At 40.9% G+C, this 288358-nt stretch overlaps 18 protein-coding genes and 1 non-coding gene across 26 annotated transcripts in view; 10 read left to right on the plus strand and 9 right to left on the minus strand.

Annotated features, from left to right (window-relative positions):
• Positions 1–756: 756 nt before the first annotated feature.
• Positions 757–7162, minus strand: fbxo36b (F-box protein 36b). The gene is made up of 5 exons (XM_049599001.1): positions 7053–7162; positions 2944–3052; positions 2557–2729; positions 1350–2293; positions 757–1251 (listed from the first exon to the last, which is right to left on the minus strand). Exons 1-4 carry the CDS (start codon positions 7146–7148, stop codon positions 1778–1780), a joined length of 894 nt encoding a protein of 297 aa, XP_049454958.1. The 5' UTR covers positions 7149–7162; the 3' UTR covers positions 757–1251; positions 1350–1777.
• A 486-nt stretch (positions 7163–7648) lies between these two features.
• On the minus strand, positions 7649–21595 carry agfg1b (ArfGAP with FG repeats 1b). 2 transcript variants are annotated; one of them, XM_049598770.1, is made up of 12 exons: positions 21270–21595; positions 15971–16064; positions 15562–15677; positions 13910–14048; positions 13659–13815; positions 13391–13498; positions 12874–13018; positions 11626–11705; positions 11413–11505; positions 11054–11212; positions 10394–10488; positions 7649–9407 (listed from the first exon to the last, which is right to left on the minus strand). In XM_049598770.1, exons 1-12 carry the CDS (start codon positions 21434–21436, stop codon positions 9351–9353), a joined length of 1410 nt encoding a protein of 469 aa, XP_049454727.1. In that variant the 5' UTR covers positions 21437–21595; the 3' UTR covers positions 7649–9350. The 2 variants fall into 2 exon arrangements, with proteins under 2 accessions (XP_049454727.1, XP_049454728.1); XM_049598771.1 differs by lacking the exon at positions 13391–13498.
• Positions 21596–21847: 252 nt separating this feature from the next.
• On the minus strand, positions 21848–29336 carry zgc:110269 (probable flap endonuclease 1 homolog). The gene is made up of 11 exons (XM_049598298.1): positions 29036–29336; positions 27112–27178; positions 26580–26682; positions 26238–26292; positions 26069–26130; positions 25819–25955; positions 24620–24680; positions 24368–24499; positions 24122–24267; positions 23884–24028; positions 21848–22704 (listed from the first exon to the last, which is right to left on the minus strand). The coding sequence occupies exons 1-11, from the start codon at positions 29115–29117 to the stop codon at positions 22648–22650; spliced, it is 1047 nt and encodes a 348-aa protein (XP_049454255.1). The 5' UTR covers positions 29118–29336; the 3' UTR covers positions 21848–22647.
• Positions 29337–30667: 1331 nt separating this feature from the next.
• On the minus strand, positions 30668–36494 carry LOC125902147 (mitochondrial fission factor homolog A-like). Of its 2 annotated transcripts, none has more exons than XM_049598301.1 (7): positions 36361–36494; positions 34431–34652; positions 34144–34319; positions 33701–33792; positions 33372–33542; positions 32879–32954; positions 30668–32293 (listed from the first exon to the last, which is right to left on the minus strand). In XM_049598301.1, the coding sequence occupies exons 2-7, from the start codon at positions 34645–34647 to the stop codon at positions 32162–32164; spliced, it is 864 nt and encodes a 287-aa protein (XP_049454258.1). In that variant the 5' UTR covers positions 34648–34652; positions 36361–36494; the 3' UTR covers positions 30668–32161. The 2 variants fall into 2 exon arrangements, with proteins under 2 accessions (XP_049454258.1, XP_049454257.1); XM_049598300.1 differs by having other exon boundaries at positions 34141–34319.
• A 1761-nt stretch (positions 36495–38255) lies between these two features.
• On the plus strand, positions 38256–47742 carry stk25b (serine/threonine kinase 25b). 2 transcript variants are annotated; one of them, XM_049598781.1, is made up of 11 exons: positions 38256–38676; positions 39432–39662; positions 41277–41333; positions 41486–41594; positions 42403–42560; positions 42890–43075; positions 44578–44723; positions 44866–44971; positions 45056–45127; positions 47178–47314; positions 47403–47742. In XM_049598781.1, the coding sequence occupies exons 1-11, from the start codon at positions 38647–38649 to the stop codon at positions 47440–47442; spliced, it is 1272 nt and encodes a 423-aa protein (XP_049454738.1). In that variant the 5' UTR covers positions 38256–38646; the 3' UTR covers positions 47443–47742. The 2 variants fall into 2 exon arrangements, with proteins under 2 accessions (XP_049454738.1, XP_049454737.1); XM_049598780.1 differs by lacking the exon at positions 38256–38676 and having other exon boundaries at positions 39393–39662.
• A 1033-nt stretch (positions 47743–48775) lies between these two features.
• Positions 48776–60154, minus strand: septin2 (septin 2). Its single transcript, XM_049598201.1, has 13 exons — positions 60003–60154; positions 58956–58997; positions 57896–58010; positions 54933–55019; positions 54683–54806; positions 54332–54466; positions 54047–54164; positions 53679–53780; positions 53376–53521; positions 53077–53160; positions 51888–51948; positions 50100–50196; positions 48776–49937 (listed from the first exon to the last, which is right to left on the minus strand). Exons 2-12 carry the CDS (start codon positions 58977–58979, stop codon positions 50110–50112), a joined length of 1083 nt encoding a protein of 360 aa, XP_049454158.1. The 5' UTR covers positions 58980–58997; positions 60003–60154; the 3' UTR covers positions 48776–49937; positions 50100–50109.
• A 2427-nt stretch (positions 60155–62581) lies between these two features.
• On the plus strand, positions 62582–62653 carry trnap-ugg (transfer RNA proline (anticodon UGG)). Its single transcript has one exon. It is a non-coding gene; the product is annotated as a tRNA-Pro (tRNA).
• Positions 62654–73917: 11264 nt separating this feature from the next.
• Positions 73918–79477, plus strand: LOC125902479 (transcription factor Sox-14). The gene has a single exon (XM_049598826.1). It carries the CDS (start codon positions 74997–74999, stop codon positions 75729–75731), a length of 735 nt encoding a protein of 244 aa, XP_049454783.1. The 5' UTR covers positions 73918–74996; the 3' UTR covers positions 75732–79477.
• cldn18 (claudin 18) lies at positions 79477–83783 on the plus strand. Its single transcript, XM_049598825.1, has 5 exons — positions 79477–80582; positions 81670–81834; positions 82544–82706; positions 82800–82913; positions 83059–83783. Exons 1-5 carry the CDS (start codon positions 80363–80365, stop codon positions 83150–83152), a joined length of 756 nt encoding a protein of 251 aa, XP_049454782.1. The 5' UTR covers positions 79477–80362; the 3' UTR covers positions 83153–83783.
• Positions 83784–87585: 3802 nt separating this feature from the next.
• selenof (selenoprotein F) lies at positions 87586–97543 on the minus strand. Its single transcript, XM_049598376.1, has 5 exons — positions 97454–97543; positions 95820–95987; positions 91685–91748; positions 89657–89706; positions 87586–89457 (listed from the first exon to the last, which is right to left on the minus strand). The coding sequence occupies exons 1-5, from the start codon at positions 97499–97501 to the stop codon at positions 89326–89328; spliced, it is 462 nt and encodes a 153-aa protein (XP_049454333.1). The 5' UTR covers positions 97502–97543; the 3' UTR covers positions 87586–89325.
• A 271-nt stretch (positions 97544–97814) lies between these two features.
• Positions 97815–130621, plus strand: hs2st1a (heparan sulfate 2-O-sulfotransferase 1a). Its single transcript, XM_049598627.1, has 8 exons — positions 97815–98142; positions 98313–98486; positions 124237–124490; positions 124575–124660; positions 124933–125071; positions 125303–125400; positions 127430–127587; positions 129772–130621. The coding sequence occupies exons 2-8, from the start codon at positions 98363–98365 to the stop codon at positions 129993–129995; spliced, it is 1083 nt and encodes a 360-aa protein (XP_049454584.1). The 5' UTR covers positions 97815–98142; positions 98313–98362; the 3' UTR covers positions 129996–130621.
• An 8832-nt stretch (positions 130622–139453) lies between these two features.
• pkn2a (protein kinase N2a) lies at positions 139454–176140 on the plus strand. The gene is made up of 23 exons (XM_049599027.1): positions 139454–139813; positions 149062–149226; positions 150004–150139; positions 158545–158699; positions 164477–164606; positions 164748–164893; positions 165168–165381; positions 165720–165905; positions 166127–166236; positions 166435–166578; positions 167902–167977; positions 168273–168429; positions 168534–168660; positions 168927–169063; positions 169538–169613; positions 170837–170928; positions 171083–171259; positions 171395–171457; positions 171552–171628; positions 173599–173741; positions 173916–174023; positions 175496–175576; positions 175660–176140. The coding sequence occupies exons 1-23, from the start codon at positions 139793–139795 to the stop codon at positions 175861–175863; spliced, it is 2925 nt and encodes a 974-aa protein (XP_049454984.1). The 5' UTR covers positions 139454–139792; the 3' UTR covers positions 175864–176140.
• Positions 176141–177856: 1716 nt separating this feature from the next.
• On the minus strand, positions 177857–186618 carry gtf2b (general transcription factor IIB). Its single transcript, XM_049599078.1, has 7 exons — positions 186536–186618; positions 184403–184515; positions 182013–182146; positions 181455–181601; positions 180628–180757; positions 179531–179812; positions 177857–179344 (listed from the first exon to the last, which is right to left on the minus strand). The coding sequence occupies exons 1-7, from the start codon at positions 186550–186552 to the stop codon at positions 179211–179213; spliced, it is 957 nt and encodes a 318-aa protein (XP_049455035.1). The 5' UTR covers positions 186553–186618; the 3' UTR covers positions 177857–179210.
• A 14445-nt stretch (positions 186619–201063) lies between these two features.
• On the plus strand, positions 201064–218605 carry lrrc8da (leucine rich repeat containing 8 VRAC subunit Da). Its single transcript, XM_049599031.1, has 2 exons — positions 201064–201404; positions 213743–218605. Coding segments are annotated over exons 1-2 (2562 nt in total). The 5' UTR covers positions 201064–201403; the 3' UTR covers positions 216304–218605.
• Positions 218606–224744: 6139 nt separating this feature from the next.
• On the plus strand, positions 224745–238572 carry LOC125902588 (uncharacterized). 2 transcript variants are annotated; one of them, XM_049599065.1, is made up of 11 exons: positions 224745–224928; positions 225328–225446; positions 228550–228640; positions 229620–230058; positions 230242–230311; positions 230843–230909; positions 232743–232890; positions 233041–233101; positions 234661–234791; positions 234925–235014; positions 238225–238571. In XM_049599065.1, the coding sequence occupies exons 1-11, from the start codon at positions 224828–224830 to the stop codon at positions 238243–238245; spliced, it is 1338 nt and encodes a 445-aa protein (XP_049455022.1). In that variant the 5' UTR covers positions 224745–224827; the 3' UTR covers positions 238246–238571. The 2 variants fall into 2 exon arrangements, with proteins under 2 accessions (XP_049455022.1, XP_049455023.1); XM_049599066.1 differs by lacking the exon at positions 225328–225446 and having other exon boundaries at positions 224831–224928; positions 238225–238572.
• Positions 238573–238799: 227 nt separating this feature from the next.
• znf644a (zinc finger protein 644a) lies at positions 238800–253734 on the minus strand. 2 transcript variants are annotated; one of them, XM_049599018.1, is made up of 6 exons: positions 253501–253734; positions 246506–248933; positions 244468–245055; positions 243362–243487; positions 241719–241824; positions 238800–239700 (listed from the first exon to the last, which is right to left on the minus strand). In XM_049599018.1, the coding sequence occupies exons 2-6, from the start codon at positions 248928–248930 to the stop codon at positions 239505–239507; spliced, it is 3441 nt and encodes a 1146-aa protein (XP_049454975.1). In that variant the 5' UTR covers positions 248931–248933; positions 253501–253734; the 3' UTR covers positions 238800–239504. The 2 variants fall into 2 exon arrangements, with proteins under 2 accessions (XP_049454975.1, XP_049454974.1); XM_049599017.1 differs by having other exon boundaries at positions 253440–253734.
• Positions 253735–255990: 2256 nt separating this feature from the next.
• On the plus strand, positions 255991–275747 carry hfm1 (helicase for meiosis 1). Of its 3 annotated transcripts, none has more exons than XM_049599009.1 (39): positions 255991–256145; positions 256235–256350; positions 256698–257013; positions 257572–257906; positions 258371–258412; positions 258542–258612; positions 258732–258864; positions 259851–260002; positions 260096–260173; positions 261579–261734; positions 262335–262535; positions 262683–262771; positions 262889–262932; positions 263039–263140; positions 264513–264658; positions 264957–265051; positions 265180–265313; positions 265417–265464; positions 266420–266500; positions 266664–266755; positions 267507–267613; positions 267733–267780; positions 267930–268027; positions 268119–268253; positions 268435–268520; positions 268852–268935; positions 269121–269278; positions 269467–269570; positions 270453–270638; positions 270752–270817; positions 270903–271027; positions 272991–273073; positions 273236–273348; positions 273447–273530; positions 273740–274057; positions 274259–274340; positions 274506–274605; positions 275099–275250; positions 275403–275747. In XM_049599009.1, exons 1-39 carry the CDS (start codon positions 256075–256077, stop codon positions 275455–275457), a joined length of 4686 nt encoding a protein of 1561 aa, XP_049454966.1. In that variant the 5' UTR covers positions 255991–256074; the 3' UTR covers positions 275458–275747. The 3 variants fall into 3 exon arrangements, with proteins under 3 accessions (XP_049454966.1, XP_049454967.1, XP_049454968.1); XM_049599010.1 differs by having other exon boundaries at positions 273740–274045; XM_049599011.1 differs by lacking the exon at positions 263039–263140.
• A 1181-nt stretch (positions 275748–276928) lies between these two features.
• cdc7 (cell division cycle 7 homolog (S. cerevisiae)) lies at positions 276929–286679 on the plus strand. The gene is made up of 12 exons (XM_049599041.1): positions 276929–277107; positions 277386–277479; positions 278073–278159; positions 278296–278431; positions 279559–279652; positions 279838–279980; positions 280107–280446; positions 280679–280786; positions 281243–281418; positions 283341–283423; positions 283582–283731; positions 284460–286679. The coding sequence occupies exons 2-12, from the start codon at positions 277386–277388 to the stop codon at positions 284906–284908; spliced, it is 1860 nt and encodes a 619-aa protein (XP_049454998.1). The 5' UTR covers positions 276929–277107; the 3' UTR covers positions 284909–286679.
• Positions 286680–288177: 1498 nt separating this feature from the next.
• glmna (glomulin, FKBP associated protein a) overlaps positions 288178–288358 on the minus strand; it is a 10109-nt gene continuing 9928 nt past the window's right edge. Inside the window, exon 19 of the mRNA XM_049599046.1 lies at positions 288178–288358. This exon is cut by the window's right edge and continues 164 nt beyond it. The gene's annotated coding sequence lies outside the window, so the exon portion shown is untranslated.

Below are 288358 nucleotides of genomic sequence, written 5' to 3' on the forward strand. Positions count from 1 at the left end.
AGGACATTGTCCATGATTTCAACCATCATGTCACAAAACTTTAGCAAAGATTTGTGGACTTTGACTCTGTGTAACGTCCCTCCACACTCAATAGGGAGGTGCAGACATGCCAGAAAAGTCAGTGACTAAAGTAGTTGCAGATATGAAAGCTTGGGTATGGAAAGAGGAAGTTGACTTCTAGGTGGCCTTATCAAAGATTCATCCTCCTGGCAGAGCCTAGCTATTTTAAAAAAGAGTGGTGAACTGCTCTCCATAGCTGGGGATATTATTCAGAGGTTGCAGAAGTACTTTGAGGACATGAGACTTTGAGACATGCTCTCTGGACACAAGGCAGAGCTGAGAGAATCATGGGAGTTGCCAACACAGACTACATACAATCACAATTAGTTTAAAGAGATACAGTAGAGGCCAGGAGCACAGGTGGCCGCCACTCACATCTGCCTAATCCCTGCTCACACTGTTTCAAGCTCACAGTTTTCTGCCTATCAACATTGAAGCTTTAGACACAAGTACAGTAAAAAGTCCCAGTTAATTATTGGATATTTCTGGGAAAACTGTCTGAATCCAGTTTTGGTTATGTCTTTAATCAATGCTTTTCAACCATTTCAAAATTTGCCCTCTAATGTAACACTCTGTTTTCAATGTAACAGAAAATTCAAATCAAGAACAGAAAATTGTCACTTCAATGCAGCATATTTGCTAACACAAGCAAAGCAAGACACAGGCAGGCAGAGGAGAGGACACTGATGATGTCAATATGAGCCGAGCACAGGATGGACCATGAACACTAGCAGCTTGTGCCCCCTAGAGGACAGTTTTTTTCTGTTTGCACAGACATTATGTATCTTTTGTCTGAATCCAGATCATGAGGTAATTGTAACAGACCTGACAGCATGCAAGGTGATAGATATCACATTTCTGCATTTTAATTTTTTTGGCATATCTTCTTTTTTTTCTGCCTTGGAGACACCTTTTTGTGCCAGTTCAGAACACTGTGTTTATCTGAACTTCATATTGTTTCAGTTTAAACAATTAAAAACCGAAGAGTAGCTTTTTCTGTGTTAAAGTGCTACTCCTCTACTAAAAGATGAATGAGCTTGGGTACCTGGTAAGGATGACGGAAACCTCCCTTCTGCAGTGTTGTGGGCACTGGTTGACAGGAGGGAGCAACATCCCCTGACTCGGCTCATAACATTTCGCAATCTCTCAGGAGCTGGAGCAGGTCCTCCTTGTTAAGAATACAAAATTGACCTGGTTCAAAAATGGAAATATGTATAAGTAAAAGGGTCAAAGTTAATAATAACAAAACAAAGCATGCATTATCTCATAAATACTTCACCATTACTTACCATGTTTGTGTCCCTTAAGTACAGCTGAGTCTCATTGTTAAGTGGCCAGTAGTTACTGACCCAGAATTAGTTCATGAATGGTGCCACGGTCAGCATGACCACATATTGTTTATTAAATGTATATTAAATCTGCAACTTACAATATTTTAAAACATGTCTGAATGGTTAATCTGATCTACAATGTCCTGTTTGTATTTTTGTTGTTGTTATTAAGGTGTGCTTAGTCAGAAAAGTCATGGCACAATCAACATACAAATGAAAACATCCCCAAATATCCTAAGATATTTTAGGATTATCAACAAAGGTAAAAAAAAAAAAAAAAAAAAAAAAAAAAATAGAATTGACATTCTTCAAACTCCTTGCAGGCTGAGGAGTGTGTATAAATGGCATATCGATACAACATTAAGCCTGAAACACAGGCACAAGGGTTAATTCAGTGTCTTGTCTGGCTCTGCAAAGAAGTCTCCTCTACCACTGCCCACTGCATCGTTCTGCACCGGTGATGCCACAGCACACTTCTTCCTGCCCTTGATCACTTGGCAAGGTACAAGCACGCTGGAATCAGTGCCAGCCTGTGGTTCAGGGTTAGGGTCAGGGTCAACATCACAGGAAGAGCTAGTGTCAAAGCCAGCAACAGGATCAGTGCCAAGGCTTAGATGGGGGATAATGCCATGGTGAGATTCCTCCTCAGAACCGGATGTCTGGTCTGTCTCTGAGCTTTCATCAGGAGATACTTCAATCTTTGCACATGGCTCAGAGACCTGTCTTTCTTGTTGCTCCTTGGTCTTCAGCCTCCTGCGGCTGATCAGCTTCTGCAGCTGCAGCCTGCTGGTGAAAAACATGCTGCGCCAGCCCACCTCAAGCGCCAGAGATGCTTCCTCTGCTGATACTGTGCAGCAGCGCTGCCGCACTGCCTGCTCCCAAAACTCCTGTGAGCCACACAGCTGAGGAGCAGAAGTGGTAAGTATAATGAATTTAACAATAAGGGCTGATTTTGTTGCACTGATATAATGTCCAATCAATTAAAACAATGTATGACTAGAATATTACTTTAGATTTAATCACTGATTATTTATAATGATGTGTTCGCATCAGAGCAGATAAAATGTACAATGGTGAAATCTTTCAATAATAGAGTTAATGTTTCTTATCGCTGGATACAGTTTATCTTTCGCAGCATTTCTCTTTGTGTGTCTCTGGAACTCACCTGCCTGAACCTGCGTGACGTTCGTCCAAGCTGACCCACATCCTCTAGTTCCAGATAATTTATTATCCGCAGAAGTATTGAGTCAGACAGGCGCTCTAGATAGTCATAATGGCCTTGGCACAAAGCCTTGGTGTACTGCAAGATTCCACGACCAAAAACCATACTGATCTCACCTGGGAAGAAGCCCATTATTGTACCTGTCATCCATATTGAAACAATCAATTTGCTCTCACATACAATATTCACAAGACTCTATATGAAAATAAAGGGATAAACACCCACAGTACTGTATAATGCATTGCTCACTGGCATATGAGCAAGCATGTAGAAGCATGATGACCAGCAGCATGCAATATGTGCTCACAGTCCTAAATATGAAGTCCTTACTCTGCAGCCAAGCATCATCCAACAAGTCCTGGTGAGACTCCTTCACCTCCCCAGGCCTGGAGTTCCTGTCTACAGCTCTCGGAGATATCTTCCACCATCTCCATATCACCTGGTAATGGCCATTCAAAGGATCACTGGTGTTAGATATTTTACCAGCAAGCTAAGGAAACTCATAGCTTTCTTTTTTGGTGCATTTTTGTTAAACTAACTAACCAACTTAAGCATGAAACTGTCTAGTGCAAACATCCTCCACAGTGACAAATGAGTTATGACTCTTGTGTACACTGAACAAAAATGTAAACGCAGCACTTTTGTTTTTGCTCTCATTTTTTGCAAGTTTAAGTTACAGATCTAATACTTTTTATGCACTCAATAGATATATGTCTCTCAAATTTTGATCGCAAGTGTATTAAAATCCATGTTACTGAGCACTTCTTTTCCAAGATACTGCATTTACCCTACAGATGTGGCATATCAAGAAGCTGATTAAACAGCATGATTACTACATGGCTGTGCCTTGTGATGGTAACAATGAAAGGCCACTCTAAAACTTGCAATCTGTGGCTGTCCAGCTCAGTTGCATTGGTGTGTGGGTATCTCCTCTGCCATCCTTTCTTGTCTATTGTACCGACATACCCAAGACAAACCTTTTTGTTGCCCCAAGTAGACGCAGTTTCACAGTAGCCCTAAGAGATTCATTTGGCAGTTTATCCAAACTGCATCACAACTGCAGATCATGTTGAACCACACCAGCTCAGGACCTCCACATCAAACATCTTCACCTGCAAGATCACCCGAGACCAACCATCTAAACAGCTGATGCAACAATTTGTTTACACAGCCAAAGAATATCTGCACAAACTGTCAGAAACCTTCTCAGGGAAGCTCATCTGCATGCTCATCTTCCTCACCTAGCTGCAGTTCATTTTTGCAACCAACTTGTGTGGTTGTGAAGACAATTGGATGCACTTCCAAATTCAGGGAAACAACATTGGAGATGTCTTGTGGTAGTAAAATGAACCTTCAATTTACAGACAACAACTCTGGTGGACATTCCTGCAAGCTGCATGCCAATAGCACGCTCCCAGTGATCTGGCACAGGAGTATACAATTGAGCTTCTCAAACCATAGTGTCCAATAAGGCCCCTGAGGTCTGCTAGTCTGGGTCTTCTAAATGTTCCACAGCAGCCTCCCACTGAACATCAGATCTCTTCAAGTCTCATCTGAAAACTTCCTTTTACAGATTGGCCTCTCCTGAAAGTTGATATGACTTACTGTGTGTATGGGAGTGTATGTATGTATGCAGCCATATGTACATGAATGCATGCTTACAAGTATGTAAGTGTTGAAGTTAGTGTAGGCATATGTATATGCTTATGTTTTATTGTCACTTTTGTATTTTCTTCACCTTTAAGTACTCTACAAATTAGGTTATAATTGTGCTGTGTGATCAAACTGCACATTTTAGAGTGGCCTTTCATTGTGACCATCTCAAGGAGCACCTGTGTGGTAATGATGCTGTTTAATCAGCATCTTGATATGCCACACCTGTCAGGTGGGTGGATTATCTTGCGAAAGTGCTCACTAACACAGATTTTAACAAATTTGTGATCAAAATTTGAGAGATATACATCTATTGAGTGTATTCACAAACAGTTAACACCACACTGATTTAGCTAGGCTGACGCTATATTAGTTGAGCGCTTGTGGAAATCAAACAAGCTTCATGTACATCGTCTTTATTTTAAAGAACTGTTAGCTGAATTCATTTCTGTTGTTAGGGTGGCCAGAGCCTCTTATTTTAAAAATGTCATCATCTCCAACAAGAGAAATCCCAGTTTCATTTTTGACACTATAAGTAGCATTACTGGTGCACAACCGCCTGCTCTACCTGTGTCTTCTGATGAGGACTGTAGCAATTTTTTAATGTTTTTTGTGAATAAGGTTGCCAGTGTCAAGGCCAGTATAACACCTTCCTCCTCCTCCCTTCCTGATCCTCCCAAACAACAGTCAATTACTGACAATTTCTCACCTGTCTCCTTACAAGACTTAGCAGATCTTGTGTGCACTATTAAGATCTCTTCTAGTCCACTGGATATCCTGCCCACAACTTTGCTGAAAAATGTTTTCAGCACTATTGGTCCATCTCTGCTCTCCATAATCAATAGCTCACTGGTTTCTGGTTGTGTCCCGTCCCATTTCAAGCAAGTGGTTGTTCAGCTGCTTCTCAAAAAGCCCAATCTGGACCCCGCTGTTCTTAGTAACTACCGGCCCATTTCCAAGCTGCCCTTTGTATCTAAGATTCTAGAAAAAGCAGTTGCAAACCAGTTAGTGACAGCGTTGAACAGTTACAATAACTTAGATAAATTTCAGTCCGGTTATCGTCAGTTACATTCCACAGAAACTGCTCTTCTCAGGGTCTCCAATGACATCATGATGGCCTCCGATGTCGGTAAATCCACTATCCTGGTTCTGCTTGATCTCAGTGCAGCCTTTGCCACTGTTGATCACCACATCCTTTTAGACAGGCTGAGGGACAGGGTAGGCATCTCAGGGACCGCCCTTCATTGGTTTAAATCCTATCTGTCTGATCGATCCTTTTCTGTGGCTGTTGGCCCTCATAAATCAGAGTGTGCCCCCCTTTCTTGTGGGGTGCCCCAAGGTTCAGTGCTTGGGCCTATCCTCTTTACGCTATACATGCTCCCTCTCAGAGATGTCATCAGCAATTTTGAAGGTATCTCATACCATATGTATGCAGATGACCTCCAGTTATATTTTTCTTTTAACCCTGATAGGACCGATGGAATTGACTCACTGTACGATTGTATGAATATAATTAAGAGCTGGATGGCTACTAACTCCTTTCAGTTGAATGCAGCTAAAACTGTGATTTTAATTATTGCACCTGACGCCTCTGCATCTAAAGTGGCCAGCTGCTTAGGGTCCCTCAGTGCAAATGTGCGCCCCAAGTTGAGAAACCTTGGGGTCACATTTGATCAGGCCATGCTCTTCGATGACCACATCAAGACTGTCACTCGCTCCTGCTTTTTCCACCTCAAAAACATTTCCAACCTCAGATCCATGTTAACTTATTCCGAGCTAGAAATGATCATCCATGCTTTTATTTCCTCACATCTAGATTACTGTAATTCTCTTTTCAAATGTTTCAATAAAACTTCATTAGACCACCTCCAACTAGTCCAGAACGCAGCCGCCAGGCTTCTGTCCAGATCTCATAAGTTCACTCACATCCCTCCAGTCCTGGTATCCTTGCACTGGCTCCCTGTTAATCTCAGGATCCAGCACAAGATTCTAACCATCACTTACAGAGCCCTCCATGGTCAAGCACCTGCATACTTGACGGATCTGGTGTCCTTTCACTGTCCTGTCAGGTCACTGCGGTCCGCTGAAGGCCACCTACTTACTGTCCCTCACACAAGATTAAAGACGAAAGGTGATAGAGCCTTTAAGACTGTTGCACCAAAATGGTGGAATGCACTACCTCACGAGCTGAGAGCGGCCTCTTCCGTGGACATTTTCAAAAAGCAGTTAAAAACACATCTGTTTAGGCATGCGGTCCATTAATTGCCCGTTGTATCATCTCTGTATTTCGCTGCACTTTACTTTTTATTTGTTTTTGTGTATTTTGGATTGTTTCTGTTATTGTATTTTATCTTGTGAAGCATTTTGTGAGTCCTCTCTGTGAGAAGTGCTATATAAATTAAATTTACTTAACTTACTTTAGCGTTATTTGTTCAGTTACTTTTAATAACGTTAGTTTATTTGGTGTACTTGTACTTATTCTGTTCACACTGCTGTTGAACTTATCCTCTAAAGTTCATAGCAATAACAAAACACATCTAAGTTAACTAGCTAGCAGCAAACACAAGTTGTATTAAAATGTCCGTTAGCTAACTTTAACTACAGCGGTTTAGCTAGTTAACGTTACCGTTAATTAACGTTAACGTTAGGTAATTTAAGCTAGCACCGCCCGTAGACATTATGACAACTCACCCTCAACCTGCTTGTTAGACAGCAAAAGCTTGTAACGTTAGTTTTTTTTTTAACCCAAAGTAATCACAGATCGAAAATATTACAAAAATACTTACAGCTGACTTGGTGATAACAAAATGATAATAATTCCTGTTGGGTGGAGGAGCGTTTCCAGATATCTCAAACAACGGGTCTTTCAAAAGGGACGCCATGTCAAAGTTTCTGTGTTGTCATGGCAACGGAGGTTTTTCAAGCGGAGAAGACGGTTTGAGGTTCACGTAGCTACAGGGGAAGAAAATTTAATATTTAACTCATTTTAACCACATAGAAATTACATAAATAAAACTGTATGCAATATAATGGTGAACAGGGCATGAAATTATAAGAGCTATATATACTAGCAGGGTCGTAATCATCTATTTAATATTGGGAGGACCATTTTTAATGTGGGCCTCCTGGGGGGAATTCTTCCTAGGATTTTTCTCCCCAGAAACTTAACCACTAAACTGACTTTTTGAAAGCATTTTGAAACAAAAATCCGAGATGATAAAACAATAAACGATTTACAACCCCTGATCCAAAAAAGTTGGGATGCCGAATAAAAAATATAATTAGCTTGCAAATCCTTTTTGACCTATATTCAATTGAATAGATACAAAGACAAGATATTTCATGATAAAACTCATTCATTCATTTATTTTCTGTAATCGCTTATCCTTGGGGAGGGAGGGGGGGTAAGGGTTAGGGTTACATCTGGACATCTGGATACCATCTAGATGGGAGCATGGTTTCTCCAGAACCTGTACGTACATCTTTACTGTCTTTAGCCCAGACATAACATCCATTATTTCGAAAAACAAAATGAAATGTGGACTCATCAGCCCACAGCACTAGTGTCACCTCTCTGTCGGGATAATCAAAAGATAAATATACACACATCCTAACTGTAGTTAAAAATCTTTTAATTTATTTATACATATATTTATATATGTACACAGTTACTTACCTATTCTTGTAAAGACAAGAAACACATTGTCAAATTCATTGTTAGTCATTGGTGGCACAACTGAGACACTAGTTCTCCAGAGTCCCAGGCTGAACCGGTAATGTAATAATCCCTAAATTAATCTGTTCTGTACCTCACCTTACTCTAAAGCAAACTGAAGGGAGACCAATTATTTCTCCTCACCCTGCTCTTCACTCCACTCCAAGCTTTTAAATCAGAAGGCAAAGAGGAAGACAGATCTTAAGGGAGTGTAGTGAATATAACATAACAAACATTTCATAAATATTTTGCTTTAAAATGTACTTTTTTTTTGTCTAGGCAGGGTGTGGTAAACCTGTCGTTCCTGTCAAGAGGACAAGTCACCCGCAACCATGTGAATAACTTCACTTGTTTTGAGGCAACCCAATTTGGGTCACACCCACAACCCTGAAGCGTTCTTAACAGTCTTTCCTTTGTCTTTACCATATTCATAAAATACACTGAATATCTGAAAGCAGGAGAGGTTACTTAGAGTATATTAAACCATTTTACCAATATGTATAGATTAGGTAGGGCGACAGGACAAAGAAATACACATCTTAAAGCCTGCACTTCTGGTCTCTTTCCTACATTTGTGCTCTAGTAGACATGTCTGTCCCTTCACCTGGTGAGCTGAAACATCTGCTGGCCTCATATTCAAGGAGCTGCCCTTCGTTTCAACCCAAATTTAGCTCCTACCCTTTCTTTACACCATTTCCCAGATATTGGCAATATTAATAAAAGGTGGTCCAGGACCAATGCTGTATCCAATCCACCTGCTTGGGATGTCACTCTGATTTAAAAAGACGTGGGTTTGGTTGCTTGGGGTTATAGGCATCTTGTAAGTTAATAAATGACATTTTGCACCTTGGTGCCAGTATGGTTGCAATTATGCTAACGTAACAAAAAGAAATCCCTTTTGAGAATGAAATACCTGCATCATCATGGTTGCTTCAAACCACAGGAATGGATTTGGATGGAACCCTGTTTATATTCTTAAAGTCTATACCCTTACCTATGTAGATAGTTTGTAGTGGGGGGTTTTCCCACAAGGTATGTGGATACTCACCTTTGTTAACTCAGTCCTTGTTATACATAACATGTACTTAATTGTGATTACAAATGATGATATGCACAGAGCTTACAGTCATAAACAAAAAATAAAAAGCATATAATGTATATAGTCCAAACAGTACATTTTCCCCTATAACAGTCCCTTAGTCTTCAATGTAGTCCTTTGTACTCCTCCATAGTGTTGTAAACTTCTTTTATGAAAAACAAAACAAAAAGTCTTTTTAAAAAAAATGTACTGCCACTAATTGCATGACGGAACGGGTGCGTTGAATATGTGCTGCATGCTGCCCTCTGCTGGCAAGGAGTGGGAGTTGTGCTACAGGAAAGGGTTGGTCGAACCGCCTGAAGGGAATGACCCGGCCGGAGCTCCCGCCTGAAATAAGAGAGAGTCAGAATTAGGGCACCAACAGATAACAGTCTGAGATAATAATCCCTTTAAATCAAATGTTATTAAATACAATGTTTTCAATGAAATCAATTGGTACAATTGTTTTCTTGAATGGAAAGTTTACCCCTAATTAAAAAATACATATTTTTACTCTTACCTGTAGAGCTTTTTGTCACACTAGATTGTTTGGTGTGAGTTGCAGAGTGATGGAGATATCAGCTGTAGAGATGTCGACCTTCTCTCTTATATAATGAAACTAGATGGCACTCAGCTTGTGGTTCTAAAAGTGCCAAAAGATCACATTTGGAAAACCAAAAAGCAATGTCTCTTTCCAGAAATCATGACCTGGTTACTCAAGATAATCCACAGACCTTGTTGTCAGCGGTTTCATGTAGGAACTATCTTCTTTCTACCGAACTACACCCGCCAACCATATCGCCGCAGAGAAGGAAGTGTGCATCTACTCAGGGACAAAAGGGTCCTGCTTATTGACAGCCCGAGATGTAAACATTTATGGTGTCCTCCTCAGTTAAGCTGTAACGTTAGCTAGCTCAGTGGTGCTAGGTGAGCTAGCAGAAGATACATGCTTCCTTCTGCGTAGTGATACACTTGGCAGGCGTAGTTCAGTAGAACGAAAATAGCTCCTAAATGAAGCTGCTCACAACAAGGTCTGTGGTTTATCTTGATTAACCAGGTCATGATTTCTGCAAAAAGACACTGCTGTTGAGTTTTTCAAATTTATTTTTTGCACTTTGAGCATCAAGCTGAGTGCCATCTAGTTCCATTATATTTAATAGACGGCAGACATCTCTATGGCCGATATCTAGATTGATAAATAACACTACAGGTAAGAGGAAAACCACGTATTTTTGATTTTGGGTGAACTGTCCCTTTAAACCGAGAAAGCCCCCATACTTCATCCTTTATTTCCTCCACAAAGTTGGGAAAAACAAAAGACAATGCATGCTCACCATGAATGGGTTATTGGACATGCCAGGGCCAGCCATGGGCTGCCCAAAGGGCGTCATGGAGGGCTTGTTCTGACCGTAGACTGGGAAAGCAGGGCCTAGGGGTGATACAGGGAAAGGGATTTACAACAGGTCAAGTCTGCTCTCTCCAGCAGTTAGGCAATGTGTAATAATAATATTTCATTGCAACTGTTATATCAACAAGCCATAAAGAGCAGGCTATAAAGAGTCAAAGATAAACAGTTGTTTTCCACTGAACTACATTATGAGTTAATTTTTAAAAGCTCTAGGGATCTAAGACTGTAAAGAGAGGGAAAAAAATCAACAAGAGAGCCAAGCCCAGCGTGTCAGATTGCATTCAGGCGTGAACAGAGCCTTATGAGTGATGTCTGATTTGTTAATTGTGTTTCTGGTCCAGAGCTTCGCACGGAGCAGAACCCTAAAGCTTTGTAACCTAAATGCAACCTTAAATCAATGTACAGTAGCTGCCATGGACAAGTCACACTTAATTTGCTGCAGCAAAACTTATACACAATTCCAAATGCAGATGGCCATCATGTAGATAAAGATAACAAAATCATGCTGAGCGTGACCTAAATCACTGACAGGTACTGCACAGGTGGACCAGGGTGAGAGGACAGAGGGATGTGGGAGGCCACTAACCATTAGACTGAGGGTGGTAGGCCCCAGGTTGAGAGTAAGGGATGGGAGCCTGGCCAGGGAATTGCTGCTGGAAGTTTCCGCTGAAACTGGTCGGGAGGCAGTAGGAAGACGCATTCCCAAAGCCGGCGGGCATGCTCATAGAGCCAGTGCCAAAAGACGCTATGAGACACACACAGCATGTGTGTACACGAATGTACACGCACACCCACAACACACACAAGGAGGAGTAAATTCTACATACTTCGGCAAATCACAGAGCTACTTGGCAATGTAACTGGGTTACATCAAAGTAACACAAATTTCTAAGACGAAAATGTCTCTCATTAAATACACTAAACTTTAAATACACACACACACACCTGCAGCTGGAGCTCTACCATTGGTCTGGAAAGGGTTGGTGGCCATCTCCGGGGCAACGGCTGCAGCAACGAAGGGATTTGTAGATGGGACGGCTGGAAGACATTCAGGAGGCAGTTGCAAAATCAGTCTTCAAGCTATGTTTGAAAATGTACAGCTCTGAAAATGGATTTTCATTCTGTATGCGTCACTGTAGTAGTAATCACTGTTAGCACCTCCAAAGCCAGGCTGCATGCTCGGTAACACAGGCTGATTCTGGGCTGGCGATGAACCAAGCACAGGTCCAAATAAGTTCCTGTAAAGGAAATGTTCAGATTAAATATTTTTACATGTGTTTAACACATGCAGTACACATGACAGGCTTTAATTAACCTTTCGAGCTGATTCACTGACACTGTGAACATTTTGTTGGCTATTTCTTAAAGCAGTTTAGCTGTGAGATGAATTCTTAACATTCCCTCTGGGATTTGGCAGGCTTGTTCTGGGATTGCTGCAGTCTAAAATACCTGATTTCACAGCACAGCGTGTTTTTTTTTTTTTTTTAATATTGCAATGCTTGTCGCAATGTTTTTAGGCATTTGCAATGAAACCTCTCTCAGCATGTGCAACAGATGTGGATGCAATAGCCTCTGTCATTCTTATTTATCTTGTCTGTTGACCACACATTTCAGCCATTGTCCGGCTGTGTGTTGCAGCAGAAGAGTGTTTGTCAATTGATGTTGTTTGAGTTCCACCACAATGTGCCACATGGTGTAAAACAGTTTATCCTCCCTTTCGTGCAGAAGACCAGTAAACTGCCTTACACGGTCTTTAGCAGTAATTTCTGTTGGTAACTGAGATGTTCATGTTGCACATGCCTATATCTTCACAACCAGAAACAAGGAAGAAAGTTTGGTTTGTGCAGGAGACTATGAAAAGTTGCAGAGAAAACTGCGAGGTCACACAGAAGTCACAGGGACTGGTTGTATTTGCATCAGTTGTTGCCATCACCACATCTTATCAACCTGGAGGGGCTGTCTTATAGACTTTTCTGAGTGGAAAATGTTGACTAGAATTTAGTTGGGATTTAAATTCAACATTCAAGATTCAAGAGACTTCATCGTCAGTTCTACAGTTATGTAACAGACATACAGAGAATCAAAACAGCATTTTACTCTGAATTGACTCACGGCTCAGACAGTGCAAAAGGATAAGTCTAAATAAGGAAGTCAAAGAGAATAGAAGACATGATACAAAAATAAAAATAAATAAAAGCAATCAAGTAGTGCAAAGATGTAAAGATGTAAATGCAATCAATCTATGCATTCTCCTAGTGTTTAAGTCATCATCAATTACTCAACCACACTAACTTAATCAAATTCATGTAGTATCTGTCCAGGCTATCCAGGTGTGCAGAGGCACTCTTCATAGACAGTTAACTGTTTGTGGTGAATATTTATTAGCAGTGTGTGTGTGTCTCTCACCCTGGCACATTACTGGCCGTGGTGGCAGAGGAGCTAAGCTCGTTGTCCAACTCAGCCAGAGCAGCATAACGATCCTCTCTGCTGCTCCCTGGCTGGGACTGGGCGGGGACGGCACTAGACATTGACGGAATTGGCACACCTCCCCCTTTTGACAAATTTTGGGGAAGAAAAAGATACTCAAAGACCAAGTGCCACATTCATACACACAGATACTCAAAAATAATAGACAAAGAATTAACTAAATGATTGAGGGAAAGCGTGCTGTATTGTAACAGGTTTAGGGCTAAATGTCCACTGGGTGTCTCCCTTCAAAGCACTTCTGTAATAATGTATTGGTGTGTTTCAAACATGGCTTAAAACTTAGCATGTCTTAAATTGGAAAATCTTTAAATCTTATCCAAGCGAAAAAGGGCTTGCCCAGTGGACACATTGGGTAAGAAATGAACGAGTAAAATACTGAGATGAGGGTGAGTGTGTGGACAGGGTGGAAGAATGAAAATGGTGCGGAGTGGGGTACCTGATGAAAAGGACTGTGAGGGGGGTGACGTGCTCAGATGGGATGGAATTGCAGTGTTTCCAAATGCCTCAAAGTTGGCAAAGTTGGTATCTGAATTACCCTGAGGTGCTGCAGCCATACACAAGGAAAAAATGAATACAAACTTGAATGAATGTGGAAATAAAAACAATGGCAGGGCAATGCATGGGCTGATGACAAACCAAATCTGTGCTGAGTGTCTGAGTGAAACGTTTGACCTTCTGGTTCCTTTGAGAGAAAGCTTTCTTACCCGACTGGCTGGGAAAATGTGCAAAGTTGGCAAAGTTGGTGGAGCTGGAAGTTTGAGTGGGTGGAGCAGCAAAAATGTCTCCTCCCAGGTCAGAGAGCAAGTCAAACTTCTTCTCCTGAGCAGCGCTGTGAGCCTGGGAACGACCAAGCGCTGGAGACTAGACAGTAACCAAAAAAGGACAAGTTAAAACTTTTTTTCCTGCTGAATTCCAAATGATGAGCACTCACAGGCTCAGTGTCTATTTCTGTTACCTGGCGGAGTGGGGTCTTGTTGAGCTGCAGTGTCTTGAGGGGTTGGACTTCTGGGGTACTACCGGTGCTGCTGGCCGAGGAGCCAGAAACAGAGGCCTGGACACTTGCTACTGCCCTTGCCTGGTCTGGAGGAACATACCTAAATATCCAGGAAAGATTACCGACACAAATGTAGAGATATTTTTAAAAAAAGGAACGAACAGAAGCAGCTTTTTGTAACTGTGACCCATCTAAGCACCGTATGAATACAACAAATTTATTTAATATGATCAAATGTAAACTTGCTTCATAAAGCACAGTTGCACCCTTTCCAATGACAATGAACCAAAAGAGTAAAGTGACACATAGACAAAGAAAGTCCAAGACAATGACTGGCATGCTATCAACCTAAAACACATGGTTAACCAAATCCATCACTGCCAAATGTTTTGTTTTGTTTTTTGGCAGAGGCAGCACTTAACTCTTAGCACTCTAGACTTCTTAGCACTCAGTTTAGCATTTCACTGCCTTCCCAAATAGAAAGCTGTATGCACACAAAAGGTTAAGGTAAACTATGCAGGAATTGTCAGCTACTGTATGTAAACAGTATCAGCAGCAAAAGTGAGAGCCAATCCCAGATTCACTTTCATTTTAGAAACGAGCTTTGTTTGCTTGGAGTTTTGCCTCGCTATATTTGCATTTTTTCAGCACGGTGTTCACAATTTTTGTAGCTTCCTCTTGGATGCGTGCCGCTTACAGTGTGGCACCTGGTCACTATGCTATATAGCAAAAGGAGAGGAAAATAAGAAAATACAGACAGAGCAAAGGGTATCTGCAGATAAATACACCGCCACATGATTCTGGCGAGTAATAAGAAACATTGGCGCTACAAACAGAGGCCTTAAAAACGCTGTTGACCCTGTTTTAGTTTGAAAACTACAGGGTTGTGATTTAGTCTGGATGAGTGAGAATTTGGAAATTACTGCACAGACACAAGTGTTTGCTTCCTGATGGGTCTTATCAGTCACAGCCTGTAAAGTCAAAACATTATAGCTAGCTCTATGTACTTCTTTTTCCATTGCAGTGGCTTTCTCCGGCAATGGATAAAGCTCCTGGTGCCACTCCGATATGTCGCCGTATTTGCTTTAAAATGGACTCCCAATCTATTTCCCACTGCCTTGACTGCCTTATACTCATCATGTTACTTTCAGTAACAGTTCCACCTCATCGTTGGTCCAAGCAAAGAAATCTCTTGTCTTACTTTATACTGTTTCTGTAGTATCTTCTGTAATTAAGCAACTAACCACAAAGTAGACAATCTTCCCTTGAACCACCAGCACACACATGCTTAGTGTATGTACAGGGTCATGTGACAGACGAAGATCACTTCTGAAACTCTGCTACAACACTTGTGAGTACAGAGATCGTTTTTGTTTCAAAACGCCATTTTAAATCAAGTGTTTGTGTGGATGTGTCCTTAGAGGGATTACTTTTGCAGGAGTATATACATTGTTTTGTTTTGTGCATAGTATACCTCAACGCATTATACAATGTGCATCCAAAGGGTGAACAACTGAAATGAGAATGGCTATGGAAGTTGGTTTGTGATCTTTTAACAACAGGTTTTATTCTTCCCATAACAAAGAAAAAAAGAAATCAGACGTTAATATTACCATCTTTTCTTTTCGTATTTTTCCTGAAGGAACTCTTTTACTTTCTGTGGTTCTCGGAAATCTGGAACAACTAATGTCCTGTCGTCATAGAGGCCCAACCAGATGTGTTTACAGACCTACAGGGGGGCAGAGGAATGAGAAGAGTGGGAGGTAAGGAGGGGAACGGGGTGGGGGTGGGGTGGTGGCAAAGAACGGAGAGAGGTGAGAGAGAGAGAGTAAAGGGAAGGGGGGAGGGGATGACGAGAAATGGGAGAAAAAGTGGGGGGAAAGGAATGCCAATAAAGCTGACTGTGCAAGGTTCAGAAAAATGCCAAGATGCTTCTGACTCACAGACAAAACGACTGTAAAAACAGTGTTTAACAATGTGAAATATGGCGCTGACTCCTTTGTTGTAAAGTGTGCACGATACCTCGTTGCTGTGTTTCTGTAGGAACTCAATTTCCTGATGTGTGAATGTGGTCATAGAGATGGACTTCACTCTGTGTGGGGGGTTCAGTCCTCGCCTGTGGGTGGAGGAGGTATATGTTGGCATAAGAACAAGAGAAGCAGGATGCAACCCAGTGTTGTTCACGTGACATGAGATGAGCAAACAACAACCACACATGCACTGATATATTTTCTGTGCACATGTATGAACATTTGACAGACATTTAACAGCAAACATGAGCATTTACTGCTGATTAAACATTTTTAAGACCATAGACTGACCGGTTTTTGGGTTAAATCCCAAGGAATGTCTCAGTAAATATGAATTCCCAAACATCAAAATAAAAGGCACAAGTTAAAAGAGATAGTTCAGATCTTTTGTCAGTGTACTACACACAGCAGATGTCTGTTGGCATGTCCCCAGTTTAGAGAAGCGGGCTGGAGTCCAACACGGAAGCTAAGCAATGTACTGCTGTAGTTTTCACTGCTTTACGTTAACATCAGACAGCAATTTCTGATGGAGAAATGAAGCCTTTATATTACTCTCTTCAAAGCCAGGCTCCATTGAGAAATACAGTGATTTAACATCGCTAAACACAGGAGAAGCTGGTCTACTGCTGCCTTGATCAGTTAGTTTGTTTGTGTTATTGTGTAAGTTAGGTGTTTTAAAGGGTTAGCTCGGATTCACCAAAGTCATATAATACCACAAACTAACTGACCAAGGCAGAAGTAAACCAGCAGCTCCCGTGTTCAGCAAACCAAAATTGCTGTTTTTGTCAATGTAGTCTGGTGGCTTTGACAAGAGCATAGATGAGGATGTTAACTCTAAGATATTTTTAGATGGGACCATTTTTAGATGGCTAAAATACATTTCACTGCTGCCCCATCTACAGCAGAACATTGCTTAACTTCCGTATCAGCACTTGAGTCACTTCCAGAAAGTGGAGGCATGCCGACAGACATTTACTGTAGGTAATACACTGATGCTGGATAAGTACACCATACAACCCCACATCAAAAAATCCAAAGTATCCCTTTATTTCAGAGATATTTGTGACTGTTCATTTGATTAGAAATGACCAGGACCTAATTAGAAATGGCTGAGATTGTGCTCGATGTTATAGACTTACAACAGATGCCATAACTATGTTTACCGCGGCAGTAAAGCTGTAAACCCAAATACATTTCTTCGTGTTTCATTGCTTCAAAACATAAAATCACAGTGAATTTTGAAATGAATCCACAGAAAACATACTTGAGTATTAAAGTTAAGTGGATCTCCACAAACTGGCCAAGCACAATTACACAAACTACTTAAGCATATAAGTATTTGCAGTTTGTGACATATTAAATTCACATTGTAACAGCAGCCAGCTGTTTTTAAACACCACATAATGAGCCACATTGAAATCACCTGTGTGTAATCAAGGTGTGACAAGTGACATAAGGGTAAATACACTTTAAATAGGTGGAAGGTGCAACAGTTAGTTGGGCGGTTTTCTGGCAAAAGCTTAATTGTGAAGACACAGGACCTTAACAGACAAATCTGTGACAAGATTACTGGAGAACTGCTTGTTCATATTGCACAGAAGCACATGTTTTTGCCTTTAACCTTACAGTCTCAACACTGAAAAGGAAAGTAATTACACAAACACTTCTGAGTATAGTTAGGTCAATCATAAAATCTTTTTTTAAATGGCTGGAAATTTGCCTGGAGCAAGCAGCAGTTCTCAAAATACGAGGGTATGTGCAGGAGGGATAACAGCGAGAAGGGGCACCACGGGGCCTTAGACAACCCCAGATGAGCTGTGCGAAAACAACTGTTGCTTCACCAGCTGCAGCTTTGTGGCAGGTTGGCAAATACAAAACTGCTGTTAAAAATAAAAAAAAAAATCACTTGACATCCTGGGCTAGTGTTTGCCACAGGGGATGTGGGCTCTATGGTTTAATGAGACCAAAACACATCCTACCATCACCACCACAAATCTTGTGATGGCAGCATCATGCTCTGGGGATGCTGCCGCAGGCTGTGGAGGGCTTGTGGGGGTTGAGGATAAAATGATGTCAGACACTCAAGACACATCCTGGAGGAAAACAATGCAGTCTGTAACAGAAGTGGCTGAAAACCAAGAACCAAACCAGAATTCTATGGCAGGATTTGAAAATTGCTGTTCACTGCAACTTGATGGAGGCTTACCAGTTGTGCAAAGGAGAATAAAGACAAAAGGCAGTGTTCAAATGTGCAAAGCTGATACAGACCCATCCACATCGACTCAAGGTTTTAACTGCTGCCACAGACGCCTTTACTAACTCTGATTTCAAGAGAGTGAATACGTTATGTTTAAATTTGTACTTAAATGTCAAACTTCTACCATTTCAACTAAATTAAGTGTCACTTATTATGAAAAATAAGGGTGTTTACATGTAGTAGAAACTCAAATGTTATGCTTATTGAGATTTTTCAAAATTATTTTAACCAAAATTGGACAAATCATCTGTTTTCATTCAAGCACTGCAGGTAAGTAGCATAGATGTGAGGAGTGAGATTAATCTACATTTTGTCAACAGGTAAGTGTAAGTCTAAAGTAAAAATACAGCATTAGTTTCAGTGGTAGGTTTAAAGATTCCTAACATTATAAATATGAACTTTCTCATGTAGACAAGCTTGACTCATTTTGACAAGAAGAAATTAAAATATGGATAAATTAGATAAATTGTTTTGGGCAATTAAGACCTCACAAATTCAAAGGTCCAGTGTGTAGGATTTAGGGGCATCTATCAGCAGAAATTAAATATCATTTTCATAACTTTGTCTTCATTAGTGTATTATCACTTAAAATTAAGAACTGTTGTGCTTTTGTACCCTACATCAAGGCTTTATATCTACATATGGAGCAAGTCCTCTTTCAAACCAAGCCAAACACTGGCACTAGTTAGTGATATGTGCATTTTTGCTTTGGCCACTGTAGTTCTCCTACACGCTTGGCACACGGGAGAAGTTTAGTTCTACAAACTCATCGCTACATGCCACTAAATCTTAGACGCTGGACCTTTAAAACTATTTAATTACTTTTAAAGGTCCAGTGTATAGGATTTAGAGGGATATATTGGCAGAAACAAAATACAGTAAGTATGTTTTCTTTAGTGTATAATCACCTGAGAATATGAATAATTGTGGGTTGTTGTTTTTTTTTTACCATGGCATGAGCTGTTCATGTACACATGGAATGGGTCCCTGTTTATGGAGATCATCATGTTTACCGCCATATTTCAGTAGCCCAGAACGCACAAACCAAACACTGGCTCTTGATTGGACCATTCGCGTAGTTAGAAGCCTATCTGCGACAAGCAGCATTAGAGCAAGACTGATTTGTAACATGAAGCTGCTTTATTCTGTGTTTCTACAGGTTTAAATCACTGGGTCCGTTTGTTTTGGAGAGGAAGAGACCTCTGAATAATTCAGCTCCCGGTAAAACTCCCCTGAACGTCTAGATCTCAAGCTATCAGAGAATAAAGGTGAGCACACATGAACATGAGGTGGGCAAACCACTAGTCTTCGACATGCCAAACAGCGTGGGAGAAATACTGATTTGTAACATGAAAATTCTTTATTCACTGTTTTTACTGGTCTAAATCAACAGTCCCATTGTTTCAAAGAGCAGGAGACCTCTGTGGATAATTCGGCTCCCAGTAAAAACCTACTGAACGTCTGAATCAGTAAAAAAGATGAGCACTTTAAGTTATCAGAAATGGTGATTGAGTCGTCAGTCTCCAACATGCCAAACAGCGTAGGAGAAACACTGATTTGTAATGTAAACCTTATTTATCAAGTGTTTTTTTCTGGTTTCAATCACTTGGTCTGTTTATTTTGGAGAGGAGGAGACCACTGTGGGTAATTCAGCTACAGTAAAACCCTCTGGGACAATAAACAATGTTGAAATTCTACCAGGGAGAAGTTTCAGTTGGTTGCAATGAGCAGTCCTCATCGACATGTGCCACTAAATCCCCCTAAATCTTACACACTGGACCTTTAAGGCCTAAATATTATTATATATTTAAAGACAGTTTAAGACTTCTGAAGGACCTGCAGACACCCTAACACTGTCCATGCATTAGTCCAAGCAGTTAGTTATAGTAATTTCCCCAATTTCACTTTTCCTACCTGATGTGCTACTCTGTGCAGTATGGTTATTAGGGATGCACGATACAGTGTTTTTTGCTGATATATGACAAATTATTTGGCCGATAACTGACACCGATATATCCCCCACCTAATTTTAGGGATCATCAAGTCTCTTCTGTAGTGTAATTAACATGATATTATGCATGCATACTCTTATTGTGATAGCCAATCAGCAGATGGAGATATGAGATACAATGCTTTTCAGTGTATGTGATATTCATTCATTCTGCAATACCAGTGCATCCCAAGTTATTATGGATCTGTGCACTGAGTCATACAACTGGTAAGAATAACACACTACATGATCATATCAGTGTCATTACAGGTTAAATGTTGATTAGTTATATGCATACTATTACATTACACAATACACTCACAACTAGCTCACAATAAAGGGGTAAATATTGTACTATAAGGCACTGCAACACCTTAGGTGACAAGGAAAACACTTAATAAACTATCAGCAAGATAAGCAGATATGTTTGCCTCCCTAAAAGGGAGTGGACAGTAATAGATATTGCATGAATCAGATTCATTGCCTAAATACCGGTTTGGATTTCATAACACTAAAAAGATGTTTCATCAGTCAGCAGCTAAAGACGACCCACTGCCCCACTTCTGCTTTCAGCTACTTCCCAGGGTGAGAGACTCACCCTGCTCCTTCTTATCTGGAGGTGTGTGTGTATGTGTTTGTTTGCGACATGTCGGAGGTCCAGCTAAAGTTCAACCAGAGGAGGGTCCCCTGTGACGTGTTTTCAAACAAGGTGGTCAAATATTTAACTGAGGTATATATGAAGCTTTAGGCGTGCTAACCTTGACCACACAGGCAGTAATAAACCACTGAGATCCGCACACACTCAGCCGACATGTGAAGTAAAGCTGGAAGCGAACCAAACCGCCGTCACTAACCGGCCCAGCCCAACGGCCGCGGGCGGAACCGACGTTACCTGTCCTGACTTCAACGCTAGCTAACAAGCTAACGGTTCCGCCGAGTCAGTTACGGACCGGGCATGTCCGTGACCGACAGCGGTGCCTTGTCTTCACCTGGTGGAGGCTGTAAACAATACAAATGGCTCTTTAGGGTCAAAAGGAAACTCACAAGATGCCGGAGCAGGTGGTGCAGACGAAGGAGCCCACTGTCATGTTGACATAGGTCGGGCCGCGCTGGTCGCAGTCGAAGCATTTCCTATTCGCGGGCAGGCTAGTCATTTCCCGGAGCATCTTCAGATGAGTCTCCTCCTGCTTTCGCTTCGCACTCGTCGCCATGGCCGAAAACAGCGGGTCGGTATCACCGTGGAGGAAGTTTGGTCAGGGGACCCGGGACAGGGCGGGTGTCTTCGGGGTAGACTCGTCTCGTGTGACGGTGGCGGCCGGGTAGACACCTTTCTCCGGTCTAGCGGGGAGACTGGGCGACTGACAAACTACTTCTTCTGCAGGGAGCAAGTGTGAGACAGAGCGGCCTCACACGCACAGGCGCCATCTGTTGGTTTGGAATGGTGCCTCGTGTTTTCATTGAACGTAACACTCTTCATTTGGGAATATTTCACACAGAAATATTGAAAAAAGGTGCTGTGAAAACACCACACTTGCAGTTTGCAGTGTTTGACCCAACCACACTTTCATAAGAACATCACACAAACAAACTTCAACATTATTTTAATTAAAAACACCAACAGCATTTGCATATAACATACAACTGTAAAACATAAAGTGCCTGTATTTACAGTATTTTTCAAAATAAACCCTTCTTAATAAACATCTCAGTGTCTCTTTCAGACATGACACCACTTTACTGCATGTTTTAAAATGCAAGTCTTTAGTCCCTGCCTTGGCACCCGTCACACAACAGGTGCTCATTGAATATCTAGTGATGAGACATCCCCTGTCTCCAGTTTTGGCCTGGTGTAAGGCCTCCCTGACAGTGATAACACTGTTCTCTTTCATAGCCATCCACCGCCTGCTCTGCTTTTCTTGGTGGCTTTACAGGAAACTGCTGGACACGCTGAAGAACTGCTCAGTGAACTGCATTGTTGCAGACACTGCTGTTAAGACAGGATCAGATTATTGTATTGTCAGTGGGGGGTAGTGCTCCCATGCAGAGACAAACGACTTGAAGTCAGTGTCTTGCGAGGCGCTTGTTTTGGCTTCTTCTGAATTTGGCGGTGGAATAAAAGTAGAAGGCACTTGGAAAAGCACAGTCTCCTCCAAATGTGAAACCATGATCCAACAAAAACTGGTGAAGTCTGTTGATTATTAGCGCTACAGAAGGTAAAATCAGAATACTTGGAACATCATTTAGTCACTGAAATGGAGTCTCTCATCAGAACAGGAATGAAGCATTAGAGCTTGAAACTCAAGATCCAAATCACAGATTTGTCTGTTAATGTCGTTTCATAATTGTTTGAGATATCTGGACTGCGTTGAAAACAGCTTCCAACTTCAATGGTGAAGGCAGCAAGCAGGAGATGGTGGCGGCCTTATTGTGACTTTGGTCTCTTCCTGTTGCTGCTTAAAGGGTCTGCAACTTCCACGGGCTGGAGGAAGAAAGAGAGAACTGTTCAGACAAATCAACACACCACATTTGGAGCTACTGAAAATTAAAAGTGATTGTTTTCGTCAGGTCATAACTGACTGCTTGACTGGAGTAGAAATCATGATTGATCCAGACATTTCAAAGGTAGTTATAATTCATTTTTAAAGGAATAGTTCGCCCTTAAAATGTTATGTTGAACTTGTAAAGAAAACTGTTTTTTGCGCATGCCTCCTTGGTGAAAGAAGAATCCAAAAACAAAATATCTGTTTAAAAACTCTCACACAACTCATGCAGTATAATCCAAGTCTGATTTATCCAGTCGTATGCTCAGTATCTCCCAAACAGACAGCCTTTTCTGACGGGGAACTGAATGGGAAGTGTAACTTATCTATGCTCTCTTCAAAGCCAGACTCCATCGACAAAAACAGTAATTTAACCTCTTTATTCAGATCCCCATTAGCTTCCACAAGGTAGTTGCTTGTCTTCCTGGGGTCCACTCACAAAACAACATTAAATATAAATTAATTTGAAATCACACAGTATCAATGAGACGATAACATTCAACATCAGTCCAAAATTAAGACAAAAAAAGGAGTAAAAGAGCAATATTGTCACAAACTCACTGTACCAAATAAAAAAATAAAATAACATTAACAAAAATGTTTCAGAACTGCCATAACCGAATTTTCACGTGATTCATCAATTTTAGTGTTATTTTGAGTGCCAAACACTTGATTTCCTGCATTGTGGTCAATGTTTTTGCACCAAGTTATGCATTTTCTGCACCTGATCGAGGCAGCGGTACACCAGCAGCTCCTGTGAGGTAAAATCACTGTTTTGGATAACAGATTTTTGAACTGGATAAATGAGACTTGGATTGTACTTCATGAGTTGTGTAAGACTTCTTGAACAGATATTTTGATACAGTTTTGCTGTTGTTAAACACAGACCCCTATAATTTCAATTTTCAAGAATTTCCTCAGTTTTTTGATTCTTGGTTCACCTTAGGCGAGAAAACTGACATTTTCTTTATGAATTCAACGAAACACAGGGTGAGTTATTGCTATACAAATGATCATTATTGCTTTCCTCTAATTAATCGAGCTCTGAATCATTGTAATAAGCTTTAAATATGCCATAAACTGAAATATATTTTTGTGGATGATTGTGTTATGCTCACCTGCTCCCTCTTCCTAGTAACTCTAAAGAAGTCCTCCATGCGAGTCTGCTTGCTGCGTCCTGCTGCTCTCTCCTTTTCCCTCTCCTCCCGTTTACCTTCCCGCATCTGACGGAACTTCTCCATCCGACGACGGATTCTGTCCTCCCTAAAACCATATCAGCATGTACACCGTTAAAACTGTCTCTGAAAGAGACAGAGGAGCATGTGAAATGTGAAAGCTAAAGCAAAAACTACACACTTAACGTATGTGGCGTGACAGAAGAACCCGACCAGGGCTTCCTCATCTGGCTCAGTCCAGGTGAGTTCAGGAGCTACTGTCTGCGGTGCATCCAAGAATATCATCCGTGCTTCTTTGTACTTCCAGGAATGTGGCACAGGGTGGGTCTGAGGGGCAGCAGATACGAGGGTGTTATCAGATCTTACACTTTTTTGTAAAGCAACGTACAGAGTGAAGACCAAAGACCACTGGTTGTCCATCTAGTACCTCTCTGTTGACATGCAGAACCACGTTCTCAATAGTGCGATGCTTCTGGATCAGTGTCAGAGCTCTCTTAGGACCCAAACCTGCTATCTTGTCACAGTAGTCACAGCCCAGCAAAATACACAGGTCGACAAACTGGTGGAAGGAAATGGCAAAAGAAGGAAAGTTCGAGATATTATTTGCACGAAGTGATATCACAAATACCAACTGAAATATTCAGTACTTTCAAAGACAATGTTAGAGTTTCAGTCTCACCTCCTTGTGACTAATTTGGAGTCTCTCTAGCAGCTTGGGTAAAGAATATTCAATGACTTCACTGTGATGAAAAAGAGATTATATCAGTTCACAAACCTTCCAGTCCCTCCTTCATTTAAAGTGATCATTTGGATTGTTGTAAATAAAGCAACATGAGGAAAGCACTGGTAGTGGTATCAGTGCAACATGACTTGAGGCTACAAATCCTGTAACTGGAGATCTGTCAGCCAGCCAGTTGCTTGTCAGACAGGAATTAGCAGCCACAGAAACATTTTAAGCAACAGCACAACATGAAAAAAAAGATGCAACTATCAACAACAGAAGAAAACATGTTTGGTGTATTTCCAGGTTTTGACCTCACTCCAGGTGAAGCTCATTTGCAAAGTGATTTCCCTGGTTACATATAATGTCCTGCATGCAGCTAATTTCTGTCCAACAGGTCACTGCTGTTGTGACCTGCTAGATATAATAAGAAGCTTATAGCTAGTCTTCTTTTGAGAGTTTACTGTGGCTTAAATTATCTCTGTCAGCTCGGCCCAGTTTGCTGCTGCTCATTTTTATCTGGAGAGTCACCAGCTGACAGGATGATGTTTGACCGCAGATTTCACAGCCTCGGGTGATGCCAATGCATCAGTATTATCACAGATGAGAAATTTAAAAGGACAGTTCACCCCTATTTCTCTCTACCAACTAAACCCACCAGCTGTATCGCTGCTCAGAGGAGAGGCTAGTGACAGTGTGAGATGTAAACATTAATGGTGTCCTTCTCTGCCAAGCTGTAACGTTAGCTAGCTCAGTGGTGCTAGGTGAGCTAGCAGCAGATGCATGCTTCCTTCTGCGCAGTGAGACAGTTGGCAGGTGTAGTTCAGAAGAAAGAAAAATAGTTCCCACATGAAACTGCTCACAACAAGGTCTGTGGATTATCTTGAGTAACCAGGTCTTGATTCTTGGAAAGAGACATTGCTGTTGAGTTTATCAAATGTATTTTTGGCGCTTTGAGCACCACAAGCTGAGTGCCATGTAGTTCCATCATATTGGAGAGAAGGCAGACATCTCTACGGCTGATATCTACAACCTCTTCTTAAGAGTATTTAAATGCATCAGCCCCAGAAAACTATAGAAGAAGAGAGTAAAACATAACATAAGAAAACTCCAGCACAATCCTTACAGCAGCAACACATAAATTGTAATATTCTTACCTGTCCTTCTTGGCGTTCAGCTGGCGAATGAGAATACTGGCTCCAAACGGCAGTGTGTCCATGTCCTCCGATGCCACAGCGTCCACAGTTCCGTCTCTCACCAGGTGGGCGCACATGGCCTCAGCATCCCCTGGAGCCTGGAGCATAAGACAGAGAGAAAGAAAGGGGGATCAAAATGAAAATGCAGGAAGTGAATGTTCGATATGAACAAAAAAACAAACTTATATATTCTATGTTGAGCAGGTCGTACCTGGATGACAGGTACACCCAGAAGCTTCAGGAGCTGGAGACAATCTTTGGTCTGGGATGATGCTGCAAGGAGCACAAAAGAGTTCACTTCAGAAGACCTGACGTTCAAATATTTCTCCTGAATGTATAAGTTCAAAACCTGTGCCTGTTATCAATCTGTGTAGATGTACCTATGCCTGTGCGGTTGTGAGACTTCCAACCAGCTGCCTCAGCTCGCTTCTCAAGCTGCAGGTAAAACAGGAGCTTCAGTTAGCATGTGTGGGAGTCATCTGCATCACAATACAAGTGTTAGATGTCTTTATCGTATTCCACTGGCTCATTGAATTCCCTTTCACATCCTTGTTTAAGATATTTCCTTCAGTCAACACATGTAAGGAGAGCAGTTCTACTATCATTAAGAACACATGAGGGAAGCAGTCAGATAAGTCTCCCTGACCTGTGACTGTCGTACACACACCAGGAGGGTATGTTTGGTGTCAAGTTGAGTCAAAAGATACAGAGGTGTCACTTACAACAGCTGTCTTTTCCCCAGGAGGCTTCCCGTCAAACACAAAGACAGGCTTAATGTCATGTTCCAGGAAGGTGAGCGTGCGGAAGAAGAGACCTGTCAGGGGGCTGCGGAGAAGAAATAGGAGGACATTACACACAAATACTCTGGCCAAAGGATTGAAACCCCTGTAAACATATCATTTGTAACTGAACTTTATGGCTGTAGTGGGTGTAGTGATTGTAATATTTTTGCTCATATGCAAATAAGATGATAAAGATATTAGAAACACTGTCAAATATAACTCAGTCCAATGCACCACCAACACAAAGTCCAGCCTCATTAGTCAACAGAAGTTATTGCAGGTTATGACATTGGACTGCCGCATTTTACTGGTGTTCCTTATTTTCTGGACATTGACTGAACTGGGTTGGAAATGGGGAATCAATATATGTAATACGCTGGGTGGGAAAAAAAGAGGAGCACATGAGAAAAAAAATATACTGTTGCTCCACTTCAGTGAGACAGATCGGGTCATCAGTCATTGAGGAGCTCACCTTAGTGAAGGCGTCGCTGCACGAAACTGGTTCACAACAATAGAGGTATCCAGTGCGATCACTTTTCCTGTGGGGTGTAACAGAGCACCGGCATCATCAGCACCATATAATACAATTTCCATGTAGATGATTTTTTTTGTTGTAAAAGTAATACAAAAAAGTCAATAGCATCTATAACAAAATTGTGCATTTATTCTAGAACTTTAAGTCAATTATTGTATAACTATAACTGTTAAATTAAATAAATGATTTAGTATATGGACATTGGGTTAAGGATGTTATGCATTATTTAACACTGGAGAAAATCTGTTGTTTTATTAAAGGATCAACTGCATACTTCTTTCTCACATGGCAACCATTTTAAAGCTGAAAAATTGTAACGAAATACGCTACACTCCTCTACTTGTGTCACACAAGTTAATTTATTTGTCGTCATTTTTCCTTCCCTTTTTTTCCCATTTTGCTTATTTCTTGTTCTTGTGTATTGGATTTACTTTCACTGGTCTGGCTTTCTCTGTTTGTTCCTGGGTTTGTGGGTGGGTGGGTCTTTTATTTTGTACTTGCTGGTTCTATGTTCATTTGTTGATGTTATGTGCATCTTAATGAATTATTAATGAAAATACCTTGTTGATGATTGGTGGGTAATGTGTATGTTGATATCATACAATGTCTAGTCTCTGATCATATGACGAGATGATATGTGCACAATAGCGTGCACTAGGGTGAAGTAATTCTTTGAAAGCCTTAGTGACTGTTTCATTAGAGCTTCGATGGTCATGCCTGGTGCTTTGAGTCCTTTCATTTGACTCATTTAACCCTTTGACACCTGAGCAAACAGCAAATTGGCTTAATTTCTCTTAACAACATGGAAAGAATGCAATGAGCAATGAAAGATAAAAATGACCCCAACAAAAAGCAAGAAACTAGAGAAGAGAGAAAACAAAAACAAGAATATTACTTAAAAAGAAAGAAAGTAAGAAATAATGGATGAAATAAAGTTAGAATGACCTGGAGAGAGTGCTGAAAATGCTAATAAAAAAGATTATCAAAGTAATAGAAAATATTATAATAATAATAATAACATTATTATACAGATAAATATATAGAGATAATATATAGAGGATATTTATAATCTTATAAAATTATAATAAATCTGTAAATAAATCTGGAATAATAATAATTATTATTATTAAAAGTTTCTTCCCTAGCTTTTTCTTATTTTCCATAATTTTTAAATCTCTATTTTTCTTTTTTTGCAATTTTTCCCCCATGTTTTTTTTTTTTTTTTTTTTGTTAAAGAAACCAATTTGGTCAAAGCTCAAGGGTTTAAATACTTGCAAAAGGTGTCTGAAAGCAGCACAAGAAAACTGTTGCTCCAGGTTTTAAATGTTCAAAGGTACAAAAGCAGCAGTAAACACAGATGGTTAGACCAGTTAATACACACTGTCATTGAACACTTGTTACAGGTTACTAACACAGATATCCGTCAGTGAAAACTTGTGGTTAGTTTTAATGCTTTAGCAGTGGTGCTACTCATGTTAATTTACTTGAGTACAAGTAGTAATACAGCAGGGTGATTACTAGTTGAAGACCTATTGTTATAGTCAAATACTAATGTACACAATAAGCATGGTCAGGAAAATTAGTAGCAAAGTACTCATTATGCAGAATGGCTTTTATCAATATCTTAATATTACGCAATATTTTAAAAATCTGACTGAAATAATTCAGCAAACGTTAGTGTTACTTTTAAAGATGATGGCATGTAGTGTTAGAAACAGTTGACGTCAACGTTAGCTAAGCTAACTAGCAGTCAGGTGACTGTATGCTAACGTTAGCTGTTAGCATTCGCTGTTTATTATGACACAGACTGACCGTGCTCGTGAAACAAATAGATTGATGGAAAGATCAGGGATGTTATTACCTGTGTAGTCACTGATGTCCTTATGAAATATAGCACCAGGAGCATGGAGTCGGATCAGATCTGCCAGTTTGGTGATCCCCATTGTGTCACCATCAGGTTTCCAGCACCACTGCTCCTCTGTTTACTTCCGGTATTAGACGAGCCACAAACTACTCCATTCTGGTTTGATCCAAATCAGCGTTAACTGTCATGTGTTGAGGATCTTTGTTCGTACAACTGGACTTGTGCTCTATGATGATGCCCAGTTAAAATTCCTGAAACATCTTCCTGCTGCTGCACACCTGCTAACACACCAGCAGGGTTCAGCATTGCACAGAAACAGGCTGGCTCTGGAGGAAATTCACATCCGTCATTTATTACAGCAAAAAAATATTAACAAACAATGAATGTATTCATATATTACAAAGAAATTAAGATATATTAACTTAAACTCCAGCTTTAAGGATTAAATTCAGTGCTTAACAGAAAAAAGTGGTAACTGCAACATGTTGATGCCGCTGTGATATGTGATGAATACACCTCCATTAATTACATTATTTAAAATAATGACATCAATATTTTACATACATATCCATCTATAATGATCATACAGATAGTAGCTCTAGGATGTATACCACACTGCATGATGAATAAAAGCACACAGTCCATGCTTTTAGTCTTGTAGGTAGCTTAGTGGAAAAACATGAGTGGTCAGATTCTCTGGAAAAATGAGCAAACTATAGAAACAGCATGGGAAACATTATCACTGCACAGATTATACCCTTAGTAGGCTAACCTTAGTTTTGTTGACACTTCATCCAGCTTTTAACATAATCAATAGGCATGTGACTGCCAAAGAGGTAAAAAACATGAAGGACAAACTACAACTTTTACAACAATAGTCTATTCAAGTACCGTATACAAATGTTTTGGGGTAATGCTCAAGCGAAAACAGGGCATTCAGGGTAAATGTTATGGCATCTCTAGATTTACTCATTTTACTTTGACACTTTAAGAATGGTGGTTTTTGACAAAACTGACGAATCTCAATGTCAAACAGACAAGTCAGTTCTGAGGCTTGGTCCTGTAACAATAGTCCCAGCTCGGGGTTTGGTTCCCAAAACATTTGTTGCGTAAGTAAATCCTTGTCTCCCCTCAAATCAGTCTTCTCCTTAAGCTAAAAAGTCACATTTACAAATCTTGTTTACTCTCAAAAAGATGAATAAGCATCAGTGTAACATCTGCTGTTGCTGTGCAAAGGATTTATCAAGCTTTAAAGGTGCAATCAGTAATATTTTCCAATATAACCAGAGTATATCAGAAAGGGTTTGCAGTTCTTGCCAATTTCACATTATCTGTGTTACGTTCGGTTTCTCCTGAACACAGGTGAACATCAGTGCAGCATTAGAGACGTGGAGAAAGCCTCAGACTCAAACTTAAAGGTTAAGTGTGTAATATTTAAGGGGATTTAGTGGCGTCTCACAGTGAGGATTGCAGATTGCAACCAGCTTAAACTTCTCCCAGCTAAAATTCCTTCAGTGTTCATTGTTCAGAAGGCTTTTTACTACAAGCCAAATAATCTGGAGAGGTCTCCTCCTCTCCAAAACAAATGGACCCAGTGATTTAAACCAGTAAAAACACACAATAAAGCAGTTTCACATTACAAATCAAGATATAGCTGACACTGTTTTTTTCTGATCCAGACATTCAGGAGATTTTTATCAGGAGCCAAATTATCCGCAGAGGCCTGCTCTTCTCCAAAATACACGGACCAGGGATCTCATTTATAAAACGGTGCATAGGATCCACACTAAAAATGTATGCACAAACAAAAGCCAAACAGTATTCAACAGTTTCGACTGTAAGGCTTCCACCTCATCATTTGCATCGCCAATTTCCCATCTCCAAAATGTTTGTAAGCATGGGTCAAAGTTTCTCTCATCAATCTGTTTCTATAGATCAGAACTTTTGCGTGGGAAGTGGCATACACTTGTTTCAGGCCTCTCTGTGCGCATGCATGTTTATAAATGAGACCCCAGGTGATTTAAACCGGTAAAAACACCGAATAAGGGCTGTGTCCACACCCAGTGTCTTTTTTCAGAGCGCTATGCCTTTTTTTTTTTTTGCAGCCATTCCAAGCACCTCTAGTTGAAAATCTCTCACCTCTTCAAAAAGGTGCGGGTGACATGACATCACTGCTGTTTCTTTAGCTAGACTGCTGTTGCCTACTGTCACAAGTAAGACAGAAAAGCTTGTTTTTTGGGAGCAGATCAGCTGGCGGACTCTGGATGTTGCTGGTGGTGAGCGTTGTGCTTTTATCACCATTTGCTTTGTATGCTCGTTGTTGACTGTGTAGTCAATCCTGTTAATGTAGCATTATGTTAGCTACCTACCTAATGTTAGTATCAAGATATTGCTGTCATAAAAACATACCCTCTGCTGAAGACAAACACTAGGTGGACAGATGCCCTAAAGCAGTTTCATGTTATCCAAAAGGGTCATTCTATGACAATGAAAACCCAAACTGACTATACACTTCAGAAAACATACTTATTATATAATATTTCTGCCAAAATATCCCCCTAAATCCTACACACTGGACCTTTAAACGCTGATTTAGAGTTGACATTTTATTTGTTGGACAGCAGCCTATATTGTAGCTAGTTTTACCTAAATAAGGTAACCTCTGTTTGCTGTTGCTGCAACATGACAGACCTTGGCTCGCCACATCAAAGCAGTTGCAAACATTTTGCAAACATCCACCTGTAGAGTCATTGTGCTTTGTCTTGCTAGTTGTTGAATGGAACACACAGATGAATCTTTGAATGTGAGATACTCTAAATTTCTAGTGGTGTTGTACCCTACAAAAGCAAGCTGATGGTCAGATTTTAAGGTGTGAATACCAGCCAGTGTGAAATTTAGCAACATTTAGTTGCTTCAACTTTTATCTCTACAGTGCTTAGTTTGAAATTGTATGTCTAATCCCACTGTAGGATTTGCTATAGAGTCTCAGAACACTGTGGTGGACATTTGCCAGTGCTGTTGTTGTCTTCTGTGGCTGCAAAGACTTGTATTGTATTTTAATGGTTGCACCTTTAACAAGGACTTGCTTTGGCTTCCAGTGTTTTGGGAGACGCTTGTCAAATCTTAGCGACGGAACCAGATCCAGGTGTTAATAAGCCAGAATGCCACCGTAGCAGAGTACAGGATCACCTCTCGCTTGGAACGTTCTTTGTTTTCCTCCTCCAGCAGCTGCAGGCGCCGGTTCAGCTTCACAATCTGAATGAGCACAAAAACATTTTCTCTCAACTTTCAAAAGGTGAGGTATGTACAGTAGGATTACCACTATCTGGTTTTCAATTTAAGTTTTAAGTATGCAAGACAATGTCAAAAGCAGCTGTGCATTGCTTATCTTCCATAGTGGTACTCCTGCCTGCTTCTCCAAACTGGGGGCATGCCAACAGTGTACACCAAGTGTCTGTAACTTACTGTGGATGAGTATCTTATACAGTCCCTCTTCAAAAGAACCTAACTATCCCTTCAAGAGACCATATACAACCATGTACAATTAACAACAGACACAAATTTGTTTTTGTTTGTTTACATGTATCTCAAAATGCCAGTTGCATCTAAGCACTGGCTGCGTGCTGCTCTGCCAGCATCCTTTGTAAACAGCCTGATATGTGATACATAAGCTTGTTGTGTCAGCATGCCTTCACTGCATCCTGTCAGCTGAAAACTGTAAACCTACAAACAGGAGAAAACACTCTCAACAGGCACAATATACGCACCACAGCAGCGGAGAAGAATTAGAATCACTTTTCAGCGACATAGGCAGTCACTTAGGCGTGTGAGGCATATTACCTGTCGTCGTAGTGATGAAGCGTCCACCAAGCCAGACTCATCAGGGTTTATTTCCAGGGCCAGGTCCAGGTGTGTCCTGTGGACATCAACACATCTCAATTTAGAGAAATGACAACATTACTGAAAACCAGTCCAGCTCAAAGACTGTCTGCATGGCTACAGAAAGCAGTCCTGACAGGGAGCACATGTCCACCCAAACTAGGATTTGGACAAGAGCATAATGCTGATGACAAAGACATATGTCCCCTTCATAAACCAGACAACTTTAGGTACTGCCACTGAAACAGTGTTTCCTGCTCATATAAAGCACAGGGGGAATGATGTAAGAAAAGGCTGTGAAACAACATTACTTATTATTGACAGGAGAAAAATGAAAACAAAAGTCCTACTTTCATAAGTTTTCTCAGAAATTCACCGCCATTTCTTTGTTCTGAGAAACTCTGTGAATTGAGTAACTTCCGAGAAATACAGGGACAACGAAAAGAGAAATCACCTGCGGTGGCTTTCGTCCAGCACATCGAGGACCTGCTGGTATGCCCGCCGTGTTGTCGACTGAATATAAGAGAGGAACCCCGCAGCTGTAAACAGGTTGATGTTCGCATCCTCAGGGGAACAGAGGGGTGGGCACAACCGGACTGGGGGGGCAGAAGGGGAAGGGGTTACACTGGCAGAGAGGCAAGTGGAGAGAAACAGTGAAGAAATGAGATATTTTTTTAAACAAACCAAGAGTCAAATAAGAAAAGTAGATAACATTCAGAATGAAAATACAACAGTGGTGAAACAGTGTTGTAACAAATAGGTCAACTGTGGATGTGTGCTTACCTTACATCACCTCTGACAATCTGACTGCTGTGGCGGCCAGATATGTTCTCACTCGCACTGCGTTCTCTTCGAGACCGACCGTGAAAGTGGCCCTATGAATGATACAAGAATTTGAAATAATAATCTTCAAATCATCGGCTTCCCACTCCAATTTCACAGCCTTACACCTTTCTCCACCTAATCTAATAAATGCCCAAAATGTTATTGCATCAACAAACTTACAGCTGTAACTATGACTGATAGACATAAGTAAGTGCCATGTTATTTTGATACTGCGTGTTTAACTCAAGGCTGCTATCTTTATATTACTTTACAATGCACTGGATAGCATAATAGCGCACCACTATTGGGATCAGTGTCATGTTCTGTAAAAAAAAATCAATTCATTTTAATGAGAAATAAAAAGGGACACAGAATAGAAATTTTGATATGACTCTTACCACCTGGCTGAGATTGCTCTGTGATGTGGTAGTCTGTTCAGTTTCAAGGGAATCCAGTGGCTGTTCTGAGAGTGTGAGGACCCGCGGTGGGGCCTTCATGTTCAGGAGATCCATGGGAGGGACAGACTGAATCAGGTCCAAGTCTCGGGGACGAGAAAATTGAGCGTCTCCATCATCACCTGTGCAGGAAGTAAGGAGATGGACAGTTAAATAAACTGTGCACCTGCCTCAACTTAGCACTGTTTTGTGTGTGTACACCTTGTTACTGATGCCCTGTCTGTTGCCCTCACCTGCTACAATAATCCTCTCCGGCACATGCATCAGAGTTGCATGAATGGGCAGGGGTTGCTGAAGTGGCAGAGATCCCATTTGGTTTCCTGAAGCCACCTTAAGGGTCTCTGGGATCCGCATGCGCTGGCTGATGCCCTCTGTGTACTCCAAGTCATAATGGATGCGGTTCATCTCAGCCACCTCTGCAGAGGGGGAGGTGAAAGTTGGCCCACTCATCCAGCCTGTAGACACACCAAATGGAAGGAAATGGAAAAACACTTAGAATACACAACAGATATTTAAGCCACACTTCAGATATCACAGACATGGATGTGACACACATGGATGGATAAGTGAATAGGCCTACTGGGCACAGGACCAGGGGCCCAAAGTGTCAGTGGGTCCCCTGGCCTTCCCTTGCAAAATGTCAAATTGAACACATGATGAACCAGGGGCATAAATATAGACAGTACAGGCAGTGCGGTTGCACTGGACTCCGTGGGGTGGAGGGGCCCAATTGCCACCTGGAAATACGCCCATGTTCAAAGAAGAACTAACCCTTAAAAAGGCAAACCGAGCTCCATCATGGTTTTCTGTTTTTTATGCTTTTTCTAATTTAATTTAATTAAATTATGCTTATTCTACATAAACTATACAAAAAAATCTATGTAGTCAAACTAAAAATGTCCTATTTTCTTTGGTAGTTTTTGTCATATACAGATAAATAATTATGACTGCTGGGTAATATGTATGTTGATGTTGTCCAATATCAAGTCTCTGTTTAATCATGTAACAAGACCATATGATTTACAGCAGGTAGTTTAGGTGCAAAATCACTCAAGACTGAAAAGCTGGGCACATCTGCAAGCAGCTATAACATAAAAGCGGCACGAAAACCCACTGTTGGTTAAAAATATTTATGTGTCTAAAACTCTGTGTGCGTGTGTGTGCTTCATAACTAGTAACTAGGGCGTACTAGGACCCATCATATAGCATGCACTGGGGCCCATCATAACTACCTTACGCCACTGTGATGAACACATTGACACATACCGACCAGGAAGAGACTGTAATGTAAATGACCACAAAGAGACACAAAACAACCACAAGGAGACACAGAATGACCACAAAGAGATGCAAAATGACCACAAAGAGACACAAAACAACCACTAAGAGACACAAAATAATAACAAGAAGACAAAATGACCACAAGGACACACAAAGTGACCACACAGAGATGCAAAACCACCGCAAATTTGTGTGTGTTGCTTCTGTTTAGGAGAGGTGGTGGGGCCCTTTGCATATCTGTGCCCAGGAGCCCGCTGTGTTATAATCCACCCATGGGGATACAGCTTCAACAATCACAACCACACTCATATCTGTTGCCCTGGATGTTTGCCATCTCTTTAATTTGAGTGCCAGTGGTCTGCCTGCAATGTCATCCTAGTTTTCTGATAATAGCTTAAAGTGGTATGAATAAACCTCATTTAAAATTATAAAAATTGAGAAATTAGTCCTTCCTAATTGTCTAAATTGTGAGGACTACTGCCTAAAACATGTCCTGTAGCCCGTGTTAAATGTCATGTCCCATAGAGGAACCCACCGCCATGGTGGAGGAAAGGGGGTGTATCAGCCAAAGCTACTAAATAATAAATTAAAGATAACATTTCACGTTGTGTTGCGTGAAATTACATAACGCTGACATGAGGTGTAGCTGTTGCCGACACATGGCTTCAATGTCACTGAATGAAAATCCACGTAAGACGCCATGTCTAGCATGTAGCTAATAACTAGCTAATGTCACTTGCATGTTTAGCATTAGCTAATGTTATCTTTATCACAACACGTTAGCTAAGCAGCGCGTCACAGCCGTTGACAGTCCGCAGTAACAGGCTGGCTAACCACAAATATTCATTACTTCAATTAGCTTTAGCTTCTCTTACGACTTACCGTTATGGTTTTAGCACCAGAGTTAAAATGTCATGTGTCAAAATGCTGTTCGCTGTGTAATATTAACAGCATCCACCGGGACCGACGACGAGAGAAACCGACAGACACTAGCCAGTGTGTGGAGCCGCCAATAATACACCGAGTGTGTCCGCCGGGGCGGGGCCTATGGAGTTTACAGCGTCACTCTAAGCGAGCCGCAGCAGCAGGCGGCACCCGGATTAGAAAACGAGCGCACACAATTATCACACTCAAATTAGTTGGTTCACATACAATGTTTATGTAATTGGCATAATTAATACAAAACCATACAATTCAATTATTTAGATTTGTCTGCCACTAACACAGACGTTAATTAGTGTATTCCAGCTTTTAATTCAATACACCCATCATTACTATTTTCCTGATATTTAGACACACACAATTTCATAACACACAATGAAATCAAGAATGATCGGAAAATACTCATTTTTTGTCATATAAAGTTTTTTTTTTTTTTTTTTTTTTTACACAATTGGGACTTAGTTCTGTGTCTACAAACAAACAAAAATGGCTTTAGTAATCTAAAGGTTCACTTAAGGAAATGGTAACAAACTTGGGCTTGCTTCAGCCCCATTTAAAGTTCTGTGAATACAATTTACAATCATCAGTGTTTGAATGGCTAATGTCATATGGTGTGACAAATAAAAAGCTAAGAAAAAAAAAGAAAGAAACATAGCTGCAACATAAGATGTAGCCTACAGTAAAAGGATTTGCTCAGAGAACTCACTACTTTCCCTATCACTTGTAGTGATTTGTGTGGATATAGCCTATTTGTTCACTCTTTCACAGTTTAAACAATGTGCATACACATGAATCACCACCTGTACATTTATTGATAGCCAGAGTAAGATGACATCTGCTGAACCTGTGCTGAAATTTAACCTTTTGCATTTTTGGATGATGACAGTGACTTTAGATTTGTATGAGTGACAGTAACTGCAGCCTCTAAAAGGTCTTTGTGCTTTGTTTTCTGACCACTGTTTTTGGGATCTGCTGAAACAGCAAGATGTACAGACCTCTGGTACATGTGCAGCCTACAAGCAGATGTGTATATGGGTCATCAGCACTTTGCAATATCCAATGTGCATTGTGCATGTGCTTAAATCAATGATATTATAGCAGTGGCTCTTAACCTTTTTCACGTCAAAGTCCCTTAAACTAATGTCAAAGACCCACATTTTCTAAGATTTTGAAACAGAGACCTCCATCTGAAAAGATTTGGGTTGTTAGATATGATTAAGACCAGAATTCTGTCGTTGTCAACTACAGTTGAGGAGATAACTTTGGAGGAAGTGAAACGTATGATCAGAATAGTGAAAGTAAACTATTAAAAAATTTGGCCAAAAATAAACCGATTGCACTACCTAACCAGCATGCATTTTGAACTCCAGGATTTCAGCTTTAAAACATAAAAAGGTAAGTCTTAAAAACCTAATAACTAATTTATGGTGGTAGGAGGGACATACATTTCCTGCCAGTCACTCAGGGAAAGGAAAGATAGGAAGGAAGGAAAAATATTTGTAGCTTCAGGACGGACAATTGAAAATAGAAAAATAAATAAAGAGAAGTGCCATCCCAGCTATACCCCTCCTCTGACAAGTAAAGAACAGTCCCTTATACAAGTTGGCCTGTAAATGGACAGGCACAGCTTTTACGGTTTGATTTAATTAAACATAAATTTGTTCAGACATATTCAGTGTTGAAAGGAATTAAAGGGCCTTAAAACTCGACTTTGACACATTATATTTGACACACGACACTATACAATGAGCTTAAATGTAGGTAGATGTATTTTTATAACGTTTCTGAGCTTAGAAATACAACTCCCACAATTCCACAGCCTTCAAACCCACTGCGCATGCGTCCTCCGGCTGGGCCATTAGTTTGTCCTCCTCAAGCTTCAAATGAACAACAGGCTAAGCGTTCCTTGAAATGAATTAAATATTAATAGACGGACGGAGCATTTTATCTTCGTGTTCATCACCGCCGACACAAATGGAGTCCCTCGGTCAGTAGCTCGCTGTGTCGCCGGTCTCGTCAGTCCTCCGTTGGACTTGGAGGCCGAAAACAGAGCGCGGAGTGACAGCCCCGTTAAAGCCAGCAGATTGGGTGTTTATCTAGTTGGCTAGCCACCTAGCTAGCTTCCTAGACAGCTAAGAGGGGAGGAAAAAAACCCGAAAGGACCATTTGATAACCTCGGAAAGAGAGAGCTGTGGCTGTCCCTGTCCTTTCCAAGCGGCAGAGGGGATGGCACACCTTCGAGACATGCAAAACCAGGTACAGAAATCATCTTTTCACCACCAACTGTCACCTCCCCTCCTCTTGTCCAAGACAAGGCGAACCCCCATGACTGTCAGGCTTTCTATGAATAGGTGGGTGGGGGTCTGAGCCATCAGTGCAACGCCATAAAACCTAACTTACATGCACACATTTGTATACAGTTATTTTTAATTTCGTTGTCATTGTCACCAGCAAAAGCTGATAAAACATGTAATCAGAAACTCGAGATTTCATGACAGTATACAACAATATTTTAAAAGTCTCCATTAATCTTAAACATGTAGTTGCCACATCACATTTTTTTAAATTTATGACTTCTCAACGTGCTTCCTACTCAATTCATCACTTATTTCCTGCTGTTATGGAGAGAGACAGCCTCTGAACTTTCAGGCGTCATGCCTCTTGAATTACACGCTGGCACAAAGTTCAATCTAGAGTCCAGGTAATTATATGAGCTGTGACTGAATAGATAGGTATTGACACTGATAAGAAAGGTTAATCATCCATCATCTTTTTTATATATCAGAGCAGTGCATGAGTACAGTATATGTGCCAACAGATAGACTCCTCCAACTCCTCCAACTCCTCCTGTCACGTCTAATTAACCTTTGCAACAGAGCATTCGTATGTGAAACAAGTTGTTAGCTTTGTGCTTCAAGGGCTTGGCAAGAGTGGCACACACACACTCCTATGCACATAAATAAGCCTCTACCATGGATAATTCAATGCTGTCTTTGCTGTCACTGGAACAGAATACCCGGTTGGACCCCGAGGAGTACTTCACCAAGCAGGAGCGGATTGGGAAGGGTTCCTTCGGAGAGGTCTACAAAGGCATCAACAACCGCACAAAGGAGGTGGTGGCGATTAAGATTATAGATTTGGAGGAAGCAGAGGACGAGATCGAAGACATTCAGCAGGAGATCACAGTGCTGAGCCAGTGTGACAGCCCTTTTGTTACCAAGTATTATGGATCATACCTGAAGGTGAGATGATGACACAGATAATGAGGCAAAACATAGGCAGATTAATTCCAGTCATCAACATGAAGATGCTTAGAGACACAGACACACAGTGCCATATAGGCAAAGTCAGTCGCTAGAAGAAGAGTTGGCATTGTACTTTCCTGCAAACCATGGATACGTATGGATACATATCATATCAACGTTTCTAAAGTGACACACAGTTATGATAATATGTATGTTAGCTAAATCTGGGAGGATGGGTAGTGGCATGACAGCTAGGTGACATGGCTGCCAAACTGCAGAACAATGCAAACCACTGTTCGAGACCAACAAACGACAAAACTGTGTGTTTATTTAGCGAGATATAGGTGGCATTTCCAGCCGTGATTGTGCCACCAAAACCAGTTGGTTTTTTTTAGCAAGACATCTGCAGCATTTCTAGTGGCAATTGAGCAACCAAAGCTGAGTGTTTTTTAGCGAGACATAGGTGGCATTTCCAGCTATGATTGTGCCACCAAAATGGTGTGTTTTTACTGAGACATTTACGGTATGTTCTGCCGTGATTGTGCCACCAACACTGAGTGTCTATTAGTGAGACATCAGCAGCATATCCAGTTGCAAGTGAGCCACCAAAGCAGTTTTTAACAAGACATTGGCAGTATTTCAAGTGGTGATTGTGCCACCAAAACTATTGTCTTTCTTCTTTTTTTTTTTTTTTTTTTTTTGCAAGACATTGGTGGCATTTTCAGTGGCCTTTCAGAGCCACCAAAACTGGGTGTTTTTTAGCAAGACACTGGTGGCATTCCAGTAGCAATTGGGCCACCAAATTGATGTGTTTTTTTTATCAAGACATATGCAATATTTCCAGGCATAGCCAATAAAACTGGGTGTTTAGTAGTGAGGCATCAGCAGCATTTCCAGCGGCAGTTGAGCCACCCAAACTGTGTTTTTGGCAAGATATTGGTGGCATTTCTTGTGATGATTGAGCCAGCAGAACTGGGTGTTGTTTAGCGAGACAGTGGTGGTATTTCAAGCTTTGGTTGTGCCACCAAAACTATTGTCTCTTTTTTATCTAGCGTGACATGGGTGGCATTTCCAGCAGTGATTAATGGACCACCTAAATGGAGTTTTTTAGTGAGACATTTGCAGCATATCCAGCAGCAATTGGGCCACCAAAACTGTTTTAGTAAGACATTGGCAGTATTCCCAGTAGTGATTGAGCCACCAGAACCGGGTGTTCTTCAGTGAGACATTGGCGATATGTCAAGCTGTGATTGTGCCACCAAAACTATTGTCTTTTCTTTATTTAGCTGGACATTAGTGGCATTTCCGGTGTCAGTTGAGCCACCAAAGCTGGGTGTTTTCTTGACGGCATTTCCAGCTGTGATTGTGGCGCAAAGACCATGTATTTTAAGCCAGAACATGATAACCAATTGATTCCTGTGCCTAAACATAACCACAGCATTGTTAAAATGTAAAGAAACATGAAGCTTCGACATATCCACTAAATAATAAGGTACAAGTGGTACATCTGTGGTTTGCAGAAACATACAATGCCAGTATTTATTCTGGTAAAAGGGTTGTTTTTAAAGCTTAAACTTGAAACATCTTTCATCAAGTGTTTTTTCCTCTCAGGGGACCAAGCTGTGGATTATCATGGAGTATTTAGGTGGAGGATCTGCTCTGGATCTGGTAAGAAGATTTATATTTTTGTACGGCTTACAAAGTTTTACACAGATCTTAAGAAGTGGCACTTTTTATACACGAGAAGCAAAACTTGACCCGTTCTTGGCCCTCTCTCCCAATTCACACCTTTTTCTGATTTATTTTGTTCCTCCTCTCAGCTCCGTCCAGGGCCTCTTGAAGAGACTTACATTGCTACTATACTGAGGGAAATATTGAAGGGGCTGGAGTATCTGCACTCTGAAAGGAAGATCCACAGAGATATCAAAGGTAATAAGCTCTCTCTCTTCATACACTGGAGAAACAAAGTCCCTGTTTTTCATTCAGCCTCTTATAGATACGACTTCATATCATTCCACCGTGTTGTCCTGGTACAAAGCCAGATATCATACTCATAATTCAGAGCTACTTTACAGCACAGTGGTGTATTGTTTAAAGAGACTCTAAAATACTTTGATAAGGGAGCTGCCAGGTAACAACATGTATATCCAGTCTCAACCAGATGCTGGACAGAATATGTCCACACACTGAAATATGTCACCAAGCTGCATAAATGCATTAACACCATCTGTGAAATTTCACAACATACTGTAGGTGCTAAATTTATATCTGTGCATGGAGCACATTTTTTCCTCCTGCAGCTGATGTTGTGCTTTTACATTTTGGGGAAGTACTAGAGAGTCAAAACAACAGTGACACCAAGATGAGTAATTAAAGCATCACTTCAATATTTTTTAACCCTGTTTTTGCATCTAAGTTACTAATGGGAACATCAGTTTTTTAAAGTGGGCCAGTGTTAAGTGAGAGGGCTGCAGCCAGCAGCCGCATATAATTTTGGTAATCAAGCACCGTCAATGTACGTCCACTAAAAGTGCTTGTTTTTGCCACCGACAGGCTCAGATTGTTATTATCAGTTTCTGACAACATTATGGAAAGGACTGGCCCCAAATAAGATGCTTCAACACTGCGGTTCTCATGTCTCAAATGGGACCCAATCGTTCAGGTTGATGACAAGTTTACTGAGCATTACTTGTTTTTGTATGTTCACCGTCTTTCTTCTTCTTTCTCTTTCCTCTAGCTGCCAACGTGCTCTTGTCGGAGCAAGGGGACGTGAAGCTTGCAGATTTCGGGGTGGCGGGACAGCTGACAGACACCCAGATTAAGAGGAACACATTTGTCGGCACACCTTTCTGGATGGCTCCAGAGGTTATCAAACAGTCCGCCTACGACTTCAAGGTGAGGCCAGAGTTTGTGGACCGGACAAGAGACACGCTGTGTTACTGCTTTGAGTGAACGCTGTCTTTAGGTTTGTTTGCTTGTTTTATTTTTCTCACTTTTGGGTGACAAGGTGTTTCACTTTTGGTAGAACATCAAGCTCATAGAGAGATAATGTTCTGTTATTGGTGGAGGCACTGATAAGTAGACACTACATGACATTTTTAGCATGGGAAGAATAATTTGATCCATATCATTTTAGTTAAGGGACTATTTCTCCCTTAAACATTTTCCAGTGTCTGTATATGTAGTTAACACACCTTACTAACACATGTCACTCTCCCTGTTAGGCTGATATTTGGTCCCTGGGAATCACTGCCATTGAGTTGGCTAAAGGGGAACCTCCCAACTCTGACCTCCACCCCATGAGGGTCCTTTTCCTCATCCCGAAAAACACTCCACCCACACTTGAGGGACCCTACAGCAAGCCCTTCAAAGAGTTTGTGGAGGCTTGTCTAAATAAAGACCCTCGTTTTGTAAGTAATACACCTGCAGCATCCATCAGCGTTGGAGTAGACCTCAAATGGGATCAGACGTGTTTGTTTGTGGCTGAATAAGATCAGAAATTTGGAAAAGAATTCCAGATTGGCGCTGCTGCTCTGAGCATCAGACTTTGATTACTTATCCTAACAAATATGTTTTGATTGGATTAGCACGTTGTGTTCTTAATAGGAATTATAATTTGTGCTGTGCTTTCTGAAATATTCAAACCCAATCCAAATCATACTTTTGTTATGCACCAAAAAAAACCCAAAGTAATTAAATGATGGAGTCGATACTGACTCTTTTAGCTTTTTAACTTTTAGCATATTATAGCTAGACAACTGATCTCACCTGATACACAGTCAATAAATGTTGAAGGGTCTGTATGGAATATTCATGACATTAATATAACAGTAAACATCTATTTGCTGTGTAAAGATATAATGGAGTAAACGCGTTCTGAGCAGCAAATGAAGGCACACTACCTCTGTATGTGTTGTAATCGGACTTCTCTGTTCTTTGTCTTGGTCAACAGTCCAGCCTCACTTGGCTGTTAGTGCACACGAGCCCCTATGTGTCTATCCCACTGGCTAGCTTACTGCTGCCACTCTGCACTGTGCTCATACAGTGGTTACTGCTGATACGGGGACAGCATTGTCACGGAAGTGTCAATGCTCTGGTTTTACCCCAGGTTAACTATGTAAGCTCTGTCTGCACTTTTGCCATTGTTAATACTGCTTTATGAGTTAGCATCATTAGCTTCTAGCTGCCGGTTCAGCCACATCCATGTTGAGAACCATGTGCAGACTATCCCACCCCAGATTAAATCATGAGGTGCATCTCCAGCTATCTATTTTTATGCACATTTTCAGTTACCCCACAGTGGAAACTGCAACAATTTGATATACATTGCGAATATATTGCAAATAAAGTTTTACGCTTTCAGGTGGATGGAAGAGTTGGTGTATCGATAAAAGGTAAATGTTATTAAGTGTAATGAAAATGGATACCGTAGATAAATGATGAAGTAATCTTACTGCCATTTTATAGGCCACTACAAGCTCTCTTTGCCTTCTCTGGATGGCCTTTAACACACTTACGTACACAGAGCTGTTACCAGAGCTGTTCCAAAAGTACATAGCTGTAATACCAGTTGTTCAAACTCTCGATTTCCATTGACTTGTGTGTTCTCTCTATTATTATACATCCACTGCTTCATTTGAGGTTTGACTGGTGTTGTTTTAATTAAGTCATCTTGTTGCACCGTCTTCTTCTTCTCCTCCTACTGTTTATCTCGATGAACCAACTCTCAAAATTAGCGTAACAGAAGTGGATGGAAAAGCACAAAAATTTGCGTTTTCTTTTGCTGATTTTCTGAAAATGTGGGTAAAAATTTGTGCTACATCTGGATGGAAACACGACTATAAAAATGCTCTGAATGTCACATGCAGCTCCTTTAATAGATTTTCTGCTTCTGTCTTTTTTGTTTGCACAGAGGCCAACAGCCAAAGAGCTCTTAAAGCACAAGTTCATCACACGCTACACCAAGAAGACGGCCTATCTGACAGAGCTGATTGACCGTTACCGCCGCTGGAAGTCAGAGGGCCATGGGGAGGAATCCAGCTCTGACGACTCAGATATGTGAGTCTCAAGAATACACATTCATACATCAAAGGATTTACATTTTCCAAAGGATTTATTCACATTATTCACATTTTTAAACATCTCTTTCTCTCCTCTTATTTTTTGTTCCTTAACTCTTCTCTCTCTGTCCGCCCTTCAGGGATGCTGATGGTGATGTGGACACGTTACCCACGTGGACCTTCCCCACAGTCAGACCCACCTCCATGACCAAGTTACAGAAGGGCTACACACACACAGATTCAGAGGTGAGACACAGGCAGCACGCAGACACAGAGTCAGATCTTCTGGGTTTTTGTTTTTTTCTCTGACACCATTTTGTCTCTTCGCAGTCAGGAGATTCGATGAAAAGGCAACCCAAGTCACAATGCTTGTCTGCTTTAGTAACACCCATCTTCAGAGAGGTAGGCAGAACTGTTGGGAAGGGGGATTTTGTAACTTTGAGCACAGCACAACATGAGCATGTCTTAATCCAGAGTAGTTAATACTGTCTAAAAGAGTGGCTTTTTAACACATCTTCAGATGATACTTTTTGACTGTTAAGCCCAAGACAAAATTAAACAAGGTTCTCTGGGAACACCTGTGCAGACTCTCTCAGTGACAGTATGGGCTGATGGGCTAGCAAAGCCGGAATCTAGTCCTTGCCTTAACCCTAAAATTAAACCCACAGGGTACTTTACGCCAAACTGCAACTTCAGAGCTAATTCTTTAATTTTTTTGATCACTTACAAAGACACATTTTTGTTTCTTGTACTGCTGACACAGCTGCAACTACAAAAAAACACACTTCCCTGCAAATTTTCAAATGACTTTAGGCTGATTGCTGATAAATTCTCAAATTTGCCATCATAATGTTGCACTGGAAAGGTGCTGAAGCATATTGACACGAACTCTGGTGTGGTTCATATGTGGTGAGAACGTGTTCTGACCTGGATCTGAACCAACTGCAGTGCCATGACACATTGTTTGGGTTAAACATGAGCATGTTACATTCCTGGAGGATTATTAATGTGCACCTCCTCCTGTACTGCCTTAATATGCACATTCAGCACATCCAATGCATCAACACATTGTTTTCTAGTTGGAGCCGCACCTTGTTTTCAAACTGTATGGTTTGACTAAAATGAACACTGACAGCAATATAGTCCACGATGAGCAGCGCTAAAATCAACCTGCGTAGTTGTCCCTCCATTGTGACATTAGAAAGTGTCGCATTTATCTTGCAAGTGTACTCTTCTTCAACGTTTTGTTTACTTCCTGGATTTTTCCTGCATGGAAATTCTGAGAGAGCAGCTTTCACTTTTCAGGCATTTGATCTGGTCAGCTTATAAATGCTGCCGTGAGAACACGAACCAACTCTAGGCAATTATGCAACTTTATAATAAAACTAGTCCCTGATTCAGACCAAAGCGAGACAACTCTAGGTCTCAAAGCACCCTTATTCTTGGGATTACAAGGCAAACTATAAATTAAGTAAGTATACTCATTTTAGGAAAACATGGGTAGTATATACTGTATGCTGCCACACTTGTGTGTTATTCAACTCAAATCAACTCAACTCAGCTCAACTCAAATGTATTTATAAAGCACACACAAGTGCCTTACAAAAGGAATAGGATGCTAAAAACGCATACACGAGAGGCAACATAACTGCCAGGTGCACAGCTCAAACATACAGACACAGACACACATCACAGGAAGCCACAGCCTAGTTTGCCTAATTTTCAAGCTTTAGAAATGAAAACACCCTGTACTTTGCCACTCAGTTCAGCTTCTTACTTTCATCAAACCAAAAATATTCGTGATATTTGTTCTACATTCTTACAGAGTTGCATCAAGGTCATCATATAAGGTATGAACAGGCAGTCATGGGCTGAAATTGTCACAGTGCTCGTTGAAGCATTTACTGCTGCATCCTGCAAAACCGCGCCCATCTGGGTGAAATACCAAGTGTTTGGGGAGTCCCATATGCACAGAGCACTGTCATGAGGTTGTTATAGTGCACCACTGAACCAACAAAAGCACTGTAGTGACTACTATCAATGAAAAAAGCCACCAAGAGGCTGAGTAGGCTTTTTACTGTGACTTGTTCGATAGAGTCCATGCTGAAGTCCAAAGTTGTCTTTTTATGATGATTGATGATGATCGATGAAAGCAAAATGAGATGAAACAAAATATCACTGGTGTGATTGCATAATTGGGTTATGTGATAGTGGTCAATAGAAAATATCCGAGCCATGCTTGTTGTTGCCGTGATTAACAGTATGATGTCAATATGTAAACAAAAAATATCGAAATATCGAGTGTCACATTGTGAATTTTTCATATGATATTAAAAAATCTGAGTAATCTGCTTATTATAATGTTGTAAACTGTTAACAGTAGAGTTGAAATTAGGCTTCAAGCAGCCTTCTTCTTTGGTTGAAGCCTCACATTGGATATTTGTATTTTCAGTTGAAGGAGAAACGGCGGGCGAGCGGTGGGGGCGTAGGAGCCATTGAGGAGCTGGAAAATGCCTTCAACCTGGCCGAGGAGTCCTGTCCGGGCATCTCCGACCGCCTTGTCACACACATGATGGAGCGAGTGTGCAGGTGATACACCAGCCCAGTATCACGACTTCATTATGCAGCAGAAATCATTCACTGATCTGATTTAATCTATTTCATGTCCTCCTTCCAGGTTTTCTTTAAATGGTAACACAACCCCGTCTTCGCGGTGAAACCCCAGCTGGATGTAACTTCACCCTGCTCCCTTTTCTGTCTCCCAGACCCCACCCAACGCCTCAGATAAGGACCACAGAGACCCCCCCCCTGCCCCCCACCACCACCCCTCGTATCTTTGCACCCTTCCTAGTCCTGTCCCCCAAGAGATCTTTTAATTAGTTATAATTAAATATTTTTACAGTTTTTCTTTAAGAGCGGAGAGTATTTAAAACAAAAAAGCCATGACATTTAGAGCGTTGCGTATACCTGTTAGATTGAGAAGAAAAAAAACTATAATAAAGTCTATGGAAAATGTCTCTTTGTCTTCAGTGTCTTGTTTGACGTTCACCTGCTCAACGCTCAGACTTTTTATCTGTTCAGACATGTTAGAGCTCAGTCTAGGCAGGGACATTTTACTGTGAAGTGCACTGGTCAGTAGTGGAGCATTCATCCATATACCAATAGAAATAATACATGTTTATATTAATGTCAGCTGAATGACCAGTTAAAGAGAAAGTTCACCCCAAAATCAAAAATACATATTTTTCCTCTTACCTGTAGAGCTGTTTAGCAGTCTAGATTGTTTTGGTGTGAGCTGGTGAGTGTTGGAGATATCAGCCGTAGAGATGTCTGCCTTATATATAATGTCGCAAATATAATGGCACTCAGTTTGTGGTGCTCAAAGTGCCAAAAATATACATTTGAAAAACTCAACAGCAATGTCTCTTTCCAGAAATCATGACCTGGTTACTCAAGACAGACACAGACCTTGTTGTGAGCAGTTTCATGTAGGAACTATTTTCTTTTTACCAAGGTCTGTGGATTATCTTGAATAACCAGGTAATGATTTCTGGAAAGAGACACTGCTGTTGAGTTTTTTTTAAATGTTTTTTGGCACTTTGAGCACCACAAGCTGAGTTCCATCTAGTTCCATTATATTGGAGAGAAGGCAGACATCTCTATGGCTGATATCTCCAACACTTGGCATCTCACACCAAAATAATTTAAACTGATTAATAGCACCACAGGTAAGAGGGAAAAATAAGTCTTTTTTACTTTGGGGTGAACTGTCCCTTTATTTCCTTTGATGAATTATTACTCGTTCTTGTTTCTAAAAAAAAAAAAAAAAAAAAGATAGTAAGCACATGGGTTTTGGTAATTAACCTCCATACACTGCACTGTAATTACTGAGGCCCTGTTAGCGAGGGCAGGTTCACAGTGGTTTTGTCAGAAGCAATTAATCTCACTGAGGTGAAACACAAAGAGAGCAGAGAGCATCGGCAAGGAGAAGCTTCAGGCTGTAACTCAGCAAAGTAGATAACAATAAATGAATAAGAGGCTGAAACCACATTAGAGATTAATAAAGTTTAATAAAACTTTTATTACAATATACGCATCAAGAACAATATTTGGTGCTTTAATATTGGATAAAAACAGCACAAAGAGGAATGTCAAGAACTCACATCTTGGCTGGTGAGGGAAACGTTGGCTACGCTGACCTCATCGGGTCACTTTTAATCTCCGTGGTCATGGAAACCACAAAGTACTCAGCAGTTGGGATAGGTAACAGTTTATACCTCTTAAATCTCACTGCGTCAATGAAAACACAGAACACTTAACGCTCCCTGGCACATGACTTCACTTCACAGAGTAATTACTTCTAGTTGACCGAAAGCACCAAACAGAGGCGTGGCACCTCATCTGCATGTCCTTCATTTGTCAGGTCTGTAGGAAGACTGTAAGAAGTCGAGGGTCACAGTTTGTTTACTTGATATCAAACTCAAAAGGAGCTTAACAACACTTGAATGCCGTTGTACTGAAAGACACTGATCTGAGAACAGCACCAATTTGGACAGGAGAGGAAAGACGCTGACCCCAGCACAGCACTAAAGGGAAAATTCACCTGAAAATTTGACCAGACGGGGTCGAGAGTTGCATGCACGTAGTATGATTAACACTGAGCAGGGTGGACCTTATTTAATGAAACGCTTGTGTGGTCATTTCTTAACCAGAGGGAATCATGATTTCTCTTGACAAAAAGAATATTAATGGCATATCAATGGTGAAAACAAAGCTACTTCTGCTACTAGTTTCCACCACAGTTGACTCTCTTTCATTGAGCGAAGGTTAGCGCGTGCTTTGAGAGATGTTTAAGAACTAAAAGCACTTAATACAAGCAGCAGTACTTTGGTTTTCTAAAGAGCAAATTAAAAAAGTAAGGGAACAAAAAATGGAAAAACTAACAGTCTGTATCAAAGATATATGCCACCATTTTAAAGATGGGTCGCATGACTTCATTTGAGTAACTGACAAAATAAAAAATGAAGAAATAGAACCGTGTGAAAATATATAAACATAACACTGTCTGAATATACTTGACTGGATGTATAAAAAAAATGACTCCAGATCCCGTGTAGGATAGGGATAAAAATAGTGGCAAGCAGATAGCCTTTACACGTTCTCTGCTATCATCCGTCTCTCTCAAGTCAAGCTCGAGCAGTGGCTCAAATACCTGCGAGGAAAAGAAAAGATAAAGTTAGAAAAGACCAGCAGCTGCAGATAACAAAGCATCATGTAGGTATTAAGTTACAAATGATGAGGAAATACAGAGCGGCGTCTGCAGTGTGTCTGCATTAGAGTGAGTGTTGTGTGTATCTTTGGGTTTTCCTCCTACCAAAGACTTTTCACGCATGGGGGCCCCCTTCCTCTCCGTCTCCCTGCTTCTGCATCTGGGCCTGCATCTTGGCGATCATCTCCTGCATTCGCCTCAACTGTGACACAGAGAATCAGCATGTAAGACAGGGAAACAGCCGCACGTAAAACAAAGCTCATTCACTTATGCCTCACTCCCACTGAGTAGTTTGATTCGACTCAGTTTTGGTACCAGGTCCTTTTCAGCACTTTGAGTGGTCAGAAGATTAGAAAGGTGCTGTACAAGTGCAGTCCTTTTCCATTTATCCCCTCAGTTGAGTTGTGATTCTCATAGTAACTGCTGTGACATGATCTTCAGCACAACACTCACTTAATCCTTTCATTGGCAACCAAACACGAACGTCTGCACTTCGTCTATTGTACTTTGTGTATGGAGGAGTTTTGCAGGCTACAATTTTTACTATTGACAGTAGCGTCGTTATTTAAAAATGGCAGGTTGGTGCCATATAGAGAACTAGATACAGCGATGGAGGAAAGTTGTTAAGTGGCACATGGAGCAAAAAAAAATTGGACTTCCGTGTGTAAAATGACTTGAATCTTCTGCTCTGCATTTGCATTGTTGGGCCCATAGAGCAGGCACGCTAGAGACTTTTACCAGCAGCTAACTTCTGGTATATCCCACCGCTAACTGGAGTGAGGATAAAATAATTTAAAAGGTGTAGCTCTTCTAAACTTCCAAATATGTGTCAGACCCAATGGATCAAATCCTGATAGTGAAAAGAGTCATTTCAGAGGTTGTGATGCTTGAAAAATGTATCCACTGATTTACAGACGTCTCTTTCACAATGTAAGTCTCTGTGGCAAAGTCTTGTGGGCCGGATGGCATCATATGATGGATCTGTAAGTTTTAATCCCATGATTTGGCCCCTTGATTTCAAGGCCCAGTGCTGTTCCCGAGGGCTTGGTTTGTGCACAATGTCCAATGTCGTGCAGTGTTTTAACTCCACCCTCTAGTATCGGCTCAGCATGCTTGAAACATCACTCGAGGTGATACCAATAAAAGCACCTGGTACCATGCACAACTTTTACTAATGGAAAACCCCAAAAGAGGAAGTCACGTTTAATAAAGACGCGTCATACCATGCAATGGAAATGCAACAATAGACTGTAGGGATTCTGAGGTGTCTTGCTTAATGTATTATCATCAATATCTTTATGCCTGTTATAAATAATTAACTAGTAACAACTGCTCCCACATGGAAAACTTCAAGAAACCAACTGTGAACATGAATCATTTAACAGTTTAATAGTTGTGTTAAAGATTATAATACTAGAGAGACAGTAGCTATAACAGTCTGATAGTTCCCAGCTTTTAATTTGTAAACTGTAGAACAATGAATCATCTTTAAAGGAATAGTTCAGCAATTGACATACACCCTGACTGGCTGTCTTGCCAAGAGGAAGATAAGAAGACCAATACCACTCTTCTGTCTGTTTCCTAAATATATATAAAGCTACATCCAGCAGACAATTAGCTTAGTTTAGCACAAAGACTGGGAACAGCTAGCCTGGCTCTGTCCACAGTCTAAAGCTCCCAGAAATAGCTCCCCCTGCTTCCAGTGTTGATGCTAGGCTAACTGCCTGCTGGCTCTCGCCTCATATTTAGTGTATAGATATGAGTGGTGTCAATGTTCTAAAGAAAGCATCTTTCCCAAAATGTCAAACTATTCCTGAAAGACATCTGGATAATGGAGGAGGATGAACCATGATTTAACAAGCCCAAAGTAGCGTAGTGTCTGAAATATCTTACCTCAGCCTCCTTCTCCTGCAGGATCATATCCTTGTCCATTTCCTCCGGCTCCGGTCCCTTTCTGCATCAACACAGCTACAGTTACTTTTGATGTCACACACTACAGAGTCAAGTTATAATATTGCTGCAGAATGTATGCCAATTAACAAAGTAATAGTAAGTTAAATGCACAGTCAGAGAGGTTATGAATGTAAAATCACTTAGAGTGATGAATCATATAAAGCATTATATTAAGTCAGCAGAAAGGTTTGTGTCTGTGTGCATGCCTGAAAGTGCACATTGAACCATTTTAAGTAGCATGAGTCAAAACTGACAAAAGCAACACTGAGAAGGTGAAGAAGGGGTCAGTGGGTTAGTTTGTCTTTGCAGAAGAGAAAAGTGGGCACCTACAACAAGTAACTACAAAGAGATGAAAGCAGGAAGATTCAAGGGAGAAGCAGAGAGTGCGAGAGTCAGGGGAACAGCATTACCTCCCCCAAATGATAAAAAAAACAAAAACAAAACGGGTACCTCCAACAGTTCACTCATGGGATTGGACAAATCAAGACCAGACAGCCATCATTGGACAGATGGCGAGGCAATGTGAAGACAGTAAAACCACTGCCTTATCCTGGGCTGGCTTTAGAGGAGAGTCTAAAAGAATCTTTGTGGTCTACGTTGAGGGTTAAATGAGTATATGTCCACACTATGTTAAATGACACACACAGTAATCCTGTTTATAATCTCTACAGATACTCAGACTACACATGCCATTTAGCTACCAACTAGCCATGTAAACCACAACCCGCTACAGCCTACAGCATTAAATTCACTTCTGCCTTGTGACCACGGCCTAACTGATGTAATGGACGTGCAAAATGATGAGTTAGAGCTACTGTACTACAGAATGATACCAGTTTAACAACATTATACAGTATGAATCAGCAACAGAAGAATAACTGGAGGTACATGACCCATTATACAGAAATTAATCTAGTAACTCTGCTTCTATATACATGGCTCTGGATGTTTCTATTACTAAACATCTGTGGTGTCTGTTGTGTGCCCGACTATGGCATTTCTGTTGTATCATTTATATATGTATAATCAATGGTTTTGCTGTTTGAGGTGGGGGAGGTGCAGAAAAGCAAGCTGACAGACAAGTACGTACGCAGGAGACAGAGGCAGAACGTAACCATGGGAGGACAACCTGCCACCCCGTTTGAGGCGGTCCGAGCGGAAGTTCTCGTAGTGAAGGTCCTGGGTCACTTCCTGAAGATCCTGCATGTGGGTTCTGTGTGGATGTGGAAAAGTCACCAAACAATAAATATTCTTGCACAGACATTTTCTGAAAACTGCAGATGCTGACTTCACTGGTTGCACAAACTCCTGTCTGCTCATATTTATCCACATAAATCCAATTAGTAGTAGTATTAGTCTACAGACATTATCACTAATATTTTAAAGAAAAAGGAAAAGAAGAGGGTTTTAGCCTCCTTCGCCACTCACATCAGCATAATCCGCAGCTTGAGGAAATCATTGTGTTCTGGATTCTCCACCTCCACCACTCCCCAGGGGTACAGGCGCCCCCTCACCTTCTTCCCTTTGGCCTCAATCTGCTGATTGGATCCCACAACTGCGAATGGGATGCTGGCCTGGAAGAGAGAAGTAGTTCATGTATCTGCAGTCATGGTTCATAAGCGACTACAACACTTGAAACAAATCTCTGAGTAAGATGACTTGAACTCATGCTCACTCATTGCTTCATATTCATTCAAGGATGAGAAGCTTTGCAGAGAGCAGAGAGTTTACCTTGAGGATTCTTGTCTGCTCTTTGAAGTCCTCGTCCTCATCTGACTCAGCATCAGGAAGGTGGTAAATCTTGATGCCATGTTCATCGATCTCATCCAGAATCTTATCAAGAAGACAAAACACGGGTGAGTATCATCTTTTATAACTGCTACGTACTTTACGTGATGTAGATGGCAGCCGCTATTCCCTCTTTAGTTAGGACGGAAAGGAAGACAACATTTTTGCCACTCAAAATCCATGTACACTGTACATCCAGTGTAACTTCATACACTGGATGGCTGCAGCAGTGACAATGAGCACATGATAGCTTGTGTTTATTTCAGGAACTGGAAAAGATCCCAAACAATGGGTGACTGTGTTGTCCTCACCCTGCGCTTGAGCCTCTCCCTCTCTCTGAGGGTGAGCGTGTCTGCCTTGGCGATGACAGGAACCACGTTGACCTTATTGTGAATGGCCTTCATAAACTGAACATCCAGGGGTTTCAGGCTGGCAAGACAGGAAACAGACGGGCACGGGGTCAAAGCGAGACAAAAGAATTCAAGCAGGTATTTATGAAAAGTATAGAGTGAAGAGGGCATAAAAATATGGCTAGCAAAATAGAAAATAACTTTTACTGACTGAAAAGTCCTGTGAGTGTGCAAGTATGTACTCACCCGTGGCCAAGCGGGGAGATGAAATAGAAGCAGCAGTGAACTCTATTGTCAACGATGTGTCTACGATTTAGACCGCTCTCGTCATGGAGGTAGCGCTCAAACTGGTCATCAATGTAGCTGATGATGGTGCTGAAACTGGATAAAAAAACCATTTTGTATCACTGTTATATAAGGACTCATCTGTACTGGTAGCACACACACTAAACCCTAATATTATAAGCCCACATGAACATTCCCAACTGTCTAACATTACTGGCTCATCACTGTTCAAGATCAAAGGACTCATAATGGCAGTTTAGACCTAAAAAACCTCATCTCCTCATCAGAATATGCCCCAACAAGATGTCTTACCAGTCTTGGCTGTTGATGGCATCTCCATATCCTGGTGTATCTACCACAGTGAGACGGAGCTTCACTCCTCGTTCCTCAATTTCTACTGTTGACGCTTCAATCTGAACCGTCCTTTCTATCTTTTCTGTTAGAGGGGAGAAAAAAGTGCAACTCATTACAACTTGTAAAGACAAAGTAATGTGTTTTTTAATACACACAGGTTTCACAAAGTGCTTTAAAACAAGGATCATTAGGTGCACATGAGTTTAACCTGCTGCTCCAGGGATGACTCTCTCAGGGTAAAGGTCAGTGAGGAACAGGCTGTTGATCAAGGTGGATTTTCCAAGTCCGGATTCACCTTTTGACAACAGAGAAAAATGAAACAATCAGTCAACATCAGTGTGAGAAGCAAAAATCAAAATGAATTAAGGTTACAAAATTACTAAAGCAGTCAGGTTCAGTTTTGTTGAACAAAACAAAGGAGATCCTCACTGTGCTGCAGGAAACAAGACATCTGTCTGTGATGCTCAAGAGGCCGCGCACCACACGGAAATGCATGATACTAAATCTGACTTCAGCATTAATCTTTCCCAGAACGCTGTCAGGTGGCTGATTAAACAACCCTAGTGCTCTGGAAAGAGTGGAAGTGTTTATAATCAGTCAGCAGCACTCAGGTGATCATGAGTCAGGAAGAAGACCACTGGATAGTTTCACTCTCACAAATATTAGCAGCAAGAACTGAGAACCTGGACATCCTCTTTTAGCTCTACTCTGAATCTCCAGAATCTAAACTGTACACTGATGACTATTTTTTATTTTTATGTCTCTGCTGACATCACCTGATTATGAATAAACTAAACCACAAATCAGACAAAATCTCAATTGGCTATTCCTGAAACTGGCTCCGTATACCAACAATGGGTCTTTGGCTGCTGTAAGCATAAGACAGTTGGACAGACAATTAAACATCCACAGTTTGAGTGATGAAGTTTAAAAATAAAAGCTAATGGCCTGATTCCAAGACAAGGACTAATCCTTGTGCCAGACTAAAAATATCTTGCCACTGATTTTTTGCAGACTCACTGAGCACTGTTTTAGTTGAGCAGACAGTGTGCCTAATTTCTGTCTGAGATAGCCATAAAACTACAGTATACTATACTCCATCATAACACAATACTGAAGCAGCAGTTTGGCTTAAGGCTGAAGTTCATAACTTTTCTAAAAATAACTTTTTATCATATTTGCTGACACTGTCACTACATCCTAAGAGAAGCAGATAAGATAGATAATCTGTGAAAAAAAAAATCATGTTCCTTTGCCTCTTCATAGTGCTTCTAATGTCGTTTGCTTGAGTCCAGTGTGACTGTTGGAAAACAACCAGTCAGAGCAGAGGAGTCTCTAACGCAGCTGTCAGTCATGTTAATCACTGCTTGTGAGCCATGATCAAACTAGGCAGCAGTGATCAAATATGAATCAAGTTTTTGTTACTGCATTGCTTATATCTCACCTCAGATGTTTTCAGAAACATATTCTAGTGTACCGTTTAGCTGTAACTTGAAAAAGTTTGTGACATAGCCAAGATCATGTTGGAAACAGTCTACTCAAAACCAAGAACTGCCCACGGATTGGAGCAAACTTTTCTTATACTTTATACTTTTATTAACATATTTTTGTGTACTGTTTAGCTGTAAAATAAGAAAGTGTACTCCAGCCAGTGGGCGGTGCTTGGTTTTGAGTAGACTGTTTCCAATATTTTTCAAGTTACAGCTAAACAGTACACTAAAATATGTTTCTGAAAACATCTGAGGCGAGAAATAGGCAATGCAGTAACAGAATCTTAATTCATACTTGATCAGCGCTGCCTAGTTTGACCGCAATTCAAGACCAGTAATTGACATGATTGACAGCTGCATTTGAGACTCCTCGGCTCTGATTGGTTGTTCATGTTCAGCCATGGTGGATTCTTGCAAATGCCATTAAAAGCACTACAAGGAGGAAGAGGAGGAACATTATTTATGTGCACACACTATTCATGTCATATTCAACTGAAACTAGTGACAGTTTCAGCAAATATGAAAAAGGTTCTTCTTATTCAAGTTACTAACTACAGCTTTAGGCAACAGCAGTGAACCAAATGTAAGAAACTATACATTAGAAAGTCTGTTCCTTACATTTCATGGTCACAGATGCTGCCTGAGACATAAACAACCTAAAGCTTGTGTGCTTTACCCAGGAATGCTGCTACTGTGATTCCCACAAGAGCCATGATGAAAAAAATTACAGAAGTCTTCACTACATCCTGACAATTTTCCATAAAGTCTTCTATGGAAAACCCAAATCGACATATGCATTACATACACTATAGTTTAAGGGGCATGCAGAAGAGGAGCTTTAGAGGGAAAAAGTGCCCGTGTTTTACTGTAAGCAATAAAATGTGATGTGAACACTAAGCAGAAATGATGAATTTCCATGGTAAGCATATTTTTTCTATCTGTGGGGGAGAACTGCAGTCATCTACAAGTACAGGAAAACACTGATTTATTCAAGAGCCAAAGTCACACAGAAGGTTAAATAAGCACTCAATGAGTATTCTTGCACTAGAGGGACCAACAGGCCCTGTCCACTGTGTGAATCAATCCCTCGAGGCCCGCTGGCTGCATTCCTCTCTGGTTTATTTTAAAGCAAAAGGATGAGCAGCGTTCAGGGGAGCATCTACCCTCCCCCCTTACCAACAAGCAGGGAGGTTCACACAGTCACAGTGTTCACATCAAGAGTTTACACTGCCAATGACGCCAGCTGAGCAACTACACTGATGTGACATCTGCCATTTTGTTCAGACCAAAAGCATTCATGCACACTGACAGACACCTAAGCATTACTGACGACAAAACAACTTGCTTACTCTCAGCATACGAACTAAAGGAACTGCAGGGGTGAAAGAGTAAAACGCTTATGTGGGGAGGCCATTATGAGAAGATAGCATATGACAGAAACAACTTCATATCGCGCAGGCCAACCGCCAAGATCCCATCATAAATTTATCACAAAAACAACCTCATATAAGCCAAAACACATTCCTCAAATGTCCATGTTTACTCTAGCTGTCTTGTGTGAAGCCTGTTATCACTGAGATACACTATCATTTTCCAAACTAAATAAAACCAGCATTGCATGATGAGAAGAAGGACAGGACAAAAAGAGAAAAGGCCTGAAAAGCAGAGACGACACACTCACCTACAACCATCAATGTAAATTCAAATCCTTTTTTTACAGACTTGCGATGAACCTGATTAGGCAGGTTGGCAAATCCAACGTACCCCGGGGTCTCAGGGTTGTTGAACTGGCCCTGCTGTGGAACAAAAGCAAAGACAGGAGAGTCATCATCTTAAGAAAAACTTATGATGAAAGAATGTAGCTTTGCACATAAAAAATCTCACTTGAGTTGAAACAAATGCTTGTCACAAATCAGGTTTAACTTTGACATGCTTTGGCTATCATTATAGTGATAATATGACAGCTGATTATAAGTGCTTGAGCAGAAACCACTGAGGAGACATCTGTTCCCAAACAGCCAAGACATTTAGGAGCCCTCTGCAGTCTATTTGCAAAATACCTTCCACTCATCATTCCAGAGTTTATAGCCCTTTACTACACAGAGCTAGTCAGACCAACAAGAAGTAGGTCAAAAGCAACAATTCTACACAATGACAATGTCAACTTGAACACAAAAAGGTACACGTTCCCTTTTTTAGCTTGCTCATTTTGGCCACACGGTCTTGCAATATTTATGAGCCCTCCCCTCTCCATGCTTTCAGCAAAGGTCACGACAGATAAGCCTGATAAGTAGTATGTTCTGGCTCTGCCTTTGGGCCTTTCAGCACGCATAAAGCTACATCAGTGAGTCACAAGGATGGCAGGCAGCACACTGAGCATATGTCTGAGTGACCCACCCAGCATCCAAAGGGTGATATTTGTGCTTTGAACGACTACAAAGTGCAGAAAATAATGTGAGAGAAAGTGGCGAGGCACAAAATGTTCCACTGAAATGACACATGTGACTGCTCAGCTAAAAAAAAAGGTCTGGATTGAGTTATGTATTTAATGTTTGTATTCATAACACAACCAAACCACCTAGGGTAAGGTTTTAAGGGCACATTACTCATAGCTTACTTTCGTATCATGATTACTGCACAGACATTAATCTAAGAGGACAGTTACTGAAGCAGAAGCAGGAATCTGGTGTCCTGCATACTGTGGCGGCACACATGTGTTATCTTGGTTTTCTGAGACTCACCTTCATTTTGTCAGCCTGAGACATTTTTGCTCCTTGTTAAACCTGAAAGAAAGGACATACCGTATCACATAAGGAGAAACTTACAAAAACAACTGAAACACTCTCAAACTTTGCGGCAATTCTTCTGGCTTCTGTGGAGCTTATTCAAATGCATACTCACAGGCCTGACTGTGAGAGTGTGTGAGAGACAGGAAGTCTGATTCGTGCTCAGAAAGGTTTGTGAGAGCACTGTGTCTCACCACAAAAAAACTGCAGTTCCTGCTATGATAGCAGCATTACAGCTGCGTCCCACTACAGCACTATGATCTGAGGATTAAGCCATACTTATGCTATTAATCCTAACTGGTATCATATGTTTACTACTTGGATGCTAGTTATTGTGTTGTAGTTAAGATAGTATGCTATATTAAAAACTCTAAAAGAGATGAAACCGTCCAAAATGGGCACTCAATGGATGGAAACGACTGTCTCTGTCACCGAGTCAATACAAACTCAATACAAACTCACATTTAACCGGCAGATGAGACAAAAGTCTGTGTCCAAGCTAGTTTACAAGCTAGTTTGAGCTAATTTAAGAAGCTCTGACTAATTAGATTTACCATATAAATATCTAAAGCTAGCTAAAACTACATTATCAATTGATTTCCCATACATGTAACGTTAGCTAGCATAGTTAGCTACCGTCATTAGAATGCGTTGGTTAATTAGCAACGGCTATCATAACGGTAACAACCAAGTGGGTGTGACTGATGCCGAAATCTGCCGTTAAACACACATATAACGGTAATTCTTGACTTGTAAACGTGTCAAAAATCAAAGCTAGTTACCAAGCTAACCGCCCCTGGTAGCCGTTCATTAAAGTGGTGTAAGACGGGCTTAGCGTAACGTTAAAACTACTAACTAACGTTAGCCGAGTAGCTTCTCCTCCCGCAGGATGTTAACTTTAGCTAATGTTAGCGCCGTCGGTTTGACCGCGACACCGTTAACACAGCACCGACACAACTTAGTGATGAATAAGAGATGAATTAGAGGAGTAAGCGGTGTTACCTTACAGTCTGTCCGCTGAGTTTTACAGTGCAGATAGAGAGACGAGCCGACGATGAACAGTAGACTTGGCGGACACCTCAAATTCTTCAGATTCCGGTGCAGCAGCTTCCTTTAGCACACAGACCACAATGCACTGGGCGAGAGGAGAGGAGAGGAGACAGCAGGCCAACACTACACATCAACACTCTCCACACACCGAGCCTGCTTACACACTGTACTTATAATATAAGCTCTTATCAGCTAATTAAAATTAAAACTAATTACTATCTGTAGGAGCAAAATTTGTCATGACCATATATAGACATGTAATACTCCCCTTCCTGTCAGTGTGTAGGGCTTCATTGTACCTGAAATGAACTGAGTCCTTGGAGAGTTTCATTTGTGTGTGACAAACTTGCTTTGTAGCTGTTCCCATGACAGTTATCAGTAAACTGGAGGCCTTGTATTTGCTGTCCCTATTCCATGTTTTAATTACATCATGTAACTGAGTCTGAATTCCATAGAGGCCACTCCAGGTGTCGGAGCTCTGACCTTTCAGCTGAAATAAGATTGACTCTGTTATAAGTGTTATTATTCTGTTTCATCACTTTATAAAATAACACAGAAGACAACTTGATTGTTTCACTCTTTATTTGTTCACTTCTACCACCACACTATCAAGCATCATGGCTGTGTCTGCGTGACAACAAAATAGGAATAGATGTAATGACCTCCTGAGACCTGAATGTCTGTTTGGTATGCATTTTTAATTTCTTCTCTTTATGTGGGACTAGTAGAACCTAAACATTGTCAATGATACTGAAGTCCAAATGTCCTCAAATAAGAAGATAATAAAGTCCCACTGTCCTTCAACAAGCTGATGATAAACCCCCCATGTCCTCAAATGAGTACTTTCAAATTAACAGCACCTTAGCTTGTTACTGTTGCTAAAAATGGTCAAATTCGTTGCCATATCAAACTACAAACATCATTAATCATAAATAAATAAGTTTCAACCATAAAATGTGACCAGGTGTTGAATCTTGTCCACTTTTGTTTCAGGATTAGCTGCAGAGTGACTTGGCAGAGATGGCTGCCATCTTGTTTTTACATGGATTATTGTATTGTGCTCTCACCAGAGGTTGGTAGTGTAGCCAAAAATTGTACTCAAGTAAGAGTGCTGATACTTTAGAACAATATATTTAAGAAAGTAAGTAAAAACGTAGTCATCCAAATAATTACTTGAGTAAGAGTAAAAGAGTATTTGGTTAAAAAACTACTCAAATACTGAGTAACTGTTGAGTAATGTCTGATTTATTTGTAAAACAAAACAAATTAAATTAAATCTTTACAAACATAACATATATATATATATATATATATATAAATATATATATATATATATATATACACACACACATATATAAAGTAAAAAGTATTTTGCATTAAGAATACTCTTAAAAGTACAATTTATCCAAAAAAGTTACTCAAGTAAATGTAATTGAGTAAATGTAACTAGTTACTACCCACCTCTGGCTCTCACTACCAATAGATGGCACAAAAAAGTGTCCACGAACGAGGACAACAGATCTAAGTTAAGCAGAATTAAGTATACAGTCAAGTAAACCCAAAATGTGACGTCCCCCTAAGAGGACACAGGGTCTCAGGAGGATATAATCTTGTCTATGATACAGCCCACCTGGAGCATTTAGAGGCCCTCTCCATCAGTCAACCCCTGGTACATGCAGATCTGATGTAGTTATGGTGCTGTCCTACAACATGTGATAAATATTGTAGTCCCATAAAATGTTTTTTAAATAACTTTTCTTCTCTATAAAAATCTTTACATGCAATGACGCAGGAAATGTTTAGGAAGTGCTTTTCCATTTGAAGTTATTAGCAGGTTATCAGATTTGAATTAGCATTAGCAACAGGTGGCCGACGGAGGGCGCCAATGCTCCCTTAATAGGGCTGAAGTACTACAGTAACAACAAGCAAGCCTTTTCACCTTTAATTTTAAAGCCTTTTTTTAAACTAATATTATGTAGCTAAATATAGCATGTTATAATGCATTAAGCTCAACGACTAGCCTATAGAGTGTGAGCGTGAAGTTCAAGTGAGTGCAGCTTCTTGTGTTTTTACCGTTAACCATCAGTGAGGTAACGTTAATTTATGTGACGTGAAGAAGAAACTCAGATACTCAGTGTTAGCTACTAATTCGAACATACTATGTTTTAATAACCGATCTGACAGCTACTCTACATGGACAAAAAAGACAGGTAAGCCGGTTGACTTCGGCTGACAAGTCTAGTTATTGTTTCTCAAAGGGATATTTTCCAATTTAAGCTCATTTGAAAGCGGTCAGGAACTTTTTTTTCGGGTGCAGAGTCAACGTTAGCTAGAAGCTAAGTGATAACTTGTTACAAGCTAGGTTAGCTTGCTAACTGGCTATAACTGTTAGCTAGCGACAGCCCGGTTTCTCCTGGCTAGTGTGTCGGGGGTTTGTACAGTTTCATTAACACATTTCAACATGTATGAAACATACAGAACGCCTGAAGGTGAGTGAGAATATAAATTGTGCATTTTTCATGTGTAAGTGTGGCTCGTTGGTCTAGGGGTATGATTCTCGCTTTGGGTGCGAGAGGTCCCGGGTTCAAATCCCGGACGAGCCCATCTTTTGCTAAGTGTATCCACTATAGTACAAAATGATTTTCCTGCAGTCTTGTCGTACGGTTACATTTGATTTGTTGAAACATAGTTTTATTAAAAGTGATTGCTGAAATCGGTATGAAGTATAGAGCGTTGTTTTACTGGTCTCTAGTGGACTTTGGCAGTACTACAGTAAGGAGTTTGTGTTGTTCCTTTGTTTATGTGTAGATCTACATCAGCTGTGTGTGTTATTTTCTGTACGTGGTGCCTTTTCATCTACATGAAACAGGCAATACAGTCTCATAAGATCAAATTGTAGCTCCAGTATGGACGCCCATATTGCCATACAACAGATATATAGCTCACTGGCCACTTTATTAGGCACATGTTCAAGAAACCAGTTTGAGATGATTTGAGTTTTGTGACATGGTGCGTTATCCTGCTGGAAGTAGCCATCAGAAGATGGGTACACTGTGGTCATAAAGGGATGGACACGGTCAGCAACAATACTCAGGTAGGCTGTGGTGTTTAAACCATGCTCAGTTGGTGCTAAAGGGCCCAAAGTGTACCGAGAAAATATCCCCCACACCATTACACCACCAGCAGCAGTGTGAACCATTGATACAAAGCAGGATGGATCCATGCTTTCATGTTGTTTACACCAAATTCTGACCCTACCATCTAAATCCAGACTCATCAGACCAGGCAACGTTCATCTATTGTCCACTTTTGGTGAGCCTGTGTGAATTGTAGCCTCAGTTTCCTGTTGTTAGCTGACAGGAGTGGCACCTGGTGTGGTCTTCTGCTGCTGTAGCCCATGTGCTTCAAGGTTGGACGTGTTGTTGGTTCAGAGATGATGACCTCTGGCATCAACAAGGCATTTTCACTCAGAGAACTGCTGCTCACTGGATATTTTCTCTCTTTCGGACATCCTCTGTAAACCTTAGAGATGGTTGTGTGCGAAAATCCCAGTAGATCAGCAGTTTCTGAAATACTCAGACCAGCCCGTCTGGCACCAACAACCATGCCACATTCAAAGTCACTTAAGTCACCTTTCTTCTCCATTCTGATGCTTAGTTTGAACTTCAGCAAGTCGTCTTGACCATGTCTACATGCTTAAATGTACTGAGTTGCTGTGAATGGCTGATTATGTATTTGTGCTAACAAGCTGTTGAACAGGTGTACCTAATAAATTGGCTGGTGATGAGATGAGACTAGATGTTAGCAGTTTAGATACAGGATGGATGAAAAAAGAGTGCATGCACAGATGCTCTTTGGCTTCTTTCAGTTCCTCTTTCTCTAGACTCTACATCATGATGTTTAGGGGAGACTTATAATCAGATTTCCAAGAGCTAAAAAGCACGTGCTTACAAATGAACACAGTCAAATGATCTGGGTCTATATCACCTGCCTTTACTCAGTCTGTGAACAGTCCCACTCCAGCGTTGCAGGAGGAGCATCAGACAACTCACAGATATGCTCACTTAATGCCTTTCTGTCTTCACCCAGTTGGGGCTTATCTGAGCTTGCTGTTGCGACAGCATCTCTGCTTGCCTCCCTCCAGCCTGGCTCAGGACAGCCACTGCTCTGCTTAACACGAGTCCAGGAGATATCTCGGTAAATACCAGTCTCTTTCCCTTTCTGTTACAGCAAGCACATCATCGCCACGGGGGCTACACTATTTCCATTATTTCCATAAGCCTCTTAGTGGCGCCATGCTCTGTCATTTGCAGAGTGGCTTCGTACTATGAAGTGCGTGAGTTTTTATAGAAGTGCCTCTTTCCTGTACCCGCCCTGTTATATGGCAAAGAGTTTCTGTTCTGCTGTGAATGAGAATGGAAGTTGCTGATAATTCACAGTTTTTTAAATGGATACTGTAATCCCATTCCTTAGGGAAAAGAAGCAATAGATAAAAGTAAAGGACCATACCAGTGTCTCTGCACGTCTTTTCAGGAGCTGTGTTGTTCCCACTTTCTCGGCAGCCACGTTTCCTTTCGTTTTTTAAAGCTGCATTATAAAATCAAGTGTGAGAAACTTGCTGACACCAACAACATACTCTGCTTTTATTTTCTTCTTCTTCTTCTTCTTCTTCCTCTTATATATTTGATGTAAATGTAGAGTTAGTAATGGTTTAATAAAAAGAAAAATGGCAGAAGATAAGTTGTGAGTGCTCCTCCTTTGATGTGAATTAAATGGACTAGCTTTCGGACTGGCTTAAAGCACCGTAAAGGACTTTAAGAGATCCAATAAAAGGCACAGGTAAAGCCCGTCCCGTTACTTCCTGTTTTACAACAATATGGTCACACAAAAAGAAGAGATGTGATTGGATTAGGATACATGTCCAGAAAATTTCTAGTGCTATGCAGATAAATGGAAACAACGTATTCTCACTGAAGTATAAGGAAAACATTCTGATAAGTAAATATTATAGTATGCTTTGAAAAATACATGAATTTTAGTAAAAATCCCACACGTACAAAACACTGTTATGGTCCTTCAAGAATGAGAAGAGAATAGAATGATTGTTATATTATTGTTTTTTAAACATTTACGACCTCACCACCTTACACAAGGCCATACTCAAAGGTTTGTGGTGTCACTAAATGCTTCACTAATGTTTTACAAAACATGTATTGTAGACCAGTGGTTCCCAGCTGGTGGGTCATAGTCCAAAAGTGAGTCGTGGGTCCATTCTCAGTGGACCTTAAGTATGACACTGAATATATTTAACTACATGGACCTTGAACTAATGACTGAGGGGAAATCTGGAGCAGTTGGGAACCACTGTTGTAGACCACGGTAGAATTAAACTACTCAGGTACTGTACTTTAGTACAAATGTGAGACCACTTACGTACTTTACTTGTCTTTTCGTTTCATGCCACTTTATACTTATACTCCACTACATCTCAGAGGGAATTATTGTACCTTTTACTTCACTATATTTATTTGACAGCTCTTACTAGTTACTTCACAAAATGAGATGTTGGAACACAAAACACACGAAGAGCTTCTAAAATGTGATGCTTTGTTGTAAATTAAACCAACCAACTTTTCTTTTTTTTTTTAAAATTAATTTTCAATTATTTATTATTCATTTTGAGGTTTGTGATATTGGTTGGACAAAATAAGCATTGTGGAGGTGTCACTTTGAGCTGTGGGTAATTATGACGGCATAGCTCATCATTTTATGAATTTTTACAAACTAAAAAATCAATCAAATAATGGAGAAACTTATCAGCAGATGAATCTATAATTAAAATAATCATTAGTTAATAGTTTAAAATGAGCACACTAAAGCCAAATATAACAGTAAAATCTTGCTTTTATACTAATGCGTGAGTAATAATAATCTTATGATATAATATTTAGTAGTATAACATTTTTCTGCATTGAGTAATTCTTACTTTTAAGTACATTTTCCTAATCGTACTTATGTACTCTACTTAAGTAACATTTTCAGTGCAAGACTTAAGCTTGCAACAGAGTATTTGTAGTACTTTTACTTAAGCAAAGGATCTAAATACTTCCTCCAGCACTGATTGTAGATCCATGATAATAATAATACTTGAGTATTGACTTGAGTTAGCCAGGCATCATTGGCTACCACTCAAGTAACTTTTTCTGAAATAGTTAAGTAATTTAAAAGGCAAAGCAGGCAGACAATTTACACCAAACAAATTGATTCCTCACTTTAATTACTCTAATCTTCAAGTCATCCTCTAAATACCTGAAGGTATCATTGGATTTTTTTTTCTCAGTGTCTCACTGAATCACAGCAAATAACCTCTCCCCAGTGATCAAGCAAAGACTGAGCTTCTCTTTTCCCTAATTATTGGCCTCAGGTTGCCTCTTTTAACGAGATAATTAATCCAAATACCTACTTTAAATGGTATTCTTCTCTGAGCTTCACTGGTGTCAAATCACTTTAATTTGATGTTCTGCTGTAGTTCAGTGCAGAGCGCTGTTAGTTGTATTGTGTAGAAACAACACAGAAATATGATTATGTATATAGATCACATTCAATCCAAATGTTAGTCATGACTTCAGAGATATTTCAGTCTCCTCATGCAACATATTTACATTTATAAAAATGCTTTATAGCTGTAAAAAGAAATTCTAGCCCCTGGTTCAGTTTCTTCCTCCCTCCATCACCACACCATCATCACCCCCTTAACCAGTCTGTCATTTAAAGTAAGCAGCCGCCTGCTTAGCCGGCACCTTTCACTTTTCAAGCAGGACTTAATTTACTGCAGGACATTTTAAATCTCCTCCCTCTGTGACTCTGAGTCGCTGACAAATGCCTGGTTGCAAATGTATCTCATTGACTGCTGACTCGGTTGTATTACAAGCCGGCTGATAGGGGCTGCCACAGTAATGTGGCCCTCAGGTTTATCCTCAGATGTTGGAGGAAGTGTATTAATTTAGTTTAGATGGGGCCTTATGAAAAGTGTACTGGCAGGCAGAGACGAGCAGATCTCTCCTCCCCCGACTCTCTCTCCCAACCTCTCGGGATTGAAACTATCTACCACAGAGCCAAAGCATATTCCACCATCAATGTGTCAGGGGGAAAGCTATTAAAACCGCTTTACTTTTCCTAAGTATCATGAGAATAAGCACAAGATTTAGTGAAATCCCCCCCAGAGCAGTGGAAATCTTGGGGATTTTCCCCCTGAAATGTTTCCTAATGGGCTGCTCAGAAGTGTCAGAAACTCTTGTTAGACTTCAATGTAGTTTTGGGATTTCAGTGTATTTATTTGGAGCTGAAGTGACAAAATTGGAAGTATGAGTGCATCTGAACTTTCCCTATAATCAGACAGAAACCCATTCACCAGTTCACTATTATATAATAGGAACAGTATATAGTAATAATTCCAGTGTACACTTTACCTTTTTTCTTCATCTTCTTATTTCAGAATAATGTACAATAATGAGCAAGCACCAATGAGTCAACATACAAACATAAGAGTACACTGAGTATTACCATACAGACAAACAAACGGAAAAAAAAAATACAAAAGTGACAACAAAGCTGTAAATAATAATGCCATAATATGTTCTTAATTTACGGTGTACCTATATTCATAAAGGCTAATGACCAGTCCATGACTGATCACCTCTTGAAGTTTTCCAAGCAAGAAAATAATGAAAACCACAGGTATTAAAAAATGTAACTGGTCCAGGAACAGCCTAAACATTAGAAGAGATTCATTTTTCCAAAGTGGAAGTAAGTGTTTCTTAGGAAAATATGTAAAAGTAATTAATAGTCTGCATACTTTTTTTAATCAAATTGAAAATCAGGCATATCATTTAATGAATAGAAACAACTTATTCAGTAAAGAATTAGTTATAATTAATTGATTTCCAGAAACTTTTCACTCCATTCAAATGACTGATTTTTATGAAATGAAACTGTGTATTTATAATGAGAGCATTTTAAAATAAGCCATGCTGAGGTCTACTATGATGAGCAGCAAAGCACAGTAAACTCATCTGGTGAACCAAACAGGAATTAGACATGAGCTGTGAAAGTAATTATAATGTTTACAATGATATAGGACTGCAGCTAACAATCATTTTAATGCCAGTTAAACTTTTGATTATTTTTGGGCTATAAAATGTCCAAAAATGGAGAAAAATGCTTTGGTGAAAAAAGTATGAAAACATGAAACATAAGTGTTGTGTCATGGTGATTTGGCCCTGTCCTTGTATTCACTGTCACTCACCACTAATGTGTGGCGTCTGTTTCCTGGTACAAGGAGTGTAAATAAATAAATTCGTTGTAGGACAGCAGAGACTAACAAGAGTGTTTTTCATTCACCAAAATATAGACTGACCTGGAAGTACAATTTTTGTTCATCAAATGCCCGTTACAGTTTTTCGAAGCCCACGGTGACGTCTTTATGTTGTTAATTTTGTTTAACTGCCACTTCAAATCCTAAACATACAGTTTACTATCACAAAAGATAAAGGAAAGTGGAAAATCATAACAGTTGAGAAGCTGGACCCAGGTATTATCCAGCTTTAAAAGATGTCATTAAATATGATCATATTCCTCTGAAGAACGAACCAACTAGGAATCGTCAAAAATTACATGTCCTGCCAACCCACTCACCAGAAAAAACGTTGGCATTTTTGTACATTGCTGCAACCCATGGATATGTAACATTTGTACATTATTATGTAGCGGATATGTTGAACTTCACATTTATTAATGTTTCAGTGACGCTGTGGTTAACACATGGTTATGTTTAGGCACAGAAACCACTTGGTCATGGTTTAGTGGTTTAGTGATCAAATTTTTAGTTAGTTTCTTTGCAAAGTCCTAATAATAAATCACATATACATAGCCACGTGCCATCCATATGTGTCCATATGTTTTACAAATCTTGCAGTTGTTAAGACTCCAGGAGAAGAGAAAAGGAAGAGAAGGAAAAAAAATACATATAGGGATAAGTAAGACAAGAAAATGAGTAGCTATAATAGTAGGACTATCACAAATAACTGAACCGCTTGTACACAAATACTGTATGTGTAATCACGTGCCTCCACATATTCATATGAAGCACAAACGTGTATGCACATATCACCACGTTCAGCATAGCGAGCCACAGAATAATGACCAACCTGATTCATATAGGTAAATTTGTCTGACCCTCTCCATTGCCTTGGCCAGAGCTTTTATGTTATTTACTATGGCCCTATTTGACCAGGCAATAGAGGGTTACAAACATTAGGAAATGATCATGTTTTGGCTTAAAATACCTGGTTCTGGTGACACAGTCATGGCTGGAAATGCTGCCGATTTCTCACTAAAGAACACCCAGTTTTGTTGCTGGTCTCAAACAACGGTCTGCAGCTTGGCAGCCATCTCACCATCCCCTCCACCTCCAGTGTCAAAGTCAGCTCATATACGTGCAATCTGAACTACGTCACTTTAGAAACAGTTATATGATAGGTATGAAATGTACATAATGTATCCGTGGTTTGCAGAAATGTACAATGCCACTGTTTTATTCTGGCGACTAGGCTCGTCCTGCAGCAGCTTCTCCTTCCAAGCTTACAGCAGCTTATGTGAAGTAGGGCCTTTTGTTCAGGCCTTTTCAACAATGGAAGATGATATGCATATGAAATCTATCCAGAATGACATCAACTTTAATAGCATTATTGGACTCTGCTGAGGAGCTGCCATTAAACCCAATATAACCCAAGTCAGATAATGCAGCAGCATCACTGAACAATACAGTTGTCAAGCACTTAAGCCATTCAGAGAAAGAAAGAAAATTAATTTCACAAGATACAAAATACGCAATCATCTCTTCCAGTAATTATTCAGTTGATCAATACAGTAAATTAGTAGGAAACATCAGTGGGGGGTTTTTTCTCCGGCATGGACTTGACTTGATAGATTCTTTTCTTGTCAGGCGCTGGCACACTCCCCCGGCTGGAGCGCCCGGCCTGTCTCTCTGTGTCCTCTTTCATTTCCTTTTCACCCCCAGGTCTTTCTGTACCTGTCAATTTCTTTCTACAGTGTGACTCTTTAATCCACCTGAGTGCATGGAGGACAGTTTTGACATAAGAAGAAAAGATAGACTCCTAAGGAGAGGACCAGTATCTTTAGAGCCCGGGGGATAACCGGATTACGACAGCCATTTTGTGCTGCTGGCAGTTTTACTTATTACCCTTTTTTTTCTCCCCCTCATCTCTCCAGAGTTGAAATGCTGCCCTTTCTTAGAAGTCACACCAAACACTGACTAGTACACAAAAACACATACTCTTTGTGTTTTTTCACAACTGAAGCAGCTGAAAGCTTTGAGGAGAGTAAAACTAAATCTCAACAGATGATAGTAACAGTTTGAAAGAGACAGATTTCTCCATACTGCCCTTCAGGTACTCTCATGTTGACAGGTTTTCTTCTCACCATCGAAAACTCTCTAAACATGGTTCCACTGTGGAAGTAATCATTGTCTCTGTGTGGCGGTGGGTGCCTCCTGTGTGTGAAGGCCTGAACCTACAGCACAGTAGATAACAGCACAGCCATGAGGAGACAGATCAACTGTCTGACCCCTGCTGCCAATCACTTTATCCCTCCAGCCCGGCTGCTCTGAGGAAACCCGGAGGAAAAAAACACTCTCTGAAAACGTCTTATCAACTCTACCACCGATGCGGTGTGCACCACTGGATCTTTTATGTCCATTTATTTTGCCTTTGAAGAGGCCTGCGGTGCCTTTGATTGTGGGAGGTAAATGAAATAAAGGCCTCCTCCTCGCTGGTACCCTGATATCTAAGTTTATCACCACTACCAAAACCTAAACCCAGAGCTTCAACCCACCACCACAGGTCTGTCTATGGGGAAACACATCATGCTTCTGTCATGGTAATAATCCCTTTTTTGCAGAAGCCATTTTGGGTGCCTTTGAGACGGCATGGAAGCTTCCACCCAGAAAGATGGCATTGAATTCCTCCTTTTAAAATGAGCTTCCTGAGCATATATCTTATACAGTAATCCCCCCCGTTGTTACCTATAAGCTCCTACATCTTCTTCTGAGAAGCAGTGTACATGGACACTGAATATAATTTATAGGTAAAGGGACAGTTCACCCCAAAATGAAAGTACATATTTCCCTCTCACCTGTAGTGCTATTTATTAATCTAGATTGTTTTGATTTGAGTTGCAGAGTGTTGGAGATATCAGCCCTAGAGATGTCTGCCTTCTCTCCAATATAATGGAACAAGATGGTGGTGTTCAAAGTGCCAAAAAATAAATTTGAAAAAATCAACAGCAATGTCTCCTTACAGAAGCTACTGCTCAGCCGAGAGCGCTATTAATGTTTGAATCTCGCACTGTCACAAGCACCAGCCCCTCGTCTGTGAGTAGACACACGCTTCCTTCTGTGTGTTGCTATGGATGGTGGGTGTAGTTGTTCCTACATGAAACTTCTTCAATGCTAGAAATTTAGTAGTCGAAATTCCACAATCTTTGATACCTAATTTGATACCACGGCAAAAAACCTAAAACAAATCAATAACTGCCATGTACTGCCAAGTTTATTTTTTTTACATTTTACTGTTAAATACAAGTCTGTGTAGGTTCATGAGATTTTGGGGGCAAGGAAAGATATGTTAACATATAGCCTATAAAGTACATTAACATATTTCTTCTCCATTGTTATTGTTGTTATTGTTATGTTTTGTGGTGGTTGGCCCCTGTGGTAGGCTATTTAACCTGCCCCTTTTTCACTGTGATTGGATGGCCGAGTAAAAAGTGACAGTGATGAGCACAGGGTTTTAGTTATAGTTGAATGTTTTTCAACTCTTGGCAACCAGAACAAAATGGTATGTGTGCAGCGCTCAGCACAGAATAGACGCTTAGCACCTTTTCAAGCGGCTGGCATCTGTAGCACTATGTAAAACACGGCGATCCAATTGCAAAGAATTAACTAAATACACCTCAAGAAAAAAAAACAGTTTTCTTTTCAGCAAGTTGGGGCGGAGCTGCTGCAGCTGCACCTGTTGCCATTTTCCTTGTGTTCTTCTTCCGTTCTTCTTCTTTCTGTGGAAGTTAATGGCAGAGAACACTTGTTGGCATATATATTATGTCATCAGGTCCAGAAGAATTCTATCTCCAGTACCATCATGTTTTCAGAAATTTGGCATCAACTTATTAACAAAGTATTGGCCCTCTTGACATCCCCATTTAAGAGAAGGCAGACATCTCTACAGCTGATATCTCCAACACTCGGCAACTCACATTAAGAACATTTAGGCTGTTTAATAGCACCACAGATAAGAGGACAAATATCTATTTCTGATTTTGGGCTGAACTGTCCCTTTAAGTTATTGCCCAGACTTTTCTCCATCAATGTCATTTCAATAACAGAGGAGATGGCTAAAGCGTCTATCTGATAAGATAAGGTATAGTAATTATGAAAACTGTAACAACCAACGGAGTCACTCAGGGCCAGTGAATTATGGCAGTGATTAATATTGATTTTGTAGAGTATGGAGGAGGGAGAGATGAGCCGCTTGTACACATATTGATATATAAGAAACCTGCATGGCATCATGGGAAAGAATTTGAATGAGGGATTGTGTTAGTTTTGAGGACAGGATTTTTAAAAAGTAGGAGCACAAATTGGGAGTGGTTTTGCAACAAAGATGGAGGCAAGTTTGGAGTAGAGTCTTTATGCACTCACTTATGGCCAATTTCTTTTAATTTGGATTAATGCATGGCCGTATGTAGGGTCATTGCAGGTGTATTCTGGGGGTAATTTGGCAACTTTGGTGTAGTTACATTCTGCAATAAAAACATTGACAGTTTGTAGTCTGATTGTGCAACTTTACTACTGATTTTCCACCAGGATTCAGTATTTATGCCCAAGTGCATGGCGCAAGGCTGTTTAGGGTGTGTAGACCACTTTTGCTGGTCAAATGGTGCATAAACTTGGTGCAAAGTAGGTGCAAGGGACAGAGGGCATTTAGTCCCTTAATTAATCACAGATGTATTCTGGATGTGACATGAATTTCCCTTTAAAAGCCGATACACCTGCACCTCGCTGATTTACATGGCGGTATGCAGTAAGAGCAGTAATGTCACTGCAGCAAATACTGTGAGACAGTCAACCAGCAAAACTAAAAACCGTTGTTGTAAATGTGACAGAGGAAACAGCACTAAACTTTTAGCTTCTGAAATAATCAATGAAGTTACTCAGCTCGTCGTGTGTAAATGCACACAGCGTCTCTCTTAATGGGGAGTCAGACAGCAGCTCTGCTCTCTGCCATGTTCACATTTTAGAGAATGTAATTAATATTTTCCTCTGTAATGAGGTATTATTTCAACCCCCTGCAACCCATCTGCACTTCCCTGTGTGTGAGACATGCAGAGTGTACACACATTGTGAGTACGCCTATGTAGACGCATCTTACTATCTGAATAATGCACCCTTTAAATAGCAGAAAAATACTGTGTCATTCTGACTTTAGAGCAGGGTTTTGATGGTGAATGGAACATTCCCTTTTTGCTGTATCAAAATAGCAGTGCACCAACAATGTGTCTGACCACACCTCATGTTAAGACCTGCACACCCATGGGTGCACAGATGGTTAAAATTACATGTGTCTGTCTGAAAGTAGCAATGACAGTTGTGTTGCGCTGTGTGCCGCTTTGTGCCGGGTGTAGGATAGAGCCCTTAGACTACTAACCTCTTTATTTTGCTGGTTTGTTATTGCCTAATCATTTGTTGAAAGTTTCTTGGAAAGGATCCTGCAACCCAATTAGTGGTCATCATTATATATGGTAGGAACCTTTGTTTGTCTGGTCAGGTGTTCCACCTCAAAGAAAAACAGTTTCTGACCGCTGAAGCAGCTTGTTGCTGCTTGAGTTACACGTGGATGTTTTTGAATATTATTGGAAACATGTTCGAGTTTAATGGACACAGACAAGTTTGTGATGGAAAAATAACAGACAGTGTACAACTTTCAAGTTTGACTCAGACTTTGATTCATCAGACACAATAACAATCAGTGCATCAGTGAAGTCATTCTTGTGCAGCAGCTCAGGATGGATTTTTGTTGAAGGAATGGCTGCGTTCCAATAAATCTTGCAGTAAATTCACCATGAGAAATCCAAGCAATAACCAAATATATGGACTTTTCGTTCAGGGGGTGTGAAGGGTGTTTGGGGGCCACTGACCCATGGCCTTGGTATTTCTAAAGTTCTGGCTACACCCCTGGTTTTATAAGATGGCTTCTCATGACTTTGAGGAGTGTACAGCAACTTTCTTTGAGATCTTCTGAAACAGAAATTCATCACTGAGCAAATGAGCAACATGCAACGAGGAACTTAAATATTTTACTTCCATAGCTCGTACAAAACCCTCTAATTTCTAGCTTTCTGCGTGTGTCATGCAGCAGATTACTCTCCTCACTGGCCCCCTGCCTGCCTGCGCTTGGGTCTGTAGACATTTGGAGAGACTAAGGAGGAAGGAGGGAGTCCCTCAGAAATGTTGTACAGTCACTTTTTGTGAAGGGATTACAGTGCTCTCTCTCATTCTCATTGGTTTGGTCCGCCGTGACAGTAGCGTGGTGATGAGCGGTTGACATGCCCAGCATCATCCATAACAAGCTTCCAACTTGGTCCTGTGTGACTCCCATTCATGCGCCCAGGCTTTGCGCTTTATGTACTTTTCTGTTTCACTTTGTGCAAATGCTTCAGTCAATTTGGAGTTACGGTTTCTAGTCTTTTCCAAAGAGAGAGGGATAATATTTCTTAGCAGACCACTTTTCCTTTTACGCACGAGGGGAGCATGAGCTTCTTGGAGAGGTAACTCAATTTACAGTAGGAATAATTAATGTGTCAGCGTCTGAGATGGCAAAACCTTTAGATCACATCAAAAGACCCATGAATGCTTTCATGGTGTGGTCCAGAGGCCAGAGGAGAAAAATGGCCCAGGAAAATCCAAAGATGCACAACTCTGAAATCAGCAAGAGACTCGGCGCCGAGTGGAAGCTGCTCTCCGACTCTGAGAAACGTCCGTACATCGACGAGGCCAAGAGGCTGCGGGCTCAGCACATGAAGGAACACCCGGACTACAAGTACAGACCCCGGCGCAAGCCCAAGAGTCTCCTGAAGAGGGACCGTTTCGTTTTTCCGCTGCCGTCTTTACTCGGGGACGCAACGGAGCATTTGAAGGGATTTTCCATGGACTCCTTTCTCGTTCCCGGGGATAAAGCCAGAGCTCTCCTCGCTCCTGTCTCCTCCTCCTCTTCCTCCTTCTCGCTGCTGGAACCGGTGGCGCAGTTCAGCACCGGAGCTGTCCAGCGCATGGCGGAGATCCCGCACGCACTGGCCGCCGGCGCTCTGCCCTACAGCGCGCACACGTTTGGATACCAGACTGGAGGGATGGGGGGTCTGGCTTGCCACGGACAGCACACCCACACCCACACTCACCCGTCACCCTCCGGGCCTGGGTATGTGGTGCCGTGTAACTGTAGCGCCTGGTCCGCTGCCACTTTACAGCCTCAGGTAGCTTATATTCTGTTCCCGGGAGGGATGACGAAGAACGGCGTGGACTCGTACACTTCAGCCAGCTCCAGTGTGTGACGGACCGGATACACCCAAGACGCGCGGTCATTACGGGAAAACTTTGCGCACAGGACCTCCCCATGTAATATGACACAAGGCTAAAAAATGGACAGCACTACATGTCCTCATCCTACAAATATCACAGCAAACCTGATTATTAAAGGCTGTGTTTCTGCAGATTTTAAAAACATTTTACTCACCAAAAACGCACTACAAGTCCCTTTATTACTCGTTATCACATGTAAATGCAGAGTAAAGATTTGGGGCATAATGTGAAGATGTTATTTTGTTACTCTTTTCTCAAAAACATAAAAATAAATGCAGGAGGTCCACGCCTAACTTTTCTAAATAACTGATATAACTCAACAGGCGAACTGACCTTTGAGTCCACATTACTGCCAGTCAGATAATCATAAAGCTCCTGTGGTTTTGAGAGGGCAGAGAAAGTCTGCAAGAGGCAGTGTTTGTTTTTGACATGATTATTTACACAGGCCCAAAAACACTTAAAATCAAATTTCTAACTTTGGATTCATCATTTTTAGGGTGAAGTCATGTAATTTGTCACATCAGGTAAAATTGGACAAGCAAGGTTTTTACATCTTGGGCTCTTTAGATATTAGCTGCCAGTCACCAAAGATGTTTTTGTTGCTACAAATGTGCTTTACATGAAATAATGATTTTGATTGGTCTGAGATAACTACAGTGGGCAGGGCAAAAAATTAGGCAAGCCATGCAGCATGTTAATTTTTTTTTCTTGGTTAAAAGAATACTGCAGCTAAATCCGTGAGGGCATAACACAAAATAGTCACAGGATGTCACATTTTATGAACTGTTTGACATAAAAACATTTTCAAAATACACTTAACCTTTTATGGGAAATGATTTTGAGTGAGTATTTATGTTTTCAGGTAAAATAGGACAAAAAATAAGCTAAAATGGGACATTTTTCTGAAGTGAAATCAGCATGTTTGTAAGCTACCAGGTGCCATAAAACATGAGTTACTATGCTACACTGTTACATCATAACTTTGTCACTTAAAAATGATTTTTTAAATGAAATGTTTGGTTTAATTGCAGATTTGATAAAGTAATGACTGAAATGACAAATTGATTTAACCATTGATTTATCGTAGGCGAGTGGACTTGCTTGAGTTTCTTGAGGATGTTTCACCTCTCATCTAAGAGGCTTCTGCGGTTCAGAACTGAGAGGTGAAACGTCTTCAAGAAACTCAAGCAAGTTCACTTGCCTACGATATAGCACTTAGGAGTACCTTAAAAGACGTTTCATTTTACCTGAACATGTCATCTGAGTGAGGTAGGGGTTGTTGATGTGTTTAAAGATCCAAAGTTTCTTAAGTATTTTACCTGGCAACTTTTTTTCTTAATAGAAATATAGCAGAGATCCATAAAAAGCTCAGTTATATAGTCTTCTGATTTTTTCCTTGGTTTTCTTGGTAATCTACCAAATAGTGTCCCACATTACCTGACTTCACCTGCAGTTTGACAGTTTGTCCCCCAGTATATCTGTCTCAATATGCAGGCCTGGTTTTTGATTTGAAGTGGAAATAATAAATGTTTCCCAAAAGTATTGTCTAATAATTTGATTTTTTTTCTTTGGGGTCCGTTGCTTTCAGAAAAATGTGTAAAAAATGTCTAACTATTTTATATAAGCAGCTACATCCATTTTGGATATAAGTCAGTTGCTGTTCAGTGAACAATGTTGATGTGAAGTTGAATCATTTTATTGATAATATAGTCTGGGATGATCCACACCACCACCATTTGTCTTGAATATTTTTTTAATGTCTGCTGATTATCAGTGTCATTCCTAAAATTTTTTTTGTTAGATGTTATTTTATGTCTGATGTCAGCTGTAATAATAATAACTGGGGAAAGTACAGTAAGTGTTCATGTTCCTGACCACCTGAGCGCTCTTATCTCAACAAGCTGACCGATAAGGTGTCCAACAAAGGCTCACACAAAAGACAAACAAATATGAATATAATGCAAAATAAAAAACAGAAATCCATTCAGCTGAGGAACAAAACAAAATTAAAGTCCCATCGTGTTTGGTGACTCCTGTATGAGTTTCGTTGTGTGTTTGTGCGAGGGAGCGAGAGCAAGGCTCGTGATAAGAGAAGAATAGAAACTTCTCTCCTCCCCAGGTGTTGACAGAGTGATAAGGTGATAAGTTGAATCATGGAAATCGTATGAGGCACTGTTTGTTTCAGAGTTAGTAAGAAGGAATGAGTCCTCACACTGAAACCACTGAGTCTCCACGTATGACGACTCATAACGCTCATCCTGTATCTGTGATGTAAGTTTATTAAACAGGAAGGAGCTGCATCAGGATTTCTGAGTCATGGCCTTTTGCCTTTATTAGATAGTAGAAACAAAACAAATGTATTTAGCTGGACATGAATCAGGGACGTTGTTATTACATGGTCAGCAAACCCTTCACCAACAGGGCACATTATGTGTGTGGAGGGTTTTCATTTGATACCCTGGGCGGCACAGGAGAAGAAAAAAGTTCTTGGATGAAGCGCCAGATTTAAAGATTTTGCTGTGGCGTCCTCGAGCCAAACACCAAATCTTTATTAATTCAGAGGTTCAGTGATGCAGCTCTGTAGCCGAGCTTGACCTGTGGATGTGGAAAATGCTTTACTTAACTGGTTTCTTTTGTCATTTTAAAGAAATACATCACATTATTTGCCCCGGGTTATGCTGAATTTGTGAGGAAATCTTTGTTTTTCTTGCATGCCTCTATGGTGTACAGAGATTTTTTTTAAAAAGTGAACATTCTTCATGAATAGAAGTAATCATGGTCTGCATTTAAAGGTCCAGTGTGTAAGATTTAGAGGTATATATTATGGTGTATTATCACCTGAAAACAAGAATCGTATATCTGCTACCTTAGAATGAGCCATTTAAAGCTACATTAGGGGTGCGTTCCAAATCACATACTCTTTCTTTTTACTTTTAGTACACACTGCAGCCGCCCTTAAAAAGTACTTAGCCTACTGTTGCATGCAGTATGCACACAATCAGGACATACTACTTTCTTCTAACATCACACCCTGAACCATGGCCCTCTTGTTTGTCTCATCTCTTTGTGGTTCAGTCGATGTGAAGAGCATTATGGGTCAGAACAGCCCGAAAATCTAACTGGATGTAATAGAACATCCTGGTATTTTGGGCATACTGCATTTCACATATTATGTATTTGGACATACTAAAACTTGTTCTGGCATACTATATAGTATAGTAGTATGGGGATTGGAACGCAAAGATAGAGTGGGTCCTCTTCAATGTTCATGTTGTTCCGCCATGTTTCTACAGTAGCCCAAAACAGACAAACCAAACACTGGCTCTAGAAAGGGCTCATTCGCATTTTCGCATCAGCCACTGTAGTCCTCCTACACACGTGGCACATGGAAGAGGTTTCTAGCTGGTTAGATGCCGCTAAATCCTTCACACTATACCTTTAACAACAGCAAAACTATATCAAAACAGCCTGTTTATAAACTCTCATAGAAATCATGCAGAATAATCCATGTCTCATTTATCCAGTCGTATGCTCAGTACTTCCCAAACACATGCATTTTGCTAAAATGTTACAGTATAAGTGTCTTCCATCGAGGAGTAGTGCACCCTGAGCGTGCCCAGGTGCACTACTCGTCAGTGTGTGAGACTGTTTGTACTGAATCTTGATGTTTTAGTGAAAATGTATGTGTTTGGGAGATACTGAGCATACGACTCCACAAATGAGACTAGATTATACTGCATGAGTTGTGTGAGAGTTGGATGTTTTGATTACAGTTTTGCTGTTGTTATAAGTGGTCCCTGTTTACCCCAATTCATGAAGAATCTCTGCCTTTTTTCGAATCTCTGTTTGCCGTGGGGGACAACAAAGGTTTCGTCATGAAATCAACATAACACAGTGAGGTATTGACATATAGAAATGGTAATTTTGTGTGTAAGTTACTCCTTTAAAGACACACCTGTGGCCTGATTTGAACTCACATTCTGACCTTGTCATAATTGAGATTCTCTGCTTGTCATGTGTGTTATTTCCTTCTGTTTGTCTTGCTTCCTCCCGAGTGTTCCTTTGTGCTCTATCTGATTGAGTTATTCTCTCAGTTCTGCCTCATCTCTGTGTGTCTGAATGTTTGTCTTTCTGCAGTGCTGCATAATGTTTCAGTGTGTCAGGGTGTTGGCATTGCAAATGACTGCATAATTCAGTCTCTGACCAACTGTCGGCGGTTTACCTGAAGCCCTGTGGAGTCGGTGATTCAGTTTCCCGTATTTACATTTAAACAGTTAGTTCTCATTTAGGTGCCAGGTGTGCCTATCACCACTGTGTCCACACCTCTCAGCACAAGGCAGCCCAACCCATGCCACTGTATCACCCACTGGACGAAACCCAACCGCCTCCGCCCATTGCCACCATCACTACAAAGTGCCACTCTGCCCATTTTCATACTCTGCCAGTGCTCTACACACCTGCTCACCTTTGGCACCTTTACTTAAACCAGCGACATATGCAGCTAAACTTCAAGTATTAGCCTCTTTGTCTCATTATACTGGGAACAAACCATCCTGCACACATCTCCCAGTATATTTCCTAACTTCTGACGGAGGAAACAACAATGGCGCCTTCAGTTCTACAGAACGGTGGATTCATTTTGGGGCTGATCGGTGCAGCAGCCCTCATTGCAGCTACTGCCATGAATAATTGGAGTGTCAAGGACAGGCAGGGGGATGTGGTAACGTCTGTTTACACCTACAAGGGCCTGTGGCAGGACTGTGAGACCGCCTCATCGGGGTTCACAGAGTGTCGCCCGCTCTACGGCCTCCTGGGTTTCTCAGGTAGGAAAAGACTATCCTATATTTGAATGTGCAGAGCTTCCCCAGTGACTGCTTACATCCAAACTAGTTTCAATCCATCACTTTTCTCATTATCAAACACAAACTGTGTCCACAATTATTCAGTTTCACTGTCAGGGCCACTGATAGATGATTTAGATACCGAGCTTTCTCTGATTACAAGAACAAAGATGCAGTGAGTGAGAAAGTTTAAGGAAGTTGTTCAGTACTCCAGTTAGCAGGAAGTTGTCTCACTACGTGTAAAGATCCGTGAGGGCCTAACTATTTCTTCTCAAATGACAGGGCAGGAGGTTTTTAAAGAACAGAGATGAGTCTTATTCAGTTTCACAAGGTCCAGGATGACGTGTAAGTACTCTAAAAAAAATGTACAAGATTCCTTATAAGTAAAAAAAAACCCAAAACAAAACTGGAATGGTCCGTGGTCCTTAAAAGTGTATAAATATGGCATTGTCATTGTCATGTGATTTTAAAGGCTTAATAAAATAGATTAAAACACTTTGATTTTGTGGGGAAAAAAGAAATGTGTGATGACTTTCTCGCTACTGAAAGGATAAATCAGATAATTTAACAATGGAAAACCAAAAGCAAAAAGCTTCTCCTCATAACTAGTAGTGTAAATATTATTTTTTAAACAGGCGATGTTTTAAAGTCACTTTTACCCCCTTTGTTTCTGCCGTCCTCATACTAACTCTTGTTCCGGCATCGAGCCCACTCCTATCAGTATTTGCATTAGCAGCAGTGCATTCTGGTCACTATAATGGACAGGCAGGCCGAGACTTAGTCAACACAGTTATCAGAAACAGAACAAACAACAAGCAAAGGGCAGGTTCCTACAACACACCTAGAATACAGGTCCCATTATCAGATTAAATACATCTGCTAACATCATCCTCTAAACATTACAAAGATTTAAGTCCAAAGGCAAAATATAATTGTTATTGTCAGATTGATGACATCACTCGTGATGCAGATTATAATTCGATGTAGAGTTTCTTGGTAGAGTGAGACACATTATAAAATGTCAGATTCAGTATAATTTATCTGTGAGCATGTGTTTTCTGTCCACCAGGCACCTTCCAGGCTGTGCGAGCCCTGATGATAGTGAGCGTGGTGCTGGGTGTCATCGGGACGCTGATATCAGTTTTCTCCCTCACCTGCCTCACAATGAACAGCATGGCAGACACCACCAAGGCCAAGATGAGCCTCGCTGCCGGCATCATGTTCGTCATCGCTGGTAGGGTCACAAATAACAAAAATATGAGGGTGGTTTTTTTTTTACTTTGACATCTCTGGTTCTTAAAGGGACAGTTCACTCCAAAATCCAAGATACATATTTTTTCCTCTTATCTGCAGTGATAGTTTTGGTGTGAGTTTCTGAGTGTTTCCGAACAACCATATCGCTGCACAGGAGGAAGCGTGCATCTACTGCTAGCTCACCTAGCACAACTGAGCTAACTAAAGTTACACCTCAGCTGACAAGGATGCTATTAATGTTAACATCTCACACCATCATGAGAAGGAGCCTCTTGTCTGTGACTAGATGCAGGCTTCTGTCTCCACGGTGATTTGGTTGGTGGGTGTAGTTCGGTAGGAAGAAAATAGCTCGCAACAAGGTCTGTTGATTAGCATGAGTAACCAGGTCATGATTTCTGTAAAGAGACATTGCTGTTGAGTTTTTCAAATGAATTCTTTGGCACTTTGAGCATCACAAGCCGAGTGCCATTTACTCTCATTATAACGGAAAGTAGGCAGATATTTTTTGGCTGATATCTTCAACGCACAACAACTCCCACCAAAACAATCTAGACTGATAAACAGCTCTACAGGTAGAAGAAAAAATATGTGTTTTAAATTTTGGGGTGTACTGTCCCTTTAAGGAGTTGCACATATTCTCTCTATAAAGTAAATAAATCACTACGTTCCTGTCCGTAATCTTCCCTCAGGTTTGTGTGGCATCGCAGGAGCTTCTATCTACGCCAATCAGATTGTGACCACTTTCAGGATGTCCACCTACAACAACTATGGAGGAGGATACAACATCATGGGTGGAGGGATGGGAGGAGGAATGGGTGGAGGGATGGGAGGAATGGGAGGAGGAATTCCCAGGTAGGTTAGCAAGGTGATTGTTCTGCTTGTGTTCTTATATTCTCCGTGTTGTTCCCACGCTGGATCTACATCATGTGTTGTTTGTCTTACCAGATACACATTCGGCCCTGCGCTGTTTGTAGCCTGGATTGGAGGCGGCGTCCTGCTTATTGGTGGCATCCTGAAGTCATTGGCTTTCAGGGAAATGGCGAAAGATGAAAAACCACAGTGAGTTCACTCGCAGATTTATAGTGATAAAACTGACATTTTAACTGGCATTCTGCTCATACACTGATACTTGTGGACTTGTTTTGGAAGATACACCATCCCAGTAGAGATGCCTTCACACCATGTCTTTCCTCTTGCTTTTCAGTTACCCCGGGGTCGCCTACAAACCTCAGCCCCGCACCAAATCTGAGCTCAGCGATCACCACTCAGAGGGCAAGAAAACCCATGATTATGTGTAACTTCAACATGCAACCTAAGCACTACGAGTTTTTATTTGTGTATGCTTGTAGCTGTTCACATGCAGCAGGCTTTGTGGGATGTTTTTTGTTTTTCAGTTGCCTCATATACGCACTAAATACTATGTCTTTACTTTATGTAAACAGCAGACAAACAACAGAAACAGCAGTCCAACAGGTGTAATAAGAAATGAGTTGTGGCTAAATATGTAGTTTTCACACACACATCTCTGTGGTTACTGGATATTTATAAGTGCTGTATGTAATTGAAGTCTTTTTTACTTGAGTTTTGTGAAATCATTTAGTTTTTATTTTAATAAAACACTGATTTGTGAAATATGTGTTTGAATACTCTGAAAATATAAATGCTAAATTAGATCATAACATGCACAACTGATTATTCACATATATATACAGTGTTGGGAAGGTTATTTTTAAAATGTAGTAGGTTATATATTAGAAAGTAATATAACTATTTTAATTACTTCATCAAAGTAATGTAACTTTTCTGACAAATGTTTTAAACTGAGCAGTAAAGCTGAAAAATGTCTCTGCCAAAAGAAGATATTCCTGCACAGCTGAAAGATGCCAAACAACAGGATGAATGCTTTAGTCTACATATAAACTTTTTACCAAAGAGAATATTTTTGGATGTAATCCCTTCATTACCAACGTTTTGATAAGTAACTGTAATTTAATTATATTTTTTTTCCCCAGTAACTGTAACTGACTACATGTATTGTGTAATTTAATTACATATACAGTACAGGCCAAAAGTTTGGACACACCTTCTCATTCAATGCGTTTTCTTTATTTTCATGACTATTTACATTGTAGATTCTCACTGAAGGCATCAAAACTATGAATGAACACATGTGGAGTTATGTACTTAACAAAAAAGGTGTAATAACTGAAAACATGTTTTATATTCTAGTTTCTTCAAAATAGCCACCCTTTGCTCTGATTACTGCTTTGCACACTCTTGGCATTCTCTCCATGAGCTTCAAGAGGTAGTCACCTGAAATGGTTTTCCAACAGTCTTGAAGGAGTTCCCAGAGGTGTTTAGCACTTGTTGGCCCCTTTGCCTTCACTCTGCGGTCCAGCTCACCCCAAACCATCTCGATTGGGTTCAGGTCCGGTGACTGTGGAGGCCAGGTCATCTGCCGCAGCACTCCATCACTCTCCTTCTTGGTCAAATAGCCCTTACACAGCCTGGAGGTGTGTTTGGGGTCATTGTCCTGTTGAAAAATAAAATGATCGTTCAACTAAACACAAACCGGATGGGATGGCATGTCGCTGCAGGATGCTGTGGTAGCCATGCTGGTTCAGTGTGCCTTCAATTTTGAATAAATCCCCAACAGTGTCACCAGCAAAACACCCCACACCATCACACCTCCTCCTCCATGCTTCACAGTGGGAACCAGGCATGTGGAATCCATCCGTTCACCTTTTCTGCGTCTCACAAAGACACGGCGGTTGGAACCAAAGATCTCAAATTTGGACTCATCAGACCAAAGCACAGATTTCCACTGGTCTAATGTCCATTCCTTGTGTTTCTTGGCCCAAACAAATCTCTTCTGCTTGTTGCCTCTCCTTAGCAGTGGTTTCCTAGCAGCTATTTGACCATGAAGGCCTGATTCACGCAGTCTCCTCTTAACAGTTGTTCTAGAGATGGGTCTGCTGCTAGAACTCTGTGTGGCATTCATCTGGTCTCTGATCTGAGCTGCTGTTAACTTGCCATTTCTGAGGCTGGTGACTCGGATGAACTTATCCTCAGAAGCAGAGGTGACTCTTGGTCTTCCTTTCCTGGGTCGGTCCTCATGTGTGCCAGTTTGGTTGTAGCGCTTGATGGTTTTTGCGACTCCACTTGGGGACACATTTAAAGTTTTTGCAATTTTCGGACTGACTGACCTTCATTTCTTAAAGTAATGATGGCCACTCGTTTTTCTTTAGTTAGCTGATTGGTTCTTGCCATAATATGAATTTTAACAGTTGTCCAATAGGGCTGTCGGCTGTGTATTAACCTGACTTCTGCACAACACAACTGATGGTCCCAACCCCATTGATAAAGCAAGAAATTCCACTAATTAACCCTGATAAGGCACACCTGTGAAGTGGAAACCATTTCAGGTGACTACCTCTTGAAGCTCATGGAGAGAATGCCAAGAGTGTGCAAAGCAGTAATCAGAGCAAAGGGTGGCTATTTTGAAGAAACTAGAATATAAAACATGTTTTCAGTTATTTCACCTTTTTTTGTTAAGTACATAACTCCACATGTGTTCATTCATAGTTTTGATGCCTTCAGTGAGAATCTACAATGTAAATAGTCATGAAAATAAAGAAAACGCATTGAATGAGAAGGTGTGTCCAAACTTTTGGCCTGTACTGTAAATAGTGTCTCTGCAGCACCTTTATTCAGTGAGGTAAGTCCAATTAAGACTTTTCAAAGATATATTTGGGGGCTTTCTCTCTTTATATGAGAGGACATATACACTGTGAAGGGGGGAGAAAGTGGGGGATGGCATGTAGCAAAGTACTTATACCTGCGTAATGACCTGCTGTATTATAACAACTTCCACCTGCATGTTTTCCTGTTGACATGCAAAGTACCATCGGACATTGCACTGCTGCCCTTTGTTTATAAAACTGATAGCTGTGTGATAAAACAACAGGAGAAACTAGAGACCAGTGTGCCAGGCCAGTGTGTCTCTTCAAGTGATACATTATACACAGTATTCCTGTAACCTATCCCGCAATCTCATATTTTATCTTCCTGCACTGGAAATGGACAATGAGACAGATTCTGGTTCCTCTCCCTTTCAGCAGTACACGTACTTAAATACAAATTCATGTACTTTACTTTCCATTTTATGCAACTTTACTCTTCTACTCCATTGCATCTCAGAGGTGAAAATTGAACTTTTCTCTCAGGATCCAAATACTTCTACCACTGCCTTTCAGCAAATACCTGATAAGGAAACATAAGGACAGCAAAGTCTGGACTGTAATTACGTGAGGAAATTGTAAAAGTGGTGAGCATAAATAAATATAGTTTTTACCACTGAAAAGGGAAAAGTGTTTTACCCACAAATATAGATATTGGCATCCTATATAAGCTCTAAAGATATAGTTTAAGGTAAGTTTTGACACTTTAGAGCTATATTACAAGTTCGATTGACCAAACTTACTAGTCCTGTTTTCTTACTCCTTTTGTACACCAACAGACAAGAGCCTTTTCTCATTTCACTCCTTTCCTCGCCTCCTCTCCTCACGTCTTAGTCCCTCCCACCTGAGACGCAAGCAGGGGAGGCCAGGGAGAGACACAAGAAAAGAGGAGGCAACTGGTATTTAATAAAACTAAACATCTGTGCTTTGGAGTCGCCGTTTTCAAGTGATGATTTATATTAAATATGGCGTGTGACACACAGCTGCACCTTCAGCTGTCTGTCACACTTCTGTTACATGCCATGGTTGTTGAAAAGACTCCCGTAGAGGATACACCTGTGCATCCTCACTCACAGCTCCTCCAGCAGGCCTCCTCTTTGTGTGGGATGCATTTTAGGAATTGAGACATCCTTATAGATGGTGCCCTGAGATAAATTTTGAGGGTGTATATCATCATGCTAACATGTCTCCTCGCTTCCCTCACTGGCTTCCTTTCCTCACATCTTAGTCCCACCCATGAGAGAAGCAAGCGAAAGAGGTGAGATGCAAGGATGGAGGAGCCAAAGCTGCCAAATGAGAAATCCTCAGTTCCATAATATCAGTTACTTATGACATGCTGCTCTAGTGTATAACTTGTCAGACTGAAAACCTTATTCTGTAAATTACACCTGACCATGTAACTTTGTCTCTTATATGTGACACTACAAGTTAAAGGCTGTGAGACTAAACTGTGCAAATATGAAATCATGTCGTGGTGTAGACTTTATACATGCCCAAATGCAAAAGAAAATATCTCGCCAGGACCCTTGGGTGGCTCAGTAGTCATGTCACTTATAAAAAGACTTAGAGGTAGGATGCACCTGTGTTTCCTCTCTCTAAGCTCCTCCAGAAGCCTCCTCTCTCCTCATGTCCTCAAGGTGCCTTTAGAGGAAGGAAGCTCCTCCATCATGGCATAGGGGGAACAATTTGTGGGTCACAGGAGGGAAGAGGAGGTGAGGAAGCACAAGTTAGCATGATGAAAAGCACCCTAAGTCACAGGCAGGAGGAAAGAGGAGAGAGGAGATGAGGAGCACAGGGTGCCCACCTGTCACAGCTCTGAGCTGCAATGCCGTTTCAAACCAGTAGATGTCAACATATTGATGTATGTGGTTTCAAATTGGTATGAGCTCAGCCTGAGATCATCTGCAGCACAGCAACAAAGATGATTTCACACACATTGATTTTCCATTAGACCCCCCCCCCCCCCCCAAAAAAAACTATTGACAGAAAAAAACCATCAGAGTTTGTTTATTGTTGCATATTTAAACTGTCACCTCACTCGCTTGAAAACAATCATCCAAAAGAAATCCAGTTTCTCCTCAAAGCAGACGATACTGAAACACACAGATTTACATCAGACGTCACATCCCAGCATTGGTTTACTGTGACGTCTTCACTGACGTGTGCTCCGGCAAAGACGTCGCATCTGGAGAGAAACTAGGATTCACTCTTACTACAAACCCCATCAGTTACAATGTTGAGCATTATAAAAAAATAATAATCATACAAGAATATCCGACAGACGAGAGGGGGAACGTAAACTCCCACAGGTAGACAACATAACAGTTCTTGATGTGCATTATTGTTTTTCAAACCTAATGGATCCACTCTGAGCCACAATTATCTGTAATGTTCATCGTTATATCGGCTGTGCTGCCCGTCTGAGCTCTGTGATTATGTCTTCTCACACTCTCACATAAGTTATTTGGTAAAATCCAGACAGGAAATTGATTTTTCAGATACAAAAACAGTCAAATAGTGATTTAACAACCATGTATCAAGGCCAAGTCATGTACAAATTGGTAAAGAACTAAAAGAGTCGGTCCATCCAAATTATAAAAAAATCATTTTCTCAGCAGACCCCTGTGGTTCGAAGCCGTGCAGATAGTTTTTGTTTAATTGGCTCAAGTTTTTAAAAGATCTTCAAGAGGTCTCTTTGGATTTCTGTCGCAGCCTAAATACAACGGAGGTGTTTTTGCTTGTGGTGCTCAAACGTGATTTACAGCTACCTCTTGTTGCAGTCATTGCAAATGCAAACCTTTGACAGTGACAACATTTACATGCACACTTATATTCCACTATTATTCTAAATATGACTTGAATTTGATGCAGGTCATGTGAACACCATATTCTGTTTGGATTTTCTGAATTTAGCATTTTCCGATTAAGACGTGGGATATCTTTGGACATGTATACAGTGCGTTCAGAATCTGGGTCTCATTTGTGCTTTTTACCGCAGTTAACGTCACATGGCCTCTTGCCTGTTTACGCTCAGCTCTGTGCGTTGTCAGGGATACGCTGTACACAAACCAACTTGCCAACAGTTTGCAAGGCTGTGGAGTAGAGATGCACGCCTAAAAGAAAAGCCCACCTTGCTGGTCAGACGGAGAAACGCACCTACTTTTAAACGGTCTGAAAGACATGGATATCAACAGGTTGTCATATACACGCAAAAATCACAATGTCAACCAAAGAACGTAGTTGAAGGAATGAAAGAAGCAGGATGTGTTTGCACGGTTGATCAAGTCCTCCATCAGTGAAAAGCCGTCCCACTTTTCCATTTTTTGACATGATAATCAACATGTTAGGGCATGTTAATCGGAGTATGCACAGCTACATGTTAACAGGAATACTAGTAGAATATTCATTTTCATTAGCCATGTAAACCGCTTAGTAGGAATATATTGGGGGGTTTTTTTGGAATAAGTGGAAATCCGAAAAGTTTTGTGCATGTAACGTAGTCAGTGTGTTAATCTACAGAGACTAGGACACAGTTGCTGTTGACTTCTTTAAATGTCATGTATCAGTGCTGCGAGTGCCATAAACAAAACTCCACTAACCCGCAGGTGGACGCAGAAATCTCAGGCACATAAAACACAAAGTGTCTGCATGGCAACACACCGCCAGAGGTATCGTAATTTGGGTGAGCAGACTCTTCAACTAAAGACTAAAAACAAAAACATACACACTGTCTATATCCGGTCTAATTTCTCACTCAGGAACTCCTCCACGCTGTCTGTGTTCCACTTGAGGATGCTGAGTTCTTCAGCGATGTTCCCGTTATCGTCCAAAAGCTTTAGTACAGGATCTGAGCCTCTCACGTACTGCAGTGTGGGAGGGGGTGAGTGGGAACGAGAGAAAAAGAGGAGGGGTGTTAGGAAGACAGGTTTGCCCTCGGTAAAGATATTCAGAGAAATGTTTGTGAGTCATCTGATTGACATAAGCTGATATTTTTGAAGCTTAATGTGTCTAATTATAAGATCAAATCAGCCGTCACGCTGGCACACAGTTCATCGTGCCCACCTTGATCTGAAGACCCTTGAACATCTTCGGCTTTTCGCTCCTGACAAAAGCTGAGGAGATAAAACAGCAGTGAGACAAATGTCTGGTAATGAATCAGTCAATTAGCCTTTCTATTTTCGTACGGAGGTCTGTAATTACTGACAACTGCAAAGCCTCCTGGGAATGCAGTGTTAACAGCAGCCGAGACAGTTGCGAACACAGGACAGCTACAGCTGAAGTAAACAAACGGCAGCCATATGGCGCAGACAGGGCTCCAGACGTCTACCCCCACACTGAGGCGAGCTGCAGTAACTCCATCAACGTAACCTGACTCTGAATTAACCAAATGTTACGCTGAGCAGAGATGGGAGGTCCACTCCCAAGACACAAAGGAATAAAAAAAACTTCAAACGCTTGTTTGAAAATCAGCCCTCAGGCATTTTAGACCACCTACTGCAGAAAGTGATTTCAGGCGGATTTATTTCACACATTAACACTGACAATTACACAAAGCACAAGCTCAGCTGCTGGACAGAGCAAAAACAGGGCAATAAATAAGAGTAGGGCTGGACGATATGGCCTATAAATAATATCGTGATATTTTTAGGTCATATCGCAATACACAGTATATCTCTCAATATTTTGAAATCTCATCTAAACTACTGTTGACCACTAAAATTCTAAACTACTAAATAAACTACTGTTATAATTAAGTTATGTAAAAGTACTGTTATAGTAAAGTTAAATAAAGTACTGTTACAATTACCGGTAAGTTAAATAAAGTACTGTTTTAGTAAAGTTTTGCAATAAAGGTAAATAAAACACTGTCAAAGTAAAGTGAAATACAGTTCAGTTATAATGAAATTAAATAAAGTAAGAGTAGTTATAATAAATTTAAACAAAGTACGTTTATGATAAAGTAAATAAAATACTGATAAATTTAAACAAAGTACTGTTATAAAAAGTTAAAGTTCTGTTATAATAATGTGAAAGTGAGCATTGTTTTAACAAATTTAAACAAAGTACAGTTATAAAAAATTGAAATGAGTTTTTGTTATATAGTAGAGTTACGTTAAATTTGAACAAAGTATTGTTTAACAAAGTAAAGTAAAAAAAGTTAAGTAAATTAGGCACTGTTTAAATAAAAAATTGCTGTTTTAGTAAAGTTAAATGATGTACTGTTAGTTAAATAAAGTACTAGTAGTTATAATAAATTTAAATAAAGAAAGATTATAATAAATTAAAATGAGTTATTATTATAAAGTACAGTTACAATAAATTTAAACAAAATCTTGTATATCAAAATATAATAAAATTAAATTAAGTACTGTTATAATTAAGTTAAACAAAGTACTGTAATAATAATGTTAAGTATTGTTATAATAAAGTTAAATGAAGTACAGTTATAATAAAGTACTGTCATAATAATCTTAAATAAAACAGTTATAATAAAGTCAATTATTATCATAATGTAATAATTAATCAAAGTGAAACCACTGGGGCTTTAACATTGAAGCATTCGGCTCGGCCCAAAGTCTTGATGTTTTTGCTGTGAACTTGAAGCTTCCAGGCAACAGCTAGCTCTTAGCAGAAAGTTAAACCGTTACAGCGGCACTGTTTAACATGAGAATTTATTCACTGGGAGATTGAAACAAATTAACAGCTCTCCAGTTCATATATTGATAATATTTGTAAGTCACACTGGTGCTCCATGGTAGCAAAATCAGCTAAATGGTCGCGGTATGGAGCCCTGCAGATACAAATAAACACACCTCTGCTAAGTACAAGGAGAGAGTAGTCTAGATGGAAATGGAGTGTGTGTTACGTATTATATTTGACCATTTCATTTTTCATTTTTCTGAGTCTGACGTCAGTGGCTTTAAAAAAAAATAAATAAATAAATAAAAAAAAAGACATGACAATTTAAACTTGATGTTTGCAATATAGTCGTTTCATATATCCCACATGGAGCAAGCTGTGATACATTGAGTAAAACTGATTTATTGCCCTGCCCCATATCAGAGTAAAATGTCGTAGCAGAGAACTCACCTTGGACTTGAGGGAACCTCCCCAGTTTTCATCCACACACCTCGAGGATGGCTCCAGCATAGAGCTGTGTGCAGAGAGAGACACAATGTAAGGCAGTTCATCCATGAGGAGTTTTCCCCCCCCCACACACATCAATGCCCACACACAGAGACAGAACAAGCTGTGGCCCTGCTGGTGGTAGGACGCGTGGCCTGGAGGAGTAATTTGATTCAGGCAGACTGATTCATAAACGTGTCCAGGCAACTCCTTGGGGGTCATTAAACTGTGAGGCTGTGCATATGGAGCAGGGCTGATGGATGATGGTTTGTGCAGGGCTCACTTGTAATCAAACCTCCAGCACCAATATACAATAAGTTAGAGGAAATTGGAGTGTCATGGCAGTATTTCAAGACCACGCTCTGCTCACCGTTTCAGAGAGGAGAGTGGTAAATGGCCTGGTTGGCTGGTTCACATGGCAAATTAAATTATGCATGCAAAGCTAAGATCCTCTCTTCTTCCTCCCTTCGCCCTGTCTTTCTGTAAACAATCCAGCGCGGCTGAAATTAAATTTCTGCGCTTTTCATTTTACCACACATGGCAGATCAGAGATGAGTCACGACTCTGTTGATAGCAGGAAACTAAGAAACAAATGATAGGCCGCTCTAACTGGACTCACTGGAGCATCTTAGCATTTCAAAATGCCGTCAGCCTCTATCAGGGGCTTCAAAAGCGAAAGCAAGCGTGAAAAATAATACTTTCTCAATTACTCTCCATGTTTTCTCTTTATCTTACTTCTAAGTGCTCGAACAACCCATCAGGCAGAGACACAATATGCTCACTGTAGCCTAAAGATTAAAATGATGATATTTATACATGATGTCGTATTGTCGAAAAAAGAATTGGCCAACAGACACAACTAAAGGTTAACGAGAAGAAAAAGAAACAAGTCCTGGTCAAATATAATCAACATGTTTTGTCATTTTAAAGGGAAATCAATATCAATCAAAAATAGATATTTCCTTCATAACTCCAGTGCTTTTTATCAACTGAATCACCATGCAGAAGGAAGCGTGCATTTACTCATGGACGAGAGGCACATGCTTGAGACAGTATGAGATTTAAACATTAATGGCGTCCTTGTCGACTGAGCTGTTACGTTAGCTAGCTCAGTGGTGCTAGATGAGCTAGGATCCATACCAAAAATGGACATACGGACAAAAGCCAAAAATGACGTGCACCAAAAATTATTTAACAATAGCTACAATCAGGCTTCTACCTCACCATCTGCATCGCCAATTTCCCGTCTCCAAAATGTTCGTAAGCATGGGTCAAAGTCTCTCCCATCAAGTCTGTTTTTATAGATCATAACTTATCCGTGGGAAGTGGGGCACGCCTCTTTCGGCCCTGGCTTTGTAGGTATGTTTATAAATGAGACCCAAAAATATGTATCTTTGATCTAGGTGTGAACTGTGCCTTTAAGTCTGACTAGGATATGCGACATATAAAACCAAAGAGAAGATGACAACATTAAAAGATGTCGGTTTGCTCTCCCTTAATTGGGGATTATTCTGGATGATTCAACAGCAAGTTCTTCAAAAAGACCACGTAATTACTCTGTAAGCCTCCCAACTCGTAAAACAACAATTTTGGTGCCAGTCACGATGAAAGGATAAGGCTGGCGATATTATATTTTCTCTTATTGTTGACATGAAAACATCTAAACTAACAATGAGTTGGTCTATCTCTCAGTACTTTCTGAAATCCCCAGCCTGTGGGCAGGCGGCCCTCAGCACCAAACCAACTGGTTCCTACTAAAGATGCAAATCTGGGGAAAAAAAAAAAAACAGGCCACAAATAAAGAGTTTCATCTTTTAAACAAGGCTAAATAAGCAGGGCACTGTAGCTTTCAGCAAACGTTGCTACCCTGCCAGGAGCTGAGTGTCTGCAGGTATCACACACTTGAATACCTTTTAAGGACCCATTTAAAGTAATTTGTGGCCAAATTTAAGACTTATTTTTGAGATAAATCATCTTTTTCTTATTCAGGCACTGCCTTTATGTGGTCACCTGCAGAGATAGGTTTCAGAAAGGAATATGGTTATTAGAGTGAGTCAGATTAATCTACATTTTGCTGACAGGTAAGTGCAAATCTAAAGTAAAAAGACAGTATTAGGTTCATTGGTAGGTTCAAAGATTTGTAACACCAGAAATGTGGACTTGTGGACCCCGAAAGGCTTGACTCATTTTGACAAAAAGACATCAAAAGAAATTCAGAATTAAGAATATTTAATGACCTTTAAAGCCTAATATTTTCAAAAGTTTAATTGAAGATAAAGACACCCTGCAGGAGGAACTAGTGCATTTGTTGGGGACTCTTTTCAGGCACGGAGCTCTTGTGCCAGGCCACACAGGCAATACTTGCAAGTAGGACAAGTTTATTGTCGGTTTCGGACTTTTCACATGATTTATTAACAATAAGAAAAATATAGTGTCGCCAAATCCATCCGGTTAAGCTTGAAAGGCCTGAAATCAAGGCCTCTTGTGTTTTTTCTATCCGTACTAGCCTGAGAGACTCTCAGGAAGGTTTTCTTGCTCTACAGAGACATACTGTGTAGTGGCACCCAGGGGAGCTGAGGCGCTGCTATGCACAGGGTGCTCTGCAGAGGAGAACACATTTGAAAATGAGTAACTGAAATGCCCTCCATGCGCAGTGAATCTTACTAATCGACAAGGCTGCGCAATAAGCCATTTCTCAGAGGGTTTAATGACACGGCACTGATGTCAATTGCGAGACTGAAAGAATTCTTAAGGCAGATAATTGTTACTGTCTGAGGAGAAAATGTGCTTAGTGACACTGTCGTTTCTGCCGGTACCCTCAGTGCGGCTGGAGACAGCCGATTGCTCTTCTAAGTGACATTTTCACTCAAATCGTGAGGAGGAAGAGGACTAATCTTTCCTCTAAGTGTCTGTCTGAAACAGAGTTATCATCAAGAGGTGTAATGAGGTGTGCACTACACTTTCCCAAGGTGCTGTTGCTAGGATACCACACACGCTCTAGGGGCTTTGCTTAATCAAAGAAGAATTACATTGTTTTTCCACCATCACTTGACTCAGTGTTTATCCGTCAGAGCCCAGCAGGGACTCCTTTTGAATTTGCTGTAATCACCGGAGCAATGAGCGCACAGTAACACCTCCTCGCTGGTTACTGAGAGGCTCTTACTGCAAAACTTGATATTTCCACCCCATGGGGAGTGTCAGGCTGGGGTTAAGGAGCCTCAACTCTGAAAATCAGAGGGAAACACTGAGACAGACAGCTACTGACAGGGTTTGTGTGTGGCAGCTCAGATCTGATGCACAGCTGCAAACAGTGTCAACAGACCCAGTGACAGGGAGGCTAAAACTAGGCCGTTTTTAGTAGCAGGTCAAAAGCTGGAGGTTGTGATCCTGTCAATAAATGTGACACACTCTGACAAGCAGGTCCTCTGAGTGCTACTACTGAGGAGCCCGTCATCTGTGAAGCCCAGTAAATGACTGGTGACAGCATACAGATCAGCTCAAGACCCCACAATAAATACACTATCTGTCATGCATCATCAACTTGACTCAGTCGTACAGCTCAAATGAACAATGAATACCTTCCATTTGACCATTTTACTGCATGCACACTTGTTAACCTTGTTTCTAGTTACACAGCGGCAGTAGCTCAGTCTATAGGGACTTGGGTTGGGAACCGGAGGGTCCCCTGTTCAAGTCCCTGTCCGGACCATAAATGTGGAGCGTGGACTGGTAGCTGGAGAGGTGCCAGTTCACCTCCTGGGCACTGCCGAGGTGGCCCTGAGCAAGGCATCGAACCCCCCAACTACTTGGAGCGCCTGTGATGGGCAGCCCACTCTGACATCTCTCCATTTAGTGCATGTATAGGTCCAGTTTGTGCATGTGTGTGTTCAGACCTGTGTGTAATTGACAACAGAGTGTAAAATTGAATTTCCTCTCGGGGATTAATACAGTATATAAAATTTAAAAAAAAATTAAAATTAAATTTAAAAAAAATTCATTTTCATTGCGGTCTTTGTAACACCCTCCTCGCTGTGACTGACTCCAGACAGGCAATTACTTTCTGTTCGCCTGTTCCCTGGAGCTCTGTTGTTCCCTTTACCTTGCGCGCTTCCATCTGGGCCTCCTGCTGGCAGCACTGCCGGCAATCGGGCTGGAGCTTGGTGAGGCTGAACTCCCCGAGCAGGTCACAGGAGCTGCACAGCAGGTTGCTGGAGAAGCCCAGCTCCCTGCATGCCTCAGACGACAGATCGGCACCGTATGCCGACAGCTGGAAAAAGGAAGAAGGGAGATGACAGTCACAATGAGAGGAAAAAAATAAAAGGCAAAGTAAATTGCATGTGCAGATGTGTGAGGATAAAAAAGCATTATGTTACTGATAAAAAAAGTCTGAGATTGTCAAATAAAATCCTGAAACAAAGACAGATGAGAACCATGTGACTTGTATGTAATGCTGGGAATAATTTTAAATTTAAGTTAAGATCAGGACAGCACTCCAATTTGAATTTTTTATAGACACACGGACGTGTAAGGCAAGACACCCTTCTTTCTAGTGTATTCTGGCAATGTCATTGCTTTACTACATAAAGGATTCAGCACCCAGTCTTAAAGGTATAGTCGTGAGTGAGCATGTTGTGTCTTATTTTTAATAATTGTAAATAACAAAGACAACTTCAGTGTACTGTAGAACCAATTATTCTTTTTCTGCCTACAGGACATCAGTGCTAAACTGCAATATCATCATCTGTGAGCTACAAAATGTGTACTGAATTAATCATAAGTACAATCCCTTAGTAACAGCTTAAGATTACTTAAGTAATGAGACCGACAGACAAAAAGGACAAAGCATTAATTTGATTTGTGATGAGGACAGGAACTGTAATCAAGAAATGTTTTGCATTTTCATTTTATGATATATGATTTAGAAAAATGATTTATTAAATAAGAAGAAGAGACTCAGTTAACCTGCTGACTGACTTGTCATCCATCATTATAACTAATTTCAGCACAGTTCATTGGTACAAGAGATTTGATTGTCTGGTAGGAATGTGGATAAACAGGCAGGCTAATTAACAAGATGTCCATCCTCTTTGCTGCTTGAAAATAAGAGCAGAACTGTAGTAAAAATGCTCCAGTGTCATTATGAATAAGAGATGACTTTGCTTGTTTTGTCAGATTTTCCTTGACAAACAAAAGACTACCTGACAGACTTCAGAAATCTGCTTTCGCTTTCAGCATTCAGAAAACCAGCGTCCTCTCAGGTTTGATTTCACCATAAAAAGGTCCCCTATTTGGCTTTATCTGTGTGGAAACATCCACTCTCTCCTTGTCAATATGTTTACCTTATAATTTAAGCTTGAAATAAAGTGGCTACAGGCGTTTAGGGCTCATTTTACTGAGCAGTGAACAGATTCTGACAGGAAAAGGCACATACAGAAAACCGGAAGTCAATTTATAATTGCCTTTTTCTTCCAAAACACACGGTTCGACACACCAGTTGGTTAATAAATTGTAAAATACAATGAATTAACTAAAAGACAGTGAGGATGCTTCACTTCCCCATCAGGGCTCATAGGTTTTGAGGATAAGCCACGTCATTTTGGAGCTCCGGGCTCAGCAGGATGCGGCTCGTAAAACTGAACATGACACCTGACAGCTTCGCCAACCGTTTATATTTACTATATATCACTACTACAAGCGGCGACAAATGCTAATTCTCATTGTTAATAAACTCACCGTTTGTATAAGCGAGAGAAGCCACAGGAGATAAACCTCTCCCGACATTTTAGAGCCTGCTTTGTTAGCAGAAACTACTGTGAGGACCCCTTTATTTAGTGGAGGGCTGCCCCCGTCGCGCCTGACCGTTAAAATTCATTTCTGAAATTTTTGTTTTTTTAATTCGTCGGCGCTTACTCACACAACATCGGTAATAGAAGTTAAATTAATATGTCTAAAATTGTTTGAGTAGTTTATGAGAATTTATTCGTATCTTATGTTTCTTACGTTTAGGCATATTCCGAGGTCGACTCAAAATGTCTTCTTCGCCTCTGATTTTATCGCGGTCCGAAAACAAGTGCGCCATCTTTCGTCCAAGTTCAGGCATTTTGTGAAAATTGTCCAATCCGGTTTGAAGAGACAGAGATTTTCGACGAATAGAAAGCGTTAGCCGTGTGGTGGACTGTTGATACATCCAATGGTCTGAGTGGTAGTAATATACTGTCCGTCGTGCGGTGGTGGACACACACTGGATGGGACAGGACAGCGCTACATGGGGGACGCAGGCGACAGCGGCTGGTACCTCCGCTCCTACAGCCCGGAGAGAGCAATTCACACTCTGGAGAAATCTCTAGAGCTTTACGACGCACCGCTATTGGGACCTGAGTTGATGAAATAACCCAGCCGAGCATGAACACATCGCATTTGAGGTAACCAGAGGATTTGAACACTGGGAGATATCCACACACACACACACACACACACACACACACACACACACACACACACACACACACACACACATATAGAGGGAGAGAGGGCCATGCTCAGACACTCAGCCGCTTTGTAACCACCGTCGTCGCTCTGTGTGTGTTTTCAGTGTCTCCTCCTCTGAGCATGGACTGACCAAATCCCTCTCTGGATGATTTGATGGGGCTGCTCAGAGTCATGATGCCGCCCAAGTTGCAGCTTCTGGCGCTGCTGGCGTTCGCAGTGGCCATGTTCTTCCTGGAGAACCAGATCCAGAAGCTGGAGGAGTCCCGCGGGAAGCTCGGTAAGTTCAAGGGGCTGCAGCCCGATCTCGATCCCATCACAACATCCCGGGAAACACTGCAGGCTGGGTGTGAGGTCTCTCATGGGTCACTGTAGAGCTGTGCAATTGGGTCAGTGTGCAGAGAGAGCAGCACTTCATCATGTACATGGTTCAGACAATGGCACACAGTCATGCAGTCCTTAATTATCTGGGAGCTGATCTACTGAACTTTGCATGCTCAGTGTGAATATTTGCATGATTTTAATCCCTACAAATAGTGTCTGCCTTTCATCCTAATGTGTGCAATGCATTGTGAGACTGAGGAGGTGCTGCTAACTTCAGCCTGTTGCCCCTGTGACAGTGAGTGTGTGTTTGTATACTTCATACTTCAGAACAGTTGTTTTTCTTATTGTTAAGTCTGACAGTTATTTTCTGGATGCAATGCAATGTCAGAAAATATTTAAAATTACCTATCAAGAGTTTTTTAAATCCCAAGATGATGTGTTTGTCTTTGCAACCAGCAGCAAATCCTTAAAAACATCTGAGAAGCTGGAATTGAAACATGTTTGCTTGAAAACTGTGCAAAATAGTTGCATAGTTGGAATAATTTGGAAATATAGGACATGCAATATTGGAGCTGGTGATTCTGGAGTCAGACTGAAAGGTGGGATGGTCAGTGATGAACACACAGTGTACTGCAAGGCTCTTAGGACTAACAGGAATCCTCTTTTAGCCTCTTTTAGCTCAAAGCAAGTATACGTGATATTCTGCATGCATGGGGACGCCACCACCCTGCTGCAAATCCTCTGCTGCCCCTTTCCCAAACTCTCTCCACTGATTGAAACGTGGCCGGCGCTGCGTTCAAAATCTCATTGCAAGCTCCCATCAGGGGCTCACTCCCAATAAAGATCTGGGACATTGCAGGATTATCTCTCTGGTGCCTCCACTGTGGGGATTTTTTTTTTTAAGGAACAGCAGAGCGGTGCAGACAATCCGAGGGTGCAGCCAGAGTACCTCAGGGGTTCAAACACCACCTCTCGTATGGTTTGATGAGAGTGGGAGCCTGGCACTGAAGAGAGGCAGCTAACATTTTCGCGGCAGACATTTTGACACAGCAAAGCACAGGTGTGATCAATAATGTTAAAAATGACTGCAGTGAATTCCATTTAGGTGAGGCACTTCCAGTGTCCTCGTGTTGTGCATGCTGGTTCATTCAAATGGCTTACAGGGACACTTAATGGGGCAAAGACATGGTTACTTTTATTAGTAACACCTGTGCTATGACAAGTGGGAACGTCTGCTGTGGAAAGGCCTATTACATTTTAACTAGCGCTTGTTTTAAAAAAAAGCCCTGCACACCCACACAAGTGTCATTCTGGCAAATGACACCTCTGCTCAGGGTGATGTTGGGTGTATCCATGCTGGGAAATATGAGATCAATAAGGTCTATATATTTATAAGGCTGATAAAGGTGCAGGAGAGCCGGGGAGCTGCCAGTCGAGCACAATCTGTACAGACCCACATGGTTATGAGAAGAGGTCTAATTAGCCAAATAAGTGAAAACACCTGTGTGCGTGTGAATCATGTCTGTAACTAGTGATTATTGTCATTATTGATCCATATGTTGAGTCTTTGTTAGTCAGAGCTGTTCCAGAGCTGTGGGTGAAGTCTTCAGGTAGCTTTATTTTTCCCCAACCAGCTATCTAAAACCCAGATTAAATAGATTAAATTAGAGATGCAGTTATTAGTCAATTAATCGATAAGTCCATCAACAGAAAATTAACAGGCAACTACTCTGATCAGTGATTTAATTAAGTTTATTTTCAACCTAAATGCCCAGTATTTGATCACCCCAATGTTTCAAATGGGAAAATTTGCTATTTCTTCTTTTATTTATAGTGGTAACCATTGAATAGTAGACTGTTGGTCAAAGTAAAGATGACATTTGATGACATCACTTTGGCTTTTAGGAAAATTACGATGGTTTGCAGAGGTAACAATTAATTAAGGAAATAATCAGCAGAATGATCTGTAAGGAAAATAATCATTAGTTGGAGCCTTGATTAGCCCTTGGTGCCATAAAACATATATAAAAATACAATGTTGATGGTCAATATTGTTCCATATTACAGGCAAACAACCTGGGGATAGCTAACGATAGCGTCCAGGGAAAACTAAAGTGCTACCCTCTTCCTGTCTTGACTGCTCAGTAGTTAACACTTCCTTTTTGGTGGAAATCATGCTATCATTTTCATGCGTTATGAAAGCGAGGCTTATAGGGAACCAGTCTAAATGCTGATGGTGTCATTTTTCTATAGCTGTAACATTGTGCAATCAACATTTACTTTATAATGATGAGTTAAGGCAAATAAACTTGTCTATGTCCACTTTAATTTTCTGTCAGTCTATTTTTTAATTAATTGACTAATCTTTTCAGCCTTTTACATTTTTGCTTGATTTCTCTTTTTATGCTGACTGACTAATCCATTCACAAACAACCTTTCAGCACTAGCTAGGGTCTTTGATAGTTGATGTCATGCTGCTTTTACTGGGATTACATCTGACAGGAATAGTCAATTCATCGATGGGTCATTTGGAGAAAATTGATCTAAAACAATTTAAATAATCAAGTCATGGTTTTATTTATCTTATCAAGCAAAAATCACAAGCTTTGTCCAAGCTTCTCAAATGTGGACATTTGCTGCTCTTCTTTGTCTTCCAAGTTTGTTTTCCTGGGGAATGTAGGTAGGCAAGTAGACAGACTTTGTCAGATGAGTCAAAAATGAGGCTGTGTTGGGAAGTTTCCAGATCAGGCTGCGAATAAAACAGTCAAAGGAATGCTTCACCCCGCAAATGACCATTTGTGTACACCCTGTGCAGCCCAGGAGAAGAGAAAGTTCTAGGATGGAGTGCTAGATTTCGCGGGGGATCTCGCCCATTGGCAGCTGGGATAGGTTCCACCCCCCGTGACCCCCAACAGGATAAGCGGTTACGGAAAATGAATTAATGAATGAATTTCCAGTACTTCACCCACAACATGACAATTTTTATATGAATTACTCACCCCTTGTTATGTTGTTGTTGTTTTGTTTGTTTTGTTTTGTCATTTTGATGATTTGAAGTAAAGGGTTAGCATTGTTGCCTTACAGCAAGAACTATAACAAACGTCCATTTACAGGCAGAGCTTATTTATCCAGTCGTTCTCAGTACTGTCAGCGTGAATTTTTGCTAAGACATTACTGGTGACTCTAAATTGACTTCTGCATGTGAGTGTCAATCCCAGATGAGTCCAGGGTGCACCTGTGCTATTTTGGGAAAAGTGTTTTAAATAGTAACAGGATAAGCGTTACGGAAAATGAATGTGTTTAATGAATGTACTTAGCACTTCGACATAAATGACAATTTTTATGAATTATACAGCAGGAGTTGTTTGAGAGTTTGTAAACGGATGTGTTGATATAGTTTTGCTGTTGTTAAATGCGATCCCCCATGACTTAGTCAAGAATTTTCTCCATTTTGGATTCTTCGCTCACAGCAGAGGCATGCGAGAAAAACAAACTCTTTCTTTCAATGTAACACAGGGTGAGTAATTGATATACAAATAAGCCATTTGGCAGGTGAAGTACTCTACTCTATCTACTTTAACAATCACTTAAGTAGATAAAGTATCCCAGCTGAGTTTTCACATGTTGGAACAATCAGGAGTGTTGGTGGTATGGATGGCTATATCGGCCTGTGACATGGTTTACTGCTGCTGTTAAGGGCTATACTTTACACCCAGTGAAAATCCAAACTCTCCCGGGCTGCACGCACACACAGAAATACACACACTCTCCCGATGCTGAAACAGAACCTGAGAGGCCTTTCCCCCGACTGCCCACTGCCACGAGAATCTGTTGACTCGGCAAAAAGCGCTCTGATGGATGACTGGACTGAGCAGACGTCTGTATACTGGAGCTCTGAATTATGTGCTGCATAGCCAAATAGTTGTGACTGAGGCTTTCAGAGGCACGATGCTGACAGACAGCCACAGGGCCGGTCACATTACCAGGTACGCCTGCTGCAGGTCCGTCTGTGCGACAATTAAAACCAGCCTAACGACCACAACAAGGACAGGTGGTGTCCACACCCAATCACACCTCCTCAAATGACTCTTGCGTGATAAAAACACAAGAACCTCTACATGTCACCTTCCTGCATCATGTTTTCACATGTTCACAATTAACTTCATACAGGTAGAAATGACCAGCGCCCTCTCCCCGCAGCATGGGATCCTATTGCCTGACACGCAGGTTGAATCATTTCCCCCATTAGACATCTCCCGCAGGGTAGACAAGCTGTGATTTGCTTCCAAGCTAATCGTCGTCCCAAGGTTTCCCTGAGAAGTCTCCTGCATTACAATCATGCTGCGATGCAGCTGTGTGTCCTGCTGTGGGCCTAATCCATTATCCTGACGGTGTTTCTCTCCGGCTGCTCACCAGCAATGCTACCGGCTGGGTCAACAGTAACACAGACTTACTGAGCAGGCATGGATGGATGGAAATAATAAAGTTTCTTTAATAAAGAGCCACGCACAGGGATTCAGGGCTGCTTCCCCTGTCAGGGATGCCATTAAGTCCCTCTCAGTTCAGGCAATTTCATATGCTCACCTTGGAGAATTTCACAGTATTATTCTGAAGTCTGAGACGGACATTTCAGCGTTATGTTTCATTGATGTCAAACAGGAGACGAGTGCCTGAATTTGATTCAGCTGTGATTAAATCTTCTCCAGCGGTGGAAAATTTGATCAGTCAGTGTGCACTTTATAAACAGCACCTTGAAGGCCCTAACCACAAGATAACCGGGTTCTTAAAAACACCTGAAAAGAATTGTCGCATCAAAGTAAAAGCATGAAAATGTCCTTGTTAATAATTTGCATTTGCCAAAAAATGTCTTAATGCAGGGGATCATGTGGCAGCCCAGTCGCCAGAATAAAAGGTTGGTTTTGTATGTTTCTGCAAACCATATATAGCTATGCTACATTTGTATGTTTCATATGCATCATATCAACATTTTTAAAGTAAAATAGTTCAACTTATATGTGTATAAGCTCAGTTTCTCATCAGGAGGAGGAAATGGTGAATTGCATGAGACCTTGGGGTATTTTTAACAACACATTGGGACATTTACAGCTGTGTTTTTTGGGACCAAACCAGGTGGGTTTTTTTTTTTTGTTTTTTGTTTTTTTTTGTTAGGGAACAGCTTGCTATTTTTTCATAGAACAGCTAGAGAGATATAGGAAAGGAGGGTTAAAAAATGGGGATGACACGCAGCAAAGGATTCGAATCTAGGCCGCTGATAAGGACTCAGTATATATGGGGTGCACACTCCACCTGGTGAGCTAGAGGTTAGGGACATTTCTAGCTGTGTTTGCTAATATAAAACAAGGTATTTTTAACAAGACGACAGGACATTTCCAGCCATATCTTTAGTGACAGAATTAGGTATTTTTAATGAGATGCCGGGACATTTCCATCCATATCTTTAGTGACAGAATTAGGTATTTGTAACAAGATGCCAGGACATTTCCAGCCATATCTTTGGTGACAGAATTAGGTTTTTTTTTTTTTAGGAGATGTTGGGACATTTGCAACCATGTCAAAAACCGGGTGTTTGTTACAAGACGTTAGGACACTTCCAGCTGTGTTTTTGGTGACAAAATTGGGTATTTTTAATGAGATATTGGGACGTTTCGAGATGTGTTTGTGCAGACAAATTGGGTAGTTTTCGTGAGATATTTGGACATTTCCAGCCATGTTTTGTAGCGACAAAATTGGTCATTTTTAATGAGATATTGGGACATTACCAGCCGTGTTTCTGGTGACAAAATTGGGTATTTTTATTGAGATATTGGGACATTGCCAACTCTGTTTGTGGTGACAAAATCGGGTGTTTATAATGAGATGTCAGGATATTTCCAGCCCTGTTTGTGGCAACAAAATTGGGTAATTGGGTAAATTGGGATGCTGGGACATTTGCAGCTGTGTTTTTGGTGACAATACTGTGTGTTTTTTTACAAGTTGTCAGGACATTTTCTGCTATCTTTTTTTGTGACCGAACCGGGTATTTCAAGCCAAAACATGAAAAAACTTGAAAATTGAAGTGTAAAGAAGTTTCAACATGTTTGCTAGTTACTGAAACATGCAAATTTAACCTATCAGGGGTTTGCAGAGTATACAGTGCCAACATTTATTCTGGTGATTGGGTTGCATGAGGACAGCTGCATGACTTTTCTTGTGAAATTCATATGTTAATATAGTACTTTGTGTGTACAAATTAATTCGCCACTGATCGATTTTTAACTGCAAAGCTGACACTTGTGATGAAGTCAAACTCAGGGCTGTAAAATGAAAGATAATATCTCTTCACAACAAGTTCAGTAAAGCCAATAATACAAAACCAGTGTGGCATCTTGTGGGTAATATTTTGATAACAGCGCCATGAATTTCAGTAGGGGTTTTGAAACAACATTTTTTTAATGATTCCCGTGTTTTCTGGCTGAAAGCATGTTCATTACGCAGTTGAGTGCATCATTATTTGTGTAACATCTGTCTCTGCTACCTGCTTTTATAGCTTCAAGCCATGCTGAACTTATTTCCTCAGGGAGAATATTCATAAACACGAAGGAAACATCAGTTTTCATTCTAGGAATCCCAGCTTTTTGGCAGCATGTCTGCCCCTTTTTGATGCTTAAAAATCAGTTGAAAATAAAATTTGTAGCCGTAGGTGGCAGGTTAATTCAAGAGGGCATCTATGGTATGTTGAGAACAGCCTAAATAGAAGCGTTGTGTATAAAACTGTCACCTCACGGCCCTTGTAACTGATGCAAACCACCTCTTCACCTCTGTGCCCTGCAGGCCATGTGAGGGCTCTGTGTCACCCAAGAGAGATATTTAGAGACTTTTTGTCCCCCCTCAGCATCATCGCCTTTTTATCTGCTGGCCGTTATTCAGCCTGATTAAAGGAATTCAATTTCCATCTGTTGCGTGGTGATATTTAGTTCCAGACACAAGCGGCTCTGTGATGAGCTCTGAGAGAGAAGAGAGATGCTGTTGAATGCAGAAGAAGGAAGGAGATGCATGCCTTCATTGTCAAAGTGTTTGCAAAGCTGACGCAAGACTTTTAAGCATTCATTTGTCGCCGCAGCCCATCGCTCCCAGCCTGGGGTTTGAGTTTGACTTTTGATTGTCATGCCAGGCACTCGCAGCCTCCAGCCCACCCTCACACTCAGCCACCGCAGGACCTGGGGATCTGTTCAGGAATTTGCTCTTGAAAGGACGCTGGTCAGGCATCACTGGTCTGTCCTCATGCACACGCTGCATAGACTTTGATTGGATGACTTTATACCTCCGAGCTGCCCTGCTGCTGCCCAGACCCCGCTGCTGCACATCATTCATCCTGTCACCGATAAGACCTCGAGCTGCTGTTTGAAATTTTACTTTATTGATGATCCAAGCATCTACCTGACTCCTTTCACTCCTACACATTTGTCAAGTGTGTGTCAACTGTGACTCACTCAAAGGGCCGCAACACCAAACGGTGGCTTCCTTTTTGAAGCTAATTGGTGACACGTCGGTAGCACTTAACGAGAGCCCCGTGTCTTCTCTCCAGCTGCAGGTGCAAACCTCAAGCTCCTAAATTTGTAACCTTCTACATGTCTTCCTCCCGTTGTTCTCTTATCCTTCCTGTGGACACGGCACTCAGATTCCCTTTGAACTCTTCCTGACACCCCACATCTCTGTTTTTAGCTTCCCTGAGGGTTATAAAGGGTGCATGAGTCATTTGCTTTCACTCTGCACGTTGGCATCTGCTACCATAAGCAGCCGGTAGCGTCTATCGCCTGGACCTGCCTGCTCAGTCACTCTCTGAAACATGCCATTTGAGCGGCTAATGGAGGGGAGCCCACAGCGGAGATGGGCGTAGGTGTCAGGGATGGATCTGCTGTGGGAGGAAGGGATGCTGAGTGCTAATGGTCATACTGGGCTCTTGCTGTATTGTTAGAAGCAGGCTTTGATTGGGGCTGAGGATTTATGGCCCCTGGCGCGCACTTTGTCTGACAGGGAATGTGTTCCCTGCAAAGTGGCGCGCGCAGCAGCAACCGGAGCCAGCACGGCGCTCACTGCTGTAGCAGGATGACAGACAGGCTAAACGGGGCGTTATGGACGGTTTCACACCCTGGATGTAATTGGAGGCCGTTCTAGAAGAACACCCCGCTCCAACACCCACCCATCACTCCCCTCAGCTGGCCTCTCACCAATTCCCTCCCCACCCACCACTCAACCTCTTCACACAGACACACTTTCTCCTCCTCACAGTCCCGTCCGTCTTCATTTCTCCCCGTGTCACTGTTGGGCAGAGGTGTCAGTTCACTCAACTCGAAGAAATGGCCTTCAAATATCATGTGGCACCACAGCCCTCAGGCCAGAGTAGATTGACTGAACTCGAGGGGGCAAGTGGAGCTCTGACTGATGGCTGATGAGTTATTATTTAGTTGTAATAAATCAGACGCGGGTCAGCAAACAGTCCTGCAGAGATGCTCAGAGTGAACATCGATCCTGAGTGCTGTGCTGGTGTGACTTTTACTTGAGAAATAATCTGTTTTTCATTCACCGCACTCTATTTTAATGATGATAAAAGCTACAAGATAAAATTTAGGCTCCCTTAGGCTCACACCTTGCCATACCTAGTGAAAGCCTGTGGGATATTTGGACAGATAACGGGGTCTGTGGTTGTAAACACATGACAGCAAGTGTCAGTTTCCTCTCTGCTGCAGATTGTTTCAGCTCCTCTTCTGACAGGAGAAACGGCAAACGCCTAATAAACCTCTCGTGTGATAATAACTTATAATGACAGTACTCTCATACAGCTCCTCCTGGATCAGTAGTTGTAAACAACTTCTTTATTTGCGTGCTGAGTCGCCTTTGTGATATTCAAATCCCCCTTGTGTTTTACTAACCCCATTGGATGAACGCCTGAAAGGAGAATATCCGCCGCTGGCTTCGGAAACAAGGTGCTATCAAAGGAGGAAGAAGTATGGAGGGTGGAAGGGGGGGGGGGGGGTGGAATGAAAGAGATGATTTAATTTTCATTGCGACACAGAAATATTTAAAGCCCCGGCTTGTGAAAATCATAAGCCCCGACACAAAAAAGGGAGGAACGAAGAAAGCACGCCTGCAGCATTTTTACAACCAATTTCATCAGAGCATGGAGGGATAAAGGAGGAAGGAAGGTGGTCGAGCAGCGCTGCCCTTCTTCTTCCTCAGCCCCTGGTTCAACTTTGCTCCTATTAGTTTTAGAGTTGGTTTAAAGCTGCCTTTATCTTGTTTTCCTGTTACACCAGGTGTCCTCAGGGACCAATATGGTGCTACTACACCGCTTCCCCTCCCCGCCAGACTTCTTCAGCTCTTTTCTACCTGTCTGCTCCTCCCCTTCTCTCTTTCCTTCCATTGTCTCCATCTTTTTCTTGTCTCTTTGCATGTGTCTCTCCTCGCTGTGCTGAATGGTGTGGGGAGCATTGCCAAACAGCCTGAAATTCAACTTGAAGTTCATTAGACAGAATACAAATAAGAGCACGGCAAACAGCCGTGTTGTGTGTGTGAGCAAGACCTTATTAATGGAATATCTGGGTCACTGAATATTCAGCTCGTTCACTTCGACCGTCCCCTGCTGAGTGAGGATCAGTAGATTTATGTGTGTCTACATCTCTGTCTCTTTCTCTGTGGTGTTCATATTTTTTCTTTCAGTAATGCTGCACACAAGGTTGATTGATTAACCACTTTTTTATTAGACTAGTGCCTGTATCCATCCTGCCCTGCCTCTCACTAATATTAACGGCGTGCCAGTCCCATACACTGGATTAGTATTGCTGCAGATTCTGACCTTATTAAACAGATTGGGCTTCAGTCAGACATGATTTATTGAACAATAAATACTGTCTCTTTGTTGGTCTTGTTAAAAAATGTAAATAGAGTTTTATAAACCCTCTAGAACAACATAATTAAAATTTGCACAAGCATCAAGATAATGTTTCTGTATTAATGTCTTTTCTCATTAGGTTTGCAACAAACAATTATTTTCATCATTGATTAGTCCACCAATTACTTTGGGGATGAATCCATTAATCTTTTACCCCATTAAATGTTAGAAAATAGTGAAAATACCTTCCATAGTTTGCAAAAGCCCATGGTAATGTCTTTTCAATTTAAAGTGATTGAGTGCTATATTTTTTCATACATTTATATCAACCTAATGAAACTGGTCTGTGATATAATTTTATATAACAAAGATTATTATTGTAGAAACTGACAACTTTTCCTCCTAACATTTTCAAGTGATATTAATGTTGGTGCCACTGTCACAAACACAACCAGGTTGCTTTCCATTTTCCTCAGAGCCTAGCATCTACCAACAACACACAACACACTGCATTTTTTCCCCATGGTTACTTCAGTTGTTCCATAGTCTGCCATTTCCGTTACTGGGGATATGAACTACACAACACTTGCACTGATACTTTCTGGTAACTGGGGATGGCTACCAATAGCTACCAAGGAAAACAAGAGTACTATCTTCTTCTTGTTTGGTTGTGCAATGGTTGACGCACTTCCTTGGTGCCACAAATCAAGTCCTAATTTCCATGTCAGTGGCACACAGAATTGCATGGTGAAAGTGAGGCTTACAGGGAACCATTGTAAATGCCAATGGTGTCATTATTTTTTAGTCATTACATTGTGCAGTCAACATATACTTCAAAACTTGTCCATCTCCATTTCAGTATTGTAATATAATCACCAAATATGTGGTAATCTCAGCAACACTTCACTTTATATTGTAGCATTTTGTTCAATTGATAAAAGTGCACATTTTTGCCAAGCGGCATCCTCCAGAGCTGAAAAATGAAGTCAACATGGAAGTGGCAAAACACTGCAGTTCACTGAATGCCCACTTGAGGCTGGCTCCAGAAGCCAATCAGTCCCAATAAACCTCCATGTTAAAGTGCCCCAACTTTACAGCAGAAATAAGCATGTTTACAGCCTGGTACAAAATACAGTTTTGGTCTCTAAAGCTAATTTCCCCCTTCATGACCACTGTACAGGGAGTGAATTTTTATATAACTCACCCATTTACATTATAAGGCTTAAAGTTATGCATAATTAAGGCTGTCTGGCAATAGTGTCCTTGGTTTCTCAGTCAGATCCACCCCTCGCTCCCCAAATATGGTCATTTCTGGCTCCAAAAAACCAAGATGGTGATGGCTGAAATGCCGAACTGGCTTCAAAATCGGAGTCCGCAAACCACTGGGTGACGTCATGGTAGCTACGTCCATTATTATTACAGTCTGACTTCACCCATAATTTGGAATATAAATTAATGATTATTTTTCAAAAAAAGAAAATAAATCTCTACCAATCACAGGTTGGGCCATCTTCATGTGGCAGTCTTCATACCAAAACCTTCCAAATATGTTACCCACAGCGCAACTAGTAGACTGGCAACAGTTAGTTCAGAGATCCAGGTGTGTTACGCTAGTAGTGGCCAATGTAGCCTTGAGCTGCTAGCCTCAAGCAGAGATGAGGAGTGGGCTCAGACGAACATCTGATGGGCTCACTTCTTTCTAACTCCACCAACTGATTTTTTTTGTAGTTACTTGTAGTTGTCAAACCCAACTGACTCTGACTCGTGACATTTCTTCTTCTTCTCAAAACTTTTTACATAGACAGTAGCAGGGCTCAACACTTATGGCTGAGCATGGCTGCCATTTTTAGTCACCTTAGATTAGAAGATACTATGCAGTGAAATTTGTGACATACAAGAATGTTTTAAAAGCTTTATGACATTAATTACCCAAAATATGTAGTCATTTAATACTGTTACAGAATTTTAAGTGTTAACAGTTTACGTATTCACCTGCAATTCCTGCTATAGAAAATATTTTGTGTAGCCCCATTGATCTGTAGGATGTGCTACTTGTGAATGTGATGTGTCACTTATCTAGATGTATGTTTGCAGTTTTATTTTCCATCCAGCTCAAAGATGCTGGGATATCTCGCCTCCCAAGACTTAATAAATTTCCTTTTTGTTTTTTGTTCTGGCTCATCGGGTTCTTTGTTATTTGAATCAATTTGCACATCAGTTTGTGATGTTGACGGGTGAGTCGAACTTTTTACCCCACAGTTAACTTAATTAGCTTTGCCATTATCTCTAAAACAGATGCCTGTCCACGCGCAAGTAAATACACCGCACACATCAGCATCGTCTGGTTTGTGCAGACGTAAACAGCAATATTTAGGTATCACCAATGTAACAAATATTAAAAGTTAATTTATTTTAAGGTGGAAGTCCTCTTTTAATATTGCTGTGAAAACATCATATAAAACTTTTTTTTAATCATTTGGAGCTTTCCCCATCTGAGTCCAGTGGTCAGACAGTAAAAGAGTTGTTAGTGAGTGAATAAATCAAACTGAAACAAAAAGATTTTGAAAAGTGAAGGTGATCATTTTAGCACCACTTGAAGATGTAATGTGTATTTAGAGCCACGTGTGACTGCACACACAGATGAATGATCCAAATCACTTCCACATAGTGTCATCGGATTCATTTCAGCATCAGTATCTAGAGAGTAAAAGTGGGGCCTGCTCATCCTGCCACAGCGATCCACTGATGGCGAACACTGTGCAACATCCTCACTGGATAGATGGCCTGCAGACGCTAAATATAATGAGATGAAATAAGAGAAGCAGTGAACTAAGAGATGAAAGATGCACAGATAAGCCTGCAGAGATGCGGTGATAACAAGTTGAACTGGTGTCGTTGCAGAGATGTTCTGTATAGCGCTGTAGCACGTTTCTGTGTGGGACGGATCCTCTGCGGTGTTCACCTGTCCCTCCCACTCGTCATTAAAACTATGAATAGCTGTCGTCTGCTCTGTCTTAATAGAGTATGGAGTTCTCCCCGGACTCCCATACATGCATTATTAATTATCTGTTGCAGGGCCGAGAGACGAAGAGGGAAAGAGAACATCAGATATCTGGGTTGTTGCTTGCAACCAGATCTGCGCTGTTATGCAAACATTGTTTGTTGTTATATTAGGATATGAGGGCTCTGAGCAAAACAGAGTTGTGTTTCATTGTGAATCTATATGCATTCAGCTGCTTTAATTTGGGCAAGTTTCTCTCACTTGACGCTCTCACAGATTTGACCGCGGCATTTGTGAGGCTGTGAACATTTAGCGGTGACGGGGACATTCCTGCTGCGGTTTCTTTTCCCCGAACAAATGCATTTGATGGCACTTCTCTTGACAAGAGTTGCCCAGATATTTTCTCCTTCCTTTGAAGTGCAAGTGCCTCTGAAAATGTTGGCTAATTCCCACTGCTTAGTCATTGACAATCTGTGCCAAGATGAGATCTGTTCCAATCAATCGCGTCCCCCCTACCCCCCCTCCCCCACCACAACCTGTCAGACCCGCCTTTACTTAACAAGGCAGGGGAATGATGGGATCTGCCATCTGTGTAAATTGCTCCATAATCTCATCTGACTGGCTGTTTCTGATGAAGCAGACAGAACGTGGCCCCCTTTACTCTCTCTGTTTTCCCAGACATTATTGGCTCACCTGTCAGACAGCACTACCGGCTTCAATCGCACACAAAAGACATATTAGGATAGAAAAGTGGCAGGTTGAACCATGACGATTATCATCTCCATCTATTCTGAATCGTTATCATTAGTGTAGGGACATGGCCTGCATTTAGACTAGAAATTAAAAATGGGCCACATGTGGCTGGATCTTATTTAGTGTACCCTTGAGTTTAGTCGAAACAGCTTGTTTTTCATCTGTAGTTCATGAACTTCACAGAGCAAAAAATACCCCATCCTCTGCTGCTGCACTTTTAGCTTGGGCTGCACCATGTGCACAAAAAGAAGGTTCTCTTACACCTATAACATTTTTAAGCTTGTGATTGTGATGTGGATAATATTTAGATTAATGGTGCAGACCTACTTTTAGCAGTGTTGTAGTCAGGACCAAACCGAGACCAAATCATGACCAAGGCCAGTGTGCGTCCCACACCACATGACACACTTACAATAAAGTTGAAACATGCAAACCTTAGGCACTCCTCAAATTGATATTAAAGATCCACATTTCTATAAAAACAACCACAGAAAACAACTGACCACAGGTGGTTATCCGCTGAGAATATTTTCGAGGAGTAACGTGTTTAGGTCTGCAGGTTTATTTTGCTATTCTGAAGTTTACTGCGCTGTGCACCAACTGGATCTGATGGGAGCTGGGTAGCTTTGTCATTAATTTGTTAATTACTGCTTGTAAGGCTGTTAACACTGTTATCTCTGCTAGCACCGTTGGCATTGTCAGCACTGTTCGTGGTGCTAACATAGTTAACAATGCTAAAGGGGATTTGCTGCTCAAAGTAATGCTGCTTATTCACCAGAGCTAACTGGGGAGAGACTGGAGGGTGGCTGCCGAGTTTCTGCACCAGTGGTAATCGGCCAAATAAGCGGCACCGCCAGTTAGCTCCTAGCTGACCCAGGTGGTGCGCAGTGCAGAGCAACCAAGGCTAGCAAATCAGTGAAGACCAAAGGGTGGTCAGTGGGCGCTGTTTCCACATGTTAACGTGACTAACTGCCTGTCAGCAAAGTCAGCAGAAAATAAAAGGCAAAACATTTACATCACGAACATTAAAATGTCACCACCTCTAAATGGATAGCGCTTTGAAATGTGGCGCTAAAGTTCACTGAGTCAATGGGCCTCTTGTATTTCTCGTCATTTTGCATTTTTTCCTTAAAATAATTAATAGGCATCTACCATCGAAAGGAAAATTAATCGAAACTGACACCCCTAATTGCCGAATATACAGTGTTAGTGTGTGTATATTATTGTTCCATCAGAAATACTTTGATAAAATAATCATAAAGGCATTACAGAGGTGAATTGTATGTATGAATTTTCCTTTGTTTTCTATGAGCAAAGAAACGCTAACTCTAAGAAGCTGAAATCAACTTAACCATCTTTATTTGACAATTTAGTGACATCCCCACAGCTGTGGTCTTGACCAGTCTTGCAATAAAATCCTGAGTCTTCTTTATATGCGACCGCGACAAGGCTGAGTAGAATGAAACTTTTAGAGTCAGTGGGGTCCAAAGAAGGTCATTTCTGAAGTTTCTAGTGTTAACATCCTCCTCCTCTGTGACACTCAATGGAGTAATTATGGTCTCAAGACCCATACCCCAAACCACTTAACCACTTTAAACTGTCTCCACAGCGCTGTCTGTCAGAGTCGACAAGGCCGAGTTCTGTCTCCTCTCTATGTGTGAGGAATGCTTTGTCGGCGTTCTCTGACAAAAACACTCTTGTTTTTAACATGCTACTTCGTCAGGGAGAGAAAAAGCCATTTCCAGGCTTTTCAGGATAAACGACCGCTATGTGGATTGTTTGTGCTGAGTTGAACTCCCGGGCCCTGCAGCAGCAGCATCTCTCCGGAGGCTGGAGTGCTTCCATCACGCACCTGCCATTGTAGGTGGAAATCCGGCTCATGACCTTAGCAGCACACTGCCCGCCCCCACCTCCCACCGTATTTTCCTCACCTTTCCTGCTCTCCGCTGTGCCCTCTAGTAAAAGCAGAACTACCGTGAAAGTCATAACAATGAAAAACTCTTCAGCCTGTATTTATGGAGCCTCACAAAGCAGCGGTGCCAAGTCCGGGACAGGAAATATCACATCACTGTGAAACTTGTTATTTACGAGAAACTGCAATGTAGCCAGACATTTTATTCCACTACTTCACCTCGCCGGGTGCATCTGTTGATTTGAATTTCAATAGTGGAGCCTTTCAGTTGCTTATATTGCTGTCTGACTTTAATACATTGTTCAGCAGCGTTTCCAGCATTCCCAATCAGGCTTTCCTCTTTTTTATGATAAACCTAGAGGACAACAAGTCCCCAGATCTTCCTACAGACAAGACAGCTCTGTATGTTTCTGTGCTTTGCTGTTTGTCAGTGAGTGCCAGTCATTCAGGGGCCCTAAATATCCCAGCTTCCCGGGAATTGGTGATTTGATTCTAGCACATTTGTTAGGTAAATTTGCTAAAGCTGACTTTTTTCATTACTGAATAATAAATCAATCTTTTTATTTTGAGACTAAGACATAATTGTCAAAAAGTAATTAAAATAGCCATAACATTTCTCACATTTGAGAAGTGTTAACCAGCAAATATAACCCTTTGTTTGATTAAACAGCTTGAGCAGTTATTGATATGAATATTTTTAAACTTTAATTTTGAGACCGTTATCTTGTCTTGAATTGTAAGGGAATATTTTCACCTGGTCTTTTTGGGTTCCTGTGTCAAAACCAGGTTTCAAGATTTTTATTGTGTCTAAATTGGGGAAATATTGTGGCTTTGGGATCCGATAGACCAGATTGGTACAGACACTGACCTTATTTAATGGACTAGGTATCAACTGAACGTGACCAGTTCACATTGAATACAGGTTTTTTAACAGTTACATCCATTTAGGCCGATGACTCAGTTTTTAGTGCCACAGTAAATTGGTACAACAGTTTTAAATGTGGGAAAAGAGATGCGCACCACATGTCATGTGACGAGGAACAACCAATCACAGCCGACAGATATCTTTCCCTTCTTCCATAAATAATAAATATGGAGAAGTTGACCATTTTGTTGCAGGGTTACCCAGAGCTTTACATTTGTCCCATGTACAATATTTTTGGCCTAATGCACACTTACAAAATAACGCTTCAAATCAGCTCTGCACTCTGGATTTCTGCTAAGCAGGCTATGATTTGCTGCTGGTTATGGTTGCAACGCAACCTCGGATGCAACCTGCCTCTGCACCCTTGAAAGTCGGCAGTAGGTTTTTCCATCATCAGGGTACTACTTGGTCATATCTGAGTCTCTACAATAGACTGTGTAATAGAGATGGACGACATGACAGCTCCACAAAAAGTGAAGCCAAAACATCTTGATCACCCTCTGGTGGCTGGTTGCAGTATATGACATAAACCCCGCTCCTTCCATGTTAGTGGATGGGACATGGGCCAAACTAAACGATCAAAGTACACTTCAAATACATTTTTTCCAACATAGGTATTGTCATTTTAGATAGTTTTTATAATGCTGATGTTCGTTCAAGTGTTCGTTTCCTGATAAGTTTGTTTTAATTGGTTATTTGATACTGTAAAAAAGAGGTGTTGGTGTGCCCGTGATCAATGGCACTGCTTGGGATTCCTTCAGACGGAGGCGACTAGATACAGCGGAGATCGCTACTGCACACCAGTGCTTGATGGCAGAGGCCATATCTGGGATATTTTGGTTTCCTTTTTGTACAGTGGGAAGAAGTGAAGATGCGTTGTCCATCTTTATATACAGTCTATGGTCTCTGTGTATAAATAATGAAGCTGCCACGAACAGTCAGCCATCTTTACTGTACTTAAAGCAAACTTGGAGGCGACAGGATGCATACACAATGCACAGAGGGGTCAACGGGGCCCCAACAGCAAACTTTTACCCTGGGCCCCCTAATGAGTTAATGCCGCCCTGCCCCAACTGTTACAAACAGAGATCAAATTGTCTGGCCTCATTTTCGTCAGTGTCCATGTTACTCAGACCTGGTCCTTGTCTCCCTTGTTTCTTCTTCTTTCTTCTCCCCCCTAACCCCCCACCTCTCTGCTCTTCCCCAGCTGTACTGTGGAGGACAGAGCAGAGTGAATGAGACCTTTCATGGAGTGTCAGTGTCATACTTGTGTGTCAAAGCCAGTGGGAAAAAATGCCTCAGTTTTGGCAATTTACCCATTTTTTCAAAAAGTCCACCTAAACAATTGCACTCAAATGTCTCTCCGTCTTATCATCCTCTAAAGAAATAGCCTATATGAAATACTGCATGTAGCATAAAAGTATTGGCGTCTAGTTTAAAGGAAGTTTTATGTTTCCCTGTGCGTGGTTGTGTCTCTGTTTCTGCTTTCATACTGAGCTTGTTTGAAAGCTCCGAAGGCGTTTTGAATGTACCGAACACCTTCACAATCACTTAATGAAAGCGCTCGTTTATCCGTCTCCTTTTTCCCAGCTCTCTGCAGCTGCCAGCAGCGTTGAGAAGCTGCACAACAGATTCCTCTTGCAGCATGTTTCATATTCCTTGTCATCACTTAAATAGCAATGATAATGCAGGTTCTGCTCTGTTCAATCAGGCCTGAATCTCCCCATCAGTCTGACTTCATTCCTGTTTCCTCCGATAATCCACTCTCTGCTGAACGGATCCAGAGACTGAATTAGAATAATTAGAAATTCATAAGTGTGGGGTTCAGACAAATGTTCTTGAGTGCTGCAGTGGTGACATAACCGTCCCCCCTAAACCTGGCACCGCAAAACAGCAGCGTGCATCCAAGTCTATATAGAGGGAAGAGAGAGAAACGGCACCAGCAGAAGCAGACTAACTCGATTTTTATACAGCAGCAACCTAGATCTCCTCCCTGTCATCCTTCATTGATTTTGCAATCCAGCGGCATCCGAGCAGAACCATACAAGCCGTACACCTCAGTCTGCCGCTGATAGCCAATCTCTATTACCCACCTAGCCCAAGGCTTCGGTTCGAAGGGCTAACCCTCTCAGGGGAAGCAGACAGAGGGAGAGAGCTCCGACTGGCGGATCGGAGCGATGATAGATTTATGTGCTGCTAGGAGAAAGGATCATCTTCTCTCCCCCACTTTTATTATCCCATCAGATCTGACGTGATAGCAATAATACATGACGGCCTGTCACATTTTGCAGATCTGGCGGCGAGTATGAATGATGATTTCAAATGCTTGCGTCTAATCAGCCGCGAAATTGCTTCAGTAAATATGTTCGACTACCAGCGCTCTGTCTTCCTCCTGTCTCTCACTTTGAATGAAACTCAGAGTAATAGGCTTGTAGTTGTCACAATGTTTAAGACCCGTGTTGGCTTCACGGTTCATAATTAGCTTTTAATGCACAGAGACGGCTTGAGGGGAGGAAACTGACGGAAATGTGGAATGAAAAGAGGCCTGCTGTGTGGCCATAGTAATTCAGGCTTTTGTTCTCTAATTAAATGACCTCAGAAGGGAGCGCTAAGCTTAAGTTTGTGTGTGTGTGGCGCCCTCTGATATGGAGGTCTGTGCCAAGTGTATTCAGCCTCGCAATGAATAGGGCGTCGACTACAAAGCCTAAGAAGCCCTGTCCGTGCCCGCTTCGCCTCCTTGTTGGTTGTTGGCAATTTGCCACAAAACACCATGTCTTTAACAAGTGGTTTCTGGGCCCCTTTGCATACTTCAGGGCGTTGTAGTTGGGGACACAGTAGCCCCTGGTCTTTTCTCACTCTCCCCCACCTCGTCTGAGAAAATCTGAGATGCTGCCAGCTTCCTTGCAAGCTAGAGCTAAATTTGTGTGTTTATGCCACAGCAAAGCAAAAAAAAAGCTTATATGGTGATGCATGTTCTCCTGTTTGGCCCTGAAGATGTCAGCAGTTCAAAATGGCTTAAAGTCCCCCTCTGCTAAAAAATGTGTTTATCTTCTCTTTATGTCCCCTAAAATCACAGACCTTGACTGTTCTGACTCTGCGCAAAGTTTGTCACAAAAGATTCAAACATACCACGGGCAAGCAAGATTAGGTGCATTACTAATAGGGAAGCCAATTACTGACACACCCAACCAGTGGTCGGCCGTCAGTCAATGTTGGGCTTTTGGTGAGCTTCTGTTGCCCTAGTTTTTCAGCTTGTCCTGCACCATTGGCACTAGTCGTCCCTTAACTGCTATCTTCTCGCTGATTCAGTGTGTTGAATCGGCACTGCAGCCAGCACAGCCCATTGGTGAATGAAATCCTTCTGACTGGCAGTTCAGCTCATTGCAGAAGAAGAGAAACAGAACTGAGGAAAGTAAACAAACGACTAAAGTCACAATGGCGTGAGATCAAAACAAACCTGTTATGGTGAGATTGTTTCTTTTTAGCCATGGAGCTCTTTTGTAGAAACGGTTCTGTCAACTGGCTAACTAGCATTTCAATCCCTCCTGTCAGTTTTCCGGTTTCCCTTTTGATTGACAAATACAGACTGCCGCCACTTGCTTATATGGAGAGTTATGTCCTCCCAGGCAGGTGCGGAACATACATGCTAGTTGGCCATTGGTTGTAGTCTTTGCGGCGTGTTCAAGTGCAACGTTTTGGCTGAGATACAAGTGACATGAGGCAACGCAACAGTTGGCCTTCATCGCAACTAGTTCTTTGTCCATCTAGTGTGTCAGCACCTTTGACGGGAAACAAATCAACGGTGAAACAGACATCAACACAACACCAGCAAAGCAACTGAACACTTGCAGCGCAGAGTGGACTCGTCAGTACAGAAAACAGAGCAGAGTTAGCATTAGCATAGTGGAAGTTTTGACAGCAAACATGGTAGAGTGCAGTTTTTGGATGTAAACCAGACCTATGTGGCGACATTGTAGCATCAGTTGTAGCAGAAATTATTGTGTTTTCCCAACTACCAACAGCCACTGCCAGTTACAAACTAACAAACAACATAAATAAACAAATAAAAGATGCCAACTGATATACTAAATAAGACCATGTTAAACTAAATGTTAATTAATTAATTAATTAGTGTTTATACACACTTTAAAATGTGTCTACAGGGGTGGTTTATATCTGTAGCAACAGAATTTATAGTTTAAAGTGTCAAGTCACTCAATTAAAACATATTTTCTCACTTCTCTAATGGTATGTAGCTAGCTTTTGTCTTATTTGTCCAGTTTTTTATGTGACATCTTGCTCTGAATCTGCTGCCAGCACAGTAGAGATGTATGGAATTTAATCTGTGGTGCTCAGAGCACTAAATAAATACATTTAAAAAGCTCAACAGCAAGATCTCTTTCAGAAACAATGTCCCTGTTAGTCCGGATAATCCACAGACCTCGCTGTCAACAGTTTTCACTGAGTATTTCTTTAATGGAAAGTAGTTCCAGTGAAAACTGTTGACAGCGAGGTCTGTGGATTATCCAGAGTAACAGGGACTCTCTCTCTGGAAAAAAAACACACTGCTGTTGATTTATTTTTATGTTTTATGTGTTGCTCATGGCAGTGGAAAATGTCAACTGAAACTCCATTTGCCTCAGATGTCAAAAAACCTGGGCAAACCATTAGAGCCAAGTGAGAAAATACTGCATCGATTTTGTTTTTTAACCAGTTAAAGCCCATGAAACTCAGTCTGAATCTGAAATATTCTTAGAAAACAACCCATGACTAAAACGGCAACATTCAAAAGTTAAACCTGCATTAACAGATTTTCTTTGGGGCACTAAAACATGCTGCACATTGACAGAAGTCGATATGGTTAAAGGGTTAGCAAATAGTTGTCTGTTTATACATCCAGTCGATATGGACTAACATTAACATTCATTATGAAGTCAGTCCAGTTGGTTCATTTCCAGCTCACTACAGTATCCATTCAAGTTTGTTTGTTTGTTTTTTTTTTACCTTGACTCAAGCATACAGCAGTTGATGATTATATTGAAGCTGATGAAACATATAAACATATAACAGCCACTTTTTGACGACACTCATTGCCAAATCTTCAATAACTTCCTTCTCATTTTGTAGATATTAAAACATGCTCCCACTCTGCCAATTTAAGCCTCGTTTTTTTGGCAGGTACAAGGCTGGAGTATAATCCAGACATCCCGCCTTTAAGGTCAACAAAAACATGAAATTTGTGGGGCGAGTTGTAGTTTTTTGGGGTGTGTTGTCACTATGATCACCCCATTTTACATTACACCTGGTCATTTGCCCCATTAGTGAGTGACAAAATATTGATTAAGAGAAGCTTTGGTAAGTAAGGAAAAAAAATGGATGGAAGTATTACATATTCATTAAGTTCATCAGGACTATGCAGAAGTGGTTTGATCAAATTTGATTGACAGTGGTTTGTCATCAGTAGGGGTGCATGATAATGGACTTTTTTCAGATATCCGATATGCCGATTTTTATCTACTTATTTGGCCTATTACCGATACCGATATCTATATATCCCTTTTTTTCACTATCTAGTTTTTGTGATTATCAGATCGCTTCAGTTGTGGAATTAGCATCATATTATGCATGTATACTCTTATTGTGATGGCCCACCAGCAGATGGAGACATGAAATACAATGCTTTTCAATGTATGTGATGTTTATTCAATGTGCAAAATAAGAAAAAGCATGTTGGCTGACTCTAATAGTTCATTTTAGAGCCGATACTGATGATGTACACATGTTGGGCGATTGCGATAGTTCTTTTAAGGCCAACATCAGGCAATACCGATGATGCGCCGATATTATTGTGCATCCCTAGTCATCACATTTAGATTCAAATGTTGCTAAATTCTGATTGGTGCACAGAGATACATCACATCACCTTTTTTTTTAAAAAAAAAAAACAATGTGAATAGCACAGTTCACAAAGTTCACAAATCATGTGACCTTCGCTAGATTACTTTCATGGTCAATAAATCTGTTATTTTCTTAATTACTCAATTAGCTGTATATTTTTGGTCTATTAAATGTCAGAAAATGGTGGAAAGTGATGATCAGTGTTTCCCAGAGCCCAAGATGATGCCCTCAAAGGTCTTGTTTTATCTCATAGAGATTCATAGAGATTTACTCTCATAGAGGAGTGAAGAAACCAGAAAATATTCTCATTTAATAAGCTGGAACCAGATAATTTTGACTTTTTCTTTTAAAAGAAAAGTTGATAACTACTTGATAAATTGATTCATCAGCACAGCTTTTCAAACTTTGGTAGAAAGTGTTCTGTTCCTGTAAGACCCTATCAGTCATAGGAAGATGTGGATTGAGAAAATATGTGTTCAGGGCCTTAAGATCTACGCATCAGACTAAAAGCACCTAATATTTATGACTTGCATTGTCACGGGTTGCACTCCCACTCTATTTTTTGTCACTGTCTTGCTCTGTCTCCGTTCACTGTACACCGTCATAAAAATAATCCTAAAAGGAAATTTGAGCCCAGGCGATAAAGTTCCAACATAGCAACTGTTATTGCTGTTGTTGTTGGCTAATGCGTGCTTTGGAGGGATGCGTGAATGAATGTCTCTATTACAGTTGTCCTGCATGCTGACAGCCTTCGGCCATTACGGCCACCTGGCGCTTCTCCACACCATCGGCCACAGAGCAGCAGTTGCGAGCGTGCGGAAGCGGCACGGCTCCGTCGGTAACCAGATCCAGCTTTGATGAGTGGAACATTAACAGCTGCTCAGGAGGAGGGTGTAAGAGAGGGTGCAGTGAGAGTATTTCTGTGTGTGTGTGTTGTTGTGTGCATGCCCACGTGTGTTCACACAGATGAAGGAGAGGGCGGCGGAATCACAGTTGACATCTTAATTGGCCGTCGGTGCCAGATGCCAGCCTTTAAAGCTGGCCAGGCCAGTCCAGGCTGTAACAGTGTCTCAGCAGCCAGGCAGGGCTTTAGGCAGGGCTTTAGGAGCCCGCTGGCTCCACTCAGTGCTCCCACGGGTATTAGGTGCTCCAGTGTTGTGCGGCCTCCCCTCTCCTCACTCACACACACTCACATAAACACCCTTCTTCTTCTCGCTCCATCCTTCCTGCGGAGCACTCTGAGGCATTGTCAACACCAGTCAATCTGAGGCGAATTCAGACGAAGAAAAGCCTGAGGGCAACAAAGGCCCTGGGCTTCTTTGTGTTGAACCCATTCACACCGAGGCACTGAGGTCTGGCTTTTCTGCCGCTTCATGCAGTGTTTGAATAAAGATCCCTCCGCCCTCCTTATTTATAGTGTATTGATGTCCTGTAAATGTCCAGTTAGCTATCAAATAACTGTAGCCTTACCGTCTAACAACCAACCTCTAACCTCTAAGCCCGTCACCCCTCGCTCTTCACCTTTTCACCCTCGTTACATGATGCCTCCCTCAGTAGAAGAGGAAACCATGTTGGAGAAATCAATTCACACCATCTAGAGTCTGTCTGAAACACCCGGAGATGTACTTGGCCGTAAGATGGTACATTTATTTGATCTAAAACGGGAGCACACAGACACTTCACTCTGTGGTTAAATAAGGTGAGTGAAAGTAAAGGTAGGGGACTGATATTAAAGTGGAATCTGATTAGCGAACAAGAGAGGTGGAAGCGCAGCGTGAAATAGGCTGCTCACAAAATGATTAACTAATATTCCTGTTTGACATTATTCTTGATCCTCGGTGTGAAACAGGAAAAGAGTTTTTAGCTATCTGCTCTCAGAAAGATGTTCGAATGAAATCCATTTTTAATGAAGTTACAGTTCAGTCTCTTCTGAAAAGCACAGTACAGGATATTTAGGTTGTAGCTCATCTTAAGTGGATCAGGTTTACATTTAATTCTAGATTTGTAGCAGAGATGTCAAATATGCATCAGCTGGGTGCTGTTTGAACATAGTCATGAGATGTGTTAAACATTGACCCATATGTAAACAAAGATCTCGGGATGTGTGGGAGTTGGAGATGGTGGTGGTTTTGCTTAGACACCCACATATTTAACTCCTTGTATTTTTCCTTCTTGCTCCCTGTTTGCACTGTGCATGTGTTTACAAGTGTTTTTTATTCACTTATTCTGCTCCAAAGAGAGGTCAGACTCAGAGAAGCGCTGGAGAAAAATTCCTTGACGTGGTTGGAGTTTATGCAAATCAGTTGTTGGACAAAATATTTGCACTGTACATTTCTGCAAACCATAGATATGTATATGTATTTGTATGTTGTTACGTAGCAGATACATTGAAACCTTATGTTTCTTTTCATTTCAGCAAAGCTGTGGTCATGTTTCTGCACAAAATCCAATTGGTTAAGAAAAGATCACCAATTTTGGTGGCAGAATCACAGCTGGAAATGCAGCAATAATTTGCTTAAAAAAAACACCCACTTTTGGTGGCACAGTCACAGCTGAAAAGGCAGCAATGACTCGCTGAAAAATAGCCACAGTCAGTGGCACAAATGCAGCTGGAAACGCAGTAATGACTTGCTTAAAACACCCAAGTTCAGCGGCACAATCGCAGCTGGAATTGCAACAACTCGCTTAATACACCCGCTTTAAGTGACCAATCACAGCTGGAAAGGCAGCAGTAAATTGCTAAAAACACCCACTTTTGGTGGCACAATCACAGCTGGAAATGCAGCATTGACTCACGAAAAACACCCACATTCAGCAGCACAATCACAGCTGGAAAGGCAGCTACAACTTATCAAAAACACCCATGTGTGGCGGCACAATCACAGCTGGAAACATAAAAATTACTCGCTTAAAACACCCCTGTTCAGCGGCACAATCGCAGCTGGAATTGCAGCAACGACTTACCTCAAACACCCACTTTCAGTGACCTATTGCAGCTAAAAAGGCAGCAATGTCTCACTAAAAAACAGCCAGTGCTGGTCTCTAACAGTGGTCTGCAGCTTGGTAGGTGGTTTAGGTGTCACGCCATCCACCATCCCATCCACCTCAAGATTACTAAATCAGTTCATTTACATGTAATCTGAACTTTGTCGCCTCAGAAACGTACATAATAGAAAACACACAAATGTTACATATCTGTGGTTTGCGGAAACATAAATGCCAACATTTTTCTCTAGAACTCACCAATGGACTTTTTTTTTTTGCTTCACTGCTACTATTGTGCAGTATTAAACTCACCTGTATCCAACTTTCTGTCGTCCCTTTCCAGAACGAGCCATCGCTAGACACGAGGTACGAGAGATTGAGCAGCGACACACGCAAGACGGCTTGAGGGAACGGGATTCATTGGCCTCGTCGCCATCAGAGGGCGAAGACGACCTTGTCATCATCTACAACCGCGTGCCCAAGACGGCCAGCACCTCCTTCACCAACATCGCCTACGACCTGTGCGGGAAGAACCACTACCATGTCCTGCACATCAACACCACCAAGAACAACCCGGTCATGTCCATACAGGACCAGGTCAGAGCTGCTCACTTTATGTTCCTACATTGTTGTCACTATGAGCATTTCATTCATTGTAATAATACTGATTATTTGGTTCAGGTGCGGTTTGTTAAGAATGTGACTGAGTGGAGGGAAATGAAGCCGGCTTTCTACCACGGACATGTCTCCTTCCTGGACTTCACCAAGTAAATGCATTTTCTTGTAATATAATGTCAATACTGTAAAAACAGTTTGTTCACCCTGCTGTGGCTTTGTGCAGGTGACTCCACCTTGTGGTCATTTACAGCTTTTCACTTACACAGTGTAGTGTAATGATCTGAATGTAGCACAAAGATTACTGATCCTCTGAGCTCAGCATGTTCCAACCAAAAACAGCACTGTGTCTGTCTCAAGATTTAATCTCAATAGTTGGACTGCCTGTTGAGTGCCTCAACTCATCTACTGTCATTTCTCTCAGGTTTGGAGTGAAGAGGAAGCCCATCTACATAAATGTGATCCGTGACCCCATTGAAAGGCTGGTGTCATACTATTACTTTCTGCGTTTCGGGGATGACTACCGGCCGGGCTTAAGACGCAGGAAACAAGGAGACAAGAAGGTTAAAACACGTCAATAATCTCTCTCTTACATTTAAAGGACAGGTTCACAGTGACCTCAGTCTGTCTTTAAGATATAGTCAGGTGCCCATATGAACACTGAACCAATAATTAAGCGATGTATTATAAGTTAATAGGAGGCTTCAGCAGTCTGAGTTAGTGAAATCAAGTGGTATCTTCCGAGTATTGTATGTAAGACATATTTAAATCCTTGCACTGACTCTGTGTTTCAGACGTTCGATGAATGTGTATCAGCCGGCGGCTCAGACTGTGCCCCTGAGAAGCTCTGGCTCCAGATTCCTTTTTTCTGTGGACACTACTCTGAATGCTGGTAAGTGTTCAAACACCTAATGCTGTACCCTGTTGAGATGAGACTGAGTCAGAATTATAATCTCAACGTTCTCTTGTATTTTTGTACTGATATTTTGAGAAACCGATGCACTTAGTGACATTCTCCTTCATTAGAATGGGCGCAGAAGTTTATTGTAGTCAGTCCTGCATCCACCATTCTGGTGCATCAGTCACTCACTAGAGCACTCACTCTTACCTGTAGCTATGTATAAACCTAGATTGTTTTGGTGTGAGTTGCTGAGTGTTGGAGATATCAGCCGTAGAGATGTCTGCCTTCTCTTCAGTGTAATGGAACTAGATGGCACTCAGCTTGTGGTGTTTAAAGTGCCCAAAAACAAATATTTAAAATTCTTAACAGCAATGTCTCTTTCCAGAAATCATGACCTGGTTACTCAAGGTTACGCACAGACCTTGTTGTGAGCAGCTTCATGTAGGAACTGTTTTCTTTCTACTGAACTACACCTGCCAACCGTATCACTGGCAGAAGGAAGAGTGTATCTACTGCTAGCTCACCCAGCACCACTTAGCTGGGTAACGTTACAGCTCAGCCGAGGCGGACGCTATTGTTTGCATCTTGTGCACGAGCCTCTTGTCCATAGTAGATGCATGCTTCCGCCTGCAGGGTGATACCAGGACTACAGGAATTGTGTTGGGTTTTGAAGCTAATTTTTGTAGCAGCCAAACAGTAAAATTGCATCTGTCATGTGATGCCACGTGGCCCAGAAAGATTTTTGCATGCTTCCTCCTGCCAATGATCTGTTTGGCGGGTGTAGTTAAGTAAAAACAAAAATAATTCCTACATGAAACTGCTCACAACAAGGTCTGTGGATTATCGTAGGTAACTGGGTCATGATTTCTGGAAAGAGACATTGCTGTTGAGTTTTTCAAATGTACTTTTTTGGCACTTTGAGCACCACAAGCCGAGTAGCATCTAGTTCCATTATACTGAAAAGAAGACAGACATCTCTATGGCTGATATCTCCAACATTCTGCAACTCACACCAAAGCAATCTAGATCCACAGTTTTGCCCTGGAGATCAATAAAGTATTTCTGATTCTGATTCTGATAAATAGCACTACAGTTAAGAGGAAAAATATGTCCTTTTGATTGTGGAGCAAACTGTCCCTTTAAGTATAAATGATGAGGCTAAAGGGGTTTATTACCACTGATAGGGCAGAGTGAGACAAACTCATTGTAGGTTTTGGTCTTTTCAGTGGGATTTGTTGAAAATAACAAAGCATAGAATATTGCCATCCTTATCCTTTTCTTATCCCCAGCAGCTCTGATAGTTCAGGAAGGCTGCTGTATCAGTTTTGCTTCATAATGCACCACACTAAACCTCATAGTCCTTTTCTATCACTTCTGCTCCACTCATCATCTCAAGGTCTCTGATAGCTCTTTCAGCCTTGATCCGTTCTCTCTACACGATGATCTGTATCAATCTCTCTGGCTCTGCCCTCACTTATCCCTCTTACCCTCCTTAATCTCTCCTTCACTCTGCCCTCCATCTTTTAACCATCTACCCTCCTGAAGCAGGGTACCGGCTGAGGGTCTGTAAGACCGAGCTTACTGTGGTGCACTAGCAGCATGTTAAAGTAGTGGAAGGCACCTTGGAAACATTAAATAAATACTGAAGACAAAAAGGTGAATCGCTGCCAGTCCTCTAATGCTGTGTTTAAAGAGGCTTTGCCAAAAAGTTACTTTATAGGTTTAAACAATCCACTTCCTCCCTTATTATTTAATTTCCTGTACATGACAACCCCTGCCACCAACTTCATTTTTATTTCCAATCCTTCCTGCCTTTCTCATCCTCCCTGGACTCTGTTCACATCTCACTCAATCTATTTCTCCTGTCACTGTCTTTGTTCCTCTCCGCTCACTCTCCTCCTCCCCCGCGTTTCTATCCTTTGCAGATGTTGTGATCGTTTTACATCCAGCAGAATCGCCGCTATTCCATCAGAATACAAATAAAACCCAACTGCATACAATGAACATGATCTCTGTGCAGGAACGTGGGCAGCCAGTGGGCTCTGGAGCAGGCCAAATACAACCTGGTGAATGAATACATGCTGGTCGGAGTAACAGAGGAGCTGGAGGACTTTGTCATGATGCTGGAGGCGGCGCTGCCACGCTTCTTCAAAGGAGCCACTGAGCTGTACAAAACAGGTGCCGTGTCTGCTAAATAGTCAGAACCCATTTGCTGCTCCCTTGCATATTTTTCTTTCCCTCACCAATATTGTAATATACCGAAAAACTGCTTAATGGCTCTCTCACGTTGCAATGCTAAAGTGTGCTGCGGTTGCATATTAGCAGCCTGAATTGCTCCTCTGAGAATTGAATTGTGATCAATATGCACTCATGCCTCTCGCTGATGTAGTTACAGATTAGTTACAACGAGTGCAGCCAGAATGAATAATGGAGAGCACAGAACAATTAAATCTGACAGTGATATAGATGTACTATGACTCAAATGTATGGTTCATCATTTTGAGCAGCAGAAACACCCAAGTACTCAAGCTAATCAGGTATTTATTTAATGAATTTGAAGTCTGTCAGAAGACATGTGGTGACATGTGTCAGAAGACATGTGGTGTCTTTCCTAACCCCAAACAAAAACTATATTTAAAAAAAAAAAAAAAAAAAAGATCTTTGTATTCGGACTCGTTTTTTGCTGACTCATGTACATTTGGAAATACACTTACCTGCTTTCTTGCTGAGAGTTAAATGAGAAGATTGATACCACTCTCAGGTCTGTTAGCTTAGCTTAGCATAATTGGAAATGGAGGGGGGGGGTAGCCTGCGAGCACTTATAAAGCTCACTAATTGTATTAGTTGCTGCTCCAGGCCAAAAATAGTCCAACAAATAATGCAATACTGTTGCTGATACTGCAGTTAATGTGAGGAAAACATAGTGTGTTACTGTTCAGGACTCCAGCTTAAGTCAGGGTGTCTGAAGGTCCTTTAAAAGTAAAATGTTTTAAATTCTATGTTACAACAATAAGGCCTTGAAAGTCATTAAATAGTCTTAAACTTGAATTTGTGAGGAAAAACAACATCTTTTCATTTCTTTTTTTGAAAATTAGCGAAGCCTTTCAATGTAAAAGTCCGCATTTTTAATGTTACAAATCTTTTAACAACTATAATACTGTCATTTTACTAAATACCTGTACTTAACTGTTGGCAAAATGTAGATTAACTCAACTCACTCTAATAACCATATTCCTACATAACACTTACCTCTGCACAAGACCACATGTATACTACCTGCCTGCAATGCTTAGCTGCAGTGCGTAAAAAAGTAAAACATGATTTGTCCAAAAAAAAAAAAAAAAAGTCTTAAATTTGATTTAAAGGTGTCTTGAGTGGGTCTTGAAAAACATTAAATTAATTAATTATTAATTATACCTGTAGACACCCTGTAAGTCCAACATTATTTTAAGTTACTTGTAATAACATGCGCAATGTAACTGAAGGTGCAGTGTTTGAGGGTTACAGGAGGCGGTGCTAAGAATAAAGGTATGGTGTCCACTCAGGTTCTCTTTGGGTGCGCTCGACCTGACAGAGGTCCGCTGCGAGGGTCAGGACAGAGGAATGTCGTATGCTGTAAAGCCCTCTGAGGCAAATTGTGATTTGTGAAAGTGGGCTTTATAAATAAAATTGATTGATTGACAGACCTTTTGATGGGTTCGATTCTGATCCACAGCCCTTTGCTGCATGTCATCCTCCATCTCTCTCCCACCTTTCCTGTTTGTCTTTAAATGTACTATCAATAAAACAGCAAAAACACCCCAAAAAATAAAAAATAAAAAAGGAGATCTTTTCAGTAATTGCAGAATCGTAATTCTCTTCACATTCATATCTTTATGTTTCATGTGAATTCCAACACAAGGCCAACTGTGGACGCCCTAATGAAACAAATCAGTAATCCCCACGTTCTATGGTAGTGCGCTGGCTATTGAGCCTTTTGGCAAGTGCAGACAAGACTTAACAGCACAAGTGTTTTACATGACTTGTCCTCTTTTTAACCTCCTTAACCGAGATGCAGAAGACTTGGAGACCCTGACCAATCAAAGCAGACTTGTCTTTTTTGGGAGGGGGTATTAAAGATACAGGCACTAAAACCTAGTGTTTCAGACAGAGGGTGAATACAGGCACTCCAGCACAGACAGTATGAGGAGAATAAAGTGGGGATTTTTTATGTTAAAGCATGTAAATGTTCTGGTAAAAACCCAAAATACAAATATGAACCTGAAAATGAGCATAATAGGTCGTCTTTAAACATAATAGATCTTGTGAATCACTGAGTTTATGCGCCTGGATTTTTTTAATCCTCCTCTCTTTTCATCACAGGGAAGAAATCCCACCTGAGGAAGACCAGTGAGAAGAAGCCGCCCACCAAGGAGTCGATCGCCAAGCTGCAGCAGTCGGCCATCTGGAAGATGGAGAACGAGTTCTACGAGTTTGCACTGGAGCAGTTCCAGTTTGTCAGGGCGCATGCTGTCAGAGAAAAGGACGGGGAGCTCTACCTGTTGGCACAAAACTTCTTCTATGAGAAAATCTACCCCAAAAACTAAAGAGGCACGTCTGTGAAAGGGATTGGAGAGAATGCTTTGTGCAGGCTCGTGTGTGCCCAGTCTGAGATGAGGAAGAGAGGAGGACTTAAAGACGACAGGTGACTGTGTGGCTGCTTGGTACGTGTGATTAAGAACATGACGTGGAGCTGCAGAACAATCTGGTGGCAGCTCTGTTATACACGTCTGTGCCAGCCAACTGGACAGGGAGCTCATGTTTCGTCAGCAGGTTGTGTTCCCAGCAGCGCCCGGGCCTCCACTCCCCTTCACTTCCATGTCAAATGTCGTCTGCGCAGAGGACTTCTGCTGGCACATGTTACACATGGCGGAGATGGCCTGTCCAACAGCCGGTCAGACCTCAACTCCCGATCCAGACAAAAGATTTCATCGGCTCTGTACTGTTTGGTTGTGTTTGATTGTATTTTAACTCTTTACTATGGTTGTCTTTTGTATGTAAAGACGGTGGCATTTTCCATGGTGACACGACATCCCCATGCCTCACCACTACTACTAACTTAAAGAGATTTTAAGTGTACGAAACTGACTACTGTGCTGTATTATTGGACTCCAATGAGAACTTTTTTTGGTTGGTTTTGGTTTTTATGAAATAAAAATCCTGTGACCATGGACTATTTCCTGGGACAAGTGCATACGTTTTATACTGTACTTGATGTATTTCGTTGGATGTAAATGTGCAGCTTTGCCCAGAGGCTTTTCCTCCGTTATGAAGAAACACATGAAATTATTGAAGTGTGTACGAACACTAAGGTGGAGATGCTGCTGCTGCTGCTGCTGCTGCTGTAAATATTTACTACTTTTTCAGCCCGATTCATTCACAGATTTGCTACAGTATATTAACCCATTTATACTGTTAACCTTTTAAAGTTACAGTGTGCATTTTATCAGTTTGTACATTTCTTTCATCTCTTTTATTACTTTTTAGGCTGCATTTAATTTCTTTTGATCAATTTCTTTTCATTATAAAACCAGGTAAACATGTATGTCCACTAATATGTCTGTAATGTGCCGACATTTCTGGGGAGTGTGTTTATTTGCTTTCTTGCCAGGAGTCAAATCAGGAGATAACCACTGTAATATCGGTCCCTTAGATCACTGGTTCCCAACCTGGGATACCCGACCCCCACAAGGGGTCACAAGGCCTTCTTGATTTTAAGCAGAGTATCAACATACAGTTGTTCTTGTGGTGCAGGAATGACGTTATGTACTTTGCATAAAGTTATGTTATTAATGTAAAGTTGCTGGGGTTAAGTTTAGTCAAGTTTTTGTGGTTCGAATTAGTGCCCTACAAATGACATAATGTGCCCCAGCAATGATGTTTATGTACTTGCGAATTAGTGCCCCGCGAATTACGTTCATACCTATCGTTAAGTTGTGTCATGAGCATAAAGTTACAGGAGTGAGGTTTACTTAAGTTATTGTGGTTCAGTTTAAGAAAACAAACATGAAAACGCACCTTAAGATGACTCGCAGATAATTTTTTTCGCATAGAATTTCGCAGAAATTATTCAAGGTTCTTAACACCTGTCTCCTGAGGAAAGTCCTGTGCCAAGCTGCCTCCTTATGGAAACTGCTCTGGACCGCTTTACTCCCACCAGCGCATTGGTCACGTGATCACAGCTTTCCAAAATATGTGGTTTACTCACGAATTACTGGCTCATGATTACACGGAATATGTATGAATTATTTTTGCATACTTACTACAAAAGAACGTGTAAACTGTGCATGAGCACATCTTGTTCCAAGGGGTATAAGAAAATTCTTTCTATATATATTTCATTTATTTCTGTAAAGAAAACTAAATAAAACTACTATCTTTAAGTTTAGATTAATATTCAAGCTTTAAACCTTACAGGGTAAGGGCACAGTGAAGGCCTGGGGTCATTTATAAACATTTCGTATGCACGAAACGAGGCCTGAAAGAGGTGTACGCCACTTCCTGCGGAAACATTGTGATCTATAAAAACAGAGTTGATGGGAGAAACTTTGACCCATGCTTACAAACATTTTGGTGATGGGAAAATGGCGGTGCAGATGGTGAGCTGGAAGGCTGATAGTAGAAATTGTCGATTATTTTTTACCGCACTCCATTTTAGGTTTTTGTCCGTACATACATTTTTAGCATGGATCCAACGCGCTGTTTTTCAATGAGAGCCCAGAACAGAGCATTTACTGTTTGCTTAACAGCCTCATCCTGCATTAGAAAACTACACCGTTAAAACAATGAAAGAGCTCATAGAAAGTGGGCAAGCATCGAGGAGAAGAAAAGACTGAATTTGTTAAAAAAAAAAAGCCTACTAATTACATTTGATTGTTAAAAATGTAAATTTAAAAAAAAAAATGAATAAAACAGACAGAAAATTATGTAAAAAGTTCCTAACATATCAGTAACAATCATCTCTGATGTAACATTGACAGGAAATAATGCAGTTGTTGTGTCCATTCATCCAGTTAATTGTAGAGTTTATCAGTTGTTCTGTACTGTTTTGATATTCATTGAATATCATTTAAAATATCCATCAAATTTGTCGTTTAGTCAGGGTTCATCAGTTTACTCGATGATAGAAAAGGAGTCCCTGAAAGAAAAGGTTGGGAACCACTGTCCTAGATATAAAGCTACAGCAATTAGCAGTTAGCTTAGCTTAGCATAAACAGGGGTAAACAGCTAGCCTGTCACTTTCCCATGCCCCCTCTTCACCACTGCAAACTTGTTTTTTCACATCAGTTTTTGTACATATTAAACTAACAACATGTACCTAGTTAATTAGCAAGCCCTATAGTCTTTATGCTAAGCTAATGTGGCTGCAGCATTACGTTAAATGAGCTGATGACAGAGTGGCAAGAAGGCAAATTCCCCAAAATGTCCAACTGTTCCTTTAAACCTCTGCTGTTTTCTTTGCAGTTCTCCACATAAAAGACCGTAATAACTTTGCTAAATTGCTTGTGTAGATGTCATCTCTCGTTTTCTTGGAGGTTGAGTTTATTGTGGTTTTAATTGCCTTTTACTGGCCGATTAAAGTCTCTGTCTCCCCTTCATAAATTGCTAACTAACAGTTGGAAGAGTTTAACGTGACATAATGTTGCCCTACCCCCCTACCCTCAGCTAATCCACCTGGAGGAGCTGCATAGACTTTTTTGACTGGTGGTACTGCCACATCACAGCTCCTGAGGTATTCAGATACACAGATGAATAGGTACTCATTGTTATCTGAGGACATACTGTAGTTTGCCACTCAGTATTTGTGTGCCTTCTCTGCACCCGGCTCTCCTTGTGTTGCAGCTTTTGTCAGATGGAACATAAAGACAACATGGCTGTCATGGCTGTTTTCATCTTTTGATTGCCAAAAGAAATACACGGAACATTTTTTAAAAACTACCAGCGGTGCGTGTGTGTTCTTTGACTTGATGTAAATGTTTGTGCATCATCCTCATCGTCAGGTACAACAGAGCAGGGGAGTGGTAAAGACAGATAAAGCTGCTGCTGTGAAAATTAAAGCTGGATTATTTCAGGGCTGGAATCCTGCAGAGGGAGATAAAGAGCTGCCAGGTCTGCTGCTGCCTCTCACTGTGTGTTTATCCATTTTAACATCCTTTCCATCTCCTCCTAGAGTTTTTTTTTTCTCAGTACTTGATATGGTGATTGCAGAGAGTTAAATATGCTGGCACTATTACAATTTATTCTTAAAGCACAGAGGGTTGTCATGCCAACCTGGATCTATATATTCAATATTCTCTCTGTGGAAGCCGCTATCTTGCTGCTGAAGAAAATAACACAAGAGCACTGGCAGAGGAATATGTTTGTGTGAGGTCACTAGAGGCCAGAGAAAGTTTGAATGACCCAGTGCTGCCGCTCAGTGTTACTCATCCCTGCTCTCAGATAATCCCTGGACAGTCATCAACTATTGGACTCATCCCCATTAATCTCAGATCATTTTCCAGTTACAGCTTCCTGGTTTTGGCCCTCTGACCCAGATAAACATGGAGGGTGTCTCCCCCCTCCGTTGGAGCCTCAGTTAAAGCTGACCAAGAGCATTCTACATTAAGTTAAGGACTCAGCATTAAAGGGAGAGTTCACCCCAAAATCAAGAACACATGTTTTTTTTAAATAATAATAATTAATTTAATAATCTAGATTGACAGAGTTCTCAATCTCAACTTGAGCCTGGACCAGGTTTGTGGGGTCTGGCTTGGTCAAGCTCGGACTCAGTGAGTACTTGATGATCCCAGATGGGCCAGGTTTGGGCTTCATGTCACACAGGTCGGTTCAGTTCTGGCTGTAAAAAAAAAAAAAAAAAAAGGCGAGATAAAATACATACATACATACTACACACACAACCATACACATACATAGTCACTCAGTCATACAAAAAGTGCCAACATATATATAATATAACTAGATGGCAGCTGACAAAGGACAAAAGTGACAGCAGTACAGGACCACTGATCTAACCTATTTAAACGTTTGTTTCGATCTCATGCCCTCTTGAACCCGGTTTGTTTACTTTCCTCACTTCTGTTTCTCTTCTCATGCGCTGAGCTGAACTGCCAGTCAAAGGGATTTCTCTCACCGATTGGCTTCGCTGTCTTCATTGCCTATTCAACATGCCAAATCGGCCAAAAGACAGCTGTCAAGGGCCGACTAGTGCAAGCACTGCAGGACACACCGCAAAAACTAGGGTGCCCAATGTTGACCAATGGCTGACTGTTGACAAGGTCTGTGGATTATCTTGAGTAACCGGGTCATGATTTCTGGAAAGAGACATTGCTGTTGAGTTTTTCAAATGTACTTTTTGGCACTGTGAGCACCACAAGCTGAGTGCCATCTACTTCCATTATATTGGAGAGAAGGCAGACATCTCTATGGCTGATATCCCCAACACTCAGCAACTCACACTTAAACAATCTTGACTGATAAATAGCACAACAGGTAAGAGAACAGTATGTATTTTTGATTTGGGGGTGAACTGTCCCTTTAACCTCTTTTGAGTCCTTTCATGAGGTTGTAACAGGAAAAATCAGAGGTGACTGCTGTAAAAAAGTGTATATAAACACACCTTGGTGCAGCAGTTATTTGTTAAATGTTTAGTCTTTTCAAGATGATTTGTCCAATATGTGGCCACCACTGTGTCATTTGTGATCAGGTTTAAAATGTTATGTCTGTGATAGGCAGTGCTCCTGATTGTGTTGAAGTGTTGGATTTCATAAACCTCCAAAGTATTTTCCACAGCCCACTGAGATCAACCTTCTCCATATATAAAATCTGAGAAGAGTCTGATTCTTTCAGAGTGTATAAAACCAGTAAAAGACTGTGGATCTTTTCCATTTGTGTGGGAATGTCAGGATTTTAAATAGGCCGAGTCAAATAGTCAACTAGTGGCCCACCACTCAACTTGTTTTGCTTCTGTTCCCTCACATGCATGTCTGAGCTTCACTTTGCAGAACGATGCATGTGCAGAGTTTGACACACAAAGCGGTTTTCACATCCATGTGCCGGAGGGGCGGAAGTTCAACATGTGCACTGAAGAGCATGATTTTGTGACATCATAATTAGCTCGGAGCCGGTCGTGGTCTAAAATGCAACTTACACAAATGTGATGTGGAAACACTGAGAAAGGCCTTTTCAGTGAAGTATATACGCAGCTCAAACCCATGTCACTCATCAACCCACTGAGGGCTGGATTCAAAATCACACCGACAATCAAAATTAAAGATTATAATCACAAGCTGATCCAACTTGCATGAATTTTATCACTGCAAGTCATAATGTGACTTAGTGGTGTGTATTGCCCCCGCGTGCCTGTATGCACTCCCCACAACTTCTGGGCATGCCCCTGATGAGTCAGTGGATGGTGTCCTGGGGGATCTCCTCCCATCAGGGCATCAGTGAGCTCCTGGACTGTCTGTGGTGGTACTTTGCAGCATTGGATGCACAGATACATAATGTCCCATAGGTGCTCAATTGGTTTAGGTCAGGGGAACGAGAGGGCCAGTCAATGGCATCAGTGCCTTTGTCATCCAGGAACTGCCTACACACTCTGGCCACTTCAGGCCGGGCATTGTCCTGCACCAGGAGGAACCTAGGGCCCGCTGCACCAGGAGGAACCCAGGGCCCGCTGCACGAGCATAAGGTCTGACAATTGCTTTGAGGATTTCATCCCGGTACCTAACAGCAGTCAGGGTACGGTCTGTGTGACCCTCCAAGGATATGCCTCCCCAGTCCATCTGGAGCCACCGCCAACCCGGTCACGCTGGATGATGTCACAGGCAGCATAACGTTCCCCATGGTGTCTCCAGACTCTTTCACACCTGTCACATGTGCTCAGTGTGACCTGCTTTCATCTGTGGAGAGAACAGGGCACCAGTGACGGACCTGCCAATTCAGATGTTCCCTGGTGAATCCCAGTTGAGCTGCATGGTGCTGGGCTGTGAGTCCCGCTTTAGTCTGTTTCTGACAGTGTGGTCAGAAACATGCACACCAGTAGCCTGCTGGAGGTCATTTTGTAGGGCTGTGGCAGTGCTCCTCCTGTTTCTCCTCACACAAAGGAGCAGAGACCGGTCCTGCTGCTGGGTTGATGCCCTTCTATGGCCCTGTCTCTCATGTAACAGCCTATCTCCTGGTGTCTCCTCCATGCTCTTCAGACTGTGCTGGGAGACACATCAAACCTTCTTGTGATTGCACATATGAATGTGCCATCCTGGAGGAGCTGGACTACCTGTGCAACCTGATTGGGCTGCAGGAAGGATAAGGAGAGAGCAACTGTCTGTGGCCACCACATGTAAAACCATTTCCTTTTTGAAGGTTGTCTTGCTTTTGCTTCTCTATTGCACCTGTTGTCACTTTCAAAGTTTAACTGACTTGGTATTACGCTGCAAAACAATGTTTTTGAGCAGTGTATATTGTGATACAGTATGATCCAAATGTGCAGTGGCAACATGTGACTGAAATTTCTCATCAGGTCACAGATATTTGTTTAACACTGGATTTAAAACAGGCATTAGGATTGCTTTTTACAACCTCATGGCAGAAGCACCTAATACCTGCCTGCCCAGTAAAACTTAGTCATCATCCCATTAATCAGAGCACTAATCATCATGTTTATTATGGGTAATAATAACACGCCCACAGATCGGTATAGTGTCCATTCAACTGTGAACACAGAGCTGGAGTAACAGCTGGAGAAAGATGGAACAACACTATGTTTCTGATAAAGGCAGATATTAATTAACCCGAGCACAAAAACAGCATTATCCCCAGTCCTTCCTCCCACATTGCACTCATTAACTGTCAGCTGTGGGTATTGCTGATATTGATCTGTTACATGACAAGACAAAACCATCATGTCCTGTCCTCAGTCAACCTCTGGAGAGTGTCACCGGGGACGGATTTTAACCGAAGCCCATATTTCATAAGTCAACCCAACAAGGCCTCTGCTGTTTTTATGATGTGGACAATACTCAGTTTATGAGAGAGGATCCAGCGTTGTTGTCCACACCAATAAATATCTGAGGCACGGCACCGTAAGCACAGAGAGTGCCCAGTCTCTGAGACATATGGCTTGTGATGACTGTGTCCCTGAGGGTTATGTAATGCAGCAGTAAGTCTTCTCACTGAGGTGTGACATGTCATGTACCGGCCCCAGTGGAGAGGACGTCAGTGTTTGTCCTCCTGTGGTTTCTTCATAGCAGCTCCTCCTCATCCATCAGGCCTGGCAAGTCAAAAGTAAACTGTGACTCTCACAGTATTTTAATGTAGAGGCTTTTGTTTGCACTGCAGCTCCGCTCGTCAGACAGTTTGTTCAGCTTCTGCATGATCCTTTTGATTCTAATTATAGTTTGATGATCAATATAAACAGGTGACTGTCTCCTGAGGTGCAGTCCTCTGTAAAGTATACTCTTACACTTAGGTACATGTATTTTGAGTACTGTACTTCTCTTTTATGCTACTTTATGTTTCTACTCCACTACATTTCATATTGTAGGGAAATGTAGTAGTTTTTACCTCACTATAGCTCTGACAATTATCATTGGTTGTTAATTTTGCAAATTAAGAATTTGCATAATTAGAAAATATGATGCATTATTAAAGAATAACTCCTTCGCTAGCAACATATGCTGCCATTGTGTTGATACATTATAAAGACTAATAAAATTATAAAATATTTATAAATACATAGCATTTTGGAAGGGGCCATTCTGAGTACTTTTGAGTATATTTATTTTATATTTATGAGTAAATCTGAGTGCTACTCCCTCCATCACTGCTGGAGCCACTCAGCATAATAAGTACTTTTACTTTTGATACTGCACTGCTAAGGTATCTTAGATATTTTATTGGGCCATATAAGATTATACATACAGTATGTTGTTGTGTCAATGCTCATTTCCATTTAAACAAAAGAATTATTTTTAATTATATTCATGTATACTGACAGATATAAAACAAATGATATATATAGGATTGTATTTTGAGATTGGAACAGTATAGAAAAGCTAATTTTAAAGATTTTTTCCCCAAAAAATAAAATAAATAAGTAAATATATTAAATTGAATTGGCAAATGTGGGTGATTCTGTGGGTCCATTTTTTTTCTGTAAACTTTTACAAGCTCTAACATAGAAAAAATGTATTGGTTCAATATTTTTAATAATATAACTGTGGTACAGTGGCATTGACTTTTTGATTACCATATGCATTTTGCAACAAAATGATAAAAAAAATCACTGTTGTGGACATGACATTTTGTCACATTTAATGGGGGAAAAAAGATAGCCTATATTAGCTTGTTAATGTTAATTTTTATTATATTACATTATATTATATTTATTATTTTTTAATTAATTATTTACTATTCATTATTACTTACTATTTTTCTGCTTTGATTTTTAATTATTCAATTTATCTACCCTTCTTTCTCTTTGAAAGTTTACTTACAGCCAGACTATGTACACAGAGGGGGAATAACACTTGTAACTCTCTATTATTATTATCGATCCTAAATATATGCTTAAATTATATAATTATAATTTAAAATTAATAAATAAACATAACCTTACAGAAAGTGGCATGTAAAGAAAATACTCAAGTAAAGTACCTCAATTTCTTTACATAGATAAACATACTTAGTTACTGGCTACATACCCCTGTATGATGTTAGGACTTAGGACTTTTATAGAGGTACTGGTACCTTTATTAGAGGATCTCAGTACTTATTCCACTACTGTAAGAAGTTAGTGTCTCTAACAAAGGGTTTCCTTTGTCTGCAGATGAATTTTAACCACAGTGTGAATCACTCTGACCTGAGAGACATGTTTTTCCATCTTAGTGTTTGGTGTTTACCCCAGGATGATTTCAGGTTATAACCATGAGGTGAGGCCAGCCTATATGAACTTTGGGATCACGTGTGTGGTGCTAACTGTCCGGGCAGAGAGCAGCAGCGGCAGCCTCTGTAACAGCAGCAGGCAGCAGTGCAGCTCCTCTGGGCGGACGCTTTCACTCTAACCACCGCCTCTTTCTCCAACTGCACTGGGACAGATTTATGCTCCAGCTTTTCTCATTTATGAGCTCCAGTCCACCCTCCGGGACCCCACTAGGACGGTGTGACCGCGTCAATGAAGCGTGAAGACGGCATGGGAAGCCCCGTGTACCCGAGATGACCGACGGTTTGGTCCGAATAATCGCTTCTTTTTGTCGCCAGAGAGGGAAACTTAAAACAAGGCTTGTTTTTGGAGTTCCACCTCCCCTCCTCACTCCCCGTAGGATTTGATTCAAAGGCGAAAACCAAGATGGCCGCCGATTCCGTGCAGGTAGGAAAAGTTGACAACTGTTGCGAAAAGTGCGCAAACTTTGCTCTACGTGTTCAACTTTAAGCTAGCTAACAGTTTTATTTCATTAAAGTTGAGTCGCTGTGAGTCGGTGCTATTAAATTTAAGTTAAGGGCCTCTGTTAGACCCCAAAGGATTGTCTGGGAATTATCCATGGATTGAGGCCTGGGAAACAATTATCCAAAGTTACTTTTCCTGAAATATCAAAGTTTATAACCGGTGGTTTGGTGCGGAAGCTGCTGTGTTAATTAACGTAACGGTTATTTTTTGATAAAAACCTTTGTTAATGTCGCTGTAATTTAAGACAAATAAAGTTTGTTGAACGTGAACTAAGAGCTTTGTAGCCTCACGTTAACCTGCGTTACTTTTGGGAAATAAACAGTGTCCTGCATGCATTCATACACCGGTAACCACATGTTTTTCATGTTTAATATCCTTATTCGTGATATAAATACAGTGAAAATGGCTCCAACTTTTGTATAAAGTAACGTAAAGTGATGGTGACTGCTTTACGTTAAGTTTTTTGAACACAGACCGGATAAACTTAAAACTCTAGCTGTGTAAAATAAACCAGAAAATGTTTATTATAACACACAAGTGCACATTTTTCTATTAAAACAAAGCATTAAAGTGTTACAGTCATGTCGCATTATTCCCAATGAACAGTCATGACTCACTGATTAATGTGGTTTCACTTGAGTGACGTAAGACTTGAAATAAGTCTTTCTCACAAAAACATTGTCCAACAGCTACAACTCATCCACAACTTTATCTTATCACGCTTAAAGTGCAGTCAAGCATCAGCTTTTTGTAGCACTGCCCTCCCAAAACTGTGCTCCTGTCCTGTTACAGCCATGACCTGTCTGATTACTCATACACTATTACTCATCTTTACTGGGAGTACTGGAGGGAAAATGGGAACCACAGATAAGTATGTGCAAGAAGTTTTAGTTCAAATGTTTCTTATTATTAATTTGATGTACCAGGGCTGGTGTAGACTGAGGCAACAGGTGGTGGTGACCTGCTGTCATGTCAGTGATGCTGTTGCTGGACTGGTTTAATCATAATGTTAACCTAAGGCGTGAGAATATATATCTACATTGCAATATGAGACTAGGAATCGTCTTAGATTTTGGGTATCTTCCTGTCATAACCAGGATTGGGAATTATTTTTTCATCCACCTGCCACTGTGGTTGGTGGATTCCAAAATCTACCAGTCACTCAGTAGATTACCATTGTTTTTCGGTTTGTGAGTGATGCAAATCTAGCAGCCAGTTGCACTTTTATCGGCGTTTGGCAGGTGGCCGGTGCTTATTTCCATCCCTGACTGTAGGGATGCACGATAATATCAGTCAGTCATTGGAATTGGCCAACATGCTGATAGTATCAGCTTTAAAGTGAACTATTAGAAGCACAATGAACTGTTAGAATCACATTTTATTTCACGTCTTCATCTGCTGGCGGGCCATCACTAAGAGCATGCATAATGTGATATTGATTCATCATATTATACATAGATATCTTACGGGTATAATTCACTAAAATTGGGTGGGGAAAGAGTGGCTATATTGGTATCTGTTATCGGCCAAATGAGTTGTTATATATTGGCATATCGGGTATCAGCAAAAAATCTAATATTGTGCATCCCTACCTGGTTGTAGGCCTAATTGTTGCCTTTTCCTGGTTTTAAAGGTTGCATTACAGTAAAGTGATGCATTCTGAATTAACCATTTCTAGTTATATTATTTACCTTTACCCACTTAGTCATTATATCCACATTACTCGGGTTTATTTATTAAAATTTCACTGTGAAAACATTAAGTAAAAGCACCAGTGGTCATCGCTACAGTATTGTCGCAATATTGAGGTCAAAATTATGATGTTTGATTTTCTCTGTATGGCCCAGCCCTATGTTAACGTTTATTTTAGTCACTCAGCACAGGTGTTTGGTTTTTTTTTTTTCAGTTGCTTTATCGGTAACATGCACAGATGGCTCAACCTGATAAACAATATTTTCCACCATGGGTTTATAAAATTTCAATTGGCACAGTAAGCCTATTTGAAATAGTCTGAAAACAGTAAGAGCCATTTCATAGTTTCTGCATCCACACCTGTGCGAGGGAGCAGGTGGGGGTGAGGGTCGTCATCCAGCTATGTCCACAAGTGTTCGCATGGACCCTATGTGGATGTCCGCATGTAACCCATTTTTTGTCATCACACAGACTGCGCACATAGCAAGCGCACAGAAAGAGCATGCTCCAATCTCTTGTCCATTCCAAAACACTGCAGGCAAGCCAGCTGCAGCTGCTGCATGGTGAAGTTTGTTTTAAGTTGGATATTTGATAGACATTAATTCCCGACCCAGCAGTGCTTACCTAGTTTCAATGTCACCTGACGTTGGCAATAGGAGAACGGTAAACTCATCTATTGGTCCTATCGTTTACTGCTGGGAGGGGCGTCCGAACCATAAGATGGTGGCCAAACAGTTGCACTATGGCCAAGTATGATATCCAATTCACAGGAGCTGAAATATTTTAATAAAATGTAAAATGTGTCGCAACATACCAATATAAATGAAGCGTCGTGATGCTATAGAGATGCCCTGGCCAGCATATCATATTCCAAATGTAAAAAAGCATGCTTGTTTGGTACTGACCCCAGCTAAAAAGACATCATCATTTTTGTTTTATTTACTTTCTTTTTTTTTTTTTTTGTCAAAATAAAATGCAAACATTTCCATATTCACTAAAATCGCAACATGTATTGCAACTTCAATATCTCTCAAAATAATCGCAATATGATTTTTTTTTTTTCCATATCATGCAGCCCAAATTAAGTCGTCTTGTATTTCAGATTCAATTACATTATTTGTAAGGATTATGCTGTAATTAAGCAAATCATTATGCCAGGCTAGGTGCTGTAAAATGAAAATATGTTATCCTTGGGGCTGGCTGATAAAAGTTGGCATCACATTAGACTAGTATTACTCTTAGCATTTATAGTATGAACTAACGTGCAGTGCTTATCCCCAGGTGGGCTTTTGTTTAAAGTGAAAAATAAAAATAAAATGTTTGTACAATTAACATCCATCCATTTGGACTGGATAGAAGTGGAAAGTTAATCTGACCTGGCATACTCAATACTTACTAGATAACTGTAGAAAAATCTGACTCTGTGTTTGGCCTGTAAGGATTATGTTTGTTGCCAGTATGATGAATAACATAACACAAGCCCAGCCCTGTGCATCAGCATCTTGCATATTAGGACTTAAAAAGCGTCATCTGGAAGTCATACACTCCCTATTAAAAGATGCATCTATGTTTAGCTGTGTTCAACTAAGCCAGCTAAACTTTAACATATATCGCCCTGGTGTTTTATATGGAATGGAACCAGATCAACTCAGCCGAGCAACAGGTGCATCAGTGCACTTTACCATTTGTTGTCCTTTATGACATTACAGCGTCAGTGTTCTGGACACAATAAATCTACTGTCTGTCCTGCTTAGAAATGACCATTAACACTGACCTGAAGTGCGTGACATTACCTACAGTTCGACTTGACATGGGATATGTCTAAGGCTTGTGTGAAGGCTGCATTTGTAGGATCTGCGTTTATTAGCCTGTGTTGCTATTTCTGGTCGCAGCAGAGCACCAGGCTGTGGCCAGGGCTCTGCAGCCAGCTGTGGGGGTAAGACGGCTGGGTGTCAGGTTGTAGGTTGAGATAGGCCTCTCGCAGAAATGGCAAGGGCTTGGCTTTTTAAGCATGAGCCTGGATAGTGGCCTCAACTTTTCCATTGTCCTATTGTGTGAATGGAGCTCTTGTTTTTGGACTTGGAGCTTTCAGGCTTAAAGGGCAAGTTAACCTGCTTACACTTGAGGCTCAGACCTAATGTTTGCTTTTACCTCACAGTTTCCTTTCATGTCTTAGGTACTAAAAGAGCTCTTTAACAAGTTCAACATGTGAAGGTAACTGCTGCCTTACTTTTGTGAGAATATTATCAACAGTTTTTTTAATACAGTTCCTATCTATGGCTATTGATTTATTGTTTATTTTGTGGGGATGAACAGCTTCTGTTTTATTCATCTAATAAATTAAGCAGCTATCCATTTTTGTAATGTTGAACAAAACATGTGGCTAAAAGGCTTTAGATAAAGTCTTTTCATCTGTGTTGAGCCTTGAACATTTCACAGAGCAGCCAGCAGAGCCACACTGACAAGAACAAGTTCCCTTCATCCATCACAAACTGTGTGCATTGTGCTATGAGTGGAAACATTTGCTTACAATTCCTGCTTCACTCGTCTTTGAACCTAATAAGTCTCGAGCTCTCGGTGTGGTGTCATACCCCTGACAAGGCAATACATTTCAGCAGCAAGGAATGATAAGGGCTTCACAGGTAAAAGAGCAACTCAAGGAAGTATTGCAGTTGACAAGAAACAAGAGGTGAAACTAATTCTGCAAATGAGCTCCTGCTCTCTTTCTTTGGATATAGTTGCTCTGTTTGATCTCAAATTAAAACACAGACCTTGTAGGTCTACTAGCTGATTTATTTCCACCTTATCTGATCGGCCTTTCATGGATTTCCTTGCATTGTTGCGCAGTAAAATAGGCCCTTTAGGGTGTCCTCATGCTGTCCTCATACTGCGTTGGGCAAACACAGCTACAGTACAAACAAGTTTTGCAGCGCAGTGAGCTGAAGAAGAGAGCTGCTTTTCCCCCCGCACACTGTTCTTCCACTTCCAGGAGTTGTGACCTCCATTTTACCTATGAGTCATCAAGAAGCCTCTGGACCAGGATATGTGCAAACTATAGCTTCCTTTAAAGTGAGCACCTATAGAGGAGAGGGGGGTTTTACAAGAGCTGGGCGAGAGTATGATTGAGCACATGGAAATCTCTTATTGTACCAAACAGGATTTTTCCCCCTACTTTAATCTATCAGTCAGGAGTAGAGTAGCATTTAGCCCAGGTAACTGTTTAGCTAAAGCACCCAAATCCTGGAGTTAGAAGATGAAGGCCTAAATGAAAGCTACTAAATATGATGGCCTTTGCGGTGTAAAATATCGCCTTTCCTCTTGAAGAGAAGGTGGATGTGGACTTTGTTTGAGACAAGATGGCCAACCGCCAAAATAAAACATTGTGGAAAACCCTAGCCGAGCACTGCCAGACCAATGCCCAAATGGGAGTTATGGGCCTTGCACACTACCGTACGGTAACTTGCCGCCTCCAGTTATTTTAATGAGAAGAAGGCAGCAGAGGGGAAGCGGTTTCAAACATGGCAGTAGGGGTATGAAGCAGTTGCCGCCGCTGGATTTTGCTCTGCAAGGCAAAGTTCATTGTGTTGGAGCCTGGCTTAAATCGCCTTGGTTTGGCCGATCAAATAGAAGGTGGGGGCATCGCAAAAGCAGAATAAAGACAAGATGGAGGAGCTAATAATGTTGGTGTCTGAATACTGTGAGCTGTACAACACAGCGCTAGCAACTTATAAGACAGTGTTTCAAAATACATTCTATATTTGGTGGTACCTGATGGTAGAGGGGCGCTTTGAAAAACACTTTGCTTTTTGGGGAAAAGCCATCACAGGTAGGTGGTACCACGCGGCAGTGCGAAAGCAGCTTTAGTCTGAAACCTCTCAGTTCACTTTCTATTTCCAAGAGGCCTTAGCAACAGCCGTAGATCAAAATGCCTCTGGTAGCAATTGGATATACCTACGTGTGACATAGCGCTGAGCGACAGATGGAGGTAACAAGACTAGTGAGCAGAGGTGGGCTGTGATGGTGAAGCATCAATATGTCTGTGAACAAGAGTTGCCAGAATCAGAAATTGACAATAGTACTTAAACAGAGAGTTCCACAGCAGCTGCCGCCATCTTGTTAATGCCTCAATGTTGCTCCTCTTTATGAAGCTAGGTTTGCGCTCACTTTAGGGTCCCTGGAGCGAAGCTGCACAAGCTAAGAATGAAGTCATCGCGTATTTTGCACAAATGCTCTGCAAGTTGTCAGTAATCAGATCACACAGGCCCTATATCAGATAAATGGTTGTGATTAGCCCACTCTAGACGATGTAGGGGGACCAGCAAATAAAACACGCGCTTGCAGATTCGTCTGGTTCCTAGGCTTGGGAAACACTGCGTTTTGTATGAAACTGCAGCATGGATAAACTGGTGAGTGCGCAGAATTCCGCCAAGGTAAATGCCTCAGTGACTCAGTGAAAGGAGAAAATAGTTTGCGTATCTGCCCCATGATTTAGATCCACTCCAAATTTGAATTTGTCCTACCTTGGTCCATACTACACCCCTCCACCAAGTTTCATGAAAATAGGCCCGTAGTTTTTGTGTAATCCTGTTGACGAACAAACTGAACTGAAAACATAGCGTCAAGATAATACAGCCTACGTGGTACTTAAGTGTCTTGTGTCTTCCAGTAGCAACCTTGCAGAGTTAATTCCTAATCAGTTGCCGTGTTTTAAACCCTCTGTCAGTTGTTGGGGTGTCGCTTCACAACTTTCTCCTCCAAGTTGCTTTGCAGGGGGGAAGGCCACAATGGACAGCCAGTGTTATGTTTTTAACTTGGGTTAATTTTAGCCACAGTTCTCCATGGAGTGAGATTAGGTCCCATTCTGGGCTGCTCTGACCTCACAGAGTTAGAAGCTAAGAGGGATTTGGCTGTCGCTGCTCAGACGGTTTATCTTCCCTGTTGATGTCAATGGTCTGTGTGAGAAGGAGAGAGCTGGAGAAAATCGGATACCAGCGGAGTGAATGAGTGTGGCTTTGGACAGAGCCTCTGCCAGCTATCGCGTAGCCTAACCTTTGTGGTGGAGGATATCATTTCTCCTAACAGAACTTCAGTACTTCATGTAATGATTGTTAGTGCTGCTCAGCAGAACATGCGAGGACGGGTTGGTTCAATTGATATAGAGATGGAGCTGGCTGAAACTGACGAAGTTCAGGTAAAAGATTCATAAAGCCTTGATGTTTTGTTTTGTTGACTTGATCCATCCTTTACATCGTCTTCTCAGGCAGTTGTGATTTTAACAGCGGCACACTAAATTGAAGCTAATGGCATTTACGCCTAAATGTTACTCAGTGTTTGGTTTGACTGCTTCCTTTTATAGTAAAGTTATGATGAGTGCAACAAGACTTGGATCTCATGGTTGTCACAGAGTGGCAATGTGCTGTTTTTCACATCTCATTATGCCCTTATTTTATGGTGCAAGTTAATTTGTTCACATTTAAACTCTGGCATGGTTTCACTTTCTCTGAGAGCAGCAAGTTGTGGTTCACCTTTACAATTTACGTGTTGTTTCTGTTATCTGGAGTCGCACTCAGTTTGACTTGTGTGTGTGCACTTTACACTGATGATTTTTTCCAAACACCAAAGGTCACAGATGTGCGTATGCATAGCCAATTGCGCAATGATTTGCACCAAAGTGATGACAGGCTTTCGGTTTTTATTTGTCCTTTCTGAGCCATGATGACTCATAGATTGAAGAGCTGTGGTTTCATAGTTGTGAGCATGTAACACAATTAAAACGTTACATGGTCCAACAACACATTCAAAACTGGAAGATATTTTCAGGCCAAAGAATTATTAAGCTGTGTAATAAAAAGGAATAAACTGATGAGGGCTCAACTTTATTTTCTCGATTAATTGATTAGATCTGTCTATGAAAAGCAAGAAAATGGTGGAAAATGTGTTTCCACAAAGCCCAAGATGACATCCTCAAATGTCTTGTTTTGTCCACTACCCCAAGATATTCAGTTTACTGTCACAGAGGAGGAAAGGAACTGGAAAATAGCCCCATTTAAGAAGCTGGAATCAAAAAATAGGACTTTTTTTTTTCTTAAAAAATATTTAAACCGATTCCTTATCCAATTAGTTGGCGATTAATTTTAATAATTGATGACTAATAAGCTATTAATCGATTAATTGTTGTAGCTCTAAAACTGACAGTATTCACAGTCCCTTCATAATCACAGACGTATTCTTTGATCAACTACTGTAACGTAACTGGTGCACCACTGTGTTCATGATGAACTTAAGAGCTGAAGCCATTCAGGAAGTGACCGCTAATCCCTCCTTAGTTAAGGTGACGGCTTTAAGGATACAGATAAATGGTGACTGACAGAGGCAGTGAAAACACCACGTACAGACAGAGAGAGGCTAGCTCAAGTTCAAAACACACCACGACACTGGGTTGACCTCGCCGTACTGAGGTTGGCCTTCCTGTGTTGAATCTCATGTTTGGTCAGAAGATATAGTCAGTGCATTTAAGTCACAATAACATCCTTCATCTGACATACACTCATTGTAGAACTGTAAATAGGTAAATTATTATATATCGTCACCTGATGCTCAAGATCAGATCACACGTATTTCACTTGGATTGGTGGTTCAATGAGAAACTCAGTGACTGCTTGGATGAAACTACGTCTGGAGCTCCTCTGTTTTTATTGCATCCTTACTGCTTTCTGGGGATGTGTGCAATTATTCGACAAGTTGATTAAACATGGCTGCGCTTGCTAGCTGGCACTAGAAATACTAGCCGGTTCAACTTATTATTAAAAATGAATATTTTATGTGATTGCGTTCACCCAATGAAAATGCTGTTGCAATGATTTTTTCCTGCAGTTTCCTAAAGATTTATTTCCCGAAGGATGTTGTTTTTCATAAACGTTATTTGTTAGCTTTTATTTAGTGAGTTGTTTTGTTTTGTAGGATAATGTGTAATATTCATAATGCATGGTGCAAAGTGCCACACATTTCAGCAGCATTTAAAATGATTTCGAATGGCTCTTATATGCAGTGCTCAGTTTTGACTGCATTCTAAATGTTTTCTTATTTTAGACTAGTCGACTGGAGTTTAATCTTCCATTTAAACATCCAAAAAACAAGTCGTTAGAAACATCCCTACTGCTTTGATGTGCTGCCACTCACGACAAAATGGAAATGCATTTGTTTTATGGGGCAATAACTTCAGCTGTTTTAAAACAAACAACAAGTCGGTGCTGCTTTCTGTTTATATTGATAAGTCCTGTTGGTTAAACGCTGCTCAAATACTGCCAATCTACTTGTAGACCGAGTCACTGACCTCTGTTTGTCCTCTCCTCCTTTTTCTCTATTATCCTATTTTCCTCTTCCCTCTTCTCCTCCCTCGCTGACCTCCTCTAAATTACATTCCACAACTCCCTCTCCTCTCCTTGTTGTCCTCCTCCTCCTCTGCTGTCCTCCTTCAGGGGGATGCCAGGGGCCAGCAGGTGGCGGAGCGACTGGGTTTGGGACACAACCTGGACCTGTCTGACACCATGGTTCAGCAGAAGCTGGATGAGATCAAGGAGCAGATCCGCCGTGAGATCCGCAAGGAGCTGAAGATCAAAGCAGGCGCCGAGAACCTGCGAAAGGTAAAATTACTGAATATGTTTTTGTCTTTCTCTCAAAGGCCTACTTTGCCAATTTAAAGGGACAGTTGCACGCTTCCTTCTGAGCCCAGTTGGTAGATGTCGTTTGATAGAAAGAAAATAGTTCCTACATGAAGCTGCTCACAGCAAGGACAATTTTGTGTTCATTATTATAACTTTTGGGAAGAGACATGAGGCAGTTGTGGCTCAGAAGGCAGAGCGGGTCGTCCATCAATAGGAAGATCAGCAGTTCGATCCCCATCTCCTCTATTCTGCATGTTGAAATAGCCTTGGGCGATAAACTGAACTACAAATTGCTTGGTGTCTGACTGAGTAGATGGCACCTTGTATGGTAGCCTCGGTCACCAATGTATGAATGTGTGTGTGTGTGTGTGTGTGTGTGTGTGTGTGTGAATGGGTGGATGTGACAAGTAATGTCAAAGCGCTTTGAGTGGTTGAAAGACTAAAAGGCACCATTCAAGTGCAAGTCCATTTACTATTTACATTGATGTTAATTTCTTAAACAAGTCGAGTTCCATTATATTTGAGAGAAGGCATCTCTACGGCCGTTATCTTCAACTCTCTACAAGTATGAAGAAAAATAATTATTTTTAATTGTAGGGTGAACTGTCCCTTTTTAATATTCACTTTTATAAAGTTGAAAGAGACATATCAAAGGTCAAAAAGGCCAAAATCGAAGACATTTTGTTACCTCGTAAATCTTTGCTGTTAGATACATTATAAAACCTTCTCATGTCTCCCCTGCTCTCCTCTCCTCAGGTCACCACAGACAAGAAGAGCCTGGCCTTTGTTGACAACATGCTGAAAAAATCGAACAAGAAGGTTGAGGAGCTTCACCAGGAGCTGCAGGAGCTCAACGCCCATATCGTGGTCAAAGACCCTGAAGAACTGCTAGGTAACAACAGACACACCACAGCAAAGTCACCCTAGAGGATTTAGTAAACATTAACCAAGTAGTAAAGACAGTTGACACAAGGTAATGCTCATTGTTGTCGTTGTGTGCTTTTACATCAGCTCCATATTCCTTTAATCTAAGCATTTGATCGTTGGGGTTAGTTATATGTTGCTCAAATTAAAGCTTAAATTATTTTTGCATTTTTATTTTATATTTTCAGTCAAAACAAGTGGGTTGATAGTTTATTTAATTGACAGTTGTAATCCAGTTGTCATGGTTGGAGAGTTTACCTGCAGCTATTTCTGTGGGTCGTGCCTAGATGGTAACCCTAGATATGCAAAACTCTTGCAAGCCGCTTTAAAATATTCTTGTCTCTCTGTTTTATGGTGTGACCGCACGGGTTGTCTGTGGTTTTCCTGATACTGGTGCCAAAATGACACTTTATAAACAGTACCTATGCCTAGACGATACCTGAAGCGATACTTAAAGTAAAATAAAGTACAGTCAACAACTTAAATTGAAATGAAAAGGCAAATTTGAACTTGAATTTGAACAGTATATTAATTCTGAACAGTTTAAAGGTCTATAGTGTAGGATTTAGTGGCATTTAGTGACTGAGTTAGCAGATTGCAACCAACTGAAATTTTTCCTGTATGCAAAGTGTGTAGGAGTACTATGGTGGCAGATGTGAAAATGTTAATGTCCCTAGGACCCGCAATTATACAATTATATCATCAATTTCTGCCAATACATCCCCCTAAATCCTACTCACTGGGTTAGCCACAATTACAATTATGTAACACTAAATAACAGTTACAGAACTAAAATAGAATAAAATAAAAATGATTTAACATCAGTAATTGTATCCCTAACTCAGGAGAGACTTAACAGCCAGATATTGCTCTGTTAATTGTATAGGAGGAGCTGAAATTGTCACTACAATGAGAATAGCTGGTCCACCTTAACATTCTACCTTAAGTGAGCCTGGTCAGGTTCCAATGGGAGGCTAGCTTCATTTGCTAACGTTGGTACTTCACTTTAATCAGGAGCTGGCAAGCAAGACATGGGGAATTGTCTTGGGTCTTGAGGAGTTGTAGCATTTATTTACTGACAAATAGTCAAAAATGTTCACACACAGCACTGCTACGTTTAACTCTCTGCAGCCTCACTGTCATGTGTCAGCGTCACAAACACACACGCTCTTTTGTCTCTCTTTTGACTGCACACTGGCTATGCACGCAATCTGGCAATCGGTTGGTATTGGTTGTAAAGGAACCAGTGGCAAATTGGCACCAGGTTACAACCCTACTGACAATGCTGTGGCACATAACACACTTGATAGAGGTCAGGAAGAGATAATGTTTGGGTTAAAATGATCACTTAAAACTAGAGTTCTTCTGATACTGCCTAAAACGCTGGGATCAGGTATCAGTCAGTGCACAAGTCTATATACCAATCTGATACCACACAATTTATTGATGAACTTGAAATGGCAGTTTTCCAGGAAATCAATTCTTCTTCACCGCTCTAAAACAATAGCCTTCACAAGTTGCGCTGTGGAGCCACTGGCATCTACTGTTATAAAGCAAAGAATTAATTTCCGGTAAATAGTGTAACGTTAGCCGTTAGCAAAATGGTCATTTTTTTTGCATTTATTCTCTGTATGTATTTGTACATTTTTACAAAGGATCTAAACTGAGCCTTGCAGTACAACAATAATAGCAATCAGTAGTATCGCATCAGTACTTGGTATCAGTTGATATGCAAGTTCAGGTATTTGTTTTGGTATCGGGAAGGAAAATATGGTGTCGTAGCATGTCTCCTTAAAACGTGGAACATGAAATCTCAAAGGAACTTTCTCAGCCTGGGGTTACCACCTAAGCCAGACCATCTCTGTGTGATGGGCTTCTTGCTTTTGTAGGGAAAGTTTCATTGTGAGTCATAGGTTGATCTGGGATTTTTCCCGGGTGTATTGTACCAAAAAAGTAACTTCTCCTCCTAATATTGTCATTATCTCTTTGGTATTATTTTTCTTTATTACTCTCTCAAATATGCTGGTTTACTGCAAAGGCAAAGTAACGCTGAGTAAATAATTTTGTCAGTGTCGTGTCAGAACAACAGCTATATGAACACACAGAGCACATTGAGTGTTTGGAGGTGACTCACTCTCCAGAGGCTGACATTGTTACATTCCACATTCCACCGACAGTTACAATGAGCCGTCGATTGTTCCCCTCCGAGGCTGTTGAAAGCCTGCTCCTGTGCATTTGTCGACAACAATGGAATTCGGAGAGAGTTACCCACAGCAGCAGTGTTCAGTATAGTTTTGTTACAGTAGTTGCCTAATGCGGCATTTGTTGGTGGTGAGGGTCTGGGTGAATTCAGGAAGAGAAGGAATGGTATCTGTCTGCCTGTTACCATCACATCCCCCCGCGTTCAGTTGACATTAGGAAGTAGATGAGGAGGGGGAGGGAAGGGAGGTCATCTTGGTAAATGGTTATCTTAAGTGGGAACAAATTTAGCCTGACTCGGTGGCTCTCAATCTGATGAACGAGGGCTTTCTTTTTAAGTGACGTGACAGCAGGGGAATGTCGCTGGATATCGCAAAATGATGGAGAGGGACCGAGGTCAGCTCAGCTCCACGGTCATGAGACGACTTGTTGAAATACGTTTAGCTCTCGAAAATCCGCAAGAGACAGCACTTGTTTCCTGAATTAGTAGGAAGGAGTTGCTCTGCCTCTGCGAGCAGCCAGAATGTGTTTTTGTTCCAGGGGAAAGTTGAGGGGGCTCTGGTTATTCTCCGCCACTCAGCTGAGGCCAGAAATGGACCGACTCGCTGTCAGGCGCTGTCTCTGAGCAGCAGCAGTGACACTGGGTCACCAGTCAGGTCCCTTTGTCACATATGATCTCATTCATAAGGAGACTTGCCCCCGAGATCAGCAGTTTACTCCTCAAACACAAGTCCAGTATGTTTCCCTTCCAGTCATTGTATCACGTCTCAAGTGACGAACCACCCACGCCAGTTTTAGGTCCAGTCCTCCAAGTTATGATGTAATCGTTTATAGAGTATTGTTAGTGTGTTTCTCGTTCTCAATAGACACAGATGGGGTTAATCTGAGGGAGGGTTCCCCTTGTCAGCTGTCCAGCAGTGACATCAGCCCTGCAGCTATTCAGTAGCTCAGTATCTTGTCCTCCAGCCCAGCATGGGCTGAACCACTGAGGAGGAGGGGGGGGTCGTTGAATTCTTGGCTCGATGCGACCTTGACCAAACCGCACCCCCCACGCAGAGAGGAAAGCCCCAAACGTAGACTGGATGACACACGGACGCAGCACTTTTGCACGTGTGCTACTCAGCGTGGCTTTTTCACTTTCATAAACAGCCTCTTCATAACACTGACTAAACATGATCTTAATGTATCACTGTGACGCTACAGGCTCTTTTTATGCAATATGGATTTTTAAGAAGGCTGAAGTCAGTTTTGCCCCAAGCCCCTGTTAAATTCTCACCTTGCTTCACAGGCTTTTCCACACACACGCGGTTTGGATGAGAATCTGCACATGCCCACTCTGTTTCCCGCCTAGCCCTGCCTCTCTCAGTGTCTACGTTTACATGTAGGCCTTTCACGATAACTGCTTTCAGTGGACGATATAGTATCTCAGAAATATCTGCGATAAACATTTTGTTTGTCATTATAAGACCATTTTGTGCCTCTGATATGATAATATAATAGCATAATAATGCAAGTATACCTTTTCAAAGAGCAATGAACTTTTATTTCTTGAGAATATTAAGACATTTGAATTGGAAAGTGAAAAAATATTATCTCTAATATATCTTTTATATATATATGTGTGTGTGTGTGTGTGTGTGTGTGTGTGTGTGTGTGTGTGTGTGTGTGTGTGTGTGTGGAGGAGCTGAGTTCCGCCCATGGTGAGACTTGGACAGAGAGCAGATCAGGACAGAAGCAGTGCAACCAGAAATGAAAGAAAAACGACTCAGCACTCTTATTTCCGTTCATTAGGGTTAGGTGTTGCACCCACATCTTACAATGGTCGGGAATATCCTGCAGTTTATCATGGAGTCATGTTGGCAAAAATGTTGGTGACATTGTTATGTAAACAGACAGGCGTGTGAACTCAAGGGTAGTATCATACGATATATGGACATGGCCTTTGTGATTTTTGCTGACCTAAGTAACATAATGATCTTGACAGGCCTAATTTTTACATGCATATGAAAAAGACAATATTCCCACTAAGCCGTTTACATGGCTCATAGAAATGAATATTCCCGTTTACATGCAGCCGTGCATACTCAGATTAACATGTCCTAACATGTCCTTTATCAAGTCAAATATAGAAAAGTGAAACAGCTGAAGCTGCTTGTGCCATTTTGCTTCTTTGCGTCAATGAAATTCCGCTCACTCTCCTTGGCCGTTTCCTGAATTACAGGCTCTTCTTTGCATTTTCGTATTGCCTGCCACTTATGCCCGCCACCTATGCCACCACCACCACAGACACAAAAAGCAGATCAAGAGACGGACCTGGATATTGGATATATATCAAGATTATGTTACTGCATTGCCTATTTCTCGCCAAAAATGTTTTCAGAAGCATATTTTAGTGCCCTGTTTAGCTGTAATAGCGAGAGTTTGTGAACAAGAAGTGGGTGCTGCACTGTTTCCTGCAAAGTGCGCTGCTTATTTCTCACCTCCATTTTTTCAGAAAAAATATTTTAGCTTATCATTAAACTGAAACACAAGATCATTTGTTACCAGTCGGCCGCTATTGTGTCAAACAGTCAAGTTTGCGTTACATCAGCTACCTGCAAGAGTGTTTATTGGTGCGGTGCGGTGCATTCTGGTGGTTGTAGGTTTTCTACCTCTTGGGGAAAAGCGAATGCCACATCCCTTTTATTCTGTTTTCTCTGGTTCTGTAGCACCATATTCAAAAGTATTTGTCATCTTTCTACACAGACAGCCCAGTTTCATGAAAGGACTACTTTTCCAGCAGTGAAATACTTCATTAATCAGACAATGCTGCATTCACAATAAAGCCTAGTCCTGAATATCCAGTTTACATGACCCGCATCTAATTCAGAATGTTGTCATATTTGAATTTATATTGGAATATTAAACATAGTGAGTGTTTGTGTGTGTCTGTGTAAAAGAGGATTGCCCCGGAAAGGCTAACACCCTCCCCTCCTGCACAGAAACCTCCACAGCGATGCTCTCTCAGCTCATTAAAGGTCATTAGATGAATCATTTAGACTTTCAGTTCGGAGTCACATGCTTCCTTTTTTGCCTGTATCCCGCAGGTGTTCAAAGGAGTCTTTAGACACTGTTTTCATGAGATATTCAGAGTGAATGAATCACAGACCCGCCTGCTGGTTATTGTTGTCTGTGTTTGGCAACGTCTTCCAGAATAACTGATTTTCCTCCCTGCTTTTATTTCAGGTAATGCCAGTCAGGCACACTCAGATGAACTCAAGACACCTTAAGGGAAATCACGTTTTGTTTTTTTTTTCACATACAGCACTTTATATCATTGGACTTTAAAAATCTAAAAGGAAAGATTTGAGCTAAAGTACTTTGGGATGTAAACGTAATGGGTCACTGTTATGTGAGACCGCGACGTTGTTTGTATTTCAGATGTGTCACCTCTTTTCTAAGTGTACCCTTTGGGTCCTCTCTGAGACGAATTGCTTTATGAAACCATAGACGCTGAAACTGAACTTGCAAGTCAAGTCAGGAGAAGTCGGGCAGGTTTTTTTGCCCACCTCACCTGTGTGTGAGAATGTCTGGCTCTGTGCTGCAGCGATCAGCCTGGGGAGGGGTTTTCTCTGCACCTTTTCGAGTCCAGGCATGACCAAAAAAACACTACAAAACAATGAGCTCATCGGCCAGAACTGTGGTCCTGCTCGGGGAATAGAAGACACTTGTTTTCGTTTTCACTTAGTGTGTCTGTGTGGTGTATGTGTAAAGTTAATATTTGCTGATATAACATGGTCATGAGTGTTTACACCATATTTGCATGCGCAGTAATGACAATGTAGTATTGGTGGTTGTCTGCAAGTTCACACTTGTTTTTGTGTGTGTGTGTGTGTGTGTGTGTGTTTGTGTGTGTGTGTGCGCGCGCAGTTGCTCAGAATAGAGATGGCCGCAGGGTTTTCCACGGCTGTTAAAGTTTAAACAGGCTTCAGGAAACAGCCAATGAGATGACAGAAGATCCATTTGAAATAGTAGTGGTTGTCTTTTGTATTGTAGTCTTTGAATACCAAAGCATTTTGATAGGGCTGTCAAAACTGGCAAAAAATGATGAACAATTATTCTGTCTAACAAAAAAACAAGCCCACATGGGTTTGAACCATTTGAATATCTATTTTTGCACATTATATCCAGAGAGCAAACCAATAAGATTTATATTGGTATATTTAATTCATCTTTCATTTAATCATGCTTTTTAAAAGATCTACACACTGACACATTACAAAGTAAATAAAATAATGTCTACAGTAAAATTCTACTTGGTGCTAGAGAACTGAAAGTGTTCTGTCTCTGAGTGAGATCAGACAAAATGATTTGTAATTGATATGTTAATCAATAGCCTACATTTTTAAGGCCTATGCAAGAACTCGTCAGGCAGACGGCTGTGGTTAGAGCCGCAACAATTAATTGATTAGCTGTCAACTGTTGGAGGTATTAATCGGCAACTAAGATGAAAATGTATTAATTAGTATTAGTATTTTTTAATGTCAGAATTCTCTGAATCCAGCTTCTTAAATGTGATATTTTCTGGTTTCTTTACTCCTCTGTTACAGTAAAAAGAATATGTCTGGGTTTTGGACAAAGCAAGAAATTTGAGGACGCGTTCTTGGGCTTTGGAAAACATCAGTCAACATTTTTCACCTTTTTTTTTTTGATATTTTATAGACCAAACAACTGATCTATTAGTTAAGAAAATAGTAGAGTCATTGACTCTCAAAATAATAGTTAGTTGCTCCTAGTGACGTTACGCTGCTTTTTTTTCCACAGTTGAGCATTAGTTTTCAAAATCAAATGTTTTTTTTCCCTTAAAAGTTCTATCATGTAGTCAAATATAGTGCCCCAGGAATGAATCCTAAAACCCGGAAATGAGTCAACATTTTACTACTCCCAGCTCCCTCGTCTCAAAGTCAGTGGGGTTTTTTTGAATGAGTTTTTTGGTACGATGCCTGAAATAAGGTCTGTTGTTAACACAAGCTTAAGATATTTTCATGTTTTATTCTATGACTTAAAATACGTCATTAAATATCCCACTTGTGAATTTTGAAGCTTTTATGTGTCTTAAAAACGGCTGTTGCTAACAAGTGGCTTAATGAGACTACAGAATGCATCATTGTTATGTTGTGACCATTGTGTAGTTCATTTGTAGCCTAACGTTAGCTTTTTACTTCCTGCAATTACCTTTGTGCTTCAGAAATCATAAAAGCGATGTATATTTGTAAGTATCATCAACCTTTGTTCGCAGTAGAGCTTATTTTCTGTAATAATCCAAAACCCAATGGAAAAATCCCATAGGCTTTTTTAAGGAGGGAACCAGGATGACGCTAACATCTGCGTCGGCCTACAGAAGAACATTATCCCTGCAGCACTCTATTATTATATTATATTTAGAAAATCCATTGAGGGCCCTACATCATTACAAATCATGCTGAAAATTAGTGTGCTTTGGATTCACCTTTGATGTGCTGTAATCATGTTTCTATTGTTTTTTTCTACATAATGGAGCAAAAAAAGTTTTGCAAAACACATCCAATTGAAAGTCTCACTCTGACACCATTTATTAATCTGAAATTCTTCTTAATGTCAGACTCCTGAGGTGAATTCACATTTTCAGTCCCAGTACAGATACCTAAGCTTTGGGTATCACCCAATACTGAGTACAGATCCCATACCAGTGTTTATTTAATACGCTTTATACCTCAATGTGCGGAAATGACTTGGATAATGTGTAAGGTCACATCAGGCCGCACTTAAACACTGCTCTCCTTACTTTCTAAATTAAAATGTGCATCCCTAATCTTAATGTTGTTGTCTTGTGCAGTTTTTTTGAGTCAACTTGACTCTAAAACCTCATCAGATTATAAAGAGCGGACCTTTCTGGAAACACTCAGTGACTACTGTAGTTGCCACCGGCTGTGTCATTGTGAGCAAAGTTATAGGTCATTTTACTGTGCTGCAGCACTGTTTAGCTAACTTCAAAATGGCTGGCAGCCAAAAATAGCACATGCATGCTGAGTTACTATTTACAGTCAGTGTATATTTGTGACCAACTCCAGTTGCACATGCAGAGTCACATATCTGTGGTTGTATCCAAATGGCTATAAGGTGGTAACTTGTGCTCTTTTTTTTGTCTCTCCCCAGAATACCCTTTGACCCCAGATACTCCCAACAGTGAGGCGAGAACGTGCACCAGCAGCAGCCGCCTGGCCGCCCTTAAAAGACAGAATGACATCGAGCTCAAGGTCAAACAGGGCGCCGAGAACATGATTCTGATGTACTCCAACGGGCCCTCCAAGGTAAGATTCAGCAGGAGAAGGGGAGGGTGCACCTGACATTCAGGTTGGAGCTGGTTCCTGTCACGCTGCCACGTGTGTAAAAGTGTAAAATTTCAGTTTCATATGAGCTGGGTCTTACTTCTTTAGGTTTGGGCATCATTCATTTTGGCAATGATATAACATTATACTCATCGAGTGACATCTGGCGACATTGTGACCTCACCAAAAAAAACCCAAACATGAGCACTTAGACAGTCATTAAGGTTTTAAACAAAGTCTTTCGTTAGTCAAACTTTTTGGGGGGAGAAAATGAGGGTGAACGGTAAACTTAACTTTTCAACTTTCTGGTTTGACTTAAATTATTATACTTGCCATAGTGTGCACACAGGGACCAGTCTTACACCCAGTGCAAAGCAGTGCCCAGTACAACTGTCTTTGCTAGTTTCACTCCATACAGTTGTCATTTTTACCGCCAGCACTCATGTTGTGTAAGATGCAAATGTACATGTAGGTCTTAAAATGAGGTGTGGTCAGGTGCATTGTTGGTGTATTGCTATTTTGAGGCAGCAGAAAGTGCGCCATTGACAAACAAAAACCTGGTCTCAACTCAGAGTGGTGCAGTATTTTCCTGTTATTTGAAGGGCACATTATTCAATCAATCAATCAATCAATCAATCAATCAATTTTATTTATACAGCCCAATATCACAAATCACAATTTGCCTCACAGGGCTTTACAGCATACGACATCCCTCTGTCCTTATGACCCTCGCAGCGGATAAGGAAAAACTCCCCCAAAAAAAACCCTTTAACGGGGAAAAAAAAAAACGGTAGAAACCTCAGGAAGAGCAACTGAGGAGGGATCCCTCTTCCAGGACGGACAGACGTGCAATAGATGTCGTACAGAACAGATCAGCATAACAAATTAACAGTAATCCACATGACACAATGAGACAGAGAGAGAGAGAGAGAGAGAGAGAGAGAGAGAGATGCAGGTAATGACAGTAGCTTACAACAACATTATTGAAAGTAATAATATTATAGTTATAGTTCTGGCTACTGCGGTACAATATGTTGAAAGTATGTATTAAAGTGTGTATTCAGATGGTCAGATATGCCTACACAGGCGGGTTCGCAACATGAGTACGCTCTGATTGTTATACACACAGGGACAAGCAGATTTGTTGCAGGTGGGGTAAATAATACATCATCAGTGAGAAAAATATTCATTATTAGGGATGAGCCAGTACCCCATTATCTGTATCTGTAGCTACGCAACCAACTAATTTATGTGTGCTAAGGGGGCGGGACTTGGGATTGAAGTGGATGGGGTTTAACCTAGAAGTTGGTATTTTAAACTTGAAATTATTTTGCCCTCAGACTTTGCACCATTAACCTAGCAAAAGTGGAGTTGTGGATTTTTTGTTTCCCATCTTGTCTGGCAGCATATTTAGCAGACCATCTTAATCTGCACTTTGTTGTTTTTGAGATATCCAACCACTTCCACGATTTTTTTTAGCTTTGGAGGATAGATCAAGTTTCAGTACTTTATCATAACGAGCTCGTTGGCTGTTTGAAACCAACCAGGTGTGGATTAAGAGGAGGTAGACAGTTACTGCAGGCAGAATGACTGAAGATGTCATATTTCTGCAAGTTTGTGTTCTGCTTGTTCAACAGTTGTTTGATAAACTCATCAAACTGTCTCCCTTTTGTTGCACTTAGGGCTAATGAGCATTGTTGCCATTGATTCCAGTAAAATATATCCTAAAGTCCCTTCACTGTGGGCTCTGCTCTGATGTTACGCTCTGCTGTCTGTGTGTGTGTAGTATAGCCCCACCCTCCTGCAAACAGGCAGCAAGTTAGAGAAGAAAGGCAGCAGACTGAATGGCTGTTGTTGTGTTTCTGCTGGGTGATATAGGATGTTAGATCTATCCATATTGAGTAAAAATGTCCAAAGTTTATCATCATTATCAACATAAATTTTCTGGCAGTCCTCTATTGAGATTGTTAAATCACCCAGCCTGATACCTTAATGACATTTTAAATGATCTTTTGGCAGTAAGGAGTAACAGAAGCGACCATTACACTGATTGATTTTAGTCGCCATCATCAGGTTGTAAAGTGTTTGCTTATTTATTTTGTACTTAAGGTAACATGATAGCTTTTATAGAAAGGCACCGTAGTCACAATCTCATGAAAACTGGAGGGAACAGGCTCATTCCCAGTTTGAGAACCAGTCTGCGGGTGGTAGAATGATACATGTTGGGTCTGCTTTTACGGCCTCACTGTAGGGGAGGAGGAAACATGAGAAGGCGCTGACACATACTGTGTGTCATATGCACTGCTGTTTGTTCACAAAGCTCTTTGTGGCTCCTCTAATGCTCAGAGTGAGACAAACTATAATTTAGTTGGGAGGTAGAACTGATAACAGCTGGAGCACTGAGAGCCGCTCGTGCTCATCTCGGCTCTCGCGTCCCTCACTAGTAATTGAAGCCACTTTGTAGTAGACGGTTTAGTGTAGTGTAGGGTTTCAGCTGTGAGTCTCTGCTTTGCCAGTGTTCTATTTCTGCTCTTCACAGGATGTGTGTGCAGATATGTCAGGTGTTTTTTGATATAGCATGGATTGATCAAATTTCTCATGCCTGAGAATCCTTTTAAAGAATTAGTTTGACATTTGGGGAGATAATGCTTGTTGGATTTCTCAGTGAGAGATGAGAGGATTGATACCACTCTTATGTCTGTGTGGAAACAGAGGGAAACAGCCAGTCTTGCTCTGTGCAAATGCAAAAACAAAATCTGCAACATGCTCTAAAAAATGTGTCATGAAAATTTGTGTTTGTGTGACCAGTTTTGAATCTTAACAAGAACGATTTTACAAAGAAGTCTGGGTGAGGTCAGTTTTAAGTGACACTTTGGTGTCCTGGAAAGAGTCGCTATTTTTTCTGTTGGAGTTTCCTCAACTCCCCAGCATCTCTGACTCCCCAATTGTTTCACGTCATTGCTGCTAGTGTTAGCTGCTTTGTCCTGGCCTTTATTTCATTGTGTTCTCCTGATTTGACGTCCTTCTTGTTTATTTTCTGACTCAAGCTTATTGTATTCGAGAGTTTGTCATGCAATCTAGAATTCATCTGGTGGAGCAGGATATTTAAACGTCTGTCTTGGCCATGACGTAGCTGTAAATCCCGGCAAGGTCAATTTTAGATTGACAATTTGATATGTCTTAACTTGGATTAATGTGGAAACAGGTCGAAGGAGAATAATTATAAGCACATCATGTAGGTTTTAGGCTATCAGTAAACAGTACACATACAGCAATTTTGTTATGTTTGTGTAATGATAATAAAGTTCTTAAGTCTTGAATCTTGATTAAGTCTAGCCTGCACACTTCCTCCATGCCACAAATGTTTGATAAAGACAACATCTCGATCCTAAAGATAAAAAACGACTGGCCAGCTCACTCAGTGTAAAAGTCCATAGTACAGGCAGGCTGTCCAAAAATGCATCCGAGGCACTCTGACTGTAGTTAAGAAATCTTTTTATTGATTCATGGATAAACCAACGCGTTTCAACTAGAGTGTCTTCATCACAGTGAAAAATGCATTGGAAACAGGTGTGCAATTTATGAGCTCATGTGACGGTCATGTGACACAGTCACGTGATATATTGGTGTAGCCCTACTGGACAAAAAACCACATCGACAGAAACTGCAAAAGAAAATGACATAAATGTATGCTGTAAATAATGAAAATATTTAGCAACAAGAAAAAAAGTTCAATGCCAAGAAAGGAAACAACAGTGAAATGAAATAAGAATTGTTATATATTGTGACAAATCTGCACATAAAGTGGCAGAAAATGACAGAATTAAGATATGTATGGACAAAAGGACAAAAACAATATGTGTGAGCGGACAACAAAGTCATAACGTGTATATATAAAGTTGAAATATTTATAAAATGTATAAAAGACAGGAAAAACTTTCATAGGACTTACAAAGGTTCCTAAAGTATTATGTATATACACATGTCATCAGTTAATATTTTACACTTAGAAGAGAGTCTATAAAAAACACTCAACATTTCGAACGTACTTGGATGTTTGTCAGGTCAAAATGTTTGAGAAGTGGAAACCACACCTGCATTTATACATAATGCACTCCAATAGGCTGACGAGATCTATAATGGCAGGTGTGCTGAAACACCCTGGGGTGATAAAACTAGTAACCAAAAAAAATAAAACAATTCAGTACAAGTACATAAAAAATACAAAAAGAGAAATAGTAGTACAAAAGCCATACTTCAAAAATTAGTTATATGAAATTATAAAACATTACATCAAATTCATCATTCCGTTTATCAGTCAACAAGTACAGAAATTGGGTCTAAACACCCTTTAAAAAAAATCAAATTCAAAACATCTTTGTTACATTTTTGTGGTGTGGAGTAAGTGTGTAGGCATTACTTTTTCTGAAAGTGGAAATAGACAACTTCTTATGCTTTTTTTGCATTTGTGGCTGGAGCGTACTGAGTGCTGGCCCCTCCCGGTCTTTAAGCAAATAATGAGTTAATAGTCGTTCAGATTATCAGAAATTAATTTCACACATATTGCTAGTGGGAGGCTTGTTACTTAATTCTAGCGAAATTATACCGACCATGCTGGTTAGCAAAACAGAGAAAGCACGTAATGCTGTTCTATAACAAGCAAACTTGTTACGTCCCTAATAAAGAAGTAAAGTTGTCTTACATTGGTTAACTGTCATTTCAATCATACAAATTATCTAAAGCACACATAACCTTCACTTTGGATGTGGGGTGCTCTGTGCAAAAGCCTTATGGTTGTGCCTATGTGACCCGTGGAGGGTACAGCCATTGGCCACTATCGGAGCCCTGTTCCGCCATTAACGATAGTTATATAAAGTCCTATCTGCGCTGATTAATCGCCGCAACCGATGAGTCAGTGGACCTCTAATAGCTACTGATAGCTGCGGGGAAAACAAAGCGCTATCCTCCTCCTGTTTTAGTTACACTATGGTTGACTCACTTCCTCTGTGCCGTAAATCGAGCCTTCATTTTCAAGGAAATCAATTTAACTTTATAATATAAAAGGTCTTTGAATCTCGTGTTTGGTTTAGAAACGAGAGGTACCTGCAGAGCTTCAGTGTGTAGCTGTAGTACAGTAAACCTGAATGAAAACGGCCTCATGTTCCCCACTGACTGGAAGGTTCCTCTGTGTGTCCAGGGGAGGTCGCTTACAAAACACTGTGACCTCCCCGGTCAGTCAGACAGACAGACAGACGGAGGCACCTTCCAGCTGGAAATAGTCCTGTCCTGATGTCAGAGAGGAAATGCCTGCTGGACAGAGGTCTTTCCTGCGCGCGGCGCCATCAACAACCAGGATTTAAACTTCAGAGGAATTCTGGGTGGAGTTTGCTTACTTCACTCTGTGTGCGTGTGTGTGTTGGCAAGTATGAGAAGGTCAGCAATTACAACACACAATGAGATTCCGCTAACTTTCTTTTTTGATGAATAAGATTTTCCATGTGGTCACTCGGTCTTTGGCTCCAATTAAGGGCATGAACTGAAGTGTTTGTGTTTCATGCTCACAACAACCAAACACAATAAGTGACGGGGGACGGTGCGCAATTAGGGTCATCTGTGAAGTCCAGTTACTTTACTTGAAAGACAAAACATTATTAAAATATTTTGATTCAAACATTAATGTTTATTAAAGTGTGTTGATGTATGCCGATATTTCCCCACCAACAGACAGTGATCGTATTGTTTCTAATTTTTTCCCACAGGATCGTAAGTTACTAGCGACTGCCCAGCAGATGCTTCAGGACAGCAAGACGAAGATCGAGTTCATCAGGATGCAGATCCTCAAGGCCAGCCAGGCCAGCGAACTGAGCTTCGAGAGTAATGACGTGATGGGTGAGCCTTCACTTGAACTCAGTGATCGATTTAGAATTAGCCAGCGTGACTCCTAAAGAGATAATGCCTCTGCGGGTGCACACAAGGTCTTATGAACAATTATGTCTAAATTAAAGTATCGTGTCCTTCCCCGTCCTCCAGACAAGCCCATCATTAGCCCGTTGGACCTTCGGGTGGAGGAGCTGTGTCACCACGCCAAGATTGAGTCTGCTGTGGCAGAGGGAGCCAAGAATGTCATGAAGCTGCTGGGCTCGGGAAAAGTCACAGAAAAGAGAGCACATTCAGAGGTGTGTTGAGGATGTTTGTGATGCATAGTTGTGAGTTTATATCCGTATTAAATTCACATCCTCTACCCCCGTGCCCAGATTTAAAACAAGCAGGAACAAGATACTCACCATCTTACACATGATGCAGTTTTGTGAGCTTTAAAGCAAAATGGACCGTGTAATCAATGTGTCTGTCTCTTTCCATCCCTCTCTAACTCATTTCCACCTCTACTATTTCCTTCCCTCCCACCCTCCTTTGCCTCATGTGTACTTCCTTCCATCCTTCTCTCTCCAGGCTCAGGCTCGTTTTAATGAATCCAGTCAAAAGCTCGACCTCCTGCGATATTCCTTGGAACAACGCCTCAGCGAGTTGCCTAAAAACCACCCTCGCAGCAGCAGCATCGTGGAAGAGCTGTCTCTGCTGTCCTCACCGGTCCTCAGTCCCCGATCCAGCATCATCTCCACACAGAACCAGTATAGCACCGTGACTAAGCCCGCTGCACTTACAGGTAAAGACATAGCGACTATGTTGACATGCACACTAATATTCCAAATATGGCAGTATTCTGAATTTGATAGTGGTCGTGTGAACAGCATACTCTGTTTGGATATTCTGGATTATGCCTTACTTAGAGTGTAGCATTTTCTGGTTAAAACGTGGGACATGCTGCCATTTTTTGGAGCATTCTTTGGACATGTAAACAGTACATTCACAATATGCGTTCACAGCCAACACTTTGCAATGCTGAGGTAGAAAACCCCACCTGCTTTTAAACATTACAAAAGACTTGGATATCAAGACAGATTGTGTGATATGTGTATGTGTATCGTCCCACCTCACTTCCAGGCACGTTAGACGTCAGGCTCATGGGCTGTCAGGACCTTCTGGAAAATGTCCCGGGTCGTTCCAAAGCTGCATCTGTCCCGCTGCCCGGCTGGAGCCCCAGCGAGACACGCTCGTCCTTCATCAGCCGAGCAAACAGAAACCGCGGTGTGAGCTCAAGGAACCTGACAAAGAGCGAAGAGCTCTCCAGTGAGTAGATCTGACCCATACACTGTCTGCAATTCAGTAAATACTGAAAACCAGTCGTGCTGTAGAAGTTAACTTCGTAAAGAATAAATCACAACTGGACTATAATTGACCCATGAGACTGCCCAGAGAAAAGACCTTGTCTGTTACAGACTGGATTACAGTCACAGTCAGAGCATTGTTAATACATCAGTGCCTAATAAATAACGTGCACGTTTCCTCAGATGAGATCAGTGCCGTGTTGAAGCTGGACAACACAGTAGTCGGCCAAACAAGCTGGAAGCCGGTCAGCAACCAGGCCTGGGACCAGAAGTTTACATTGGAGCTAGACCGGGTAACAACACACACACAAACACACACACACACACACACACACACACTTCTGCCCTTGACCTACATCTGTGCTGTTGACTCAGTGTTGTGTTTGGGCAACACAGTCGGTGTGTTTCACATCTGTTTGTTGTGTATGTGCGTGTCTGTTTGGTTTGTGTGTGTGTGTGTGTGTGTGTGTGTGTTGGGCTCTGTCCTGTAGTCTCGTGAGCTGGAGATCTCGGTGTACTGGCGTGACTGGCGCTCGCTCTGCGCTGTCAAGTTCCTGCGGCTGGAGGACTTCCTGGACAACCAGCGTCATGGGATGTGTCTGTACCTAGAGCCACAGGGGATGCTGTTTGCCGAGGTACACACTCTCACACTCACATTATTGTTCTTGACCTTCATCGGTGACAGTTGGCAGGTCACATTGAAAAGCTCCTGGGTACCATAATGGACAGAAATTAAACATGTAAACAACTTGTTTACTTCCATTGTGTTTCACCATCCAGTTGATTTAGTGGTAACAAACGTACAGCCTTGTATTTTTTTTATTTTTACAGGCGATCATAATGTTGAGAATTGGGTTTTGAATTTCCAAGACAGAATCATGATACATCTTATGGCCCAGACACAAAAAAAACAACATCAAAGACTTGGCTGAAGAATATAATTTTTTTTTTTTTTTTTAATTACACCATATACAAAACACAAACAATCAGGCGAGCAACAGCACTGCTGGAGACTGGTGGCAGGCAAACGCCAATCACTCACATATATTTTGGTCACATATGAAACTACAAACATTATGGGATAATATTATTCTTATTCTTGAGAGAGTTTTAGGTTACAAGATCCCAAGCGACCTACGGATTGTATACTTCGGATTAATACTTAAGGACATTATTCATAAGAGAGAAACTTATCTGTTCAAAACCCTTATACTGGCATGCAAAAAGGTCATTACCAGGAACTGGCTGAAACAGGACCCTCCAACTCCAAGACAGTGGATTGACAGCCATTGTAAAGGAACTATGTGCTACTGAAAAACTGACCTTTCACTCAAGGACTAAAGCAAGGACAGTATGGACAGAGTATAAGAGAAATGAGGTGTTATTTAGTCAGCTGTTTTTAAGACATGCATCAAAAAGTTGTTAACTGGAGGTAGTAGTCCTCCCCCCTGATGTTTTGTTAATTGAATAATTGAAAAAATTTAATAAATATTAAGGTTAAAAAAAATCCCATCAACATCAAAGAACTAGTGGCGATGAAGGCTGACTGTTTTGTCGCCTCACATGGCTGTGTTGCCGCCAAAAATTTGCACTTGAACACACCGCAAAGACTACAGCCAAAGACCACCAGCAGGCAGCGGCAGTCTGTGTTCGTCATTAAAAAAGGGATACCAGAAAGCCAGCAGGACGGATTGAAGATGCTAGTTAGTCAGCACATTAACAACACGAAAAAAGAAAGAAAAAAAAAAAGAACATTTACCGTGCACCAGCAAGCAACAACTGTTTCTGCAAAATACTTTATATAACAAGTTTGTTTTGTTTTGACTGAAGTCGTTTTCCCTTTCCTCTCCTGATTTTCTTCTTGTGTGCTGAGCTGAACTGCCAATCAGTTGTCTGTGATGCTAATTCAGCATGTTCATTTACCTGCAGTTGTCTAAATTTTAATTTCTCTTGTTCAGGTAACATTTTTCAATCCTGTCATTGAGAGACGACCAAAGCTGCAAAGACAAAAGAAGATATTCTCAAAGCAGCAAGGTGAGTCAACATTCAACTCACACTTATTCAAAGTGTACTATTGTGATTGTCAGAGAGACATCATAGAAACGTACATCTGTTAAAACAGACATGTAACTAATAATGTTGATATTCTGGCTCTTGAGTCAGTAAATGCATTATTCGTCTTCCCTGACATTTACCAAGTCACTTGCTATGTGGCCAAAGAAAGGGGTAGATGATATTGTTCATTGTTTTTCTCCTCTAAATGTTCCTCACTGTCCTTTAAAAAATGTCTTCTCTTTGTTCTTCGTCTCATTTGCCTCTTTCTTATCAGGTAAAACCTTCCTGCGAGCCCCTCAGATGAATATCAACATCGCCACCTGGGGCCGCCTTGTTAGAAGAGCCATACCAACTGTCAGCACTAACTCCTTCAGCCCGCAGGCGGCTGAGACTGGGCCCAGCAGCCTGCCTGGTTCACCCACACCCTGCAGGTACTCACATACTCATACACACAACAACTAAGCAAATGATCAGCAGCTCACTCTGCAACTATGAAGAGGACAAGGTGTTAATTACAGATTCTGTCCATGCACAGTGACCCCCTGGTGACCAAGCTCGACTTTGACAAAGAGCCCACCCCAGGACCCAAACACTACCCAGCACCTGATGACAGCCAAGAGCCCCTGGTGCAGGACAAGATGCCCGACAAGGAGGAAGTACAGGTGCAGTTGATTTGAATAAAAATATTCTCTCCATTATAATTCTGTCCCTGGAGATGAATATAGTCATGCAGATCTTATTATGTGGTGATTATCAAAGCATATCTGTGAATATTATGAAGACAAAACGGTTGAAACTAGAATTTTCACAATAATAAATAATGGTTAAAAGCTCATAACTCATTTCTAGCTGACCAAAACCTAACGATTTCCCCATTTTACATTTATTCACTTTGTCTTTCCTCCTGCTCTGTGTCGCCTCTCTGCAGGACGCTCTTGCCTCATTTGACTTTTTGAACAAGAGGAACAGCATTGCAGTGAGGCCAGACCTGGACCGAGCGGTGGAGCAGGAGATGCAGCATCCAGACCTGGAGCTCATTTCCATCCAGAAAGAAACAGAGATAAGGTAGGAGGGCCGGGTGCTTGGCTTGTTCTGTGTTACTTTCAAAAGCTTCAGGAACATTTAAAGTAAAGGTTAAATAAAGAGAGGAATCTGTGAGTTGAAGGGTCTGGCTGCTGTTATGCTGCTCCAAGTAGAGTCTTTTATTTGAGAAGGGGAAAATACAGTTTTTTCTGTTGTTATGTTAATGAATTCCAAACTGTGAAGACGAGGGACCAACAACAACAACAACAACAACAACAACAACAATAGCAAAAGCACAGACTCGAGGTCTGCTCAGTCTTATCTGACATCCCAGTGTTCAGTGGAGCTGAAATATACCAGGTGTAAACACTGCCCCCTGGCTTTGAATCTTTATATGTGCAGCATGAACATGGAGTCTGCTGCTCACTGGTTCTGTATACAAACCATCAGCTTTATGCAGGTTTCTCTCTGTTTATGTTAAAATGGATACTAATGTAAACACTCATCGTTCTCCAGGGAAGAAGAGCAGTTCCACTTCAGTCTCCAGGACTTCAAATGTGTGGCGGTCCTGGGACGTGGTCACTTCGGAAAGGTACATTTCACTTGATCATCCAACATACGATTACTTCCATTATCAAGGAATTTGTTTGCTACTTTCCTTTATTAACTGCTTTGTCTAAAAATGCCAGAAAGTAGTATAAAAGGCTCATCATAATTTCCAAAGGCTGAAGGTGACATCTTAAAATTGCTCATTTTATGTGACAAACAGTCAAAAATCCAAATATTTTAAGTATACTCTCTTATATGACAACGATAAGTATCAAATCCTCATGTTTCAGAAGCTGGACCTGGGAACTGTTTGGCTTTTTTGCTTGAAATATTACTTACCCGTCAGAAAGTGCTCTCTTCAGATAGATGTAAATTTGTATAAAGGGGTTTTTTTTCGTACTTGGAGAGCAAAACACTGTGTAATGGTTCAACCAGACTGAAGAATAAAAGAGCAGAAAGAGACGAACCTACCTCTACATACCGTTCAGACATACCTCAGGGCAACAGTTCAACAACAACAGAGGAAATCAGCAGTCATTGGTTAAAGAAACTGGAAGCTTAGTTAGATAGGTTAAATAGAAGCAGGTTCCTGTGTCAGTGTCAAGAGCACAATAATAACAAGAGCAAGCTGGAATTAGCAGGCAACGTGTTGCTTTAGCAAAGCTAGTCTTCAGACTTTACAGTAGAAATAGAAAGTTAGTCTGTGGTAAGCACTGTTGGAATATCAGCTGAGCGTACTGTGGACTGACAGATCACAGCTTAAACCTCTTCAATCTAACCCCTGAGTAGACTGCAGAGGGCCAAAGAAAAAACAGGCACTCAATATTTAGAGCAGGGGTGTCAAACTCATTTTAGTTCAGGGGCCACATACAGCTCAATTTGATCCCAAGTGGGCCGGACCAGTCTTTAAATATGACCACAGAAAGTATTCATTGATATTTCAGAGAGCTTTATTCTAGTCAGGTTGAAAAGCCACTGAGGTGGTATTTCACATGAAGTATCTGCTCACTTTTAAATTGGTCCTGAAACTTCTCAGCCTTCATGCGTGCATAGGTGTGCTAAGTCATCTAGAGGCCCGTATTGGACACTTTGGCAGGCCCAAACTATTTCAAATGTAAATAATACATGTGGTGTCTGACTTAATCTGTTTTTATTCCTGTTAAAGTAGACATTATTCAAGAAAAGCATCACTATAGCAGATGATTCCAAACTTTTAAATGGTGGTAATTTCTCTGAAGTGTGTCTCTCCTCTTCTCCCCTCCTCAGGTGTTGTTAGCAGAATATAAAAGCACAGGAGAGATGTTTGCTATCAAAGCGCTGAAGAAAGGAGACATTGTGGCTCGGGATGAGGTGGACAGGTAAACATTTAAAGTTTCCTTCAGACTCTGCCAGAAACACTGCAGGGCTGCTTTTGGAAATGGAAAGGAAATTATGTTTGTTAGTGGAGTAGTCATGAGTTGACGTGGGCGTCTATAAATCACTGTAACTGACTCAGTCTCTTTTTTTTTCCAGTCTCATGTGTGAGAAGAGGATTTTTGAAACGGTCAACAGTGTCCGCCACCCGTTCCTGGTCAACCTGTTTGCGTGTTTCCAGACGCAGGAGCATGTTTGTTTTGTCATGGAGTACGCAGCGGGAGGCGACCTGATGATGCACATCCACGCTGACGTTTTCTCCGAGCCCAGGGCCGTGTGAGTGTCCAAATGTCACTGGCTTTTACATGACTTTTCCTCAGTGTGTGATACTTTTATTCCTCTTGTACCCTCACTGTGTTCTTCAGTAAAACTCATATAACCTAATACGCCATGTGTTTTATTCACTTGCAGATTTTATGCAGCCTGCGTCGTATTGGGATTGCAGTTCTTACATGACCATAAGATTGTGTACAGGTATGTACTCATTTCAAGTCATTTGATTCAGTCCCACATCTGTCCAGAGCATGACATCTGCAAAAAATTTTTTTTTTTTTTTTTTAATTTGCAGAGATTTGAAGCTGGATAACCTGCTCTTGGACACAGAGGGCTATGTGAAAATTGCTGACTTTGGGCTTTGCAAAGAAGGTAAATTAGGAAAGAATTACACTGAAGGCTTTATAGCTCAAGATTAAACAAGAATATTGCAATCGACCAATATCCTGTAGCTTCAAGATAAAAACTGGTGCCCTGGGAATATTTATATATAACAGTTTTATATCGATATAGAGTCAAGTTACGTTACATAACACATACCAGTAGGGATGCACCGAAATGAAAATTTGTGGCCGAAGCCAAATAATATTAAGCGCTTGGCCAAATACCGAGTACCGAATACCGAATATCGTTGTTTAGTTGTTCATTAGTTTTTGCAGATGAACCCCCTCCAGATTAGTGTTGTCACGGTACCAAAATTGGGACCCACTGTACGATACCAGTGAAAATATCATGGTTCTGAGTAGAATCACGATATCACAGCGAAAATGATGCAGATGTGCCTTTTGTCATTTATAAAAAGATAAATCACTTTTCTATAATACATCAATGATATTTCAATGGAATAAATTACTTACTGACTTATTCATACTTTAAAAACGGCATCAATCAGTGATTAACATAGGGGGGATCAAAATAAAACAAATAAATGAAATAAAAATCAACCAGCCACCCTCCTCCCCTGACAGTCCCTTCATAAGTAAAGAACAGTCCCTAAAGTGCAGTGAGGTTTGTGGGCCGTGAACGGCTCGTTTCTCCTCTGACACGTCACATACCTGTGTGCGGCTGGCTCGGCTGTTCAGGTACTTCTGGGCAGTCATGACACCAAGAAGAGGATATTGTTGGAGCCGACTTCTCCATCACCAGTAAGCCGATGGCCGCTGTAATTGACAGGAATACATTACTGTCTGTGTCTGTGACCCCTGTTCAACCCACAACCGATGGGATTCGCCTTTCGTTTCTGCTGCTGGTTGAAATCTGTAGGCTGCTCGCACAACGTGCTGAATGATTTAAGCCTATTTTGCTCGCTCAAAACTATTTTTAGTCGCAAGTGCGAGTGCGGTGACGGACAGATCACCACACTGCTGACATCTTACTCCACCCGTCACGGCACACTGTTTGATTGCATTATCAAAACACGCCACTATTATTCGACCTTGCTTTTAACTTATTCCACCGAATACCGAATGTGTGTTTTTTTGCAATATTCGGCCGAATATTCGGTCCTCTGTTTGTCTGTTAATTAGTCTACAGTGCGACATTGGTCTATATGTTGCACGTGCTACGCTAAATCAGTCTGTCAGATGAATGAAATTACCGCAGCACATGTGCAATCCAGTGCTGCGCTGCTAGTTTGTGTGCGAAGTGGATCATGGCACATTGCTGTTCCTAATGGTAGTTGTAGTCTAATGTGTGACAGTGAGACAGCGCCTGGATGAAGGCAACAGATGTGCTTAAAAAACACGGAGTTTTCATATACAAGGCGTATATAACGTGGACAAAGTGTCTCTGGCTCCTTTTCTCCCTCAGCCTCACTGGTGATGCTCTGTGCATAAATAAGATTAATAGCCTAAATAAATGGAAAGATTAAAATCATTTTCCAGCACTCGATTCATTTGAAAGGCCATGAAAAACTTAACTACCCCCGCAAAGATTAATTGTTTCAAACTACAATGGATTTAGTTCTAGACATAGTTTTGTGTCCTGTGCTGCAAATCTTTGAACCTCTGTAGCTCCAGTGCTGTGTGCAAAAACGTTAACGTACAGCCCTGCTGTTTTGCAGCTGCATATTTTCAAACAGGAATAAAATCCCTGTCTTTGCATTTTATTTTGATCAGTCTGTTTTTATAAAAGCACTTGTGACATCTCAAATGTGGCTTTGACCTGCAGCTGAACATGTAGCATATTTCGTAGAAAATACAGAGATATATATCGTGTATTGCCGTTCAGCCTGTAAATACATAGATATGAATTTTTGTCAATATGGCCCAGCCCTAATAGGAAGGTGTTGATAGTTTTAGGAGGTCTGGTCCTTTATTAAACTGCATGTGTGTTGCTTTCAGGAATGGGTTTCAGGGACCGCACCAGCACGTTCTGTGGCACGCCAGAGTTTCTAGCGCCTGAGGTTTTGACTGAGACGTCATATACTCGCGCTGTGGACTGGTGGGGGCTGGGTGTCCTCATCTTTGAGATGCTGGTTGGGGAGGTGAGTGCAGGTTTTCAATATGATCAGTGATTCATAGACGATTTTACAAAACATCCAGTAATGTTACATAGCTGCACATTATCATGCCTTTAATTCATGCTGAATATCAGTGATTCACATTCAGCTGCACTTGTCACGTCTCCAACTTTTTCATCTTGGCACGTCTCTTTTCAGTCGCCCTTCCCCGGAGATGATGAGGAGGAGGTGTTTGACAGCATTGTCAACGATGAAGTCCGCTACCCACGGTTCCTCTCAACAGAGGCCATCTCCATCATGAGAAGGGTGTGTAGAGATAGAAGAAATTCTAAACAACTGAAACCTGCAAAAGACAATGGCCAGAGAAGAGTGGCAGCCCTTTTCACTGAAATTATTGTAGCAGGCTAACTTTTCATAGAACAAACCAACCTGCAGCAAACTCGTGAACTCACCAGGGTAAGGTTTTCAATACCAAACGAGCTGTAGAGTCGTAGTTGGATGCACGGAGAGACGTCTTTTGTGCACTAACTCTGTTGCCTTGCTGGTAGAGAGGAACTGAGGATTTCTGGATTTAATTGCCTCATATCTCTTTTTTATTATTAAGATTATTTCTGGGGCTTTTTGGTCTTTATTTGATGGGACAGTAGTAGCATGAAGGGGGAAGAGAGAGGGGATGACTTGCAGCAAAGGATACAGGCAAATCTTGCAGCAATGATGTGGCCATTGTATATTAAGATTATTTCTGGGGCACCTGCTCTACTAGGTGAGCTACTCGGCACCCCAATTGCCTCCAGATTTCTATTTCTAAGTCATCAAATTTTATTCAGTAAATGAAAACGCTTGCTAAGGGCCTGTCACCACGTGGTGTCTTTTCTTTTCTTTTTTTGTCAGTTGTTCCCAATGAGAAGAGAGCGTATGCAGCAGCATGCAGCAGCCTAGAGAAATAGAGCAGCGCCCAGCATCTTTTTTTCAGAGTGCTCTAGCTGTTTTGTGAGGCTGCTCCCAGCGCTTGTAGTTGAAAATCTCTCCACTTTTCAGAAAGGCACTGGTGCTCCTTTAGCTACTGTCTATCCAGAGCTGTATGAAATGATCACAACAAAGACAGAAAAGCATGGGACCAGAGTGTTGCCGCTGAGTATTGGTGCTCTGCCACTACTTATCTGCTGAAGAAGAAGGCTACATGGACACAGGCCTTTAGTGTGGGCAGTAGGCTAAAACAGAGTTCTCAAACTAGTATGACACTCTTTACAGCCCCACTAATGCTTGGTGTCTGCCACCAACGATCAGCAGTATCTGTTCAAATGTCTTGTCAGTGAAGATTGTCAGTCCTCCAGGTCATGGTAATCATAGGTGCTATATCGTAGGCAACTGGACTTGCTTGTGTTCTTGAAGACTTTTTGGCTCTCATCTCAAGAAGCTTCTAGCACCTACACAGAGTTTAAAACCTGCAACTCCGCACTAGTCATTTAGAATTGAAGGAGCTTCTTGGATGAAAGGGGAAACTAGTTGCCAAAGATATAGCTATGATAATCAAATGTCCATGGCAAACAGGTCAGTGTCCTCTCTATTCATTCTGTATCTATGGCTAAAACAAAGTGTGGAGATAGGTCTGGCTGTGTGAGACCAGTGTCGTGTAGTGACGGGGGTTTGAAAACTGTAACATGGCAGAAGTGGAGGAAACCTCTGTCTGCAACAGCAGGCTCATATGCTCAATCTACATCCTGTGAGTGAGACTACTTTTAATATTTACTGTGTTTTATGCTCCTCCTTGTGCTCAGCTCTTGAGGAGGAGTCCAGAACGACGACTGGGCGCAGGAGAAAGGGACGCAGAGGAGGTTAAGAAACATCTATTCTTCAGGGTAAGGAATGAAAACACAATTTGCACGATCACTTTGTAATTTCAAAACAAAACACTAATGTGACCGTCTCTGTTTGTTGGCAGAACATGGATTGGAACGGACTGTTGGCTAAGAAGGTGAAGCCGCCGTTCGTGCCAACTATTCAGGGCGCCAACGATGTCAGCAACTTCGACGATGAATTTACCTCAGAGGCTCCGATCTTAACCCCGCCCAGGGAACCCCGACCGCTGAACTCCGACGAGCAGAACATGTTCTCTGACTTTGATTACATCGCCGACTGGTGTTAGCTTCCCCTGACCCCCGTCTACACACACACACACACACACACACACACATGCACACACACATACACACACACTGTGAACCAACACAGCAAAGACTGTAGCTCACATCATTTTTAAAACTCTTCCTTGCCCAAAATGTTGAGGAGGAGCAATGAACGCGGCTCCCCGAGCCTTCGGGCAAAAACTCTGTGCCATTGAGGAGAAAGTCCAGAAGCCTCCAGAGGACCCCCACTTATTTTTTAATCCACATGAAGAACTTTTTTTTTTTTTTTTTTTTATTAAGAAAAAACAAATGAAACTCTGTTGTTGGAGAGTGAAGGAGGAGGGATGCTTTGTCCTCCTGCACACGTCGTCGTCGTGTCCATTGTCTGACCACTGAGAATGTTTTTCATATGAACTCTTGAGAAGACGGCAACATCACAATCATGTTATTCAGTGTCACTGTCTTCAGTTTATTGATCTGTACAGATTATATTCAGTCGTATATTTTATTGTTGTGCTTTTTCATTCTTTATTTGCAAAGCCCTCGTCATAGGTTAAAGGAATGGTTCAGATTTTTTAAAGGCGGGGCTGTATGAGGTACTTACCTGTAGTCAGTGTATGACTTAGAGTGGATAACAGAAGATAAGCAATGCACTGCTGTGGACGTAGGCAGCTGCAAATGTAGGTTGTAGGACACCTTATTCAAAGTGTACACTACATTTAAAATATTTTCACAGCTTTACCTGCCATCTCACAGCCCTTTCTGATGGGGAACTGAAGGTAAACCTAACTCTCGTCACAGCCACCAGATTCCATTGACAAATCAGTCATTTTAGCTAACTGATCAGAGGAGCTGCTGGTCTACTGCTGCCTTGATTGGTTAGTTAGTGTTATTGTGCGACTTCGGTGAATCCAAACTATCACTTTAACATGCCAAAGTCACACGATGACACAAGCAAAGGAACCAATCGAGGCAGAAGTCGACCAGCAGCTCCTGTAATGGAAATCACTGTCTGACAGCAAGGTTAAGTGATGAAAATACTCTAAATAATGATTTTTCTTAGGTGGTTAAAATACGTTTTGCTGCTGCCGCCAACCACAGCAGTAAGTTACAGGTATAATTCACTGACTATGGATAAGTACCCCATACAACCCCACTTCAAACGATCCGAACTATCCTTATATGGACATTTTATCTCACTGTAAATTTTGACATTTCTGCCGGGTGTTCAGTGAGTTTGAAGTGCTCAAAGCGTTCTCACTGAGCGGTCAACTACAACAACCATCTTGACTACTACTGCTGCTTCTTGACTTGAAATCAAAGTAACACTACATTTCTGTTTTTGTCTCGGGGCTTGATCTTTGTTCACAACCTGTTAATAACTCTTTTCTCTCTCATGTTGCTTCCATGTCTGCACACAAGAACCAACAGGTTAATAATAATGACTCTCTCTAGTGTAAAAAGGCAGTCCATCCAGTGTTAATGCTACTTAAGCTGATGAATTAACCAGCATCTTAGTTTTATTTGAAATGAGCTGGTCACTAAGACCAAAAGAAGTGATGAAATATTAAATATTTTTCTCTGTCCGATGCCCTCTAGTGGCTCTGTAGCTTGGGGTTGATATTCAGCTGAGCTCAGTTAAGGATCTAAAGTCTCGCAGCATCTTTTGGAGCAATAATGTTTTCATACCTGAGTTCAGCTGGATTTCACTTCAAGTTTTTTGGGTGTTTTATTCCTCATTGACAGTTGGTTGTGAACCTGACAGCATGTTTTCTCGTTACCTCAGTCTAAGTACAAACACTAAGTGAGTCGCGCAGTTAAAAGCTACCAAAACCAAATTGATCCTGTCCCTCTTGAAGCAGCAGACAAACAACTTCTCATGGTTTAAAACAATCTGATGATGGGCTGACAGATGAAGATGTTATGTGCAGAAATCCATAAAACAAGTGCTGAGCTGTTTTTGTTTTGGGAACATATGAACCTCATCTTTTCGAGGTTTCCGTCAAAATGCAGTCGAAACGCTTCCCACACTGTTCTGTGATCAGTTACATGTCTCAGTCTGACGCAGAGGAACCAGCCGATGACACTCTCGTCAGTTTGCATGTCGTATATAAACCGACTCAAATGTCGGAGACCTGTTGATTTGAATCACTACAGGGGAGGGCAGGGTATATTATATATACATACTGTATGTACACAATTAAGCTGAAAGCACTAATTTTATCAATAGTTTTTAATTATCTACATTTCTTAATGATGAAAATAGATTGTACAAAGTTGGGGTTTTTTTGTTTTTTTTTTATTATTCTTTGCTTGTGCATGTTGTCGCCAGAACAGATGAAAACTTTATGGATGGTACACCAATACGAGTCACACAACTGTTAACTGTTCACCCCGGTGTTAAAAAAAAAAAAAAAAAAAAAAAAGACAAGGCATTTCTGCAGTCGTTTGTTGCCCATCATGAATGCACAAATTAAACATTTGTAATAGTGACTTTGCTTTTATTTGTGGAATACTATTTTAAGTGTTGACGCATTTAAAAAAAGTCCAGTGTGCAGGATTTAGCGACATCTGTTGGCAGAAATGGAATATAATCAGTTTTTATCAGTTATAATCACACAAAAATAAGAATTGTTTTCGTTATCTCAGAATGAGCTGTTTATATCTCCATACAAACCGGGTCCTTGTCTATGGAGCCCAGAACGGACAAATCAAACACTGGCTCTACATCAGCAACAGTTCTCTTGAATGCCTGGCACACGCAAGAAGTTTTGGATCTGCAACCTCTCCCTAGGCGTCACTAAATCCCCCACACCGGACCTTTATGGCTCACTGAGGCTGTGGAGTTTTTTCTTTTAAAGACATTCATTCTATAAAAGATTGGATAGTAAAACAGGTTTTATGTAAACAAATGTTTAATATTATTCAAACCATGAGCTGATTACCATGCTTTACTGAAAGTCTTTTATTTCATTTTATTTTTTTTAAATTACTTAGAACAATTCAAACAAACTAACAAAATAGAACCAGGTCATTTTTCTACAAAAACAAAGTTTTATGTATACAGTATGAAACCGGCCTAAAATTGCAAGCATCAATTACATTTTTTCCCACTTGGACATATATACATGATACAGTATATACAAGCAAATGAAATACTGTAAGTACAGTCTGCAAAGCTGTTTATTTAAGCACTGGAATGTGTCCGTTTTTATTCCTGCGAGGGAGCACCGTGACGAAGGCTCGACGTCTTAGGAGGGAGCAGATAAATCTTCCAAATCCAACACAAAAATGATTTTTTAAAAAAGGAGAGTAAAGTCCTGTAAGTACAGCAGAAAAATATCGTCACTGTGTCGGGATCAAGTCTTCACAGTTGGGGCAGCTTGTCGACAGGTGTGTCGAATTTGAAGTCTGGAGGGAAGAGTTCTGCAGCGCGTGGGTAGATGAGCCGGTAAGACTGTCTGATCGTAACGTCTGCGACGCCGGCAATGTCTCCGATTTCTGTGGAAGCATAAAGGTCAATTAGTGAATCGTGTAGAATCTGAAACTTACTGCATTTTAAAAACTAACTTTTTGTAGCTCAAAAATTCAAACAAAGTGGGAATAAAATCTGACTTTTTTGATCCATTTGGAAAAACTTAAGATCCTTAGAAATACATATTTTCTTATTACAGCACTGTCACGTACCTTTCTGGGTCTTCTTCTCTGCGGAGGCCTGTGAGGCCATATAGATGGCTGCTGCAGCCACTGAGATGGGGCTCCTGCCGGGCACCAGGTCGAGCTCCACCGCCTTCCTGGCGATGAAGGTGGCCGCCATCTGCACCTGTTTGGGCAGGCCGAGGTTTGAGCAGAAGCGGGACATGAAGTCTCCGGTGGTGATGAGATCCACGCTGGTCTCCAGCGCCTTCAGGATCAGCTTGAAGCACCGGCCGATCTCCTTCTTGGAAATCCGAGAGACGGCGCAGATCTCTGTGGAGGGAGGGAGGGAGGGAGGGAGAGGGGATCAGGGGGAGGATAATAGCCTGATGTGTCCTGTTGCCTTCAGAGAAAGCGTTTGTTCAGTGCTCGTACAGTGTAATACAGAAGTGTTTTAAATGTTCCTCATTTTTATAATTAAAATAGATATCAAAGTAGGCAGTGTGCAAACTGTTCCCTCAGTCCCCAGCAAGAGAATATGTCTATCTGTCTAAAGAAACAACAGTACCGAATTTGCACTAAACCACGACTCCTATCCTGGGTTATGAACCAAATCATGAATTCTGTGTACTTATACACCCCTGATAATGTGTTTGTGATGTTTTCTTCTTTGAGACCAAAGGGACAGGCGTTAAACTGCCTTTCATTAATGGTGGCATACTACACACCACAGATTAACCCCATTGAGAAACACTTACAGGGATGTTATGTGTGTGTGACTTTTCCAGGAAAAGGTGAGAGCAGTTTTCAAAGAATATGTTGTATATCAACGTAACAGTATCATATATCCAACATTTTTTTCTGTACTGTCTGAAAATGAAGACAAATTTACCAGTCAGACAGTCCATCGATACTGAGTTGAGAGAATAATTATAAATAATTCAGCAAACCATAACTTCCTATCTTATTTAACATGAGAAACTAAAAAAAATCAAGTAGGTGAATAATTTTTGGCCGCCACACATGAATTTAATGGACATTTCTTAAAATTCAGACCTACGTTACCTGTTACAATTCATTAAGAAGCATCATCGATTTTGTGCAGATAGCTCAAACTCTTGTAAGAAAATAAAATGTTTTATTCTGACCTTTAAATGTTCTCGGCACACCTTCTTGTCTGCAGGCGATGTAGAGGCAGGCCGAAGCAATGGCATCGTTGGCTCGCCCCTTCAGGCTCTTCTGTTCATAAACCTGCTTGAATAAGTTGTTTGTTCTGTCCTGCAGAGCAAAAACAGTTTTATCAGAAAAAAAGCAATCCTCTTAAAAAAAGTCTTAAAGACAGTCTCCACAAATTTAATCATGTTTTAAGTTTTTTTCAAAGGGGATAAAATAGTGCATGTCTTCATGAACCCAAAATAAATTGTTTTTGTAAAGCAAATAATGAACGTCTATTTAAAACAGTTATTTCGATACTGGTATCAGTATTGAAAATGCCTCCAATACTACTTAAAATGCTGGACTGGGAATCAGTATGTAAGAGAGTCTATTCACATTTTAAGTCTGTTTCTGTCTTTTTATTTGATGAATAACCATTTCCATCATCATGTAGATTATTGAGGCAACGTCTCGAGCTAAATGAACACATCTGCAGACGTTGTAAACCCCTTTTACACAGGAACATGCAGATGAACGTGTCTTCAACCCACACACATAAACTTCAGTCTGCAGTTTAGTTTCCACTTCAATGACGGACCACAGAATTACATAATTAACCACATGAAGTTCAGCTTCATTTCTTTTGTTCCCTCGCTCACTATGTTTTGCCCATACATGCATGGCTTTCATTTGTGTTTAGTGTGATGTGACATGGCTCTTTAAAGTGGTACAGCATTTTTTGACTGCTTAGCTTCACTTTTAGGATAATCTTTCCAAAAGCACATTACAGAATCAGGTTTCAGAATTGTTTTTTACTTACTATGATGTTTCTTGGCAGGTTGATGCGATCAGCCATGGTGCTGATTTCTTTAAAGGCGTTGAGCATGGCCCGGTCAGAGCTGCTCATGGTCCGTCGGTTCTGGTACTTGGAGTTGCCGAATTCATCAAAACTAGCAGCGCCAGTTCCCTGTGGAGGAAACAGAGGATGTTTACCTGTAAAACTCACTGCAGACATACTCCAAAAGATGACACAAGAAGTTTGGTGGACGTGATTTACTGTGGTTGCAGTAGATATTCACAGACAGTGACACTAATGTTTCTTGATACTCTTTGGTAACTCAGATAGGATACCAGGAAAAACAAAAGTGCTGTTCTCGACCTGTTTTGGTTACGCAATGGTTGACGCACTTCCTTTGTGCTGTAGATTAAGCCCTCATTTAAATAGTCTGGAAACCAAAGTTGCTTAAATATCTTCTGAAAACCTTCCAATCATTTGAGCTGAAAATACCAGCACCTTGGGACAACTGTAATTTGGGAAAAAATGCAGACAACAAGGCTAATTTAATTTAACTGAACAACGAGCACAACCGCCTCATACCTTGCTGATCATGGTGGTTAGGTCGCCTCCGTTGAGCAGTGGGTTCTGGGCGTCTCCCACTCTGGATGGATCTTTGAGGGCTTTCTCGTTGGAGAATGTCCTCCACTCTGAGCCTACATCAATTACACGATCACCTGAAGAGAATTAAATAAATTAGAAATAAACCTAAATATGGTTCATTAATGTGGAAAGATTAATTTCTTAATCCGTCAATGTAACAAGCTTGACTTGATATATTTGTTGTCAGATGCCTGAAAAAAGCAATTACTGTAAAGCTACCGGGCTGCAATGGGCCATCGCAGTGCCTCTGTTCCTAAATATAGTGGAAGAGTAACTGTACACTTCTGTGTAAACATGTAAAAAGTCATGTAAGCAAGGTTGAAACCAGCACTATTTTGGTCACGTCTGCAACTGCACGAAATGTCACCTCATTTGTGATGCCTCACAAAGGAGATAATGGTGCACGCTCTGACATCACGAGCCAAAAACTCAGTTTTCCCTTTCAACACTGAAAAGGGAACTTCTGAACATCTTTACCCTGGAAAGGATCCTTTTTTAGCAACCGAAAACGCAGCTTGTGTGTGGAGGAAAGGTCAAACCCCCTAGAAAAAGTTACGGTTTACAAAAATACCCATGTACGTGTTAACTAAGCATTGACTGAATTAAAAAAATGACACCCTTAAAAGAAGAAATGTACATTTTTTTATACAATCCGTCCTTTAGTTTTGGTTTGAATACTTTTTAAGACGCCCCACATTCACACCAAATTCAGTTCACTTTCAACCAACATTCGTCTTGGTTCCCTTTTTTAAATTTCAGCTTTTCAATCTTGTGCACTGACGGCTGCACCTGTTGCTCCAAAACAAGTTTTTTTTCCTTCCTTCCTGGACTGAAACAGGAGAAGTGAAACCTAACAAGAAACACTGAAGAGCCAATTTCAGAAATAGGACACGGTAGCTTGATAGAAGTGACAGTTCTTTCAAGTTCTGTGATCACCTGGACATCCAAACAATGAGGAGACACAAACAAAATGCATTTACAAATGTGTTCTTCTGTCTGGCTGTATTAAATCCCTGTAGAATAATTAACCAGAAGATGGTGCCATATTAACACAATTCCCTTAAGCAAACACATCTTTCAGCATCCAAGACTCAAATACTGTAAGTATTATGTGATTCCGTCGACAACCTTTAAGATTAACTACAATACTGTGCTCTGAATCAAGCTCAAACATGTCACACACCATTCCTTACTTCTATTGTTCCTCACTGTCTTATCACTGTATGTTGTGAGGCAGAAATAAAATACGATCTAAACAAATGTTCAGACATTAAACTGCATCAAATCTGAGATGTGCAGGAGATAAACAGTGTGACAAAGGCAGGGCATATCGCTAGTTATCATAACTGTCTGTTCTTGGAGCTGTGCAGCAGGGTCGAGGATTAGATTTCTGATATTTTAATCCTGTTAGGGTTTTTTTTTTTCTACCATCCATAAATCTTTCTCACATCTTGAGACAAAGTGACATTCATCTCCTTAGAGGGCAGCCAAAGCTATGGGAGCAGGAACAGAGGGCACTTCAGCTTGCATCAGACAGCGGCTGGCGTCTCCCGTCTCCCACCTGACCTGGTCTCTGCTCAGGAGGCTCATTAGAGGAGAACTGTGTGTTCCCTGCAGCTTTGTCCTACAGTCTGCATCACATGTTCAGATTCAATTTTTGCCTCATACACTTTATATCTTTGCCTTTATGTGCCGTATGTGCCTCGATGATAAATGACAGGTTGATTAAAACTCTAGGCTAGGCTGGGATTGCACAAATAGCTGTTAATCACTTGTTTAACGCTTAACTGATGTTAATTTCTTTTCTTTCATCTTTAACCCATCTAGTGCACTTGTATTGGGGCGGTGAAAGTTGTCGGTAGACATGGTTTCTGCATGACAAAATGGAAAAATATGTTTTTCTGATCTAGCTGAACACAACATAAAAACTGAAGAACACTGGCAGTGCTGCTGTGAATCTAGAGGCAGGTTGAATGGCACTAAAGAGGAATTTATTGCTGCTAGTTTTTCCAGAATCTAACTTTACGCTTTGGGAACCTGTGTGCTCATGTAGCCTGTCAACTCAGCTGACGTTCACACCACACACAAAATCATTTCAAATACCGTGACCTCAAAACCAAGCAAACAGGTTCAGGAAGAGGTGTGCTGAGACTCACAGCCTCAGAGTCTCTGTGTGCTGATGACTTTGATAATCTGAGTATGACAGAGTTCAAATGTGTGATGTACATCGAAAGAAACAAGCACAGGAAACCAAAACGCAGAGGAATAATGTGTTCAAGCACTGAAAGCAAAGCAGAGGTGCACATGGTGTACATAGTGTATATACCGACCTACTACAAGGCCGCATTCGGGGCAAATCATGTCCCCTGCTCTGTAGTCCTCTACCAGTATGGCATCAGGGTGGTTGGGACACTGAACTCTGGGAAGGGTCAGACCATCTCCACTACAAGAGGAGAACAACAGTTGAGTCATCGAACAGTTCAAAAGGCAAGAAAAAGACAAGAAAGGGACAAAAGTAAGGGGAGAAAAATATGGGGTGGGGAGTTCATGCTGAGGCCAGGACACAAAGCAAGCTTTACAGCTACAGTCACATTTACAAGAGCTAGAAAAAATATGAATATTCAGACTGCCAGCAGAGCATGACTTGTTAGGGATCACTCATAAGAGAAAATACCAACTGAAAACATAATTTAAGACAATTACAATTGGCATGGGTAAGAAAATCTAAATGCAAATATTGCATAACCTAGATGTGTCATTTTTACTTTACTCTCGCCCCTTTTGTTGCTGAAAAGAAATACTGGACGAGTAGGCAAACGACACAAAACTGGCTTGGGCAAAGTAAACATATGAATCCTGATATTAAAGATCAAAGCAGGTCACCCTAATATTAATTCATAATTAACTGGGTAAACAGCCCAGAGACAACATCAAACAACCTAAAGTGTGACAGCATCATGTCCTTATGAAGTCTTAGTGCTGTAATTAGGACTGCCGCTAACGACTATGATCGTTAGTGACTAATCTGCCAATTATATTTTCCATTATTTTTTAGTCTTTGAAATGTCAGAGCTCCTCGGTCTTGACATCGACAAAATGCAGAAAATATAAAATCTTAGGGGTGAGGGGAAACAAAACTGCCACAGCATAGTATCACGATATTTTTGTGTGGCGGATTGTCACACAGTCCCAAGTATCGATGTTTTATTAATTATATAACTTATTAATACTACAAATACAAATTAAACTCTAGATAGCCTACTAGAATAATATAATCAATTGCCTTTTCAGTCCACTAGATGGATTTTGTTGCCAAAAAATGGCTTACGTGAAACGAACAGACTGAAAATTTAATCTTATTAGATAAAACAGATGTTGACAAGGGCACATCATTTCAAGTTGAAAAAAGGTAATAAATCCAATACATTTGATCGCAGTATTCAGTATATCGCAACATATTTAAAATTGCAATACTATTGAATCGTGACTCAAGTATTGGGGATCCTCTGGTAATTCCCACCCCTATTAAATCTATAATTACTTAGAACATAAGTCTCACAACTCAAGAGTATTTGGGATTTTTGCAAAAATAAATAAATTCATTAAAAAAAATTATTAAAACTGTTGACTGATGATCAACCGGTTGACAAATTGATCAAATGTATCAGGTATTCATGAAATCATAAAATGAATACGTTGACTCCTGGATTAAAGCCAACAACCAGAGGGTCACGATGATGTGGCGAAAGCAAAACAGATGACCTCATATCCGTCATATCAATGACATATCAACACTCTTTTACTCTCTCATTTACATTTACATACTGTTAACACAAACATTCCCCTGACAGTGGTTGTAACAAAACACCGGATAAGAGGAAAGAGAAGCCGCTACACACTCATGATTAGTTAGTGAGCCCAACTGATGCTAATGTCTAACTGTTACTCGCTCCGTGTAGATACTTCAGGGAAGCTTCAGTTGACGAAAACTGCGTTAAAAGCTCAAAGCAGACAAGATGAACTGAAATCACTGACTGTGTTTACAAGCGGCAGGAAACCAGAGACGCTTTGATCGCTGCTGTCCACGACACTTTAATATGTTAGCGTAAGTTTCAGCTTCAAACTACGCTAGCTGTTATCATGTTGCTAACCACAAAAGAGCTCGAGAGACGGCGAAACAAAGTCTACGATGAAAAGTGACGTTAACTGAAGCTACAGAGCGCGAGCACAATGTAACGGTTATACACATAGTGACTTCTGGCAACATCTCACCAGCTAGCTAAGCTAAGTAGCCGTTACCCAACACAAAGCATCGTACAACGGTAGGAACAAGGGCGTCATATTTTTTAAACTACCACTAGCTTCTCTCGTCATGCCTGGCTCGATAACTTTACATAATTCAATTCCGAGAGCGACAGACGAAGAAGGAAGAGGTATTATATTTGGTTAAAGTTGCTACGCACCGGCTTGTCGACGCCATGTCACTCCTCACTCCGCCCGTTTGTCAAAGAAACAATTGAGTGCAGCACCTCTATTTATAACTTTTTACGTCACGTGGCCGTTGGAGTACGGCAACGCATGAGGTTCAAACTAGTCGTAGTATCCTTCCGCTTCTACCTTTCTTGCTGTAAAAGCAATTGTGACATAATAATTCAGACGTCTATGATTATACCATTAGGTATAAATGTGGTGATGTTTAAATATACACCATTAAAACCAAAAACCTCATGTGATCGAATGTTTTTTTTTGTTTGTTTGTTTTTTTTGAACATTTATAAGAACAAGTTCCTTGACAGAGTCTCACACATTATGACAAGTATCAATACTCATATTGGTATCAAACTGACAAAATACAAAATACAAGGACAATCAAATAGCAAAGAGGTGAAAGAATAGGTCTAATTAGTACATCTAACCCAGTTGAACAGAGACAGTATTCTCACCTTTCCAAATACATTATAACAGGTGGCCATTTTTCAAGATACAAGTCCGTCGAAGGTTTGCCGTTATGTGTTCCATGCAATTTACATCCTTAAGCCTTTGAGACCACTGGTCCAGTGTGGGTGGATGGGGCTTAAGCCAATTTACTGTGATCATTTTATGTGCAATCAATAAAAGAACCCTGACCATAAACACACTATTTTTCCCTAAATCTGTTAACGATACAGTACCCAAAATTAGTTGCTGTGGTTCAATTGGTCTATTTAAATTCAAAATCTCACATATTTGTCGCTTCACATTCTCCCAGAATTTTTGCAATTTAGGGCAATCCCAGAAGATGTGGGAAAAGTCCCCTATTATACATAACCCCTCCAACACAGTGGGGAACAGTTATTATCATAACTAGCTATTACCAAAGGAGTTTTGAAATATCTTACTCTCAACTTCCAGCCAAATTCCCTCCAAACTGGGCTGCTTAAACATTTCTGCCAGGGCACCCAAGAACTCTCCCACTCCTCGTCAGCAATCATGGCATTAGCTTCCAATTCCCATTTAGCTTTGACATCAAGTGTATCCACGGATGTATCCATACAGATCCTGCCATATATACATGATATTGTGTTTTTAGTGTCTTTTATCTTATTCTCAGCTATCTCAATCCAATATTGTTCAAAATTAGATGGAACTTTTTTAATTTTGTCCCACTCTTTGTGTGTCATCAGGTAATGCCGAATTTGAAAATATCCAAATAAATCCTTAGAATCAATGCCACACTTTGCTTGAAGTTGTGAGAGAGCCCTGAGAGTCATTCCTTCGAATAATTGATTTATTGTGATGAGGCCCTTCCCCGCCCATCTAATGAAACCACTATCCATTTTTACTGGCAGGAAGTCACAGGCAGTAGTTATTTTTGCTGCCCTTGATAGAGATAGAGGTAAATTCAACAATCATCTTGTCTTCTCCCAAACCCTTAATGTATGATTAACACATTCGTTTTGTATCCTAAGTTTACGCCTTACTTTTGAATTTAGAAAGGGAAGGATTGAGAGCGATATATTTTTTACTGAACCTTGCTCTATATGTACCCATTTTGTGTCCATATCTAATCTCATCCATGAAACCAATTTTCCAAGTTGTGCTGCCCAGTAGTAGCTTCTGAAATGCGACAAGGCTAATCCACCCTTCTCCTTGCGTGCACAGAGGACTCTGACTCTCACTCTAGGCCTTTTGTTCTGCCATATGAATTTGGAAACAAGCTTATCCAGAAATGTAAAGGTAGATACAGGAACACTGATAGGTAACGCATTAAAAAGAAATAACAATCTTGGCAGGACATTCATCCTGATAGATTCTACCCTCCCAACTAAAGACAAAGGAAGCATCTCCCATCTTTCCAAGTCATTTTTGATTTGAGAAATAAGTTTATCATAGTTTGCTTTATATAACTGATTTGAGGTATGGGTCAGAATGACTCCCAGATACCTAAAGCCTGTAGAAAAATAATTCAAATGGTCGGGAGCTGGGCCAGTTAGCTCGCGACCTCGCTCTTCTCCTCTCAAACGGACTTTCTTTGTCTTCCATTAGATATCAAAAACTCAAATACTCAGAGGTAAAAAAATCACTGGAGACACGTAGAATCAGATGCAACTGAGTTTAATGTGCTCGCAGGCAACAAACACATCACAACCCAATGAGTCAAGCTCCGGAGCAAGACCGAAATTTCTTTGTTTGCGCTCGCTCTTTTATCGTAGAATTTCTGCTGAGTCATCTCTTTCCCACTTGGCTCTGATCGTAATGATATCCCACCTCTGCTGAGTCACTTTTTTCCCACCATAATGGTGTCATATTTCTGCTGAGTAATGTTTTTCCTAGATCTAAGACCGCCTCCTCTTACTAGGGTCATTCTCAGGACAAGCTGTAATTCCCCTAATTTTCCACTAGTGTTTTCTGAACCCATCCTCATGCTATTTTTAGAAATGATTCACAGTGAGTCCTAGGTACTTCTCCACCACAATGCTTAAGTGCACAGTGAGTGTGTGTGTCATAAGAATACATGAAATATGTGTAATTTGTCAGTTGCACAGATTATATTGCTTCAACACATATCTTTTAAAGGTCAACTAAAAGGTACAGTATATGTCTTCAGTAAATCAGTACATTACACTACAAGCCCCCTTTTGACCACCTGAATTTCACCTGTCTATCCAAGCACGTAGGCCAGCATCCTGTTATCATCATTGCTTCTGATTTCCCCTCATTAACTTTGTACCCTGAAACCTCCCCATAGTCCACCAGGCATTGCATAAGAGCCGGTATAGATGACTGTGGATTTCTTATAAACAAAAGAACGTCATCCGTGAACAGTGAAATTTTATGTATCTCGCCTCCCTCATCCACTATTCCCTCAATCTGATCATTTCCCCTTATTAACTTAGCAAGCGGTTCGATACACAGTGCAAACAAAACAGGAGAGACCGGGTTTCCTTGCCTAACACCTTTTTTCATTCATTCATTCATCTTCTAACCGCTTCATCCTCTTGAGGGTCGCGGGGGGGCTGGAGCCTATCCCAGCTACATCGGGCGAGAGGCAGGGTACACCCTGGACAGGTCACCAGACTATCACAGGGCTGACACATAGAGACAGACAACCATTCATGCTCACATTCACACCTACGGACAATTTAGAGTTACCAATTAACCTAGTCCCCAATCTGCATGTCTTGGGACTGTGGGAGGAAGCCAGAGCGCCCAGAGAGAACCCACGCTGACACGGGGAGAACATGCAAACTCCACACAGAAGGGCTCCCACGCCCAGGATCGAACCGGCAACCCTCTTGCTGTGAGGTGAGAGTGCTAACCACCACACCACCGTGCCACCCCCTAACACCTTTTTTAAGATCAAAAAATTTGGAGCAGTACCCATTAACCCTAACCCTTGATATTGGATCTTTATTCAGGGTATTAATCCATCTTATAAATGTCAAATTGAATCCCATTTGTTCCATAGTATAATTCAAATATGACCAGTCCACCCTGTCAAATGCCCTCTCAGCATCAAGACTGAGAAGCATTGACGGGTGGGCAGAATGCCTTGCTACTGATTGTACATTTAAAGCTCTTCTTATATTGTTTGCTCCCTGACGACCCAGTATAAAACCGGTCTGGTCAAGGTTTAATTTACCTAAGTATTTCAGCATCCTATTCGCCAATATAGCACTGATAATTTTTACATCATTCCCCAGAAAGCTGATTGGCCTATAGGCACCACAGTCCAGTGGGTCTTTCCCCTCCTTATGTAAAACTGTTATTATGGCCTCTGACCAGCTCTTTGGTTGGTCATTTTCCTGTAAAGCGTAATTAAAGACCTGACAAAGTTTTGGCACAAGCTCCTCCGTAAAGGCCTTATAAAATTCACCTGGTAGACTGTCTATGCCAGGGGATTTGTTGTTTTTCAATGACTTGATAACGTCTTGTATCTCACTTTCTCGAATAGGAGCTACTAATTCATCCGCCTCTATATTCAAAAATCTTAATTTAGCGAAACTTCCAATTTCCTTTTATTTTGTGTTTCTTCTGGTGTATCATAAAGCTTTTTATAAAAAATTTGAAATGCCTCAGCTACTTCTTCTGGGTGTGAGACCTCGGTCAAAGATGTCGGGTGTTTTATCTTAGGAACAATGCGGCTTGACTGCTCTTTTCTCAGTTGAAAGGCAAGTAGCCGGCTCGCTCGATTTCCCATCTCATAGTATCTTTGGCTTGTGTATCGAAGCGCTCCCTCAGCTTTTCGTGTGAGGAGTTCATCCAAGGAAGTTCTACAGTCTTGTAATTGCTTCAATACACATGGGTGCAGATCCCGGGGGGGGATGGGTGGGACATGTCCCCCCCAAATTCTGAAAAACACAAATTGTCCCCCCCAATTCTAAATAGCTTAAATGATTGAAATTGAACAAATGTATACAGTAGTCCTATATACTGGGAGGAAGGGAAGATGATGAGGAGAAATGGGAATCTGTGAGAGGCGAGAGATGAGAACGTGAGTGGACATAACATGCCTGAGACCCTGAAACTAGAAGTAGCATTAACTAATAGCGAAGCAGTGAAAAGGAGGGTGATGGCTGGTTCCATGTACTACTGGCTGTTTAAGAGAAATAAACAGTAAAGGTAAGCATATGATTCTCTTTGTAGTGCTTTTTGAATGACTTGGTGATGATGATGAGCCTCTATGAAATCGTGAAATATGCTGGCAATCTCAAGCACTCTGTGGGCATGATTTGCACGCATGCAATTAAAAAAAAAATCAATTGATTGTGTCCCAAACTGAGTGTGTCCCCCCCAAACTTGTCATCAGATCTGCACCCATGTCAATACACTTTCATCTCTGGTCACTTTGTGTTCATGTCCTAGTCTTTTTATATCGCTTTCCAACTGTTTTTCCCTTTCCATTCTCTGTTTGTTTAGTTTGACAGCAATCTCAATACACTTCCCTCTCAGCACTGCCTTTGCCCCAGTGGGATCCATTATCATTAATTGTGAAGTATTCGTCTATAGTTTGTTTTATTTGTTCTTTTATACTTGGGTCTGTTAGCAATGAAATATTCAGTCTCCAGTATTTGAAGTGCCACTCAAAGCCTAAATTTAATTTCAGTTTTACAGGACCATGATCAGACAAAGTAATAGGTTCAATAACACACTCTCTAACTTTATACAGACTCTGCTTTGAAATACAAATCAGACCAATTCTAGAATATGACCCATGTACCATAGACAGAAAGGAGAAATCTTTTGTTGTTGGATTCTTGGCTCTCCAGACATCCACAAGCCCTAATTCTTCCAACATGTGTTTTGCTGCTTTGGATTTCCTGCTAGGAGGTCCATAATCAGAAGGTAATTTATCCATTTTCACATTTAAAACACAATTAAAGTCACCCCCTAAAATTATGGTACCTCTGGCTTCCCTTGCCATTACAGATGCCACTTCTTTAAAAAAGGTAGGGTATCTACCTTCTTTATCCTTTACTTCTCTCTGAAATGCAAAATTAATGGACCAACTAATCAAAATTGCCACTCCTCTCTTTCTGCTATTCGAGCAAAAGGCGTAGAATATCTGTGTGACCCAGTCTCTTCTCAGTTTCTTATGTTCTACATCATTTAAGTGAGTTTCCTGTAACAACCCTATTGAGCAATTAAGTTTCTTCAACTGGGTTAAAATCTTCTTTCTTTTTATAGGATTATTTATTCCTTTCACATTATAACTGACAACCCCTAAATCAGACATAAATCGACATTCCTTGTTATCATTTTACTTTCCCCAGATTCACCTTTGCATAAAGTAATTGACCTTACCATAATATTTACAAAAATCACTTGTGTGGACTTAACCGACCTGTCAAGGATATAGGAACTCTTAACACACAGAACAGAGAAAATAAAATAAGCACATGTGACTTCCAAAAGTCCAGCTGAGTACAGAAACGTGTCCAGCCCCTGTTGTAATGCAGGCAGAGGGTTGTGACTTTCAATTCCCTCTGGGCAGCATGCACTAAGTGCTGACCCAACCACAGACCAAAGAAAAAGACTAAATCCTTGGTGAGGTGGTGATCCCATCTTGGGTCTCATCATAAAAATAAAAATAAGAACAGAGTTAACTCCCCTATTTTCTTACTAACATTCCTATAAATTGCACTTATCTTCAGCTGTTTCAACTATAGACAGTGATACACATAACACCTTTCTATTGTCACAATGTAACAGGGCGACTGCATCAAAATATGTTACCTGAGCACAGCACTCATCATTTTAATCCCGCAAAACGGACCGCAGGTCTGCGGCAGACAGTGACGTGTCCTTTCTTTCTCTCCTCCCGCCGTCCTGTCTTTGCCATGTCTCCCTTGAGAGCTCTCATTCCGGCCTCTCTCTCTCGCTCACCTGCACCGCGATGCCCAGCTCCGTCAATGTTGGCGCAGCCTCCACCAGCGTAGGGAAAGTTTTCACTCCCGACTCCAAGTTGACTCTAAACTCGAATGTTTTTATTTATTTATTTGTGTGTGTGTGTGTGTGTGTGTGTGTGTGTGTGTGTGTGTGTGTGTGTGTGTGTGTTTTTAAGTGAAGTTAATTAAGTCACAAATATCAGGTCATACAAACCACAATAAACACCCCATAACATACAAAGTCCACCTGGTACAAAAGAAGAAAAAAGAGGGCTGGAATGTTTGTCAATGACATTTTCATAAACACTTTTTTATTTATTTAGGCTATTTATTTATGTATTTTAATCTTTATTCAGAAAGAAATTCTGGTCATTATTATATTAAGTTGTTGATTAAGTATTAACAGTACAAATTACAGACTGAGCATGGACGTCTCAAGGAAAATAAACAAGTAAAAACAAATAAAATATGTAAAAAATAAAAGGGTTAGAGGTTTAATCAGAAAGCAACATATAAATGTTTTTGTATATATGAAAGACTTGTTTGTTTTTAATATGTTTCAGTGTTTTCTTGAAAATGGTTTGATATTAATAAATCTACACCTGTGGACAACTTGTTTAGCCATAACAATCAAGCACATACAGTACACAATTTCCCTTTTTCATTTCCTCCATTTGCACTCTAAATGTAATATTGTTATATTCTAAATTGGGCGCTTGAAAGTCCTTTTCCATTATCCAATTTTGAGACAATTCTCCCCCCAAAAATTCTATATGTTCTTGGATGCAAAAAAAAAAGTTTTAATCTCGTAATCACAAAACACTATTTGTTAATGCAGTAGCTGACCAAGGTTAATATAAAATAATATATTATATCCTCCTTGTAGCTGTCAAGGAGACTACATAGTTTCCTTGACAGATACCCGTCAGCTAAAAGGAAGTAAACAGGGACCAAAGCTGTTGGCTTAGCAACAGACCAGCTATGAAAGGGTCTATGCATACAAGTGGAATTACATTTCTTCATTTTCTTTCTATGGGGCTTTAACTGTATAAATTCATTTTAAGATATTTTCTCTGCTAAAGCCTAAAAATCTCAAAAATCAGGCTACATCCAAAACACCCATTACATTACATATAATACCAGTGAGATGACATACAATAACACACACACACACACACACACACACACACACACACACACACACACACACACATACATGCAATCTGAATTTAACAACAGGAACAAAAATATCCATCTGTAACCTGTTACTTAAGAGGGCCTTTAATTTCCTGGGAAAGTCCCTGGAAAGACCTGTAATTTTATATTAAAAAGGGAGAATGGGAATTTCCTAAAAAGAAAAGCCTTTTAACCCACCTAAAGAGTCATGAAATATTCATTTATTTATTTGAAACTAGGAGTGTAAATCAAAAGTTTCACCATGACACAATGTTAAATTGATTCTTTGGATAACAATATGATATTTGTTGATGTCAGACAGTCTGCTACAAGCCCAATACTGACCAACCAATAAAATCATAATAAATGCTTCAGTTTTTACGCCTAAGTTGTGTAAATGGCCGTTTAAAGCTGCAACAATGAATCTCTTAACTGTACTGATGAATCCCAAGGAGTCTTCTGATTAAAGAAAGGCTTGTGATATTGCTGTGTGACAGTGCCAGCCTGTGTCTCTGACGCTGTACCAATCTGTGTCTGCTCCTCTGCATCATACTTCCCGAGCCCGTGAAGGAAACCTCTCAGTGCCACAAAGAGTCACTTGATTAGGTCAAGTTTTCTGGTAACAGAATAACAAATGTGTGTCTACAAATGAAACATCTGTCATATAAACACAAATCAACCCACTAGTGTGCCACAAAAATTCATTTCTGTTACTTAATGTATCACAAAGCTTCTCTGAGTTTAACTTGAATGACTGTAATTCAAGTTTGTTATCATCATCTCAGTATCAGTCAGTGCCAGTGTGCATCAACTCAACAGCAGGTGGAGCTAAATTAAAGGAGTGTGTCAGGAAGACCAGCAGTGACACTCATCGTTCCACTGTGACTGATTACGGTGATTAGTTTTCATTGAAAGATCATTCAGCACTGATCTGTCTGTCAGTGGTCAAACATGTTGGAATTCTTTAAGATCGTATAGTTTGAACAGTAAAATGACACCTACACAGCTGAGTATGCATCTTCTAATCAACATTTGGCAAGTGTCAGCAGTCTGTGTCCAGTGAGAGGTTTAGTTTAGTTTAGTTTAGTTTAGTGAAAAGTGTCCCTGAGTCTGATAAGCATTCACATGTCCTTACTGCATGTTTTCTAATACCACTGCTGACGCAAACCTTCTGCTGAACTGAAAAGGACTGTGGAAGCCAAACCTGCATTAATGTACAAGTCCAAGCATGACAGATATCACAGGCAGGGGTGTAGCGCCAAATTCTGGGCCCTGTGCATAAGCAGTTGCTGTGGGCCTCCTGCAATTTCTCTCTTAATCCATGTCTCTGTTATGCATTTTTTTTTAATTTCACAAAGTCAGATTGCTTTAGTTCCTTTTCTTTTCTTTTCTTTTCTTTTCTTTTCTTTTCTTTAATTGAAACCCCAAATTTCCTTTCTTGGTGAAAGAAATGACAGTGTACAGTATGATGGTGCTCCTGCAGCATTGTTCTAGCTGCTCCTACGCCCAGTATACACCGTGTGATTTTGGGCTGTCCCAGACAAAAGATGACCAACAAGAAAGAAACGTGGCGATATCTTTGGTCGTGGCTCTAAAACGGTGGTCCTACATCACACAGTGAGGGAGGTTCAGATACAGATACAGATACAGATACAGAAAGCTTTATTTATCCCCGAAGGGCAATTCAGTTTCTACAGTCCACCATCTAGACATACAACCATTCACACAACAATAATACATGGCAGGAGTAGCATGATATGGCATGGGTTCAAGTACAATTAATATGAGGCAGACATCAGAATAAATAGTAATGATAAGAGAATAAGAGAATTTTTTATTTTAAATAGAGAATAAAATAAAATACAGTTCAAACATGGCTGTTGTCACAGTCTTGCGATCAAAGACAGGCTGCTAGTGTTGGATATCTGGGATGACCATCTCACTGTGTGACTGCTGTTACGACATCTACAGCTACATCTACTAACCAACCAACAAAAATGCAGCATGAAATGATGCACTGATTAGCATGACAATGCTAAATGCTAGTAGATGTTAATAAATGTACTTCGAGCCACGACCATGTCCATATTCTCCTCCTCCTCCTCCTCTTCTTCAGGCTTTTTCAACACACATAAATGCCACTCTATTATTGATTCATGTTTGTTTTTATTTTTGTCTTCCCACAACGGCAGTGTAAATGGATGGCGTTTTGTTCTTGCGTCGATGGATGTACGTTGCAGCCTGCGATTCAGTAGGCATTGTCATCGTACAGTCTACATGTGTCAAACTTGATGTCGTACCCAAGTTTATTAGATCCACATCGTACAGTGTAGCTGCACTAAACTTATAATGTTGTGTTTACACCAAACGAGATAGAAAATTTCACCTCAAGTCACTAATGTGACTTTGAACGCTAGAATATTTTGTGTTGACTTGCGTTATACATGGGTGAAATCGCTGAATCGATGAATGAACTTCTTACACTAAGTCCTGGGCATCATACGTCCCCAGAGGATCTCAATGCTGGTTAGCTATCAAAGTGCAAATTGGTAGCTGAAGTTCAAATTTTTCCAACTCTGATAAACTGTATGACGCGAAATTGTGCTACTCGCTTCGTTTGCTCCGTTTAGTTTGAATATTTTGCGTCACATCCATCGTGTCCATTGGGAATTTGCGTATAATTGCGTCTTTACATTGACTTTACATGTAATTCACTTGCGCAAATTGTTTGAAGAAGACTGAAGAATCCTACTGCGGGGGCGGACCAAACCATTTTGTGCCTTGAAGGGGTGAAAAGGGCCTCAGAGAACTTCCACTATTTTTTCATACTAAGTTCAGTCTTTCAACCAATGTATTCAACCAGTTTTAATTTAGTTATGGCACTAATTACTTAGAAAAAAACATTGCAAAGAAAAAACATAGAACACTTTTGTACTTTTAAAGCCCCCCCTCCCAATGGGGCCCTTGGTTAATCAGTCCCACTTTTCCCCCATGACTACGCCCCTGATCACAGGTACACCAAGCAAAACCAGAGCAAGCAGGAACCAGTATGCTGTTATCAGAGCAGAATAAAAAATTGAATGTGTCTTTAGTCTTTCTTTGTCTCAAACACGCGTACAAACACACACTGCACGACCCACCTCAGTGCCTCAGCAGCTGTTTATTGATTTCACAACTGCAACATCATATTACACTACATCATCATTCCTCATGACACGTACTGTGTGTCAAGTAATAACAAAGGATCCACGTGAAAGCAAACAGCCCGTGTGCACACGTTTGGAGTCGTGTGTGTAATTTGACACACAAAGGCACACACACTCCCTTTGTGTCTCACCATACCTGAGGAACCTTTGTTGACTACATTAATACCCCTAACCCCGAACACTTACCTTCACCTAGCACTAGATTTTTCTCCCCCACTGTGTGTGTGGGGATGAGAAAACTCGTGCTTACAGGAAATTAATTACCATAGAGACAGGTTTGTTTGGGTTTGTTGTTGGTTTGTGGCATAGGTCTAAAATTAAAGGCCTCTGTATTTTTTGATACTTCCACGCACAGACCTCACGTACGTCTATCTGGTGTGTGTATAAACCACCGGCTAATGTTTGTGAGAGTGATACCACCCTGTGTATTCTTTACAAATCAGAGAGGGTGGTTCACGCTGAATTATTTATATCTCATTGAGCCAATTCTCAACGCACTGAGCTGGTTGCCAGGGGTATCTGAGGTCCCCAGCTGCTGTCCCCATCACCCCCATAGACAGGAAACCTCAGAGCGCCCAGCCCAGTTTGACAACAAGCCAAACCACTACAACATCTTTATACCTTTTCTCTTATGTCTCACTGCAGTCAGATAAACACCTGTAGGCTAGGGAGCACAATCAGTCAAATCAATACCTGCATTTATATCACATAAAACTTAATTACAAGAAAGGTCTCAGCAACAAGTTGTGGAGGGAATCCCTGAGAACTGTGAAAAGAATCCACGTGACCCAGATCCAAGTTAAGTGAGTTTTTCATTCACTTTGTCAACTGTCTTTGTTTGGGTTTCTCAAGAGGAGCCACACAGTTATCACAAGACTGCCTCGTTTAACTCTGAGCAAACATTAGACCCTGTTGCAAAAAAAAGCTTTTCTGCAGAGCCGGTAAAGAACACCAACAAAAAACGATGACTGTAATCACTATGTGCGTGTTTATGTATGCTCACGCACCACCTCCACACCAGACTATCGCTCTACACTCCCCAGTGGCTGCTTTTCTTTCTTTCTTCTTTTTTTTTCTTCCTCTCAAAGTACAAGGGTAGCGTGAGCGAACACAGAGTGCCAGCAGCCAGCAGCCCAGGACCGGTTGAAACCTGTATGGGTTGCAACTGAGGAGACACTTCCTCCACCCAGTGCATCATCAACCAAATCCAGAAAGAGCTGGAAATGATGCATGACTTCAGCACTCAGGGTCCTATTGACTGTTGAGTTTGTCAATACCAATAACTAGATAGATAGATAGATAGATAGATAGATAGAATAAACAATGTTATTTTATTTGTGCAAATGTTAATAACTGTTTAGTTTCACTGTACAAACACAAGGCAGCGTGTCAGACATATGGCGTGTGACACAAGGTACATGTGAGAAGTCTTAATTAGTCAGCTAAAGTCAGTTCAACACCATGAGGCAGTTTGGGGTGTCTGGCACTCTGAAACAAAGAGGGGGAAGCTGGTGCTGCGTTCAAGTCACGCTGGGAAAACGATAGACAACATGGCAGGCTTTATGAGGGTAACTTTTAACAGTATCCACTTCAGGTTGGTCTGTATATGGCTATATCTTCTTTGTTCCACTTTGGAATTTATTATAGGCAGGGCATTATTGTCCTCAAAGATTTGCGAGGGGTAAATTTAGGTTGATCCTAACCTCTGACCCCGTTAGTAAGAGCACCACTTTGGTCACATAACTTTTTCCCTATGCAAATCTTTGTGGAATATGAAATACGTATTGCTGCAATGCCAAAAAATAAATAATATTAAATAAAGTAAAATGAAATAAAATACAATGAATTAAAATAAAATAAAATAAATTATAATAACATAAAAATTAAATCAGATTTAATTAAATTTAATTCAATGTCATAACAAGAATTTTTTGAGAAGCTGAGAGAAGTTGTTCTCCTCATAACAATATACTATTTATCTTATCTATCCTATCCTTTGTCCTATCTATTTTTTATAATGTAAAATGTGTCATGCAAGATAAATACATGTCGAAAAAAACCCCACTGGTTTAAGTTAAAAAAAAAATGAAGGTGACAATTTACACACATCTTTTTAAGTAGTTCCAACCCCTGGCATTATTAAGTCAATCCTATGAGTCTTTTGTAATTTGACAAACTCAATCATTTTAGTATTAGACACAAAATTTGCTTCGAACTCAAGTCAACTTATTTTATTTAAGATATTCTTATTCATTTATTTTAATTCGATCCAACTCAAAAATGTTAAATACGTTTTTGATTTGACCAACTTCTTAGAATAAGTTGTAAACTGACTAAAACACTTTAATGTAAAGAACATAATTGTTTAATGCTGAAAAACTTATTTATTTTAAGTGTTATCCACTCAGTAATCAAATAATTTTATGGAGTGCAGAATGCTGTTGTAATGAGCAAAGTTTCTTTCTAACAATGTGAAAAGTTTGCTTTCATGTTTTAACAAGATATTTTCACATTGTAACAAGAAACTTTCCTTGTAAAAAAAAAGAAACTTTCCTTGTTTAAAAAAAAGAAACTTACTTACTTATATACTTATCTTACATGAAACATTTCACACTATGACAAGATAAGCAGTATATTGTTGTAACAAAGATTTCTTGTTGTAACATGAAAACATCTTGTAAGAATGTGAAAAACATCTTGTTTATGACAAGAAACCTTTTCCTGGCATGGCACTTCCCTTTGTGGAAAGCATGTTGGGTCATCACAGTTATTTCAGGTGAAACACCTCAGGTGAAAACGGGTTTTTCCTGCACTAGTCAATTTTCAGGTTTTGGGCTATTTTGCTTCCGCATCATATCTCTTTGGGGTCATTTTGTGTCTCTTTGTGGTTGTTTTGACCCTTGTTGTAGTTATTTATGTCCCTCTGCAGTGCCTTTGCATTTTGTGTGGTCATTTTGAGTCTTTTCCTCATCTGTACCTGTTACTTCAAGAGACATATTGCAGGCAAAGGCCAGGGAGGGCCCTGACACTTTTGGCCCCTGGGCCTGTGCCCAGTAGGCCTGTTTAGCAATCCAAAATTCCCTCTGTAAAAACCTTTGACTCTAATGTGTCAACAAACTGAAACAGGAATTTTGAATATGGCTTTATCCAATGTTCAGAGTTTTGTTGTCCGCAAATAAGCTCATATTTAATTAGTTATTGCCTCATTTGTGTCTTCACCTGACCTTACAGATGTCTAGAGTCTGCTGGTATTCAAAGTATATTTGTAAATGTTAATAAACAGTGTTCAAGATTAACAATCATCATAATAAACATGACTTTATTTATATAGCACCTTTCAAAGCACAGTTACAAAGTGATGAACAATAAAACTCCACACAATAAAACACAAGGAGAATGTTGCAAATAACATATCATCTAGTAAAAGATAAAATAAAAGAAGGCTAAAAGCTAAAATCAAGATAATAAATGGGAAATAGGGTTGAAATATGTTTTTGGAGAGAGAGAGAGAGACTTAAACGAAGCCATTGACTCAGACAGCCTTATGTACAACAATGTTTCAACGTTAAATCGATAAAATTGTGCTCCTCTCCTCTGCGGGCAGACACTTGACAGTCCAGCTTTTGAAAGTGTTCTCTACCTGTCCCACTTTCTGCCACATGCCGTGAACGCCGCATCTGATAAGCTAGCAGGCGGTGTCTTGGGGAAGTTGCCGTAATGTCATCCTCCAATGAGAAGCGCGCATAACACCCACAACAGCGGTCTGCACGGCTCCATATTGGATCTGCCTTCTCTTAGAAATACATTACACTGGTGGAGGTCTGTCTGCGCATATTGCCTAACACACGGCCCCGGCTGCCGGCTCCACTCCCCGGCGCTCAGGTATGAGGGATGTAGGCGACACAAACCCGCGGCTGTCACCAACAAATGTTCCCCAGAGCTTTGTGTCACTCCCCGGCGTCATTCCCGCAGTTTTTAACGGGGCTGAGAAATTAGGTTAGAGGCGCACCTGAAGACCGGAGCGAAAAGTGGCATGCAGGCTGAGGAAGGAATAATTGGATTGAGATAACGCCGCACGGGCAGTAAGTATATTCAGCTTCACTGTGTTTTAAATTCACACTTTAAACTATTTTAATTATAATAAATAACACGATTGGTATTGTTTCTTCCCGCGTGGTCGAGTTGAGTGGTTTCCAGATAAGAAACTGGTTACCTGCCTGGTGTGAATGTTTAACACATGCTCAATTTCACATGTTGAAGAAAAGTCACCTGACACAGAAACACCGACAGATAACTTACTGCGCAAGAACTCCTCACGTGAGGGAGAAAAGTCAAAAGCTTTCATCATGCAGCCTCTATACGCATGTCTTATTTCCTCTTATGGTGGAGTAGTCTTATTTAAGAAATTACACTCAGCCTGTTTTTCCACATGTGCAGTCTGCGACCTGTTTGCTCTCAGTCTGGAGCCCCTGGCTGACCTCAGAAGTTATACTAATTTGTCTGGGAGCCATCTTTAAACTTATAATTTATTAAATTACTCTCAACATGCATCACAGTGGCTTCTATCACATGCTGAGGTCAGTTTGATGTAATCTGTCTGTGCAGGGCTGCAGAGGAGGGGGACTGTTCACCACCCTGCCCTGGCTGACAGGCCCCCATGTAGCATGGGGCCTGGCCCTTTCCTGGGAGCTCACACGCACTAAGATTTTTATTTCTCTCCTATCCTGTTTAGATGTGTTTCCTATTCTAGTACCCCTTTACTACTAAAATTATCATGTGTATGCAGGTTTTTTAAATTGGGGATGCACGATATTGCCCGATAACCAATATTAAAGCAGCTGTGCGGAACTTTTCCTTTTCGTTGATTATAGCGCCCCTTTGGTCGAAGCGGTATGACACCCACAGCCTGGTGTTGTAAAATTCCGACTGCAGCCAGCAATTACCGCATGCATTTGTTTTGGAGAGCGAGAGGATTAACTAACGTCAGGTCAGTCCAAGTTATTAATGGAAACAGCAAAATTACTCAGTAAATTCTCCTGTCGTGTTTCTGTTCTGATCTAATCTAATCTGTTGTGTATTTAGAACTACTAAGGCTACCGTAGTAGTGTGAGTCTCAAGTCATTCTGGGTAATGTAGTAACCGTTGTTGTGCTACTGGAAACAATGAGAAGCGGCCATATACGTTCGGTGTAAGGAGGAATAAACAGTTAACAAGTCATCTGCTGAGTCCACATTATTATGTGAAAAGAATACTCCGACGATTTGGGAGTTATGCCCTTTCTCTATCATTTTCAAATTGAGACAGCGGTTAGCATGGCACTTGTAGGGGGTCAGTACATCTTGCGCAGAGGGATACACCGGTGAGCAACAGCTGCAGCTGGCTCTGGGACATGTACGCTAGGTCACTCAGTAAAAGCAAACAAAGAGACGACACGGACGATATTACTCACCCAACTGAAAGCTGTCCATCAGCTCCTGCAGGCCTGGGCGTTTTTTCCAGTTCATCTTAGGAACATGAAAAAAAGTTTCAATCACGCTAGGATTAGTGATTGCTGCAAAGTATTCACTCCTTGTGATGCACTATCTGCGGCGCTTTTCCTCCTGATGATATATCTCCCCAACGATGGTAGCACCGAGTCCCATTCTGTGCAGCAAAATGGGAGCGGAGGATTCAGCCTCTCTTCTCGCCCGCTCAGCATCCAACACATGGAGTTCCTCATCTGTGTACTCCGGCTCAAACAGGAATGGCTCTGGGTCTGTGTCCGCTACAAGAAACTCTTCAAAGTCGCGTTCAAAGTCGTCCATTGCAGCTACTATAGTCCGGAGATATCGCTAGGCTAAATAAACAGCTGAGTTTTGTTTATAAGCTACGTCTGTGCCTGCTCACCGGTGTATCCATCTGCGGATCACAGCGCAGGACGTACTGACCCCCTGTAAGCGCAATGCTAACCACTGAGACCCAGCCACTGGATGTACAGACACAAAAAAGATATCGATCATGTTGTCTCAGTATGAAAATGATAGAGAAAGGGCATAACTCCCAAATTGTCGGAGTATTCTTTTATGTTTAGATACACAGTGAAGACATAACATAATCCTAACACAGCAAAGCTGTTACCTGCAGCCTTTGCTTGCAAAGCTAACGCTACTAACATTAGGTCAGTCCAAGTAATTAGTGGAAACATGCTAACATGCTAACGTTACACACAAATTAGTAGTAAAGTAAGACCTGTTCATAAATGTTCTGGTGTAGCTCTGAATTTCTTATAAACTGAGGACAACTGCCTGCTGTATATTTGTGTTCATGGTCACAGTCACAGATAATTTTACATGATGCTCCTTCGTTATCCGCCATGACATCAAAAGTACAACCAAGTCTTCATAGATACATCTCTGATAAAACTGTTAGGTGTTACTGTGTTCAGCAATGCCCGTTGCGTACTGCTTACTCGAAGAAAACTGTAAACACAGCTCCTTCTTCTGTGGTTTAATCGCTGCGGGTGAGCAGCAGAGATGGGACCAAGTCACACACGCGCAAGTCTCAAGTAAGTCTCAAGTCTTAACCTTCAAGTCTCAAGTAAGTCCCAAGTCATTTTTTCTTGGGCAAGTCAAGTCACAGGTTATGTCAAGTCAAGTCAAGTCAAGTCCTGTAATAGGTCAAGTCAAGTCCAAGTCAAGTCACCTTATTATTGTAATTTTACCTGCAGAATCTGATCTTAACAAAGTGAAAAGACAAGATATAAGTAACTGTCAGTAAACACTGACTTCATCGCTGCAATGTTTACTTTGCAGGGACGACCCCCATGTGTGCACGCGCGCACACACACACACACACACACACACACACACACACACACACACACACACACACTAACCAAGGCAGCGGCCAAAATCACCCATTTAGCTCATTTAACCCTGTGTTGCTCCCCCCCCCCCCCCGTATCGTATCAAGCTAACGTTAGCTAACTACCAACTAACCAGATAATATTAGCTAATTGACTAATTGACTAATTGACAAGCACTTACTGGGCAGAATGGTTCTTCAAATGACAAACAAAGTTTGAAGTTGTCATCTGGCTGTCCGAGATGTTTATGCCGCATGTCTTGCACTGTGCTGTTTGTCTTTTGCCATAATAATGGTAATTCCAAAAGCCGAAGAGGATGACTCGCGGTACCCCTCCCGCTGACATGTTGATGCCTATCTGATAAGAGGGCCTGTTTCTCCAATAAACATGTAAGGTACGTAGAGAGGGCATGACTGATTGACAGGGTAGTGATCCAATCATGACAACGCCATTCTCAGCCTGCGCTCCTACCGGGTAATCAACATTATTTTTTTAATTAATTTATTAATTTTATATTCTAACCGAAAACATGATGTGAATAACACTGAAGTCATTCAAGTCATTGTGTCTCAAGTCAAGCCAAGTCCCGAGTCTTTAACTTCCAAGTCACGAGTCATCAAAACAGCGACTCGAGTCGACTCGAGTCCAAGTCACTATGACTCGAGTCCCCATCTCTGGTGAGCAGAATCACTTCTGCCTTGGGTGCCGTATTCTGGTTTGCTGACTTCCGCTGTGTGTCCGACCTGACCGAGGCTACGCTAAATAGCCATATAGAGAAAGGCTTTTTTGTCGCTGTTGGGTTCAAATAAATATGTGGATCTTCAAGGGGGGGTGATACGAACTAGGGACAGTTTTATAAATGGTAAAAAGTTCTGCACAGCTGCTTTAATATATCAAATTTTTCTCCACCTAATTTTAGTGATCATCAAATCTCCTCTGTATTAATTATTAGTTAATTATGTAACCTTTATTCAACCTCTTGAGATTAAAAATCTCTTTAGCATGAGTGTCCTAAGTTAACAAAAGTTACAGACAACAGAAAACAAAAATACAGAAAAAACTGTAAAGCTCTAAAACAAGCAGCAAAATTAGGATGCATTCACACTGGTGCTATTTGGGCCGCTTTAAACGAATCCTGGTCCACTTCCATGGATATTTTTACAAGCCCGGTGTGGCAACACATTTTCACAAATAAAGGCCTGTTTCAATGAGACGCCTAGTCTGGTTTTCAACTCGGTGCTGACTAATTTGGCATGATGTTTGAGCGCTGCTTGGGTGGAGACAGACGGTATTTTGCGGTGGCACGGTATAGCATCTCACCAGTCAAGGAGCTAAAATCAGCGTGTTCACGCAGGTGTCGTGTGTCCATCAATGCCGAATGGAGCTTAAGCCAATAAATTTGGGTGTCTACTGCAGAGTCAGTTAACCTGGGCTTGAATGCTGATTGTAACCTTTCCTTTTACATTAAAAGCCAGATGTTAGGGTTTTTTTTTGTGTAGTGGAAAGGATCAAAGGTGCAAAAAGACTGACTGAGAGTTGATCACCGGTAACCACAATCTGCAATAACTCCAGAAATGACTCTGCAGTAGTCATTAGCTCCTTTTATATGGCCTCTTAAAGGTGGGAATTTCACGCCGTTATTCCACCTCACTGTTCTGTGTAAAAAAGATACAACTGCAGAGTGGGGGGACAGAATTGTCTTGCCTTGAAGCCGAGATTGGCAGTAGTAACAGCGCCAAAACAATGTCTGTATAAATGTAACAGCTGGCAGGACAGTATCATGGACGGCACAGGTGGGATGTTTTGAGGACATGTTACTCTTGCGACCCACTGCGGGGGATTTGAAAAGTAGCTGTTAGTAGTCTGCAGCTAACTCAAAGAAGAACAGCGGCCATAAATATCTGCAGATTAGGAAAGCGATGAGGCCCGGGAGCTCCTTAACCTCTGAGCAGAGGACAAGATCGGCCACCATATCAGGACAGGAAATGATTGTTATTGACATGTTATGCCACTGTCATTGTTTATAAAGTGCTGCCGACGCATATTTTATCCATCGCACTAGAGGCTGATGCTGTTGTGTTGAAAGTCAAGCCCGTCATGTCTCTTTTGCCTCTACCATGCTGGAATGCTATCTAAAATCACACACTGGAGCGGCGTAATGCAGCCGTTGTTTGATTCTGTGTAAAAATGCAAAGCTGGCATAAAGAAGAGACTTCATGTGGCAGCCCTGTAGCGCAGTATCTGTGTAGAAAGGGCCACTGGCATTGTTGGCTCCAGCTCCAATCAACTTTAATTGGCAGTGATGGAAATATGACACCCGGGTGGAGGCACCACTCTTCACCCCTTTACCAATGCAACACAGTGTCAGGCCGCCACAAGGTACTGTCTGTCTCTGCCAAAGCACTACGCGAACATTGTTCAAAATTCAGTCTGAGTTTGAGAGAAAAACTAAATGAGTAAAAGATATTAAAATAAGTTACCACAGTAACATTTTTTACTGGCCTCCGTGCTGCTTTTTACTGTTTACTAACCTGTTTTTTGACCCGTCCGTGACAAACTGCTGCAGAGCCGAGTACACAGCTCTTGTTCATTTGCAATGGGTAAAAGAATCTATCACCTATTTGTAACAGGTTTTCACTTTTAAAAAAACATTCACATGCTAATTATGGTAGAAAAAGGGGGTATGTGTGTGAAGACACTGGGGGGGGGGTTAATGATTTTAAACCACTGAGGACCCCCATTCACCTTTGTCACTGCTGTGTTACACGAACATTACGTGCACTGCTGCATTTTCCAGATAGATCATTAAGCATGTCAGATATGACTCAACGGTCATTAATTATTTACACCAAGTTTGATGACTGGCTGCCACTTTAAGGAGCCAGCACAGGCCGCACAGGAAGTCATAGTAGTAGTTGTAATCTGCCTCATAATAGCAATTAATATGAAATTCCTCGCTTGCCGAGTTTATCAGTTTGCAGATCACTTCATCTGTCCCCCGAGGGTCGACGAGTTAATCCATTTTTCCTGAAACCTCCCTTTGTCCTCTGCCATACAGTGGTTATTTCAGCGGTGGCTTTACCATCTCACTTCCACATGACACTTCCTAGTCATCCACTGATATTGCTAACTTAAGCAAACAGCACAAGCTGACAGGACGAAATTCCTGTGACACTGTCGAGTTGCCATGCAAACATATAACTTGCTACAAGCTGTTATTCCTAATCGGGCAGACGCTTGTTAGGAGGACACAGTTTGACGCAGCAGTCTATTAAATGTAAGCTAACAAAATGAAAAGTACTGAAATTAAATTATAAAGCATGCATTTTGTTTCCCTTTTTGAGGCGACACTATATGTTTTTGAGGGCCGCCACTGGCCGCACTTTGAGCCACATTGATTTACACCCACACGTCAAAAGTGTCCTCAGTGAAAAAGGCCATCATTGATCATTTTCACACCATGAGAAAACCCCAGTTATGACCATCAAGCGTGCTACTGTGATGGTATGACCATGTCAGATTGCTCTCACGTCACATGGAGAGAGGACTGGACTTTGAAGTTCCTCAGACCAAGAAGTTAACTTTGTGTAACCCTGCAGTGGCACCCTGAAGTGACATCATGGTCTGAATGTGACGACTGTGTGTTTTAGGATCATGCTGATATTTTAGAATAAAATCAGATTTTTTACATAGATGAAATCATTTCAGCAAGTTTTCCTTCATGTTGGTGTATAAAAGGAGCTTGTTAAAATGTTGACTCAAGTGTCTGTAAATGGGGACAAGGGGCTGGTATCATCACTGGATTGCTGCTGCACGCCCACTTTGTAAACAATAAGGCTGAGAAATCCCCAGAGCGCTGTCACTGCCCTCTGACATGTTTTTATTAAAGAAAACAGACGCACATTGCACACTGAGCCTGCGTCAGGGAGACTGTTGCTAACTTTGGTTGATGCGGGACTGTGTATACAGTGAGTGCAGTTATCAAACATGGTGTCTTCTATAGTGGGATTAACAGCATTTTATGCATCCATACTCTTATCCTGACGGCCCATCAGCAGATGGAGACATGGATGTTCATTTTAAAGCTGATATTGGCCGATACTGTTGACGTGCTGATATTATTGTGCATCTCTAGAAACAGTAATAGTATTCGTTCGAAATGTTGAACCGTTTCATCCCTTAGCGTGACATTTAACAGACTGCAGTTGAACAATGACTTTCTCAGAGCTCTCTTATGGATTAACTATGTGATGGAGACAGAGTTTCTAAAATATCTGAGACGTATATTCGGAATTACAAGGTCTTAGAGGTCTTAGATTTTGGATATTGTATCATGATATGGCATAAATATTTTTATCCCTTGTTTTAAATGCTGCATTACAGTAAAGCCATGTAAATTTATTAGGGCTGTACCCAAATATTCGGATATTCGAATATTTGTTTCTATGGGTAGGTTTTTTTATTTACTTTTTTTTTTTTTGTTAACATATATTTTGGTGCTAAATGTAGTCTTTTTGTTGTTGGTAAATGTAGGTTATCAATAAAAATCAAAACTTTTAAATTGCATTGTTAAAAATGTGAAAATATAGTATCGGCTACCAACGGAGCTTGTGCGCACGGCATGCTTGAGCGCATCCGTCTGAGGCTGTGGATCAATGCCAAGTTTTACCACTTTATCACTATTCCCTCTAACTTATAGCTGTTTTTCGTTATCTTTTGAATTTAATATGAATGATGTAACAGTTTTTGTCAACGTTTGTTTCCCCCGTTTTGTACAATAAATTATTGTTTTAAAGTTTCAACAAGTTTCTTTTGGAGTGCGTGACACAAGTGTGTTTTGAAAACGGCCGCGGACTGTCACCTGCTCAACGCATCAGTACCTTTGGATGCCATGACAGTAATAGCCAATAATGTCAAAATATCATTTACAGACCGATTTAACAGACGATCACTGCTGCCCAACCCGCAGGTCCATTTGCGGGTCCCGCGGGTTACGGGTCGACCCGCGCATCACTACTCAGCTCAGTCTATAAATGCTGTACAGACAACAGTAGGCTATAGACATTATATTCTATTCAGGCCGGCAGAACCAACAGCTGGTCAGCTCTACAGTGCACGGCACTGCTGATTAACCATTTTATTGCAGCACAGAGTGTCTGCCAGCAACCAATTACTTGCAGGGGCTTCCTACAACTTGTTTCAACAGTTCCGATTTAATCAGAAGACAAATTAAACAGGATGACTAGCCAATGTGAAAATCAAAAGAAAGCATAGAATAATGTACTGAAGGAGACTGTTGTGCCATCACATTTTTTTGTGGTTTGAAAGCAAAGATCCGGTCGCCGCTGTGCAAAACTCCACAATACAATTAGGTCTGAAAATAATGAATATTCGTTATAAATTCTGCCGAAGGTCCGAATGTTAAGAAATGGTATACGGGACAACCCTAAAATTTATCGACTTACCAGGCGTTTTATTTGTTTCAACGCTCGCCTTAACCCACTTAGTCTTTATATATCCACAATATAGATGATTATTGATCACAATCTCTTTGAAAAAACCCCCAACAAAACAACAGTCACCCCTACAACTTAATTGTATTTAGTCAGAAATATTCTTATGTTCGATTTTGTCTCCCAGTCCAGGCATTAATTAAGTGTTTTTGAGGAGATAATATCGAGATATATACTGTGTATCGAGATACAGCTTGAAAATATTGTGAAATAATTTTCAGGACATATCGTCCAGCCCTATGTTATATTCCCCTTTGACTGCCTGTCAGATGTTTTACACGGACTTCTATTTAAAAAATGGTTTCAGTGTTTGTTCAAACTCACCTTCACTCCTTTAAGGGTCATTGTAACTGATCATATCAATCCTGCAACACCATTTACCATGATACCATGATATTTTCAAAGATGTTATAGTACAGTGAAAATCTCATACCACTGCAACCCTAGGCTTGAGTCCAAAGAAAAATGTTTGTACATTTGTACCGTCAACCAATTGCAGAGCTGCTTTGATGGAAAAAAATGGGACTGAAATTCCTTAAATTCATCTACAGGACAAACATTCCATGAAAGGACCTTCATGACGCGGTCATTCATGCTTGAGACATTCATGATAATTGTGCAGGGGCCATGTGCTCGAGCATATTATGTGCCTGTTTGGAGGCTGATGGATAGCAGTGATGAACTGTTGACGTAACTGATATGAAAATCAAGTTATTCAAATATCACAGCTCCTACCCAGACAACCTGTCAGCAGTATTATATTGCCTTATGTTTTTATACATGTTGCTTGTTGTATTGCTTGTTGTTTTATACAGTTTACCTATTACACCGATCATGTTTCTTTAATGTGTTGCTTTGAATTTTATTTCTACGGATGCTTCCTGTTTAGTGCTGTAATGATGCAAATTTCCTTGCTGTGGGACGAATAAAAAAGGATTATCTTATCTTAAAACAATTGAAGCCTCTAAAAAATTCTAGTATAAGAAAGATGGAGTTTGAAGTTTCTCCATTTTGACTCACAGTGGCAAAAAAGGCAAATTATTTTCTACATAAAAAAAAACAAAATACCATTCATACTTCACAAGATACAGTCAAATATATAGTTTCCTCTAAGAAACGCTCAGATTGTTCCTTTCTTACTCACAAGAAACATCCCCTTTTGGAGTGCAGTTTAATGGGATTTAGGATGTCATCCGCCTCAGTGCGTAGTACGGTATGAAATATTCAAATGTGTCACAGGTCTATTGCTCTCCGGCGCCGGTCCCAGGGTTTAAAGAAACAACAAATTATCAAGATGGACAGATAATCGTTTCTTTATTTCCAGACTCCCATTGATCTTGTTTTAAGATCTTGTCTCAAGAAATATTTGTCTTTCCCTTGTGTTTGTTCGAATTAAATACAGGAAGCAAGTAAAAGATGATACAAACAAATGCCAGACGTTGACTGAGTACGAAAACAGTGATTCATTAAATGAAACACATGTGTGCCAAACGTCTCACTGAGTCAGAGCAGTTGGTGGACTTGCTACATCAAAGCAGTCTGCACTGTTCCAGTAACAGCTTGTTGTAATAAGTCTGGGTTTAGCACAACCCGGGCTCTGTGCTTAAACATCATTAAAACGTAACTGAATGAAACTGCACTGCAAAGTGAGAGGAAGTGAGAATTGAATGTAGCATGTCAAGATACAACAGTAACACCCAGCATCGCTTTCACAGTTACACATTCACACCTTGTACAGCTGCAGGGGTCAAATGTGCTTCTCAAGCTCTCGACTTTTGGCAACCTGCAATCGATTTGACCCAAAAACCTTAAGGGGTAACTCTGGTATTGTTCAACCTGAACCATATTTTCCTGTGTTTTTGTGTCTGAGTGACTATGGAGACAAGAATTTTTGAAACTGGTCCAGTATTAAGCAAGAGTGCTGCAGCTGGCAGCCCTTAAACAGGCTGCAATGTATAGTTAAGGGGTAGGCTCAGATTCTTATTATAAGTGTCTTGACAACATTATAGAAACAGACATTGACCTTCTTGTTTAACAGTAAGATCCTTTTTGTTTAACCAGAAACAGCCCTAAAATCGGCAATGTCAAACCCACCAGACTCAATTTAAAAAAACAGTAATTTAATCATCATGAAACACACTTCATTCAAAGTTGACGGAAACAACATACAACTCACAAAAATGGTCTTGGTTCATCTTTCCACTGTTTTAACAACTACCAACTCTGGTTTGTTTGCAATAAACCCTTAATTCACCCAGTTAGATGTGAAAACAGGCTGGCTCTATACATGCTAAAATTGCTGTTTTTTTTAAATGGAGTCTGGTGGGTTTTGAGATGGTGATTTCGAGGCTGTTTCTGGTTAAACAAAAAGGATCTTACTCTTTAACATAAAGGTCCATATCATTTCCATAATGTTGTCAGACACTTCTAATAACAATCTGAGCCTGCACGTGGTAAAAACAACTCTCAGTGGATGTAAATTGATGTTGCATTAATGCCCTGAATGGTTACGTTGCGGCCTGTTTTGCCGCTGCTTGCTCAATAATGGACTGCTTTCAACAACTGCTCTTCCCATTAGTCACTTAGACACTAAAACACAGGAATATAGTTTCCAGTATGAAAAATATTGATGTTACCCTTTAAAAGTAAGTAAGTAAGTAAGTAAGTAAGTAAACTTTTATTTATATAGCACCCTTCATAGTACGCGTACACAGAGTGCTTAACAATGCAAACAATAAGACCACAGTTCAATCGGTCACAATAAACGTGCAACTGAAAATTCTAGAAAAAACATACACACAGGCATATGGCAATGCAAGGTCAGTGCATGTAGAAGCGTAAAATACATAAATAGATAAAAATAACAATAGAACATGATCACATGGCACTGCAAAACCAGAGGAAATGAGGTAGACAAGCTGAGAGAATAACAGAAAGCGGCAAATAAAACAATGGATACGGCCTAACACTCAAAAGCTAGTCTGTACAGGTGAGTCTTTAACTGACCCTTGAAACTATTTACTGACAGGGCAGATCTCAGACCCAGGGGGAGTGCATTCCAAAGCCTAGGGGCCACTGCCCCAAAGGACCGGTCCCCCTTTGTCTTTAGCCGGGTCCGAGGCACTGACAGGAGGCCCAGGTCAGATGATCTCAAGGACCGGCTGGGGGTGTGTTGGTGAATGAGGTCGCAGATGTAACTGGGGGCTTGGCCGTGAATGGCTTTGAAAGTGATCAGCAGCACCTTGTACTGGATTCTGAACGGGACGGGTAGCCAGTGCAGGGAGGCGAGTATGGGTGTAATATGGCAAGACTTTTTTGACCTAGTAAGTAATCTGGCAGCTGCATTCTGTACAAGTTGAAGGCGGCCCTAAACTTCCTGGTTTAGGACTGTGCTGTAGAAACTCATGTCGGAAGTTATTTTTAAATTTTCCCTTTTTTGTTTCCTGAAAGATTACTCAAGGTTAAAGGGCACAGCAGTCATGAAATACTGTTTATGTTCAGACTTTGGTGATATAAACAGAGGAAGTAGGACAGCAATAATAATAATAATTATTATTATTATGGGATGAGAATACTGTTTTTTCCTAAAATGCCATAAACTACAGATAAAAAAACAGCAGTACAGTGTGGCCAAAGACTATATATGGTATAATAGGGCTGGGCATTACAGAGAAAATCTACTTATAAATCTATTTATAAGTGCTTATGTGCTTTTTGATAAATAATCATGGTGTTTATCATGTAATATGGATATAATGACTAAGGGTAAAGGCAAATAATGAGCAGCTAGTCTGAACAGTCTAAAAGTTCAGAAAATTACATCACTTTACTGCAGTGCAGTTTTTAAACCCAGTAAAAGACAATATTTGCAATATTACAATATCCAAGATCAAGGAAGATATCTAGTCTCATATCCTGATATTGATATAATATAGATATATGGACCTACAGTATGATAAGCAGATATGTGCTTGGGGAAGCTTAGAAAACATTCTCTCAAAGGAAATTCAATTCTCATTTGTGGGCACTAATAGGTTAACTGACTCTCCTCTGTTTGTTGCAGTGATGTTCACTCTCACCGAGGTTGCATCCTTGAATGACATCCAGCCGACGTACCGCATCCTGAAGCCATGGTGGGATGTATTCATGGACTACCTTGGGCTGGTCATGCTCATGCTGGCCATATTTGCCATGACCATGCAGATCACCAAGGATCAGGTGGCTTGCCTTCCGTGTTTGGAGGACTCGGAGGAGGCCACAGGAGCAAAGCCGAACTCTTTCACGCAGCAGACAGCACAGAAAGCAGCCTCATCAGCAGCCACTGGAGCCCCCCTGGCAAACACCCTCCCCCTAATCACGAAGGACTTACCGGACGATGCTGTTCATGAGATCCACGTCACACACCAACACACTGCTGTGGTGCAAGAGAAGTATGTCAATCAACCTCAACCGACAGGCGTCAGGACCAACTTGGACTATCAACAGTATATCTTCATCAACCAAATATGTTACCATGTTGCCTTGCCCTGGTATTCCAAGTACTTTCCTTACCTCACCCTCATCCACACCCTTGTTCTCATGGTCAGTAGCAACTTCTGGTTCAAATACCCAAAAACTAGCTCAAAGATAGAGCATTTTGTTTCCATTCTAGGTAGATGTTTTGAGTCTCCCTGGACTACAAAGGCTTTGTCTGAAACCGCTTGTGAGGACTCTGAGGAGAACAAACAGCGGCTGACCGGCACCTCCGCAGCACCAAATCAGGTGTCTTTAGAGGGGAAGGATGATGGCACAACCGCGAACTCATCCACGCCCATGCTCGGGGTGAAATTCTCTGCAGATAAGCCCATCGCAGAGGTCCCAAGCAGCATGACAATCCTGGACAAAAAAGACGGGGAGCAGGCCAAAGCCCTGTTTGAGAAAGTAAGAAAATTCCGAGCTCATGTGGAGGACAGTGATTTCATCTACAAGCTTTATGTAGCGCAGACTGTTGTCAAAACTGTCAAGTTTATTTTGATATTATCCTACACGTCAACATTTTTGGCTAAAATAAATTTTAAGCATGATTGTGAACCTGATATTAAACAGCTGACGGGATACAGGAAGTTCTTCTGCACGCACAACATGGCGTTCATGCTAAACAAGCTGCTTATTAGCTACATGGCGTTGATTTTGATCTATGGGATGGCCTGCCTGTACTCTCTCTTCTGGGTGTTTCGACGACCTCTGAAAGAGTACTCATTCGAGAAGGTCCGTGAAGAGAGTAGCTTTAGTGACATTCCTGATGTCAAAAATGACTTTGCATTCCTCTTACACATGGTTGACCAATATGACCAACTCTACTCCAAACGCTTTGGTGTCTTCTTGTCCGAGGTCAGTGAGAACAAGCTTAGAGAGATCAGCCTCAATCACGAATGGACCTTTGAGAAGCTGAGGCAGCTTGTGACTCGTAACGCACAGGACCAGCAGGAGCTGCACCTCTTCATGCTCTCTGGTCTTCCAAATGCTGTGTTTGACCTCACAGACTTGGAAGTGCTGAAACTGGAGCTGATTCCCGAGGTGAGGTTCTCAGCAAAAGTCTCTCAAATGACCAGCCTGCAGGAGCTGCATCTCTGCCACTGTCCGGCCAAAGTAGAGCAGACGGGGTTCGCTTTCCTCCGTGATCATCTGCGCTGTCTTCATGTCAAGTTCACTGATGTCGCTGAGATCCCAGCATGGGTGTATCTGCTGAGAAGTTTGAGGGAACTTAACCTCATTGGAAACTTGAGCTCAGAAAATAACAAAATGATCGGCCTTGAGTCCATGCGAGATTTGAGGCATCTAAAGACACTGTGCTTGAAGAGCAACCTCACAAAAATGCCCACAAACATCACAGAGCTGTCACCACATCTGATTAAGCTAGTGGTGCACAACGATGGTACAAAACTAATGGTACTGAACAGTCTGAAAAAAATGGTAAGTCTGATTGAGCTGGAGCTGCACACCTGCGAGCTGGAGAGGATCCCCCACGCTATTTTCAGCTTGATCAACTTACAGGAACTTGACCTGAAATCTAACAACATCCGAACCATAGAGGAGATCATCAGCTTCCAGCACCTCAAGAGGCTGACGTGCCTGAAACTGTGGCACAACAAAATTATCACCATCCCATCCTCCATCGGCCAGGTCAAGTCTCTGGAGGCTCTCCACCTCTCTCACAACAAACTGGAGTCCCTGCCTCCGGCCTTGTTCACTCTACCCAAACTGCGGCACCTGGACGTGGGCCACAACTCCATCACAGTGCTCCCTCCAGATGTGGGTCTCCTCCACAATCTCCAGCACTTAGCCATCAACTCCAACAAGTTGGAGGTGCTGCCCAAGCCTCTGTTCAGATGCACCAAGCTAAAGGTGCTGTGTCTGGGGAACAATGCACTCACCGTGCTGCCGGAGACCGTGGGTCAACTGGTCCAGCTCACTCAGCTGGAGCTGAAAGGAAACTGTCTGGACAGACTGCCCCCTCAGCTGGGAAACTGCCGCCTGCTGCGCAAAAGCGGGCTGGTTGTGGAGGACCATCTCTTTGATGCACTGCCCGTGGACATTAAGGAGAACATCAGCCGCGAGACCACGTCCTTCACGAGTGGCTTATAGCACAAAAAACACAAATCATGCTTCACAAGGTCATGACAAGCCTGCGTAACAGATGTACGAGTAGACTGTTTATTATTGTAATATCCGTAAAAATGAATGCATTTTCTTGATTATTCTAATGAGTTGTCTTAGTTGCTTATGTATTAAAAGTGGTACAGATTGCTTTTCTTGTTGCTGAATATCTAAGTCAGCAACTTTTTAGCATTTTCTTAGCTTTGAGTAATAACACTTTAAAAATTTAGCTATGTAATATTCTATAGACCAAAACTGTTTGCTCCGATGACACAGTATGTAGATTTATTGTTTTAGGTACTCAGGTATAATTGTAACCATGGGGAACAATCTTTTTGCCTTAACTGCTGCTATTTTTTTACAGTGAGGGCTTTCACAAACAAAAGGCCAAATATGAATATTTCATGTTTTCATGTCAGTGTTTCATACAGACACGATCCACAGAGCAATTTCTATGTTATGGAAGAGGACACAATGCAACCTTTTTTTTCCTAGTAGTTTTTATTAACCTTTATTTTCCTCAATGTCTTGTAGCCAACAGAATGAGTTTAGAGTTGTAAAACTCAGGTGGAGACTAAGCACCAGAAATGAACCTTTAACTTGATGTTGTAGAGATTGTATACTAAGGCCTATAGTAATTCATTTGCACACTGATGACTTAAAGGAGCTGTATGCAAGAGTTAAAACATTAAAGGGGTGGTTCTGTTTTTTTAAGTGGGGTTGTATGGGCTACTTATCCATAGTCAGTGTGTTACATACAGTAGATGTCAGTTGGCACGCCCCCCAGGTTGGAGAAGTAGGCTGGAGTACTGACATGGAGGCTAAGCAATGTACTGCTGTGGATGGGGCAGCAACAAAATGTAATTTTGCCACCTAAAATATCTATAACAGCTTAAGTGTACGCTATGTTGAGAGTATTTTCACTGCTTTACCTTACCATTAGACAGCCTGTTACGAAGGGAAAGCCGTTAATGGCCTAAGTACCCATCTATGCTCTCTTGAAAGCCGCCAGACTCCATTGACAAAAACAGCAATTTTGGTTCTGTGAACACGGGAGCTGCTGGTCTACTTCTGCATCAGTAAGTTAGCTTGTTTGTGTTATTGTGTGACTGATGAATCCGAACTAACCCTTTAAAACATCAGAGTCACACAATAACACAAACTGAATAACTAATCGAGGCAGCAGTAGACCAGCAGCTCCTGCATTCAGTAATCTTAAATCACTACTTTTCTCAATGGAGTCTGGCTTTGAAGAGGGTAAAATAATGGCTTCAGGTTCCCATCAGGTGGCAAGGTAAAGCAGTGAAAATACTCTAAATATAGTGCACCTTTAAATGATATACATTTTTTAGGTGGGAATTTTTTGTAGGTGTTTCAAATATATTGTTGTTGCGGCCCCCATCCACAGCAATATGTTGCTTAGCTTCTGCTACAGTTCTCCTGCCTGCTTCTCCAAACTGGGGATGTGCCGACTCCCATCTACTGTAGGTATTCCACTGACTATGGATAATTACCTCATACGACCTCACTTTAAAAGATCCAAATTATTCCTTTAATATAGCAGAAAACCACTATGGAGCTATTAAGGAGCAATGGCGTCCTGAGCAGAGAATGACGTCACGCTCCAAGCTTCTCTATGTATTGTTGTGGTAAACAGTCAGTCGGCACATGCATGTAAGTCCCTGTGAGTGGATCCCACTGGCTAGCTAATCACTGACGCTCTGCATTGTGCTCATATGGAGGTTACTTCTGATAAAGTTGACGGACTTATCACGGAGGTGTCGGACCCACCCTCCAGTTTCCCCTTATTTGCTTTGTCAGCACTGTTGCCATTGTTAGCATGTTTTATTGTGTTAACAATGTTAGCTGCCAGCTCGGCCACCTCCATGTTGAGAACCATGTGCAGACAATCCCACCTCAGACTCTGAATCGTACGCTCTGAATGTCTCATACAGCTCCTTTAATGATTTAAAGATGGGTGAATGTCCTTTGTGATAACATGTTCCGAGACCAACGTGAGCTGATAAAAGGGAACTCTCTCGACTATCTTTTTTTAATCATGCTTTGAAATTTGAAATGTGTAATAAAACCAGTCACACAAAGGACTGATTATTTAACATGTCAGAATCGTGTAATGACGACAAACACGTCTGCCTTCGTTCTTCTCTATGTATTTCTGTGTAGGCCTACTGTGTATGTACAGTATGTGTTCTCCTGAGCTGCTGTACCACCTTTGTGATCCTACGCTCAAAGTTCACAACTTTATGGCACAATAAAACAAGATTTTAGATGAACGTCTAATCATTATTCATCTACCGCAGGCGCACTCCACTGAACACTCTACCACAGTCAGCAAGGGCAAGTGAGTGATTCAGATTCATTCAATGCATTTGACTCACACAGGTTGAAATAACATTAATGAGGCTTCTGTCTCAGCAGCTATTACAAAGCAGCATTTAATCATCTTATTAGTTATAGCCGTATTTGATAAGTCAGCGTGTAAAGAAGGTGTCATGCCATATTTTACACCGGAAAAACAAACATTTCTTTGTTTCCTGTCTACAGAATAAGAGTTTTTGCTCATGTCTTCATAGGGGCTTTCCTCATTTCGCAGTTTGTACATCCTTTATTCCTTTACTTGCCACCTCCCCACATCTAAGCCCCCCCCATGATCTGTGAGCAGAGACTGCAATTAAGAGACATCAAAAGTGAGGTGTCGAGGCAACAAGCATTTAACAAAATGAGACGTCCATGTTCGGAGCAATTATTTTAATGCGATGTAAAATACAGTGTCTGCATCACACCTATTTTACACATAGATTGAGGGTACACCTGCGCATCCTTGCTCATATATCCTCCGGCAAGCCTCCCTTCTCCTCAATCTGCATTCTAGGAATTAAGACATCTTTCAAGATGGCACGCTGAGATTGATCTCCAGGTCACAGGCAGGAGGATGCTTTTCATTATAACTAATGCTAATAAATACATACATTTTGGGGCCCACACATTGTCTGGGGGGAGGGGGGATGACAGTGCTTTCTTTATTCTCCCGTGACCTAAAATCGTTCCCCCTCTGCCATCATGGAGGATTTTCTAATCCCTTACGTGCATGAAGGAGCGTAGAGTAAGGAAACAGGTGTATCCTTTCCTAGCATCTCTTTCTCACATCCTTGCTGGGAGGAAGAGATGCAAATGAGGGAAGTGAGGAGACGAGTTAGCATAATGAAAAACATCTAGCGAGTTCCTTAGTTTCCTGTTTACAAAATAAAGGCTTTTGTGCATGTCCCCTAAGGGGCTCCATAGTTTCGCTTTGCCCTTTAATGACCTTTAGAATCATCAGTCATACCTGCAGGCCCATTTCAATGAGGTGGAGGCGTCTTCTGGGGATAATTACAACGCATCAGCAGGCACTTGGTAACTAGCTGCATCTGTATCTGATTTAGAAGTTTCTGTTTGTGATCTGCATCATGATTATCATAACTATTATTGGTATACATGTAGGTGCATAATATCTTGCAAAACAGCAATTTTTCCATGCATTTATAAATAATATTGGGTACAAAGAAATCATAAAAGCTGCACCGTACAACAATCTAAGTAAATATTAACTGCAGTTAGTTATAAGACATTTTTCAGTTAAACATCAAGCGAGCAATGTGATTTTATTAAAAAGTTATCTGCTAGCTAGTGGACCTATACACATGTAAGCCTCCCTAAACAGAAATGTAAGGTACAGTATATTACACAAACTGGAACTAAAAAGCAAGTCAAATTGGATTTTTAAAATATATTTAAAGGTTAAAAAATTTGTTTCCCAATTTATTTGTCTTCTCCTTCAATGGTAAACAACTGGAGTGTTACGTACATCGCTGCCACCCAACTATGGATTTTTTTTTTTGCATGCATCAAATGCATAATTGCAATGCACTGTGGGTGATATAGACTTCTGGAGTGACCAGCGTTGTTGACCCACTTTCTCGGCCCTCCGATGGTCGATCTCACCAAGTTCACTTCAGTGTTAGACAAATGGAACGATAGGGAAGTTAAAGAGGGCATGTTGAATGACTGATGAAACGCAGCCAGATTGTAGACTAAGCCACAGTGACCTCTGTGATTCACACTTATTAGGATGATCCCACAATTAACTATTTTAAAGTTGTAGAAACTCAGGCAAATCAGTCCACATGATGTGTTTACGGGTCAGTTATGGTATAGAAGCTGTAGTCTTGACATGTCCTCTGGTTTATGAGGTTTAACCCACATAATCCATAATCTCTCTCACCTGGTGTCTACTATTAATTTGATGAAGATGTCTCGTGTTCATCCATCCATATGATCCGACAGAACATGTGTCTGCCATAATTCTATAATCCCATCCAGTTCTCCAGTACATGTGTTGTCTTTTATTGGGAACCTAATGGTCCTCTGCAAACCAGTAACGCTGTGTGAGCGAATGAGTCCAAGAGGAAACAATAGGTTCACTGTTTCTGTGTCCATGTTATGGAGGTCATAGAGGTCATGCATGTTGTGCATGTATGTAGTCTTCTGTTCAGCGGTTTAATGGACGGCCTTGCAGTAATGCTCTGAATAAGGGCACTTATCTGAGACTTTACCTCATGATGTACCTGTCCTTGAGACATCCTATCCTGCGTCAGCACATAACTGCTGCTCATTCTGTTACACTCATTCACTTTGTTTAGATTTAATCACATCTGAGCATACACTGCTCTTCTCTGCAGATTATTCTCTGTATTAAATTATACTTTTAGAAGTTTTTCTTTCACAAATTGTATCATAAAGGTGTCTTCTTCATCATGAAGTCACTATGAATACTACTACTGTATAACTGAGTATAAATGAGACTTACATCACTTGCAAAGGCTTCCAAAGTTGTGCCAGAGTCAGCAAAACCAGAATTAATGCAACTTTTATGTTGTTCACGGCCAGATTAAAAAAGATTGAAAAAAAGCTGCGAGCTCCTACAGACCTTCTGTTTGTGATTATTTAGTTAACCACACATCTATTTAGGGATGAACAGGATGCACATAGGCAGACAAGGCAGGTAATAATGCAGAACAACCTCAAGGCCCTGATCATATAATTTAATAATGTACTTGAGTGGTACAAGATTTGCATTCAATAACATTAACAAACAAACAGAAACATGCAGAATCTGGGGCATTTGAGTCCTCCTTCAGGAACCTGGAAAGCCTCAGACTTACATCTGTCAACGAGCTGTGATTAAAAATTTGTTTGTAGGATTGCAGATCACTCAGGGTCATCACGTTTTATTACCTAAAAATCTGTCTCAGAGAGGGACCCTGTGTCAAAAATGTAGTTTCAAGAACTTTTTCTTTAATTTTCTTTTATTCTTTTACTTATTTTTACATTTGTGCTTACATGTATAGTTACAGAAGTGTGATGCATTCACTTGAGAAAAAAATGCTCTGTTTTCCTGAATCAACATGATTAATAGCCTATCTCTAAGATTTATCTCAGAATTAGAAAAAGGTTTCATTAAAAAAAATCTGCTCTTGTTTCTATAAATTAATAACATTATTTTCTCAGAATTTAAAGTAAATTCATTTAAAACATCTGCTCTTTTTTCTCCAAGTTACAATTTTCATAGGAAAGGAATCTTCTTTCTAAAATAAAAACGTTATTATTTTATGATCTTGGGGGTTATGAGAATAGTTTTCAGACAAAAAAAATCTGCTCTTGTTTTTCTAAATCAGTCAGTGCATTACGCTTCCATATATGGTTCCTGTCCAGTGTGGAAAAACTGCACTTAATCAGCCCATAACGCACAGAGAAAGGGAAGTACGGTGGCATGTTGATCTGACCTTAGTCTGTATCTTTTTCATTTTTCTCTGACACTTTTATTACTAACCATAAAAACATAAAGACCATGAACAAATCCATTTAGTGATGCATCTGACACTCTTGGTTGAAGAAGTACAGGAGCAGGTCCACCATGTGACGCAGTGTGCTGCCATCTATCGGTACATTTAGGTATCTGCTAACCAGCCGGATGTTGGCATAGACTGTACACCAGGGACATTCAACTTGCTTTGCCCGGGGCCACCTTTGCAAAACGACAGGAGGCAAGGGGCCAGTCAGTGAACAAACATTAGTAACATATCAGATAAAATGAATAAACAGGGTCATTTAAAGCAACTCTGCACAGGCCGGGTGAATACAAGGGCATTTCTAGGATTTGAGTACATTTAGGGCTTAGCCTGGACCCCAGATCCTCCCCTGACATGAGGGCTGACCTGAATGCTTTAATGCTTCAATCATTGTAATGGTAATCAATGTCCAAATCAGTACTCGAATGCACTTTTTTTCTTTACTTTAATTATTATTAGTTATTCTCAAACATTTAAACTTAGTGATAGGCCTAGTTTTGTGACTCCAACTCATTGTCATCTAACGTCAGTTCCCAGCAGTCCAGTGCCACTGACACTGGGACAGTTTGACCACCTGTGACTGGCTTACAGAGACGATATAGCAAGGTGTCGAAAAGTCAAGTGTATATTTTCAAAAATTGCAAAGATGACCCCCAAAAAGTTGAGTGCCAGATATGCCAAAAGAACTGGCATATCACACATCTACACTGTGTTTAGCAAATCACCTGAACACTGTAAATAACAGTGCTCTTGTCCCTCATTACCCTCCATCATAGCAGAAATTTTACTGGAGCTTGAATACCCCAAAACCGGTGTTAGAAAATGGTCGGCAGGCCACGAGTTGAGTGCTGTATACAGTCTGTGGTTGTAGATGAACTAGCATCAGTGCAGAGTCAGCACAGTAACCACAGAGAAGTTCAGAAGTGAAAGTCAGTATGATCACAGCAGAAAAGGAATTGCCACTAAGAGAATGGCGAGACACGACAAAATGGTGGCAGTACAAGAGGAACTGGAGCAGAGAAGAAATGGAGCTGATCAGAATATTTTCATGGATGGCAAGGGCGTCGTAGTGGAGGGAAAAGGGGGACTGATTAAGCAGAGCATGGAGTGGGAGCCTTGAAAAGCCTGAAATTAAAGTTTGATTTTGATTGCATTTTTTTGATTTCTAAGTAATCATGGCCATGACAAATAAAATTAGACTTGTAGATCAGTTAAAAGACTGAACTTTGTATTAAGAACATAGTGAAAGTGCACTTAGGCCCCTCTTATTTCTTATAGGTGCAAAATGGTTGAGTTTGCAAAGTTCCTGGGCACACATATGTCAGAGGACCTCACATGGGCACACAACATGAACTGTGTGATCAGGAAGCCACAGCACCAATTACACTTTCTGAGAGCTCTCAGGAAGACCAGCCTGTCACAACCTCTGCTGCTGTCCTTCCATCACTGCTCTGTGGAAAGTGTCCTGGCTCATGGCCTCCTGGTGTGGTACATCAGCAGCTCTGCAGCTGACAAGAAGGCCCTGTCGAGAGTGATAAAAGCTGCACAGAAAAAATCAAACACTCACCTACCTGCCTTTGAAGACATTTTCACCTCCCGCTGCCTCCAGAAAACAACAAACATGCTGAAGGACTCATCTCACTCTGCCCATCATCTATTTGACCTCCTGCCCTCAGGGAAACGTAATCAGATAATTAAAACACGCACCAGCTGACTGTTGAACAGTTTTTACCCCTAAGCCATTACTACACTGAACACTGCACTGCAATCACACAGCATGCAAACAGCATATGTTGGCACTGCTTGTGTGTGCATTACGTGTCCGTGCATGTGTGTGTGTGTTTAGTGTATGAATGAGTGATATCTTATCCATCCATCCATTTTCATCCACTTATCTGGGGCCAGGTCAAGGGGGCAGCAGGCCAAGCAAAGCACCTCAGATGGCCCTCTCCTCAGCAACGCTTTTCAGCTCCTCCTGGGGGACCACAGGGCTTTCCCAAGCCAGATGAGATATGTAATCCCTCCAGCGTGTTCTGGGTCTGGGCCTCCTACCAGTGGGACGTGCCTGAAATACCACCAGCAGGAGGCACCCAGGAGGCATTCTGATCAGATGCCCGAACCACCTCAACTGACCCTTTTCGACAAGAAGGAGCAGTGGCTCAAATGACCTCGATGACACAGCAATTTCAGGGAATGAGTACCTTGCCCGGTATGGGGACACCGGGGCCCCCCTTTGGAGCCAGACATGCGGGGGAGCTTGCCGGCGAGCGTATGGTGGCCAGGCCTTGGGCTATGGGGCCTGGTCGGGCTCAGCCCAAATGAGTAACATGGGGTCGCCACCCTTGTATTTATTTACAATGACAATAAAATGAACTGAAGTGGACTGAACTGAATTATGCAATGGTTTCACCCGTATGTGGCGCATAAACTAAAATGAGTTTGACGCCCCTGCAATAAATAGTTTGCGATGCGATACTGTTACAATCCAGTAGGTGGCGGAAATGCGATGCAAACCGCCATGACACCCTACAGAAGAAGAAGATGACCTAGCATCACTTGTCTCACATGCTAACTGATACTGTAAAGCGTTATTAAGCAACAAAATGATGCGTCCTTCGTTCAACCCACCTTTCATTAAACCCAGAGCAGCTGCTCCAGTGTACAAACAACAACAACAACAACAACAACAACAGCCGCCTGGAAGGTAAATTAGCTCAGTGCCTCAGTCTGAAAAACACGAAACGTTAGCTGAAGTGTTGAACGTTAATCTGTTTGAGAAAGTTTCAGATTAACAGCGTCGAGTAAAGTGCCCGTTGGATTAGATTATAACAGTGTTTTTGCCGACTGGATACTGAGGGTGCGTGTCGTTAGACTGTCGCTACCCCAAACATTATTAGCAGCCAACTGTAGCTATGTAGCTAAAGCTAACAGCTAAGCTAGCTAAGTTTGTTTGCCTGATTTGTTGATGTTAGCATTGATAAAAGACCACATTGCCTTTAGCCTGCTACATTCATGTTCAGTTGCTATTTTTTATTGTATTGACTCAGTTAATATTATTGCACTGTTATATCATCCCCCCCCCTCTGTTTTCTGGGATGAACAGGATACCCCATGACTTCAGAGAGGCTATGATACATATCCCAATGAAGCTAGCAGCAGTCAAGTCAAACATCAGAACACCTGACTTGGCAGCTCCGACACACAAAAAACAGAAACCTGCAGGTAAATCTTGTGGACATTAAAGCGCACATAAATAGAGGCACACTGCATCAACACCATGAAAGACCACAGCAAAGGTTTTGCAAGTCTGAGCTCATTTACTCCAAATTACTTGGATTTAACATCACAACTGATCACTCAGTAAGTCATGCATGTCTACTTCCCTGATTGTAGGGATGCACATCTAAACTGTATATATATTAAAAACATTTTACGTCTAAAAGCCCAATTAGGGACAAAAATTGAAAATTGGCAATAGCTATAAACTCTCTATGCGACACATAGTCCCATGCTCTGTATTGGTACTATGTTAAATTGCATCGTCCCTGTCAAATAAAAAAATAAATATTCCATGACTGAAAAGAAGTAGAGAGAAGAAAACAGACTTATTTCACCAGTCCCTCTCTTAAAATACAAATGATCAGAATGAATAGATGGCCTGTCAGTGACAGTTAATAACCAGTACTTACAGTAACTTCAGAAAAATAAATAAATAAATAAACAGAGAAGAATACACAATGTCCCCTTCAACAAGGGAACAGCTTCTACACGACAACTTCATATAGCCTAATTGTTATTTCTTTATACATTTTCTTAAACTGAAAAATATTTAGACAACCCTGTAGAGAATTCCACAGTTTACCGCCCACCACTGAAGTACATATCTGTTTTAATGTAGTCCGTGCAAACTTGTGCTTAAAGTGAAATTTTCTTTGATGCTCGTCGTCCTCTGAAATAAAAACAAACAACTTTTGTAAAAAGGTAACACTCTGCATTTTGCTTCATATATGATTATAAGTGTCCACAACTCAACTAAGTCTCTAAATTACAGGTGTCCTGACTTGATCAACAGTCTGTTGGTGTGTTCTCTTGGATCTACTATATGAATAATTCTTACTGCTCTTTTCTGTAATATAAACAATGGCTTCATGTTACTCTTGTATGTGTGTCCCCACAACACAATGTACACATTCACTGGGCAAAATAAGAAAACTGCTACAACTTATGTTCATGTAAAACATGCTATGTTTATTTTCTATTTAACATTTTCAAACAAAATTGTAATATGCATCCTACTTTAATCATCTGAGATGATGCTCTCCCTGATGCAGTCCTGACAACAGCCATAACCAGGACAAATGTAACCTATTTTAACTAATTAAAGTTGCATAATGTAAGCGGCGGTGGTTAGCACTGTCAACTCAGCAAGAGGGCTCCTGGTTTGATCCCGGGTGTCAGAGCCCTTCTGTGCGGAGTTTGCATGTTCTCCTCATGTCAGCGTGGGTTTTCTCCGGGTACTCCAGCGTCCTCCCACAGCCCAAAGACATGCAGGTTAATTGGTGACTCTAAATTGTCCGTAGGTGTGAATGTGAGTGTGAATGGTTGTGTGTTAGCCCTGTGATAGTCTGGCGACCTGTCCAGGGTGTACCCTGCCTCTCGCCCAATGTCTGCTGGGATAGGCTCCAGCCCCCCTGCGACCCTCAAGAGGATAAGTGGTTAGAAAATGGATGGATGGATAATGTAAGCATCATCTTATTGGCAGAAATGTTCAATCAGGTTGATACTGATAATCTATTTTAAAGTGTCTATCTGCTGATACTGATGGGCTATGCATCCTTCCATGATTTGATTACTGTATGATGGGAACATCCTTTTACAAACAATAACTCATTACAGTAAACATCGTTTTTATATTTTGTGGGGGGGGCATTTTATGCCTTTATTAAACAATAACTACTATAAACCGTCGCACCTTAACCCCACGGCCCCTGCATTGCCTCAGCCCGTATTATCTTTTGTCAAGTGACATCATTGTTGAAAGATAATCCGTGAAAAAATTCAGTCTGCACTAAAACACTTTAAAAAGTCGACAGATGTCTTAAATTCCATCCATTTTCATTTGCTTATCCGGGGCCGGGTCTCGGGGGCAGCAGGCCAAGTAAAGAACCCCAGACGTCCCTCTCCCCAGCAACGCTTTCCAGTTCCTCTTGGGGGACCCCAAGGTGTTCCCAGGCTAGACAAGATACGTAATCCCTCCAGTGTGTTCTGGTTCTAACCCTGGGCTTCCTACCAGTGGGACGTGCCCGGAACACCTCTAATGGGCACAAACCACCTCAACTGACTCCTCTTAAATTCAGTTTTATAAATATCAGGCTTTAAAAGTCATTCTTAAATTTGAACGTGTGAGGTCTTAGTTGCCACAAACGTTTTATCCAATTTCATTTATCCATCTTTTAATTTCTTTTTGCCACAGTGAGTTGAGCTCTAACATTTCTCATGTTAAAAATCTAAACACCTCAGAAGAGGGACCAAGTGTGCATTCATCCAAGCAAAAATACTCATGTACAAGATGAAAAAAAACCTCACTGCAGAGCACAAAGTAAGTCTGCACACTGTGGGCTCCAAATCAATAGTTTAGATCTCTACTCAAAAGAGAAATAAACAAATATTTAATCCTGCCACTGAACCTACTGTCTTTTTACTGTATACTTGTACTTACCTTCTGGCAAAATTTAGATTGATCTAACTCACTCTAAGAACCATATTCCTACATAAACCTTACCTCTGCTAGGGAAGACATGTATACTAATTACCTTTATACTTGCAAGGAGTGAATAAGAAAAAGATTGTATGTCCAAATATCTGTCTTACATTTTTTTAAAGATTGTTTTTATGGCTTTTTTGCCTTTATGAGATACCTGACAGGATGAGCGTGAAAGGGGAAGAGAGAGGGGATGATATGCAGCAAAGGGCCACAGGTAGCAACCAAACCCAAAGCGTTACGGCTCTTTAAGTGTCTAATACCTGTAGACGCCCTGAATGTAACATTGGCCAACATTAATGCAGATGTCACTTTGATGGATTTCTTATAACTGGCGCAAGTTTCAAAAGTATGGGGATCAGTATTGATTTTATACAGATTTCAGTGAAAAGTAATCTCTGCCTTAAGCTTTCTCTGAGTTGTGAAAGTGAAAAAAGTCAACAGAAATGAACCAAACACACCTTGCTTCAGTTCACTGTTAGCTGTAGGTATACATTACATATGAATCCGTCCAATCTGTTTAAATAAGTTGTCTTAATGTTATTTACCTTTTGTATTACACAGGGAAATCCTCTGCTAGTAAATGGAAGTCTTCATTCAAACCATTAGGAGACCAAGATGACTCTCTGGAAATGAGCCCTGGCAGTTCAGAAAGGTAAGCCAGTCAGTGATGTGTACAGTATATCGACAAAGTATCAAGTAGAAAGTGAGATGTCTTACAGTCACACTCCAATGACATCCCACATTTGAGCCGTTAACTTTGTCATGTGGTGACTTGAAGTGTTGAAATATGGGCTGTCTGAAGGTGACCTCGTTTTTTTATTATTCCAGGTGGCCCCTTGAGGTAAAAGTGCAGGTAGCAGGAGATGCAGTGCTTCACTGAGTGCTTAAACAAATGTCACTAAATGTGCACAGCCTCTTAGTAGTTTTAACTCAGTCCAGAATTTTTGTTTTTCCTTTTTCCCCACAGTTCATGTAGTTTCTTGGCACATTTATCGTATGTGCGAGCATTCAGTGCTTAAAGGGACAGTTCGGATCTTTTGAAGTGGGGTCGTATAAAGTATCCATAGTTGATGACATACTGTAGATGGCACCCCCAGTTTGGAGAAGCAGGCAGGTGTACTGACACAGAAGCTAAGCCATGTACTGCTGTGGACAGAGGCAGCAACAAAACATTTCAACCACCTAAAAAAAATCAATATCACTTTAAATCCTTGCTAATTTTTGGATTTTTTCACCGCTTTACCTTGCCGTTGGACAGCCCTTTCTGACAGGGAACGGAGATGAAACTGAAACTTATCTATGCTCTCATCAAAGCCACCAAACTCAGTGACCAAAATCAGTAATTTTATGTTGCAGAACACAGGAGCTGCTGATCTACCACTGCCTCAATTGGTCAGTTAAATAGGTTTTGCTGCTGCCCCCGTCCACAGCAGTACACTGCTTAGCTTCTTTGTCGATACTCCTGCCTGCTTGTTCAAACTGGGACAGCGATCTGCTGTAGGTAATACCCTGACTATAAAGTACCTCATACAACCCCACTTCAAAAATCCGAACTCTCCCTTTGATGGTATTGTGTTCCTATAGATGATCTGTATAATAGTAAACACTAATCTCTCTTCCATCTCCCTCAGGCCTGAGATTTATGATCCTTACGACCCTGTCTCGACAGACTCTGACGAAGAGCCGCTACAGTCCCAAAACCATAGTCAATCCCCACCTGATCATGATAACAGCCTGGAACGTGAGCGTTTGTCTCCAGGTAGAGGCTCCAGTAAAAAACGCCGCTGGGGCACAAACTACTCCGAGTCGGTGAGCAAACCCCTCGGCAGACGTGACTTTAGTCCTGAATCCAGACACACCGAGAGGCAGAGTCTAAGTCCAGGTCATAGACTGCCTGAACGACGTGCTTATAGCCCCAACACTGAATCACTTGACATACCAGTTCTCAACCACAGGGACTGTAGCCCTGACAGGCATATTCCCGTTTCCTCCACCCAACGGTTTCCTGCATCTTATGGAGGACAGAGGACCAACGGAGAGGAGAGGATAATCCCTGAACACTGGAGAGAGGTATGACTGAAAGTTTGATTTATAAATGTAAATATTTATACAGTTTTTATTCTGTGGTTATATACAGTCTTGAGTTGAAGACTTAAACAGAATACAGGATATATTTGTCATACTTATTTATTAATTTGCAGTGATGACACTGTGATACTTGGCACCAATTAGAGCCCATTCTCTCCTCTGTAGATGGCCACTACTGTTAGATTATCCCCACCCAGGCGGGACTATCAGCGTCCATTGGAATACGTGGGAACAGGTAAATTACTGTAATGTCCCACCATTTCAAATGAAAGGTTCAGTGTGTAGGATTTAATGGGAAATATTGGTAGAAATTAAATATAATTGTAAATGTTTTTTAGTAGTGCCTGAAACTAAGATTCCTTGTGTTTTTGTTACCTCAGAATGAGCCGTTTATATTTACATACAGAGCGGATCCTCTTCCACTGAGTCCTGCATGTTGTTTCTACAGTAGCCCAGAGCGGACAAACCAATCACTGGCTCTAAAAGGTCCATATGCGTTTTTCGTACCGGCCACCTTGCTTCGCACACAAGAGAAGTTTCAGTCGGTTGCAGTCTGCAACCTCACCACTAGATGCCGCTAAATCCTACACACTACTTCTTTAAGTATAGGAGAAATAAATGTAGGAGATGACAAATTTAAAGTATATTTTGGTAACCCAGTAATGTCTTTTGAATGAGTGAAGCGGAGAGTTTTTTCCATGTGTACATGTGTTTCCTCTGTTAACTTAATAACAATAATAATTCTGTGTAAAATGTTGTTCTACAGGACTGGACCAAATCACACCTTCTACAGAGGGGCCAAGAAACAGGAGCATGAATATAATAATGAACAAGTAAGAACCAAGGATATTGATGCCCAATTGGTTGAAGATGTTAGATGTAGAGTTTTCATATTAGACTCACTGGCCATAGCAATACACATGTTAACATTTTCATTTTGTCTCCAGAGCTATGACTCGGGCATTTTTATATAATTCACTGGTTTACATTTTATTAAGATGTAAAGTTACACATACTTAAGGGTGGACTGCTTTGAGTGACAGGCTGTCTGCTGATAGTGTCCTTGGCTCCTCAGTCAGATCCACCCCTCGCTCCTGCACAGTGCCATCCTCACGCCCAAATATGGTCATTTATGGCTCAAAAAAAAAACCCAAGATGGCGACAGACGTAATCCCAAACTCGAAATTTCAAAATGAGATCTTAAAAAACCAATGAGTGACGTCACAGTAGCTATGTCTATTATTTTACAGTCTGTGGTCAGGACAGGGAAGTCGTGAGTCAAGTCCTAAAGTTCGAGTTTCATATCCTGTACAAGTCATAATGTGCTCATCACCAACTGTAATGCCATTTCAACAACAAAGTAATAATATATTAAATTAACAAAAATCATGAATGCTTTTAATAATTTGTGTTAATTTGTTAAAATAAGTTTGTTGGAAGTTGTTTGATATCCGTCTGTAATGTTCAACCCAAACATTTTGCATACTGAAATTCATTTTTTGTGACCACCACATACTTTTTGTAGGCAAACAAAATTATATTTAGTATTTTTTCAACTGGCACTCAGTAACCTAACACTAGTTCTTTCATGGTTCTCTCGTGTAATGTGTGTGGACGTTGTCGATAGATTGCTTCAGACAAAGTGGATCATCTGGGAAATTAAGTGTCGTTTTGCTGGGAATAAACAGTGCTAATGTTAGCTGATTGAGGAAATTAAGGGAAATTAATTGATCTGTAGCACACTAACTCTCTTATTAGGTGTCATCAGCTAATATGTTAATCTAATTGGCCAAATTAAATAAACTCCACTTGTCTTGCGCGAAGGTGCTTGACAGCTCAGTCTTTTTGTAACTAAAATATGTCAGTAAAAAATGTGGGCATGCCACTGCAGCTATAAACACATTGTGATGCAGTGTAAACATGAGGTGAAGGAACAAGGTGAGACGGAGAGAACAGAGTGAGCGTTGATACTGATAACATGTCGTACCAACTGCTTTAAAACTTTGCCAACTCCTTGTTTAGATCCTACAGATGTTAGCCACTTAAGCTTCAACTAACACTCCAACAAAGCAGCACTTATTATGATGTCAGAGCTCTGCTGAACTGATGGACGACTGTTCGAGTCTTGTTGGCTCAATGGGGGTTTGTTTTGAATAAAGATTTATAACCTAATATGGACACTGGGTGAGAGGCAGGGTACACCCTGGACAGGTCACCAGATTATCACAGGGCTGACACATAGAGACAGACAACCATTCACACTCACATTCACACCTACGGACAATTTAAAGTCACCAGTTAACCTGCATGTCTTTGGACTGTGGGAGGAAGCTGGAGCACCCTGAGAAAACCCGCGCTGACACGAGGAGAACACGCAAACTCCATACAGGGCTAGATTAAAGAATGAGATATAACAAGAACAAAAATTATGACAATAAAATACAATAAAATAGATTTAAAAACAATAATAAGATGATAAAATAGTTCAAAGCTAGACTAAAAACCAGATAAAATAGATTGTAAGGACAAAACAAACAAATGAAATAGAAAAAAGGATAAAAATATAGAATAAAATAACAGATAAAATAAAATGGTCTAAGCCATTTCAAATCAAAAAGGTTTTAAGTTTTCATTTAAAAATGAATGTCTTAATATTTTTCTTTTAGGAGCCCAATCGCCTGTGAACTTTGTGACGTAGAGTTAGCCAACGGTCGGGAGCTGGAGGATCACCTGGAAAGCAAGATTCACTGGGACACGCTGGAGTACATCCAGCAGCACAACGATTATGATGATCTGACTATAGCCTTCCTACAGGTCAGATAATACATAGTATGGTTAAATACTGTACATTCTGCTGAACATTTCTGGGTTGAATTCTCAGTTTGTGCAGCAGTGTTCTACTTCTTTCCACCAGTTTAAATTTAACGTAAAATGTCAAAACAAGTTTGTTTTTTATGTCTTTAGGAAGTCATGCTGTATAAAAGCCATCAGTGCAGCCGAGCTATAGAGGACAGTGCACTTAAAGGTAAATAACTTTGGGTGCACCCCAAGTCTCCTTACTGGTATTACTTTTTAATATGATCTGAAAAATTCATATCGTGATACTGGCGATATTTCAACTTGTTGACATATTGACGTCACAGTGTTATCCACAGCAACAACAAGCACGGCTGAAAGCGAAGTTATTACAGACACCGCGGTGGTTCCAAAAAGAGCAGCAGCTTCAGTGGTGTGGAATAAACTGTGGCGTCCTGAATGTTTTATGAACAGCCCCGGACTTCTCAGACTCTTTTAGTGACTTACCGCTCAGAGGGAACTCAGTCAGCGGCTCCTCTGGCAGCAGCACAGCGTCTCTCCCTCTCCTCTCTCACCGTGCACACACGGGAGTCAGTGTCGTCAGGTGATTTTGTCATAAACCTTTGGTAATGTAAACCTACGTGAGGCTCACAGCTTGCCCACTCCTACTGGGGATGCATGGAGAGACTCAGGGAAAACATGCAAGGAGAGAGGAAACAAGGAAATACGTTTTTAGAGAAATGAAACATCCTTTCCTCTGACCCATCACTTAAGGCTACGTCTGATTTTGATGATGGCAGCAGCAACTGATCATAGCTGGATCAGCTGTCAGGCGGCTTTAACAGCCGTAGAAACCTTTGATGGAGTCTGTGTCTGCACATGTGCACTGTGCCAACACTAATGGGGAGACACAGTTATCAGGGTCAGGGCAGCAGTGTGCTCTCTGTAGCTTGTTACCTGTTAAACCAACACCTGCTCAGAGGCACAGGAACCATTCCTACAGGCAAAATACGTTTATATTATGTATTAATTATCCAAATTTATTAATATTCAGTTTGTGAATTCTTTATTTAGTAACCCAGAATATACTTATGTTGTCTTTTGAACACTGGAAATTATTTTTCAGGCTAAATGTTTCAGGGAAAAGTGAAATTATGTAACTCATCAAACCAGATGCTCAGGCGTTAAAAGCCTCACGTGTGACTTAATGGAAATGATGATTAATGATGTAAAAACTGTTTCTTGCTGACAGACAGACTCTCTGACTTTAATTGTACCCATAATTAAAGTTAATGGGGTAAATAACGTCATAAAAAGGAAAATCTCTCTGATAAGTAAAGTTGTTTTTGTTCAGGTTTTCAACTGGATGATGAATCAGAAAACAAAATATAAAACTTGGGAGTGATACAGTTGAGATCAATCTGTCTTCACTCTGGTATGAAACTCCAGAGGTGTTGTGAGGTATCAAATCAATACCATCAGCCGCAGCATCCGATCAATAACTGACATCAAATAGGGAGGCACATCGGCCAGTAAAAGACTTCCGCAAAAGCTGCTCTCATGTGCACCCGCTCATCACTCCTCAGAGAAGAAATAAGACCTTTAAGATGGCCTTCAGGATGGCACACCAGAGCAACCTCTAGTCTGAGTGAGGAGATATCAAATACCAGACTTGGGATGCACCCTTTGTCAAAAACCGAGAAAGACATGCGCTGTCTTATTATCAGTATCTTCCGTTTTCAGACAAACAAAGCCTAAATGCAGTCTGATCTTTGTTTTTTTTTTCAGCTCTGCAGGAAAATGACTACATGACAAAGATCGAAATGTTCCACTGTGCGGCTTGCAGTGTCTTCGTACCCACATCTGCATCGTCGGTGCAGACTCACATTACCTCTCAGGAGCACCTCTCCAACACAAAGGTAACACTGCTGTAAAATAGCGCAACAATCCATTTCTTGAAGTTTCAAATCTCTGTTATCATTTTTTGTAAATTCAACATTTACCCTGGGAGAGATGATTCACAACTGGTGACGAATGTGTGATTTCCTGAAGGAGTTTCAGGTGCGGCAGAGACACTCTTGCCTCGACAAAGCAGACACCATGATGAAGATACTGAAACCTCAGTTTGAACACTTCCTGAAGGTATTTTGCAATAGTGAACATTTCAGATGTTTTCAAACACATCAAGAGAACAGAGCATAGAAAATACAGGGAGGAACTTCTGTCAAAAAAATATTCCCGTAAATTATAAATTTGCACACTCAGTGTACTTATTGGTTCCCTCAATTTAGCAGTTCATTCTCTTATGTAATATATCATGAATGACATAATTAATTCCCTGAAGTTAATAGCATTATCGCTTAAATTCCATTTTTTACATGGCACTTGAACTAGGGACTGCTTGGACACAGTTCAATTTTATTGTGTTTTGGAATCAGGAAACATGGGCATATTTTAAGTTTTGGCCAAGTAACACAACATGCTATCTCTAACAGTCATCAGCTAATGTGTATAATGGCATTTCAGATCTTAGTTTTGGCAAAGGAACAAAGTCAGTTATTTGCAATTCAGTACAAACAACTAAAAGAAACCAAGTAAACTGGTTATTGATTGGCTGTATTTACCAATGCAAATGAAAAGTTATTCCAAATGGGGGAGAAAGGGTTTGCAGCCTGTGGCCAGTCACATGCAGCATTAAAAGATCAGATACTTAATTCTTTTTTTGTACAACCCAAGTCAAATATGTACAGAAGTGCGGTATAAAAGTAGTGGTAAATTATACAAGTATCAAATAAATGGCTATAAAAGGATGAAGACTAGTTCCCACGCTTATCTTTCTCAGCAGAAATCTGTGGGGGTAATGGAAGGAAACATCTGGCATTTGTGTGCCTGTCTTAAAGGGACATTTCACCCCAAAATCAAAAATACATATTTATTCCCCCTCTCTGTGGTGTTATTTAATAATCTACATTGATTTATCGTGAGTTGCAGAGTGGAGATGTTGGCCGTAGAGATGTCTGCTTTCTCTCCAATGTAATGGAACTTGTAGTGCTCAAAGTGCCAAAAAAATTAATTTGAAAAACTCAACAGTAATGTCTCTTTACAGAAATCAGGATTTGGTTGCTCAAGATAATCCACAGTCCTTGTTGTGAGCAGTTTCATGTAGGAACTATTTTCTTTCCTCCAAACTACACCCGCCAACCGCATCACCACGCAGAAGGAATGAGAGGCTCGAGCTCATGAGATTGCCAGATGTTAACATTAATGGTGTCCTCCATTGGCTGAGCTGTAATGTTAGCTAGTGCAAGGCCAAAACACATCGGCGACGAAAGCAGCGTGGGAAAAAAATATGCCCCTATTATTTTCAATGTACAATCCCACACCAGTGGCGGTTAGACATGCATCAGCGCTCTTGGAGGCGCCACCCTGCAGCACTATACACCACTATCATTTTTTCAGCCTCTCTACTGCCGGAATTAAATTCATTTTTCTCCCACTCGCTCTCTGCTTGTACATACCAGCTCCTGTAGCAGCTCTTTTTCACTGCTCCTTTGGCAGCTTGACTCCTCTCCTCACCACTGCTGTATAAAGAGAGCTCTGTAGATGTTGCTGTGTTTGGTTTGTGACGGAGAATGGATTGAGACATGTTGTTAAAGGTAGGGTCTGGAGGATTTTCCAGGTGCTGTTTGTAAACACACATTCAAATTTGGCCCCTCCTATCAGGCTCAACTCTCCCGGGTGTACAGAGCCCGGAGGTACGGAAAAAGGCTTCACAGAAGAGGATCAGGCAAGGCTCGCGCTGGTGCACGCTCGGACACGCTCGGACACGCTCGGGCACGGCACCTGCACTCTCTCATTGGCTGGGGAAATCTCCGCCCAGAAGCAGTCCAAGCTCACAAAAACATCAAAATACAGTTAAAGGGCAGGAGCTCTGCAAACAGAGTCACCACCACACATGAGTAGAAGCCCATAGGTGATGATTAAGCAGGATTTCATTTGTATATGTCTATATTTTGTTTTGTTTGAAAATCCTCCAGATCCTCCCTTTAAAGTTGAGAAGTATCCCAAGCAAAACGACCCACAGTCCTGACATTATAAAGACAATGGCCAAAAAGATATTGCCTGACGAGTTATAGCTCTGGAGATTGTCTCATCATGTGAGAGATCAAGTTTAATAAGGGGCTGTCCAGACATTCTTTTATGCTAATGCAGAAGTAGAAGAGGTACAAATCTTTCAGTAAAAGTAGTAATTTAACCTTATGTGGTCGTCTGTTGACAAGCTGCAGCGCGACGCATCCAGTGTATACTAGGGGCGGCACTTGATGCGCGACATGACGCACTGTTCCATGGCAGCACTGGTGTGCTTTCAGCTTTAGTGGTGCTAGGTGAGCTAGCAGTAGATCATAGACTGTAAAAATAATGCATGTAACTACCATGACGTCACCTATTGGTTTGTGGACTCTCGCTTTGAGGCCTCAAGTTCGTCATTTTGGCTGTTGCCATCTTGGGTTTTTGGTGCCAGAAGTGACCATATTTGGGTGAGAGGCTTGTGCTGTGGAGGAGCGATGGGTGGATCTGACTGAGAAGCCAAAGACACTATTTGCCAACAGTCTGGCACTCAAACAGCTGCCCTTAATTATGTGTAACATGTAGCCTTAATTAAATATAAACAATTGAATTGTGTAAAAATTCACCCCCCGTACAGCTGTCATGACCTTATGTGCTCGTCTGTTGACAAGCTGCAGCGCAAAACCGTTTTTGTACGTGGCTGTTAATGTGTTTATTTCTGCTGTACAGTTGTGGTATCTTAACATGGGGGTCTATGAGGATTGTCTCGCTTTTGGAGCCAGCCTCAAGTGGCCATTCAGAGAACTGCATCATTTTTTAGCCCCGGGGGATGCCGCTTGCAGTTGATGCACGCTTCCTTCTGTGTGGTGGTTGAAAGAAAAAAGTTCTTACATGAAACTGTTCACAACAAGGTCCGTTGAGTTTTTCAAATGTATTCTTTGGTATCTAATGCCATCTAGTTCCATTATATTGGAGAGAAGGCAGACTACTCTACTGCTGCTATCTCCAACACTTGGCAACTCACACCAAAACAATCGACACTGATAAATAGCACTACAGGTAAGTGGAAAAATGTGTAGTTTAGATTTTGGGCTGAACTGTCCCTTTAAGTAATGCATTTGTCTTCAGTGGTGGTACACTCTATATAATTAGTAGCACTTAGCACACTAGGGTACTAATAGTACCCTCCAAGGCTACTGGTAATTAAAATGGACTGCACTTGGACAACATCGAGCTCTGCAGATGCAGCTATCAGATGTTTCAGAACTGTTTGTTTTCTTCCAGGGTGGCAGCCCGTTTGAATGATGAAGTCACTGAAAGTCTCCAAAAATACTGTTTACACTGAGACGCTGTTTGCTGCAGATGAAGAACTATGGACTTAAGCCGCAATCACAACCACACGTTAATGCTGTGGCAACACTAATGTACAGGATATCGCCAAGAGAACGTACTGTTTGTGTCATTCAGGATTTGTCTGAATAAACAGAAGCATCTTGAATCAAGGTTTGTTCACACTGTATGGATTTACTTCTGTTCACACATGGTTTGCCATTTTACATTTCTCCCATATTAATGTGAGCTGCAGGTCTCCCGGGTCATCACCATTCAGTCACCGTAAAAATATCAAGTTTGTAATTTTGTAGATTTCTGCATTCAATGTTTTTATAACTTGTTAAAAAAAAGATTGAAAAACTCGACTTGTTTTTCTTTTTTTTTTTATTTAGAACAACACAAATGTTTTAAGCATTGTATCTGTGTGATATAGTACATTTAAAATTAAATTATTTCAAAACAGTATATTTAAACATTAAATATAGGTGACATGTATGAAAGGCATTGTCAGCACTGGCTGGGCCTGTTCGGTCTTTTTTTTTTCTTAACCACCTTCAGTTTTAATTTTGTATTTGTATTAGAAACAATGCAGTTACTGAAATACTATAAAACACTTTCTATGCATAACAAGTTTGCAGACACTTTTTCCTTTTGTTCTTGTATAGTTAACTGACTTTACCACTCATGATTCCTGGAACTGCTTACCGTGAGCTTGCAGGTGCTGCCATTTTCAGTCGAAATTTCATCTCACTTACTCTGTGGCCTGAAAACAGAGACTGTGGGCTTGGATTTCAACATGTTGCAATACAAAAACAAAAACAAAACAAAACAAAAAAAACATGATTCTATGCATCTTGTAAATGTGAATATCGATACAGAAGAGAGGTGCTCCCAAATTTGACAAAACGGACTCAAACCATGAGAAATCTGAGGTAAAAGTTGTCTTCATTAGAAATGGATTCCACACTACATTACTGCATAAAACAAGAAAACAGTCTGTCCATCTGGAATTGTATTTCCAAAAAATGGACCATGTAAAAACAGAAAAAGGTAACAATATCCAAAATAATTCATTTTTCCATCTGTCCAAATGTCCAAACATGTACAATATCCCCATCATGGTACTATATTGTACTTTTGGCCAGTATTTAATTGACAAAAGAAAAAGTGAAAGAACATCAAATGTACATACACATAGAGTCTAGTGAAATCTAAAAAGGTCCCCATTGGCTTCATGAGGCAGCATGTGTGGCTGTCAGAGAGCTGTCTTGGTCAGTCTTGAGGGTCGGGGGGTCCGTGGGCAATGAGGTGACCTCTACCATGCCTAGCCCAGTGTGAGGGACACTAGTGTTCATTATGTGTCTCTGTAAATGTTTAATCCAGTCCTCCTGGACCGACAAAGGACCCTGGAAGACGAGGTCACAGAACCTGTGTGAAGAAGAAGAGACAGATAATCTCTCGGGAAAACGAAGGCTCGATTTACAGCACAGAGGAAGTGAGTCAACCACTGTGAACAAAGAATCCGTTTATATGATTTGTAGGCCGGGACATCTCCGCAGCACGATACACTTTAGAATGGTATTTTTCAGTCTTTGCCGTTGCTATCGCTAGCAGCAAAAGTGGCCACCAAAGTACCTGTAAAAACTTTATGCAACAAAAGAAGAAGAGCCCCATTGCTAGGTTCTGAGGAAAACCAAAAGCGATCCAGGATTGTCTTTGCAACAGTGGTGCCAACGTGAACACCCCTGGAACTAAATCACCTGGGGTCTCACTTACTAAACAATGTGTTGGACCCGTACTAAAAATGTATGTATAGCCAGAAACTTCCACCTCACCATCTGCATCACCAATTGTCCATCTCCAAAATGTTGGTAAGCATGGGTCAGAGTTTCTCCCATCAAGTCTGTTTTTATAGATCACAACTTTTGCGTGGGAGGTCTAGGCCTCATTTTGTGTGTACGCAATGTTTATAAATGAGCACACATAAGCAGGTGCTGAGCTACCAGCCTGTCACCGATGTGCCAAACATGCTGGAGAAATGCTGATTTGGAACATGAAACTACTTTATTCAGTCTTTTTACTGATTTAAATCACCGAGGCTGTTTGTTGTCTGCAGACAATTTGGCTCCCGGTAAAACCCTCCTGAACGATAAACACAAGAAATTTTAGCTTGGAGAACTCTCAGCTGGTTGCAATTTGCAATCCTCACACTAGATGCCACTAAATCCCCCTAGATCCTAGATCCCACTGTTCCTTTAAGTGCTAATTAGCAATTGTTAGCATGCTTACAAACACACCTGCTGAACATTAGCATTAGAGGGCTGCTCGGGCTGCATGTGTCTGTCTGAACATGACCCAAGAGGACGCTAACTGAGCACGACCTGAACCCAACTGGCATTCTTTTTGGACCCAGCCCAACACAGCTAATGAAAGGAAAACACTCTGGTGCTTCCTCGTGTCATTTTCATAGAAAACCGATGGGCGTCATTGCGAGAAAGCCGATATTAACTGGAAGGTGAAGCACGGAGGACTATTTCAAGTAGGTTGAACCCCACCTGAGCACGAATATCACTGGGAATATTTGTCTGAACCATGTCTGATCTGTCGGGTCCGGTATCTACTCTCTAATCAGCATGTTGGCATCGACGCTGTGAGCTTGTTAATATGCTCACATTGGCATTTAGCTTACAGCACCACTGCGCTAAGTAAAACCTCACAGAGCTGCTAACATGGCTGTAGACTTTTGTCAGATTTCTGTTGGACAGCATTTACAAGGAACTGATTTTTAACAGTTAAAATAGTAAAACACAAACATAGAGACAATAAATTGGATTCACTTCATGCTGTTTCTGTTGGTGCACTACAAAACGGAGGAGTCGAAAGAAAGACGCCAAATGAATTCTGAATTACAGTAAACACATTGATTAGGTTTAGATGTAACTTCTTTTTTAAGCAAACTTAATAAAACAAATTATATTGTATTATGACAATAGTCACATACTGTGTTTATATTGCAAACTTTGGTGTTTATTGCCCACTTGCTGTAACAGTCTGTGCAACCATTTTTTTTTTTCATGGCCTCTGCTGTTTTGCTCCCTTTGTTTAGATTTAGTGGTCTTACTGTCGGTTCAGCCGCTATTTTACAATGCAAAATCATCTCAATACTTGTTTGTGACATGTAACTCCACACTCATTTTCACTTGTTTCACCATTTTTGGAGCACATCCATGGAAACGCGTCTCAGTCATTGAGGCAGTTTTTGTTTTATAAATAAAAGAAAACGGTTGGCAACAGAAGCAAATGAACCACATCAAACATTTGACAGTTGTCCAAATCTGGTTACCCAGGGCAACTAGGTAACAATGACTGCTGAAGTCTGTTGGACTGCAGATGCATTGTTATCCACCATTTAAAAAGACTAAGTATAAATGACATAAAAGCATTACCTGCAGGTGAGTCTGTACATTTCCTCTGGAGTCTGGGGTAAGGGCAGTGTCTTCTTCTTTGAGCCAGGCCTTGAGCGTTGCCTCCTCCCTACTTTACAGTCAAATGCTGAAAGACAAAGTGACTGTTAATTTACAGCACGACTTTAAAGATTACAGCACAGCCTTGATGATTTAACACTTTAAAATGGATATGTCCTCTATGATAACCTCTGGAAAGTTTGGATGTTGTTCAGTGATATTCCAACAACTGTACCTTTTCTGCTAGTTCAGTAAATCAGTCAGTTTGGATGCCCAGCCATTATTTCACCTAGCTTTATTTATATTAAGGTTTTGGCATAATGGTCTGTATCTCATCTACACAGGCCAATCCAGTGTAGCCAAGACACGAGGCCCAAGATGTAAGTGTGATGATCTGTGCCTGTAGGAAAAGTAGGCCCTGAAGGCAAGGACGCACCCAGCGAGCTCCACGATTAAAATCTCTGCAATATCTCAATTGCAGACGCCCTTCTGGATCCTTGGACCTTGGGGAGGACACAAATAACCACTGGTACACTAATTATAACTATGATTCAGACGTCACAAACTCTTCTGGTATCTGGCCCCGCAGACAGTTTTGAATTTATCTGCTGTTTTGAGGTGTCAGTGTGAGATTTCTGATCCTAAAACAGACACAGTGCCCAGGTTACTTGGGTACAATTGGGTAGGAATAATTTACCTCCAGCATGCCTGATCATAGGGGTGGGTGATGTGGAGAAAATCAAATATCCCGATCTTTTGACCAAAAATCCCAATTTTGAAATTGCCACAATATTTTAGGGTTGATTATTTGTGCTTTCACAAAATACTATAATTATTTTGATAATTAATCATCAGTAAAGTGGATATTAGGGCTGTACCTGACTAAGAATTATGCAGTCGAATCAGATTTGGCTTTTCAATGTTAATATTTGACTTATTTGTTCCTTTTTTTTAAAAAAAAAAATAGTGTTTGAGAGTTTGAGCAGGGTTCGGTGGGAAGATTAGGGAAGCCGAAACGTTCATGTAATATATACGATTGAGCCGGATACTCTGATTAATCGAGCCACCAGTACAGATAATGTACTTTATATGAATACAGGTACTATACGAATAAAATGTGTCAATATCTCTACAAATGTTGTGTGTTGTTAAAACTTAACAGAGTATTTTAATGAAAATTGATATAATGCATTTTGTTTTCAGTCTTCACGTTTCCCGGTCTGGGAATTTGAAGAATACAGGTCCAAGGACTGTTCTCAAAACTCTACATGCTAGAGCAATCAAGCACTTGGATCCATTTTAATGTAAGGAAGTATCAACCAGTATGAGTCACTGGTGCAGCAACAAGAATGAGAACCTTAACTGGTTTTCCCACTTCACAAAAACTGCACAACCAAGCCACTATCAGGCGTGGAACCTCAGGTCTCTGGGGAGGTGGCAGGAAGTTTCACATCTGCAGGCCAAAGTCTTGATTTGCTACTTCAGAAATAAATGTGATTTAACTTGCTGAAGCCAATTAATTAATCAAAACACTGCTTGTGGAGAAGTTCATCCCCAGACTGCCACTGTGCTCTTGGAGTGTTTTCTTTCTGTCTTCAACTTAAACTGTTGCTGATGACACTTACTGGTTCCCTCGAGTAAGGCAGTCCTTTTTCGTTTTGCATATGCCCGGAGGTGATTAGACAAGCTAACTCCACTATGGAAAGTTGCATTGCAATGGACGCACACCTTCCTGTTGAATTCACCTTTCTCTGTAAAAGACATAACACACAAACAAGTACAACATAAATACGGTTATGCTTCTTTGTCAATGGTGTTGACTTGGGGGACTCAATAACAACAGACCCTGATTTCCTATTGTGTGGCAAGTTTATAATTTATAAAAGTCCCACAGTGTAAGATTTAGAAATGTGAGAACATGTGTTTTGTCTTTGCTTTAAATAACAAACTCTATATGGATAATCTCTGATATTCTGCTATTTAGGTAATGAGACAAAGATAGAAATAATGGTATTCTTCTGCATTTTTATGTGCAACATACTCATCAGTTTTGGTCACATATCGAAACGGTATCTTAGTGCTGTCATTCTATGCCTTTACGCTGATGACACCTCACTTTAACAACATGTAAAATCTAATGATCTAAACCCAGATATCGGTTTCAAAACAGCTGCTGTAGATGTAAATGTCTCAGTGTGAGTTCTAGAATATATATCTACATTTGTTTAAAACTCACAGGCCATCAAGACTGAGGCAAGACATTTTTGTAGATGGCCAACTTTTTAATGTACAGGTGAGATCAAATACTTGTGTAATCTTTATTTTTTACTTTGAAATTTTTATAACCTAGTATAAAATCTGTCAATCAAATACAAACATGATAAGACAGCCAGACCAGTGCATTTATGAGCGTGTACTGGCTTATATTAAATCAAAATGAATCATATTACTTCAGAAAACAAATTCAAATTCCAATCTAACCTACTGGTGTTTTTAAAAGTATCAATTTATTGACACCTACTGATTCGGAAAATCTGAAACCATTTAAGTACTTTTCACAGTAGCATGTTTTATCCTTGTCACATTTATCTTTTTTATAAATTTTTAAATTGTTTGCCCTCAATGTTAACTTCCCCCGTGGTATCAAATACCGATATTTTTCAAAGTAATAAATTATAGGATCGTGACAACCCTATGACCCACTGGTTACCATTATGAAGAAGTTACTTACCGCACTTTGGCAGTGAAGATGCAACTCTTGATCCCGAACTGTGCTCACTGTTTGAAGAAACTGCTAATGTGTTTCTTGACATCTGAGAGGACCCCTTTAGTCTGCCATCTTCTTGACACTTCCTCTTCTTCAAAATTCCTATCAAGGCAGTCGTGCCCGAGAGTGAACTTTTAACATCCAGCTTAGTCTCTAGTTGACTTTTTTCAGGTTCCATTTCCGCTAAAGAAAACGTGGGCATCAGTGGTCTGGCATCAGTGCAAATGCTTGAAATAGAATTACTTTTTGGGATTCCAATGGATGGCTGCGTAAAACGGTTGACACTGGACAGCTTTGGTGAAGCACCGTACTGGTAATGGTTACGTCTCTTTCCCAGAATTTGAAGTGCCCGCTGGAACTCCTTCTTGTCGCGCATCAACTCTCGGAGTAAAAACAGTGGGGATTTGTTCTTTGTTGCAAAGCTTTTACCAAGCTTTTTTAAGTGGCCTCGTATGTGGTTGGACTGCCCAGTCCTGTTATCAAATGAGTCCCCACATAATGGACAGGAGTGAATGCTCTTCACAGTCTCAGATTCTGACTCCATCTGATACACTGGAAAAAAGAAGATGAAAATCAGAAACATAATTATTGAACAAACACAATAAGATAAGTGTATGTTTTGTGACTTCAAAGTACTATAACTGGAAAACTACTGTTTAAAACCATTTTAAAAACTTGGGTTTTTCTTTCGCTGGCCTGTCTATTGGTTCCATTGATCGTGAGAACACTAAGCACACCAAAATAATTGATGGGATCTCGGACGCAGGTAGAGGTGTTGAAAAAACAACAACAAAAGGTCCTATGGGTGACATACAATCATACAGGTTGTAAACAAGCTGAGTTTTCCCAGAATAAGTACAATTTTACTTAAAGTGAGCGCATCAATAATGTCTCTGATTATATTTAATTTCATAAGAAAAGTGTGCGCAACTATGCTAAGTATATTTGGTAATAGCTGACTTAATAAATCAGTCTGCAAACTGACTGACAGTAATAAGGTTACGTTATGTTAGCTAATATCTACAGGGTTCCCATGGATCCTTAAAAAGTCTTAAAAGGCACTGAATTTATTAATCTAAAAATAAGACCTTATTAAAATGACTTAAACCAATCGTTTAAAAGTCTTAAAAATGCTACGACATGGTAGGTAGGAGTTTATGAATAGTTTTTCTTTGACGATGCGTTGTAAAATGTCCAAAAAATTGGTAAGATCTATCTTTGTAACATCTATCTTTTAAAAATAATAAACTGAATGCTTCTTGCATTATGTCACATCAGGATAATGGAATCAACAACACTTTTATTTTGTTTCTGGCCGAGATACTCAAAGCATAGGATCCACTTCCCCTAGCTAGCTGTCACTGTACTCTGGACGAAATGAGGAAATCCAAATTACACAAAAATTGGCTATTTAACCAAGATTTTGTTGTATTGCTGAAACCGGTACAAGGCAACGCATATGAGATTCAGCAAATTTTATGCACAAAGTTTTTCAAATTCAACACAAGGCAGCGTGAGAAGCACAAAATCTGCAAGAAAACCTGCTGACAAAGTTTTTCTTAGTTCTGCTCTACCCTCGTCCAGTACCCTCGCTACAACATTTGGGCAAAATCGTCTTTAATCCCAAGTAATTAGTTGTGGGTTTTTTTTCCTTAAATTTTGATTATCATAAAATTGGTAAAAACCTAATTCCAAGTGGAATAAAAAAAAAAATCTTAAAAAGTCTTAACTTTAACGTGCCTTTAGCTGTAGAAACTCTGATCCAAATGAAACTGACTAACTGGGGGTTTGTTTACAACCTGTATGACTGTCTGACCCCTCTTTGTTGTGATGGTGGACCTAATTTTAAAGATGACGCCATGTTCCAAAATCTTAACAACTGTAAAGTTTAATGCTCAAAAATAACAGAAAGCACTGATGGCAAGAGTCACAAAAAGTATAAGCTAAGCTGTAATAAAGGACAGTATCCTATTAACATAAGAACATAGAAGTATGGAATTACCTTTTTTCAATCTCCGCATCGTTGACATCTTTCGTCGAATTCGTGGCCTCCTGTCCTGAGAAGCCACCTGTTCAGGAGGCACTACATGGCGTGCATTGTAGCTCAGTCCAACCCTATGTAGATGCCCTCGGACATGATTGGACAATCCAACACCTGACTCAAAGACTGCAGGACAGTAAGGACAGTTCTTGTGGTCCGAGTCCAACTCTGACAAATCCTCCGCTAAGTCATCCCTCAACGGTATTTGGTGGGCTTCAAAGGTCTCTTGAAAGACTTCTGTTTCAATGCATTCTTCTTTGATTTCAAGGTCGGTCTGGTCTTGTTCTTCAGTCTTTATTTTCTCAAACAGCCTCTTAGATTCCTGCAGGGCACCTCGCATGGACATTCTTCTGCTATAGGTATAAATGATGTTTTGTTTTTCTTTCTTTATGCCGTTGTCAAAAAGGTTGGTGTTGGCATCTGTGTCCTTGAACTGGAATATGTCTTTTTCGTCACAGTCTGACACCTTTTCCTCTTCTTCTTGGTTTACTTTCTTGGGACTTGGCAAAGGTTTTGCTAAGATGAAGCATGAGTCTTGGTCAGAGGTGTTGCGATATGGAGTGGACATCTTCCTTTTAGACGGTGACTTTTTGTGTCCATTTGGAGATAAAGCTGAATCTTCAACCTTGACAGTCAATGTTCCAGGCGACTGATCAGAGCCATCTTTGTCACCTTTGGAATCCTGAACAGATGTGCTGTGATTATTGCTTTCCTTCTTTTGTTCTGCAGTTTTCTTTCCGTATCTTTGTCGGGACAGGAGAACATTGATGGATTTGTCAAGCTTTGATTCCGTTAATTGAGACTTGAGACCTCTCCTAATCTTGCTATTTCTGAATAAGTCTGAAATGTCATTGGACTCACTAGGTGAACAAGCTCTTTTAGGAGAGATCTGATTTTTTATAGAGATTTTCGATGTAAACTCTGCATCTTCTACAGGACTTTTACTGGTAGGTATGTGCTGCTCCTTAGATGGTTGTGCATTTTTGTCAATACGCTGTGCAGCTTCGTATTCCTCATAAGTTTGTTGATGGCGCCGCAGGAGGTGATTCTTGAAAACATTTTTGCTAAAAACTCTGTAAGAACAAATGCTGCAGGAGTAGCTTTCAGAGTCATCATTCTGGATCTGCTTTCTAACTGTGATAACAGTATGCTGCATAATGTTATGCCTTCTTAGATCACTCTCGCTAAGAGTTCTGAAGCTACATTTGTCACATCTAAACTTTCTCTTGTCCTTCTCGTGGGTTTTTGCATGTTGAACAAATGTGTTTGGGCACGTTGTAACAAATGGGCACTGAGGGCAAAAAAGCTTCTTTTTAGCTTCTTTCTTCTCATCATTCATGCCTTTGATCTCTTCAGTGAGTCTTGCTGTCTTCTCCTGGTGGATAGACATGTGCTCAATGAGCGCACCACTTTGCCTGAAGGACTGCCCGCACTCTCGGCATATAAAAGGCTTTGGCAAATTTGGAGAGTCAACATGGGCCTTCATATGACGATGCAAGTGATGTTCTTTCTTGAAAATGAGCTTGCATTTTGAGCAAGGGTAGCATGATGGCTTCTCCTCTGGATGAGAATTTATGGTGAGCCTCCCCTTCAGTGGTGAAAGCCTGTGACCTATATTGTTCTCATGTGAATTTCTTGCAGGTGCATTATAAAGAATTTCCTTGATGGTCTTCACAGTTCCATTGGGATACATGGAAACTTTCCCTGTTGGTGACGACTGTGACTGGGAGAACTTTCTTGACTTTCTGACTTTTCGGACAGGAATGGAGTCTTCTTGGTCTTCGGTATCGGACAGTTCCTCAGATGACTTGTGGCTCAGATCAGGGTAAAGGTCTTCTGAGGGATCTACCATGACAACCATGTCCATTTTCCGTTTCCTTCTCCTTTGGCTGTTGGCAGCAGGGACATCATCTTTAGGCTCCTCACCAGGAGAATCACCGTGGTTGTCCCACAGAAACTGCATAAACTCTTTGTGAGGGTCCCAGTGAAGATCACTGGCACTACTAAAATCATCCAATGAGTTCTCAGGCGAGTCTGCATCAAAACCCCAAATTCCAGCAGTATCAATTTCCTGCACTGTTTTTAGTGGGGTGATGCTCTTGGCCTCCTCTTTATCTGCTGAGATGCTGCTGAGTTCATGGGCTTGTGTAGCCTGATTTGAAGAAGGTCCATTTCCCAGGCCAACCGGAGACAACATATCTGTGTTGGACAGAACATCTAGGACACTGTTTTGTTTCAGAGAAGGCTTGCTGAAAGAATCGGCGCAAGAAGCGGATTCTTGGGCCATTCTCATTGGCTCTTGCAGGAGCGTGAGGGCATTGATCTCAGGATCTGCATCTTTGTCGTCTTCATCAACACCTGTCAGACATGACATTTCGGTTGCCATGACCTGAAAAGAGGAAAGGTAAAGCCTTCTTAGTATTGTACTAAAAGATCCACAGTTATCACTGTAGCATCTCAAAGGTTAAATTTAAACCTTTATCCCTTAAGGCATAGGTCCGTCCATCTCTGCACAATAACAGATAACTGATCTAGGTAGAGCTGTTGCTTATTGATGAAGGTGATTTTTTTAAATAAAATTACAGTCATATGGGGTTTTGCCTTGATATATTCATATTATTAAATGTTGTGGTGAGGGTTTGTGTGTATTGATGTATGGTGTTTTTGGGCATTCATACCAAATCAGCTCAGGGGGTTGCATGGATGGGAGTGAACTGTTCAGGTACCGGATAGACAATGAAATGATACAGGAAGTCCAGTTGTAGAAACAGATAAATGCGTGTAAAGGCTTGTCAGATGCCAAACCACGGCACAACGGTTTGAAATAATCACAGGCAGGATTTTACAACACTAAGAAGTTGTCGTGGTGACTACAGTTTTGTATTTTTTCATAATGAATGCAATGTAAACGGTAAAAATACAGCATTTGCATTCAAAGTAATCTAACCATAGACATATTAAGAGAACCGGACACAACGTTGGAGGTGGGGCCCTGTTCATTTCTATGAAAGTTGCTCAGTGCCAAAGAAGTTAGACTACCGAAATTACCCAAACAATCACCACTTCTTCCATGCTGTGAGGCCCATAGAGCAAGCTCTCTAGCCGAGCCGGTCATGTCTGGTTTAGCATTCTGCTAAAGTAAATAGGGATATAATTATACAATTGCGCGGCTCTTGTAGACTTTCGAATCTTATAAGACTGACCGGATCAAATTTAATTGTGAAACAACTCATTCTACGTGGGTTGTAACACTCCACTGATTTATGTACGTCTCTTTCACCATGTGGTCTATGGGAAAGTCGTTCTAGGCCACATAGTATCACACTATGGAGGTAATTTCATAGACGTATTAAGAGAACCGGACACAACGTTGGAGGTGGGGCCCTGTTCATTTCTATGAAAGTTGCTCAGTGCCAAAGAAGTTAGACTACCGAAATTACCCAGACGATCACCACTTCTTCCACGCTGTGAGGCCCATAGAGCAAGCTCTCTAGCCGAGCCGGTCATGTCTGGTTTAGCATTCTGCTAAAGTAAATAGGGATATAATTATACAATTGCGCGGCTCTTGTAGACTTTCGAATCTTATAAGACTGACCGGATCAAATTTAATTGTGAAACAACTCATTCTACGTGGGTTGTAACACTCCACTGATTTATGTACGTCTCTTTCACCATGTGGTCTATGGGAAAGTCGTTCTAGGCCACATAGTATCACACTATGGAGGTAATTTCATAGACGTATTAAGAGAACCGGACACAACGTTGGAGGTGGGGCCCTGTTCATTTCTATGAAAGTTGCTCAGTGCCAAAGAAGTTAGACTACCGAAATTACCCAGACGATCACCACTTCTTCCACGCTGTGAGGCCCATAGAGCAAGCTCTCTAGCCGAGCCGGTCATGTCTGGTTTAGCGTTCTGCTAAAGTAAATAGGGATATAATTATACAATTGTGCGGCTCTTGTAGACTTTCGAATTTTATAAGATTGACCGGATCAAATTTGATTGTGAAACAACTCATTCTACGTGGGTTGTAACACTCCACTGATTTATGTACGTCTCTTTCACCATGTGGTCTATGGGAAAGTCGTTCTAGGCCACATAGTATCACACTATGGAGGTAATTTCACTGTTTGGCTACTACAAAAATTGGCTTAAAAGCCCAGTGCACTTCTTGGGGGCCTGAATGTACCAGGAATATATGCTTGCATGCATAAGAGAGCGCTCAAGGCGATCTGAACGCACCCTAAAGATAAACTTCCAATTTAAAACAGCGTACCTCTATTGCCACCCTCAGGCCAAAATGTCATCTTTACACAAGATACCTTAGAATCCAAGGTGTAGATTGCCATGGCTTTTTCTACATTCATTTAGCTTCCCAATGGGGTGAAACCATAGACTGTAAAAATAATGGACAAAGCTACTGTGACATCACCCATTAGTTTGTGGACTCCTGTTCCAAAACCTCGAGTTAGGCTTTTTGGTTGTTACCATCTTGGTTTTTGGAGCCAGAGGGCACAATATTTGGACAAGAGGTCAGAGCTGTGGAAGAGCAGGGGCTAGATCCGACACAGACTGACACTCAAATTGTTACTGCTCTTAATTATGCAAGCTTTCAACCTGAACTAAATGCAAACGGATGAGTTATATCAAAATTCACTGCTTGTACAGTTGTAATAAAGGGGGAAATTAGCTAAAAAGACCAAAACACGTTTTTGTACAAGGTTCCAAACATGTTTACTTCTGTAAAATTGGCATTTGAACACGGTGGTCTGTGGGAACTGACTAGTTTTTTTTTGGAGCGAGCCTCAAGTGGCCATTAGAGGAACTGCAGTTTTTGTCACTTGCGTGTTGGCTTCATTTTTCAGCTCCGGAGGTTGCTGTTGGGGAAAACCCATTTTATTTTTAACATTTGCGTGGGGAGATGTACTGAGGGTAGTGCTAAAGGATACTTTAGCGCTGATCCATATACTATAATAATAATAATAATAATATTTACAGCAATTAAGTTTGCATTGTTGTATAGTGGTACTGAAAGCAGCAGATTGTTGAGCATTTCTTTAACATTAATGTTATCTTCCCTATCAATGGCTTAAGGTGAACAAATAGCTCTAGCAGTCTCGTAACACTTTAATTTGTAAATTAAGGCTAGCTAATGTATGTAGCCTTCACATGTCGCAACTAAGGGTGTAAATCACAAGTTTCATCACAATATGATACAATATGGATTCTTCGGACTATGACACAATATTTGCAGATATCAGAAAGTCTGCCATGGTATGATTTTTATTTGGCTGAATTCAGGGCCCTGCAATCGATATGCGACAATATCGGTAAGTATCCTAATTGTTATTTTCTTGGCTGCTTACCACTATCTGCCTGGCGCTCAGCTGCTAGCACTGTTTGAATGTTTAGGAAGGAGGTGCACTTGGATGGAAATGATGACACTACTTCAAAATAAAGATGTATCTTAAAAATTACTATATGTATCCATGTTTTCACTTTGCAACGATAATTTTCCATCGCTGATCTATGTACGTTACACCGTCGTTACATCGTCATTACACCCCTAGCAGCAACACGTCACTGCTAAGAAATAAATATGGATTTAGCCTTTTCGAAACAGCAAACTCATCCATAGATTGTTTGTTCCGTACAGTTTGTAGAGTGTGATGTAATGACCATTGCTGCCACTAGAGGCTGCTAGTGTGGTTTAAAAATGTAGTCATGTTCAAAATAGAGCTGCAACGATTAGGCTAGTAAGAGAATTGAGCTGCAACTATTTTGATAATTGTGTGTCTTTTTTAAACATTCTCTACGTTCTCTGTCTTTTTCAAATGTTCTCGCTTCTACATTGTAAACCTTTGCTGTTTTTTTTGTCTTATATCATTGTAAACTGAATATATTTGGGTTTTGGACGGTTGGTCAGACAAAATAAGTAATCTGAAGACGTCACCTTGGGTTTAAGCTAACTGAAATGGGTATTTTTCACTGTTCTCTGACATTTTAACATCCAAGCGGTAAAGCAAATAATTGGCAGATTAATCAATAATGAAACAAATCATTCGCTGCAGCCCTAATTGCAAATGTAAATCAGTGGTGGTGAAGATTTCTAACCATCTGGCTAAGATGATATTTCCAGCTTTTAGCATGCTTTAGCAAATGTCAGCATTACAGTGACATTCAGGCTTTTGCAAGTCCAATATTTAATATTACCTTTGTTTACTAGCTACAGTTTGCAGTAGATGGTTCTTGCTCATTAGAATGTGCCTGTTTGATGTAAAAAGTAAACAGTTCAGTTACTTACAGTGTCACCAGGCTTCTCGACTCAAACAGCATTCATTGACTGCAAAATGAATATAGCTAAATATAATATACTTGACATTTTGTTCAGATGATTAATTGTGGCCATTTATAACGCTACAAGGTCGTGAGAGGTCTTGGATTTGAAGGGCAATAAAAGTGTCATACCAAGTGAATGCTCCTATGGCAGAGAGAGGTGTTTATAACATCTACACAGCAGCACCGAAACTGCAAAGAGATGGACCTCGTAAATGGCTTTTGATGAGCGGTTGTGGATTTTGTATAGAGCTAAAACTTTGAGCACAGTAGTTCAGTTATATGCCAACACACAGTAGTTGGGATACGTTTCCGAAGCTACCTAGATAGAGAGCAAATTGGATTATTTACACTATGTTCCGTAAGGCTATCATTGCATTTCTTTGGCGTTTATATCACGCTGTGTTGTTGGATGCTGCTTGCTGGAGCTGCAGACCATTCCATTAAGGCTGTTCCATACCAAAACCTATTCCTCAGGCTAAACTACAGCTAATGACAATCGTCCCTCGCTATTCACCACACAGACATCAATAAAATGATGATAAACAAACAAACGTTACCTCCGAGCGGTGCAGATGGAGACAGGGCACAATTTAAACGCTGCATTGAATAATTTCTTACTTTCGTCTTCCATCTATTTCACAGTCGCCATTTTCCGTGGTGGTCTGGTGTGGGACAGATCATTTCTTTTGTACGGGTAACCGTAACTACAATCGGCTTTACAGAAACAGAACAAAGACAAACTCCGATGATAACGTTTAATTGTGTAACTATCTATAAAACAGATATAGTTAAAAAGTTACGCAAGTTACTGTCGCGTATAATTTCCGCATGTGATGTTTCGAGTCGGCGCCATGTCCCCCCGAAAGATTTGTAATGGTACATTCCAGATAGGAGGCATAAAAAAACCTGAGTTAATGACCATCTCCTTTGAGTAGCAGATTTTTTTTTAGGTTGATGGCGGTTAATCGTCGTTTTAATTGAGGAAATAAATTGAAACTTCAGTTACTATTTGGTTTGCTTTTTTAAAAAACACCTTTAGTTTTGATATGTTAACTTGTCATTGACGCACAGACTAGAATTGTGTGCCAACACAGGAGAGATGTTGCCACTATCCCCCCATGGTTGTCTTCTCACGGGTCTTTGTTGCCTTCATGGCCGGTGATTAGCCGGTTCAGTTATTCACAGCCTCGTGAGTTTTAAACATAGAACACATTGTGTTTGAACACACACTCAATAAAGATGAAATTAATTCACAATAAACATTTACAGTCGGCCTAGTTAAATATTGATGGCAGCATTTAGCTACAGACAATATTTTTTTTAAAATAAAAAGTCAAGCTACAGTGCTGTTATATGAAATGTGCTTAAGTTGTTACTGGTGGGTAAATCAATCTCGCCAAAAAATAGTAAAGACGGGTTAACTGCAATGTATTTCTAGAAATACTGGCCACTCTGTTAAGTCTAAACGCAAAGATGTGTTTATTTTGAAAGCAATGGAAATTTATTGAATTTAATGACAAACCCCATCCTCCTGTTTAAAACGTTTTTGATAGATTTTTTTTTTTTTATCTAATGAGGTCTCTTGAACATGTAAATAACAAGAAAAGTATATCAACCATACATAATAATAACCTGCCATTTTGTAATTTCCCTGCTATTTGATTTTAAATGCTGTCTCTGATTTTTTTCTTCCTTTTCTTATCGGTCAATTTCAGTCTGTCACTTGTACTTTATTTTATTATTATTACTGTTATTATTTTGGACAGTTTCTATGATGTCTGACTTTGTATAAATCACTGTTTTCAATAAAGTTGAGGAAAAAAATGGCAACTGAAACGTTAGTGGGGTCAAAGGTTAAGCCCTGACCTGACAACCTAGTGTTAGCATTTGTGTAGTAAATTTATTTGCTATTTTATTATCACAGGTGAGTACACAGCTAGGAATTACCGGAGCTAATTTTAAAAATTACAAAAAAATCAAAGTTTAAAACAACATAAGAAATTATAAAGCTAACTGTTAGCCGTGAGTTAAAATGTCGTCATAACTGAAGCTAGCTGCTAGCTAGTTGTTGACTAGCGGCTAATCCTTTAGCTAAAGCTAGCTAGGCCCAGTTTCCTCGACTGTGTCAGCCCGTAAATGTAGTTACCTAATAACCGGTAAGTATTTTAGTACGAGATACTTGTCTACAACATTCATAATGTATATGTTCATACAGCAGGTATGCTACTTATAGAACATTCAATTCTGTCATATCCATAAGTGGCTAAATGCTAAAGCTAACCTTGGTGACTGCAGCTCCTTAAAAAGTCTAGTTAGCTACTAGTTACTCTCAAAATTTATTGAATTACTTAACCAATTACTGCATAAAAAAGTAATTAGTCACCAGATAAAGTAACTTTTGCATTACTTTTAAATATCTGCATCCATTCTCTTATTAAGGCGCATATGGCTATAATAATTTAGTGTTTTAAGTGTAATTTAAATTTTTATCTATGATTGTACCCATTATCACTATGATGAAAAGTAAGTAGTGGAACAACAATACACAATAGATATGATTTTGATAGGCCTTTATTTATTGTAGCCTCGAAAGGCCTTCAAATCAAGCAACACAAGTGCAAAATCAGTCTTAAAATTGGTTAAAAATGATCTTCAAAAGGTCGTAAAAAGCATTAAATTAGGTGTCTTATACCTGTAGAGACACTGGCTAACATTAAATCAGCAGAAATGCTGCTAACTGATATGAAAGCCACATTTTTTGTGTATCCAAAATGTTATGTATTAATGTTCCTTTTAATCTCAAATAAATCCATACACAGCTTAATTAAAATTTAACTACATCATTTGCAGGCTTGATTTTTGCATTGTAGGATATGTCATGAGAGAAATATTAAAGATGGTAAACCATATGTTATTTTTCTGCTGCAGACCAAAACAAGTCTTCCAAAATACCCCTCAAACTTGCAGCAACAATAGCTTTCTTCCTCTCATACGGCCTGTAAATAATTTTTCACTTAAGAAGTTATACTGTACATACATAGCTACTAATATATTTATTGATTTGTGTTTGCATTCATATTAGTATCTCCGTTTTTTTTCTTCTTTAAGCCAGATGTCTCCCAATCAAGATCCATTGTAACTGACAGACATCATCCTGCTTTGCATCCAAATGTGTGAGTGCCAAATAATCTGATGTTGGACTCAGACGACTGCACGTTGTCCCTCGACAATCTCTTTTTTGAGAGACCCATTGTCCAAAAAGTGTGAGTACAAAGAGATGCCCCACATCATCCCTCTCTCATCTTCATCTCACAGCTGAATTCATTTTTTCCCTCTGGATTGTATTTGACAGAAAGCCACTGCACCAGGAGGTCAGCCCATGGCAGCTGGAAGTGCCTCCATCTCTTTCTCAGGTTCCAGCCACTCAGGATATGCAGAAGGAGGCAGAGTCTCTCTCTACCCTATACAGTATGTTGCGCTCTGGATTAGAGGGAATTCCTTTTCACTTGACTTGAGTAAACTGCTCAGTATCTGGCCTTTTGAAGCCCTACTAAATTTAACTGTGTGACTCACTGACACAATAGCTTGAATAGGCTTGAAAGCTTTCCCAATTTTCCTTGGCTTGCGTAAGCAAACCGGGATCTGGGTCTTATGATATATTCTCATAATCATTAGTATAACTGGAATGGTAAAGTCCCCGATGTAAAGTCTTTTCTTCAGCAAGCACAAAGTCAACCATAATTCTGAGAATCACACTCCAAATTACAGCTACCAACAACTTTGTGTGATGAAACTCTCCCTCTTCAATAATACAGGTTTCTCACAGAGACCCAAGACACTCCTGCCTTCTTTTAAAGGATCAGCTGGGCTTCAGGTTTTACCATCAAACATCAACAGTCCTTACAGTTATAACAATGATAAGAAAGAGCTTGAGGACACTCAGGGTGGCAGCAGCAGCACCAGCAGATGTGATGCCCTTTGGCATTTAGGTGAGGGGTTCAGGGATTACACTAATGGTGCCTGCCAGAGTGGTGGAGGTGGAGATGAAACCCTGCAGGCCTCTGGTCATGTGGCCATCAGCAGGAGGTGTTTGTCTCTGGACTACAGCGAAAGCCCACCTCTACGGAGAAGGCAAGTGTCAGTTATTTATCAAGAAGATGACATTTACTTGATTGTGAATTAACAACTTGTTTTCAGTGTTTCTGTGGTGCATATTTTGAAAGATGAGAAGAGTTCTTCATTTGGGGGCAGTAACAGGTTTGTGATTTCAAAGCGTTTAACAAAGATTGATATGTGGCCTTGAGGCTGTGAAAAGCAGGTCAGCAAGGATTTTCTCTCCTCGGAGGCGGATGCAGAATGTAATTTTTAAAAAATGCTTAATATAGCAGGATTAATGCTATTCAGTTCACAATATAAAAGCCATGTTTCCAGTTTTTCGCTGTCCAAAAAATGTAGTTATGATTCACGCCTTAATCCCTCAAATTGTTGGAATCCATGACATGCTCAGTTAAGATGGAACTACAGTCTATCATGAAGAGGATCAAGTTCTTAAGAAAAAAATGAAAAGATGCTACACCATCAAATAAGCCTCCAAGCTCACAGCATTAACAGTAGTTCCCTCTCTTATTCTACCTTCTGCCTCTATCAATTCTTTATTCCCTCCGTATCTTCTCCTCCCTCTCACAACAGCTTGTTCAAGGTTCAGGTGTTGAACAGTGGAGGTGACTCGTCAAACACAGATGACCTCAGAAGCAGCAGCAGCCAGACAGCATCCAGACCTCAAACTTTTCTCAGTCCGGTTACCATGGCGACAGTGCCTCCTCCTCCTCCTCAGCCGCCACAGGCGACAGTTAGCCAGGCAGCTCCTCCTTTCTCCCCCAAGCCCCCCTTCCCGCCCCCTCCTCTGGGCTCATCTGCAGCGAGTGGCCAACCCCCGCAGCAGGCGGCACATGCTGAGATGCAGGACAAGGGCACAAAGAGAGCCTTCGTTCCGCCCATGACGCCTCAGCCACTTCGCATAGAAGGTGCTGCACTGCATTGACACAGTCAAAGACAGGCGCTGTGCTCACAGGCTATGACTGGTTTACCAAATAGCACTCATATAGCCTCTGTAACGTAGTGCAGTTAATGAGCGTGCCCATGTCTAGCCATGGCAGCAGCTGCCACATTGTGTTTGGGTGTGATGAGGTGAAATGAGGTGAGCTCCCCTCATTGACCGTTCCATTGTAATGCAACATGCTGGTCACTAGGTGGTGGATTGTGAAACATTAGAAGCAGTAGACAGTAACAGTAGAACCCTTTGTGACCACATGTAGTCTACAAACATTACTGCAGCTTTACATTCACAACAGAATCAAACCTCGTGATTTTATACCTTACCAAAGTCTTAAACATTTCATATCAGCATTAAGGTGGAATGAGTGGAATCACTGAGAGTGTGACTAAAGGTTAAAGTATTTTTTTTGTGTTTTCATTGTACACATTTTAGGTACCTCTGGGTCTGGAGTTTTGCGGCCAGTTTCTGAAATCCGTATCCTTTTTTGTTGTTGTGTAACTCAACACAATTTGAAATTGTCAGACAGTATGTGAACTGCGCCAGAAGCTTGGAATGCAATAACACAAGTACTGTGGTTTGATTTCCTGAATCATGCTAACACAGCAGCTAAGTTCAGATCCGTTTTCAACGAGTTCCCCTTTTTCAACTACGTTCAATCCAAAGCACTCGATGATGTAAGCATTATTTTGAAGCCTTTATAAACAGAGTGGTGAGGATTATAATTAACACGTCTTGTTAGAACCTGTGAGATGTGAACTGTGACTGCCTCACCTGGTGTTATGTTTGTTCACAGGTTCTTTACACGGGTAAGAACTTTGTGGCATGTGCTCCGACTGGATCTGGAAAAACAGTGCTGTTTGAGCTGGCCATCATTCGTCTACTAATGGAGACCTCAGAGCCCTGGAGAGATGTCAAAGCTGTCTATAGTGAGCATAGAACCTATTAATACACCAAATAAGCTCCACGCTGAGTAGATTTGGCCTAAAGTATGCTTAATATTCATAAGATATGTTGCATTTAATTTAAGAAGTTGTACTTTCCGGCCTCAGTATTGCAGAAAATGATTCCTACCCAGAAAAATAATAATTTCTCAAACTGTTCTACACTCTTAACACCTGAAGGGACAGTTCATCCGAAAATCAAAAGAGATTTTGGCCATAGAGATGTCTGACTTCTCCTGAATTTAATAGAACTAGATGGCACTTGGCTTGTGGTGCTCAAAGCATTATACTGGAGAAAAGTCAGACATCTCTACGGCCGATATCTCCACCACTCAGCAACTCACCAAAACAATCTGGATTAATAAGTAGCATTTCAGGAAAGAGTAAAAATATGTATTTTCAGGGGCGTCCAGTAGCTCACCTGATAGAGCAGCCCCTGTGAACCAAGGCTGTGTCCTTGTTGCAGCAGCCTGGGTTTAGTTCATGCCCGTGGCCTTTTGCTGCATGTCATCCCCTCCCTCTCTCCCTCTTACACACTTAATCTGTCCTGTCAAATGGCGGCAAAAACCCAACAAATAATCTTAAAAAATATTTTTGGGTGAACTGTCTCTTTAAGATTTGATAAATGAACATGATATTTTTTTTCTTCATTTATAACTGATTGGAAACACAAAATACAGATCTGGTGTTGCTTAACTGTTCATACAAGCTGCCAGTTTGAAAAAGCTTGTGCTGTATCAAAGTTCAGGCAGGAGGAAGAAATCCTATACCTGATGAAATTCAGCGCAGTCAAAGTCACTAAAGAGCAACAGTGTTTTAACACAATACACCTGACTGTAATTATACACAGGAGCTTTGAATATGTGTATCGTTCCCAGAGTGTTTTGATTTTTGATTCAGTTATAGATTTAGGGTATTTCTAAGGTACAAAGAACTGCTTTGAAAAAAGTTTCACTGTTTGTTCTTGCCAGTGGCCCCTATCAAAGCTCTCTGCAGTCAGTGCTTTGAAAGCTGGAAGAAGAAGTTTGGTCCCCTGGGACTGAGCTGCAAGGAGCTGACGGGTGACACAGAGATTGATGACTTCTTTGAGATTCAGGACTCCCACATCATCCTGACCACTCCTGTGTGTGACACTACAGTATACTGCCTCTACATTAACGTATGCAATCTGTAGTTACATTTGAATATGTGATTTTGTGTTTGATTTTTTTTACAGGAAAAATGGGATAGCATGACAAGAAAATGGAAGGACAACTGTCTGTTGCAGCTCGTCAGGCTCTTCCTCATCGATGAGGTCAGATGTTTTGTTCACAGGCCCTTTGTTTAGTGTTTATAGTGTCTCATAATCTGCCTGCATAATGTTGGATACTCACAATGCCAGAAGATACACAGTTTACAGTGGGTTTTATTTTGCCGCATTGTGTGATGGCACGCCATTAGCCTCTGCCCTCAGCACTTTATTTCACTTAAGGTTAGCCATTAAAAACTTACAGTACATGATGTTCAACGCCGGTTATTATGAAAGTGCATTTAACTGGGCCATGTAGTTCTTCCACACTGAGATGCACCTCCTCATATAAGTGATGGAAGCAATGATAAAAGTATAGTTGCACTGAATTTGGGTTTTTATATTGGAGAGCTTCTATTTGGGTTTTCGAATGATGCTTCGAATGTTCATTTCTACATTATCACCCTAAAATTTTTTAAATATCCTCAAACAAGTTCCTCAATTTTAATGAAATGATTCATCAAATTAAATGAGTCTTTTTATTAAATCAACCATCTTCAATGAATATAATGCATTAGTTTTTGTCTACATAAATACCCCCTCGTTAATGCAGGTGTGTGCCTCCCTTTGTGTTCAGCGAGCAGGAGAACACATTTTTTTTACTTCAGGGAAAATGTTGTTTTTGAAAGGCTAAATGTCAACATATATAGACTGAAGCACTTGTGTACACAAGGTAATTAACTTGTGCGCACAAAATAAAAAAATGTCATCGTTCAGGACTTTAGGGACTAAGTAATAATGATCTTAGGCAGACAGCACTGCACTCTGATTCCACAAAAAGTATAATATTAATAATATTACTGCAGCCTCATCTTTATCTTTATCTGCAACGGTGTAGAAATACCAGATGAACAGACATCCAAAAAGAAAAAAAGCAGCACTGTATTTGAATGTTAGTTTACAATTTGAATGTATTATTAATTATTATTAAGAAGCTTCGACCTATTAGGTACAGCCCTAGATAAAAGATAACTCAATTTTATTTTGCCAACATGATTCTGAAGACAACTGTAAGATCCATCCATCCATCCATTTTCATAACCGCTTATCCTCTTGAGGGTAGCAGGGATGCTGGTGGAGCCTATCCCAGCTGACATTGGGCGAGAGGCGGGGTACACCCTGGACAGGTGGCCAGACTATCATAGGGCTGACACATAGAGACAGACAACCATTCACACTCACATTCACACCTACGGACAATTTAGAGTCACCAATTAACCTGCATGTCTGTGGATTGTGGGAGGAAGCTGGAGTACCTGGAGAAAACCCACGCTGACATGGGGAGAACATGCAAACTCCGCACAGAAGGGCTCCCTCCTGGGATTGGAACCCTCTTGCTGTGAGGTGATAGTGCTGACCACCACACCACCATGCCGCCCCAACTTTAAGATGACACATTTCATTCCTTCAGGTGCATGTGGTGAAGGACGTGACCCGCGGTGCCACGCTGGAAGTTGTGGTGAGCAGGATGAAAGCCGTACATGCCTACAGAACAGCACAGAATCCAGAGACAGACCTCTCCATGAGGTTTGTGGCTGTATCAGCCACCATACCCAACATCTCTGATGTAAGTGGCTGAGGGAGAGAGTCAGTGATCTTTCAGATTGATATAATTCATAGATAAATTTAATAATTTAATTAATTAATTTAGTAATTTGGAGTCCTAGTTTTGTGATTAAAGGTATACTACGCAGGCATTGTTGATTACTGTTTGTAAACCGAATCGCCAGCAAAAATGAAAGTGAAAGCCAACTCCAGATTGATGTTGTGCTTCGCTATATTTGTGTTTTTCTGGCAAAATGTCTGCGATTTCGTAGCTCCCTTTTGGATGTGTGTGCTTACAGTCGGGTACCTGGTTGCTACCCTTATAAAGTCGTGCCCTCACCTGTATGCTGTGTCCAGGAAAGCCTGAATACAATAACGTAAGAAGATAATAAGAAAATACAGGCAGAAGGCAGAGTCTCTGCCAATAAATACACTGCCCTTACACTTTTAGTGGGTCATAAATGATGATTAAAAGGCTTTTTTTAGTATGAGTTTGTGACAAATTAAGAAAGGCACCCTACTGACTCGCTTCCCTGTAATACACAGACATAATTCTGTGCTTGCTCTGTATCGCTAGTTTAAATCAGTAATCGGATCATTGTTTTGTCTGCTGCGTTATTAGATAGCAGACTGGCTGTGTAATGAGAGCGGTCCAGCCACATATCTGAACATGGACGAGAGCCATCGTCCAGTGAAGCTGAGGAAAGTGGTGCTGGGATTCCCCTGCAGCCCGAACCAAACAGAGTTCAAGTTTGACCTGTCGCTCAACTACAAGATGGCCAACATCATACAAACATACTCTGACCAGAAACCTGCACTAGTGGTGGGTGAGGGATGTGGGCCAATTTGTGTGTTTGCTTTCCTTCTTGATTTTTTCATGTCATGGAATAAGACTGTAAGGTTATGAAGAGTTAATGAGGATGGTGGGTTTCTGTTTGTTGATGGTCGAATAATTTATGTTATTTTGTAGTTTTGCTCTACAAGGAAAGGAGTCCAACAGTCAGCTACAGTTCTGGCCAAGGATGCTCGTTTCATCATGAGCGTTGAGCACAAGCAAAGGTACGTTTCCTACATGTTCTCACATGTGCAACTAATCATCAAATCATTTTATGCTGAGTTAAGTTAATTTCACGGAAGGCTTGAGCTTAACTCTTGGTTACTTTTTTATCTATTTAGGTTGATGAGATATGCAAACTCTATTATGGATTCAAAACTGAGAGGTGAGTCCCTTTTTGAAGCCTACAGACACAGACCCAGCAAGAAGTACATGTTGATTTCTGGCTCTAAAACAGTGTAGCATTATTTGGTGTTATGTTTGTGGTCCAGATCTGGTGATGTTAGGAGTTGGTTACCACCATGCAGGAGTTGACATGTCTGACAGGAAGCTGATAGAAGAGGCCTTCACTCTGGGAGACCTGCCTGTCCTCTGTGGGTCTTTGTTACTCTCAGTTTTATCCTGTGCTGTAAATGGATATGTGACTATATGAGTGTGCAACATGATCCTGTGTTTTTATTTTCTTTGAAACGCTGCAGACATAATCAGGAAAAACAAGTGTCACTGGTTAGAGCAACTGAGTCGTACGGTATTCCACCCATATCGTGTTGAAACATTGCTAGGGCCCAGCCCAAGCTTTTTAACTGCAGGGTTGTGTCAAAAATGCATGTAAATGCATGTTTAATAGAACGTAAATTGCAGAGAGTGTGACTACTAATGACCTATACTGGTAAGTTTTTATGCCAAAAGCAATAAACAGTATTTTCCTTCCCATATTGACTAAACTGTTATGCACCAATTGTAGGAATCTTTGTACAAATAAGTAAGAAATAAGATGGATGTTATGGATGTCTTGTTAAAACCTTCTGAGCAACAAAATACAACACACCTTTTCTGTAGCGTGATGAGATAGCAATAAAATAGACAGCTCAGATAAAGTCAGGATATGCTCTCCGACAGAAGTACATTTTTAGGAGAGACTTAAACGGAGCCAGTGACTCAGATGGCCTTATATCATCGGGCAGGTCATTCCACAGCCACGGGGCCCTGATTGCAAAAGCGCTGTCCCCTTTGATCTTCAGCCTGGACTCTGGGACACGCAGAAGACCTCTGCCCGAGGATCTCAAACTATGCAGAGGCTGATAAAGGACTAACAGGTCTGAAATGTAATCTGGAGTCATGAAGAGCCTTAAAAGTAATCAATAATATTTTAAAGTCAATCCTAAAACAAACAGAGAGGCAATGTATAGAGGCTAAAACTAATGTGATGCGGTTGTTCTTAGTTGCAGGGTTTTTTGATTGAAACAGGGATAAAGGCTGTTGCAATAATCAAGACGTGAAGAGATAAAAGCATGTACAACAGTTTCTGTATCTCATTAAGTTAAAATAGATGGTATTTAAGCAATGTTTCTGAGGTGATAAAAGCATGATTGCACAAGCTTAGTGACATGACACCATGAGTTCTTGCCACAGGCTTTATGTGTTGTGACAGGTCAACAGTAGATGGCAGTATGTGGTATGTGATATGCTGTGACCCGAAGCTCATGAACCCACCAAAGTTGGAATAGCGACCATCAGATGAGCAGCCAGTGCCAGGCTGGCAAAGGTCTCAACTTAATTTGAATATAATCTGTTATTCAGTGCCGTTGCTACTCTACGTTACAACACGTTATGGATTCATGAGCACTTACATACTCAAAACTAAAAAGAGTTTCTTCCCATTGCTTGTACAGTTTGAAATCAGATTTTCATTGTATTTCATTGACACTAAATTTGTGTTTGTGGTCTGATTTTTTGACACCCTAGTTACCACCAGGACTCTGGCCATGGGAGTGAATCTGCCAGCTCATCTGGTGGTGATCAAGTCCACCATGCAGTATGTGGCAGGCTCCTGTGAGGAGTACAGCGAGGCCGACTTGCTGCAGATGATAGGCCGAGCTGGAAGACCACAAGTAATGGCAGATAACAACAGAAAACTTTATTTATTGTTATTTCTCTCACTGTACCTCCCTTAGCCCAAGGAGGTAAGAGCTGGCTCACCATCACCAAACAAGGAACAGATGTGATGCATTTGTTTCACTGGTGCTGTCGCATTTTAACACAGGGTGCATCTCTCTTCTTTGATTGTTGAGAGTGAACATTGGACGCTGTCATGGAAAGAGCATTTATTTAAATACTTTAAAAGGTGTAAGAAAGATAGCAACAATTATTTTTATTAAGCTAAATAATTTTCGTCCCTTCTCTCTCTAGTTTGACAAATCAGCGACTGCAGTGATCATGACCAAGATCCAAACCAAAGACAAGTACATGACACTCATGAATGGGATGGAAATCATTGAGAGCAGGTATTACAGCTCAGTCACTTGATATTCTTCACTCTCTCTTTCTCAGTCTTTCTTTCTTTCACTCTTTCTCTCTCATAGGAGAGATTATACAGTAGTTCATGAGGTAACAGTATACTTCCTTCCCCCAGCTTACACAGTCACCTGGTGGAGCACCTGAATGCTGAGATTGTTCTCCAAACCATCAGTGATGTCAACATGGCTCTGGACTGGATACGCTCCACCTTCCTCTACATCAGAGCCCTCAAGAACCCCACACACTATGGTCAGTCAGAGCTCAAGCACGCAGAATGTGATGAGTGTCCAGATTCTTTGTCATGACTGAACGTAAAACCAGTGAGTGCAATGTGCCTCAATTCCAATTTCAGGTTTCTCTGCTGACTTAGACAGATATGGAATCGAAGCAAAATTGCAAGGTGGGCTACATCTGTTTTTACTCTATTTGAAGTCACTAAAGTAGCAGGAAGAAACTTGATAAAAAGGATAGTTCAGATTTTTGGAAGTGGGGTTGTAGGAGGTACTTATTCCTACAGCAGATGCTGGTTGGCACGCTCCCAGTTTGTATAAGTAGACTCGCTCTATGGAAGCTAAGCAGTGTACAGCTGTGGACAGGAGCAGCAACAAAATGTATTTTAGTCACCAGAAAAAAATCATTATCAGTTTAAGTGTACGCTATATTTAGAATATTTTCATTACTTTACTTTGCCGTCAGCCCTCCCTGACAGGGGTCTTAAGCTGTTATTTTACTCTCTTCAAAGCCTATAGACTCTGTGGACATTAACATGAATTATTCCTCACAGAACACAGAGCTGCTGGTCTACCTCTGCCTTCATCAGTTTGTTTGTGTTATTGTGTGACTTTGGTGAATCCCAACTAACCCTTTAAACACCAAAGTAACACAATAACACAAACAAACTCGCGGCTCAAGGCAGCGGTAGACCAGCTGCTCCCTTGTTTTGCGTTCTGTTTTTGTCAAATGACTCTGGTGGCCTTGAAGAGAGCATAGATAACAGTTTCAGTTCCCAGTTGGAAAGAGCGGTCTGACGGCCAGTATTGTAAATATGGTGTACACTCAAACCTTTATAGATTATTTTTAGGTGACTAGAATTCATTTTGCTGCTGTCTCCAGTTTCTGTAGTAGTACTCCTGTCTGCTTCTCCAAATTCGGGACTGCCGACTGCCATCTCCTGTACGTAATACACTCACTATGTATAATAAGTACCTCAGCCCCACTTCATAAAATCCAAACTATACCTTTAATGGATTTAAAACTCTGTACTGAAGCCACTTCTATCCAAGCTGTCCTCCTCTGACTTTTTTTGACCACATCACAACAGTAGTTTAAGGTGATTGCTGTTTCTCCTCTCACAGAACTGTGTCTGAAGAACCTCAACTCTCTGTCCTCCATTGGTCTGATCGACATGGATGAGGACATCAACATCAAACCAACAAGTTGAGAGGAAATTAGTTTAAATGGTGTCAAAATGCTCAGTGTGTTTTCACAAAGTTCCTCTTAGTTTCCTAACTTATGTTCAGGGGTGTGGATGACATCCATATCTTCACCTACACTCTTCTTTTGCAACTGAGTCTTACAATTTGTTTTTGTTCCTGGCAGAGGGGGGCAGATTGATGGCGAGGTACTGTATTGCCTTTGACACCATGAAACAGTTCAGCAAAGTGGCTGGGACCGAGAACCTGTCAGACCTGGTAGGTTTCCTGATAAGACTGCACAGCAATGTATTTGATTCAAATGCAGGCCCTTTGTGTCACCACATGCATGCAAATGCATGTGGTGACACAAAGGGCCCTGTATAAACAATCTATAGCACATGGTTTAAAGTGAATGGCACAATGCACTTAGGGCGTGTCCACCTACTCTTTTGTAGTTAAATGGTGCATAATCTGGTCGCAAAGTACGGTGCAAGGATCAAAGGAATTTTATTTAGTGCTTTCATTAATCACAGGAATGTTTTGGGTGTAACTTAAATTTGACCAATCACAGCTGTTAACGTGGCAAGATTGGAGAAGCGGGTGGTTTTCTGCTGAGAGTAAAGCAATAAGAGCAGTAATGTCCCTGCATGTATTGTGGGACATTTAAGCAGCAAAACCTAGTTATAAACTTGACGGAGGAAACAGAACTAAACTTTTAGCTTCTGAAATGTCAAGTTATGCTGCTCCTCTTATGTAAATATGGTCAGACTGCAGCTCTGCAGCTCTGCTCTCTGCTATGTTCACATTTTAGAGAATGTAGATAACATTTGCTACTTACACAACATCTGCTTTGGCCGTAAAAATTTTGTCTGTATGAAACAAGCAATGACAGTTGCGCTGCGTGGTGTGCTGCTTTGCGCTGGGTGTAAGATAGGGCAGTTTGTGTTGATAGGCTGGTTTCCTGTAAAAGAAAATTATTTACGATTAGAAAATACTGTTCAGATCAAAAGTGGCTGTGCATGTACAGATTGAGTTACTGTCGAAGAGCAAAGAGTTCAGTGACATCCAGCTGAGAGTGAATGAGAAGAGGCCCCTGAACACCTTGAACAGGGACAAGAACAGAGTCATCATCAGGTCAGATATTTTTGACTACTAACTATTGCACATTCAGTGTCATACTTCCTGCTTCTGAATGCATCATGGTAGACATAGACACATGCTAATGTAGCTGAGATGTTTCTGTATTTTTCCAGGTTTCCCATTGAGGGAAAGATCAAAACCAGTGAGATGAAAGTGAACTGGTAGGTTTATTCATTCAGTGTTTTCTCTGTGGAAAAGCAGCGTTGAATAGAAGTAGGAATACTGGTTTATGAATTTCATTGCAGAATATGTATTATGGATTTCTTATGGACTGTCCATGACAGACATGCTTCTGTCACCTTGTCTATAGCTTGATTCAGGCCCAGTTGGGGTCCATCTCGATTCCAGAGTTTGGACTGACACAGGACACAGCAAGGATCTTTAGGAACGGGATGCGCATCAGCAAATGTATGTTGACTGAACCAGGGATACCAAATAAAGACAGTGCTCTCTGTTTTATTTTATTTTTTAACTGTCATTGTGTTTTGATCTTTATCAGGCCTCTCAGAGTTTCTGAGTCACCAATCCAAGACCGGTCTCTCGGCTCTGCTCAACTCTCTGATCCTGGCGAAGTGCTTCAGAGCCAAGCTTTGGGAAAACTCGCCCTATGTTTCCAAACAGCTGGAGAAGATAGGTGGATACACACAGCATATTGTAGCATCTTAGGCAAAAAAAGAAATAGAGTCTAAAATGAGTACAAATCTCCACGTTAGGTTCTACATGATGAATTAATTAAGACAGTAAACATCCTTCCTATTAGATGCATACAATTAAGTGAATATGAACATTTGATAATATTACACTGTGTGTTTCAGGTCAGACCCTGTCTACTGCCATGGTGAATGCTGGACTCACCACTTTCAGCAAAATAGAGCAAATGCACGCCAGAGAGATTGAGCTGGTCAGTCTGTGTAAAACACAAAGCATTTGACTTAACCATTGCCTGAGCTGGATCAGTGGCAATGTAGGCACCAGGCTTTGTTGATTCAACTGTGATCACCATATGTCACAGCTTATGTTAAAGGGGCAGTTCCCCCTAATCATAAATACATGTTTTTCATTTTTGCTGTAGTGCTGTGTATCAATCTAGGTTGTTTTGTTTTGATTTGCCAAGTGTTGGAGATATCGACCGTAGAGATATCTAATATAATATAATGGAACCTTGGCTTGTGGTGCTAAAAGAAAACTCAACAGCGATGTCTCTGATTTCTAACATTGTTGATTTTACTCAGATTCTTAACAGACATCCACCATTTGGCAACCAAATCAGAGAATCTGTCATACATCTCCCAAAGTATGAAGTTACTTTGGAGCAGGTAAAAGATATTGCAATGTTTTATTGTCAAAGGCACAAGTATGTTAAGATGCTATATAACAGAGCATTTCACTTTTTGATTCTCTGACTTTTGAGCTATTATTGCAACTGATTGCAAGTGACACGTCTTTGGATATTTCTGTTATTCTTAATGGTTTGTCTTTAAAGTTGTCTCTGTATTTGCAGCTTCCGAGGTATAGCTGTGCTACGGCGGAGATCGTGGTGAAGGTGAACCTTAAAAACCAAGCACAGCTGCTGACGAGGAGAACAGCTCCAGACCAACACTACGTCTCTCTGATCATCGGGAACTCTGACAACTCTGTGGTCTTCCTACAGAAACTCACGTGAGAAAAAGTCCTCTGGCTCCTACCTATTCTGTATTGTCTTTACTTTGTTTTACTTACCCTCTTATTCCATAATTCTGTCACTCAATCAGAACACAGACCTTTCATTGTAATGTAAAAAAAACGACAGAGCCTGGTTTGAGAATATATGTTAATTTTCAGGAGGCATCGTCTTATTTGTTTTCCAGGGACTTGGTGCTGTTGAAGAGTGGTAGCTGGTCGAAGAAAATCGAGGTGGCAAAGGCCTCAAAAGGAGAGGAGATCAGTGTCAATCTCATCAGCTCACAATACGGTAAACCACGATAATACCTTTGCATTTAACACAGAAATATAGCCACAGTATGTATCATCTATATTATAGAGGTGAACAACGGTATGTAGAAAGGCCATAGTTTTTTTTAAACATTTAGGGGGACGTATATTAAGCATCAAACACTTCATTTCCTTCATTGTGGTTAATTTTTGTGCACCAAGTTGTTCCTTTTCTGCATCAATTTATGGTGGACATGTCTCGGTACTTCCTGCTTCAACTGTACATAGTTGCTTCCTCTTCTTTCTGATTTTTTGGCAGATTGCAACCATTGCTTTTGATGCTGCATTCTGCCACCACCTACTTTACCGGAGACATTATTGCATGTATGAGTTGCATTCTGCTTCCAGCTGGCTACCTGATGCTGGCGCTGTGTGCACATTGAAATCATGACCAGAAAAAGAAAGTAATTTTCTCTGATTAAAAACATAGCCTCCTCAAAGCTTGTGACAAACTGAGATGCAGCAGTGAAACTTTGAGTTCCTCGGGCTACTTTGTGTAGTTCACTCAAGCAATGAAAAACAGTCAGGCTGCTAGTGATGGAGACAGAAAACAATGCACACAGGGAAAGCACCTGTGGTTGAAGCCACCCTCTGGATTGATAATGCCCTTTCATGTAATGCCTTTAGTTACAATATATTCATGTAGTAAATATACAGTTGTTAATTAGATGGTAATTTGCGTGAGAAATAAAGAAAAAGAAATAAATCTGATACAATATGATCTACATATAGTGATCAAGTAATTTATTTTTTGTTGTAATGTTTGTTTTTTTGGCTTTAGACTCTTGGAGTGGACTGCCTATCAGTGCTTTGCGGGGAGTGCATGACTTACTGTACATTTTGACCTTTTCCTCTTCTACAGTCGGCCTTGACATCCAACAGAAGTTCAATGTCTACTTCTCTGGAGCAAGGAGGTTTGGAACTGATAATCCATACAACATGCCATACGATCCTAGTGGACCTAGACTGCAGCAGTCTGCACTGAAACCACAGTCTGCAGATCAGGCTGCAGCTCACAGGGAAAATGACACATCTGCTACAGACCAAGGTGCGACAGTGCGGCTTTATTTTGTTGGTGCTGAAATATAACCGTGAGTATATTCATATAGTATGTTTTCAAAACTAGGTTCATATTTAAGATGGGTTTTATTTCTATTTCAGATTCAGCCAATAAAAGACAGTGCAACCACTTCTGCAAAAACAAGGATCTCTGTGGCCACGACTGCTGTGAGTACAATCACTCGTCTTTCACTGTGTGTTTGTGTCTTTGTGTGGCTGTCAAGATTAAAGAGGTCTCCTCTCCACCCTCAAGGTAAAGTAGGTGTAACTGTGGCACAGAAGAGGTCAGCAAATCAAGAATCTGGTTTCTCTTACTATTTGAAAGACCTGAGGAGCAGGTGTGACACACTCACACAGACCCCTGTCAAACGACTCAAGGTGAGAAACAAACCAGATATGATTTTCGGGGTCTGTTCAAGCCTGCATCATGTACTCTTTAACACTGCAGCCATCACACAAAAAACAGTTGTTTCATTTAAACAAATAAACATGATTCAATGTGTAGCTGTCTGTGATTTTTACAGGATATAACTCAATACTGGCCTTTTCAAGGGATTTCACTGTCAGACAAATTTCCATTATCAGTATAGAATCTTCACCTCAGTTTGTGCTCCTGTGATTTTTTTGGTGCAAGCTGGTCATAAAACTCAGTCCAAGCTGCCTTAAGTCTTTGTCTTGTCTTGATGTTCTAACAAAATCAAACATGTTTAATATTATTTTAAGTTTTTAGTTTTGGCTCATGCAAATACTGAAGTTCAGTGATGTGAACGTTGTCACCATCCAATAACTGTGTGCTCTCCAGCACCTAACAGGAAGCAGCAAAATGGAGCAGTAAACAAGTGTCGGTTCTCTTGTACTGTGGAAAAGGAGGAGAAACTGGTGGAGATGTGGAGTGAACAAGAGTCTGTGTTTAATTTGACATGTATTTGATTCACCAACTAGCACTTGTTACAGTGAGAAATCTTAGTTTTTGAAAGACCTCTTATTCCCGAGGTCTTTTCCTACTAAAATAGCGGGGAGGCTGGCAGCAAGTTGAGGCGACGAAATCAAAAAGTTTGTACACAAATATGGTTTATCTTTATGGATTATACAGATGTCTAATTGACAAGAATATTGTCGACATATGATGCCTTTTATCTTATGTTTCTAGAGTGGTGTGTTTTGCGGACACATAAGGAATTGTTAAAATGTCATATTTCTTAGAGGGAATTTGGTGTAGTATTTTTGACCAGGGGCAGGATGGGAAATAAATCTCTACAGGAATCTAGTTGTAGTCTTGTAAATAGTGACCCTGCAGGATCCTCAGTCTTTGTGAAATCTTATAATGTGTGACTAAAAACTCACATTATCTGAAGATGTGAGAGGGTGTCAGCCTTATGTACTTAGTTTACGGTAGGCTGTGCCATCTTAAAGCTCATGCAGGATAGAATAGAAACTGCAATTATGCAAGATTCTTTTTCTCCAAACAGGAGATACTCGTTTTTATAGCTAAAAAGAATATTTATTAACGTGCACATTAGAATGAAAAATTTGAAAAGTCTTTTGCCGATTAGACCCCATCGAGATGGTATAATATAAGGAGGGTAATGAAGTCGATTAGTCGAGTAGGGAACACCCTTGGGGTCTAGACGCTGGTGCTGGTAGAGGTGGGGAAGTTGAGATGAGAAGAAGTGCTGATGATCTGGAAGAGTAGAGGAATGAGCCTTTGTTGAACTCGTCCTGTACTCTGGATACGATGGCTGGAGGTGTATGGGCTGGAGGAGGGCACGACAGTTCTGCCTAACATCACAGCTGACGGCAGCAGAGGAGAGAGCAGATTTAAAATTTTGCAGTAGCATCCTGATTGGCTGATAGAGAATGTGGCAAACTTTGATTGGATAAGAAGAGTGAACACCCATAGTCAGCTGATGATAGGAAGCAGTGGGAGGGAGAGGGAGAGAATTGTAAATGGATAAGCACAAAGAAAGTCTTCCTGATTGAACTCAGCTGAACTTCATTACGGATGAACAGCTGTTATACTGAATAGTGCTAAGATATTAGAATACTATTAGCATGTATGTGCATTAAGGATGTGCATAAGACATATACCAGAGTCATGTCATGTAGACATGCCCATTTAAAAAAGCTTTCAAAAAATATTTTGTTTCCCTGTGTACAATATGCAGATTAAAAACAATATGTGTGTTTTTATACTTAACTTAATATTAAATTTGTGAATAATTTTACATTTGACAAACAATAAAAGTGTATTTCTTGTTTGTCTGTAAGTCAATTTAAAGATATTTTTTTGTGTCACTGAGCTGAATAAGTCTCCGTTTGGTGTTCTGATTATTTTCCTCAGATGAAAATGCGTGAGGACTCTGCGTCTGTCAACATGCACGAGTTTGCTTACAAACCCAAAGAGAGGCTTCCGTCTGTTTCCTGGTATTCACAGTTACACCGGCATTGTACACTTGCTTTGATTCATAATTGCAAATAATACAATAAGTCTTCTAACAACTGCTGCAATTTAAAAAAAAAATGATTGTGATTGAATTGTGTTTCAATGAAAACTGATGGCCTAATGTCTTGTTTTATTTGATGAAGGTATGGAGGAAGTGACTACGAAGCTCCAGTAAGGTCTAACACAGAGACTGTGGATCTGACGGGAGAACACTGTGCTCAGCTGCCAGATGTGGTGCATCTGGATGTTGACAGTGGTAAACAAGTCATGAACTCTGAACACACCACATTGCCTTACAACGCAGAGTTTAATAATACCATTATCAGTGACTGTTTTCCTGTCTCTCATACTCAGATTATGATGACTTTGTGGAGGACATGCATGGGATGATGGAGGAGTGTGTCCAAACACCTGCTGTGTCACACTCTCACCATCAAAGTATTGTTCAACAGCTCAAACTCATTACGAGACACACAATACTGCTGGATTTGCATGTGAAAAGTGAATGGTGAAAAACATGCAAAGCCACCAGTTATAGTCTTTATAAACTCAGGAGTCCTTACAGAGATTCTTTTGTCAGATTAGATCCAACAAAGGCCAGAGTGCAGTAATCTTTTATGACTTTTATTTTAATCATCTGTGTTCAGGTTCCTCAGTGTGGTTGACCCCAGGAATCAGTGTCGGTGTGAGTCAGAACCATAAACTACTTCTAAACCAGATCAATACAGCCCACTCAGCCTATCCCCAGAGGTCAACTGCAATGTCAAACCAGGGTGCTCACTGCGAAAACACTTCTTCCTCACACATACCGACCGTCAGCTTTGACCTTGGAGATGAATGGGACGACTTTGATGACGAGAACCTGGTGCATGCCAGCGAGACATCAGTGACCACCTCGTGTCCAACAAATGTTAAACCTCAAGTCCAGCAATCTGTTGACCACAGCATGCAAGGTAGAGAGAAGTGTGAGTTGCATTTAATTTAGGAGATAAAGGAGGTAACAAGTTTGTGTTTCGTCAGCTTCTCATACATCTCGTTAAGACGTCATTGTAACACACACAGTTGTGTTTTAATCATCTTTGCATGCCTTACTTCAGGCGTGATTATGAGAGATTATGCCTCACAATTGTCAGAGTTTTATAATCCTATGTGTGTTTGATGTGTAGGCTTTGGCTCTACTTCTGCACCAGTATTCCACAGTCACTCTCAGGTCAGACCCTGTAGCACCACTGTCAGAACACCACTGAGGTAAACCCAGAGAATTACACATAAATAATTTCCAACTGAGGTGCAATTGTTTGTTTCAAAGACCAGAAATCAAATATATGTGAAATATTTATAATCTCTTACCTGACTGAGGTTTCATATTGTAGTTAATACAGTAAAAACATTTGTTGTATTTTTGTGTTTTAGGTTGATTTCACCAACTTTAAATCCTGAAATCAGAACACCAGGACGCTCAGTGCTCACAGTCAAACCGCAGAACAGAATCACACTCGACTGGAATAAGAAGGTGTGTGTGATGTGATGTTTTTTAAATTTGTGTTTTTTTGTTTGTTTTATTCTGATTGATCTGTTCTTGTTTTTACTGAATTTTTAATTTTCTAATGATTTGATTGAGGTGTGTGTGTTGAACACTTGGGCAGAAAGCTGGATTATTCATGTTTGGCATGTAGTTAATTGATAAAATATTTTATAAACGGGGTAGGACTTTCTAAGGATTCGCTTCTTCCTACTCCTTTCTGGACATGACATACTTAATTATATTGTGGATTTAGAATTTGCTATAAATGTTTACCTGGTATTTTGTTTTTGTTTTTTCCACCAAATAATGTCTTGAACAACATGTCTCTCATCTGTGTGGATACAGGGTTAATTGCAAAATGGTTACTAGTTCTAAGGTTAGCCTTAATCAAGGTGCCAGTAAGCAGCTTAACTTTTCAAAAATCTCTCCTGGTGTATGGTCAGTAGCACACATGACACATGTCTCCCTTCCTCATGTTCAGAGACCGAGCATCTTTAGAGAAGAGTTCACAGTGAAAACACCACAAAATCTCCCAAAGCAGACCGAGACCCTCGTGGCTCCACTTACCAGACCGTTTGATTTCCTCTCTACAATGAGTGTCCTGGCCAACACCAGCTCATCTGTCAACAGAAGGTAGAGGAAGATACAATGACAAGGCTTGTAGTGACTCATTACAATATTCTTTCCTCTGTACGTAATGAAAATAATTCTATATCAAATATACTCTGAAGTGTAATTTTCACCTGATTAACCCCTTCCCTTTCTTTTAAACCTTGTGTATTCAGCACCAGCTACAAAGAAGAGGAAGCTTTCCTTGGGATATTTGATGGTATATTTTAGAGGTGCTACTTGTCCTACTGACAAAAATATGTTGTTCACATAAAGTGTTTTTTTTATGTTTATGTTCACATATTGTTACTGGTGAGCTTTACATGAACAGTTGTTGACGTCATGTTACTATATGTTCATATTATAAATGAAACAAATAGTTTCTGATGTTCTGATTCTAATTGTTAATAATATTATTTATTTATGTGTTTATTTATTTATTTATTTATTTATTTAATAAATTCTGTGTTTATTGGATGATTCAGTGCAAGTCTTTCGACAAATCCTCAAAGCTTTAAACTAAATAGATGAGAGATCTACCCTCATTGTTTAACCGAACACATATTCATCCTTTGATGGGGCAAGTTAAACATTTAGCACCTATTCTTCAGGTAATTTCTCAGTGGTCATGAAATCAGTTTCATTTATTTAATCTGGTGTTTAAAATCAGGACACAGGAGTTGAAATATGGCTGCATCTGCTTTAAACAGCTATTTTGAAAATGTCAGAAATGGATCCAGCATCCTCAGTAACACCCCAAACTACTCCAGTACTGTTCAAATCGGTCAAGCAGCTGCTGAAATATAGTCTATATATATGATTATGCCATTTAATACTAGTTATGCAAATTTTCCAACATATTCAAGTCAACATCTGACATTTTCTAAATATTGGGCACCCGTTCTGTACATTTCTAACATGCTGTTAAGAAGACTCTCTGGAAGCCTGGTGACTAAAAATTCTGTTTTCTCTGATTTAAGGCTCAGATTGAAGCTTACTAACTTGGCAAGTTTTCTTTGTACAAGTGAAGCAGCGATATTAAACACAAAGTGACGAAAAATAATCATATTTGATGAGAATATGTCAAACAGACTCATTTTTTTGTTTATCTGGGTGGATGTTGTGTGTGATATGTTAAAATAAAATGGTAGCATGTCCCAGAATCTTATTTTGCTACTTTCACCTTTGTCTTAGGATACTCTTTGCCTTATTGCATACTTGTATGTCTGTTTATACCATCGTAGTGCACTAATATTTGCATTTACATTATTTCCTCAGAAACATGCCCTAAAAAAGGGGTTTTGGGCCCCCTGCGATCAAACGGCTCTGAGCTGTGGCTGCTTGTTATCACCTTTTGATGCCCCATGCTTTAGGCTAACAAGAAATAATGAAAAGGTAGTTTAAAACATGCGAGCTGGACCTGACTCCTGGCCTATAATGTACATTTAGTGATTTGTCAAACAAATGTGGATCTAAAGAGCACATTTTTAGTTTTATGCAGGTTAAGGTCCACACTGCAGCATGCGTGGACCATAGAAAGCAGTCTTTGCACCTTTGTTAGGTCTGGGATGTCACTTCCCATCAGCTTTTCATCATAGTACGCCTTTCATCACAGATTTTAATGGCTTTCCATTCACAGTCCCGTCTTCCCCCCGGAGATCCCTCGATATCGCGAGATTTGTGTGACGTAACTTTTAGCGCGGAGTTTGTTGTTGGCGGAAAAGCTCCGAAGTCAGAACAACAAACTGTTTCACACAGCCGCAGACTGAGTTATAGTGATATATTTAAGTGTTAACCGGTGAAACATTAGCTCATGACTGTACGGTGGTTTCAGGAAATGTTCATTTAAAGAATTATTGCACTTAACGATCAACTAAAGCGGTAAGTTTCTTCTTGTTTTATCAGATAAAACTGTGGTTGTTAGCTAGCTTGACAGACGAGCTATGCGAGCTAACAGTAGCATGCTAGTTGTTGTAATGAGGAAGACAGCAGCGCTTAGACTGAAATAAGCTGTACACATTTCCTATCCATCTGTCGCTCTGTTATGTGAATACAGCTCTTCGTACACTGTCCACCTTTACATTACTTACCAGTTGGAAACGTTTATAATAAAAATATTTCAGTTACCAGCATCTTAAGTTTCTTCCTTTCTCTCTCAGATGGAGTTGTCTCCTGTCTGCACTGACGGCATCAGCACAGATGGATGTAACGTTATTAAATCTGACAGAGGTCACCGGAGAAGCAAAGTCTCAAGTAAGTTCTTCATGACTTAAAAACACAATTTTTGAGAACAGATGCACTATTATATTAGCATGTTATGGTCTAGAGATAATATTAAATTGAAGAAGTAGTATTTGCAGGTCAATATTTTTGTGTATTTTGCTTTATAACCTTGTACAAATGTTAAAATAATGATAGAATAAAATTATCATTGTCTTAAGTGAAAGCCTGTAACATAGGCATGTCTGTAAAGCTGTCACTCTCGCACCTTTCAGGTGCACAACAATCTGTTGCACATATCTACTGATGTAAGTGATGAGAAAATATGGCATTGGATTCAAAAGGCATGTTTAGATTATTTGCATATATGAATAAAAATACAGTTAAAACATTGTGCAGGAGAGGTTAGAAGCCAAAAATGGCTCATGAAGAAGATATCTCCCTTATTAAATAACAACCGTCATACATAAAAAGAAAAAGATAAAAATGAAGATTGCATAATTGAATTAGAGTTCCCACAACAAAGTATTACAGTATTGTTAAAGATGTACAAGATACTTAAATTCACAACTAATTGAGATAAGTGTTGTGCATCTGTAACAGTATTTTTTCCTGTTTTCTTCCAGGGGATGTGGAAATAGATATTGACTTGCTCTACAAAGCCGTCCCTCAGCTGGCCAAGGTTTTCCGCATCATAGACAAAATCGGAGAAGGTACGTACTCCACCTGTGGAGTTTACAAGCATATACTATTTGCTTAAGAGAAACTCCTGTTTAAGATTGTTGATCTCATTTTATTTGTTGGAGAACAAGAGGTGACGTGTTTATGACAAGTGTATCTGTGCACCAGGGACGTTCAGTTCGGTGTATCTGGGTGAGGCTCAGATGCGGGATGGGAAAAGAGAGCTGTTTGCCCTGAAGCACCTCATCCCAACCAGCCATCCTACACGCATCGCTGCTGAGCTTCAATGTCTTACTGTTGCTGGGTGAGTGTTGTGTGTTCATAAAGGGATATACAGGATCCTTTACTATGCCCCCAGACTGCCAGACAACTTTTTGTAGAACTGACCAGATAATGCAAATTATTTTAGGTGGCATTTTAAAATACATTTATAGATTTTGTTTTATGCATTGTTTCTATAGGACCTTTAAATGACAACTAAATAATGACTGGTTAATTTCAATTTCAATTCAATTTTATTTATAAAGCCCAATATCACAAATCACAATTTGCCTCACAGGGCTTTACAGCATACGACATCCCTCTGTCCTTATGACCCTCGCAGCGGATAAGGAAAAACTCCCCCAAAAAAACCCTTTAACGGGGAAAAAAAACGGTAGAAACCTCAGGAAGAGCAACTGAGGAGGGATCCCTCTTCCAGGACAGACAGACGTGCAATAGATGTCGTACAGAACAGATCAGCATAACAAATTAACAGTAATCCACATGATACAATGAGACAGAGACAGAGAAAGAGAGAGAGAGAGAACGAGATGCAGGTAATGACAGTAGCTTACAACAACATTATTGAAAGTAATAATATTATAGTTATAGTTCTGGCTACTGCGGTACAATATGTTGAAAGTATGTATTAATATCTGGCAGTATACATGTGTGACAATAGTCATATGTGTATAATAACAGTAGAAGTATGACAAATGACTAATGATGGCAGCAGCAGCAGGAGGCATCTGGCAGGACCACGACAGCAGCACAACCACACACGTCACGCTGTCCAGGCACCGCTGCGATATGAGTTAATCTGAGAGACAGTGGAGCACAAAGGCTCCGGAGAAGAAGCCGAGTTAGTGACATCCAGAATGGCCGAGTTAGCAAGATGCAGTAATAGAATACGAGAGAGAGAAGGAGAGAATATTGGTAATATTAAAAATAATCATAAAGCTGTTCTATTGATCTGTTGATTCATGAGGGCTAGTATTGTTTTGACTTTGTGAGTCTGTGTATGTCATGATGCAAATACTTTGCATCAATGCTTTTCAAGATTGAGTTACTTGAGTCTCTCGAGGAATCGTTTCAGCTGTACAAGACATCGAAATAAGTTTTGATGTCTCACCACATCATCACCACATATCATTTTTTCTCCCTTTGCAGAGGCAGAGAAAGTGTGATGGGGGTGACTTATTGCTTCAGGAAGGAGGACCACGTGGTGATTGTCATGCCCTATATGGAGCATCAAGCTATTGTGGTATGTACATTGTCAAGCAGTATATGGTTACTGTGTTTCAGTGACATACTGATTTTTGCTGGGACACAATCAGTAATGTAATCCTCAAAAATAAATCATTCAGTAGGTACCTTGATGTAGTTCTTGTTTCTATGTTTGCAGAAATGTCTTTAAAACTTCTGATTTAATACAAATGTGTTTATCAGGACATTATTGGCTCACTGAGCTTTGAAGAGGTCCGTCTGTACATCTATCACCTGTTGAAGGCTCTGAGACACATCCACCAGTTTGGTATCATTCATAGAGACATCAAACCAAACAACTTCCTCTATAACAGGAGCAGCAAAATGTGAGTTGACATTTTATGAGTTAACATATCACTGCATAGTTTAGTTTTTTCCCAACTTTAGAAATGCTGAATCAGTGGGCACATAAATCTGTTAATTTCAAATGTTTAAAATGTGTGCGTGTGTAGGTATGCACTGGTGGACTTCGGCCTGGCTCAGGGGACAGCAGACACCCAGATTGAGCTGCTGAAGGTGGTGAGGCAGAGGACATCACAGAAAGGTGGCGGGTCCACAGGGAAACAAGACACCACACAGCGGAGTAAACCACAACCTAAACTCCCTCCCAAAACCACCACAGCCTCGACCTCACTACCTCCGAGAACCACAACCTTGCCACCTTCCTCCTCCTCTTCCTCCACCACCACCACATCCTCCTCGGCCACTCGAAAGGCGCTGGTTAAAAAAGCACGTTCTGTCACCACCACCACAACCGTCACCACCTCCACCTCTCGCACAAAGCACACAAAGGTGTCCACACTTTTACCTTCACTGGTGTTTTTGAGTCTTTTCTTTGTCCAGTAAAAGCAGAGTTGTTGATTAGTGCACAGTGGGTTTTTTGGGTGTCACTCTCCTGAGGTTAGGTTAAGAAATTCCTGTATGGATATGTTGAAGTATCTCTGGTCACCAGTAAATCTGTTTGTCTTTGTCTCTGTGCAAAAATGTGTTGGCTTTAGCTAAATTCCATGTTTGTTTTCTCTAGGATTTGACAGGACTCCGCAAAGTGCCACGGCCTGTGTTTGGAGAGAGGAACCTGAACAGCTGCACTGCAGCTCCATCCACCACCAAACAAACTGCCATTAAGACCGAGGTAAGCAAGGTGGGAATTTAAGTTTTGGAAGACTAAGAGGTTTCTCTCTTTATCATATCTCAGACCATTAAGGATAAGATAAGATAAGCTTTATTGTCTCTCCCAAAGGTGACAGAAATTCTCCTTTGGCAAGGCTCAAATTCACATTTAAAACACACATCACATTTAAAACACACAAGGGGACTGAAAAAACGGTATATGACTGTGCATGTGTGTATTTTTAATATTGTTGACAAATGAGTTAAGGTTATGACAAATTAAGGCCCCTGGGACACAGGCGTTCCCAGCTGACATTACTGTCTTTTGGATGCATGCTTGTCAGGAAGGGGGGTTAAGTAACGCTTCAAAATGAGACTAGGGGGTAGAAGAGGTTAAAGAGATGCTTTTAAAGGGTATTATGGGTGTTAATGTCTCAGTGCAGTCATTTATTTTTCTTCATAAAAACTTTGTATTCAGTTGGTAAAGCCAAGCAAAACAGAGGACCCAGCCAGCCGAAGGTACTCTTCAGCCAGCCGGGGCCCGCTTCCTGTCAGGACCCAGAACGCCAGTCAGAAACCTCAGAAGGCCGTGCAGCAGGGCCTCACCTGTAACTGCTACATGACCGACCGTGTCTGCAACATCTGCCTGTCCAGGTAACTGAAGAAAGAGGGGAAAATTGTCATTAAAGGCCAATTTTACACGCCACTTTTTTTCTAGGATGGCAAAGGCATAACCTGCCTGACTATTCCTCTTATTGGCTGGTGCTCATCACCTTTGTTGGTTCGTTTGGTTAGGTTTACAAGGAGTTTGGCAGGTCATGGCTTCACCATCTTACAAAACCCAAAACCAGTGAAGTTGGCACGTTGTGTAAACCGTAAATAAAAACAGAATACAATGATTTGCAAATCCTTTTCAACCTATATTCAATTGAATACACTGCAAAGACAAGTTACTTAATGTTCGAACAGGTAAACTTTGTAATTTTTTGCAAATATTAGCTCATTTGGAATTTGATGCCTGCAACATGTTTCAAAAAAGCTGGCACAAGTGGCAAAAAAGACTGAGAAAGTTGAGGAATGCTCATGAAACACTTATTTGGAACATCCCACAGGTGAACGGGCTAATTGGGAACAGGTGGGTGCCATGATTGGGTATAAAAGCAGCTTCCCTGAAATGCTCAGTCATTCACAAACAAGGATGGGGCGAGGGTCACCACTTAGTGAACAAATGCGTGAGCTGATTGTCGAACAGTTTAAGAACAACATTCCTCAACGAGCTATTGCAAGAAATTTAGGGATTTCATCATCTACGGTCCGTAATATCGTCAAAAGGTTCAGAGAATCTGGAGAAATCACTGCACGTAAGCGACAAGGCCGAAAACCAACACTGAATGCCCGTGACCTTCGATCCCTCAGGCGGTACTGCATCAAAAACCGACATCAGTGTGTAAAGGACATCACCACATGGGCTCAGGAACACTTCAGAAAACCACTGTCAGTAACTACAGTTCGTCGCTACATCTGCAAGTGCAAGTTAAAACTCTACAATGCAAAGCGAAAGCCATTTATCAACAGCACCCAGAAACGCCGCCGGCTTCGCTGGGCCCGAGCTCATCTAAGATGGACTGATGCAAAGTGGAAAAGTGTTCTGTGGTCTGACGAGTCCACATTTCAAATTGTTTTTGGAAACTGTGGACGTCGTGTCCTCCGGACCAAAGAGGAAAAGAACCATCCAGACTGTTATAGGCGCAAAGTTCAAAAGCCAGCATCTGTGATGGTATGGGGGTGTATTAGTGCCCAAGGCATGGGCAACTTACACACATGTGAAGGCACCATTAATGCTGAAAGGTACATACAGGTTTTGGAGCAACATATGTTGCCATCCAAGCAACGTCTTTTCATGGACGCCTGCTTATTTCAGCAAGACAATGCCAAGCCACATTCTGCACGTGTTACAACAGCATGGCTCCATAGTAAAAGAGTGCGGGTACTAGACTGGCCTGCCTGTAGTCCAGACCTGTCTCCCATTGAAAATGTGTGGCGCATTATGAAGCGTAAAATACGACAACGGAGACCCCAGACTGTTGAACAACTTAAGCTGTACATCAAGCAAGAATAGGAAAGAGTTCCACCTGAAAAGCTTCAAAAATTGGTCTCCTCAGTTCCCAAACATTTACTGAGTGTCGTTAAAAGGAAAGGCGATGTAACACAGTGGTAAAAAGGCCCCTGTGCCAACTTTTTTGCAATGTGTTGCTGCCTTTAAATTCTAAGTTAATGATTATTTGCAAAAAAAAAAAAAAGTTTCTCAGTTTGAACATTAAACATCTTGTCTTTGCAGTGTATTCAATTGAATATAAGTTGAAAAGGATTTGCAAATCATTGTATTCTGTTTTTATCTACGATTTACATAACGTGCCAACTTCACTGGTTTTGGGTTTTGTAGAAAGAAAACTCACAATTTTTCACACCATATGTAACATAATAAATCCTCCTTAATGAATGTGAACCTTAACCTTTTCTCAATGTTTTGTGTGTTGCACTTTTTAAACCGCTGTTTCATGTTGTTTTTAATAAAGGAAGCAGCAGGTGGCTCCCAGGGCTGGAACTCCAGGTTTCAGAGCACCAGAAGTCCTCACAAAGTGTCCCAACCAAGGAACAGGTTGGTTCCCCAAACAATGACTATTATAAATGATTGTCAGCCACACAGATATAATGACGGCTATGTAAACCTGACTGTTAATCTTAAACCTTGACTTTCTTACCTTCTCTAATTGTTACTAATGCAACAGTCTCCTGTCTTATCCTCCTGTACTGCAGCCATAGACGTGTGGTCAGCTGGTGTGATCCTGCTCTCACTGCTCAGTGGTCGTTACCCATTCTTCAAAGCCAGCGATGACCTGATCGCCCTCACTCAGATCATGACCATACGAGGCTCCAGAGAGACCATCCAGGCTGCCAAAGCATTTGGTGTGTATTAATATTTTAAACTGATCTTCCTGCTTCTGTGTAGATATAGTTGGTGTCTGGTCACAGTAAGGTGGCTTGGTGAGGGCGAAAACAGCCTACAAATGCCAGGAAAGTGCTTTTTAAATTCACACAAGAGACAATGTCACATTTAATTCCACATGTTTCGAGACAGTATAGTGGTGCTGACGTTACTAAATGCCATTAGCCTATACTTTGACAGTGGTTTCAAGGCTGTTTCTGGTTAAACTAAAAGGATCTTACTCTTTAAAAAAATGTCTGTCTCTGTGGGGATCCTTTTATTAGTCTTGTCAGGCACTAATAATAACTATCTGAGCCTGTCAGTGGCAAAAACTAGCACTAGCAGTGGATGTAAATTGACGGTGTGACCATGCCTTGAGTGTTTACTTTGCAAACTGGCTGCTGCTGTCGCTCAGTACTATACCAATTCAAAAAATGTTGTTCCCTTTAACTCTGGATTTTTAAATTTATTAAACGTGCAGAAGGCCACACCAAAACTCTTCAGCATGGTACCAAATGCTTTGTGTTGTCTCTCAGCGTAAAAGAATGTGACTTATTGTGGGTGTAACTATTGCGATTAATCCGCCAACACAGTTTATCACCGTAGACAATCACTGTAACAATGCAGGAGGACTTACATCAGCCTCACTGTGATGTATTGAAGACTCTGTGCAGATAATGAACCTGTTTATGGGCTGAACTTCATTCAGGCAAGGCTGTGGTGAGCAGCAGAGAGCTGCCTCGGCAGGACCTCAGGACACTCTGCGAGACTCTGAGAGGACGAAGGCCATCACCAGACGATGAAGTCACACCGCTTCCCGAGGCCAGCAAAGACTCCACTGCCATCAGTCATCACAAAATCCAAGATGATACACCCACACACCGTCCCGCTGAAGGAACATTCAAGCAACACGAACACGAAGCAGGTGAAACTGCTTCATCTCTACCAAACCACCAGGAACATTCAGGGAACACAGGAACCCCTCGCCTCATCAAACAGAGCTCAGAGACGAACTGTAAGGTGGAGGAAGATGAGCGGGGCTGGGACAGAGTTCCTGATGAGGCCTACAAGCTGCTGGACCGACTGCTGGACCTGAACCCTGCCACCAGGATCACAGCTGCTCAGGCCCTGCAGCACCCGCTGTTCAAAGACCTGTGAGACCGCATGCTGTCACGGGACCAGGAGTCTCACGTCAAAACAACTTAAGCTTATTCTCTGCAGGAATTATTGGGTACTTGTGATCAGTCTCACCAGTGAAGATGAAAGACAATTCCAGATGCACGTGTTTTGTAACGAGCTTAGTCCACTTAGCATTAATGCTGCATTTCATTTACCCTGGAAGTTGGAGCTGGGAATGACGTCACACCCAAGTTGACCGCATTCAAGTCAGGAAACCAAGATGTTGTACTAGTTGGTAATGTGTTACGCTGTATTTTGCGCATACAAACGCTGTAGCAACAAGTTTACAGACAGAAGTTGGACAGGACTGTGTGTGCGACTGTTTTAATGTGGCACAATAAGACAGAAGCGTTAATAAACATATTCAGCATTCACTACTGTTTATGCACAGAGTAGCCATCTTGGATTTTTAGGTTGGGTTTGGTGAGGCTCTGCTGGCTTTTGGAGTCAGAAATACAACTTCATGGAGAATTTGGAAACTTTTACTTCCAGTGCAACTGTAACGCACTGAAAGCTTCACTCTGTCCATGATTTCTGTGGTTTCCTCTTGGATGCCTGCTGCTTACGTTTTGGCACCTGGCCTTTTCCTTTTTATAAAGCTCCAACCTCACCTGTGTGCAGCACAGAGTCTGATAAGTCTGATGTTTTAAGCAAAGTGGAGAGAAGTTTACATCCCTGTTTGGTTAAATTACCTGAACACCACAACTGATACATCTCTGTGTGGGGAGAAAACATTTCCTCTCAATTTTCTCTCTCCCACTGACCCATTAAATGGTTCATAGATTTTAATATGACTATCAATTTATGACAGGTTTGACTTGCTGGTGCACACACCTGCAGTTCATGGCAGCTATGGTACAAAGTACTTTCAAAATGGGCATTTTAAAGGGCTCTGGATGTGCACTGTTAACTATAACGAAGAGACAGGAAGGGTATTGACTTGAGCCAGACTATTGGCTTTTGTGTCGATGGTTGGTCGGTTTTACAGCTGAAGGTACCCGATTTTCTCTGTGGAGACACGGAATCGGCAAGTTACAGCTGCACACTGTCTGGTTATATTGGTTTTTATTTTTACACTCTGCATTTTTACTTCAAAGGCCAAAAGAGAAGAATACAAAACGTAAGGGATCTTGTTACTGTGGGCTGTCTGCTATAGTGGTTCCGAACTGGTCCAGATTTCTCCGTAGTCATTAGTTCAAGGTCCACACAGTTTGATATTTAGTGTCATACTTTTATTTGGCCATGTGGTTGGCTGGTTCGCTGTTTCTATTAAGCAGCTGTCTGTTAGTCACTCACTCTACAGCAGGAAACAGCACTTTCAATAAAAGCTTGTGCCAAAAATTCACTGTGCTTCAAAATATAGTGTGTTTTTTACAAACTTGACATGTTTCAGAGTCACTTGTGGTCCATTCAGAATGGACCTGAGACCCACCAGTTGGGAACCACTGAGCCAGAAGTTCAAGTTTTTTTTATATAAAGGAGAAAAACCTTGTTTAACACTTCGTCATAGTCTGAACTGGGTCTTGTAGAGAGGGGATAGTCTGTATGCTTTACTTTTGTCACTGCTGCCAAATCAGCATATTACTGCCATATGAAACGACTATTTCTAAAGTATAAAAGGGCTTTTAATATAAAGCTGCCTATGAATTCCATCTGTATTTTATAAATTGTGTGTGAATATAGCTGTATGAGAATGTGTCTGTTGTAGATGTGTTAATTTATAACACTCTAAAGTGGATTTTCTAATAAAGGGAGAAAAGAAAGCAAATGGCTGCCATTTACAGTATATGACATCTGACATAATATGTGGAGTATATGAGGTGCCAACTTACTCAGACTGTGTCCTTGAGGCGGCCACAGGTTGGTTTCCAGCCCGTGGCCCTTTGTTGCATGTCCTCCCACCCCTTCATGCTATAACTGTTCTATCAAATAAAGGCAAAAAGCTCCAGAAAATTGACCTCCAGCATGCACTGGGGTGGTTTGCAGCTAGGTGTGAAACCGTCGTGATGAGAGTCAGCACCTCCAAATCTGAAGCCATAGTTCTCTGCCGGAAACCGGTGGATTGTCCCCTCCAGGTTGGGAGAGAGTTACTGCCTCAAGCGAGGGAGTATCTCGGGGTCTTGTTCACAAGTGAGGGTAGAATGGAGCATGAGATGGCTCAGCGGTTTGGTGCGGCCCCTGCAGTGATGCGGACGCTGCGCCGGACTGTCGTGGTGAAGAGGGAGCTGAGCTGGAAGGCGAAGCTTTTGATATGCTGGTACATCTACGTCCCAGCCCTCACCTGTGGTCATGAGCTCTGGGTAATGACTGAAAGAAAGATTGCGGATACAAGCGGGGCTCAGCCTTAGAGACAGGGTGAGGAGCTCAGACATCCAGAGGGAGCTCGGAGTAGAGCCTCTGCTCCTTCATGTCGAAGAGAGTCAGTTGAGGTGGTTCAGGCATCTGATCAGGATGCCTCCCTTTAGAGGTGTTCCAGGCATGTCCTACTGGTAGGAGGCCCCGGGGCAGACCCAGAACACGCTGGAGGGATTACATATCTCATCTGGCCTGGGAACACCTTGGGGTCCCCCAGGAGGAGCTGGCCTGCTGTACCTGGGACCAAGCCTCGGATAAGCGGATAAAAATAGATGGATGGATGGAATAACATATGGAGCATATAGTGTACTGAAAATTAACATAACATCACTGTAATTACTCATAAAGTTGATGAGGCTCTCATTACCCTCTTCTACTAATAGCTTTGCACTTTAGGTGTGAATTTCATAAATTCAATTCCCATGTGTCCTTGAAAGGCCTTGAGAGTTTTTTTAAAATACACCAATAGTCATGGGTCATTCAAAGTGCTATAATTTTTTATATTTTGCCCATTAAAAGAAATGCTCTGTCTTGTATTTTTTTGCTGTGCTGTGTTAGAGAAGGCAAGAGAGAAACAACATGGTCTGCCATCACTGTAAAATGGCACAGTCAAGCTTCTGTCTTCTTAATTGTCTTTTTAAAGCTGGCTGGCTTGATCTGTGTCTCAAACTGTGCCCTGTTGGGTCCTTAAATTTGAGAGTACTGGGCTTGAAAAGTCCTTAAATTTGATGTTTAAGGAGTGGAAACAATTAATTTTGACATTTTCATCAAAATTACTCTGGAGGCATATTTCAGAGGCCATATCTGGAATAAACCAAACCACAACTTGCTCCCACTTAACCGAACAAACCGTACAGCACCTCATTTAACTTGTGTGAACAAGAGTTTGAAATTTTATTACAGAAGTGATACAAATTTTCCAGCTGTTATTTGGATGTTATATAAACACTGTATGCAACATTTTACAGAATCCAGCAGACCTGCTGAAAACAACTTGAAATAATAATAAAAAAAAACAACACGAGCAGTGTATAATTTGACAACCGTTTACAATAACGTATCCACAACTGATGC

This window comes from Epinephelus fuscoguttatus, linkage group LG15, assembly GCF_011397635.1.
Source record: "Epinephelus fuscoguttatus linkage group LG15, E.fuscoguttatus.final_Chr_v1".
In the NCBI taxonomy this organism is placed as follows: Eukaryota; Metazoa; Chordata; class Actinopteri; order Perciformes; family Serranidae; genus Epinephelus; species Epinephelus fuscoguttatus.

Coding starts and splice junctions, on each gene's coding strand:
- fbxo36b (XM_049599001.1), bottom strand. CDS start 7,148: ATGGCGTCCCTTTTGAAAGACCCGTTGTTTGAGATATCTGGAAACGCT. Junction 3,053..7,052: donor TTGTTATCACCAAGTCAGCT/GTAAGTATTTTT, acceptor GGCCATTACCAG/GTGATATGGAGATGGTGGAA. Junction 2,730..2,943: donor GGATGATGCTTGGCTGCAGA/GTAAGGACTTCA, acceptor GCTTCTTCCCAG/GTGAGATCAGTATGGTTTTT.
- agfg1b (XM_049598770.1), bottom strand. CDS start 21,436: ATGGCGACGAGTGCGAAGCGAAAGCAGGAGGAGACTCATCTGAAGATG. Junction 11,506..11,625: donor CATGCAGCCTGGCTTTGGAG/GTGCTAACAGTG, acceptor AATGTCTTCCAG/CCGTCCCATCTACAAATCCC. Junction 11,213..11,412: donor TGGTAGAGCTCCAGCTGCAG/GTGTGTGTGTGT, acceptor TGTGTCTCATAG/CGTCTTTTGGCACTGGCTCT.
- zgc:110269 (XM_049598298.1), bottom strand. CDS start 29,117: ATGGGGATCACCAAACTGGCAGATCTGATCCGACTCCATGCTCCTGGT. Junction 25,956..26,068: donor TGGGTGTACCTGTCATCCAG/GTACGACCTGCT, acceptor CTTATGCTCCAG/GCTCCAGGGGATGCTGAGGC. Junction 24,681..25,818: donor CTGAACGCCAAGAAGGACAG/GTAAGAATATTA, acceptor TTTTCATCACAG/TGAAGTCATTGAATATTCTT.
- LOC125902147 (XM_049598300.1), bottom strand. CDS start 34,647: ATGAGTGGGCCAACTTTCACCTCCCCCTCTGCAGAGGTGGCTGAGATG. Junction 34,320..34,430: donor GGAGAGGATTATTGTAGCAG/GTGAGGGCAACA, acceptor CTTCCTGCACAG/GTGATGATGGAGACGCTCAA. Junction 32,294..32,878: donor CTTCATCACTACGACGACAG/GTAATATGCCTC, acceptor GTGCTCATTCAG/ATTGTGAAGCTGAACCGGCG.
- stk25b (XM_049598780.1), top strand. CDS start 39,393: ATGGATAATTCAATGCTGTCTTTGCTGTCACTGGAACAGAATACCCGG. Junction 44,972..45,055: donor ACACACACACAGATTCAGAG/GTGAGACACAGG, acceptor GTCTCTTCGCAG/TCAGGAGATTCGATGAAAAG. Junction 47,315..47,402: donor ATGATGGAGCGAGTGTGCAG/GTGATACACCAG, acceptor TCCTCCTTCCAG/GTTTTCTTTAAATGGTAACA.
- septin2 (XM_049598201.1), bottom strand. CDS start 58,979: ATGTCTCAGGCTGACAAAATGAAG. Junction 54,807..54,932: donor AGTCATCCCTGGAGCAGCAG/GTTAAACTCATG, acceptor CCCCTCTAACAG/AAAAGATAGAAAGGACGGTT. Junction 50,197..51,887: donor TGCAGGAGAAGGAGGCTGAG/GTAAGATATTTC, acceptor TCTGTGTCACAG/TTGAGGCGAATGCAGGAGAT.
- LOC125902479 (XM_049598826.1), top strand. CDS start 74,997: ATGGCAAAACCTTTAGATCACATCAAAAGACCCATGAATGCTTTCATG.
- cldn18 (XM_049598825.1), top strand. CDS start 80,363: ATGGCGCCTTCAGTTCTACAGAACGGTGGATTCATTTTGGGGCTGATC. Junction 81,835..82,543: donor CATCATGTTCGTCATCGCTG/GTAGGGTCACAA, acceptor ATCTTCCCTCAG/GTTTGTGTGGCATCGCAGGA. Junction 82,707..82,799: donor ATGGGAGGAGGAATTCCCAG/GTAGGTTAGCAA, acceptor TTGTCTTACCAG/ATACACATTCGGCCCTGCGC.
- hs2st1a (XM_049598627.1), top strand. CDS start 98,363: ATGGGGCTGCTCAGAGTCATGATGCCGCCCAAGTTGCAGCTTCTGGCG. Junction 125,401..127,429: donor GGACACTACTCTGAATGCTG/GTAAGTGTTCAA, acceptor ATCTCTGTGCAG/GAACGTGGGCAGCCAGTGGG. Junction 127,588..129,771: donor CACTGAGCTGTACAAAACAG/GTGCCGTGTCTG, acceptor TTTTCATCACAG/GGAAGAAATCCCACCTGAGG.
- pkn2a (XM_049599027.1), top strand. CDS start 139,793: ATGGCCGCCGATTCCGTGCAG. Junction 164,607..164,747: donor CGAGAGTAATGACGTGATGG/GTGAGCCTTCAC, acceptor CCCGTCCTCCAG/ACAAGCCCATCATTAGCCCG. Junction 165,382..165,719: donor TAAGCCCGCTGCACTTACAG/GTAAAGACATAG, acceptor CCTCACTTCCAG/GCACGTTAGACGTCAGGCTC.
- gtf2b (XM_049599078.1), bottom strand. Junction 181,602..182,012: donor TAACCACCATGATCAGCAAG/GTATGAGGCGGT, acceptor TTTCCTCCACAG/GGAACTGGCGCTGCTAGTTT. Junction 180,758..181,454: donor ACCTGCCAAGAAACATCATA/GTAAGTAAAAAA, acceptor TTTGCTCTGCAG/GACAGAACAAACAACTTATT.
- LOC125902588 (XM_049599065.1), top strand. CDS start 224,828: ATGATGCGTCCTTCGTTCAACCCACCTTTCATTAAACCCAGAGCAGCT. Junction 233,102..234,660: donor AGAGGACAGTGCACTTAAAG/GTAAATAACTTT, acceptor TTTTTTTTTCAG/CTCTGCAGGAAAATGACTAC. Junction 234,792..234,924: donor AGCACCTCTCCAACACAAAG/GTAACACTGCTG, acceptor GATTTCCTGAAG/GAGTTTCAGGTGCGGCAGAG.
- znf644a (XM_049599018.1), bottom strand. CDS start 248,930: ATGGCAACCGAAATGTCATGTCTGACAGGTGTTGATGAAGACGACAAA. Junction 245,056..246,505: donor GATGCGGAGATTGAAAAAAG/GTAATTCCATAC, acceptor TCTTTTTTCCAG/TGTATCAGATGGAGTCAGAA. Junction 241,825..243,361: donor TGCCTTACTCGAGGGAACCA/GTAAGTGTCATC, acceptor TTTGTCTTTCAG/CATTTGACTGTAAAGTAGGG.
- hfm1 (XM_049599009.1), top strand. CDS start 256,075: ATGTTGGACTCAGACGACTGCACGTTGTCCCTCGACAATCTCTTTTTT. Junction 267,614..267,732: donor AAGAACAGAGTCATCATCAG/GTCAGATATTTT, acceptor GTATTTTTCCAG/GTTTCCCATTGAGGGAAAGA. Junction 267,781..267,929: donor AGTGAGATGAAAGTGAACTG/GTAGGTTTATTC, acceptor CCTTGTCTATAG/CTTGATTCAGGCCCAGTTGG.
- cdc7 (XM_049599041.1), top strand. CDS start 277,386: ATGGAGTTGTCTCCTGTCTGCACTGACGGCATCAGCACAGATGGATGT. Junction 279,653..279,837: donor TGGAGCATCAAGCTATTGTG/GTATGTACATTG, acceptor TGTGTTTATCAG/GACATTATTGGCTCACTGAG. Junction 281,419..283,340: donor TGCAACATCTGCCTGTCCAG/GTAACTGAAGAA, acceptor TTTTTAATAAAG/GAAGCAGCAGGTGGCTCCCA.